The sequence below is a fragment of the Pimephales promelas genome, chromosome 11 (assembly GCF_988280905.1).
Source record: "Pimephales promelas chromosome 11, fPimPro1.hap1.1, whole genome shotgun sequence".
NCBI lineage: Eukaryota > Metazoa > Chordata > Actinopteri > Cypriniformes > Leuciscidae > Pimephales > Pimephales promelas.
In genome coordinates, this window is record NC_142779.1 from 10,353,351 (window position 1) to 10,629,908 (window position 276,558).

Consider the following 276,558-nt stretch of genomic DNA (forward strand, 5'->3'; position numbering starts at 1 on the left):
CAAATTTCATTAAGTAAAATCACAACATGCCTTCCTTCCGCTATAAAAAAAAAATAGTCCCTTACCGTGAACAGCAACAACGTTCCAATGTGTAATATCAACACTATCTCACGACCAATTCGTACGAATTCGACGCATGATTAAAAAGTGGCTAATTCGTAACAATTCATACGACCTCACTCGTACTAATTCGTACGATTTGCCTAAACCCACGTGATGGTTATGTTTAGGGGCGGGGTCAGGGGTAGGTCGTTCGTACGAATTCATACGAATTTGCCAATTCGTAAAATATGTACGATTTAGCAAAATTGTTACGAATTAGCCACTTTTTAATCATTCGTCGAATTCGTACGACTTGGTCGTGAGATCGGGTTGGTAATATTCATGAAAGCTCAAATAAAAACAACATAAGAACTGCAGTGTTGTGCAGTGATAATTAGAACCGTAGGGTGAAGCGGTCATAGCCGTGTTTTATCATGAATATAGCACAGCTATTGACCAATCAGAATCAAGGTTTGGAACTAACAGTTTTATAAGTTCAAATATAGCCTACCATAAACTATTCTCTTACTACAGTAGCCTTCACTTCGCGTTCTGCCAGTAGTATTCCCATTGCACTAAAACAACAACATAAGCTTTAATAATAATAATAATAATAAATAATGCGACCTTAACCATAATAAAACATTTTTTAGCTCTAACAGGCAAAGCTTTCTGTGATTTGATGAAGCAGGGCAATTTACAAATATAGGTGCACATAAAAACAAAATCGATCAGATAGGCCCTATAGCCTACCAGATAAAAATATTGACTATCCACAATAACAACAATGGCAGAGTAGTAAAAACGTGAGTGTAAATTTAGCTGAGGCCAAGAGACTTTGTGAAATATATTTTCGAGAGAAAGAGGGAAGAGAGAGGTCTAATATTTTAGGCTATACATCTATTCGAACAAAGAACCGTGCCCTGCCCCATCTCTTCGCGCTCCCGTGCTCCACTGGCCCGCCTCGGCTCTGCCTCCTCAATTAACGCGCTCCTACTGGAGCCCCGCTGCGCGCCAGAGCTCGACCCCACAGCCTCCAATAGTACTAACCGCCTCCTACGGCGATTCCGCTCAACAATCATCAAACCATTTAGCAATTGACTCATTCTGTAAATAATCTTTGACGCACTAACAAAGACGCTATTCGAGAGGAGTGTATTAGCATGAAAGCATTTAAACAGATGTCACGTTAGCTCCTTGTGTCTTGCTTGCAAATCATTTAGATGAACTACAACTGGCGTTTTTACTCACATTCATGCTCCAGACAGAGAAAAAAAAATAGACAGGCCCAATTCAAATCTTTCTCTTTAGTGCAAAAGCTAGAGAACTAGAATGCAAGATTCAAGACTCAAATTAGGCAATTTGAGAAAGACAAGACTCATTTTACTCATACCTTTATAGATTTAGTAGGCCTACATCCGCATATAGTTGAATACTTTAATATTTAATAACTTATCTAGCTACTTACAGAGCTTATTTTCTATAATTCCTATGAAACGTGTAAAATGTAGGTCTAAGTGTTGCATAGTTTAGTTAAATGTTATCTGAATTACAGAAACAGTTGAATTGAGTAGTCTACACGATAAAGGCGTGCATGCAGTCACCAACCAGATCTAATCTCAACTGTGTTCAAGTGGACAGAACTGAAGCGCGTCTGGCACAGCATTTGTTGATCTCGTATGCGTGTTACGCCATCTTGTGGAGAAATGTGAAGCTGGTACAGAAAACACACATTAAAGGGTTAGTTCACCCAAAAATGTAAATTAAGTCATTTATTATTGTGTACCATGCTGTACACCCATGCTGTACCAACCCCGTAAGACCTTCGTTTGTCTTCAGAACACAAATGAAGATATTTTTGATTAAATTTGAGAGCTGGATCACTGCTACATAGGCTCCTAATGGATTGAAACTTGACGGCCCAGAAAGTCATTGAAGAAAATGTTAAAAGAGCCCTTATCATAGCATTTGAAATGTTCCTATTTTTGTTTTAGGAGTTCCCAAAAGCAGTTTAACGTGCATGCAAGGATAAAAACACTTTGTCTTATAATATGCATTTATTTTTAACTGATTTGCTCAACGACTCCCAAATGATTCGTTCGACGATTCATTTTCCCAAACACCTCCTTTGAGTGACGCAAATCTGCGGCGATTGGTCAAATGACCCAGTCAGTTGTTATTGGTAAACCGTAGGCAGAGACTGTCGGCAACGGAACGCCCATAACCAGGATTATAGCTTGTAAAGTGTAGAAAATTGTATTGGACTTGGGCGTCATGACGTCATTACTGACGTGGGGGCCATGTTGGAGGCTTACGCGCATGTAAACATACAGCAAGTCGAACGAGGAGAAGCAGCAGTTGGGATAAAGAAAAGAAAAAAGATGATAAAATCCCTAAAAGGTTGTGGAATTTACCGGGATATGTTAAATGGGGAAGCCAGTGACCGGTATGTGGACTAAACCGGCACTTTTAACGGTTTGCATCCATATGAAATTTCCAACAAAGAGTCGGCAAACAGTGGGAACAGGGTAATCCGGACAGATAGTTAGTAACGTTAGCTGTCAACCCTCACGTTTTTTTCCGGGTTTCTCACGTACTTGATCTCTTTTCCCGCTGTCTTCCCGTTTTAGTATATTCCTGTAAAATATCCCGTATTTTAATATTCTCATAACATTAACATTAGCTCTTTAATCGGACCTGTCAGTCTCTGTTGTCCTGGTGCTAAACTGTTACCCTCTTGCTTTAAGCATCGTTTTGCTTACTAACTTAAGTTTAAGTGCTTAAAACAGCTAACGTTACTAACTACACTTTTGAAACACAGTTAAAAGTATGTTACATGTGTGAATGGTTGTTAGCACTATAACTGTCACTAAACTAGCAGAGGTGGAGCGCAGTTTACCACTGTTTTTTGGAAATTTCAAATGGATCCAACCCGTTAAAAGTGCCGTTTTATCCACATACCGGTCCCTGGTTTCCTTATTAAACCTATCCCGGTAAATTCCGCATCCTTTTAGGGATTTTAACATCTTTTTTATTTTCTTTCTCCCAACTCAGCTGCTTCTCCTCATTCGATTTGCTGGTGTGTTTACATTCGCAAAGCCTCCAACATGGCCGCCACGTCCCAGAATGCAACGCGGCACCCAAGCACTATGATGGCCGTTTCTCAAAACCAAGAATGCAAAGAACAGACTTGTGTTCTTGGGAAGAAAGCTCTTGCTAGTTGTTCTTGGAAGAACGAACTCGCGAGGTGACGAGCACACAGAACGCTGCTGACAGTTTGAGAAGATGTGTTCTTGCTGGTATTGCGCAATAGTACCCCCGCACAGACGCCGTCTGCAGTGCCCAAACATAACGAGAATTATTATACAGCCAGGCTTTATCGCCCAAGCCTAAGGGATTACTCTACATACACTACAATGTAATGTATATTCACAACAATAAAGCAACACCTGTTTCATTTTAATTCTGCTTCTGTTGTTTATTTGTGTACATCACTAGCCAACGGCGCGAACAAAACGTCGGTAATATTCGGTAATACTTTTGACCTGCCTCTCTCTGCTTCCCGCTCCTTCCGCGAATGCCGAAATGAATTATGGGATATTTCTGCCGTCAAGTTCACACAAGTTACCAACCGATGCATCCTCGGTAAAATGGGAGTGTCAAGAACACATCCGGGATTTTTAACCGTTCTTGCCTAAATGCAAACTTGTGTATTGGGACAGTACTTGGGCCGCGACTGATGACGTTTTACAAGTCCACAAGAACACAAAGGCATATTGAGAAACGGCCATAGTGTTTGAACAAACGTGTCAGAAAAAGTGCACTTTCCACACGGTCCCTTACTCGCGTCTCCGTCAAGAGCAAGCTTTCACGGCGATACTCCCATTGCGGCGGCTATTGAGGGGCAGTGCTTAATATATAGAGCGAAGTCATATTTGGCTAAGTCGTTTAGGAGGTAATTGCCATTTTTCAAAGAATGTGGTGAATATCAAAAACAAAACTAATTTTACCTTATAGAAGCTTAGAAGCTGCGCGGAGTATACACAACACAAATCCAACGCATTAAAACACAATATAAATATTATGCATGCTACAGAAAACATAACAGCAAACATTATTAATATTACTTGCAGATTGTGATTCGGAGGAGGACGAACCTGATCCATATACACTGGATACTGCCCTCCTTCAGGAACAACCGGCTTGTGAATGATTCGTCATTAAAATGATGAGAACACAAGGTTCGGGCTATACTGTTGCAAGTATGAACTCTGACCACCGATTCTTCACATGCTCGTCCCTGGACAATGGAAAGAAGTGGCTGAACTGTCTTTGCAATGTAGAACAAAGCGTCTTCTCGACATGATGCGATTCAGCTGAAGTATTTGAATGTGTTAGACATCACTTCAAGTCTGCACGCGCAGTTGTTGGGAGCGGCCAATGACCTTTCTACATCACGATGTAACAGCTAACGGTGCACTTTCAGACATAAATCTTTGCAGGATGTTTTCATTCCCTTAGACTTAGAGCTATATTCCACACTACATGAACAGTCATTTTTAAAAATCCATGATAGGTGCTCTTTAAATATTCTATGTGACAACAGTGGCTCAACTATAAGTTTATCAAGCGACGAGAATACTTTTTGTGCGAAAAAACAAACAAAAATAACGACTTTATTCGACTATTCCTTTTCTTCCTTGTAGGCCTGAAACGAGACTTAGAGATTTCCACGACGCATCCGCGAGAATTGCGATCTCCTTCAACTAGCCTACTTCAGTTCAGTTCTTGCACGTGCAACGTGGAAATCTCTCGAAGTCTTTCAGGCCTACGAGGAAGAAAAGGAATAGTCGAATAAAGTCGTTATTTTTGTTTGTTTGATAAACTTATAGTTGAGGCACTGTTGTCACATGGAATATTTAAACATTTTCTTTATTGACTTTCTGGGCCGTCAAGTTCTATACCTAGGCAGCCCATGCAGCCGTGATCCACCTCTCAAATTTAATAAAAAATATCTTCATTTGTGTTCCGAAGACGAACGAATGTCTTACGGGGTTGGTACAGCATAAGGGTGAGTAATTAATGACTTAATTTTCATTTTTGTGTGAACTAACCCTTTAATAGTAAATGATACATTGCAGGTGTCCAGTCCACACGAACATAAAATTGCGACTAACAAGGTGAGTTCAAGTAAAGTGGGCCATCAGGTAAAGTGGGCAGTTTAAGTTATATTGTACTGTGATCAATGTGTTTACACTTTCAGATCATGGCAAATGTTTTTAATTAAGGGACACCATTTCTTTAAATAATAAAATAGTTTTGATTGATGTAATATGAAATTGGTGGGTGCGGTCACAGCTCAAAGGAGAACGCCCTCATGGTTAAAGTTAGAAAATCCTCTGATATACGATTTTATTTTCCAACTTATAAGGTTGTTCACTAAATGTAAACAAATATTATAATTGTGAGGGTTCCTTTTTTTGTTTGTTACTACAGTTAACACCGAATAAAATGCAAAGAATAAAATGTATAGTTTTCTTGTAAGGTTTTTAAATATTGCTGGCCCTCTTTGGCTGAATGTGTTAGATAAAGTGGGATTCAGGTGAAGTGGACGACCTTTAACCTTCAGTGCTAATTACACTCAAATGAATTAAATAAATTGACATTTACTGGCTATTTTATAGTTGACATGTATAGTCTACTTTTTTAGCAAACACAAATGACGAAAGATAGCAGAAAATAAGATGAGACATTACATTTAATCTGTGGAGTCAAAAAGGATGAGAGGCGCAAAATATAGAAGAATAATATAAAGCTTTAAAATATGGACACAATTTAAGTTAATTGAAAAAGTTTAGAGAAAACTGAGAGAGAAAAAGTTCTAATAATGGTTACAATTATAAATGTTCATCTTATTCAATTCTTGTTAGCCAATTTGTTGTTTCATGTGTTATAGTCCCTTTTTTAAAGTTCACATGACATGGGGTTATTTTATTATTTTATGTTTCCTGGGCTGCCCTTATAATGATAGTATGTTTTATAGATTAATTGTCATTATTTAGAAATAAAAGGCATTTTCCTAGCCTGATTTTAGCCTTTGATTTGAACGCTCTGTTTGAAGGGGTGTGTCTGCTGTGGGATTCAGTGGAACCGGCCACTGCTGTGATTGGCTGACAGGCTTGCATATGAAATAGATACGTATTGCATGTTAAACTCACTTGAATAGTTTTACTACAGCTATTATACATTTTTACTATTACAGCCATAGAGATTAACAAAACGTGAGCATTTTTTTAAGTATTTAGATATATTCCCATCACATAAAATGTTGCCGTGATGAGCATTGAGCAAGCAGATGACACTCTGTTGATTGGGAGAATGAAGAAATTATCATTGCAATGCAGTTTCTGCTCTCTCTAATGCTTTCACCATTGCAAACACATTGATGTACATACAGTAAGAGCGTCGTTGCGTTCGTCATGGATTTCATAATGAGTTGTCCCAACGCATTCTCCTCCCAGGGCATCATATAATGACACTTTTGACAATGCATCCAAAGCACATGGCACACTTTAGCATCAATATAACACGCTTCGGTTATAGGTAGGTTTAAGTCTGGGGTAGGGTTAGACCACTAGGAGGCGCCTTCTGGCCCATATATATCTGCGTCTCATATTGACGCTAAAGGGTGCCATGTGTGTTGGATGAATACGCATTGTCGCCTTGGGATGAGAACGGGCTGATTGTCCAGATAAACTTGCACTGTGTGGAAAGATTGTTCTTTGATGCCCTTCTAGACACGCCCCTGCTTGTGATATCTGTTTTCAGTTGTTTTCTTGGTGGCACGATTGACCAATCAGAAGTATTCCACAGGGCCGTGTAATAATACTCTAATGTTCTATAATCTACTGTAACAAATACATCTTAAAATAAAGTGTAATCCAAAAATATTTGAATTTCAAATCAGTTATTTGAAATGAAGTTTGAGTTCAAACATGGTAAAATAGCCAGCCTACATCTCTTTTTTGTTGTTTTTGCAGTTAAGTTGTTCAATGTGTTCAGCTATAGTTGTGCCTCTCTCCACTTCATGCCCACACCGGGAGATCATGCAGAATAAGCACACTGTGAACACATCAATAATTAATCACATGTAAGTCATGATGTTGTACACTGAACTGGGTTTCCATTTCTGCTAGATCACAGAGTTAGAAGGCTCGGAATGTAATGGAATCCGGACTCCCTTGTTAATTTTTCATCACTGATACCCGGACTTTCTACAGTCTGACTGTAAAAATCGAATGGGCTTAGCTGGAGCGCAGCCTTTTAAGTTAAATACAGGGTAAGTGCCCGAGATGGCGAGCCATTCTAATAATGGACAGCAAAACACACTCTTAACAGGAGCATTTCTTGGATTCCCTGCAGGGCTTTAAATGATTTCATAGCAGTGTCTCCTCTTGCAGCATTGCCTTTCAATGTTAAGTGACACTATTTAAAATGTTATTTAAAGGGATAGTTCATCCAAAAATGAAAAATTTGTCATCATTTAATCCCCCTCAAGTTGTTCCATTTTGGGGTGAACAAACAGGAAGAAAGAAAAACAGGCAGTTAAAACATCTATGCATCAATCATTAGTATTTTTTAGATATACATCCATTTAATTTTCTAGTATTAATATTATAATTAATTAATACATAAAAATATGAACACATTAAGTGTTTCGGCCATGGCCAAAATTGGCAGTGGCATAAATTTTGTGTTTCACAAAGCTTGCTGGTTTCTGCACTCGCAGACCTTAGACACTTTCAGACACAATATTCCTTGCATGTGAGGTCATTTTGATGCAAAGTGATGATGGCTGTATGCGTTTCTAACCATTGCTAACACAAAAACACACGGACATGATGCACTTCTTCCCTCTTTTTATAGCAATGAGTCTGCTCTTATAATCCAAACAGAATGATAGAGTGATTTTACATGACTAACTTGTTCACACTTCCTATGTGATGATGAAATGATTAGTGAATTGATCTTAGCTGTTAATTTTATGCCAGGGCCAAAAAAACCCCAAAAACAGTGAAATTTGAGTTTTTGTGATGAAGTTAATTTTCTTGACAAATGAAGCTTTTATTTAAAATGAATCTACATTTAATCGTTTAGCAGATTCTTTTTTATCCAAAGCGAGATTAATTGAAACAATCAAACCAAGAATAGGGCAACACTATACAAGTGCTGTAACTAGTCTACTACTGTACACATATAGCAAGGTTTTTATTATTATTTTTATTCTCTTATTGTTTTCTATGTTGATATATAGAATAATAAGTATTAGTATAAGTAGTCTCTTGAAAATGGCTAAAGACAGCTTGGAAGAGTCAAGGTAAAGGTCTGTGAAAGTGATGTTGTGCCTTTTGGGGGACATCTAGAAACAATGTAAATCAAAACCACAACAACTGAAGCAGCACATTTTGCAAAATACAACATGTGTCTATGCCATAACTATTGGCCAAGGCTGTTTAGAGGTAACTTTCAGTACTCACTTAGGCCACCTACTGGCCGAATATGCAAATCAATGAAAACTGAATGAAAACAAATATTTGAAAACCTTTTTTCACATTTGCTAAGAAATCCACTTCAAGCTATGTTAGATTTTATATTGTAGATAATAGGCTATATTATGTTATTATACATGTTCATGTAGCTACGTGGAAACTGCACTTTAGCCATTCAAACGGTGGCCTGCTCTTCGCTTCCCAAAGTGATAAATGGCTGCATCTGAGAACAGCACACATCCGAATCCTATGATCGTGTCACATCTGGTTCCTACCGAGATACCATCATCTGATTGATTTTTGAAGGCAGCACGGATCTATCCGTTACTGCCTTTGTTTAGCTCCAACCCTAATTTTATAAAACACTCCTGGACAAGCTAATCAATTAAGGTCTTCAGGATTAAAAATAAATTATTAATAAATAAATACTATTTATACTCATATTTATTTAGAATACCATATTCACATTCCCTTGCAAAACTTGCATACCTGCAAAATAAAGCTGTACATATTCTGTATATTGTGTATTTTTATATATATTTCTTTTTTTATTATGTCTTGTCACTGGACAAAATCCTTGTATAAGCATACTTGAAAATAAAGCTCATTCTGATTCTGATTCTGATCCTGCCTCCATAGGACTAAAGTTGCCCATCCCTGACCTGACATCCAACTATCCAGTGAGTTCATGACAGTTGATATACAAATAAAATGCCATCTAAAAGTTGAGGTTAGTGGTCAGTTTATGTGTAAACGTGCCCGTATATATATTATCGTCTTTTTATGCATTTGTGTATTAGGGTCAGAGGCCCCAGGGAGCCATCTTACCCCATAATGGTGTGCATCTATCTACGACAAATAATTAGCAAATGTTTCTATATGCACTGTATTTCTCATGACACGTTGGCTGACACATATCCATTCTGCATATGCTAAACTACTGTATATCTAAATATGTTACTATTTAAATATAAATGTAAATATGATGTCAGAACCATTGGCATGAGAACCACCTTACTGTTTTAGAATCTTTTTAAAAAAATAGTGAATACATTTTTTTTTTTTTTTGTCAAAATGCTAAATGTACAAAATAAAAAAATAAAAATTAAATTCCCATATAGGCTACACGGGGAATGGTTACAATACATATTGCAACTGATCGTATTTATGAATTCGTTTTTTTCATGATTAATGATTATTTATGAATGATTTTTTTTTCTAACAATTTATTTATTTAAAAAATATATAATCATACAGAATTTTAAATAGTATAATATCCACGACGTTTTCTATCAGTGTTAAAACCCACCTCGTTGTTACAACCAGTAGTGGGGTATAGTTTTAATAACAAAACAACTGAAAGTTCATTATAATAGTCATCAAATCAGTAACTTTAACTATTATCGTTACATATTCTTTATCTTTTTATATTTATATCGTATTGTTTACGTATAGCCTATAGCATATTTAAACTATAAATTGCTGAACCCCTTGTAGTACTGCCGCTGAATCTCTAGGTGTCGCGAACACCCCGTTAAAACCTCTGATGGGTCTCACAGGCCTCCGTGAGAATCATTAAAGCGACAGCTCAGCCAAAAATGAAAATTCTGTCATAATTTACTTACCGTCAAGTTGTTCCAAACCTATATGAATTTCCTTTTTTCTGCTGAACACACAATAAATTATTGTGAAGTATGTCAGTAATCAAACAGCTGAACAACTGGAACAACTGGAGGATAATTAAACGATGACAGAAATGTAATTTTGGGGTGAACTATCCCTTTGAAGGTGATTGATATTGTGGCAATTCTGGGTAAATCTGCTTTGAAAGAAAATGTACTTTTGACATGAACGAATAAATACATTCCCCTTTCCATCAACTGAAGAACAGGGAGGATAATGACATGTATTTGTGGCTAAAAGCTCCTTAAGCTATAAAGGAAAGAGGCCATAACTGGGCCAAGGGATCCTTATCACAAGTCTCTATTATCTCATTAAAGTCTCAAGATGCTGATGATGAAAGGTTAATATCTGTCCATTTTCTATTTAATTACATATCTTACATTTATATCCAATATCTGTATGAAAATATGTTTTGTCCTTTGTTTTGTAATTAAAATCATAATCATTCAGTGTGTTCCAGGTCATAATCTCCAAAGAGGGCAGGTTGACTATCACTTTTTTGTTCAGCAGCCATATTTCATTAGCTTTGATATTATAAGTCTTTTTATGAAATTAGCTCAAATGGATCTTGTTAAGTTTGTGTAGCCTCTTTTCTTGTCTGAAAACAGACTCTATTCTCCCCAAAGGTTTTAGACATATTTAGACAAGGCTTGTGTTGGTCGGTCAGTCCCTCTCTGGATGCCCAACACCCTTTCCCTCGCAATGTTTGCTTGGAACTTTGTGGTTGTAAGAATCCCTTTTATATATATTTTAATTCACTCTTCTGTTTTATGTGTGTCATTATATTCTCACATATTCAGTCTTTTCGTTTTTATTATAACAATTACTCGTTTAGCTGTAACCTAAGCCTAAAACAACTAGCCTATGTTTTAGTCAAGCAGCCTCTCTACAACTACTCATTTGTTCACTAGATGGCGTCACTGACTATTGCGAGCACTACACTACACTACACTAAGAGTTGTATGCACTAATGAAGAGCTCTCATTCGCTCTCACTCAGTAGCTATTATTTTCGATGTTGTTTAGGTTGTAGCAAAGCAACCAACCAGCACACACACACACCATAACTTCCAAAATGTCCGGTTTTATTATTTTGGTTTAGTCCCCAACGTGTGCCTGGAACACTGGCCTACCCGGACCACACATGCGTGCGCGTTTACTACATCTATGGAGACATAGACCTCTATGTGTTTTTATAGCAAGCTAAATATAAAAGTAATAGATTTATGAAGTAGCAGCTTAGTTTAATAGCCCTAACAAAAACGTTCTGTAGTTTTACAAATTTGTTTACTTTATTTCTTTTTTTTTTCTTTTTTCTTTTTTTTACAAATGATGGCGTTCCTAAAAGGACGTTTGGTTAGATTTAGCTCAATTCTGGGTATACATCTGTCCCCCCAAAATATGGTCAATATTACACACAGTCCCACATCCTTCCAATGCGTTACAATGCCCCCTTGTGTCTTTCAGCATTGATTCTGGAACAACCTGGACGTGAAACCTTCTCTTCAGTTTTTGCGACCATGCAGGGCTGGGGAATGAAGGCGTGCAATTTCTGCGTTAGAAGCTCAGTTCACCTTTTTCTATTTCTACGCGTCATGTGGAGGTTATATGAGGTATGCAGCAGGAGTTTAGTTAAAATTGTGTTCAGCCTCCTAAGTTAAAAGTAACAGTTTCCCAAACTAGTGAAGATGTTCCATAGCCCTTATGTCTATGTGAAAATATCTACTCTGCGTGCACAAGGCAATTGACACGACGCCCTGGTTGCGACCTGTTTTGTCATTGAAGAAACCTTGTCAACCAGGAATGTGTCATTGAAGAAACCTATACCTGTATAGAGTAGATAGCCCAAAAGAAAAAAGTATTTTGGCATTAGAGGAACTCCTTCTCTCGAATACGTTATAAAGGGATACACACAACGCCGATTAGACAGTTAGGTATTTCCGATATTTTAGGATTGCATATGGAATTTAATAATGTGTTAACTATAGCCTAATCAGACTCTCTGTAAACATCAAACAATTGGCCCAATTGCTTTTATTTAAATTAGCAATTTGACATAAATAGTTTAATTACTAGCATATGCCTAAAGTTCCATTAAAGTAGGCTACCATTAGCCAACAGTATAGGTGAATATTTTTTTTTATGTATTTTTCATTTGGCTATGTCTTTTTTTTTCAAGGACGTTATTACAAACATTATAGCCTATTTGCAATGCTATAGCGATGCGAATCTGGATTAGAGCTAGCCTATAAAATATATTTAAAATTAAGTATAGGCTAAATCCCGTAGAACAACACACAGAATATTCCAGTTCTGGTATTGCACCCGAAGGCCAAAATAATGTTGGCCGAATCATATTAACTGATAATATAAACAAAAAAAGCCTACCGAATTGTGAAATTTACCGAATTAATTGGTTAATTGTCTTCTTGAGTCAATTGTAAACAATGTAGTTTTGAATATTAATAAAATGAAAAAACTTTGTAAAGTTGTCTAAAATAAAAATAGATTTAAAAGGTTAAAAACGACGAAGGAAAGTAGTTTGTCAGTCTTGCGACATTTAAAGCCAGGGTTACATGTGACCATTACACATTGTGCCCGTGGTTTAGTGTAACATTTTATTTTGTATTTATCTATAGGCTATCCTAATTGAGTTTTCCATGAGAACGAACTATTTTGACAGAACAAGCTAAAATTTAAAAAAATGCAGCTCTGTGGAAAGTCAAAGTTAAAACTGTTGCCTTTAGAAGCAAATATTTCAAATAAAAAAGAAGAAAAAAAATAAAGAGATAACAGCGATGAGAGGGGTAGTTAAGGAGACTGGTGATGGAATGCAACTAACGCAAAATTGCAAGACTGTTAAACGTCATCTCCTCATAAACATGTTTTCCAGCATTAACTCAGCGTATAAGCTTGCATTTATAGCGTATTAGCCTCACTACTGAGAGAGCTTTCTTTACATCTTATGCCCGAATTTTTTTTACGACCTGTCCGCCTCTCCCAAAGCCTGCATAGACAACATATAGCCTATAGCATTACAGGCACTTGTTGATTTCTAAAAAGGACTTGGACAATATTAGCCTATAGGCTAGGCTACTTTAGCTATATTCTCTGGGGATACAAACCTTGTTTTTTGAGAATGTTATAATCCAACAAACTTGGTGTCTCCTAAGTTCATGGGGATGCTCAAAATAATTACTGCCATCTTGTTCGAAAGATAGTAAAAGCCTACTTTGCGTGTGAACAGAGTTGAAAACTTATATGATCCCGTGCACACTAACGTATTAAATAATATCAAAACCTGTAAACGTAGATTTATGAGAGTAAAATACAAACTTTTACATTTATGCATTTGCATCCTTTTATCCAAAGCGACTTACACCATAACCCTGTGGGAAAAAAGAATGCAGCTAGCAATAGCCCATGAAACATCACATCAGCTCCTTTTTGGATGAGTGTGAACAGATTTGGCCATAACTGTTTGGCTATATTACCTATTGCGTACTTGTAGACCTCAGAAAAACTGGTTAAAATGTTAATATCATGATTGATATTACATCTAGCCTACTAAATGTTGAGCAGTTCGTGTTATGGCATTGTTAATAAAATAAGTTTCCTGGATACAAGCCTTTACAAAACATTTTGATGGCGTGAAAGTACGTCGATTAAAAGTCATTAAACTGTAAGATAATTTAGATTCACATTCAATTGAATATCTATTTCACGATATCACTTTCACAAACTGCAACTTATTCTTTCACTGACTGTAAATATTATTAATAATAATAAAAGTAAGAAATATATAATAGCCTATATCTAAAAATATCTAAATAATAATAATAATACAATTACCATAAAAAGAACAGTCTGTGTAATTCGTGCGGCAGTGACTATTTACATTTGTAACTTGGATAGTTACAATGGAGAACAGTGAAATAATATCTGAATTATTCAGATAATCTAGAAACACAGTGAAGTTTCTGAACATTATAAAAGTATTTTAAAAATAATAATTCAGGCTGCGCTTGTATTTGATGTCTGTCGTATATATATATATATATATATATATATATACACACACACACACGCGCGCGCGCGCGCGCACACACACACTTACACTTCAAAGTTTGCTGAGTAATCTGTCAGTACAGTGGTCAAATACTTTGTCTTTATATTTTTGCCATCATCGCATTAACTTGTATAACGTAAAAAAACTATAACTTTCAAAGGCTTAATCAAGAACACAATTTAAACTATTTTTTAACTTTCGATACCACCACGTGACCAAATGCATGTAAAAAGATCAAATCTGGACACCTGTCTAACAAACCATTTCACAGCATAGGCTAAAACAAAACCATTCAAACAATTGCTTTGCTCGGTAAATGCATCTGATTTTATTGTTAAGTGTATATGAATGAAACTATGATGGGTTTGGAGTTTATTGTTTATTGATCCCAAAGGTTACATGCAGTCGCTTTCCAAAAGTAAAATACAAATAAAAACGAAGAGATGCCCCCATAGCCGTTCGTATTAAGCAATGCATTAAACGAAATCCCATTCAAATGAAACGATGAATGGCCTTTAAAACATTTTTAAAATGTAAACAAACGGAATACGCGACTGAGGATTCCTGGGTCAATTGCAATCTAATTTAACAACGATATCAAATAATGTTGATATCAACAATTAAGACGTTTTATCATGTTTATTAACAATAGATCATGGCATTACATTCTAGAAAAATACCTCTATCAAGGCCCTCCAAATCAGCTTTGCAAGTAGGTCAGTCGACAAACATCCATAACTCTCTGTGTCCATTGCTTGTCTCTTTTGTTTTGTTACGCTAAACGTTCACGTACAAGCGTCCTTTTGAAAGGCTCCACATGTTTAAGAGCCAAGGTCGACCAAGTTTGATGACATAGGGTTCAGTATAGTGTCGTGTAATGAATGGTGGTGGTGATGATGCACGGAATCAGCACTAGGCACTGGGATGGCGCTGGGACCAGGTGGAGGTGCGAGGCCGTGGAGGGACTGAAGTCCGGAGTTTGACGTGAGGAGCAAGGCCGGACTTGACGAGGTGTGATCTGGGGTACCAGACGGCGTTTTATCGTCGTCCGAGCTTCCTAAAATAGTCTTATTTCCATTCATGGAAGACGTTAATGGGTTGTGACTGTTTGTGTTCGAGTTCTCATTATTCTCCCTGTGAAATGACAATGCAGAGTTAGGGTTAGAGCTTATTCAAAACTATACACTGTATAAAAAAACAAATATGATCAATGGGTACCAATAAGTTATGGCGTGATTTTTTTAATCAAAAATAAGTTAAGCAATGTTCAACTTTTTTTATTAGTAATAGCCTACAAGATTCAACTAATTTTTCAAGTCAGTTTAATGCAATTTAAGTTGAAATTACTTACACATCCAAGTTCATTTTACTTAAAGGCAGCAATTTTCTTTTTCATTTTTTCTTTTACAGTTTATGATGACAAATAAATATTAGCATAGTGGCTAACATCTTATAATATAGGCTATTAATACTAATAATAAATATCGGCCAATTCATTTAATTCTATAACAATTAATATTAAGTTGAAGACAGCGGGTTGGTTCTGTAGGTGTGAAATATTATTGTAAATTAAGAAAACATCTTAAGTTCAGTAAAAAAAAAAATAAAAGGACATTTTTAAAATGAATGTGGCCATGAATTAGGCTATAATATAACCCTTGACACAAATATATAGGCCATACACGATTTGTGTACATTTGTATTAATGTATATAAATTATTTGTTCTAATTCGTGTCGAGCTAGTGCAGGATATAGGCCCTAATAATTTATTAATATGGTTGGGAAATAAATCGTCGAGGTTAAGAACCGTGTCCACTACTGATTTTCAATCACAACTTGTCATGTAAAGGTTATTTCATAAATTGTTAATTAAGGATAAAGAATCTGGAAACATACGAGATATTTTTAATGGTTTACACTGTGGTTTCAACTTGACCACCTCGCCTGCGGGTGAAACAAGACACCCGTTAAGAAGGAGATTGCTCATTCTGAGAACTGCACATTCTAAACAAGAATCTATAACTCTTACAATCCGAAGAACATTCCAATTAATTAAAAATGGACGATTTCTCCAAAAGTTATACACACATTATGGTTTTTTGTGTATTTTTTAGAAAATGATATAAAAATGTCGTTTAAGAAGCCTATATTGTCAAAAAAAGCAGGCTATTGCTTAATAACTACATAAAGTGACATTAACAGAACTACAACAACAAATGACATTTGACGTTGTGGCATCTATCAAAGGGAATTAAAAAAAAAATCTTTTATCTTTCATATATAGGCTAAGAAACTTATAGCTACTCGCCTCTGGCTTAATTTTACGGCATGCGTGCATTAATAATGCTTTCTAATTACGTTTAAACACACAGTACTAATAAACAGTTATTTAGCTGCAGACTATAGACCCGTACCTTTCTTTAGCCTCCGCTGCTCGGTCGCGTTGACGTCTGTTTTTAAACCAGTTACTGACTTGTGTTGTTGTTAGCCCCGTTGCCTCTGCTAGTTCCCTCTTCTCCCGCGGGGAAGGGTAGGGGTTATGAGTGTACCATTCCCGCAGCACACTCCTGCTCTTTTCTTTAAAGCAGTAACTTGTCTCCTCACCGTCCCAGATGGAGCGAGGGAGCGGAAACTTTCTTCGGACGCGGTATTTCCCAACAGCCCCAAGAGGGCGGCCCCGGAGCTTCTCAGCCTCGACATAATGCGCTTTGAGCCACAGCTGCTGCAATTTCGGATGGTTGTGCGGAGAGAACTGGTGGCTCTCGAGAATCTTATAAAGCTCTCTGAAATTTCCCCTATGAAAAGCGACCACAGCTTTCGCTTTGAGCACACTCTCGTTCTTGTGGAGATGTTCGCAAGCCGGCAGAGACCACAAAAAGCGCCCGAGACGTTCAATGTTTCCACCCTGCTGAAGGACCTCGCAGACGCACGCCACTTGCTCTTGCGTAAAGCCGAATGTTGGAAGCATAGACATGGTTTGTCACGAATAAACGTCCACTTTTTCTACTTATTTCTATTTTACCGACGACAGCGACAGTTCTTCAACAGATTTGAAGTAAAACCTTTGGAGGCACAATTTTAGGACGACTTCTCGAGTAGCCTAGACGAAATCAAATCCCACTCCTGGCGAAGAGAGGCACAAAACTTTAGATCCGTTCAATCAAGCATAATACACCGTATATCCATCTAAAGAACACGAAAGAAAGTTGTTCCTCCTGCGCGAGTCTCTCGCCACCTCTTCTATGTCGTTTCAGCATAACGCACTCCCGAAGAAAGACCTCGCTCTCTTGTTTTAATAATATTATTCTAAGCTGGCAAGAAAAGCGATTATGTGAACTGTGATTGGTTGGTTATCTGACCCGGGGATGATGAGGATAAGACAATAGTTTTAGTCAAATTATTTGCCATGGTTACGCTGTCATTCAAGGTAACCTGATATGCTTTGAGGTGGCTCCTTGGGCTGGCTGACAGATTATTCCCTTATTCCCTTCGTAGAGCCCGCCCACTGACAAAATATAGCCCCGACTTTCTCTGTATATTACCCTGGGGTTTGACAGACACTTCTAGCAACCAAAGAGCACTGATCTGTGAGGTAGTGAGGTAGCAGCAGTTGAGATGAGAGCGCCAGAGCAGGATTGCGCTCCAGACGCTCTCCAAAACCAAGGACCCGGAGTCCATAAGTGGGAGTCCATAAGTGAGTGACCATACGCAGACAATCCACCCTGCCTATGCGAACCTTTCACTTTGTAACTGGTCGATCACACCAAAACTATTTCAACGTTTGGGGAAGTAGGGGAACTCTCAGAAATCATACACAGGGTCTCTCTAACTCTTTTGCAGTATCATTACTGCTATCAAATGTAATAAAATAAAATCACAATGACACAATATGTTTGCAAGAACGTCCAGCCTACATTTATTTAGTTTATATTTCTGTTTAATTCAGTGGCTTAATCGAACTAGTTGTCCCGTGTTATGCATTATTTAGCAGTTGTTGAGGATAAAAAGGGGGGTATGTTTCTCCATGTGCACACGCGTGGATGCCAGGCATTATGGACTAGTGGAACAGGGTTGGAGGGCGTATAAGTATAGAGCGGTTTTCAAGGATACACGTTAGAATGAACAACGATCATAGGGATAGGAAACACTGCGAGGGACGATTGTGCGGGTAAGACAATTTAGATTTATTGAAAATGATGTTGACTAAAGTTAATCGAAGTATAAGATGTTCATGTGCATTATATGCATATTTATTATGAACCAAGGCTATAGAACATTGTTTTTCTTAAAGAATAGTTAGCGAAAGTGTTACAGCTCCGAGAGGGAGAGGTGCATCTTTTAATGATGCCGTTACGCACACCATTATTGGCATATCATCTGTCCATGTCTGTTGACTGAACTTAAACTCACCGTGTACTGTGGCATAGAAACAAAGTTCTGCTTGCACTTTGATTTCAACTCAATGAGTCTTGAGGCCACAAGAAAGTGAAGCAAAATCATATATTACATGAAATAAAAAAGCTGATACTGTTGAACTTGAGACGTGTCAGTCTTGTCATAAGAGAGAGAACATTCGTTTGGTCTGTCTTTGCAGTTTTATACTGCCCTGGTGCAGTGAAGGCCTGTGATGTGGCTTATGAGTGAAAAATACTTCAGAACCTATTCAAAAGACGTCAAAGCGTGTAACATTATGAAAGATTACAATGCTAAAATTCCCACCCACCCTTTTAACTGGCAATTTTGTGTAATAGTCGCAAGGTGGTTCTAAATATCTAGGCTGCACGTTCGATACAAGTGACGAATAAATGATAAACAAGTAATCAACGTCACAAGTGACGTATTTTGAAGACATTCTTATGATCTGATAAATCAAGAAAACTAGAATCTTTTGAATTCAATAGTTGATATTTTGTTAACAACAGCAATTATTTCACAAAATAAAATATAGCATTATATATTAATATAAACGACAACAGTCATAAAATCTACACTCAGATTACAGGTAAATTGTTAAATGTTGAATGTTTGCAATTAGTGTAAATGACGGTTGTTGATTTTGTGAAAAAAATTAATGCCAACCTCGGAGACAGCCACTGCCCTTGGAAATTGATATGAATGTATCATTGTTGTACTTTGCTGTGAGGAAACATTTCTTATGTTACTTTGATATGATATCCTTACCTGATGTAGATCATTCCCTGGACACTGAAACTATTACCGATATATTGCTGATAACAGCGAATTTAAGACTATTGAACCAATTGATGCAGATGTATAAAACGATCATCTATAAAATACACTCGTAACACTTTACAATAAGGTTCATTAGTTAACATTAGTTAATGTATTTACTAACATGCACTAACCATGAGCAATACATTTGTTACTGCATTTGTTAATCTTTGTTAATGTTAGTTCATGAAAATACAGCTGTTCATCATTTGTTCATGTTAGTTCACGGTGCATTAATTAATGTTAGCAAGATTTTAATCAAGTATTAGTAAATGTTGAAAATAACATTAACAAAGATTAACAAATGCTGTATATGTGCTATTCATTATTAGTTCATATTAACTAATGTAGTTAACTAATATTAACTAACGAACCTTATTGTAAAGTGTTACCAATACACTTTAACACCCAACGCTATAGTGAGCTTATTAAGTGATAGTCACAAATGGAGGTATTTTACCAATCCTTTCCATTTGTGACGTTTGTGATTAAACTAAAAGCAGTATGTGAAGCAATGGAAAACACAAATTCAAAGGATTTTGGATGCTTTCTGTGTGTGTGTGTGTGGGGGGGGGGGGGGGGGGTGTCACTGACAGGCCAAATCAAGGTACTCGTTTCGCCTTGACACTGTTTGTAAACGGCTTGTTTCCACGGATCATTTTGATCAGAACTTCGAAGGACCTGCGCTGCTCGTCTGCACGGTGATTATTACAATGCTGATGAATGGGGATCGCGTTTCGTCTAATAGCCGCCCCCTGTTTTGACAACCTCCCACAGCTAACCGGAGAGCGCGCAGCCGCGACCTCCACTAATTGGACTGATTATTGCAAGATGTTTTTTCCTCTCTGGAAAGCGCAGGGTGGCGGCAGTGCGCGACTGCTCCGTGGCTTGCACCACAAGACCTGATGAGTTACATTCTTTCAGACATGTCATGTTAAGCGGGAATAGAAACCAGACGCGTGGTGTCAATGTGCGGTTCGTTGGAAGAAAAACAAGACACCCATCGTATTAAATATTGAAATAACGTTTCAGCGCGAATAGATTAATTAGTTGCATTTAATAATAGCCTAATAATAATAAACACCTAGTCTATATAGGCTAAGTGTGCGTAATGCAATCAATCATGATATAGGAAGATCCAATGATCCAATCTACTTCTAAACATAACTCGAGTGACTAAAACAAGTGCACACACAATGTCTGTTATGTTTTCAGAATTGTAGGTTATTGTTTTAGATCTCTGATCCGTTTTGTTGGCTGGTTGTAAAGAGAGATTCTTTTAAATTATAATGCTTAAGGTTGTGTGTGGAACATAATCATTTTGGACTTGCATTTGATGACCACATGCATTAATGCAATTAAAAAAAACTGTAAAACTATTGTTAAGACCTATAATTAAAGCACAATTTACTAGCCAGTAATTTTCAGATTTAAAGATTTCGAAAATAGATATAAATAGTATTTTATAACAAATTTTGAGACATATAACCCAAAACATAAATCGAACACACACCTCCTATTAAACATATTAAAACTCACACAAAGATTATACATTTGATTCGATTGGTAACGAAATTTATTATATGATCTAGATCATTTTCTATTGTAGGCCGATGAGATCCTAAATAAGAACGATGATGTTGCCATCTATGCAAGTGCGTTTCTTCAAATGCGGGCTTGGACGCGTAACGGATTGATGTATGCAACACACTCGACTATTTTTGGCTGTTCCTGTACACTTAGTACGTCTTGACTTGAAACTATTAGAAATGTGTCTGGTTTATTGGTGCACAACTTAATGTGACTGTGTTCTCCCATGAGACTGTGTCGTGCGCGCGTCTTCTGAACGGTGGCATCGGTTGTCTCTCTGATTAGAGACAGTTGCGCCAGTCTCTCAACTCAAGAATGCAGAGATATATGGCTAATGAAAGATTAGCTCAAAATAATATCAAGCATATTTCGTTATGAAAATAGCAGAAATGATACAAGATAAAATAATGAGCAGTGAGCACGGAAGCGGAGAAAAGTTTTTAATCATATTAAAATCCTCTGAATGTAAATTATAATTACTGGAGCAGAAGTGAAATAAATAGCAAGGCAGCTAATCTTTAGATGAGAAAAAAACAACAACAAAAAGTCGAAACAAGTCAATTCAATGCTGGCATTTCTCTTGATATTGGACAGTATTTAAGTCATATAATTTGTCAATTATAGTTTTCTAAAGATAAATGATATAAAATGAATAGAAAAGTAGGCTATTTGAGGAATCTCACTGTTTGGGCTGTGTGCGTGCAAAAACAAAGCTTTTTTTAAACATTGTGGTATGAAGTGTGGTAGTTTAATATTTAATACACCTGATATCAGTAATAATATTTTTGTTATGATGTGTTAGAAGTATGAGGTCCCTAAGCATATGCTTATACTGTAACATTACTGTGATTATAAAACGATCAGAAAGTTGTGCAGATACATTCTGTGATATACAATGGATTACATGACTGAATTTATATATATCAGCTGAATGCATATATTCATGTTTCATGAAGTGAAGAGGTAAGACAGAGGCTGGATGGTGTGATTCTATACCTTATGTGAAGGTGTATCAAGCTATTTTTCCAAATGCATTGAATTCAATTATAGCTTGTGCTTGATGAAATTACCATGGCATTTTGAAAGTAATAATATATGCATTTTCTATAACTATAATAAAGTATTCTTGCCTGTTTAAGTTAAAAAAAAGCTGTATTTAGAATTATTGTAAAAATTACATGGCAATTGTTTGCATTTTGGTTAGATGTGTGTACAAACGTTTACATATTGTTGGCTCTCGGCACATGACTACGATTTAACAGACTTTCAGATTAAGGAAACGCCCGTAAAAATGGTGATCTTTTTCTATGATAGAACATTTACAATGTGATTGAGGTTATTTGCACTTTACTACTGCCTCGTATTGCACAGAATAATCACAGATTAAGCATATATACCATTTAAATGAATATTCATCGAATTTAATTGGTATAGTTTTTTAACTTACACATCTCTGTCTTGGAATATATGATATAAAAATGACTGGAAAATATATTTAATAAAATAGTAAACTAATAGTGTAATCAGTAAGATATATTAAATGGAGTTTTAACAGAACTGGACCTTTGAAAAGTGCTTGTTGGTTGAGGCTGAGAGAGGAGGCTTCTTTCTTTTTTCTTCAGTTTGAATACAACTGTTTTAGAATAATATGAACACATGTTCGTATTACTTGCCTCAGCTTTTCCATGTTTCACACTTCTCCAGTTCAGCATTGGTTTCTATCAACACCAAGGTCACTGAAAGAAAGGTCTGATGGCTGTTTTGCACTTAGACAATATAGGTGCAAAACAGGATGTGCAAGTATATGCATTTCTTGTGTGTTATGGCAATGGCATTAACCTTGTATCACTTACTACTACCTGGTTGTTAATTAATATAAGAAATATAAATGAAAATAAAAGAGAGACAAGAGCACAATAAAGCAATCAGGGGCAATAAAGCATATGAGACTATAATAATGAAAAGCTTACTTTTTCATAAAAATAAATAAAAAACTGTTTGTTTTACTTTTAAACATTCTCAATGTGCATATTTGTATTTTATTTTACATGACTTCAGCAAGAAGAAGAAAATAAAACACTGGTTGGATAGTTATCTCTCAGAAAATAATTTAGGGTTAAAAAAAATTAAATTTAACACTATTTGTTTATTAAAGCCACCTCAGTTTCTGAATACTGTTAAAACTGTTGAACTGTTAAAAATATATGCCAATGTTACAGTAAAGTGTGTCAGAATAGGCACACTTAGTTAAATCATTTAAATATCTCTGATTACATTGCATGAAAGACAACTATCAAGTATAATGAAAAATGTCTGATAAAATGTCTATTTTTAGACATAACATTATCTGCAACACACATATTTATTCTTAAAAAAATATTAAATGGAAAACACCTACTATTTTACACCTACTAAATATACATTATATATTTAAAAAATAATACATCCAGCCTGTCTAAATATACAAAACATACAAGCCTACTTCAGTGTTTGCATTTGCTTATAATAATATTAATCAGGTATTGTTTTTACAAGTATGTCTTTTGGCTGCAGGTGTGTGTGTGGTCCTAGTAAACTGTACGTTTTGGGTTGTGTGTTATGTCCCCACAAGTACAGTAATACCAGGCATTTCTGACCTTGTGGGGAAATATTAATTGGTCCCCTTGAGGAAAACTGCATATGTGTGTGTGTGTGTGTGTGTGTGTGGATGTGCTGGAGAAGCGTCTCCTTGGGGACAGTGGAATTACTGTCAACTGATTACTATTTGCAACATTACCATCAGTCCAGGCCACCCACAGACTCATGCACATACATATCAAATACACAGAGCTGATGGATGGCTACATGTGTCAATTCCAAAGGAGAAAGTCAGTCCGTAATGTTTCAGTCACTTACAGTTATAATTTTCCCCAAACTAGACCTAACTTGAACCTTGCCTGTAATCATAGATGTGATCACAACTTGACAAAATATTTTCTTGTGTAAAGGTTTTATCTTTATTAGTGGTTTTATTTATTTTTTCATTTAAAATTGTAATTGTTTTTAATCTGAAAATGTAAAATCTTAAGACTATTTTCACAAACCTGTATAGACAAACTAAATACATAGCCTTAGTCTTTTTAATCTCCATAATAAAGCAAAACTAGTAGGTATCAAAACAACAAATATTATTTCTCATGCCATTTATACGCCAAAAATAGTTTTTGTGTGTATACACTGGTGTGTAATACGCACGCACCCTCAAAGGGGTTTCAGTGTGTAGCATATGCATGCAAAAAACACTTTTGGTGTATAAATGGCATGAGAAATAGCATTTGTGGTTTAGATACTGTGTTGGATATACGTAATGTCTTGTTAAATCGTTTATATTGTTAATGGGATAAATGTTACCATGGTTTTAGGTAACTGTTAATTTAATCTATGTGCTAAAATTAAGACATTTGTTAGTGGTTGATACACAGACTGTGTTACTATACTGCCCTCTTTGTTAGTTATTTTGCAAGCACAACCTGAAAAATAAAAAAAACCCCACTGATTTCACTGATGATTTCTATTTTGTTTTGTATTTGAGATCAAATATAGAAAAACTGTTCCATGACAAAAATGCACGAATAAATGTCAAACGTTGGTGCCATATTTAATAAAATGCCTTTTTTGCTCCATTTTGATCAGATGACAACTTAATCCAACCAATTCAAACTTTTAAAGGATTAGTTTACTTTTAAAAAAAAAACCTTTTGCTGATAATTTACTCACCCCCATGTCATCCAAGATGTCCATGTCTTTCTTTCTTTAGTCGAAAAGAAATTAAGGTTTTTTAAGAAACCATTCCAGGGTTTTTCTCCATAATGGACTTCAATGGACCCCAACCGTTTCAAGGTCCAAATGGTAGTTTCAGTGAAGCTTCAAAGGGCTTTAAACGATACCAGGCGATGAATAAGGGTCTTATCTAGCGAAACGATCGGCCATTTCAAAAATAAATAAAAAAGTTTAAGTTTTATAAGCACAAATGCTCGCCTTGCTCTGTTCTGTGATGCGCGTGTTCCTGACTCTCCTGTTCAAACTCATTCATCAAAATGAACGAATCTTTTTGAGTCATTTGGTTCATTCAACGAACGAAATGAAACGAAATGATTTGGAAAAAAAGATTTGTCTTGGATGACATTGGGGTGAGTAATTTATCAGCAAAAGTTTTTTTTAAAAGTGAACTAATCCTTTAATATCATAAAGAGGAAGGCAGCTACATTGTTCATTGTACAATGCAGTCATGCATTACTAAGCACCAGAGGTGGGGGACTCGAGTCACATGACTTGACTCGAGTCTGACTCGAGTCACAATTTTCAGGACTTGTGACTTGCTTGATTAAAGTACAAAAATGACTTGACTTGACTTTGACTTGAGAACAAGTTACTTGAGACTTGACTTGACTTGAAGTGGAAGACTCGACAATGACTTGAACATATAATAAACAAACAGCAATACAGTTAATCAGGGCCGGCCCGAGGCATAAGCGAACTAAGCGGCTGCTTGGGGCCCCCTGGCCACCAGGGGGCCCCCTAATCGAGGTTATTTTTTATTTTTATTTTTTTAGATGACTTAAACAAGTGACATAAATCAATGAATGAATGAATATGACTGAATGAATAGTTCAAGACAACAAAATTCTGATTTAATGGTCAATATACCTGCCTACAAGTTACAACTGCTGCTCTGTCTGCCAGCGTTTAAGAAGTCATACGCATCTTCTAGACACCTCGCGCGTGCATAGACAATTCGTGCGCAACTGCGCCTAGTCACGGTATCGGTTTAAGTTGGAGAAAATAGCCCGCAGGAGAACTTATCCTTCAAGGTGTAAGGGTAGCAGTTTGAATAAATAATAAACATAGCAGTTTGAACTCTTCTCCACTTTATTATACCACACATCAGATCTCCAAACACCCGCGACACTCCAGTAGCCTAGCAAGTGCGCACGACCCATCTACGGCAAGCCCCGAGGGGAAAAATACATTGCATACACACATACAACGAGCGCCTGAACATCATAACCGGTATTATAGTAACAGACTGTGTTGATTATGTCATGTACTATATAACAAAGTCTGTTACAATAATAAAAATAACAATAATAAAGATTTTGAGGATAGTTACTCTGTATTGAGACAGTTGAGAAATAGGCTAGTAATATTTTTAGTTTTCAACAATAGCTGAGACCCAGAAAGTTTTTTTTTTTTAATTTAGTTTTTTTTCATGTCATCACATTGTTTAGAGCATAATAAACAAATGGTAAAAAAAAAAAAAAACCTTTTTGAAAAATTATATTTTATTCATATGTAATACTTTGTCCTCTGTAGTGGACACCAGGACTCAGTTGTTAAAATTAAATGACATACAATGTGTAGGCAAAAACAATGGGATTTTTTTTCCAATCACCAATACATTTTGGGGTTTCAGGATTTTTTTGAACAAAAATTTGTATAAAGATGATTATCAACTATGTTATGAAAGATATAATGGAATTAATTGATACACCAATTTACTTTATGCAATATATGGGTAAAATTGGCATAAATTAATATTCCCATTCAATGCAAAGTATCTATACACTGTATCTAATTTGCACATTAATGTGTTCTTGGAGCAACATTTAATGAGGAAAGAAGTGTAAGCATTGGCGTAATAATAAGCAACATTTTAATAATAATATCTAATATGTCATAAGAATATTGACGTATAATTTATTTACATATTCACTTGTTATGTCTCCCAGAATGCCTGATAAACATGATTTATGTCCTGATGTTCTCTACAGTGGACATGAATGAAATCAATGCCCTGTAACGCAAAGTCATTTTTTTCATTTGAAACCCCATAACATTTTCATGAGATGTTGGTTGATGAAATACAATTTGAAAAGTAGTTAGATTTAAATTATAATTACAATATATTACCATATTTCAATAAGAGTGCTACATTTGATCACTAAATTAATGTTAGACATTTTTAAAGACCAAGGAGAAGTTGTTTTCATGGTGAAACCTCCAAACATTTGGTATCTCTGTATTGCCCTGAATGTGCTCTTTACAGGACATCCAGAAAAAAAAAGTGTGCCATGCATGGTGTCAGAGAAATACACTAAAATATAATGTCCACTACAGTGGACAAAAGTCTATTCCTGGGTCCCAGGAGGATAGGCCAAAGTATCATTGCTCTTACGTTTCTAATTTCTCAGTTTTGTCATAATTTTAGCAAATAATTTATTGTATAGCCTATGTTTTGAGACAGTTTTAAGACTGTTTTCAAACTTTTTTATTTAAGTAGGCATCAATTTTTTTATTAATACATAACCTCAGTGTATTCATTTATAATGTATCATTTTTGCGTGACATTTATGTCAATAATCGTCAAACACAGGTGACTCCGCGTCGTGGGAGGGGCCCCCAAATCAAATTCTGCTTAGGGCCCCCAAAAGGCTCGGGCCGGCGCTGCAGTTAATTAAAATATATATTATGACGTCAGCATCAATATATCGGCATCTGTGCCTTTACGCTGCTCAATTCAAACCGCGCCAAACGGAAGTTCCGGGAGTCTCACGCATATTGATAGCGTCTCCCTGATGCCCGCAAATGAGTTAAAATCTCCCGGAATCTAGAGCGAGATACTGCGCGTATAACATACATAGCGTGTGGCGTGTGCACGGCAGAGATATGGGAAGCCAAACAAACCAAAAGTGGGACGAGACAGCGGGGCTTTACAGAGCTCGTGCCGCGCAGACATGTCATCTGCACGGTTCAATGATCCGAGCCGCGCAGCCGATTCGTCAGCGCAGCGCGGACGTGTTTCCTAGCGACACTCAATAGTCAGCGCTGCACTGACCAATTTAAAGCAACGCAAACCATATGCTACATAGGCTACTACATGCAAATAAATGTACAATAAAGAAACCCCTCCTTCCTTACAAAGAATTGTTCTCTACTGAAGTTTAGGAGTTAATTATGGAGAATTCCATAATTAAAACAATCATTTGTTAATATTTATGTCAATTTAATATATAATATACATAATATTATTTAATATGTAATATTTATTAAATATAAAATATGTTAATATAACATATTACCATTTTTATTTTGTATTTATTTTAAACATATTGTAAATATGTTAATATAACATATATTAACCCCCCCCCCCCCCCAACATTACATTCATTGAGATATACCTCCCTGAAATGAATTCTTGTAGGTTGGGATGTCTGTATATGCAGCATAGATATATACACGGCTGTGCAGCTGCAAATGCGTTTTACATATAGGTTTCAGTAAATCGAGGAAAAGGAGTTTCCGAAGACATTTGTTGGCTATGATAAGAAAAACTACTGAATTAAAAAAAAAAAAAATTGCATTTTATATTCTCATACATTTCATACATTTTATATTTTACATTTATATAAGATATAAGATATTACATTTTAGATTTCATACATTTTAGACCGTTTCAATTAAATTGAATTAGACAGATTGGATTATACATCTTAGAATCGATACATCTTAGACTCTGAACGTTTTGTGTAAACAACACAATTTATTTTATTTTCAGATATTAATGTAGCACAGATATCCATATGATTAATATAGCAAATGTAAGATACATAATATATGTATAAAAGTTCATCTTTTCTGTGCAAAAATAAATATGTATCGAAAAAATTTACCTCTATTTATTTTAGTAGTGTGACTTGACTTTACTTGAAACTTATCAGGACTTGACTTGACTTGCTTAGGGTGAACCCTTGACTTGACTTGACTTGCTTGATTTATCTGAACTGCGACTTGAGACTTGACTCGAGACTTGATGGTTAAGACTTGAGACTTGCTTGGACTTGACCATGTGTGACTTGTCCCCACCTCTGCTAAGCACAGTAGCACAAATACTGTGCAGGACAGCAACAACTTTGCCATCATAATTCATGAGTGTATACATGACAGCTGAAGCAGACGTTTGGACAAGTGTCCTCAGCAGTTACGCATTAAAGAAGACTTTACACCCACAGGTCAGGACAGATAAAAGGCTTGATGGTTGGAAGATGGTGTCTTCAAGAAAGAAGTGTCTGTATATGCTATAGATGATGAAGAGAGAGTGAACAGCTGGTCTTACACATAATATTCTTTAATTACCCCATTAGAAAGTATTTGAATGGTCCCTGTGTTCACAATATTCTGTTGACAATAAGTAACTTATATGTCAACTAACTAAGCAGATATTAAGTCTACTCTAACTCTTTATTGTTATGATCCACCAACAGACATTCTACTGACTTTAAGTAACTTAGTAAGTACATGTAAAGTAAACCTATTCTAACCCTATTACTCTAGTGAGAGTTAGTAGACATAACGTGTAACGTTACTTATAGTCAACAGAATGTGTCAAAGGGACAGTCAAAATAAAGTGAAACCATTTTGATTATTTAACATAATTGTAATAATTTTGTGATCCTCCACTAAGAGAGGCATTTGAGAAAGTTATGAAAAAGAGCAACAAATGTCTAATTTGATTATGACAAGTAAAGATTTAATCATTCCTGTACCCCACTCACGTAAAATTATTTATTTTATCTATATAATTTGTCTCCCTGTTTGAAAAATTCATACATGATTCATTAAAAGGACAATACACCAAAAAAAAAATTAATAATAATAAAGTAAAAATCTGTCAAAATTTTACTCACCCATGCATGTAAACTTTATTTCTTCTACTGAACACAAAATATGAAATTTTGTAGAATATTGGTAACCAAACAGTCGCTGAAAAAATACTATGGAAGTCAATGGGTCCCATCAACAAAACATTTTTCTTTTTTTATGTTCAGCCGAAGAAAGAAATTCATTCAAGTTTGGAACAACTTGAGGGTGGGTAAATTATGACGTTTTTTCATTTTTGGGTGAACGAGGTCTTCACGATATAGCCTGTGGAGTTATTTATGTTCTTGTATGAAGCTATGACCAAGTATCAACTACAAGCATATAAAAAATGAAAGGAGAGCATTTGGATATTTATTGTTGCCTAGCATGCTTATGGCTTCCTGCAGACCCCTGCCTGAGCCTCACCTTAGGGAGAGGGGAACGAGGGTCATGATTCTGGTCTGCCGAACAGCCGTGGCCCACGCTGATATAGAGACACTACGCCAAAGCCATATTTACATCAACTGCAGTAATATTATCAATAAAAGCAGAAAGAAAGGCACCTTGCAGTAACTCAGTTCAGACAAGTGTCTAAGCAGCTGTTTAGAGGCTTCCAGGCATCCTGTGAAGAATGGGGGAAGGTTTGGTCCCCACTAGAGGAGATGTACAGTTACAGCACAAAGTTCAGAAGCCATAGGCTAAAGGGATAGTTCACCCAAAAATATAAATTCAGTCATCCGTTACGCACTCAAAAACTGTACTTCAGTGACTTTTTTGTTCTTGTAGAACATAAAATTGGTCAACACAATGAAACTCAGTGGGGTCCAGTCTTGTTTTAAACCCCATTGACTTTTATTGTATGGACAAAAACAGTTAGAATGTTCCTTAAAATATCTTATTTTTTCCAAGGATGCACTGAACAACACAAGGGTGAGTAAATGATGAACGCATTTTCATTTTTTGGTGATCTATCCCTTTAACTGTATTTAGCTTTCACACTTGTGTGGATACTAAATACAAAACATCAATATTGACCTCCAGAGACACTATGGCTTTGATTGCAGTGCCTGTAGTAAGTTACACCTCACAGAACCGTTGAGTCGGCAGATTACAAGCTATAACCAATACTGGTATCGGCATGTCTGTATTTGTTGCGATAACCTCACAGTCACGATGAGGTTGACCTCTAATGTGATACGAATATATCAAATGGATGCCCAATGCTTCCTGATTAAGTTCTGAGAGGAACTTTAATATTCAAAGAGGGAAGTGAGTGGTACTGGGTAAATTTTAGGGCCTCTAATGGCCAATAAAGCTGGATGTTCCTCTCCCACCACTGCAGTAAAACACGAAGGTGAAATTATTGAGAGTTAGAACATTCTTGCGTCTTTTAGAGGGTCAAAGGGGTTCAGAGTCAACATGCCTATATTACACGTCTTCATCTTCACTTTTCGGGAAAAAAAAGTATGCAGACAGAGTGCAGGCCTGCACATTAAAACAATATATATACACCCAGCCGTGTATGTGGGACTGTGGCTTTCCCAGCTGACCTCTCGGTTACAGGCCAGATGCTTTCTGCATTCGTCCTGTTCTCCAGTTCCATCCTGATATTTCCTCTCCCTGTGTTTGAATAATAATCCTTAAGCGACCAGAAAATTAGCATTCGCTTTCCATCAAATGACTTCCACAGTTCCCTTTATAAAAATGCACAGTCTAACTTTAGCAACACTTCAACGGTATGAGAGCGGGAGGGGAGGGGAGGGTGGCGGGCGTTAGGTTCATTAACGTTCCTCTGAGCGAGAGGGATAACTGTCCCTCTAATGGTTTCCTTGGATGCCATATGTCCTTCACGTCAGCTAAGATTCTACAGTTACAGTTCAGGTTAGTGTGAAAGACAGACAAGTTTATAATAAGAGGCCTTGGGGCTTTTTAAGCAGATCTCACCAGCTTGCATTACCATCAATAAATTCAACCCTGCAATAGTGCTGACATAAATTAGGGGCCTTGGTCTCCTGTAACTGTACTTCCAAAGGTGTCATTGTTCAGAGGCGCATTAGCAACCTTCTGCACAGCCTTGCAGTTCCGCAATTAAACAGCCACTTCTTCAACAAATGGCTCCTCTTCTTGGGTCACTGATAGCGAAAGGCCCTTAAACTTTATATTCCCTGATGGAGCGGAAAAGCAAACACAACATTGGAGTTAGACGCTTTGGCAAACTCATTAATGCTCGGTTCTTTTCAAGGGGCGTAAGAGTGTTTATTGCAGTTGTGGGCATTTGTAGCATCAAGGGTGTTATTTGCGTGGCCTGGTGCTGTTTTCGTGAGCGTGTAAATGCCTATTACAAGGGTACTAATTGGTGCTTTATATAAAACAACATTAATATGCCTAACATTTATTTTCCGTGAGATTACATCTTCAAAATAGGAGTTTGATTGCAGCAAGATAGGACTACCAATTATGTAAATATGTAAAAAAAAAAAAAAAAAAAAAAAAAAAACCTGAACCGATAGTGTCAGTACCATCAATTATACAATATATTTTTAGACTCGAGCTGAGCCATTATCAAAAAATAATAATAATAATACCAGATCAACGTTAAATTACAGCCAACAATAATTTAAACAACAATAATGCACATTTATTAGGGCCCAAGCATCGATGGTGAGGACCCTATTGTTTTTGCTCTGTTTATAATTATTTTTCTTCATCTCTTAAAATAATCACTTTTTAGAGGGCCTAAACATGCTCGAAAACTCATGAAACTTTGCACACGCTTCAGAAGTGGTGAAAATTTTCGTGTGATATGGTTTTCAAAATTGGGTGGGGCAAATTCTTTAAATTATTGCCCCCACATTTTGCCCCGGCTCTACGCACCATGTAGCCTACAGGTATGAAATTTGGTACATACATGTAATGACCTAATCCCTAATCCCAGGAAGTCAGCTATTTTATAACTTCCTCCTAGATTTTGTGAATTTTTCGTAATTTCCTGATGTTGTAATTTAACTTCTCCTCCTACAGTTTTGATCTGATCCTCTTCAAATTTAGTGAGTGTAATCTTAAGGCCTTTGTGACGTTAAATTGCGAAGATCTTGAGTTTTCGTCGAAGGATGTGCCCTTGGCGGCCTGACAAATGTACACCCAATTTCAGCCTTTTGGTGATTTGTGCATGAATGTCATATATGTCAATATTGCTTGCAGTTCCGATGTTGCTTGGCAACCACAGACAGCCTGCAGTAACTGAGGCATACAATGTCCGATCTGCCCCAAACTTCACATGTTTGAGTCCTGTCCTGAACACATGACCATGCTCATATTTGGTTATAGCAATAGCGCCACCTGCTGGTAGCAGGAAGTGTGCAAATACAAATCCTTTGACATAGTCCTCCTATATTTATTATCATTACAGCTCTGTCTTCCTAAAACCGCCGGGTGGCAGCGGCACGGGTGCGAGGGCCCTTTTCATCGCTGCTTGCAGCTTTAATTATTGTTGTTGTTGTTTTTAAATAAAGAATTGAGCAGTAAATAGTGGTTTCTTTGAAGTGTCCTTTCTGGAAATAAGCACTTAAAGTGCTTTTGGATCAGCAGATTTGTAGTTTTTGTCCGGTCTAATCTAGTCACTAATTCAATCATTCAGGACTGCTTGGAACAGGAAAGGAAGACATTGACTTAGTTGAGAAAAGCCTACATGGAGGGTTATGCATGTCAATACTAATTTAATGAAGACATGCCTTCACCTGTTTTTCACCTTTTAAATTCGCCACAGCTTTCAATGCTGCATTTATTAAAGACAGGATCTGTTTTGTTTCCTTGATTTGCACATTTTAAAAAGACAACATTTTGCAAGACTCTCTGCATACAGAGGGGCTTGTTCTGTCAGGGCTTGTTCTGTGAGCTGCGAAAGGTCTCGGTGCAGGTTAGACAGAGTGAGAACCGGCCTTTGAGTGAGGCCTCCAAGAGAAAAAAAAAAACACCCGCTCCTCATGCTTTCGTCAAAAGTGGAGAGGAGGCTGGCCCCTTGCCCAGCAAAAAGCTCAAGCGACTCGCTCCATCAGGTTATCAGAGGCAGCCGCCACACCAAACATCCCAGCACCGGGCACAGGAAGTACCAGATGGTAGAGGGTGGGAAGGCGAGTAACACAGAGCCGATCACAGAAAAGGTCAGGAAGTGAATGAAGGAACAGGAAATGACACAGGATCTTCTTTTCGAGCATCTGTATTTTTTTCAGTGGCTGCAACCGAAGCTTTGCGGCCTTTTCCACTGAGTGACAGGCAAGTGGAGGAAAGCTGACAATGTTGAAGTATGAATTTCACCATTTGTGTTGTTTTACAAAACACTAAGTCAGATCAGTCTCTCCTGATTGGCAAGAGGGGCTTGTCCTGCAGTCGACCTGGCGGGAGAATAGGGGGGGTTTATTGGCGAGTCAAGTTCAATTCATGAAAGCTGTTCAACTCATTCCAAAAACATGTATTGGGATGAAGTTGTACACTCTATGACACATAATACTCACGATCGCATCTTACAACTACCACACGTAGAAAGCCTGAATAATGCAAATTTATCACAAAACGATTCTTTTACGTAGTAAGCATCTAATATAGGAACAGACAAGCAGTGCGAATGTCATTGCAATGTACATTTCACATGAACGGAGAGCAAAGGGAAAAGTGATAGAGAGCTAAAGCGATGTTCTGTGTCTGGTCTTGATCCTGGCCTAAAGGAGTTCCTCCTCCTGCCCTCTCTCTGAGAAGGCTAAAGAGCTCAGAGCTGTTGTGACATCTCAGTGATTGATAGGTAAAATGAGACCCATCCTGTAATAAAAGCAAACTCCATGCAACAAAAGGCAGGATTTTAAAATCCTAAGTCAATACAGAACATTGATCCCACTAGAGGGACACCAAAGGAAAAAGAGGATAAACCCTGGAAAAAAAAAAAAAAATCTGTCACGAAAGAAAGAATGAAGTATTACGTGAAAAGTCGGTTTATGGGAGTTGGTCATCTGGATAATAGACGGGCACGGCAGAATCACGCTGACCAGATATTCTATAACCGTTGGACTATAAAATCCAGGTCTGGAATCAATCTGCAATTTATAGCCGCCCTATTTCTGCTCTCTGTTGTTTTATCAGTGAAAGGATGATACATTTTTGAGCTCTACCTGCTCACATTCACTTTACCAGAGTGCTGAAATGCTACAGCGGTAATAAATAGCAGTTGTAGCTTTAGGGCCTGTCATCAGCATTCAGTCTGGTCTCTAGGAGTTCACTGGATCAAAAATAGTTTTGACCACCACCACAAAAAAAAAAAAAAAAAAACAAGTTAGATTTTACCCATCCATCCATCTTTTACACAGCGTGCATATCTACTTCACATGCACAGGAACCGGTGGCCATTATCGTCACATTCTTTCTCTGACTGTCTCGGCCTGTGAATTGTGAATCGCGTCTCGACGACTCAGTTAAACAAGTATGGCAACACCTACATGGCTTTAGAATCTATGTAACAGCAACCTGTGATCACTGAAGCAGACCTGCTCATGGTTGTGGTTTTTAACCGCAGAATCACAAAAGCACACACACAGATATTATTGTTCCTTAATCACTCGTGCGGTTTGCTTAATTAAAGCTGAACTGTGGGAATGTCCCTTCTGCTTGGCTGGTCTCTGTCTTTTATCAACCTGTTCAGAAAAATTATGCCTCTTCCCTACCTAGTCTTTAATAGCACTTTAAAAAATAAATTGGAGATGAAGATCAGAAAATATATCATGTTTTCAGAAACAGCCTGATGTCCTCACGACTTTTTACCATATAGACTGAGTTAGCACTTTTCATTCTAGTAACTATAAGTAATTTTGGAACTACAGTACACTCTATGATGTGCATTTACGAAGCACAGCTTCCAGAATTTTCACGAATTCAATGCTGGATTCAACAAGAAACTGTTACTAAAACATGAAGCAGTTTCAACTTTTAAACCAGAGAAAGCAGTTGTTGGACCACAATTTTAAATGTATTTGCATGTATAATGTTTTAGTTATCAAATGCCAGTGCTGGCTTTATAGCCACTTAGTTATGCTATTTCGTGTCCATGACAAACGCGTAAAAACATTTTGGACCTGAATTTGTTTATGTACTAATTTTGTAAATGTATTTTTCATGTATATATACTTCATGATGTTATTTTTTCGATTTGATCAAGAACGTAAACCAGTGCCAACGCTGTTTGTGTATATAGCCAGTCAGTTCGATGCTATTGTGTAAAACCAGTCCGTTCGCATCCTTTAGTCACATAGAACGCTATATGACAAAACGGCGCTATACTATGCACATGGCACCCTTTATCGTTAATATAACACGTGAACCCAAGGTGTCATAAATCCTTTAGCGTAATATGAGACTACCCTACCCTAACCCACACCTAAACCTACCCATCACAGCGCGTTATATTAACGATAACAGGTGCCATGTGCGTAGTATATCGTTTTGTCATATAGCGTTCTATCTGACGCTAATGGATGAGAATGTGTTGGTAAAACAAATGTGTATAAAGTTCAAAAACAAATAACTGTTAGGCAAATTACCATTCAGAAATGTTTGTAAGAGCTATGTTTGGTGAGGTTCTGCTTGCCTCTCTTCATCGCCACTTTCTGGGTCTGATTCTGGCTCATGCTGATCTGCAGTATGGACACCATTATGTACATTTGACAGGAACACATATGCAACTTTCGCCCATAAATGTAATGGGCGTGAAGTATCCGTGCACTACAGTTTAGCCAATCACAACACACCGGCCCAAACCAAGCAATCTGAGCCCATTGCCTGTTTCTGAGGGAGTGGTTTCATAGAATCAGGATGTAAACCGGTCGTTCAAATGACAGAGAAAGTGGCTTACAATAAAGGTGAAATTTATGAAAAATAAGACTTTTAAAAAAAGAAAAACCACGAATACATGTTATATTGCACCCCATAAACACAAACACGCAAAGAAAAAAAAGCAGTAAACCACCCCTTTAACAGTCTACTAATACTCTAATGAGAGTTAGTTGACATGCAAATTAATAAGTTAGTTGACATAGTTGTGAAGTTACTTACTCTTAGAAGAAATGGTTCTATTTAGAACCAGAAATGGTTCCATCCCCCACTTCATATATGGAACTCCAAAATGGTTCTATATAGAACCATTATTTTGGTAAAAGGTTCTATTGGCCAAGTTTGGAACCCCAGAGTTCTAAATAGAACCCAGAGGAACCCTTTTATTAAGAGTGTATAGAACCTTTTAGGGGTTCCAAATAAGTAGCGCTGATAGAACCTTTTAAAGTTCTATATAGAAACTTTTCTTCTAAGAGTGTTAGTAGAATGTCTAAAGAGGACTGTTGAGATAAACTGTAATCCATACTACTCAACAAAAGTAAAATAGAATATGAATTAAGGCTCACAGTATTCAGCTCATCTCGATGTTCGAATGATGAAAACATTTTTCCACTGCAGCTACACTCTCAATCTCTGTTTGGTCCCCCTCTCTCGTTTTACCATTGCTGATCTAGTTCATTCAACACAAGGGTCAACCTACAGCTTTGTCTGGCGGTAAATGTTATCTTATCAGCTCATGTTCAGTTTGAGTGACCAACTCAGTGGGTGAACTGAAGTATTTGTAAAGTGATCAGAGCAACAGAGTTCTAGTTGACAGAGATAACAGGCCATCTGCTGCTCATCCAATGTCATCTAACACTTTGACACTACCTGTTTCATCCACAACAAAGAACAGCTTAACAAGGTATCAAACATGCCTGGCTCAGACAGGTGTGATGACTCCACGTGTTGCACGCATCAGTAAATATTAGTTCACTTTTCTCAACTGAAGGACATTTCTCAAAAATATAACCTCTATAGAGTCTATACTACATTAAAAATGAAAGTGTATGGCTGATAAATGTGTGATGAGTAAAATGAGTACATCTCTGGTTCTCTAAGAACCACTTTTTTAAGTGAGTTTTGAAGGTGTCGAATGTAGGACACACTCGTTTCGAAAGGGCAATCTATTCCAAAATTTACCACCTATTGTTGATAATATATTTTGGCCAAAGGCGGTACGTCTAAATGGTTTCATACAGTCCCCTTTTACTGTAAAGGTTCTGTTACATCGTGACTGCAATCTTACTAATGTTGACTTAAATAAATGCATAAATCAGAAAATTGAAATATTCTCACACAGGTCTTAACTCACAGACCTTATTTCACAATGCCTCTGTCTCTTTATAGCAGCTTGACCTGCTGGCCAGCATCTGTTCAAGCCCTGTGAGGCTGGTGCTACCGAAACACTTATTAAAGTGGACATTAACAAGGCGGTGTACCAGCCAAACTCCTTGTAACTTGGACGAGCAAGGTGTCGAGATCATTAATTTTAACAAGGAGAGCCGATGATAATCTCATTGGAGCTCTTATTTTACTGACATCGCTGTCCTGGGCTGGGCCCATATGACTGGGATACAAGGATAAATCCCTCAGCTTATCAAGGCAACACAGCTTTTACTCATTACGTATGAGTATTAGTTTAAGCTCCATTACAGAACGCAGAATCCCAAACTCCTGAAAGTGGCTGTCATTGGAATTTTAATTGACTAACATGAAGGAGGTTGTAATTTTTCCCCAACCCATCTATCTACCCCCCCCCCTCCTCCTCCTCCTCACCCCTCACCTTCCTCGTATCTCCCTTTTTGCTTCTATGGAACGATAAAATCGTCTGGATTTAAGTTATGGTACGTTTTTGAAGTGCTACAGGCGCCTGTAAATTTGGCGGGCACCTTTGGGAGCCACTGCAGCAGAGCTGGCTGTGCCACTATTTCATAGCCTGGATGATTCATGGCTCTCCGTGGCATTCCCACAGAGGCCCTGTAAATCTAAACTCATGCTGCCGTCATTGGGGAACAGGGGGCTGACGAGCAGAGGCCCAAGGGCCACTTCACATGGACTAACGCTTTCGGTCATTTCCCTGCTCTTTACATTTCATCGAGGTGATCCAACCCCAACCAGACAGACTTCAGGCTTTGGTGGACTGTGACCCTCGAGCCGTCACACCGACTTCGCCCACGCACACGTCTGGCCTCGGTTCTCCCTGGCCGGGGCGGCAGCTGTCCTACACGCTCGTAAAAATCATATTCCTATTAAGTTATAAAAAGGTTTTGCAACAAATGCACCATTTCATAGGCTTGAAAGAGAGGGAAATGTCAGTGGGAGAGTAAAACTGAGTTATTGCTTCCAGTTTCCAACAAGTAACTGATAGAATATAAGAAGAAGAAAGACAATATAGGAGGATAAGACAAGAAAGCCCAGGAGGGGTGCGCGCCGCAGTCTTTGTCCGTTTCTTACACAAGCTCCTGGACTCCTTGTTGTAGACACCTGTGCGCGTCTAATGTTACAGCGAGTCTCTGAAAAACAAACGCACAGCTCCGATCTCTTAATCCGCGTGGCTTCGTGGAGCATGGTCACATGATACGGCTGGGCCGATGATGATGGTGGGCCACGGTGGTAGGGGTGCATGGGGGGGCGAGCTTAATCTTTTTTAATTCAAATCAAGGAGGTCCCTGGTGGGACACAGGGATGATACCCTATCCGCTGCAATCAGGCTGACCTCCACTTCGAGCGCGCTCTAAATGATTAATGGAGCTGCCTTCCCACTGGTTTCCACGGCAACCGGTAACCGGATAGCCCACAGGAATTCGGCTGCCCGCCCAAGTGAGCGCCAAGGGAGGACGCAGAGAGGGAGAGTGAGAGAGAGAGAAAGAGCAAGGGGAAAAAGAGAAATGAAGCAGTGGTACAGTTTGTATAAGGGAAATGGATGGGGGTCGAGAAGGATAGTCCCAGTTCCAGAAGAGAGAGAAAACAGAGACTTCCGTGAAGATGTGGGGTGAAAGCATAACTTGTGAGAGAATGATGAATTAGGCAGTAACGCTAGTTGTTCACTGTTCTAACGATCAGGCAATTGATTTAAAAGATCGCCATTCACACAACATCTGTCATCCACCATTATAATAAATACATTGACATTCACCGTGACGGTTCAGGACGAATACATGTACTCTTACGCCCATAATATCTGTAATACTGTACTAAAGTGCTTTTGATCGCTTTAGTCTGACAGAAATCTAAAGTGCATGTACACATACGTAGCATGTAGCTAACATTACGACTATTGACATGCTTAAAATACTGCCACTGTTACCTCAATGTCTGGCCATCCGACATTACACGTGGGCTTTGCAACTTTTAAAATAGCCCATTGTCCGTCCACCCAGAAGGTGATTGATGAAGGAATCAATGTTAACTTGATGGGACCTCTTGTGCTAAAGTGGCCTTAACTGGGTAAGAGGCTACATGGGGATTGGTATCGATAGAATCTCAAGGTCTAAATTGATCTGTCCATCAGGTTCACAGCCAGATCGTGTCCCTGAGTAGACAGAAGAAAACACTGATGGAACTTTGCAAATCATGATATTGAATATGGTGGCAGAGGGCAGACTATCAGACAATTATGAACTATTTAACTTTATGCCTTAATAAGCAATTTAATGTCGGCTACACATCAAGATAAACATTCTGATCTTATTGACCTTGTAACACAACACACATCCACTGAGCTCTCTCTTGCTCTCATCTTTTCTGTATGTGCGTGTTTGTGTGTGCATGTTTAGGAGTATTTGGTGTCAGGCCTATTGTTGTGGTCGATGGTAAAATCAGCTGCTAAGCTTTCACAGGAAACCACACAGACAGAAAGCGCTCCATACTGCCCAGTCTGTGTATTGAAATACCATCTCTGAAAGTGTGTTGTGGGGGTGTGTGTATGAGTGTGTATATTGGAAGACATTCACAGTATCACGAAAGGTATCTGTGTACATGGTGTTGCTTCTCCCGCAACATCCTGTCACTCATCGATACGGCCACAGTTTTGGATTGAATTTCTCCAAAGTTTTTGCCACTGATCATGACACACACACAGCTTTCCAAAACATGTTTTACATCCACAGTATTTGCCTCTACTCCGAATGGGTGTTAATCATCAGCAAGCTCCGTTTTATATTATATCATATATCTTATTTAGGCTAGCTGGAAAATGTCATTTTGCAGCACTCCACAAATTTGTTATGAAAAGAGTGTTTTTAAGTTTTGCGCACGTGTCCCGTGTCTATGTCTGTGTGTGTGTGCTGTATGCAGTGCTGACAGACTGATGCAGAGGGGGTATCACTGACAGACTGACAGGCCAGTAAACCCAATCTGACCTGTTCCTCCTTGCTCTGCTGTGGCCTCCGTCTCCCAGTCTCCCTCAGACTCCAGTTTCCTCTATTTCCTGCACAATATCACAAGCCTTTATAGAGCTGCCGCTAGTCACTCACACATTTAGCTTTAACCCATTGAGAGTATTAGAGTATTGACCTCACCCAGGTTCAGCTCTGTAGTCTTTGAGAACACAAGATGAATGTACTGGTCACAGTCTCTCATCAGTCTGTGGGAATAATGACAGCTCATTAGACTGATGTGTTTACATGTCTCTCTCAACAGTGCACTACAAATAGCTATTACTGAAAAATGTATAAAAAAACCGATGAATATTTCTAAATTGTTTTATATATATTTATTTAATATATGTATACATTTAAATATTAATATATATAATGTAAATATTAAAAATAAAGTATATAAGTGCAATACATAAAAAACTTACACAAAAAGTTGATTAGTTACCAAAAAAGTTTTTTTTAGACTTATTCTTTGCTATTACTATTATTTAAAAAAAAAATACTATTCATAGTATTAAATACTATTTAATACTATTCATATTCATTATTATTCAATACTATTCATTCACAAACTACAGATATGGAAGTATAGGCATTATGCAATGACCAAAACATTTTAACTCTGCAAAGAAACCAACCTTTGCCTTGAAAATGCACACTCAATTTTATGAGGTGTAACCTGATATACTTAAAAATATATATTTTGCATAAATTATTAATAATGGATAATATTAATAACAATGCAATTTATTTAAAATTATTGAATTACTAAAAGATAAGTATATATACTGTATATGTATATATATATGTGTGTGTGTGTGTGTATATATATATATATATATATATATATATATATATATATATGCACACACACACACACACACACACACACAGGTGTGTTCAGACTTTTGAATGGTATAGTATATGTTAATTTTCTTTCTATGGTTTTGTTCTTTTAAATATATACAAATGAACAACAAGATTTTTGTCATTGGCAACATTGAGATATTTACCTACAACTTGACACATACTGGAAAATAACAGTATTTTTCTTTATGAATTAGCAGAATTCACTTTACTCTCTGTTCTGAAGTCCTGCCTGCACCATTTTGTTGAAATTATGGATAATGATCATGACCTGTCTCCGCAAGGCACAGTGTTTACTTTCATAAACAAGTTTATAAGATGAATTGAGGAATTCAAACTGTGTACGCCAATGGGAGCAGAAATGTTTAGTCACAGTGGAACATCTGACACATGTGACTATACCGAAGGACTGAGGGCTGCTGGGTAAGAGACCGAACAAGCTTGTGTGGGTGGCTGGAAAACAGCAAACAACTAGAATCCATGAGCTAATAACAAAATCTGACCTGAAATCCTCGCTCGCTTGTGTCTTATAGCTATGTGCATGTGTTATGGATGTCTGTAGACAAAACTTCTTAAAAACTTTTACAAACCACAGGAATTTGTGTATGAGGCAGATGTATTTTAAGACTTTTCTGTACCTCAAGAGATGCTGTACCCAGTTGCTCCGGAAATCGTGTGTTATCCTTTCATGGACGTCCAGGTTTGGCCTGAACAGGAAATATAAATATAAACAAATATGAAAACTTGTATTTTGAGGTCACAAATCAGCACATAAATGAATGGATAGTTTCTGTGTATTAGAAGAATCAGTCAACAGGCTTATAAGAGTCAATGTGAGCAGTGTGAAAGGGGTTGAACAGTACCCTTTGTCAGAGACCGAATGGTCCAGTCTAACTGTGTTTCATGATTAATGAGAGAGGGAAATGGGGTCATGTTGTATTAAGAAAATGTGTGTTTAAACCCAAAACCGGCAAAGAGCTCTAGACTAATGCATCAGTTATCGACTGGACACCTGAGAGCGAGAGGCTGTTACACCAGTCCCTACGGCCTGCAGGCCCATCCATCCACACACAGCTCGCTTTCCCTTTCCCTTTCTGTCCCGGTCACTCTCTCACTTTCTTCCTATCTGCTTTTTTTCGACTCTCACTTTCTTGCAAACTCTCTCTCCATCCAAGATTTCCCTATTGTCCATACTTTCTCTGCTCCTTTACACAATAGGCTCTGTGTCAGCTTGATTGCATGTTTATAGGGAAGCCATGACGGTTAACACTCAATCCTCTCTGAATCCCCTCCTCAGTGGATAGCAACTTGATCCTGATGACTTGTTGGGGATACAACGGCACGGCCTCGGGTCCCTACAGCCAAGATTACAGTTGCAGTTCTCTCTGCGTTTATTTTATTCGCCAATGCTATAGCAAATAACATGTGCAGATATTTTTGAAGTAAGGATAGAGTATTTTTGGTTAACATACTGGCCTGGGGCTTTTACAATTACATGTTTTTGTGCATGCGTCTCAAGAGAGCAAGTTTGAAAACTAACTTCACATAAATTTGTTTCAGATCTGTTTTTGGTTTGCTCAAGTGAACCATCATTTTGATGCAGAGAGTTCACGTTGCAAAGTTTAGATGTAAACCAAATATGGAGGGTAGATAGCAACTAAACAAACAATGACTGATTCAGACGAGCTTCTCATCCTCAGTGGAGGCCCAAACAAACGAAAGCATCACTGTCCTGTGCCGAGATACCCAACAGGCAGTGGAAAAACAAATAATAGAGAACCATGACATGAAAGTCGGTGCAATGGGCTGCTCTGAAATGAAAACCTGACATTTACAAACACAGATTTCATAACTGTCCTTTCATCAATATGACAATTACCATAAATTGGTAATGAAGAGTGAAAATTTCTGGTTTTGATATACAGTTTCCCTCCTCAACGGAAAATTTTGCTGTATGGAACAATCTGTATATTTATGCCATAATTAAGTCTGACTAGGACTTCATCAAAAAAAGATGATTATGATGATGATAACTTGCAAAGGGAGTTTGAAAATGAGATTGTTTGTCTTAACTTTATCATTATTTCCTGTTTCTCATAAACAAAATGTTAAAACTGTTGATCATAGGATGACTAGACCTGCTGGACTAGACTACATAAAACGTAAAAACGTACCGTCAAATTTTACAGCCTTGTTTTAATTTTTGATTTTTTTCACAGCAAGGGAGCAGAGAGCAAATGGCATTTTATATGTATACATTTACATTAAACCCAGTTTTTTTTTGTAAGGATAGAGATAGATAGATTAGATATGCAAGTATAAGTAAAGTATCACATTTATTAGTCCATCAGATAGGAACACAGGCTGAAGAACTGAAGTATACAGTATCATATTGATTTGCTCATAGCTGTCTTGCTCTTAGTCAAATGATCCTGTTGTATCGGATCATTTCCTCAAACTCTACATTAGGAGGCAGACAGGATCAAAAGCAAACACCAAGAAAGGTCACTCTAATGATTTCTTGTTTATTTATTTATTTTCATTAAAAACATGAACACAAAAATGTAATGTATAGCGATTAGACAAAATACAACTTCTCATTATTCAGACCTTAGCTAAGTTTAAGTTTGTCTGTGCTGTATTATGACACAAACTACAAAAAGCTTCAAATAAAGTCTAAGGCACATTATAAATCATTTAAAGTATCTCAGATAGAAGTACACTCACGCACACTACCATTTGGGGTCAGTAACATTTATGATTCAGCAAATGTTAACCCATAACTGAAAATTCTGTCATCACTCACCCTTATGTCATTCCAGATTAGTAAGACCTTTGTTCACCTTCAAAACACAAATGAAGATATTTTTAATGAAATCTGAGAGGTTTCTGTCTCTCCATATCCAACGCAACTTACACATTCAAGGCCCAGAACGGTAGAAAATACATTGTTAAATTATTCCATGTGACTCCAGTGGTTTAACCTCAATTTTATGAAGCAACGCCAAAATGTAACACTTAATTTGCAAAATAGTATTATCCAACGGGTTCACAAAATTTCAGCTCTTGCGTGAACACAAAACGCATGTATTGTGGTGCTCTCGTGATAACTTGTGTATGTTGATGCGCGTTGATTCACGCGAGTCTAAACACGTGAATGCTCGTTGCAGATCAATATTTTCCGAAATAAAGTGGTAAATTATGTTTTTTGCGCAAATAAAACACTCGCGCCGCTTCATAAAATTGAGGTTAAACCTCTGGAGTCACATGGAATACTTTAACGATGTAATTCTTACTGTTCTGGGGCTGAACTGTTCTTACTCTTCTGGGGCGTTGGATCTCTATGGAGGGACAAAAAGCTCTGGCTAATTTCCTTAAAAAGATCTTCATTTGTGTTCCGAAGATAAATGGTCTTGCGGATATGGAACGACATGAGGTTGAGAAAATGATAGATTTTTTTTTTTTTAGAATGATAGAACTAACCCATTATATCAATCAAAAAAAGTATCAGTTTACACAGAAAAAATAATAAAAATAAACAGAACCTTTTTAATGGTATTTTGAGTGTATACATAAATGCAAGAAGAAAAATGTTTGTTCACACTCTACATACTGAAATACACTTACTTTGGTTGAATGGCTCAGAAACCCATACACACGCTTCCCTCACTGCCTATGGATCAGAGGTCAAGTGATTCATCACAAAGTTTCCTGCAAAGCAAGTCACATAAATGAGTTACGCTGGGCTGAAGATGTCTGCTTTGTTTATAACTGTTAAACCACAACATTACATTAAACTCTCTGTTTCCTGGATGTGTGAACTTATTGGCTATTCCATTTGAGTTATTCTGCTTTGGCCACCATGTTTTTTTTTTCTTTTGTGCACTGGGTGCACAGGTCCTGCTGGTTACATTAACCGATGTTTGGACATCTGCTGGGGCTTGGCTCAAAGAGTGGGCCTGTCAACGTGGGCTTTAGAAAATCGAGAAATCGCACAAACACTGGGCTGCGCGGTAATAAAAACAAGCTCCCGCTTTCTGCATTAGTCTTACATTAGCCCGACTATCCGGCCTTTGTTGATGCATCGATGCTGTTAAAGATATCTTTGGTCAGATGCAGTGACATTTTAAATGCCTTTTAGATGGAGCTGAGCAATGTGACTTTTTTCACTTCAACTTATTTTCTTGTCAAACAGTGAAATTGTGGCCTGTGGTCTAATAAAATGAAGTTTGTATATATTTTATACAAAAGACGCTTAGCTTTACAGCTCTTAATAAAATGCATAAAAGCAAGGAGTGAAGTAGAAAAACTAATAAAGAGTGATGGGGCAATCTTGCGGCTCTCAGTTGGGGAGTGCTATGGTAGGGCCCCGTTTATTTACTTTAAGATTCTGCTGAAAAGATACAGACTCGTGTTTTGTCACATGGTAAAATACGAGCCGCTTAACAATATTGTGAAATAGCATAAACAGCGAAATGACCCTTGGAGTAATAACCATCACTTATCGTTGTGGTGGCAGGCTGATGTATTCTGATAAGATGTATTTTCTCTGTTTGAGGTCTTAATTTCAATCCTGCTTCATGCTAGACTTAAAGGAAAAGCTAAATTAGCAAACTAAATGGATAATTGCTTTAGAGGGAGATATGAATAAAGAGGAAGAAATCTGAGCCCTTGGGGGGTTTTATTGCTTCCCATGTCTTTCATGCGCTCTCAGCTTTTCCTCACCAACAATGGCAACCATTGATTCTTTAGAGTGATCTTTGGTCAACAGTGACATTTTTTTAACCAATTAGAAACAGGTTATTAACAGACTTTTGCAGATAGATCGTTTGCTGCAATGTTTTGTTTTAAACTAATTAATAATTTAACTAATTTAATACAATTGAGATGGTAATAAAAATTAGTAGAGCCTTAATATCTTGATAAATCGACATTGCTCGGCAGGAATCACTAGTGAATAAATTTAGCAAACATAAAAGTTTATATACTTTATAGATTGATTTTTGTTAGGTTCAATTTCTGCCACATGTTAAATGCTTTATTTTTTCCAAGAATTCATATTTTGACCTTTAAATACCAAAAACATTCTAGCAAAATGATATCTTATGTCTTTAAAAAATAAGAAATAATCTGATATGACAGCAATACTGCACAATTGGAGGTTGCTTTGCTAAACAAAATATAATTAAGCACCCATATCTGACTTTATCATACTGTAGTTTAATATGATTTGTGAATACGACAAACAAGTCATTTATTCTCCCTGCTGTTGGTTCAAAACTGTATTACTTTCTTTCTGTATGAAACATAAAATTATATATATATATATAGTCTCAGTGTTTTTTTATACAATGGAAGTCAATGGGATCCAATTTTATTTGTTCGCTCAGCATTCTTTATATCTTTTTATGTGTTCGGCAGAAATAAAGTTAAACAGATTTGGAACAGTTTGTGTTGTAAATGAGACAAAATGATTTTTTTATTTTAGTGTGGACTATATAAAGTCTTTAAGATTTAATTAGGATGTAATTGTACAAAAATGCTACAAAAAGCATAAATATCAGCATATTATAGTACAGTACAAATATTTATCTTAGAAACAGCTATCTACTTTGGTGAAACTACATTGGCAAAACTACACTATTTAATGACCAGTTAATTTTTTAAGATTCAAATTGGCGCAGTTTTCCCATCTACATGCATTATGTCCCGTGATCCTGATGCTTTTTACTTACTCTCAGGCTAAGTAATTCAGAAGTTCTATACAAAGTGAAAGCAATGTGAAATGCAACATCAGTCACAGGTAGAATAGAGTGTTGGTCTGCTGTGATTCTTCAGAGAAACGTTTACACGGTTAATTTAGTTTCATCAAAATATTATTTACATAATCTCTGTGGAACTGACACAGCGGCAGTGTGCCGTTATTTGAGCCCGATCATTTGTCAGTGCCGTTGTGACAAGGGCACCACAAGACTCCACAGAAGGACATGGGCTACTGAGACCCAACTTTATATATCATCGGGTGCGAGACGTATCCGTCAGCATTTAAAGTGCCACAGATTTACTTCAGTGCTCCTCAAGAAAAACAAATCCAGTCAACAAGAGGGAAGAAAAGTCTTTAGCTCAATCCAACACAGTGGATATTGGTCAACTAGTGTAAATGTTGAAGTTTAAGTTCATTGCAAAGAGATAATCTCACCCAAAACTCCTGGAATCAGACACTATGTGCATTGACCCAGGGCGGAATTTCCCCAGGTTCCTCGACGAGGCCTCTAAAGCCCAGTGACAGTTTGTTGTTACCATATTGTGTAACCTAAAACCTCAAAGAGAGGTTTGTCACTCGCTCACCTTCCCCGTTTGTAAGCCGATAAGGACAGTAATCGACAGATACACCGCTGGAGTGAATGACTTGAGCTCTCTCAGGCCAAGCACAGACTTGAACAGCTTCCCGGCAGACACACGTTAACGTTTTCTTTTACACAAAAAAGACCTTTAAGTCCGTCATTGTTTTCTTACGCCCTCACATGGGAGAATATAATGTTTTGTACATTTACATTGGATGGCTAAATCATCACATTAAACCTGCCAGCATCTGAATTTTCCATACACTGGTAGTTCCAAACATTACACTCGTCTTTCAGCAGTACCAAATATGAATATGCATACAGATGCCCAGCTTCGACAGTCGAATATGAGAGGAACAGCGTAGCAGGTTCCCACTGCTAAAGGGGCTATACCTTGCAAACGCAGCACCTTTCTGTGCGCAGCTCGATCAGATCCAGATGGTGTGGGTTATGACCTCCACGGGGCCAGGCTAGTTGATCTACTGTCACTCAGTCTCTCAGTGTTTGTGTGTGTGTGTATGTGTAAAAGAGAAGATGAGGATGATGTATGTCAGTGTAAAAGGAATCCACTGACTATAATTGCCACTCTCCTGATATTTGCCTTAATGACAGATCTGTCAGCTAATAATCATCGAGTTAATATGATACTGCAATGCCTGTCTGTGGTTTAGCGACATATATACAAGACCGTGTGATCACTGCAACACTTTGTGCAGTTTGGGAAGATGCTAAATAAGAATAATATTGTTAGTCGCCTGGTAGCATTTCTGAATGTGAATCACAGGCAGCTTATGGTGACAAGCTGCCGCTGATGAATTATGTGTAAATGTAAAGTAGGTACAGAAAAACTGAGATGCACAGAGTGGGATGTATTTTAGGTAAGAAGGGAAAAGAGGCTGTGGTGAAGGCTTGTACCATTTCTCTCATTTTCTCCTTCCTCTCTCCTCTGCTTCTTTCTTGTTAGGTGATCGGGTTTCTCCTCTGGCCCATCAGCTGAATAGGTGGGGCTTGATCAATGGCAGGAAACTGAAGGATCAAATGGTAATATATCAGAATAAGACTGAGCCAAAGTCTGCACTCACACACACATTGCGTTTTCATGTTTTATGGGGACTTTCCATAGACAATGATTTTATACTGTACAAACTGTATATTCTATCCCCTTAGACTAACCCTACTCTTCACTGACCCATACCCATTTGACATTTTAAAAAACATCACTTTAGCCTATATGATTCATAAGCTGTTTTCCTCACAAGGACCAAAAAAATGTCCCCTCAAGGACGAGGATTTCGGATGTTGCCATATTTGTGCACACATTTTGTCCCTATAATATAGAATTTACCAAGCCACATGTGCACACACACACTTATAGAGGATATAGGCCAAACCTAGTGGCCAATGTGACCACAGAAACAGTAACCTGCACACTGACACAAGAGAGACAGTAACCTTCATGCTGTACATGACCATGGATACCACAAGCATCTCTCACACACACACACACACACACACACACACACACACACACACACACACACACACTCCCCCTCTATATATGCACCTGCTCACAAACAAACCATTGCTGCCTGCAGCAATGCAAATTATCATCATGAATTGTGTTTTTGATAATATTGTTTAAATTTATTGTATGCAATGAGTGTTTATATGTATTCATTCGTTTTAATTATTTCTCAAAGCTACCCCTGAGGATGTGTGTGATGGCTGCTGGGAATTTGCATAATATTCAAATGAGAATTATATGTAACTCTGTACCACAGTAATAAAACCAGATTATATTGGTCTCAGCAAAGGACTTAATGCATGACTAATTATCTCCTCCTGAATTACTATAATTTAGAGGTTTAGTGATTTGAGGATGATTAATTAAATCAAACTTTTGCACACACACATACACACCCCTCAAACTTAATAATTGTGCTATTTCAATCTTTTCAATGCAGCCAAATTAAACATTTTTGCTGGTTTTGATTAAATTTATTTTAAACAATCAGGCATATTATTATATTATATTATATAATATATTATATTATAAGCAAATACATTCTTTCTCTGTGTCATAGTATGTTTGGTCATGAAAATAATAATAATGATATATGTTCTAGCTAATGCTGCAGTTGTGGAGTCATTAATCAAATGATTTGACAACAATCATTAAAGCTGGAAAGCGTCTGAGTGAATGAGTGAGTTTAGCAGGTTTAGATATTAACAACCGATCCACAACTAAAGTGGATTTATTATATTTGCTACATCGATTTCGCCTAGTTTATCTTTGAAGAATCGTGAACAACACGTGCAGTGTTTAGGCTAGCGTGGATCCTTATTTCGGTATAAGCGGATGTTAAATTGTAAAATAAGCTAAAGCTAAACACATTACTCTCAGTGATTGTTTTCATCAGGCCGGTTAAAGCGGGCCATTTAGAGATAACTTAAGATAAAGCATTTATACAGACAGACTCTACCTGTGAGCGGTGTGAAGTGATAGCATACGAAGCCCATTTGTGTTCAGTCTCTGCAATATCTATTAGGGGCAGATGCTACTGCGATGCAACCGTACACCGGCTTTTAGCCCAAGTGGACACATTATGCCCTCAGTTGAGCGTGCTGTCGGAGGAGCTTCGACTAGTGATTGAGTGGAAACCCGCACCCGCAATCCCGTTGACTGTGCATAAATCAGAAACGACCATTTAAAATGCCCACATTTAAATCTGAGAGATATGATAAATCATGTTTCTAAAATTTCGTTCAAACTACGTAAACAAAAATGCAATAATAATTACAACAACAACAATTATAGGCTATAGCCTTTTAGGCCAAAAGTAGAATAGCCTTATAAATATATAGACATTACAATTAGCTATTATTTTAAATTATAGTTATTTAATTATTAGGCCTATTATTAAACAATTAGCTATTTACCATTTTTTGTTTTCCCAGAGCATTTAACAGATTAAAACCATTCATTTTCAGTGTTTGTTTGTTTGTCCTTTAAAATGTGCATTCTATTCCCAAATGCGCCTATTTTCATCACTAAAAATTCGCAATAAACACTGCTGCGTTTCGTTTCTTATTACGTCTGACAGCTTCAGTAAATTAGCTTTATTAATGCGCGTGCGTCAGACGACCGACGGTTTAACTTGAGCTTCCGAGAAGCGGATCTGTAGTATAGATATGCTATAATTGTTTGTTTAACTTGTCTCTGATGCATGGAGCCATATCCGCGTTCACTAATTAGGCTAAAGTCCAGGTTCTGATTTGTGGCAATCAGGATTAGTTTCATCACTTAAATCCAGGATCAAAATAAGCTAGTTCCGCCTTTTCCTGTGCTACAGCACCGAGTGTCAGTCAGGCCTGTGTGCTGCGCTGCGCCTCGCATTGAGGGCCAATTACTCCCCATATTGAATACGCAGTGGATCAGTCTGTTGGGATTACAGTTGGACACCCACATGAATTGTGTTGGTATTTATTACATGCGAACTCATTGCAGAGGTTTTATTTGCTGGGGCATACCACACACAGATGCAGTTGCGAAAAATAGAAAATATTGTGGATTCAGAGTGTCAGAGTGGGTCTAATGCTGTTTTGGATATCACTGACTTTCATGAAAAAACAACAACAAAAAAAAAACAAACAAAAAAAAAAACAGCTGAATCGTTCTTCAAAATATCTTATTTTGTTTTCCATATGGTATAAAGGGTGTCATACAGGTTTGGAACAACGTGAGGGTGAGTAAATGATACAAACTGAATTTTTGGTTCAACTATCCAAAATCAGCGAAACTGAAATAATCAAATACATGCAAATACATAGCAACTATAAAACATAGGCCTACATAACAGCCAATGTGTGTGTATGTGTATCATTCACTCTCACAGCTCTGTCAAGTTTATGCACAAACAGATTTTGTGCAATCTCAGTGTGTTCTGTAAATTTACATAATGTAATGTTATAAAGCCTCTCCATCTGCTCAGCCACAATATTTCAAGTTTTTTTAAAGGATGAGGTAATAATTGAACATCCATTAGGTCAAATCAAACTATAAGCAAGATATATATTCTATGACACTCCCCATTTTGCGCTAAATCTATCTGTAAAACCAAAACGTGTTTGGATATTTCCATATATAAAAATTCTGTCCCAATAAGAGAAGTGAAAATAAAACAAAACATTGGCTTGTGCAAATTAGTGTGAAGCACCTTGTGAAAAGCACATTCAGTGAGTTTATGATTATGATGATGGTGGTAATGATGATGATGATTATGATGATTGGTTAATTGCAGTAGACTGTGCCTGTTGAAGGTGGCTGGATTTCTGTAAGGTCCACGTATCCCAGGCTGCAGCGAGAGTGGGGCCGCAGCCGCGGGTGTAAGGCGTGTAATATATTTAACTACGGTAAAGTAGTGTTTTGAGAATTGGTAATTGTTCACATCCGTCTCTGGTCACGGGGACACTGTCCAGATCTCACCGTACACGCACACGTGTGGGGTTTCGGAGATGCATGCTTAGAGCTCTACACGGCACACAGCCAAACGCGTCTCTCCAGCTTGTTTCCTGACATAAAATGTTGACTGCCAGATAAGAAAAACAGTAGCACAGAATAATAACGCAATCAAGACCTGGCTGATAACCCAGTTATGCTTTTAAGCAACCTCAGCCGTCTCACCTTCTCCGGCCCAACGCCCCAAGATTGGACCCAACTTCACACTAGCGCTCTTTGCATAAAAAAACCTGTCTACAGTCATAATATTTACTTTGATAATGTTTTCACGACATGGCAACTCTGAAGCGGGGATATATGAACTGTCTAAATATGACAGTCCATGTGATTTGGAATGTGCACTGAATAAGGCTCCTTTTACCCTCTCTCTAGAATTTGCTCTGAATAAACAAGAGACTCGGGTCAGGTCCTCCGATGTGTGATCCACTTTGTAGGCCGGTGGTTAAGCGTGACATGCTTGGCCCTTAAAATATACCCTTTTTGTTAGAGGGGAATGGACAGAAAAATATACAGAATTCTCTCTAATTATGTATAAAGGTTTATTTTACTTTGAAGAAATCGCAGCCGATGGCGGAGGACTGGATGTGCGCGGCCGTACGGGCTTCATGTCTGGAGTAATCTAGCCTCGCGACTGGTTTGAATTTGCTGCCTCGCGACAGCAAAATTGTCGTAATCACAAAGTAAACAGATACTTCCTCTCCTATCAGAGCGAGTCGACAAAGTTAGTGAATGAGGGAACTTTCACTGTTAATTGTTGTTTTCCTTTGTACCCTGATTCAAAAACACAAGCATAATTATTTGTAAGTGCTACTTTGATTTTGTAATTTAGTTTGAAAGGGGCTTAAGGTGTTTCAGCATATTATTCACTTAGGTTTAGTTGTTCTTGCATCTCTTCTTGGAAAGCAAAACTACGTCGAGATAATATATTCTGGTACTATATGTGCTACAGGTCTGCTGTTGGATTGTGGGCCAAATCAGAAAACCACACTTTAAAAAAAATATTGTTGGTTTAACTTAAAATGGTTGCCTTAAAATTTTGAGTTCATTGAATTTAAAAATTCGAGTTAATATAAGGAGATTAGAAATTCAAAATATTCCACTCAATGCATATTTACACTTACACAGTTGCATGCAAACACACTTTGTCATCCTTTCTTTCCCCCATGAACACTGTAGAAATATTATTTCTAGGGCTGTCAAACGATTAATCGCGATTAATTGCATCCAAAATAAAAGTTTGTTTATTTAATATATGTGGGTGCACTGTGTATATTATTTTGTATATATATAAATATAAACATGCATGTATATTTAAGAAAAAATATTATTTATACATAAAATATTTATATTTAAATTAAATATAAATCTATATACAGTATATACATGAAAATATTTCTTAAATATATAAAAACATGTGTATTTATATATATAAAATAATTATACACAGTGCACCTACATATATTATGTAAACCTAATTATTTCTAAACAAAATAGATATTGTAACTTTTGAAAAAATTTTTTTTGCTGTTCTGGGGCTAGTTGCATAAACATACTACAGTATGTAAAGACTGTGACATCAGAACTAGTCAGACCAATTAGCAGTTGGTTAGGTATAATAAGTCTAACTTTTCAAATTCAAATTAGACCAATCTGCCTTTTTATGTTATTGAGTTTTAAAATGTATGACCAGTCTTGAAGAAAAATAGTAGATGACTCGAGTAAAACCAGTCAAATCAAGCAGTATATGCAACTAGCCACTGCTAAGCATTCTCACAATGAATAAATAAATGAACAATAATAATAAAATAAAACAAATACATAACTTTCAGTGATCTAAAGTGCATTTGTCATTGTGAAAACTTAAAAATCTAAAAGTCAGTTCAAATACTTCAGTGACTGACCTACTATAAAAAAAACAAGTCTCAGCATCTGCAAAAACATGGCAGCTGCGCATTGAAAATATATAAATAAATAAATGTGATATGATGAATATCTGTCATAACTGAGCCACAAAACTACATCATTCAGCAGCCCTGGAGATACTACACTTGATGCATATAGGACAAGGCCCGCTTTTAGCATTTACAGTCGTGTACATAGAGGAATGCATCACATCATATCATTATTAATTCCACCATATTTCACATTCCTGTGAAAAAAACAAACTGTTTTTTTTTTCAACTATATGGAAATATATGATTTAAACCAATAACAAGTAACTCAATGCACACAGACTGAAATCAGAGGCCTGTCATTATAATCACTATTTCCCCCAGTGCACGGCAAAGGAACCAGAGTCAGCCATTTGAAATAGGCTTTACTTATATAACGTTGGGAAAACGCTAAACGCTTTTGTGAAATGTCTGTATTTAATTAAATCATTTAGCATAAACATAGTACAAATTAGAAAATAAAGTGTGCTTATTTTTCTCTGCATCCCCCCACCCCATCCTGTCTTTATATATCTATTTTTTAATGCCTCTCTCTTTTCCTCTTTCTCTTTTTCCAGTCATAAAATGGTGCCAGGCTGCGACATGAAGGCAGGGGCCATGAAACCGTACCCTCATCATCAGACTGTACAGTAGAGAGACAGAGTCACACTCCCGGTGTAAGCAGGGCATAAAAACACTGCTGCATGATAAGGAGCTGCACAGGGACTTTGAACATTTTATTAGTATCTATAAAAGAGGCACAGGACGAAGGACACAGTGTCTATAAAGCACTAATGGAGGATTAATTAAGATGGTCAAGCTGCAGAAAGAGACTTTTACAGTGTAGAGTTTTAACACTAACCTTGTCCTTTAACACTAACGCTAAAACCACAAGGCTGAGAAATTGAGCCCAGTTGTAATTCAATTCCAATGCATCACCAATATGATCTGTTACAGTAAAAAATATGTATGATAGTTGATAAGATATTTATAAAATATGGTTTATTTGTATGTATAAGAATATAAGCAACCAGTGGAGAATTGCAACAGAATAAAAATGACACAATATGCTGCTTTTACACACACACATTTGGGTTTCCATGTTTTATGGGGACTTTCCATAGACAGTGGTCTTTTATACTGTACAAACTGTATACAGTATTCTATTCCCTAGCTGTATACACCCTAACAGAAAACTTTCTGCATTTTTACAATGTAAATAAAAACTGTGCATTTACGTTATACCTATGACATTTTTATCCCTAAAATTATGTTTTGGGAGTTATGTTTTGTGTACACACACACACACAGAGAGAGAGAGAGAGAGAGAGAGTTGTGTTCCACTGACATAATGATTTGTATGCCCATTCTGTATAAACTGTATATTCTATCCTTAAACCTAACCATCAGAGAAAACTTACTGCATTTTTACATTTTCAAAAACCACCACAGTTTGATTTATAAGCTGTTACACACACACACACACACACACACACACACACCTATTGACATCAGCAACTAATGTACTATATTCTGAGTTTATGATATCCACTTATTACAGAGTAGCTTGCATTATTTAAGACTAAGTTTAGATTTAAACATTTACATTTGATTTAATAATAAAATATATTTAACATAAAAGTTATTTAATTTGCATTAAATTAAAATAATCAATGGAATGTTTCAAATTGCCAAAATCGCAGTAAGCTACATTGCTAAATAAACATTAATGTTTTCACTGAAAGATTCATTGCTTATATCACTCCTCTGTGTTTACTGAACAATTCTACTCATTTATACTGTAAGATCTGTATTTTTCAACCTCTATTTGAGCATATGTGTATATGTTCACTTTGACTTGATGATTCAATTATTTAATGTGTATTTGAGTTTCTCTAAAGGCAGATATCCCAATCTGCTTTAATTTTCTAAATTCACTTCTTCTCAGATCTAAGCCCCGATTTATTCCTGCATATTCCATACCTTTCCTCTCTCTCTTTCTCTCTGTCAGGACATAGGTTGACAAATTGAATTAAATTTTGAACATGCGACTGGCCATCTATCAAAAACAAGTCAAAAATCTTCCTTGTGTATGTTTATGAAAGACATTTCTAAACTCTTCCTGACCTGAAATGTTTATATCCAGAGTTTACGTTGTGAACATTTTAAATGTCATCAAAACCACCTTGCTCCAGGGGTATAAATTGATTCCATTTGTTGCCTGCCCAAGCAACTGGCCTCGGCCGCGGGAACCATACGAGAGGAAAACCGAGAAGCTGGAGAAATCAGTTCTGAGAGGAGACACCGTGGACTTTCAGAGGGCTTTGTAATGAGTGAAAATCAGGGATGGGGTTCAGTGGGAAATCGCATGCCATGCCTCAATCAGCAACATGTCCCAACAACCAGGGAGGCATGTGTCAATCAAACAGATGTGGGTTTGTGGGGAACCAGTAAATCAGTAAGCCATCATTAAAACAAAACTGAGAGATGCTCTACTGCACTAATGTTATACATGTTAATATTGTACTGTCAATAATACCATGAGACCAGGGGCGTCTTGCATTATTTGTTTTTGTTTGTTGCATGGAACATCGATGGCAGTTTTGGCTCACTTATTGCATTAGACAAAATTATGATGGGTAAGGGGGGGGGGGGGGGGAGTCTACATAGAACTTCTGCAGGGTAAAGTGTAAGAATAGTTTGATATCATTGTTGATGTGTATTAGATACAAACAAATCCAAAATACAAAATACAGATTAAGCTATTGTGAGGGTCAAATGTCCCAAATTACAGTGAAATATTATGGTAACCGACTAGTGAATACATAAAAGGCAAAAAATCGCCCAAAACTTGTTTTTAATTAAATCTAGTGTTTTGCATGTTTCTGATAGGTAGGGGTTGGGTTACACGACATATCAGGAAAAAAAAAAATCATTAACTAGATATAAAATCAATTGACGTACTGTATACAATGCCCTCACTAATTTAGTGATACAAATCTGTGTGTGTGTGTGTGCACCTGTGCTTGTGAGGACCAAATGTCCCCATAAAAACATTAAAACCTGAAATGTTTTGACATTTTGGAGCCATTTGGTCATGCCCCATGAGGAAAATAATACTAACTGATGTTTTCTCTTTTTTTTTTTTTTTTTTTTTTTGAAAATGTAAAAATGCAGAAAAATTTCTGTGATGCGTAGGGTTAGGGGATAGAATATAACTAAGTGTTCCAAATTTGTCAATGAGAGCATATGACAGTTTTACAGATACTAAACGAGTGACTTTCTTTCATTAGAAAGTCAGGTGTCTAGCATCTGTAAAACCGCATTTTTCCATCTTAAAAAATATCTCTAAATTACATCATATGCTCTCATTGAAAAATGTGGAACAATTCATGCATTCATGACATCAAGACTAGATTATTGCAATGCTCTTCTGGGTGGTTGCCCTGCACGCTTAATAAACAAACTACAGCTAGTACAAAACGCAGCAGCTTGAGTTCTTACCAGAACTAGGAAGTATGACCATATTAGCCCGGTTCTGTCAACACTGCATTGGCTGCCTATTAAACATTGTATACATTTTAAAATATTGTTCATTACTTACAAAGCACTAAATGGTTCAGCTCCGCAGTACTTAATCGCATTATAGTCCTTCACGTCTATTTGCGATCTCAAAATTCCGGCCAGTTAATAATCCCAAAATCGACTGCTGGAGGTAGATTCTTTTAGCACCAAAAGACAGACACACTCTGTCATTTCAAAGTGTGATTAAAGACACATTTCTTTGCCCATGCATACACATAATACATTATAGACTTCTAAAACTCAATGTTAGGCTGCATAGATTTAGGAACTTAGAACTGGGAACACTTCCCTTAAATCCTGATGTACTTGTTACATCATAAGAAGAATGGCCTCTATGCTAATTTTAGTGTCTTTGTTTATCCCGAGGTTTTCCCGCAGCCTGTCGGATCAAGGCCGTATCCAGATCTGACGAGGATCTTAGCCTGGACCCGATGACAATGCAGTGCTGAAGTGCCAACTAGCCTCTCCCTATGGAGGATCCCTTTCCCACTCTACAGATAAAGCGTTGTGAATTCGTTTCGAGTTCCTACCCCAAAGTGATAAAATAAAACAAAATTCTGTATCAAATTTATAGACAAGTAGTTTGTTCAGACATGGTTTTGTAGGGATTTACAAACCTGCGCACATATATTCAAATGCGCATGTGAACGTAATCAGAATTTATCACAGGTTCGCGTTTAAGTCTGTTTAGAGACATTCATATACATTTTTACCTTACAATTACTGTAAATCCAGCCTCTAGTTCATAAACCCCAGAGGAGAACTGGCCCCCGACTGAGCCTGGGTTCTCCCATTTCTTCATTGGGTCACCTGATGGAGTTTTAGGACACCATTAGGTCACTCGATAGAGTTTTTCGGTTCCTTGCCACTGTTTTCTTTGGCTTGCTCATTTGGGGATATTCAAATTAATTAACCAATCATTAATACCATTGACCAGCTCTACCAAACGTGAATCTTTTTCCACTAAGAAACGAACATTATTATTATGTTTTGATTGATACTGTGAAGCTGCTTTGATGCAATCTATATTGTGAAAAAGGCTATATAAATATACAGTACATGACTTGAATATATAGTTTGCACAGTATACAACCATTGTATCTAAGGAAAGTCTACATAATGATTTAAAAATGAAAAAAATATTTGTGTGTGTGTTCATAAATGATTATACGTTTTAGCCTGAGTGAATTTATGTTACGCTGGATGCAGTCCTACAACGAGACATTGGAAAAAAAAAAAAAAAAAACACAAAGACACACACACAGACTTCAATCCCACCAATTGCACTAACTGCTCATACACCAAAGGGTCTTCCAGGACAGTTTATAAATTCTACCCATATAACTAACAAAACTCAGAGCTCATCAGTGAGAGGATATGGCACGTTATCTTCAAAACTCTCTCAATCAAAATGGTGTCAAACAATGTCTACAGGATATCACTGAGAGGGTGTATACAATAGATGGATGAAATAGAGTGTGTATGATCATCTTTTACAGCAGAAGCAGCATTTGACAGTCTAAATACTTAAATTTAAGCACATGAAAGTGTTTGAGTGTAAATGTGTGAACAATTTTACAACCATGCATTAAATGTGCGTATATATAATTTCTAAACCAGAAGGTGTTTTTTTCAATACACTTACAATGAAAGTGGTGTGTGCGAGTGTTCTGCAACGTCTATGTGTATCCACCCTCCACGCTTAGACAGAAAGCAGATGTCGGGAATGTGTTAAAGGACAGTCTTGTTGATAATCAACCTGCTATTAGTGAGGTATGTGGCAGTGGTGCTGCTGGGCTGTGAAGGATTGCATTACTCAATCTCTCCAGACGACAAGCGGCTGCTTTCCTCTTAGTGGAGCTCAACACGCATAGAAAAATGAGTTCACACTATTTTGGAGCATCTCCCCCGAAACTCTAAATCTCTCTGGAGTGAGTTATGGTCAAGAAATGGCTCTCCATTTCCTCCTGTGGCTCAGAAGGTCCTGTTAACATGGGGTAAAGTAATGCAACCTTATTCGATTTCCACCATGCGAGGGGGCGGAAGGAATCTTCATCATTTTTGGACCCACGGATGAGGTAATAGCTTTACTTGGTTTACAAGCTGGACTAGACTGGGGGTCTGGAAACGTGAAAACGTTAAAAAGACACGGAAAGTGTTATGATGAAGTGGGATAGGGCGTAAAAGGAATACCAAGAAAGAGAATAATCAAGAGAGGGTGGGAGGAAGTCAATCAATGCTTTCCCTTCGTTTGACTCAGAGCTGTGGCCGAGCTCTTCTGAGACAGCTGCAACATTTCAGGGCTCCAACTCAGCAAATTTCCATCAGCTGCTGCTGCCAGAGACCACAAAACGCTTTCAAACAACGGCTCACTTCAAGAATTCTTGTCTCAGGGAGGAGAAAGACGGAGAGAGAGAGAAAAAAAAGATGGCTGGAGAAAAGTATCACAGTGCAACTGAGTGAGCTCGGTGCATTAGGTTAGCAGATTTATGCAAACTGTGTCCTGGCGGAGGAGTTTGATTGGCCTTCCATGGCGAAATTGCTTGCAGGTTTAGAAGACGATAGAGAAAAGTGTAAAAGTGTGAAACGAAGAAGGCGTGTTTCGTGTCAAACCCTTCATCCTCTTCACCATACATTAACACTTGTCACAGTTTCCCATTAGGGTCTAAAGCCAGTGGCGAATATTTAATTACCAAACCATTTATTTCATTGTTAGGAAAATAAACCAAATGAAACCTCAGAATGCATTAGGCTGGCTGGTGGCCTCTCCTGTTTTCACCTTCTATGTTGATAACACCCAGTACACCCTGCAATTGGCCCGGTGCACTGAAATAATGCTCCTCTTATGCACCACAAGCCGGTCTGCTCTATTAAAACCAGCTGGCCGGCATAAGTCATTTTTTATTTAAGTTCAATTAAGAGAACAACTGATTTAATGAAGGAAGCTATTTATACACAAGGGTAACTCATCCGTGCCATCCATCGGCTGAGCGCCTCACAGCCCAAGGGGAGACCTGTCTCAATAAACTAGACCATTGACACGGGTTGCTTGTAAAAACAAGTGGGCCCAATCCATTCGTGACCGAACGCAAGCGACTACAGGCCGCCTTTGTCACAGACAGTCTGGCAAAAGGGGGTTTTGGTTTAGCGAGAGGAGAAAACGGGCTTTAAGAAGAGATTGGATTTGCTGATTAGAGGGAAGTACGGAAATCATTTGATCTTAAAGGTAGAGTAGGCAATTTCTGAGAGGGTGACAATAGTGTCTCCAAAGCCACGCCTCCTCTAAAACATGAACCTGCACAGCCAGAGAAAAGTCTGCAAAGTGTCACGAGAGATAGCGTTAAATTACCTCATGTCACAAAGCACATAACATTACAATAATAATACGTGTAAACAACTTAAATGTGTAAACATCATCAGCATTTAAAAATGAATACTTATTCCACAAAATGACTATTTTCGAAAGGTGTTGTATAAATAAAATAAACAATAATAAAGTACAATGATTATTATGATAGATTTCCTTATTATTATTAATAGAAAAGAATTAAGAAACATGATAATATTACAAAAATATAGAAACACCTCACATCAATAAACATCTATACTATACTGGATTACGACAGAGATGAAAGCTGTCAGATGGACAGGTTTCAAGAAATGACACTTAGAACAGTTCAAGTAAAGCACGAGTGCTCAAAACTCCCCTAATGTAGCATTTTAAGTGCTGTGTATGCGCGCTCTCTCTCATTCCCTGTGCATTATAAAAAGTGAAGAGCTATGGAGAGTAGTGTTTGAAGTCTGGGCCCAGGCCCCAGTTCAGCAGTAAAGGGACTCCCCCTGCCTTTCTCTGGCCGTATAAATGACAGCTAGTGAAACCAGAGCCGCCGGCCCTTAGTAAAAAAGCCGGACTATCTGCGCCGCCCTCTCAGTTAATCAAATCTGCCGTAATTGTCATCTGCGGATTTTTAAAGACACAAAGGGGAAATCGTAACTTGACCCGCACCTCTTGACTCGGGGTTGTCAGAGTTTGTGTATAGTCATGCTCCGTCGTGTGTTTATGTGTGCGTCCGTACGAGCTTCAGGGAAAGGCCACGGCTGTCGACTTCATCTTCATCTCACGCTGCACAACTCTTTAGATCTTCAAAGCCAGAGGAGTACAACAAATCACAGCGTCTTGTGAGTGTAAGCCTATAATAACAGTGACAAGGCATGACACCAGGGAGTTGGGCAGTCGAAACAATGGGGGTACCATATGGGATGTTTTTCGGGAGGAGATGGAACTATTTAAGTAGTAAAAGAACATATTCAACCCAGAGGTGAGCGACAGGGGAGTAACTACACAATGCACAGGAATACGCAGGTCGGCATAATATATATACCGCCTCATGGAGCGATTATACTCCTGTGTCCACTTACTCAGCACTAAAAGAAAAAAACAAAAATAGCTTTATTGCTTTCGTATCCCACAAACGAACTTCAAACTTCACATTAACATGAACTTATCACCTGACTTCAGCTGTTCTGAGGTAACAGAAATATCAGCGAACTGGCTAAATGTGCTTATTTTGCTAACACAAAGTGAGCATTTGTGAAGGGTGGGGTTGGTGAGGTGGAAGAGGCCAAAGCAGCTACAGAGATAGTGTGCACGTACTGCTGTGGCTGGACTGGGACGGGACACTGCTGCAGCGTTGATTGACAGGTGCCGAAGACCTGCGTCTGAATTTGCACAGCTAGACTCTGACTGCGAGCCTTGACTAATACCATGTCAACGGCAGGGCTCACATTTGTGGGAGGAAAAGGAAAATGTTATGATGTTACCAAGAGAGACGGAACAGAAAAATAACACTCCATTAAGATGAGTTAGTCGCACTCTTTAACGGGACCTTTTACTGCAGGCTGGAGACAGCTTTATTTGTCCACCTCTTAAGAAAAATAGTTTCTCTGCATTTGAAAGCTTTATCTTTTAGGAGTTCAAATTCTAGCACATTTTACAAAGCACATGTTAAATGGATTGTTTTACCACCACAAATAAAGATCTGTTACAGTATAATTGCTAAATATACAGACTTGGACCATAACATTTTGCCTGAGTGAAGGAAGAGTCATTAACAAACTCTTAAGTCGTTACAAAATTTGGGCACCTACCAAAGTGCATGTCAACTGATACAGCATTCTACTCTGCCTTTAAGCTTACTGAGACACTTGTCTGTTTTCTCAAATAAAATAAAACTCAAATGTTTGCAAACTGAAACAGAGACCCACTTACAATTGATTTAGTATTATCCGTATGCATTATCCTGCAAGGAAAAATGTCTGTGCATTCATTTACAAAATATCAATCGTGACATTGATTTTAAAGAAAACATAAAACACTCTTTTCATGCTAAATGTTTCACGAACCCTAAAATCAAAATAATTATTTAGTCAAATGTTGAAACTATGCCTGTGGTTAATCTGACAAGAGACCTGCGACTCAATACAACCACTAAAAAGCAAACTATGACAAACTGGTAAAATAAAGTAGCGGAGAATACAAATAAATAAATAAAAGCTGACGAAGAGAAAGTGAATGTGTCGCATACATGCATTCGAGCTTGTCTTAGTTAGCGAGTGTGCATATGTGTACAGTATGTGTATTAGACAGACTGAATGGCACATTTGATATGGTCAACACAGGTGTCCCACAGTTGCTTCGAGTCCGAGAGCTTGAATGAGGATTGACGCGTTTAACTCGACAAATATGAAAGCCATCTATGGAATGATATGAGAGGAGGGCGAGGAAACTTGAAACGGTTAACTCGTTAAAGCTTGAATACCCGCTCATGATTTATGCCTGAAAATATAGGTAATAACATCGATAAATCTCCTGCTTTTGGATATAGATTGTGGCAATTAGTTTTAAAAGGAGGCGATTGTTCACAAAGTGCAGAGATTCATGCTTTCTCGGCTTTGGAAGCAAAGGTCTGTTTTTGAGTCCAACCTGGCATACATCTAGAGTTCAGAATTAGTGTTTGGGCTCAAATATTTTGTTCACAGCCTACATTAGTTTGTTTTATTATTGCGCTTTAATAGATATTTGTTTGGCCCAACACAGCTTCAGGTAATAGTTTCCATTTGAGACAGCAAGAAGCTGCCTGGAGAAAATAAACACGGCTTTTTCTTTCTTCTCATCATATAACCGGGGGAAGACATAAGGGTTTCATCTATCACACATTGGAATGGTGCAATTACACCAATGTTGTCATTTGAAACTGATACGCAAGGGAAGCACAGAGAAAGTAAATGCGAACCCCATTGAGAGCACAACGATAACCTGCTATTTCTCATGGCTTTTATTTTATCCTTGCTCTGCAGGTCAGAGATTTGCATGTGTGACTTGTTAGACAAGTGTGTATGTGTGTGAGAACGTGTGAAAGAAACTCTACCATATTACTACACTGGGGAAATATGCACTTTATCACCTCAGTCAGACTCAGTACATTTGATTTTGGTTCCACTCAATTTCAATCGACATAAATTGTGCTATAAAGAAGTGGGGAAATGTAACTCTCGATTTCTCTTTGAGTGATCTCATCGAGTCAGACAGGCCTCTTGATATGAGAAAACCACAAGCGCTAGGAGCATATGTGCCCTGTGTAAATGTGTTCACACAGGCCTTGCACATTTAACAAGCAGATTTCTCTCTGATACGGCAGACCCATGTGTTTACGCAAGCCTCTGACCTTCTCGCCATGACACTTTCACTGCTGATATAAATACCATGGCCATGCAAAATCATCATGCCCCACTCAGGTAACCTAACACGCTTCACCCCATCTTCCCCATTGGCCGCATCACATCACATGCCTAACGCTCTGGCCAACCGCATCGGAGAAGTACTACTGCCGGGGGATATTTTTATGCAAGGCTTGTTTGTTGAGAAGGCATCTGTAAAAAACTGGAGAGGTGGGGAATGTTTTGAGGAATTGGGTTCCGATTATAGAAACCGGATCACAGTGCCTACGCTAATATGTCCAAAAGGACTGTAATTATGAGGTGATAATGCCTGCTGATCAGGTTGCTTGTTGCCAGTGAGAGGGAAGCCCCCACTATTCCCAGAGCCAGGCTGATGGGTCTTCCAGGACTCGGTGATGCAATAACTTCGCTGACGGGTTGCATGGAATGAGCGGGCACAGCGATGTACTGTTGACCAGATTCCATCATACATGATGTTTCATAAGCAAAATGTTTGTCAGTGCTGAGGCTGGTACAGGCCTTTAGTATCTAATGTCAAAGTCAATCTTCTGATATCAGTAAATAGTACACTTTTTTAAGTTTATTTGTATTTTTTACATAAAATTACCATTATTTACATTACAAACAAAATATAAAAAGGTAAGTGAAAAAAAAATTGATCCACAAAACGGGTCGATGACAAATGAAAAATGTTTTTTTTTTGTCTTCTCTGAATTTATTCATAAACACATTAAAATGCATTTTTTTTAAGATAATCTCTATAGCTCTTCTATGATGACCATATTTTACATTTCTGAAATAAAATACATTTTTATATTTTTTGGAGGGCATTAAAGTAAAGTAAAAGTAAAAAAGTTAGGGTGGTCTAAATGTTCTGCATATTATAATCATAAATTATATTATTTAAAAGAATGAAAATTTTGAAAAGAAAAGGTCAAGTAAAGGTCAAGTGACTGTCAGTCAATAAATCTCTTAAAATAGCAGAATATTTGGGTCAAAGATTTGGATTAAGATTTTTTAATATTCTTGAAAACCTCTATTATGTTCACCATGGCTGTATTCATTTGATAAATAATATGATAATAACCGTAATATAGTAAAAAAAAAAAAAAACTTACAAACTTTTCTGTTCAAGAACCATTCCTTATTATTATCAATGTTGAAAAATGTTTTTCTGTAAACCGTGATCCACTAGGCCATTACTCTTTATTGCATTAGATTGAATATAAATATTAAATATAACATGTACATTTACATGTATTCAAGGACAATATTTCTTCTTATTTGCTGGTTACACCACATGACATTTTAAATATTAAAAAAATAAACTTGAAAAAGTTAAAAAAAAATATTAGGTCTGTTTTAAAATGATATAGTGACCCATTTAATTTAGAGTCAGGTTATTCTGAGATGATGCATTTCTTACCATTAGTATGCATAAATGTTGTACTAAGTACTGCTGTATCTATATCATCAAGCTGTCATAATAGTGATGCTTATCGGGGTTATGTGCTAGCTAAGGTCAGAGACCAACAGAAGTCACAGGGTAGGCTAGATATTGAATAGCTGATATAGCATGTGGAGGTAAGAGGTCAAGTATGGGCCAAAGGTCATGATCAGGGACACCTGAGAGACATGGCTTTATCAGATCTGTTACAGAAGGGTAGACAGACGCAGTGCACTGAGAGACGGAGCCTTAATTATTCCTGACATATGTGGTCTGGACCCAGTTGCTCCACACAGCAAGCAATGTAGAACCCTATGGAAATATACCAAGCCTGTTTATTCACCGGCTCACTTTCACACTCATTTCCTTTTCATGTTTTCGGATTATGTTCAGATTTTCCAGCCTGGAATTTCTAATGCAGGGTAAAAATAAAGGAGAGAAAAAAAATAGCACTCTTTTCACTATCGCCTTGACAATATTTAATATAACAAAGTATGCAGCTGATGCTACCCTAATGTACGTTTTTCTGACCCTCGGATGGCTTGATTGTGATAATTAACAGTTATTAAATGCACGTCTGTTTTTTTATAATGAAATATAAATGCTGTGACTATAGTTTCCCCGACTGGTTGAGAGCAGCAGGAGCAAATCTTTGTAAGCAAATATCCTCCACACTTATGGGATATGCACATATTGGGGTAACTGGGGCTAGTTGTCACAGAAGTGGTCCAATCTCAGAGACTATGGTTTTGAGGCAAAACTGTTTTTCTATGAATGGCTTTGTATGTTGGATTTAAACATCTTTAACCCCTTCCTATAGATTTTTTTTCTGAATTATATTCTCAGAACTAAAATTCCAGTATCATCAGAGAGTTGTTATATCTGTTGTATAATCAAGTGAAAACAAAAAATCACACTGACAATCTGACATATTCAGACAGAAGTCAATAAAAAGTCATAAAAGGTTTGTTAGCCTGGATCTTCACATCAGATTTACTATTCTTAGAAATAGACTATCTTAAGTAATATAATTTTTTTCTCTTTTCCATTTATTTTCAAACTATGCAATCCAAATTAAACCAGAATAAAGTATAATTATGCTAATATTCCATGAGTGCTAATTCTGTGGGTGAAATGCGGTAAGAAATACTTATTTTTTTTATATAGCTTTTTCCAACTAAATTTCAAATTTTTTCCAACTAATCTTTGGTTAGGCATGTAATCAAACAGACAAATATCATATTATACAGGTTCTTATTGGTTTGATTGATGAAATGATAGCAGGCTGCTCCCAACAGCTTTCCAGGGAAAAAAAACAAATATTGCTTGCACAAGAGTACTTCTAGCTAAAAGTAATAAACAAAAATGGCACTCACTGTTTATCGATAGCTAATGGCTTCTCAGCAACTTGGTCTATTTGTTTTCACTGTAAGAAAATATGCATGTTGTTTATAGCTGTGGTTTAAAATAGAAACATTACTCATGACTGCATTGGACATGGTGGTTTGTGACCCAACACCCTTCTTCTACTGCAGAAATGCTCAGGGGAAAGGGTTTAGAAAAAATCTTTACCTTCATTATAAAGGAGAAGGAGGGGAAAACAAGAGATTATGGAGCAAATAACATCAGGTATCTTTATCACACACACTTTCCGTTTCACACACACACACACAAATGAAACTGCGGCGATCAAACAGACCATATAACACCCCCAAGTATGGGGCCGCCTGTGGTCCTGTCAAGGGCCAGCAGCTGGGGGACAGAGGAGAAGGCAGGGGGGGGGGCGTCTGACCCAGGGTCCAGGTTCTGAGTACTCTGAGTACTTTTGCAGACAGGTTGGCTCCAGTAGCAATGAGTCATGGCCATCTGTCTATTGCCTGCAAGCTGGCCAAAAGGGTCTATATTTTATCACGATGTTAACCACCACTTCATTCACTTATAGAGTACTGCAATTTAGCCTATCCAAAGTCCTCGCATAGTCACTGTGTAGGGAATGGGGTGTAGTGGATATAAGCACAGCAGACTGGAGTCAAATGCACAGAAATCAATCTCCTTTTGACACGCTCCCTTTAAATGTGCTCAGATTTAAAGAATACTCTGGGTCAGATGAACATTCATCAAATGGAGAACATTCCTCAAAGGAAGAACAAAAGGACAAACAAGATTATGTAACAGATGAGATTTGTAATGACAGAAAAATGTAATCTAAGATGATGAAGATTTTATAATTGGCAATTTCGGAAAAATGTTGCCATGGTTGCCAACACATTTGTATCTACATAAAATATTACATGCAAAAAACACTGGTATAACGACTTGTTTGATATACGAATCCATTTCAATTTAGAGTAGCCAAAGAAAAATTATATTAAATATAAGATTAAACTATTAAATATTATCAAATGGTAATATAAGGTGTGATTGACAGCACTGATGTGTGTATAGTGATAAACCTGCACCTTATGGATATTCATTAATGTCTATTGACACATCTACAGTATTTTGTACTTCATTCAGAAACACTTCAGCATGGCGCTTATCAATAAAAAAAATCCTTTCACAAACAACAAGCCCTCCCTTTCCACTGAAGCAAGTATAAAAGCATACTATCCTCAGGAGCGGACAAACTGAAGAGTTGTGAATGATACATGAAATTAAATTGAACCATGACAAAGTCATGACTAGAGAGCACCCCAGGGTTAAGTTCTGAGGAAGCATGTCTTGAATTCAGGGGTTGGACCACGAGGCTCTAGTTGACCAAACACACATTTACTATTAACTTTAAGTGAAATTCCCTGTCAAAAAAATTGACAAAATGTGTGTCTCCATTCTGCAACCAGATACTAGGCAGATGGACATCCTCCAGAGTAGGGAGATTTTACAGATGAGGCTGCGAGCCCTAAACTCTTTCATTGTCTCTTTCCACCGTCTGCACTTGCACAGACCTTCTGCAATTGTTCTGGGAGAAAAAAAAAAGTGAAAGCCGGATCAGATCGCCTTACGTTTTCAGGAAAAAGGGTGAAAAAACACGCAACCAAAGACCCTTCGGAAACTCAGTGTGAAACAGAAACGGACGAAGGCTCTGAGAGAGATAGAGCTGATGAGAAAGGGTGAACAAAGATGTCATGTTGAGCAGTATAACCTCAGGCGAGGTAACAAATAGAGCTCTCAATTGTGTCTTAATTTGTGTCTCACCACAGACCTTCCCTGCTAACGTCTGGTTGCTATTATCATAATCTATAGCAACATCCACCTTAGACCCAAGACCTTGAGCTGATGTAATTTCAGTGTAGCACAGAATTAGGGTCAATGATATAATGCTCATTTTTTTTGTCTGATCTATTTAAGTCCAAGTCAAACATCCAATAACTTGAATACACCTCTTCTAGAGACCTCATGCCCCAGAGAAACAAGCGTGCAGCCATTTGTAGGATGTTTTGTTTGAACTTCCATTTTTGTGGTAGCTCTGTATAGCATCGAAGAGTTAAAGAGAAATTGGCTTGTGATGTTGATTTACTTATTGTAGAGTTAACAAGTGCAGCTAAATCGATTAATCGCGATTAATTGCATCTAACATAAAAGTTTTTGTTTATAAAATATGTGTACACTCAAAAAATTGATTTTAGCTCTTTGTTCAATTTTCATTAATTAAAATGAGTATATACACAACACAATCCTTCATAGAAATGATTCCAGCTTAATTTTATTAAATGTAATCAATGTAATCTTTTAAAAATTTGGTTTACCAATTTTTTTTAATTGAGTCAACATGAATATTTTTCGTTCATCTTAAACAGGCCTATATTATACTGTATTTATTATATATATATGTGTGTGTATATTTACATTTATACACAAACACACATATGTTTAGGGGTGTCACGATTTCGATATTAAATCGAAATTGATCGAAATTAATTCAATGGTATTGAAATCGAAATAAAAAATGGTATCGTCGATACTGCCACGCCCCATGTCGCGTCCGTGATGGAAAGTTCTGATCGTTTTACTGACTCTATTGTTCAATCTCGTTCATCAAAATTAACTAAACTTTTTTTCTAGTCATTTCAGGGGCTTTAAATGTTATACTATTAAGTTATGTTACTTGTTTTTGTTATATTTTAAATTTGGCAATGGTGTAGTGTACATTGTGAACAAATTTATATTGCATAATGCATAAATGTGTAGTCTAAAAATTGCATAGCAATCTGCGCTTTACATTTTTTACATTTTTTTTTAAAATCGAGAATCGAATTGAATCGTGACCTTAGAATCGATAACTTAATCGAATCGAGGATTTGGAGAATCGTGACACCCCTACATATGTTTATAGATGTGATTAATCGATCTGACAGCACTCATGTATGTAAATTTGAAAGTTAAATTAATTTGTTACAAATATTATGAGTTAAGACATATTAATGATCTCTTATATTTAAGGTGCAGATAAAATATTACTTTTTATTTGATGGCTACACCACATGACATTAAATTGCAACTTTTTAAAATTGGTATAAAGTGAAAAAATGAATACAAAGAGAACTGGCATGTCATTTAAACTAAAAATGTTAAATATTTTTTGTTTTCTTTATCATGGACATTCACATTACTGACCCATTATTCTGTGGGGGAAAAAACATAAAATTACCATTATTTATATTACAAACAAAAGAATAGAAATCAAGAAATTTACACTATAAATTAGAAGGAATTGAAAGCAATGAAACAGCCTTGGTAAACATGCATAGACATGATCATGTCCACAGCTGACTGTCAGGTTAAACCTGCTATGTCAAGAAACACAAGTTAAAAAAACTGCGAGAAATGTGAAAAAATATTCACATTAGTACATTCACATAGAATTTCATTGTTTTATTAATTCAAACATTATTAAAGTAGCGATCTGCCTGGTATTGATAATGATTTCAATAACACAAACAGTTGTTATTGTCTGTGTAAGACTAAAAGTCATATTGTTTCCTTGTGTGCTGGCTGATTGTTGGGGAATTTTTGGTAAATTGAGAGCTCACAGACACAAACACGACCTTATAGGGTGGATCAGGTATGTATGGGAAAACGATACAAAGCGACTCACTTGCCCTCTAGATAAGGAGGTACAAGTTTCCAGTTTGCGCTAACGGCGTTTCCTGTTACTAATACTGCATTGGTTTTGTTCCTCTGCAGGGATGTCACATCCCTGAGGGAAACATCAACTTCCACATCTCGCTTCTCTCTCACTCTCACTCCATACAAATACTCACAGCTCACACACATGGAAATATCAAGCAATACCTCTCATACTCTTCACATCCCCTGATCCATAACACAAACACTTAAAAACTTCAATACTAAAGAATTCATCATAAATACCAAAATAAAATTTAATTAAATAAAATTTCTTTTTTTCTTTTTTTTTTTTAAATGAAGACAAACAGAAAACAATAATATGTTCAGTTAGGTATACTATAGGTCTAGGGACTTACATTATTTGTCCTAACTCAATCTCACGAGTCTCTGAGGCTTATAAGGCTAGGCCACATGTTTCGTCTTGTGTTTTATTAAAATGAATTATAATATCTTAAGATGATGTGTCGTGTTCTTTTCCTACATGAGCACACTGGGTGGAACTGCTGCAAACTTGCATGAATGTATAAATTACATTTTCGTTTTTGTTACTCGCCAAACCCTACCGTTTGCCTTCAGAATACTTGGAAAATACAATTGAAGAGTTCAGATGCAAAAGCCTCTAAATGCCATTTGAAATTTTCTTCTAGAATGGCCATTTTTATCAAGCTTGTATATTTAAGTTCAGTAATTTCACTTAAATGGCAATTAATAGGTAATCTTCATTGCCATTTAAGTGAAATTACTGAACTTAAATATACAAGCTTGATAAAAATGATCATTTTAGAAGAAATTTTCAAATGGCACTTAGAGGCTTTTGCATCTGAACTCCTCAATTAATATATCAAAAGTTGGTATCCTCTTAAAAAAAGAAAACTTGATTAAAATTATTATATAACTATTCTCTTTCATTAAATGAATAAGCATGAGCAGGACTGTGATAAAGCTGTTGTGCTATTGAACTTTCATTTTTGTGAGAACTATTTTTTTCTTTATTTAATTTTTAAAGTTATTTTAATCATTATGTATTTTGCTGGTTTTCCCATCAACAATGCAGCTTTTGTCTGCTTTATAATTTTTTAATTAAATAAATGTTTATATATTTTTATATTTATACAAATTAGCAGAAATTGAATTCTGTTCCTCAAACATAGCTCTTATATAGATTAATAACACTTGAAATATTATTCATGAATTGTATGGACTACATTGATGATACAATTTCAGTTTGATCACAATTCACTTTCATTGAAAGTAAGCAGCGTGAACATTCTTTGAAATGTCCTCTTTTGGAAGAAAACACTTTATTTAGAATGACAAGACAGAATAATGAAGACAGCCTTTTAATAAGTGAACTATCCCTTTAAAACAGACAAGCCTGATATTGATTTTATGGCCTTATATAGATAGAGGAAAGAGTAAACCATTAAAAGCTATTTTTGTTTTAGGATCCATCTGCTGTCTTGACCAGTATTCGAAGGGAAGCTTATGTGACTGAGGTTACATGGGTCGTGACACACAGTTGCAGGTGCATCTCAGCCCTCTGTGGTCAAAGGTCAAAAGTCAGTGAAACCAAAACCAGTTACACCAATTACTCTGTAAACCCATCAAATAGTCTTGCAAGTCTTGCTCTACGCCACCTAGGAATCTATGTAATTTAAGAATTAGTACATAATAGTTCCACTTTGTCTCTTTAAAGTGTCACCGAACACAAAAAGACCAATGGTATTACGCTAGCAATAAAGAAACCCATTAACACCCCATTAACATGGGATATCCTGTGGTGGTTAAGCACAATTGTCAACAACTGAAATCTCATTTCTAACAATAGCAGATCTGCTCGGATTAGAAGCTAGAATTCAAAGATTTCAGCAAAATGTTTTATTAGACTTGTTCATGAACGGATGAAACACCTTAAACTTACATTTCAGCAAGTCTTTCTGTTTATCAGAAAGAATTACACCAAAATTCCGACTGAAATGTTTATAGTTAATCACAGAATAAGGCTGCAATTCTTGAGCCACATTTAAATCACATTAAGTCTTTACATAACGAGTAAAAATATAAGCAAGTTCATGCTAAATTCAAGCATATTTTTTTGTAACATGTTCCTAAATAAGTTGCCAACATAGTCATTGCAACCACCTAAAAATACAAAGTCCTAATGATGTAATGCCATAGCTGAGTAATATTTTTGGCACAAGAGCAGAGTTCAAAAGCTTAAGCCTTTCGCTAACGTCCTCCAAGATAAATCTGTCAGCAGAGCAAAGCGAGCATGACTGTGTGCGAAAGGTCTACTGAAAGCCGTTTCCTTTTGAACAATAAGTAACTGTGTAGAGAGTCCCGACTCTGGTACATCTAGCGGGTCCCTTTTTTCTCACCTACATCTTTAGATGCGTTTGACAACCCGCCAGTCTCTCATCACACGCCTCCATCCTCCCTTTTCTTCCAAAGACTCAGCCCATCACTTTCACGTCTCTATTCTCCCTCACTGACCTGCCCCGCAGAACACTAGAGGATCCATTAAAGTGCATCTTTCACATTCCTGTGCTGTCATCCTCACCCCGCTGTTTACCTTGTCTTTCAGAGGAAGTTCTGGCCTATCAGCCTCAGCCAACCCTTCCCATGAGAAGCTGTCAGTGAGAGTCTTCAGACTGGTTTCACAGTAGGTGCTGTTCTCACCTGAACAGGTAGTCATTAACTTCTCGCCATCACTCCAACACACGACAGAGCTCCGGCCTGTCAACACCCCTAATTCGGGAGCCTAAAAGCTCTCTTTAAACTCTGAGATCCTCAAGTGCTTCTAATCCCGAGTGAAACTTTGGTAGACTTATGGCAAGGCAATTAGATAAGCCTATCGTGTGTGTTTTTTTTTTCTACTCTCGAAACATTGTTGCCATTGTGCATGTTCAACAAAAACATTTAATATGCCAATCATTTATGCTAACATTTAAAAACTCAGATACAAGTCAAACAAAGACATTATTATTAATCTCATGTAGACATTGTCTCTTGCTATGAAACAGACACCGGGTTTGAATAATTTGACTGGGAAACCTGAGAACAGCATGTACACACTCATATACAGTACCTTCATTGTACAAATATGTGTTTCCAGACAAACATGCGCTCTTTAAATGATTTGGCCTGACAAATAGGAAACGCTCTGTATCGTTTCCTTGTTCCTAATCAGTGACAGCTAGGTCTAACAGGTCTTGCAGGCTTTGCTGGGTCTGTCTTATTAAAAAAAATGGGTGCCTTTTGTTCGTCTTTACTCAAAACGATCCAGGCTTTCCTCTCACCTGCATTCAGACGGTCACTGGTCTTGTATGTGTGTGTGTGTGTGTGAGAATACAGATGCAGTCATGATGTTACACTCAGACTGATGTCAGCAAGAGTTCATCCAAGCCGATGAGAAAAGCTGCCAGAAGAGTCAAGTCTGAACACACTCTGATGCAGGAAGCTTTCACACCCCTCTCATGCCGCTCAGACAGTCTTTCAGGTGCCCAACATCTAGTTCCCAAACACATGTTTGCACAGACCACCACCAATTTATTTTCTCAAAGGCCTCTAGTTCAAGTGACTATTGATTGACACGTCTCACTTTAGCACATGCAGTGCTGCTGAACTCCCTAGAGACTGCTTTCTTCATCTCCCTCTACTGGTGACAAAGCACAAACACAATCATCTCCAATAAATTGTTCTATTTGTACGGCCACTGAAAGCACACAAATTTTGTTTTTTCTAAATATCTGCATTGCCTAGAAATATCAAATGTAAGATTCAAACCAACGAAAAATAGAATATATCAGCTCCTGGCCAACCCAAACATCATCATAGTACAGGTGAAAAATGTGCAGAATAGCATTGCAAAGCATATAGTAAAAGCATTTCTCAAACAGTAACGTATCACACTAGAAACTGCACGGTAATAGGTTTAATTCCTTTAGTTCTGTGGAATTAAAATGTTTTTTTTGTTTTTTAAAAAAAAAGTATCTCATGCTTAACAAAAGCTGCTTTTGTTTGTTACAAAATACATAAAAAATAGTAATAGAAATATTATAAATATTGCAACTTTGAGTAAAATTTGAGTAAAATATGTACAAACCAAAATGTTGGGTTAAAATGTTATTTTAAATTTTAAACCAACTTCACTTTCAACTGTACATTTCTTAATTGCATTTTTAACCCAACATTTGGGTTTGTCCATATTTGACCCAAATTTGGATCGAAACTTATTGTAAAGAAATGTTTTCTATTTTAATATTTTTATTCACATGATGGCAAATCTGAATTTTCAAAAAGCATCATTACTCCAGTCTTCAATATCACATGATCCCCAGAAATCATTTTAATATATTGATTTGGTGATCAAGAAACATTATTATGAATTTGGAAAGACAGTCGTGCTGCTTAATATGATGCAACTACCCAGACGTCAACATAGGCCCAGATCCGGCCCACATCTGAGCCGTGTGCAACCCACGTCGTGCACCAGATGTGGGCCGGATCTGGAGCAACACTATGTTGCTGTCTGGATATGATGCACTTTTTCCAGGATTTTTCCAATTTTACATAATTCTATAAATTTTATTAAAATATCACCTCTTTGTAGCATTGTACTATGTATTTACTATCAATTTTGATCCATTAAAATTAATAATAATAAATGAATAAAATCAGTAGAATGAATTAAAATGTGAAAAATGTATTCGAATTCAACAGAAAATGTGATAAAAATCCACAGATCGCACATCTGGGCCTGCTGAAGCACCCTTCCCAGGGAAAAATATTAGTCAGATGTTATTGACATTACTACACAATGAAACATAATGAAAACAGCTTTGACTAGTCATTTAAAGACATAGGCCAACTGTATGAAGTAAACTAAGAAGATAGTGACTTAAAACAGTACATGTCACTCAATTTACTTTACATGATTTAAAAAAATTGTTTTGCTGTGTTTAACATGTTTGACAAGAAAGAAAACTAGAGTTTAAGGGAAAAGGAAGTCAACATACTATTCCAACAGCACACATGTTTAGCAAACTCTCATCCTCTTCAACAATGGATGTCTAACGAGTGGGAGGAATAGAGAAGGAAGAGATTTGCTAGTAAAAATAAACGGGTGAAATAAACTCTCGCTATATTGGTGTAGGGTTGCAGCGCTGAGAAACGGGAAGCTGCCTCACAGAGGCTGTGGACGCTAAAGTGATGAGGATAATCACGTTTCTTCTGAAATCAATCCACATAAAGACTGTAAACAGCAGCCAGAAAATGATCACAAAGGGTTTAGCTTAGTGGAGCATGTGTACAAAGCATCATCATGTGCTTTTTTTATCCAAAAAAACAAAACAAAATCAAGATTGCCTGATTATATGCAAGAGTTTGTGATCTCATTGTCTCTCAATTAAAATGTAATAAAGATAACAATTCAATAAAGCATAATTACTGACATTGAGATTCAATTGCATATTAAATATTAAAGTCAGTAAATTCAGCTTGAAATTCAGTGGTTTTTATCTTTGTTTATACTCTGTAGCACTTTGGGATTGTTTTAACTATGAAAAGTGCTTTACAAATAAAATATTATTATTATTATTAAAACAAAACGTACAGTATATTGTCACATTTTTATAGAACAGTTATGTCAAACTGTCTCTAAAAAATGAAAATTGCATAATTTAGTCACCCCCATGTCATTTTAAACCTGCATGACTTACTTTCTTCTTCAGAGCACAAATATTAATAATAAAAAAAAAATGTATTTATCCATACAATGCAAGCAAATGGGGTCCATAACAATGACTTTCATTGCATGGATAAACAAACAAAAAACTTACACTGAGACTTTTTATTAAAAGTAAAAGTAAAACTTTTGTGTTCCGCACCGAATAAGTAGTCGTACACATTTGGAATGATGTGGCTGCATTTTCATTTCTGGGTGAACTCTCCCCTTCAAGCCTGTGCCAAATAATATCTTTAACTATAAATACATGCGTCTGAGTAGACCTAATCCGCGCATTGATGTTTTGGCAAGATGGTGTTCATGCGAAATGAGGCATGTGGGGATGTGGGACCATAGGAAGTATCATGTATCTGTGTGTGCGTGGAGGTGAGGCAACACACCCCTCCTCACACCTGAATAAGCCTGCACGCCGCTCCATCCCCAGGTGAGCTCCTCAGCAAGGCGCCTCTGGTTTCACTTCTATTTCTTTGTCCCTCACTCGCGCCAAATCTCAAGACCTACTCGCTCACCTGCCTGACTCATTGTGTGTGAATGTGTGTATGACAATAGTAGGCCTGGCTGCATCTCTCCTCAGTCACAAAGATTTACACCCTCTTTTGAGCCTGGGAAAGGAAGTACACCTGTAATTCTACCCGAACTCTCAAGGTTACATGTTCAGTTAAACCACTTCATTTCTGCTCTGAATCCGTTCCTCTGCCCTGAGCCTAAACCAGGATCACTACAGTTTGTACACAGAATACATGTTAAATAACAGTGTTTTCCACTCAGTATATAGCCATACATTAGTTTTCTTTTCTTTTTTACAGTAAATGTCTGTTAAAAACACGGCACACAACGCAATGTTATATCAGGCATACTTATATATGACAGCATGTTTGACATATCTCATAAAGAATTTTCTCTTTTTTTTACAGTAAAAATGAATCTTCAGTGTTTTATGTTTTATTTGTTTTTTTTGTTTTGGGGTACAGCCAACACTGATACTGAGATGTTGTTTGTCCACCTCAGGAGGTCAAGATAAATAAGCCATGTTATTTTTTTTTTAGGATTTACAACCCTTTTACCACAACATAGCAACATGTCTACATTAAAACAGTGTGTGATCTAATTATTTCTCACAATAAACATTAAATGAACATGAAAATGTAATAAAACATATTAATGATTTTTTTTTTATGTGTAAAATATTCTAATAACATTTAGGAAAAGACAGCAGAATGGGTAACAGGGTTGCAGATTTAGCCCTAAAATAATAAATATTTTGGCCCCAAATGTTAGTTGAGATTTACTGATAACTATTTGATCATTTTTCTTTCAATAAGTTTGATAGCAGAGTTGATTTATTGATAAATACAGTCTGCTTCACAATAAAAACGATAAAATATGAGAGTAGGCTTACTTCCTACCATGCTGTTGAAAGGGTCCCAAAATCCTTCCCAAGAAGGGTCTCTAGCTGGGGGTGTCACTGCTTTTTATGGAATGCTCTTTTTTTTAGGAGGTAGGGGGTGCATATTTCATGGTTGGGTACGTTTAAAGGTGGGGTAGGTAGAAATTTTCTAAAAAACTTTTCCCCAAATTTGTTTAAACTGTCTATGTCCAATACATAATTAACATGTAAGTACTCTGAAAAAGAAAGTATACAAATCGAGTGTCTGTAGTCCTCTCAGTGGTGCAATAAACACAGCTCATTATTTCCAACCGGGAAGAAAGAAATGATTGGCTGGGCGACTGTCACTCTCCCTCGCTACCAGCACTGCTGCATAGAGCTTTTCAGAACCCCCAAACGCTGTTATCTTCTAAATGAATGTAATTCAATTGTAATTTTCCGTACGACCGGCAGTTGCAACATTTCATGTGATTTTTTTGCTATTCACTCTATTCACTAAAACATGACCAGATTCCAATCGGATAGCCTGTGCATAAAACATCAGATTTGTACTGCAAAAATAAATAATTAAATAAAGGAATTATTAATAAAAAATTATTTCAATATTGATTAAATTAACAATTTGTTTTAGTTTTTTTTTTCCTTGAGTACTAGCCTATATAAGTAATTTTTATGTTTCATATACTCTGGGTAAACTACATTTCCAAACAGTGTAGTGTAATTTATCCTGAATATATGAAACTACATTCATGAATATAAAAAATATATATTCATGAGGTACAAATCCATTAGATTACTAGACTCAAATTTCATACTCATACGTGATGTTCTGTGAAAGCTCAAAATGTATTCTGTTTTAGGCATTTTCAGGGAAAACACAGGTAATAGTAAACTATGTTATATCACTGTTAAATTTAAGCTGCTCCCTCTTTCTGAATTTCTCACCTGTTGTATGTGGTTCTCTGTCACTCAAATATATGTCAACTATACTATGGCACTGTACACAATCCAAGAATCTAGTATTTCTTTTTATATGAAAAGTAAAAAGATATAAAGAAAACATGATGTAAAGGGAAGAGCATGTGGGAGCAAAGGAAACTTTTTAGAGGGTGTAAATTGAAACTGCCATTTGGAGGCATTCATTTCCTGGAGTATTTGAGTAAATATTATGAAGATATTTCTCAGTGTTGGACAGTCAATTCATCATGGCTCAAAAAAGTTCAACTATTAGCTCACTTGATTCACTTTGTCATACTTAGTCATTTTGAGTTTTAAGGCGGACAGCTCTACTCCTTGCCAGCCAGTTCGGCTGCACAAAAGAAAAAAAAAAAAACATTAACACCCTCAACTTTTCTCCATCACGGTCGGGCGGTTGCATGCCAGAGGCAAAGAGAAATAAATTAACGGCAAGATGAAAACATCTAGCATGACAGACACGGCTAACTTAAGCAGTCAAATCTCTAGCACACATTACACAGGTGCTGAGAATATTACACACTGAACCTGCAGAGAGCCTGTGGAAAAAGGCCTGAGAACAGCAGGGTCTTCTTGACTTTGTAGATGTAGTATTAAATTACGAATATTATCTATTAACTTCGATAAATCTGGAAATGAAAATCACATTCTCATAACACTCCAGTGGAAACGGGTTCTTTAACTGTAATTCCAACAGCTAGATGTTCCATTTATAAAGTCTCACATGGGAGTCTACAGAAGCGATTCATTGACTGCACAGCGCATTACTAACCAACCATTACACAGAAATATGTTTCATCTTTCTTTTTAAAATCTATTAAAGCCAATGGCATTTACCATTCTATTAAAATAGTATTAAAGCCAATGACAATTGAATTGATAATAAATAAATAAAAATATTTAATTCTTTATATATTTCCAATTTAAGGAAGTAGAATTAAAATGAACAGAGATTCAAAGAAATGTCATGTAACTATGTGTTTTTTAATTAGAAAGAAGAATAAAACTTTCAGACAAAGGTTTATAGAAACATCTCCTATAGATTTTTTTTTTCTTGATTTATGAAAATTGTAATTCAGTTAATTCTACTTCCTGTGTATCCAATTCAACTTCCTGTGGATCATGGGCAATTCCATTTAATTTCAAACTCACAAAAAGTATATATATATGTACTACGTCAAACCATATGTAAACACTGAACCAACCGACACGAACGTTTCAGTAATAGACTTCGTGGCTCTCTATAGCTGCGGGTAACACTACACTATTACTTTTCAGCTACAGCCCAGATCTGTAACAGGTGATAGATGAACTGCAGAATTCTTTTTGTCCTTCACATTTAAGTGCTTGTCAGATGGGATATGAGGAACAGAAATGCCTCAGAGTCCATCTCAGACAAGTTTTTATGGAGCTCCAAGCCCGAGCGGGGCGAGGGAGATAATTGGCCGATGGATATTTCAGACGCTCAGCTCTCGAAGTTCCAGCTTTCCAGTTCTCGGCCAACCGGAAGCGAGGGCTTCTGGGATAGATTTATACGGGTTCTGGCCTAAATTGCACATGTCAGGGTCGACTCTCTCTAATATTAATATTAATTCCTTTTGGAATGGAAGCTGATTCTGGCAAGACTAGCACGTCTGGAGTTCTAAGTAGTTTTCCATGAGTCTAATGTAGAACTGAGGCTTTGGAGATATGATGACAAAAACCGCCCCTCTCTCTTTCCCTTATTCCTTATTTTTTTGTCTTTTTCCTTTCTCACTCTCAGTCTTTTCACTCCACTTCACATGCCTTTTATAAATGCCACAATTTCCTCGGTTTCTTCACAAGGGTCCACAAAACATTAATCTGGACTATTAGAAATAAGACTCAAATCTGCAGCTCTCGCTTGTTATTTCAGGAAAAATATACCTTTCAGAAGGAAGAAAAATAGCAATGGCCAGAAAACAGTGATCTGAAAAACAACGGTGTATTCTAGGATTTCTAAATGCAAGCAAGTCCTCAACATAACTAAAAATCCTAGGCAACATATAGTTACCATGCGGAATTTCCCTCATCACACAAATCTTGACATACTCCGGTATGTGGTGCTTTTTGTGTTGTTCAAGTCTGCAAAATTCCTCAGAGGTCCTCCAATTCCTATCATCACTTGGCTCAACTCTTCCGATAGATCATTTACTGCTTGGTCGGTTTTGACATTCCTTTTCATATAATTTTAGTTGAAAATATGAGATCAGTTGACTAAAAATATAACGTAACTCTACCTTAAGCTTCGGCCCTACTTCTGGTCTGTCCCCAAGCAGCCCGATCACTCATAAACACAAGCGCTTTGAGTTCGTTTACAGTGTACCGGCAGCCAAAGACATCATTATACCTGATCCCACGTGTGCCAAAAAGTGCTATTCAGGCTTAAGGAAGGAGGCCTGTACTATCGCAAGAAGCAGGACCGCACACTTACTTACCACACAGTGCGCAGATTTCACCAGGTCCCTTATACAGGACAATTAACAGTATCAGCAAAGCACAGTGGCCGCTGCCAAAATTCAGTCCTTGTTTGCATTGGAAGCCATTTGAAATATGCTCATTTCGTACTCTTGTTCTAAAGTGTGTAGACCACAGAACTCTTGGGGGTTACTTGTGTTTTGCATGCTCTAAATTATTTTCAGCGCATTGAGAGCAAAACAGTTGCCTTTTGATCCATTATGTTTTGTTATCGCACATAACTTTGGAGCAGATAGGGGGTCTTGATCTCAATTTTTAAACCAATTCCATGCACAATAGCAAAATCCAAACATATACATTGCATCCAAACAGGTGACGCAAACAAGTTCTAAGTCTGACCTGAGCCAACTTTGGGAATATGTTGCTTTAAAGGAATGCAAACAGCCTTGCTCTTTTAACAGACCAGTCAAATCCACTTTGGACTCGCATAGATCTTCATTAGGCTTCATTAAACTCTACTGTTCTGGGTTGGCTTCTGCACACACATTCTTGTGTTGTCCCTTTTGCTTCCTTCGCAGGCAGGATGTGAGTTCAGCTGGGAGCTGATCCTTTGCAGAAACAATGGCTGAGATGCACGTCAGAATAGGGCAGCTGTGTCTCCAGTAAAGTACCAGGGGAAATGCAGGAAATGATGGGCTCCTAACTACTGTGCTCTACATTGAACATAGAGAGCACCATAGGTTCATGTGAGAAATGATCAACGATCAATATCTCACATTACAGTTTATACTTTGTGTGGGCGTTTTCACTTTGCTAATAAATTATATTTAATGAGATGATGGCTTAATGTGGTGCTGAATTATTCTTCTTTGTATTTAAGAAGATTTGCTTAAATATTTGAACATCTATTTCAATATTTGAACATGGCCCTTACATCTGTCATATACTCCAAGAAAAAAATCCCTGGTATTCTTTGCCATTTCACAGGAATCAAGAGGACAAACAACAACATCTTGAAATAGTCATGAGGTAAACAAATTACCCAACATTAAATATTGGATGCAGCAATATTTGTTTTTATCTCGAATGTACTGTGCACATCAAAAGCTTGAGAAACCTGTACTCTCAGATTGCAAGTTTTCCATGGGAAAACTAAGTAGGTAATAAAGGAAAATGGCAAAAGGAAATGGGAAACAAATTGGTAAAATTACATAAAAACCTGATAGATTTGTGTCTCTTAAGAGTCATGAGTTTGAGAATTGTCATTAGCAAATGTATGAAGCTTTTTATGATCATTAATTTGTTTATGGATATGTGAATCGTATTTTGTCAATAATTAAATTGAGATGCACTTGAGGGGCTTTTTTAGACGTGTTTTGACAACATTGTCGTCTGTACACGGAAAACGCAAAGATTTTTTTTAGTACATTGTTGTTGTGAAAACGTAGTTAGGCCCTGTTTACACGAGGACGCTCGCGGGTGAAAACGTAAAAATATTTTATCGGATGTGCCTTTCGTTTACATGGTCGTTATTTTAAAAGCTGGACCGAAACCCGACACATATCCCACACTAAATTGCTATTAACAAGTCAATAAACCAAATAAATCAAAACAAACCAAAAAAATGGACTTACCTAATTTTAGTAGGCTAGCTCCCTATCGGACTGCAGTAGATGTAAAGGATAATAAAAATGATGTTACATCAGCCAGCGCAGAGCGCACATACCTGCATGTCTACTTCACGTTTTCGGTCGAAGTCCACAGTAGTCGAATGTCGAGTTCGCGTGTTATTGCTTGGATACCAATGATCATGCGCACGAACTCGACAATTGACTACTTTGGTCTGTGGACTTCGACCGAAAACAGGAACAGGTATGTGCGCTGGCTGATTTAACATTTTATTAATATCTTTCACATCTACTGCAGTCCGATTGACCGTGGTCACTCCTAATAGACCTTTCTCACAACTTCCGTATTTGTGACCGGAAATACGCAATTGAAGTGGTAATTTTCTTCCGCTCCATTCATAACAGATAGCGTTGTTGCGTCCCGATCTTTTTTGTTATTCCCAAAAGCAGCCATAGAGCTTTCGTTTTCATTCCTTCCGTTCGACGGAAATGGATTCAGGCAATCTGGCGGGATGTTATTGATCCTGTGATCTTCTGTACGTATGTCACCATTCACTAAGCAGTCATTGTTTATGTTTATTTTTTATGTTTTATGATTTGTGTATTTTGAAGTAACGTTGGTTCATGTTCAACGTTATCAAGATATTTGTATCCAGCGTAATAAACACTTAAAAATATACACCACAATATAAAACAAGATAAATAAGAACACACAACAGTGGGCTACATATAAATTTAAAATATTAATATATACCATTCTGAGTATTTAACAATCTGAGTGTACAATGGATAAATTAATATTTATATATTGTTCTTCATCTTTGATCGTTCTATAGCAAGAGCAGTGCAAAAAATTCACTACCCAAGAGGATAACTGTTGAATAAAACTGACAGACGTCTTTCTGGTATAAACATCAAAATGTAGTTTATTGTAAATAATAGTACCTAAATATTAATAACTTTCCACACACTCCACCTTCTTACCTTTAATGAACGTATATTGGGAAGAATGAGCTTTAGTTCTGAAATCAATAGTCATATCTTTGGACTGAGATACATCAGCTGCAGACAAGCATCACCACAGCATTTTACAAAGTCATCAACAACTGGACCATGACAAGTTTACATTTTTTTCGAAGTTTTGAAGACTCTCTGATCAATTTTCTCTTCCCAGGGTAGGTTTTTCTGAAATACTAACCTCACTGCTGTTGAGTCTTAATATCTTAATATTGGCCCCCAAGAAAAGGCCCCAATGAGTCACCCTACGGCTTTGCAGTTTTTTGAACGTGTCATGCTTTTAAGATGCATTACAGTGTTGTGCTTGGCCCGAGACAAAATCAGCTCTAAGCATTTAGTGCAAAAATCTGGCTCACTCAGAGCTCTGTTGAAGGCTCACTGGCCTAGAAACTTCTGGCCTCTGTCTTCAGTCCTGGAGAGCATGGGCATCATACAGTACCTGGAGAGTGTTAGGTGGAGTTTCTGAAGTTTCATTACTTGGCCATGTTGATGGAACAAGCCAGGAAAAAAGAATATACACAGGACACAAGCAAATAAGAATCTTTGTCACCAAGACTTGCAAAAATAACCTAAACTCATTACTGACAATGTCTTCTGTTAAATGATTTACCAAAATTAACATTTCACTTGAGAACTATCAACAAACCAGTACCATCATATTTTTATTTTGTATGTTCATATTAAAATGATATTTATCAAAACTAAAGGCTGGAATACACCACTTTGGAAATAAGATTTTATCACAGGCTACTTTCCAACTGGTTAGAGTAAATGGTTACAGATTAAACCTGGAAATCATACAGTAAATGACTGAGGATAACACACTAACAGACTTTCAAACTCACATAAAAAACAAAAAACAAAAAACAAAACATGAACCTAAAAAGTAACTAAAGTAACTCCCTAAAGTAACTAATGTAGTACTTTACTTCTCACCAGGCCTTCTTCCAAGTCTTGCAGGTGTTTTTTTTTTCCTGAGAAGTATTAATTATTTATTTTTTTGCTAGAGTTTAACACACCAATGCATTCAACAACACATAGCTTATATAACATAAACCCTAATGTTCTTTTGAAATTTACGAATATTGCTATGCAATGTAACCCATACAAACCATCTCTTAACATAACAGGTTATATTATTTTAACTGTACAACTTTATTAAAAGTTTAAGGTAACGTGATTTGTAACTATTTTTAGTGAGCATACACAAGTGTGCCTTTCTAAATGACTTATGGAAAAGAAATAATTTTAATTCAGTAAAAAATGTATAAGCAAATGAATAATACATGTAAACATGCATTACTTTGTACAATGCCTACATAATTATAGTGAATAGTAAATAATTCAGTGCTTGTACAAAAAATTACCTAAAATTTCTTATTAAAAAAAAGACAACATGGATAAAAAAAATAAACCTGTACTTGAAACTTGTTCAGACTTGAGGGTGAGTTTTTTTTTTTTTTTTTTTTTTACCAAAGGGGTCAGCATGTTGTTCATCACACCTTGACACAGCCTGAACTCTGATCCCCACAAAAATGCTATATTATGCCTGAAAGGTCCTTTCAACAAAATGAAATGTAAACAAGGCATGTAAATCATGTGACTGCTGTACATATTTTTGATGGCCCTTGCTTTGAAAGGCAATAGTCTACTGCCTAAAACTGACATCTTGCATCTATTTGACAGAGCAGAAGCACCAAAACTTGCACTGAAAAAAACAAAACAAAACACTTTCTTAAACCAGTTGCACAGCTAATTGTCAAAATGACTGAAAGCTTTCGATGACAGGCCTGTCTCCTCTTGTTCCTGAATTGCTGGCCATTGGGAAAAATAGATTATCATCAGCTGTCTGAAAAGGTGTCAGGGCCAAGTAGCACTACAGCTAATAGACTACCTCCTTCCTTCCTACTTCCCTAAATGATCACACAGAGAAACAGACACCAACCCACACACACACACCCACACTAAGAATTTCAAATAATATATAATGTTCTTAGCCGACATAAATCACCAAATGAATCTAAAAGCTTCCCAAACTGTTAAGAAAACAGTATCGAATTTTACATTTAACCAAATCAAAATGGAGTTTATTGTGGGTGTCAAAAAGCTTTCATCCTGTCCTCAAATTTAAAATGGAACGGTCATAAATGCTTTAAGACTTATTTTATTTAAGAACAGTGCATTATGAGGTTTCGTGGAAGTGTGACATGGGTGGGAGTGTGCACTGCAGTGTGATGTAGTGACAGCATTGGAAGAGTGCAGACGGCTCGTCTCAGGGCAGGTCTGCTTTCGAGAGCTAGTGGTATTGTTTTAACGGTAAATCTGTCATAATGTGACAAGTCAGTCTGACATTGATAAGGTATTATTACTACTCATTGTTTAGAAGTCGAATATCTTAAATGAAAGGTAATTACTCAGCAGGTTTTATGTCCTGGCAGCCACCATCAGCATCTCAGAGACACATCAGGACATGTCCTCCCCTGTCATTACCAATGCTTGCAATGAAGCTCACTGGGAACTTATTGTCATATTTAACAATGTCATATGTTAAAACATTATAGCAGTGACTTTAATAAATCAGGTTTCACCTAGGTCTTTAAGAAATTTTAAAGTGCTGATTAACAGTCATTTTAGGATAAAGTTAAAAATGAATTTGTATGTGATTGTCAATTTTTTGGGAGTGACTCAAACATGCTTTTAGGCCATTAACGTCAAACAAAATACACATTTTTTTTATCTTGATGATTCAACATAAATCTCCTTAAGGCCTCTCTCATAATTGTAAATGATGACAACTATTATGAGCAAATTAATAATAGATGTTAGGGTTAGTAGGATAAGTTGACATGTTGTCAAGTTACTTGTAGTCAGTAGAATTGGAGGACCAACAAACGAGTTAGCAATTTGTTAGGAGTGAATCAAACATGCTTTAGGCCATTAACATCAAACAAAATACATATTTTCTTGATGATTCAACATAAATCTACTAATGAAAACTATTTCATCATTAGTAAGAATACATTCTACTAAAAGAATACATTATGCTCTAATGACAGTTTACAAGTGGCTGCAAAGTTACTTTTGTCTAAAGTGGACTATCGAAATAAAGTGTTACCTTATTATGTAACAAGACACCTGTTATTTGATCAAAATGAATACCTTTCTATTTTTATACATTATTAAATCTAATTTATTAAGTTGATGTTAATGAATGAATTTTCAGCAGTCATTTATTCAAGTCTGCAGTGTCACACGATCCTTCTGAAATTATTCTACTATGCTGATTTGGTGCTTAAACATTCGGTAACACTTTACTTGAAGGGTTGTGCATAAGGCAAGGCAAGTTTATTTATATAGCACATTTCATACACAATGGCAATTCAAAGTGCTTTACATAGAAGAAATTAAAATAATCAAAAGAATAATGAAAAATAAAAATTATGATAGAAATAAAATACAGTATAAGAATAACATGACACCTTCTGAATATGAAGGAAGTTTTATGCATGTTTGTGACAACTGTCATGAAGTGTCATTCACTCAGTTATGACATTTTGAATGCAAATATGACATTGTTTGAGATGTCTTTGTTATGACACCTTGACATAAACCAATACATCATAACCTATCGGTGTCTTTATCATGACAACTTGACATTACTAAGACAACGCAACCTGTCATAAACATAACATCGCAGATTAATTATCAAACTTAAGAAACCACTTAGCTTTATTGGTTAACATTACATTAAACTTTCAGGTGGTTGATTTTGACATTGACTGTCATGAAGCCATTATAACTTTTTAATGACAAATTCAATTGGTACCACTGTAGTTGAGGTCACGAAAAATATTCATGACACATTTATAATGGCCTCATGACAGCCAATGTCAAAGCCAACCACATGACAGTTTAACTTCATTTTATGTCAAGTTGTCATGACAAAGACACTGACAGGTTATGATGTTATGGTTTATGTCAAGATGTCATAACAAAGGCATCTTAAATAATGTCATATTTCCATTCAAAATGTCATTATTGAGTGAAAGTCACTTAATGACAGTTGTCATAAACAACATGCATAAACCCTACTTCATATTTAAGACATATGTCATGTCATGGTTATGAAGGTGTCATGTCAGTCTTATGGACACCCCTTCAAGTAAAGTGCTACCAAACATTCCGTATTATAATTATCAATGTTAGTGGAAACCTTTTCCCAATTCTTTTATGAACAGAAAATTGTTTAATTAATTGACATTTATTTGAAATGGAAATATTTTTGTAACTACACATCTTTATCACTTTTAATCAATATAATGCATCCTTGCTGAATAAAAATATGAATCTCCTTAAAAACAATTGTACTGACCTTTTTAACGGTAATGTAAAAGTACGGAGTCGTTTTTCAGATTGCTTAAAATGTACTTGTTTTCTGAAGAGCAGATTAATGCAATGTAGATTCAATAAGTTAGAAACAAAGATGTAATAGAACAACAATAAAACAATGGTTGGTTTTTTATTTTCTTATTTTTCATTGTTATAGTTGCAATGGTGTATGTTCAACTTTAGACCACAATATTGCATGTTTCTCTGGCCATTATAGGGTTTCCCCCTTCATGTGTACCTCTTTTCCTTCCGGTGGGTGAAATGATCCGTGGATATGAACTATGCATATGAGTTGAGAGACGTGAAAAAGTCAGAAGGTCTACAAGAAAGCCTCACTGATAAAGGTTTCACATATCATGGGACCAGTGAGGTGAGGGCGAGTGGAAACACAACTTCCTACTCAGGCCCGTCAATCACAGCGAGCAAGGGGCTGATGACCCAAGAAAAGGAAGAGGTCTACTGAGTCCACAAATATTTCTGATGGGGGATTTCACAGTTTTGTTAGGAGGAAAGAGACAGCCTGGTAAGAGGCCAAGAGGCCTGAATCAACCAAACTTTAAACGATTTGTGTTGATGGAAGAATTAAGGTTAAGTCTACATCGGTGCCAAAGTGTGTGTGTTTGTGTGTGTGTGTGTGTGTATATATATATATATATATATATATATATATATATATATATATATATATATATATATATATGTATTGTATTAAAATACGTTTTTTTTAATTTTTTTATATTCCAACTTTAAGATGAATATAGAAGCTAAGCTAACATTCTAAGTGAAATGTCTCTCCTCACATTTGGGTAAATCACATTAGTGAGCCCCCTTTTATACCCTCCCCCTCCTGAGAGTGAAACACCTGGACCGCTGTGAAAATATTTGGCCTGTAAAGGACTCACTGCTTCAGGGCCCCATCTCAATAGCATCCTTCACTCTCATAATCAGTCTAAAGACATTATCCACTTAGTGGAGATGAGCTGAGGGGCTGCAGGGGATACCAGGGCTGGGTAACACAGTTAGTCTAATGGCCGCCAAAGAGGGAGCTAGATGACTTTCAGTTGGGTTGGAGGGCAGGGGGGGCTCTGGGGAGACAGGGGCCTGCTAATCCAATGCTTGCGTTGAGGTTTTGATATCACTCTCATTTGGGGACAACAGTTTTTATAAGCTCTGTTGACAAGGTGCAGCCTAATGCAAAGAGCCATTCGCTTGCCCTTAGGCATCCAGAGAAGAGCGAATGAGTACAAACTGGGTCTGAGAGAATGGAGTTGTTTTGATGGTCTGTGTGGCCAAAGCACTTGAAATTTTCAAAATTACTCTATGGGACAGCAGGGAAAAATAATAAATGCTTATAATAAATATAAACTGACTATATAATCTTATGCAAGTTAAATAGGGTTAACTTTATTAAGATGATTTAATTAGAAAATGAATATTAGCTACCTTGTTATAAACACTGTGTGTGTGTGTGTGTGTGTGTGTGTGTGTGTGTGTGTGTGTGTGTGTGTGTGTGTGTGTGTGTGTGTGTGTGTGTGTGTGTGTGTGTGTGTGTGTGTGTGTGTGTGTGAAATGTTTGAACCCTTTCTTTAAGAAATTTGATTGGTGGATTCAAATAAAGAAATCAAATGTGTGTGTGCATGCTACCTCACTATATACTCTGTGTATATATATATATATATATATATATATATATATATACTCTGTGTATATATATATATATATATATATATATATATTATACATTTTCTATGAATACATACATATACATTTTCTAATTAAATCATCTTAATAAAGTTAACCATATTTAACTATCCTGGCATAAGAATATATAGTCAGTTTATAATTATTATAATAGGCATTTAGTGTTATTTTCCCCTGCTGTCCCTGAGACTCATCATTTACTCTTCACTGTCAACACTTTTAACAAGCTAAAACCTATCATGGAAGGCACCACATATACAAGTTTATGGCCATCCACTCTCATTTACAAACTAGACAAGTACAAACCATCATTCTCCCAACGGAGTGATGGAACTCATGCAAAAACTAACAGTGGGAACATAGCAAACTCTCTAAAGGGACATATAAACGCACTCCTCATGGCCAACACAAAGTACTTCTGCAGTAAAATTCCAGTTCCACTCTTGATATTTTTCTTCCGTAGGATGGAAGGCTAATTAGATTTTACTACAGCCATACAGCAGTATTGGCTTCATGGGAAATCCACACAACTAATATGAAGCTTTTACAAGGCTTTCAATGATTCAATCATGAAGTTGTACGGTCATTTGCTTGTACACCCACTTCATGTCATGACGGCAGCAGTGGGTGCAGTTGGAACACTTTTCAAATATGGAAGTTGTGTGTGGTTGTGGAAGTTGTGGGATACGTCTATGATTTACTGAAAAAGAGAGAAGTGTTCTGCTCTTGGCTGGAGGAGCTGTTTTATGCAGTTAAACAGTATGAGTCTCTTTGACACGTCTATTTAAATGGTGCTCATTCTCCTGTGTGGACTTTTAGGATGGAAGTTTAGGATGTTGAATGTTCAATCTGACTCAGGTATTTACTTTTTTTCATTTAGCATACACTCTTAACCACAATTGAGCAATACAACAAGCTAAAAAAAAAAACAAACAAAAAAAAAAAACAGCAGATACCAAAGAGGTTTAACTGCTGGCATGGAAGTTACTTGTTCACACCTGAGAGCCACCATGTTTCCTATGGTTACCAATATGTCAATTATTGCAGTTTCAGGAATGACTCCAGAACTCTGTTTACACTCTAAATAATAATTCAGATATAGGCCCCATATTCGATAGCTGCGTGACTTTCCAGTTGTTTGTGATTTACTGGATAAATATTAAAGGGTTCGTTCACCCAAAAACTTTCGCATTTAAATACTACCGTCACTCCCCAAACTCTCCAGTTTGTACGTGGGCTTGGTCCAGCGGTACTTTGTTCTGGGTTTTTGCACTCATCACGTTATTAGTTTCATAACACATTCGCCACATTGTTCTCCACATACAATCATCGCTGAAGACATTGTGTGGTTAAACCAGATGTTTAAATGACATCTAAGCCCTATGCTTTTCTTAATTCAGCTAATAAAAAAACATGTAATAGGGAAAGATTGAGAAATATAAAAAAAAATAAAGTGCAGCATGTCCACATAAATCCACACGTTTTTTTATCCAACTAAAACATTTATAAAAAATTTTTTTAGCAAACCATTTAAAAAATGATAGTGAAAAATAATTAAATGTTGCCCAATATTAGAGGGCTTTAGACTTAGATTAAGGCAGAATTATTGAATAAAAACAATGTAAAATCCACTACACCTGATAACACTGATGCTTCAATCCTTCAACTGCAGCTCAGTTCTGATGAAACTTCACTGTAATACAAAGCAACGTCCCCAATGCAAATATCACACTCATTTGGAATTTGGTCCCTGTGGTTTGTTTTAAGTGCTCAGGGCACCTCAAGTTTCTTATTTATCCATTTTTTTAATTTGTGTCATATAAACACAAACAGATTAGATAATAGAGACGAGGGAGCGTGGGATTAATTTTGAAGGGGCTCATTAGCACGTGGCTAGTCAAGGATAATTAGCTTTCGTTTTTCCCCACGGCCTCTAGTCATATTGCAACGTGGCAGCTGCTTTTACACCCCATCCTCCCCCATTCTCTACCTGATAAGTGGCTGTCAATCAAACAGGTCTGAGTTTAGCAACATCTGTGACTGCGGCTGCATCCTGAGTGGTTTATAGCATCCAGTTGCTATAATGGTGTCTGGATCACTGTCCTCTGAAACACCCTCTTCAGTCTGCAACCATGTTGCACTAGAAAACAACTACAGTATAAAAGTAGGATAAAGAAACACACCAAAGCATTATGTAAAAAGAACAATATCGATAATATTTCAGTTGTAACATTAGTAGTATTACAGTCATGCTCAGAATTAATGGCACACCTGGTAAATATGATCAAAATTGGCTGTAAGAAATAAATCTGCATCGTTTATCCTTTTGATCTTTCATTCAAAAAATTGTCAAAAATCGAACCTTTCTTTGAAGTAAAATAATAGAAAGTGGGGGGAAATCACATTATGAAATATATAGGTGGCAGCTAAAGCATTGAAAATCCCCATTTTGACCATCAGGGCAATAATTAAGAAGTTCCAATCAAATAAAGATGTTACAAATCTGCCAGGAAGAGGATGTGTGTCTTTATTGTATTAATGCATGGTAAGGAGGAAAGTGTGAGTGGCCAAAAACTCTCCAAGGATCACAGATGGAGAACTGTAGAGATTACGAGATAACTTGAGTATTGGGGTCAGAAAGCCTATACATTTTTTTTTTACACCCTACATCCCCACATGTTACTTGGGACGGTTTCAAGAAAAATCCTCCTCGCTCAAAAAATTCAAGGGGTACCATTAATTGTGACCAATGTTTTTTGGAGAACCCATTCCCTAATATTTATAATTAACTGCAGAATAAATTCAGATTCATTATACCACAAGTTTTAAAACTTTCAATTTTACATCTGAGAAAGAAAAGGTTAGTGGAAAGGTGATTTTAACACACAAAAAAGTATTTTAAGGACAAATTTAACTTAAGATATTTAATAGTTAATAGTTAAAAAGTTAATTTAAGATATTTATGATTAATTCTTTTTTTACTAACTTAACAACTGACAGCTTCAAATGAAGTAAATATTCTCCAGATAACATTTTAATTATTTGCTTTGTATTTAGTTCATAATGCAAACACCAACTTAATTTTGAAAAGCATCATGCCTCTATATTATCCATTTACTCCCTTTATATTTTAGGAAGTATCCCTTGCAGCTGGAATCATCATATTTGGGAATATCAAGATTATCAGGATTATAATCCTGTCATGTTTCATGAAACATAACATCTATTTTATTGAAGATTTTGAAAACTATAGTAACAGCAGGTTAAAAAAAAAAACAGCACATTTTTACAAGAACAAAAGATTGATCTAATATTAGTATTTGCGGACTGATTAAGAAACTTGCTAATGTGCAAATAAAAAACATTTTCTAAGACATTTTCTCATTCAGCACAGTCAACACAATTTTCATTTTATTCCACACATTAATAAAATGACACATAACACAATATTCCGCATGGAAACAGTTAACTACACTTGACTACAGTAAATCCTCAATTATAGTTCCTATCTGAGAACCCTAATGAGGTCTAGACTGATCCGATTCCTCTGAAGATCCACATTCATGACCCGTACCTCTACCCGCTCACCTGGTCCGAGAGCTAGGCTTCTTCGCCTCTGGTCAACAGGAAGTTTTTCCGGCGTGATAAAACGGTTTGGGATGAGACCAGAACGGCCCACTCCGATGTCCACAAAGGCTCCAAATAAAGCAGTGTTTGTTACACGGCCTGTCAGCACCATGCCATCATGCAGGTCATTCATGGACACAATTTCTCGCTTGAAGTCTGCCTGCTCAAAATCTATTGAGGGCAAGAAAAAAGAAAATAATTAGGGTAAGTTGTAGTCACATTACTGAAATTTGGGTAAATAAAAGAATGATGCACAGTTCACACAGAAGTCAAACCAATCAAACAACTTCATAGGGAACTTTTTCGCCCTTACGCGGAACACTTGATCACTTGCAAATTCTGCTGAGCAATGGTAAATATAACTGCCCCTTTAGAATCAAAGATGAAATTCAGGAGAGAGAGAATACAGATTTGGTCTATTTCCAATAACTATGATTTTTAAAACTACATCTTTATCATTATGGTCCTTGATGTGACGGACCGGGCCTTAATACTGACATAGCCCAGCCCTTCTTCCCAGCGTGTCTTAAGGACCCTGCTTCAAACTGATCCAAGATCTCCAAAGCTAGACATTAGAAACAAGCTTTGGTTAATAATATAAAACAAATAATATTACCAAGCTTCTCAAACCTCTTCTTTCCAAGCCCATTTTGTCTGTTTTTTGGGGTGATTTTCTTTGGGAGGTGCTTTTTACATAAACATGGCCTCTCAGCAGGCTCTGCAGTCCAGGAAACATTCATCTCTGATTATTCTTATCCGGGCCACCTTACCTAGAGCACCGCTCACATGGCAGTTATTTATACAGCTGGCTACAGAGCAGAACCCATCAGGCTTCCAACCAGCGGAAGAGAGCCTGCAAGCCTTCTAATGAGAAAGCTAGCGTCCCATCTAGTGCACGGCACAGACGAGATGACATCTCATCATCTGGAGTATCCTGCACTAATGGTCTCGATCAATAACGTTAAAAACGCTTTATTCAGATATGAGCAAAAAGTTTTTTCAGGTTAATTTATTTCTTAAAGATCCAGCAGAGTCTTAATTCAAATTCAAAGTACTTCAAGTAAGTATTTCAGAGTACTGAAATAAAACCCTTTCTCTGAATATACTGAACTTTGTTCCCCTACCCTGAAAACACGTTAAGACATTCATCTCAATTATAATCCTGTCACCTTTAATGAAACATAACATTTACTATCAACACCCGCAGAAGGAAAACAATGTCTTCTCAGATGTCTGAACTTAACATAAAAACCAGAAGAGGCATTTGTTGTTCGGTCGTTTTATTCACTCGGAGAGTCACTGGGGGATTTTAGCGCTGGGATCAAGGCTACTCTGTTTTCCTCTTAACGCAGCTTTCTCTCTCATTAATGATATATCTGTCGGCAGGCCTGCTTTAATAATGCGGGTCTTCCCCCAAATTACGCGGCAAGACTTCAAAAGCCTGGAGCGTCGCCCAGTCATCTCACAGACAAGAGACGGACTCAGGGGAGACGGGAGGGAAATTGTTAGATGGGAAGGAGGAAAAGAGAACGAGATGCCAGCATTGTCTATGATCTGCGTAGCGGCCATGTTGAGAAAGTACTTTTATAGTGTGGTTTATTCAAAGTGAATTTCAAAACCTTCATCTGTGTGTTACCCTATAGGTACAGTAAATTTATCTTTTAAAACGTTGCCACAGGCTATACGATGCGAAAAACATAAGCTCAAAACAAACGCATTGTATTAAAAAGATAACAGCTATGATGTAACTCTATAAATTTCATAAAAACATATTTTGAGCAACGATGACATGAGATTCGCAAAAAAAAACGGATTGGTTTGTGTTTTCAGCAATTTTACTGAAAACTTTAAAGCTGCAGTCTGGCATTTTTCCTCTTTATCGCCATCTCTGTTCGAAAACTGCAATTGCAGTCATTCACGGAATTAACAACTTTATGTGAGTTGTACTTCGACAACCTCGACACGGCACAGCGTGGATGAACACAATGTTTGAGGAGAGTGTGCGGCTGTCAGTCACCGCGCCGGTGTGGATACTGGCATTCAGAATCACAGATTATTCTTTTTGGAAGTTCTTACCAACATAATCAACTAGTAAGAAACAACCACTTTGGTTCTGGTTCTGTCATTGCAGTAAATCGCACTGATTAAATCTAACAATCCCTTATAAGTTTTCATATAACGCAAAACCGTGCGAATTATACTTTGTTCATAAATTGTTAATGTTAACAAAGTCAGCATTGCTTGATAATGTAATGTCCTTCCGATATTATCATTTTTTTCACTTGAGTTCTGTTGCAGTCTCTTTTTTTTCTGTAGCCACGTCTTTTGTATTTTACAGCGGGTGAATCAGTTGTCACTGGTGATTGTCGTTTGAACCTTTCTGGATCCGCCATCAAATTGATAAGTTATTTATACAAGTAATTACATCAAGTGCTGTGAAAAAAGGCAATAAATCTCCACCTCCAACATCCTCACACGCAATATAGCCTACTAGCCGAGATTCCTTCTTTATGTGAACAGATGCGACGTAATGACGCCAAAACATGCTCAAATCTCCCGTGGAAATCCACCAGTACCATTGGATTTAAAAACATTATTATCGCTTTGAATTGAGCTAAGGCAAGCAGATAGTTTTGAACACAGGTTGGTTATGTACAGTATTTTCTCAAATATGTATTTTGGATCATTTTTAACCCCAAAAAAGCTACGGACTGCAGCTTTAAGTAATTTTCACAATTTCAACAAAACCTCATCTGTTAGTGAGATAACATTATCTAGGTGATAAATCAGCAGTTTTCAAGACATAAATGAATGTACTAGATCAATGAAAGTGACTCTGGCAACACAGCACTGAACCGGACAGGGGTTAACTTACGTTAACTTGCTGGGCCAGTGGGTAATCTTTTTTTTAGCCCTGCAAATATCTTTAGAGACAAAGATTATGCTGTCCTCTATAGGGAGGTAACAGTGTGAGCACTGGGCACGTCACAGATTGATTCTTACCCTGACGAATGTCAAAGCCAGGAGGCTGAATGAGTCCATCCACAATGAGCTGTAGAGTTTCAGGTGTGGTGTCCAGAGATTTGGCCAAGACATCCAGACCACTGCTCTGAACACTGCTCTCAACACTCTGCCTGAGAACAGCACTGCCCATCTGATCCAAACTGCCCCCTATTTGAGACAAGAACCTGAATGAAGAGATCAAGAATGGAAAATTACTCCCTTGACAAGTGAAAAAATTACTTACTTGCATTTTGTTTTTCATTTAAAACCTGTAAACTTTATATCTTATTCAGAAACAGTCCACATAGGAACACATACACTTGATTCAGATATTGTGGTAAGGCAGTGAGGTTTGTTGAGGTCCATGGGAGGTGCTGTCTTAATGAATGGCTTTTTAATAGCTCTTTCTAGAGTCCAGCACACGTGGAGGAACTCCCCCGACGCCGGCAAGGAGCCTGAAGGTCGACACACAGAGTGGAGGAGAGCAAAGACTGGGAGAGGAGGTAGATATGGGAGGGGAGGTGAGACTAATTATGCCCTAAATCTTGATTTCTAGAGTCCCAGAGATGAAGTCTCCGTCTCCCTTAATAAATCTAACCGCCTTGTGAGCACCATACATTAAAGGAAAAGGTTAGTAGCAGTGAAGCAGGAACACAGACCAAACACAGCCAGCGAAAACGATCCAGACATGGCCTATTACTTGGCAAAACCCATAATCTCTGGCTCAGGATGAGCCGATATTTTCATAATGTGATCATGAACTGCAACACGGAGACAGTGCTCAAACTTCAGCTTCATACTGTGTTGCATAGTAGGTCGGTCTGTAAGGGCCATATACTCTAAACAGCAAACTTCTTATGTCTAAATGCACAACATATGCATGGGTGTGAATCTTTAGGCACATCATGATTTGGTTTAGGGAGTTGCATTCAAACTATTGATTACAAATATATACCCAGCGCCTGACACTTCCAGGCTCTAAAGGTTTAGATTAGTGCTTTACTAAAATTAAGCAGAAAATTAACACAAGTTTTGTTTGGAAACTTTTATATGGCTTTTTTTTTCTTAAACACCAAATTTTTCAGGTTTTGAGTCTTGTTATAAGTTTGAGGGTGTGTGCATTCAAAAACCTGTAATCTGTCAGTACTGAAAGCTCAAACACTGTTGATTTTAAAATTTGTTTGTGGTTCAAAGGCTACCCATATATACATAGTATATAGTATAGTATATACATAGTATTAACAAATATCATTAAATAATTAACAGAATTTACAGAGCATGCTTAACAGATTTAAAAATCACAGCTCTGCTTATAATAATCGCTAAACGACAAATGCCGAAGAAACTGGAAACATCTGTCACTAAAAATATTATGATTTTAAAAATTAAATTCATTGCAATTTTAGTGCCAGAATTTTCAGATCTCATAAAAATTATCTTCAATGTTTTGTCAATGTATGCTTTTTCAATCAATAAATTTAATTAAATAATCAGATTAATTTTTTTATGCATCAATACAGAATAATTTAAGATAATTCATAACCATAATAAATGTTCCCACATTAAAATTCTGGCTAATACGGGTTATGTTTGTGTTATGGCCAATAACCAATACATGGTCGATAATAAAATTCTATACAATATTGTCTAAAAAAAATTTTTTTTTTAAATAAAATAAATGCTAAATTGAATAAAGTGAATTTAGTCATCGGAACATAATGTTGCCTGTGTAATTTTCATTTCATCATTGATTTAGATGCCAGTCCATAATTCCTCATCTTGCCTTCATACAACCACTAAGTAAGAGCATGAATACTGCTCTCTTAGAGCACGATGCAAATGAGCTGTATAACCCCTACAGGGACACACATGTCCAGGAGCGTGCAACAAGCCAGTAGCAGGGGGTCAAGCTGTCCAGAGGTGGCTGTGGAATGCTGGGGTCCTGGGCATTACTGGAATGTGAGTTTTGGCAAGAGGAGGGGGCGGACCTGCTGAGCCAGCTTGCTGATGGATGGCCATCCTTGTGACAGCCTGACGCCAGCGCAGCTGTCCTCTATGTGATTGACAGGGCAGGTGGGTTTAAGCCCCACCCATTTCCTGCTGCAGATAGAGGGCTTGACAGCAACAGTGACAGGCAAATCTACCCGCACTCCTTCTTTTGTATATACTCAGACAAATTCACAATTCGCACCCAGATATACAAAAAAAAAAAGTGTATGACTGACAGGATAGATGCTGATAGCTTGCAATTTTAGACTGTGTGTAGAGAGCGTCATACTGTATGTTTTCTGAGAGTGGCGAAAGGTTGTGTAGAATATGGAGATGGTTTGGATCTGTTGGCACAAGTTCTTTCAATTAAAAGAATATTCCAAATTCATTAATTAGAACAAGGTTAAGAACAAATCCATGTGAATGCGCATGTCTATCTACACAATTAGTGAATGATACCCAATGATTGGATGATTGCCAGGGTGTTGCTAGTAGGGAACTTTACATTGTGGCTAGTGCATTGCTATGCAGTCGCAAGGGTGTTCTGGGTACTTTTGAGGGATTTTAAGGCTGTTTTATCATCCACCAGACGTTTAACTTTCTTTAACAAGCTGCGAGATTTGAGTTATCGCGGCTTAGCACAAACAGTGTTGGATGAGTTATGCACCAATGTATACTAAAAGTTAAACCTGCTAAGAACTAACCCAAACCCTAAAAATTGCTGACTATTTTTTTCAATACTGATCTGTAAAGACAGAAGTTTAGTGCCAAAAGAAGCCTTTCATGCTCACTTTGAAACACCTAACAGTTCTAGAGCAGAACTAGATCTAGTGAGACAAAAAGTAATCATAGACTCTTTTGGGCCTTTGAGTAATGAGGTGATGAAAATCCAAAGAGTAACAGACAAAAACACACTGTGGATGAATTCCAGCTTGTCTCTTAAGTAAAAGATTTGATGAAAGAACTGCATGTGGCATTGCATGTTCTGCAGCCTCCAGTCCAGACCAACAACAGCACTAATGATGTGCACAAACTTTGACCATTAAATTTCATTGAATATATATACACTACTGTTTAAAAGTTGGAAGTCGGTATGATTTTTGCGCAATGTTAAAAACCATACATAAAAAAAAACAACTACATTTCCAATGGAAAATTCAGACTCAAGCCTATAGTGTCTTGCTTGTAAAGGCTTCACACATATACCTGTGCCCTGTACTTTCAACAAATTACTCAAGCACTCATATTGCCCAACAGCAACTACCCATCATCCTCCACTAGTACTTTACAGATTTCCGTGATGTTGGTCAGGGACACTGTGCTTCCCCTCCAGCTGTCCCTCTGGAACGCCAGAGTTGGCACAAGGACAAAATGGAGATGAAGAGAGAGAGAGGAGGGTGCAGTGCTGAACTCTGAGTGATTTATGAACAGTTACAGTGTGAGTGTGGCGGTGGTGGGCGATTGGCCCAAGGGCTCAGGTTTCTGGAGGGGGTCTCAGCTGGGCTTATGTTTCCCTCTGGTGTGTTAGTGTTTAGGGGGTACCAGGGCTTCTGCTCTTTTGGATCCAGAAGAGTGGAGTCGGCCTTATTCTCCGGGCATAATGAAAAGCAGCTCTGCCGAGGAGCATTGTGGATGAGGCCTCTGTTCCCCACACCGTAGGCTACTGGGTGGGCCCAATGATAGAGGCAATCCAGACACAATGAGGCTGCTTTAGTGTGTGGTCCCCTTAGCAATAACCCTGAAGTTAATTCTTTATCATCAGTGAATGTGAGAAATTTGATAAACCGTCAGATGATTCAGTGACTGAGAAAAATAAGTTACTAATGCTACATTGAAGAAGATGAAGAAGAGCTATTCACTTCTTCAGATTCATCTTGGCAATACTAATAACAGCAAAATGGATCTGTGTGTTGCTTGGTTGTTGAAGACAGAGAAGTACTCAAAGGAATAGTTCCCAAAACGAAAACAGCCATAATTCACGTTAAACCTAATACAATATCTAACTGCAACACATTTTCTATAGATTTTCAGAGGTCTGTTCTACACACAAAGCTATCTTATGACTTCAGAAAACTTGGAACGCTGTGCAACGGTAATATGGAGCACTTTTATGATTGTTTATGATTTGAAGCTTGACAGTATCTGTCCTCATTTACTTTTATTATATGAAAAAGAGTGGCCAGGTATTTTGTGTGGCTGTAGTAGCTGCACACTGCCTCGTCATTTCTTTTTTACAACTTTATAACGGTTGGCAACCTGCGTTATGGTAAATGTAAAACTGTCAACCAGATTTCTGGCGATGGATTATTTACAATAAAACAATACAATATCATAGGTGTAGTATTAAGAGCTAGCATTAAACTTTGTTTCACAGCTAATCCATAAATACTACATTCCTAGATGGTCAATCAGGGGGTCAGCGCTACATATTGTGTATGTGTTTTGTGTGTGTGTGTATGAGTGGGAAGTGGTGGGGCTAAGGGTATCAAGTTCATCACATTAGAGCAACATGATCCGCCATTACCGTCCACTGGCCCATGCTTCACAAAGCGCCCAACGTGGAACAAAATCACTCACAAAATGGAGGAAGACAAGCTGCATGTTTTCACAAGCACAATGTGTGACTGATTTAAGCCACCTCCAGTCCCGACTTCACAAATATTAAGTGCAAACCAGTTACTGATGCTGAGAGGGGTGCATTTTCATTTAATTTCTATTCTCATTAACTGCTGCATTGATATGAAGAGTTCAGATGCAAAAGCCTCTAAATGCCATTTGAAATTTTCTTCTTTAATGATGATTTTTATCAAACTTGTATATTTAAGTTCAGTAATTTCACTTAAATAACAATTAATAGGTAATTATCATTGCCATTTAAGTGAAATTCCTGAACTTAAATATACAAGCTTGATAAAAATGATCATTCTAGGAGAAAATTTCAAATGGCACTTAGAGGCTTTTGCATCTGAACTCTTCATATATAAACAGGGCCGTGAATGAGGATGAAGTGAAAAAGAGATGCCCAACAATTCGCAATGGGAAAGCGAATGAGCTGGTGAAACAGAGGACAAGAGTGATGAACCCAGTGCAGAAATGGGTTACAGATTGTTGGGAATATGTCAAGCTTGTCATCATCATTATAAAGCCATCGCTCAGATGGTTCTGCTCGCATCATTAGCCTTATGATTCCAGCCCTGGCTGAAGCTCGCAACATATTTGGTACAATTTATTAGCAATACCCAGAATTCCTCCCAAGCCCCCTAGAAACCCTTGTTTAAAGTCCGGTACATTAGCTGGGCGCTACATTATCAACTCAGCACTGCTGGTGGCCATGTTTAATCAAATCCTGTTACTCCAAGAAAAATATGCTTGGGCTCATGATGACAATTGGAGTGGAGAAACGTCCATTAGCACAGCATTTGGTAACGATAGAGAATGGTGATAATACAAGGGACTGCAAAGGGAGGCTTTTCTGCCTGGTTTAGTCGGAAATGAAGCCTAACGGAGAGAAATGAAAACAAACAGAAGAGGAGGAGAGGAGGGAGGATATGACAGGGTGATTATTCCCCCACTCCATACCCCTAAGTGGCTTTATTAGACCTCTGACCCCAAAAGGCGCCTCTGATGACAGATCAGGCCGAGAAAGAGTGGACAGACAGTTTACTCACACACGCATACACAGTGGGGTCCACAAGTCTCAGACCACCAGTGAAAATACGACTATTTTAAATCTATTATATTATGTTCTATTTATTATTATGCAATATAATTTGCACTGAAAGCATGTTAATTGAATTACAATAATATATGTAATAGAATTAAAACAGAATGTCAGTACAGATAAACTATACTATCCTATATATATATATATAACGTTTTTATTTTCTTTGTTTATCTCCAGGTTTAAAAAAACAATCCCAGATTTTCAATGTGGTCTCAGTACGCAAAAGCACACATACACAAACAAAGGGACACCAAATGCCAAAGTACGACATCAGCTATGAAGGAAATTAAAAAAGTGTGTGAGTAATAGGCAGTGAATGAATGTCTTGTTACTAAATTATGGTTGCCATTCACCAATAAATCCTCCAAATTCCACAGCACTCGGATGCCATGCCCACGGTTCATATTCAATTTTAAAAAACCTCTTTCACATGCGTGCACTGATTTTGATTTAACTTGCAGCTGTCATGCACGCAAGCACATCCAAACCACAGAGCATCCGTGCGCACATCTTCTGGGAGCAACAGGCACAAGTGTCAGATTGGAGTAGTCTAAACAGACTTGAGCAGCACAGCTGTGGAGAGAGCGTCATTCACTGCCAGAGAGAGCCGAGCACACGCTGAATGTGCTTTTCATACGAGCGGCAGCAGCTCGCACAACTCTCACACTGAGCAACCCAGATGCTCCCACTTGAGGTAAACACACGCTACCACTTGGGTCAATCCTTAAGCAGTCCTAATGATCATCTGCTGTAGTACAGTAATGTGACAGTTCAGTGTCATGCTCTGTGTGTGCTCACCTGAAAGCGATGCTGTATGATTCAGGGTGGATGCAGGTTTGGTCCAGAGGGTTAAACCCAGATGTGCTATCAGAGCCCTTGACTTTTCTCTTCTTAGCTGTCTGTTTCTGAACCTCAAGGTCTTCGTTCCCCTTAGAGCAGATACTGTATGAAGGACAATTACAAAAACATTACAGTAAAAAGGGAGATTGGGGTAAGATGTGCCACTATTTACTTGCTTTCAACAAGGAGAAATAAGATGATTCTGATGACACCATTATAATAAACAAGGATGAGATTAGAAGATTATCGACTGAAATTAGAACTGTCTATAACAAATTATACTAAATACTAAAGTACTATACTAAATACTAAAGTAAAAAAATTAAAACTTGACCCACTTTGCTCAAAACATATGAATTTAACTGAGAAAATAAGATAAATAATTCACTAAACAATCACTTTTGCACATTATTTTCATCAATCAGCCAGAAAAAGGTTTAATATTCAGAAAATGTTTATGTAGTGAAGGTTTTTTACATTATCTGATAAAATTTGTGATATTAATAGTATTTTAATTTCATAGCATTTGGAGGCAAAGGTCATCATCATTATTAGCCACTGGCACATCTTCACTGAAGCATAAGAAGCATTAATAATTCTTGGCTAATGTTTAGACAAATAATTGATCACTTTATACACAAGCCATTATGTTTATAAATATACTGTATGATCATGTGAGAAAAATAATGCATAATTATTTGTATTAATATTAATATTGTATTAATATTAATTATTTGTATTGTATTTAGAAGTAGAAGTAGCATGGCCCAGCCGTATACCTGGGTATTGTCTCAGGGTTGATCCTGATGAAGCCGGCACACTGCTGAAAGCTCTTAGGGCCGAGGCCTTTGACCAGTTTTAGCTGCTCTCTATTGAGAAAAGGTCCGTTCTTTTCCTTCCACTCCATAATATTGCGTGCTCGCCCTGCATTCAGACCTGCTATGTGCCTAATAAAACAAAACACACAATTAAATTTGTTTTATTACTTTTTGTCCTGATGGGCTTGACTGGTATTGCTATTTTTCTCTTGACATTCAGAAATGGCATCCTAAAATATATCTTATCATGACCTGTCAGAAATTTCAGATATTTAGTTTAAAAAGCCTACATTTAATCTCTCACAACTTCCTGCTTCAACGCCCAGTTCAGTTACAGTTTGTTTATAGAATTAGTCATTGCTTCATATGTCAATAATACCCAGCATTAACCACACATCCTGTATTAAGAACTTCACCTTAGAAGTCCACCCAAGGCTATGGAAATTATTTTTCATACTTATGTAATCCCCATATATTCACAAACAAGAAGTCAGATATTAGTAAAATATTGAAAACATTTTCCAGCAGAATTACCAAATGGCTGCCTAAGATCTCATAATCTTTTTGACCTTTTCATACAAAACAGAAAGGCATTGAGACGCTTTTTTTTTGTGACCCGGTATGGCCAATTCGAAGTGGCAGCTCCCCTAAAAGCAGCTATGTAAACATTGTATGTCATCACTTATAAATAACGGGCGAATAATGCTGGAGCCACGAACATGTCGTCTGGAGTTCTGGTACTGAGAGCTCATTTAAAGTCAGGTAAACAGATGACCTGTTCCCAGCCTACCTCACGAGCATTTAACCCTGCCTCTTAATGGGATCATATAGCTTTCTAGCTCAGAATAGTGATGTATGTGTGTCTAAGTACAGTATAAATCATAGGCATAAGTCTACAGAATTAAATATAGCAATCTGATCTTTGAGAAATGCGTGCCTGTTTCATTCTAATGCTTACATGCATTTAAATTTAGTGTATTGATGAAATATGAAAGTCTACCTGCTTTCATCAAAACATTTTTTTAAACTTGCTTAAGTACACATACCAACCTCTATAGTGTTGAAAGTATTTTTTTTTTTTTAAGAATAAGCTGTGTAAATGAAAGCAAACGTTTCTAAGGCATGTCGAGGGGCATGTAGACATGATTCTTATTGTATTCAGGAAATATATTATTCCAAGCCACCTTTTTCCACAGTGCAAACAATTTGCAATTACTCACGAAATCCTACAAGGTATTAGACAGAGCGAGTGGATATAATGAATGTATACATTTCAGAGTTTCTGTAAGTTTATGTGACTAATATTCGAGGCTATATATCTCAATTTGTGTATATGTTAGGGAACAGCAATGTTTGTGTATATAGATCACAATGTTTGTGTGTAGTGGGGAAGTGAAAAGATGTTACAGTTCGTGCGACTGAGTGTGTGTGTGTGTGTGTGCGCGTGTATACGTGTAGGGTGTCAGACTAAACAGAGAGCTAGGCAATAGCAGGGAGGCGAGTGAGAAGTTGCCATGTTGTGACTCCTGCTGGAAAGTATTTGGTCTCTACCTCATCAGCGTCTCTGAACAGATGTTGATGTCCACTCCCACGAAGCTCACACACTCCTGCACCACCCCGTCCAACGCTGCCCTCAGCAAACTCTGCGACACGTCGTGCTGGAAAGAGAGACAAGTCTTAGAATGCGAGTTCATTTAGAAAGGAGAAGGAAGGGCTCTGTATTTGACCTGGCCTCTGAAATTAAAGTCAAACACCTTGAAGGATGTTTTTTTCTAGTATGCTGAATTGAATCAAATCGCAATTTTGATGTATATCCAGAGCTCATTAAATCGCTATGGTTACTTTGAAACTAATTCAAACTTTTTACTCTGCGTCTTCTGAAATGTCAAGAAAGTCTACATCTATTAGATATCTCAGCAACAAATCATGCTGTCTCAGTCACTTTTCAAAAACAAGCCATTTCACAAGGCCAATGTTGTGTCACTGGCAATCAAACGGTAACCTTAAATACTTTGCGGTGTTCATGCTGGTATGAGAGGAAAAGAGAGAAGGCTGAATAAAAAGGCAGCCAGTGGATCGCTTTGCCTCAAGAGACACGGAGAGAAGGTCTGAGGCTGTTTTCATTGGAAAGCATCTGTGACACTTCAAAGTCCTCTCACAGGGGTTTTCCATTAAGTGCAGGGAATTGATAAAGTTAATCCAGCCGAACTTTTCACACTTTGGAGGCGGTTTTCTAAAATGGAGATGGAATTCAAAGCAAAGAAAACCGCAAGGCCAAATCCAAAACTGACCAAAATTAGGAGCAAGCAGGGAATTCTGACAAGCCTTTGTCTGTCTTGCATTGGGACTCATATTCGTCATAAGGAAGAAGTTATACCAGTGCTTTAGACCTTCATTTGGGAGAACTCATTACTATGAACACCTTCCCTACTTAGAATGAGATATGCATGTACTAGTTAAAGTCGACCATGGTGGCTTGGGGGAAAACTGGACAATTTCACTGAAATTGAAAGTTGTGATGAAACCGAAGTAGCGACACTATTGTGATGGGCATCAGAGTGAAACGGATAATCGAAAAAAAAAAATGTAGAGCGTTTGTTGCAGGATGGAGGCAAATCGGCTGAATGCGAGCTTAAGCAGACTAAGTCTGAATAAACTTTTTTTTAATTTTAAAAAGTGAAACATGCAGATTTTTCATTTTATGCTGAATTTAAGAGGGCTAAACTGCCTAGTCATTCAATATAAAACTACATCATATACTGTAGGTAAAAAAAAAGCTAAATTTAAACTTCATACTGTACATGTATGCCTCTTTAAACCTTTTCTTTTGAGTTCAACACACTGGAAAACACAAATGTAGTTAAACTACTGAAAAAGCTCATTAACTTCAATTCCATCTACAATCTAAATAGATTCAAAGCTCTTTTGATGAATTGTTGAGCATGTGACTTGAATCACCTGCCCAATCACCTTTCATCATTTTAAAAGAGTGATGAAAAACATGAAGAGCTCAAAATACTGTATTCTCTCATTTTCTTTTTAATTATGGAAAAACCCAACATTTAAAATAACAATGATAGTTTGTGGTGGTTTGGGAGTGTACGACTTGTATTGCCAGTTCTGTGTACTTTTTCATGTGTAAATTTACACTGAGAGTAGTGCTAATAGTTTCAAGTTGTTTTGCATGCGCTATTGTGTTATAGTGTTTGTGTGAATCTAAGAATCCCACAAGCCTTTAAAACTAACTCAATACGCATATTCAACCTACCCACAGCCACACACTAACACAAGAACAGGCAGAAATAATAAACAAAGACATAGACGATATATTTCCCTCATATTTGGACACAGTGGTTTACTTTCAGAGAGTGTTAGTGTTTGAAATTGCACAAACACTGAGGAAAAAGTAAAAGATGAGTCTAAGATGCTGTGGCTCGGGATACTTATCTTTTTATCTTAATATCTTTTGCTTTAAGCATTCTCTGACATATTATAAACGAACTAGCTTCATCAACAGACCAATTTAGGGGTGGTATTATAAACGTTTAGAGGATGACATTAAAGATATAATTTTCTTTGGTTCATATATCTACATACATAATATATGGTGGACACTAATTAGTAAAGACTGACTGTTTGAATCCTTTCATGGTAATCATGTTTCACATTAAACACAAAGCAACCCAATGTGCCAGCTGAAGAACTTATCCAATGTAAGAAAATACAGTACATTCAGAATGGGAAAATGTGGCTAAGAAAACAATGAGAATGTCAAAGAGTTCTGAGAAGCAGATGTTCAACACACACACACACACACACACACACACAGACACAAAGAAAAATCACCCTCAAAACAAATGTTGTTGCAGAGAGAAATCTGATCTTGTAAACTTATTAGCAGATCTGCCTGTTTGTCCACAAAACACATGTCCGTTGAGAGCAGGCACCAAGGCACTCTGAAAAAAAGTGTAAGATAAGCAATAAGAGGTATAAAATAAAGGTATAAGGTATAAGCAATAAGATATACTATGAGATAAGAACACTTTCCTCCTCTTTGATGGCAGAACGAATTTTGTGGGCTGATTCTAAAAAATTGTATTAACAGGTAACATAATTAAAAACTAAAAGTTTAAATAAAAATAAAAAGTATAAAGATAAAGCGTGAATAAAATAATAAAATGAATACCATTAAAATAACAAATTAATTGTACTCCTGCAAAGCAGGGTATCTCTTATAAAGGTAAGGTACTATACATCTTAAACAAGGGTCCATGTTTTCTTGCAAAGCAATGGTGATGAGGTTTTGATGCTTAGTCCTTCAATGTCAAACAGAGTGATGGAATAGTATCGTATTAGATACAACTGAGTGAAGATAAATAGACATGGATTACACCAGCACAATGGTAACATCTAAGTGGGTTAAGGTTGAAAGAGATATTGATTGACTGCTAGGTAGTGGAGTGGGTGAGCTGTGCGGGTTAAAGCAAAGAGAAGAATGCGTGTTTTGACCTGACGAGATCCGAATGACTGCCACTGGAACAAGGATGTCTGTGTGATAAATACTGTCAGGCCATTTTCAATGGAGTGGTCTTATCCAAGCAAAGACATAAAATCATTCATCACAGTCTAAAAAAAAGAAATCACACCACTCAATATCTTTATATTGCAATACCTTGTTATAATTACACACCAGCCAGGTTGTGCATTTTCTTAATCTTTCAATAAACGTCAATGGTAATGGTTTTAAACAGTAGCGGCATTGAGATCTTGAGCACTAAACATCCCCTGGGAGCAAGTGTTAGTGTGAAAAATGACAGATCCGTCTTAAAGCTCTCACATGTCATGCACTCAATTGCCTCTAGTGGTTAGTGCGGTTTATTGCAAAAAAAAAAAAAAAAAGATTTTATTTTAATATTACCTCCTAAATCTAGTCAGGGATGCACAAAAGTTGGAAAAACAACTGTAATATCAGACAGCCAAAACATTTATTGCACAAAAACAGCCTTTATGTGGGAGAACACTATCGGCTGTAAAAGTCTGTCAAAATTTTTACTTTGTAACCCTAGAGAGGTGTGAAAATGCTGTATTGGAAGGCCTGTGTTGAATTGAAACGTGAAATCTAAACAATAAACACAAGAGCCTGAAGGCAGAAGCTGAGATATTCAAAAGCAGTCCAATCATTCCTTAATGATCCTCATTTCCTCAGACTCACACAAGTTTGCAAACAGTTTAATGCATTTTTCCACGTGATGGAACGTAATGGAATGTGATGAAACGTTCCACGTAACATTCCACGTTATGGTGATGTCAAAACAGTAACTCATCAGACTTAACATCACTGATGCACGCAAACATATTATAATGCTAAAAATCACAAACCGTTTGCTGATAATCAATAAATCAGTGCACGCTCAAGATACTTCTCACAAAGAACAACAAATAACTTCTACAAAACCTACTGCCGCATAATAGCCGGATGCAACCTGAGAAGTGTGTGGACAGGTTCCCATGTAGCTGCTCCCAAACCCTAAGGTTAGCTTTTGAGTATTTGGCAGCCAGTCGGCTGTATAAAGCGCCTTGAGCGCGGATGAAGCGAAAATTCTCACAGTCCTTGAGCAGCCTGAGAGAGAAAGACACCCAAAAAGTGTCGCCTCTGGGCAGTTTTGAGATCTGCTGATGGAATGCGCACTCATTAGAAAGCCATCAATCATCAAGCCCCCCCTAGATCTATTTTTAAAGGATGTTCCATGAAGTTATGTGCTCGGGTACACTAATGCACGAGGTGGGACGTCACCACTGTGATATTAGCACTCACATACTGGGAGAAAAAGTCAAATGAACAGCATGATGATCCGTATCAACTGTCGGGCCGTCAGGCACTGGAGGGAGCGAATTAAAGGGATAACACAAAAATCATTTCTATGCCCTCATGTCTTCTCAAACCTGTATGACTTTCTTATGTAGAACATAAAAGACAATATTTTGAGATATTAATTTTCTCTTCTTTTTTGAGTCCATAATTTAAAGGAAGTCAATGGGCATCAAAATGGTTTGGTTACCAACATTTTTCAGAATATTTTCGTGTTCTGCAGAAGAATGTCCGGAAAGAAAGAAAATTTGGAATGACATGCAGGTCAGCAAATAATGAAATAATTTTTGGGTGAATTAACACTTTTAGACTGTTTGTACACAGTGATTGTTGTGCCTTCAAAGCCTAAATTAAATATAAGCTGAGGTGGTTGTCGACATATTCAAAATATTAGCCTAGTCTATTTCCAGTAGTTGTTGTTGAAAAAGGCTTCAGCTTTCACTCACATCATCTCTCCAATTTTCTGTCAATCCTACTGGATATATCAAAGACTACATAACCATTTCAATTAGTAAGTGTAAAACTGAGACACGCTGAGCTGCATATAGTAGAGCATTCATAAAAGAAGATATCTTGTCCAAACAATGGAAGTACATGTTTCACCAAAACTGTTTGGTTATCAACATTCTTCAAAACATCATAATTTGTGTTTTGCTGAAGAAAGAAAGCCATACAGATATGTATTTCTCTTTTTTGTGAGCATTTAAGGCTTTAAAAACATATCAAGCCTGTGGACAAATTGAACAAAGCTGATCACAAAAGTAAATATAAGCTGAGATTGTTGTGGTCAGATGTGAAAAATCAGCCTGGACACTTCAAATCCTTCCAGTAGTAGCCGTTGAAAAAGGCTTCGGCTTTCGCCCACATCATCTCTCCAATCCCCTGTCAATCCTACTGGATATATATCGAAGACTACATAACCATTTCAATTAGTGCAAAACTGAGACGCACTGAGCTGCATCTGGTAGAGCATACGTTAAGAATCAAACCAACATCTTCCAGGAGGGCCTGAGAAAGACCACGCTCGCCTAGAGCCGATATTAAGCTTTCCATCTGTCTTCAAACGCGCACAAGCCGCACTCTCTGGTCTTCATTCACGGTAGGAAGAGTGGCTGACAGCTGAGCTTTGACATGGCTTAGCGCTGTGTTAACCTTGAAGACAAAACAACCAAAACTCAATTAAAGCATTGGGGAATAGGTGAAGAAAAGTGTTGGGAGTTTACATAGTTTTTAAACCTGCCCTGTTTGAACAGACACATATCTCAGACCCCAACACGCCAGGTATAGAGGAGGGGACGGGCCAGTGGTAACACAAATACGCACTTACATTGCCTCACCAAGCCTAGCAGAACCACGACGAGGTTTTCGACCCAAGCCATGCACACACGTTCGCACAAAAACAAACTGGCTCCTCACACAAACCGCTGGATTAAATTCAGGTGCGAGGTCCTGTTTGGTTTGGATAGGCCCCAGCGCAAGAACAAAGTATGTCTGTCCACACTGAACCCAGTTAACAGCTTTTTCTTTTTTTTTCTTTTTTATGAAATGCTGCCACTCTGAGATGTCAATCAGTTCTTCTCTTCTTTCCCCACCCTCATGACCCAATGTAGATCTAACCAGATGCAGGCTCTGAAAACACACTTCCCAGAGAGCTGAACACACAAAGATGTTTGACTGAGGATATTCCTTAACATACCTCCCAAAGCTCTGCCTCATGCGTAACCAGAGACCTACGTTTTCAGCAAAACACAAAAGCCTCAAACAAGGCATCTGAAAACAGTTGAAGACATACTGACAGCAGTGTTAGGGACGACAAAGACTGACAGAGCTGTTAAATCATCTTTACACAAGAGGTAGAAATTGAAGATATTTTTAAAAGAGCCGAAGATCACATATATGTTCCCACTTTTTTTGCCCAATGAATTTTCATCTGTCCAGTCATTTGAAATAATTATTTTTTGATTCTGTCCGAGCCAGCTTGACAGATTCATAAGGCACTAATAGAAAAACCGTATGTTTTGGACGTTATCATGATCTTTAGAGTCATTTTGAAAATGGAATAACTGTTTTTAAACCCTTGTGATTCAATCCAATTAACTAACAAATCGTTCAGAGATAAATCAGTCTACATAATTGACAGATTCATTGAAGCACTTGTAGAAAAATATATATTCCCATTAAAGGTTTGGGGGTCAGTAAAATTTTGAAAGAAGTATCTTATGCTTACCAGGGGTGCCTTTATTTGAACAAAAATACTTAATACTACAAAATATAATTACAACTTACAATAACCGTTTCCATTTTAAAACATTTTATACATGTAATATTTAATTTATTCCTGTGATGGCAAAGCTGAATTTCAGCATCACTACTCCAGGCTTCAATGTCACATGATCCTCCAGAAATCATTTTAATGTCCTGATTTGCTGCTCAAGAAACCTTTCAACAGTTGTGCTGCTTATTATATTTCAAGATTTGTTGATGAATAGAAAAAGAACAGAATTTATTTGAAACTATTTTGTACATTATAAATGTCTTCAATGTCACATTTAATCAATTGAATGCATCCCGAAAAAAGTATTCATTTCTTTAAAATAATAAACGGATCCCAAACTTTTGAACTGTAGTGTATATTCACCATTGATTATTTTCTTGACTTTTTCAGGATATTTCCAGTCATTTTTTATTACTGAATAGGTGTTTTCATTACGATTCAGACTGGTTTGCTAAGGAATCAATCAGATCAATGTTGGAAGTGATTTGACAGATTAAAATTCATATCTGGCCAACTAAATATTTTATAGTAGAGCATTACTAGATCACTACAGAATATTCCATGACTTTTCCAGGAAGTAAAAAAATATACTGTATATATTTTCAATTCCCTGATGATTCCGGGTTGGCACAACCTTGTGAACTACATAAGAATTATTTAAAACTTGCTTTGCTCCACTAAAAACATTGTGCATGAATTGAAAAAGCGTTTTGGCAGCAAATAAGATGATGCAGTTTCCTGGCAGTGGGCTGACACTTTAACGACTAATTCTGACACTTTTCTCACCTACACTCTGCACCATTTTTCCTTTACCTCAGGTGAAGCCTGAAGACCAGGTCTTGAGTCAGTAAACACCTGTCAAACTGAACATGAGCTACACCCACACACACTGCAATACTGGACTCACCCACTAAAGTCATGAGAAAAACACACTTATTTTACTTTTCTTTCAAAGGTTTTCTTTGCTACGAGTGTGAACAGCCATAAGACGAGAAAGATAAAGATAATTGTTGACTTTCTCAGCAGAGGGAAAAGTCATATAGTTAAAAGATGGAAAAATTAAAGCTAGATCAGACATGATCAGAATGAGTACATGTGTTTAGCAGAGCGCATAACTTTTCCTTTTTCCCACGCGAAATTGGACTCAGCTATCAATCATCGTCAATCAGCTTCCTGTCAGTCAATACTTACACCTTCATTCACTCTCTTCCGTTTTACCCTGAGGGAACAGTCTCAGCAGGCTCATTAAAAAGAGAAGGCTGGAGTGACATCACTGGTGCTTTTTCTTTACACAACCTAAACCTGATTCTAAACAATCAAAATATTTTTTTAACCAATAGATTGCTTATTTCTGTTCTGAACATGCAATAAACAGTGTAAAAAGAAGAGTATTTACTATATCTATGTAACCAACAGACTGGTCCCTGTGTGAACAAACATTCAAATGTAACTTATAATTAAAAATTAAAGTACAACCTAACATATGCATATTCCTGCAGGCGACCTGAAAAACAGTTTTGATAAACACTGATATAATACAATAATAAAAATGGTTTATTGCTGGTTTAAATGTTTGGACTTGAGAAACAGAGGAAAGTGCACCAAGGAGAGTGACAGTTTCCTTAATATCTGGGGGTTTGTATGATGTTTTCTCTCACAGCTGGGTAAAATGGTAAAATGTGCCCTCTGGGACCTTTAAGTAGTTGGGAAGCCTGAACACACTCCACCTATGTCTCAGTGATTGACAGTTAACTATATAAAGCTAAACTCTAGAGGTCCCACCCACTTTGACTAAATGGCATGTCATGGAAATACAAGCAACAAAAGAGGGCGATGTGCAATCACAAGTAATGTGAAGGTGAAATCTTTAAGTGAGCAACTTCAATTTAACAGTAAAAGTTCCCACACATTTCACAGTATTACTTCTCTTTTAGCATTTTACATTTCATGTGGGAATGCACAATATATCTGTCCATGTTTGTTAGGTTTTTTTTCTGTATTGGTCTATGTTTTAAATACTGTACATTATTAGATATTTAATCGTACATGCTCATTTCCCGTATGTTTATATTAAAAAGCCTTTTCAGTCAACTAAATATATATTTATAAATACACTAATAAATATTCCTAAAATAAATACACATTTTTCAAACTGTATCACCATTTGTAGCACATTAGAAATTTTATATCAGCAAAACCATTAATTTAAGTGCTAAAAGACAAATAAATGAACTTCAACATTTTATTTAAGTAAAAACTTTTATTTTTAAAGTATTTTTTATTTGAATTCTAAACTGAGACACCCACTAAACAATTTAAAACAATTTTTCCTGGCACAGTAAAATAGCTCTCAAAACATGTGAGATTATAACCTCATATCCATGATTGAGGGAAGCGTGTATATAATAACTCCTGTCAATGCTTATAGTGCTTACGGCTCTACTTTAGATACGAAATAAGATCACTGTCCATGGCCCAGTGTATTTGTCTTCTCAACGCAGATATACATACAGTAAACTCTCTCTCACACACACACACATACTCACGCACTCTCTCTTATCACTCAGCATGTCAGTGTGGTGGAGAGGCATCTTGTGTTGCTCGGATTATGTGGCAGGGTAAATAAACGCTAAGTGCTGACAGACGTGCAGGGGGTCGCTGTGATGCACACTAGACAACACTCACACTGTGCAAGGGGCAAGGTGAAGTGACCCTGATCCTCTGCTAACTTAAACCTTTGAGCATCAGCATGTGCATGTTTTTTGGCAGTGAGAAGTGCATGCATGATATTGATCATTTGATGTTCTTTCCTCTCATTATTTGGGAAATGGCTGAAAGAAGGTTGCAGTGAAAAATAAGGGTTTTATTTTTATTTATTTTAAAATGTTATTTATTCCTGTGATGGCAACGCTGAAATTCAGCATCATTACTCCAGTCCTTAGTCATATGATCCTTCAAAAATCATTCTAATATCCTGATTTGCTGATCAAGAAACATGTCTTAATTATATCAATGATGAAATCAGTTGTGACACTTAATATTTTTGTGGAAACTGTTAGAGCAACAAGATGTTCTGCAGAGTAAAATATCTTGAGTTAAAAAAGAGCAGCAGAGGGCAGGAGAGAGAAATCAAGTATGCAGGACAGCTAGTGAAAAAACGAAAGATGAAAAGTAAGAGTGAAAAGAAGAAGAAGAAAAAAAAAAAAACTCAAATCAGGCCCAGCCTTGAGTCAACAAATGATGCTACTGGGAATCATAGTAGAATTAATTTCATGAGAAAAATGGATTACTCATAATATGAGACTGCAAAAGCAAACAGTCAGAGACAGGATTAGCTCACTAGTCCAGCTGACTTCTGTTTAAAACTGCTATTACTCAAAACTAAAAATCAGAGCCTGGCTTAGAAAGTTGGGAATGCGCCTACAATCACTTCGAACATTTGACTGCATCAAGAGCAGAGAGCCAGGTACAACATCATGTACACAGTATTATGTGAAAGGACACTCAGCTGTTGACGGTGCGTTTAATAAAGTCACAATAAACATTACTGCAATAAAAACATTTAAATGGTGAACTAACAATCCATTATCTTACTATAAAGCATGCTTTTGAAGAGGATATGTGACTCACCTGGTAGGTGCCAATACCAATATGTTTGGGGTCAATTTTAATAAGCTCTGCTAAAGGGTCCTGAACACGCCTCCCAATAGACACTGAGGACAAAGAAAAGAATACAGGAAGAAAATGATCTCACCATTATGTGCAGCTAATGCTCAAATATAATAATGAATGCCTCAAGAGAACAGCAATATTTACACTTTAATAAACCCACAGACTCAATTATGAACAAATTAAGCTCACATAAGCATACATCTATGCCAATTAGAGTATTTAAATCATGCAAAGGCCTGTGTGGAACATACTGCACTAATTACTTCACAGATTATATTAATAAACAAGATTTGCATTTACTGAAATATCAGGGCTTGCAACACACAACTGTGCTTGCAGTTTAAATGAGACCATATATGGTTAACTAGATGTGATAAAGGAAGGCCAATCACAAATGATTATGCAAATAGATGCTATCAGAAATGAATATACGAATTTGAACTTTTATCCATTATTGTTGAGGATGTTGTCAATTATATTCAGTTATCAAGATGCATTTTTTTTTATCTTAAACCAACAGAATCATAGTTTTTTTTTGGGCTTTTAGTATGAATATGTTAGCCTTCCTTTTATTACAAAAATTTAATTTTGAAGATATAAGCATACTCTTACTTCCGCCAATACCAATGATTTTGATGACATCACTTGCACTTCAGCAACTCTTCAGATTTTCTATCCAATCAAATGCTCTCTAGAATCTGAAGCGTTCCGCACACTACATTATAAATAGATACTGAAGCTGTGGCTAAAATCAGGTCACTTGTTCACACATTTATTATTTTCTACATGGTATATTGCACATAGTGTGCTATACAAGGGATAGGGAACAATTGAGACAGTGTAAATATGCTTTCCATCGGGATGAAATGGCGAATGATATCTGGTTTCATGTTAGTGTCATGCGAACCGCAGTAGAGCGCACACAGTTTGCTCCGGTCCAAAGACCTGACAGAACAGAGCGGATCATATGAGTGAGTCGACGCAGACCACAAATCACATCAGACCCATTTGAATTCTGCCCAGAATGCTATATTTTAAAGCAATATGGAGAAGATTAGGAGAAACGGTTAGAGATTAGGAGGAATCCCCCTTTCCTAGTAAATTGTCAAACACAGGCAATGACATGGGCCAACTAAGAGAGGTCAGGTCAAATAAGAATTCAATTAAAGACAAATAAAAACTCATTTCAGAAAAACTAGAATCTAACTTATCCTAGGAAATGTGACCTGCCAAACAAAATATTATAAAATGAAAGGAACATAAGCAGTTTGGCACACTTGTTCCATTAGCTTTATCAAGTCTTGCTGAAGGTCAGCAAATGAAAGTAAGATTTTCATCTTTACTCAACCATGTGTGCGAGAATCAGAGGGCGAGAAAGAAAGAGAGAGCGACCGACTCAGACAGAAAACACAAGACAGAATGTGAGACATTGCGTGGTTTTCTGCCCAAGCACAACCTCCACATTACGGAGTCAGAGAGTGGAGAGAAGTGCTTTTGTGTGCGCTGTACAAGGCCTGAGCTGAAACTCCATCCTTTTCCAAATATTATTCCAGGCAGCAATTTCCCACAGAGTTCAATGTGGAGACGCAGCGAGTGAGACTTGGCGATCACGCTCCAGCAAGCCACCTCAAAACCTCCTTTAACAGTCACCTACTTCAACAAGCACATAAACCTTGATCTTTATAGAAAGCCAATCACCTCTGGAAACAAAACAATTGTCCTCAATCAAGATATGAACCCCTTTCTCTACTGCAGGCATGACAGAGTAGGTCAGGAAGAGTCATATAATGAGAAATCAATCAAAAAACACAAATTCATTAACATATAAATGCCAACAATTACTCAATTGTGACACAAGAAGTGCAAGATGTTCACAAGGAAGTATATTAAAGCAAGTCACACGACAAAAGCTCAAAAATTTTAAATATGCAAATTTCACAAGCAACAACCAATAGGATTGAAGACTGTCAGTGGAGTCTTAAGTGCAGGTACGACAGTTCTGGAGCAATTTCAAAGTTTGACTAACCACATACATGGACATAATAAAATGATGCATGTAAAATAAATTTAGTCTTAGTGAGTTGGATTCAAACATGGATTGTTTATGTTGTTAACTAGATGATGCAGTGAGCAGTTTAGCACTGCTGTAGTTCATATTGCAGTTTTTCCCCTGCATTGTGTGGATTATTAAGGACAAGATAATGGATTGTGTCAAATTGAAAATATAGTTTTATTAATTTTTGACAGTATGAGCGAGTTGAATTCGTTGATTGATCGAACGTTAATCTGGTTAATAATTTAATGCATTGAGCACTGCTGTAGTTTATATCACTGACACAACACTACAACAGCAGAATGCTATTTTTATTATATTCTTATATATATTATATATATTTCTTTTGCATTTTCTAAAGATAAAAGCCCACACACCTTCACATTACAGAGACTATACTGTAGCTAGCCACATACAGTGACAGTTGCTGGCGGTGCGAACAGGGCTGAAGAAGAAGGAAGTTACATGGTTGCATTATCCTTTAGCAATCATTAATATGCTGATTTGGTGCTCAATAATGCATAGGATACACTGCATGATTTTAGATTTTCACTTGCAGAGAGTTTTGTGAAAATCGCAGATGAATTCTTGAAAGCGGAAGCAAATCAGTGATCATTCACGTGAGTGACAATCGAGCAGTGTGTGCTATCAAAGACGCAAACTTAGAGAAGCACCAATGCGTCACTGGAATATTTTATGTCTGTGAGCAATGCAGCATGCCAAATATCTGGACCTGTCTGTCGTGCAGTGTGAAATGTGTTTTGACTGGAAATGACATTGGCCACGACCTACTGCCAATGAGAGAGTAAGGGCGAGGGAAATAAACCTTCCTTGTTACTATCAATCTTGAAAATAGTTATGCTGCTTAATATTTTTGAAGAACCATGAAATTTAGAAAGTAAGCAGAAATCATCAGAATTATTTTGTAATAAATATTATATATATATATATATATATACACACACACACACATTATTTGTGCTAGTAATGTAGAATTGTGTTTAATGCGTAAAACACAAAACACTGCACACATTGACATATATCCCACATAGGACGGTCCAATTTCTTACGCCTCTCATAAAAGCGATAAATATAGCTCCCTAGTTTGCGCTTGCATTTGACCAGAGAAAAATGTATGATTAATCCCATCCTGATTTACTGCTTTTATAGAGGAAGTCTGGTATAATTCTCAGATCCTGTTTTTGAGAACATTTGAGTGATTTCCCAACTTTTCGCCTTGCTTTTTTATTTTTGTAAGAGTAGAGGGTGCTTGTGTGGTCTAAACACAGGCAAACCTTTTTACAGAAAGTTCTGTTTCACAGAAACAGATGGTTCTAGATGGTTTGATAGACTGTGAAAAACTATTGTTTCATCTTCTGAAGTCCATGTATCGAAAAATGAATGTGGCCTAAAGGAGACAGGGAGGCAGTTTCAGACTAAGGAGACAAGGTTGACTGAAATGGCACGTAAAGGTCTGGTTGAGTGGGAGCTGACTTGGACTGACAGGTAAGGCGGTTGCCTTTGACGGGAGACTTGGAACTGGAGAATATACAATCCCATCATTCAGAGGGACAGCTTTCATTCAGTGTTAGCACGCTAGTACGAAAAACAAGACATATCCTGCCAGTGAAGTTTTAACTTTCATGTACATAAGCTTGTATGTTTGCAAAACCCTAAAACCAAAGCATTGCATTTATATTGAAGCATCTTTAACATTAAATATAAATAACTTAAAACACTAAACGAGAGATATTGTAAAATGTTAGGATTCTTTATTCAGTTTGAATTGTGTATATTGTGTTGCTCTGCATTGAATTTTGTCAAATGTGATTAGACAAAACTATCTTATAGGCTTTAAAAAATATATTTTAATCTTTAATACATCATAATTTTTTTACTAATTAAAAAAAACTATTTATTGATTTGTTATATTTAATTGTGTGTGTGAATAATGTTAATACTATTTATTTATTTGTTAGCACAAGCAGGCTTGGCAAATAATACAGAAACTACAAAATTTGCCAATAACCTTGTCAACCAACGGCTGATAAACATTTTCTGTTTTAGTGTTTGTAGATAATCTTTTGCAAATACTTTGTACAAACAAGTCTTTCTTTGATTTCCGTTTTTTGTGTATGTCTCATTCCACATCTTTAAATTCCATTCCATAAATCTGCATTATATCAGACAAAAAAACTAAAATGGTCAATCAGTAGTTTTGAGTGTGGAAAGAAGGAATATGTAAATTACCTGCACTCCTTAGGTTGGGATCCATGTCTGGCATCTCTTTAACAGCTTCAGGACTCACACTGTAGATGGACGCTCCTGCTTCATCTGTTATGCTGAAACAACAAAGACACACTGAAGCTGGCTTCCAAAGAAATCAGAGAGGTAACCTCATGAAGACCCCAGTGAACTTATGAAGCTCCCTCAGTACACCTAGAGGCGTCAGACCAAAGAGTCCATTTAAATACATTTGCACAGAAAGCTTGTAGTTGATACAGCAGGAACCAAAGTTTACAGTACACAGCAATGCATGGAAGAAATACTACAACACACAAACTCAGCCCTGTTTTCATTGAAAAAAATTTTTTTTTTTTTTGTAAAAAAGGGTATAACTGCATATTTGAGGTTAAACTGATTTCTGTGCTGCCATGCACACATAGAATGTTCCTTTACAAGTGTCATCCATACACATTTACAATCTGTACATACATATTTTGAGGAATCTTTATTCCTTAGAGTAGTGCAAACATGATATTAATTACCAATAGTTATTTAAACCATCTGACAGCCCAATTATTTAGCAAAGCACTGGCATCTTTCCAAGTACTCCCTTGGATGCACCTTTTTGTGAATCACTGCTTTAGTGATTCTAACTTGAGTGTCAACTAGATTGACTCAACACATTTTCAGTAGCATGTGTTTTGTTCTGCTTGCCACTCAACGTGATTTATAGTACACTAATTGCAGAGTAAGTCCCACCACAGGGAGAAGGGTGATGACCACATAGGCTCAAAGGTGAAAGAGTACACTCGGTTATATTTCCATCAGTGAAGTTAACTCTACCTGAAACTGAACCAACAACAAGCCCATACCTGATAGGCACTAACAATAATTGCCACATAAAACAGTTAAAAAAAAAAAAAGCAACTAACATAATATTAAGAACATATATATTAAGATAATATATATTAACATATATATTAAGAGTTTTGAACCATTAATTTGGGCAATAAAATGTTCTAGTAATCTAACAGCCCAAGAAAATATAGGTAAATACTGCCATCCTGAGGACATAATGGTAAATACGCTTGTCTACTATATTTATGAAAATCTCTAAATAAAATGTTAAACAGTCCTGCAAGAAAATATTGATAATTGCCAGGTACTTTAACAATAATAATAATTATTATTATTATTATTATTATTATTATTATTATACATGAAGAAAACTGTAAATTATTAAATACAATTGAAATCTGAAAGATATATTTTTTTTTACACAATCTTATACATGTTATTATATAAGTTATAAATGTTTTCCTTTTCTAAAACCTCAAAACCAGCCTTTCCTTCCTTTAAAACTAAAACTGACCACTCTCTGAAAACATCAGCAAGGATAAATGTCCTCCGCACACGATTATCACCACAGTGCATGACCATAGAAATTAAGGCACTACTGCAGCCTCCATTACATTTGCTTCCTCTCTATTGGTGCCTAAGGGCTCTTTGGGTAACTTTGCCAATTAGTGTCATCATACTTATGACAGGATGCAGAGACTTTGTGACATGGACCACCAGTTTGACTGGTGTCCTCATTTTCCCAACTCCTTTCCCCTCCTCCCTCGTAGCCATGATAACAGGACTAACGAGCCCTGGCATATGACCTAGGGGTCACGGTGGAGCAGGTTATTAGAAAGATTATTAACTAATTAAGAAGGAAATGCATGCCAAACCTGATAAACATTCAAACAAAACTCATTTAAATATAGAACCACATTTTATTTAAAATATGATAACTAAACCATATAGATAAAACTAATTGTTCTTCATGAAATGAAAGGATGAAAAGTTATCTAAATGTCTCTTTCAGACATAGAAATGACGTACACCGGGACAATGCCTGCCAATAAACATTCACAAAGTATTACACCTCAGAAGTTTTCTTTTTTAAATTTAAGAATATGACCATTTACCAATATATTATTATAATTACATTAATTCTAATAATAAGAATTATATAATAAACTATCTAGTTTAATAATTATAATCTACATTAAATAATAATACAAATTAAATTATAATTATCATTATTATTATTATTATTACACAAGAATATTCCCTCTTGACTCGGGATGTCCACAAGTAATTAACTTTAAGAATCAATATTCTTTTTCTTTTTTACTTATTTTATTTTCATGTAATAGATTACTTGGATTCACTTAACATGCACACCTCTATTTTGAAGAACCTTCAAATAAATTAAATGTTCATTGACTATTCTATTTAAGTTTATTTATAGTTTGTGGTTGATTCAGTTTATTAATTTCATGTCGGCCCTCATCAAACTAGAATTGATTATTAAGTACTAAACGATTCAGCAGTGCTGAAAGACAGAAAAGTATAGAAAAGGAGAGAGCAGGTTTTTGATCTTACGAAAGAGAGGAACCGGTCATGTTCGAATAAATCAGAAGGGCTGCAAGGGTTAATGGGTACAAGCCCTGAACCATTCTGACATGGATATGCATCACATCGACCAACCACATCTCTTCATTAAGGGGACGGCTGAACTTGTAAAAAGGCAGGCAGCAGAAGGTTGTGAGCACTTGGCCCAGCTCAAGTGGACACCACGACATAAGAACAAAGACAAAACCAGCCTGCAAGTGTAGCAGATGACTTGATGACCCTTGAGGTCTGACAGTCACTCACTTAGTCACACCCAATACACCCACACTTTGGGGACTATCATGTCTCTATGAGAGTCTCTGGGCAAAGTCATGGCCGGGCCCCCTCTAACTGGAAGTAATTGTGGTATTCTCTGTGTTTGTCATCATCCTCTAGGCTGGTCCATCCCCCCCTCCCAATGTCCATGACCACCGGGTGACACCAAGAGATGGATACATACTTTGATACTTGCCCCCTAAACACGTGTTCTAATTAAACGCATTAATCAGATCTGTCCGCGGGGTGAAGAAATATCGTCACAGTATCTCCAAACCTGTAGATAGAAGTCCAATGTTCTTGATATTACTGGTTAAATTTGGAAAAATAAGACAAAATGTGCTGTTTTTATCTAAAAAGGTGAGAAAATTCGAAATGCTTCGACACAATGAAAGTTTTTTCCCAGCAAATTAAGAAAATTAGAAGAAGAAAAAAAATGTATGCAGTCGAGTACGAAATGTGCATACTAAATTTCAAATCAACTTTTCTGTTAAGAGTTTACTTTTTAGGGCAAAAAGTTCAAAAACTACCCAGTCTTTATGGTTAAGAGGTCTCTGTTCATAAATGTAGCATTAAGCATGTATCCTATGAAAGATAAATGTTAAATTGGATCCAAGAAAACAGTAATCTTGTAAAATATGATTACAATTTAAATCATTTTTCAATTTTATAAATTGTAAAATGAAATGTGATCCTGTGATGATAAAGCTGGATTTTCAGTAGTCATTACTCATTACATCATCAATGTTGAAAATGGTTATGCTGCTTAATATTTTCTGAGGAAACCATGGTGATTTTTTTCAGAATTGTCTGATGTACAAATTTCAAAACAACAGAATTTATTTGAAATAGAAATATTATAAAAAGAAAAATTATAAATGTCTTTGTCACGTTTGATCAATTTAATGCATCCTTGCGGAGTAAAAATATGAATTTCTTTAAAAGAAATCACTTGTGAATGGTACGCTTATATTACTATAAAATTCGGTTTATTTCAATGTGCACTACGGGGATACATTATTAGCAATATACCATTTTAAATTAAAAATAATTGAATCTCAAAATATCATCAGATGTGCGAAATGTACTAAATCCAGTCTTTTGTCTTTCACGTAAGCTGAAACAAAAAAGGACATTCTTATGAAAAAAAAAAAATGTTGGCCAATTACTCATAGCCAGCAGACCCTAGGGATTCCAAAAAGAGAAAAAAAACAATCATGAGATATCAGACCAATGCCAAGTATAAACACTATGACATTTTTTGCCTAGAAAAGGGCCAAAATGGCAGGTGTCAAAGGCCGTCAGTCTCAGGCTCTGTGCTAGGGGGTAGCAAGTGCCTAGTCAGCGTGGAGGTGCAGTTAACAGCACATTCAAGCTGCCACCACCACACAAGTCTGAAAAGAGCAAAACCTCACAGTCACTCACGTCAAACTGGTGGCAGATGTTCATCACCCCCTCAACACCCCTTCCTCCTTTAAACACCCAAAGAACTGCGGCAGAGGGTGTCAGCTGTCCAGATTACTGGATGCTTCCCTGTGTGTAGCAGGCAGGAGCCAGCACACAGGGTTTTGAATATGTTGGTGTCCAAGGCTTAAACCTTAATCTTAAACCAAGAACATTTTAGAGATTCAATGGTTCACACTGTGGACTGGATGGATCTAGCAATTCAGAGCACTCAAGTATAGCCTGCAAAAAGGATATTCCAGAGTTTTCTATATTATAATTATCAAGACCAGTTTCATTGGAAGCCTAGTTCATATATGCAGATGTGGAATTGAGGTTTCTATGTTTTGATGTTGCTTGCGTTTTCTTTTTCTGTACTCCAAGGGCTATAAACTACAACCTAAAACGGCCTAACACAAGTAAATGAGGCATGAAATGTGCAGCATGTTAAAATTTTACTGGTAGGGATTGCTTCCAGTTGTTCTGACATCACAAGAGCACATTAGATTAGAAATTGACAAATGGGGATTTGGCATCTGAGTTTAAGGCAATGAAAACTTTCCAAGCGGACGGCTTGCTTGATCTCATGCTTGGCTGCCACGTATCAATCAGCACTAGACGGATAGCGAGTGACATTGCAGTATTCATGTCTGCTCTTCTGGAAACTTTGTGTTCAATACAAGAAAGTATTCATAGTAAGCTAGCGTGTCTGATAAACTCATAACATTGTTATGCCAAAATCTCTTAATATAAAATGATTTAGAACATATATAAATGTAATATCATTTAGCTTTTTTTATGAATTGATGTTCTTAGTCATTATATAGATAATACAGTGCTGAATAGGGTATTTAAAATGTTTAATCAGCAAGGGTGCATTAAATTAATCAAAAGTGACAGTAAAGGCATTTTACGCAAAAAAAGTATTAAGCAGCACAACCATTTTCAACATTGATAATAGTCAGAAATGCTTCTTGTGCTGCAAATCAGCATATTAAATCTTTTTCTGAAGGATCATGTGACACTGAAGACTGAAGAAGTGGCTGCTGAAAATTCAACTTCGCCCTTACAGGAATCAATTACATTTTAAAATATATTATTTTTTATTTTAAATTGTAATAACATTTTACAATATTACTGTCTTATGGTATTTTTTGGTTAAAAAAAAATAAATCTAGCCTTGTTGAGACCTTTTTCAAAAATATATAAAATAATAATTCCAAACACAAATCTTTTGAATGGTATTGTATACGAGACCACATATCAGTTAAATGCTATCTAATAAATTACTGTCATTTAGTAAACTTAAATAGCCCAGATTTAGGTAAACAAAGTATATTAGTAGAAATATTTTGATTGTTTTTAATTTTGAACATGTGTCCTGGGTTATAGCTTTATTATGAATTTGTCAATGTTTCTTATTTATATTCCAAAAATGATTGTATCTATTTGGATATAATAGATCAAATAAAGATACTATATAAAACCTGATTGATGGCAAGATAAATCTAAGAGCAAAATGTAAGATGGCATGAATAAAAGCCCTACCACTGTCAACCACACACAGACATTACCATACATTTCAATATATTAACATCAGTCAATCAAAATTCGGGAGGCTCAAGACAGTTGCTCATGAAGCCACTGGTTCTGGGTGTCCTCTGTGATGCGGACATCTATCCCTCAGTGAGCCATTAGCCGTGGGCCTGTGACTGGCAAATATCCCTCCTTATTCCTCACTGTCCTAATCACCCTACCCAGAATCCTCCTCAAAGGACAAAGTTTCCTGATGCAAAATTCGAGTCATCCAAGACCTTACAGCAAAAAGTGATTTCACTTTACCAGGAGCAAGCTGGCAGTAAAGGGCAAGTATTAATATATATCTGGGCATATATATTAAATAAATATATAAATAAAAACATTAAATATATAAATATAAGCTATGCATAATAATAATAATAATAATATATATATATTCCCTTATACATGTCAATATATATATATATATATATATATACACACACATACTTTACAGCAAGCTTGAACCAGGTAAAGTGAAATAAGAATAATATTGTAATATTGTTGAATATTGTCCCTTCTAAAAGATTAAAATTTTAGAAAGCAAAGATTTCATTTAGGTTTTTTTCATCCATGCTGACGTTGCATCTCCCAGCGTTAAGGAAATTGTAAAGATGCGACTATTCATAATTTACAGCAAGTGGTAGTTTCCTTCCTGTTAAGACTGAAGTGGTCATGCTTAACAACTGATCCCAGCAACAGAGTGTACTAAAAGAAAAATGAAAAAAGATAGATGAGAGAGAGCTCCAGTAATTCTGCTTTCTCCTGCAAAGTGAGTCTAATGACCAGAGACTGGCCGGCTGGTGGCAGAGAGCAAGCCTGAGGGGAGAAGGGTGGCCACTGCCACTGTCTTCAACCTTAAGAACTGACAGAGCTGTCCAATCAGTCTGTAGCTATAGCTCAGTATCAGGATCACTGTCCTGACAGTCGAAACACTACAGGCTTCCTCGTTAAGCAAGATACATGTCATTTTGTCCTTTAGGCATGAGAAGCAAAGTCAGGGCCAAACAGCAGCAATGACCAGAGAGGCACCTTCTGAACATGTTTCTTAGAAAGGAAACACTATTTTATAATATAAACTTGACAAATAAGCGAGCAGTTGCTTGAAAATAAACATTTTAAAATCATATCAATTATGTATGGCACACAATACACGATGAACCCTCTAACCCAAATCTGTACAATGTAACTATGACAAATCCATGACCAAAGCGCCAAGTGTTTCTACCAGAAGCGTTAAGAAACCATGTCAGCCAAGGTCAACTTTTATTGGGTCATCTTAGAGGCCTTTTGAGTATGTATTAGTCATGAGAATGCAGCATTCACACACCAACATACTGATAAAAAACACATACAGTGAGAGACCGTATTCCAGGATTCACACACTCCCAAGTTCAAAGCTAATTATTTGTACCTTTAAACATAATGCAAACCAATTCAAATCATTGTAGCGGTCTAGAAGGATAAAAGCACCTGGCAGTAAAGAGTGCTGGGCCAGAGGAGGGCGCCACAAAGGGATTCCAGGATAGAGGGTCTAAGCATGGTGTAATCTCACAGCTTATTCAAATTGGAGCGGACTCAACTGGGGCACAAACTACAGAGTGAAAGTTCAAAGAGAGGGCAACTCTTCACCATTCATGTGAGTTTCTCACTGTACAACACAGGAATTAAAGCAAACGGTCACAAGAGACTAATAAAAAGACCTACAGTACACTATGTGTGCGATGGCTAAGTAAAATGTGAATGATGGCTATTCTAATGTGGCCACAGATTGTGTGCCCGCCTGATAATATTTTTTAATTACTTATTAACAACATTAATAATAATATTGGTATCATACTCACAATATTTATAATAAGCCTACATATTTTACCCATCTTAGCAACACTGAAATAAGATATTCTGTGAAACTCATTAGCCACTAATAGTAAATAACTGCAACAATAATAGTAATAGTACAAATATTAGCGCCACAAACCAGTGCGTTTATGCTTATGATAATGAGTTAAAATAATATGATAAAAATACCAGTTTGCAACACCAAGCAGCATAACATGGCAGGTAAAATAACTGGAAGTGAATGACGCTGGAAGCCAGACGCATTCCGTTAAAAATAAATACAAATAAAAATAAAGATAAAACAACACTGACGTATTACTAACAGTAACGTCATTATACCACACTGTTAAAATGCAAGTAAATTCCGGTGTGAAGACAATTTGCCCCATTTCCTTAAAAGCACATCTAAGATCCATTACAATTCACCAAAAAAAGGCCTTATTGTAGAAAGAACCAGAAGAAAATGTCAGAAGAAAAGTTTGTGTTTATCCCAGTCTTACTCAAGTAACAACCCTACCAACTCAACAGGCAAGTGTCCCTTCGTTTAAAGGAAGAGCACCAGGTCGCTGAGAGCCGTGCAGCTCATCCCGCAGGCTCATACCGCACACAGTCTGCCGGCACTGCCTGTCATTCCTCAGGAGCAGTCAGGCAAACGAAAGGAAAGGAGACGGCTAGCGGGGACGTCGGGACAGAAGGGAGGGAGCAAGGGATGGTAGGTGGGGGCAACGGATTGTTTTATGCTGAGGAGTAGGGAGACAGATAGCAGACGGTGCAAATGAAGCCGCTGATTTGATTGACTAGTGATGTAAAAGTGCACTGTGTGGAGACAAACTTTTAATAGGGACTGAAAAAAAAGTCCAATTACATATTCTCGAACAAACATAACACTTAAAACACAATAGCACAAGATGCATCTACACTTCTACAGTACAATAGAAAGAAATGAATAGTTCTATTCAGCAATGACACATTGAATTGTTCAAAAGTAACAGTAAAAACATTTGTATTGTTACAGAAATGTTTCTGTAAAAATGCTGTTCTTTTGAACATTCTATTCATCAAAGAATGTTACTTGAGCTCCAAATCAGCCTATTAGAATGATTTCTAAAGGATCATGTGACACTGAAGACTGGAGGAATGACAGCTGAAAATTCAGCTTTGCCATCACAGAAAAAAATAAATAAATAAATCTTTAAATATTTTTAATTTAAAAAAAAATGAATATAATTAATTGTTATTTTAAATTGTAATTATATTTTACTTTTTGTAAATGCAGCCTTGGTGAGCAAGAGTCAAAAAAGTCAGTCAGGTCTATGTATGTGTAAGTGCGATAAAAGAATGGGATGTTTAAGGGTCAGAAAAGGGTGAAGTATTATCACAAAAATGTTTTTATGAAAATATAAAGAAATTGAGTTTGTAAAATGCGCAATAATGCTTTCATGTGTTAACCACCATGTATATTTTTCATTTACATTCATACAAATAAGAAATACAACAAGCTGTCCTGTTAGAGCGTTTCACGCAAAAACAGCAACTAGATCCAATTTTCCCCTTATTGGAACATTTAAGCTTGCAGTTTTAAAGTATTTATTTTAACTTGCACCCTGCTTCTACAAATACTTGGCTGTGTGACTACCAGGACAGGAAACAAAGTTCAAACTGTCTGGCACGCCCGTCGTAGCAGTCGGCGTTGCACTGCCAATTTTGAGATCTCAAATCTTCCACTTTCATTTTACAATGGAGGTTGAAATGGAGCCACTTGTGGAGCGCATTGGATGTCAATTTTGACGCATCATGCTTTGCTGAGAACTACTGAGGCAGACCTGGCAATCCATCTGAGCTGCACTGAGGGATGCGGAGAGCTGTAATGAAAACCACCATCAATGTACACCATAAACGGCCACTTCAGAGCGGTTCTGGGCAGCTCTCCAGTCAGAACCAAAAGTCAACAAACACGAGTCTAGCTAGATGGAGAGAGAGACAATCCCAGATCCAGCCTTTATTTGGGTTGGCGGAAAACACGTCGGACTGGTTTGGTTTGAAGGGCGGTGAGAAATATTTGTTTTTAATTAGAGATAGTCAAACAAGGTCCAGATATCAGTTAAAACCCGCAAGAGTAACACATTCCAGATCGGCACCATTCCCTTTGCTCCCTTTCTGCGTACCTTGCTTAAAAGTTGCTATTTTCACTCTTAGTATAGTTTATTGATGAAGATTTGTCTCATTTAAATCTGCAATTGCACTGTAGACTGTAGAGTAGCCTGATGTGACCTCAAACAAATGCTGAGCTACTATCAGAAGAACAACATCTGCCGCTAATCTGGTCTGATATGTTTCTAAAATAAAAAAAGGGAAATGTCATACCAGTAGGAAACATCTATGGGGTTGAAAAAGCGGCGTTTAATTAGGTCTGTAAAGAAGGCTTCAGTCTCCCTGCATGCTTTTCCATTTCCTATGACAATAGTTTGACAGCTGTGGGAGAACAAAAATATCAAGTTATTCATAGATATTTAGAGTGCCTACAAATACTCCATGTTATCATTATGATAGCAATACCTGTGTTTGAACATAAGATGGCGCAGTTTTTCTGCCTCTTTGTATTTAGCAGAGCCATGGAGGTACACCACATCTGTGTGCAGGATCTGACCTGAGGAAAGAATAAACAGTAGATATGTCAGGACAGTAGAGGACGCATGTGAATAGATTTTATGTGGAAATCAACTTAATACATCATCATCATGTAGGTACAGTAGACCCCCATTTATTTGCTCTCCAATTTTTTGCCTCCACCCCTCCTCTCAAGACAATACGGCTACCGTTTTCTGTCAGCCTGAGAGAGGCAGTCTAATCGCAATAGACACCTCAAGAGCCGGGCAGGTCATGTGACTACACACCCACAGATATGTCACAGTCAAGCTGGGTTTGCGTGTGGTGCTGCTGCAGGGCAGAGGGCAAATATGGCAATGCCACCTGACACACACCCGCCAGGCCGATCAGTCGCCTGGATGTGGGACACAGAGGGCACAGCGTGCAGCTCCACGCACCGAGAGGACACAATGGGCATTCTCATCACACCTGCCAATCAGACACTCTCCTTCATCAACTTTAATTCCATTATGCTGCACTAAACTAAAAGTAATTACAATTAACAAGCAAAAGTGCATGACTATATGGTCCATTTCAATACTAGACTATAGTATTGTGTAACTGAGCAGATTGTGAAATACTCAGACCAGCCCGTCTGGCACCAACAACCATGCCATGTTCAAAATTGCTTAAATCACCTTTCTTTCCCATTCTGACATTCAGTTTGGAGTTCAGGAGTCCTAAATGCATTGAAGCAACTGCCATGTGATTGGTTGATTAGATAATTGCATTAATGAGAAATTGAACAGGTGTTCCTAATAATCTACAAAGTTTGGAAGAATTATGATTTGTTATATATTTATTTATTTATTTATTGGGGGGGGGGGGGGTCGTCTTCTTTGCTCACCAAGGACTTTTGCATTTATTTATCCAAAAATACAGTAAAAAACATAAAATTGCAATATATGATTCGTTTAAAATAACTCTTTTCTATATGAATACATTTTTATATATAATTTATTCCTGTGATGCGCAAGCTGAATTTTCAGCAGCCATTCCTCCAGTATCCAGTATCCTTCAGAAATCTTTCTAATATGTTGCTTTGTTACTCAAGGCTGCTTTATACGTTTGTGGGAACACAACCATTTAAAAGGTTAAGGATAAGTTAGTTCGTTTTTTTTTTTTTTTTATTAATCAAGGACACATTAACTTGACCAAAAGTGACACTAAAACATTTATTTTGGTAAAAAAAAAAAGTTTTCTACTTCAAATATATTCTGATCTTTTGAAATATATATATATATATATATATATATATATATATATATATATATAAATAATGGTTAAAAAAATATATTTTTTAAATACAAATTCAGTACAAAAACAGTTCTAGAACAGGGGCCGTATTTACAAAGAATTTTAAGGCTAAAAGTAGCTCCTAATTGGCGAATTTAATTGGAGAAACTGCTAAAAAATTGGAGAAACTGCTCCTAATTGGAGAAACTGCTAAAAATAATGTCACTCCTAACTTTAGGACTCCTAATTTTTTTCACTAAGAGTAATTCACAAAGCATTTTAGCCCTAAAAGTAGCACCTAAGTCTGGGACAGCTTAAAAGAAGTCGAGAGGACTCCTAACTCACTAAGACCTAATTTCACAGAGGATTGTAGCACATACCACCGCCTCTCGCAGTCATCCAGGTTCTGCAACACAAGCGGGAATGCTGCATTGATCTGCAAACTGCAAAAAACTCTCCCATGTCTCACGCTTAATTTTGCTTGATATCCCAGTGCCGAACATTTATTGTTTTTTTTTTCCAGCACCAACTGGGCCAGCAGCAGTAACTGATCCTGCGTCCAGTTGGGCTTTCTTTTCCGTTTTGGCCACCGTAATTCAACTATTACTTTACTTCAATAGGAACAACATTTCCCTGCTTTGAGTAGTCTATTTAGGCTAATAGGATGTCAATTAACCAAGCAAGTGTTAATGCAAGTGTCGTTTTCATTATTAGGCAAGTGGCGGTTTTGATTAGGGTATTAGGCTACCTTGATTTAATTTAAAGTCCCCGTGAACCGGAAGTTGCAAACGATTTTTCTCCAGTGCTGTGACGTATTTCCAAGTGAAACGGAATATTGAACAGAGGGCAGGGTTTTACTCTAGCGCTCCTCCTCTCCATCTCTCGCTCATAGCAAACTAACGGTTTGAGGGGAGTGGTTAAGCGTTTCCCCACCCAAACTGTGAAACCTACGTCATCAGAAAAAGAAACCGTTCCAGACCGGAAGTAACTTTTCAGAATTTGATTAAAGATTACTAAGGTAAAACATTTTTTTAATATATATTCACTTGCACGGATTAATTGTTCACCACAAGACTAGTAATATGCGCTAACAAAGTAAATAGGTTCAATTTTGATTTCATGGGGACTTTAATGAAATTCACAACTTTTTTCTCTCTCTCTCTCTCTCTCTCTCTCTCTCTCTCTCTCTCTCTCTCTCTCTCTCTCTCTCTCTCTCTCTCTCTCTCTCTCTCTCTCTCTCTCTCTCTCTCTCTCTCTCTCTCTCTCTCTCTCTCTCTCTCTCTCTCTCTCTCTCTCTCTCTCTCTCTCTTGCCACACTTGCCACTAAACTGTGTTTTTTAATTATTATTCAAATAGTTGTGACGTTTTCAGTGACGGGCAGGTTAAGAAGTAGCATAAGTGTAGGGGGATCGATACAGATTGCACAGTATAAAAACAATTACGCCTATGGAGACTCCCTGTAAACCACACATATACACCCACAAATATAAGTTATTGTAAGTTCATTCCACATTTAGTCAGGTGTCTTACTGGTTGGGGACAGGATTGCCAGTTTGCAGCCATGGTGAAACCCTGGGTCCACTCCCATGATGACTTTCCCACGCACAGGACACATCAGAAGACGCTGACGCAGATTACGAACAAACATGGCAATGGACTCTTTTTCTGCACTAGCAGTCAACTTAGACCTGGGACAAGAAGAAAAAAAGAAGCATTGCATCTTTGTGTTCAGTATTTAAAAATAGAAACTTTATTTTCTGGTGAGAACAAACCTGTAGCCTCGACTGAGAAAGGGCAGAATGAATCTTTTGTAGGAATCTTCACAAGCATTCTTCAAAATCGTCATCAGTTCTGGCTGTGCAAATCCCTGTGGCCTCCATCTGTAAGTCAAAAGGCAGATAAAGTCCTGACAGACAGTTTACACGTTCGTACAGCCTCCCCCAAAAACACTAAAAAGTCTATTCAAAATCTGACACGATTGTGTACTTACAACATGGAAATGTACAGTGTCCGTGTTACATATGTTACATGTACAGTAAGTAATTTATGCATTATTACAAGCAACTAACCTTCAACCAAATCCTAATCCTACACTAACCCTATAGTAAGTACATGTAGTTGCTTAACATTACTCAGTACTTAAATATATAATTACACTGTAACAATGACCCCTTAAAATAAAGTATAACCGAAATAATTACTTCTAAGTTAAAATGTGTTAAAAAGTTATCAAGGAGAAAACTAATTATCTTTTTTGAGAACAAGGTGTTTATCATTGCAGCCGAAATATTCTTTTAATAAAAAAATCTATTTTGTCACAATGACTTTTTTAGTGTAAAAATGTTTTAAAATTACTAACTTCCAAAACTATAGAGCTTTTACATTTAGGTAATATTAGGTTGAGCTTACAATATAATCCTTTCTTTTTAAAGGGTGATAAGTGGGTTGATATTCACCAAATAAATTTAAATCAATCTTTTTTTTTACATGCTACATCACTATCAAAACCTGTGGATAATCTTTAACACCTGGCAGCGTGAAAGTCATTTCCCAACCCATTGCCCATTAAGCAGGCAATGGCACTGGGCCAGACCACGAGGGAGAAAGTAAGAAGATGAGGCGTGGTGCATGTATGAACACTGTGGGTGTGTGCTGACCTGACGTTGATGCACCACCTACAGAAGTCATTCTTCACCCAGTCGGGGATGTTGACCTTCACTGTCAGAATCTTCAGATTCTCCCCACGGTTAATGGCTAACGTCTGAAACAAGAGAGTAACCTGTAGAGACAGCCGACACAAGGCGAGGCACGGTAGTGCACCGTCGGTACCACCCCCTCCCGCTCTCTCCTAAAACAAGTCAGAGCGCACTAAGACGCACTCGTGTCGCAACGAAAAGCTCTGTGCCTCTCTCACTTTTCTCTTACTGATCTTCTAAGGGGAAGTGACATGCTGTGAAGCAAATAGTTTTAAGTATCTGACCTTTTCTGAGGAAAACCTTTTGAAAGGAAACAAGAGGGAAAAGATGACCCATCAATCTGGACTCCAAGCGGAAGAACCGAGCTGACAAATGCCACCAACCCCCTACATAAACACACACCCCACCACAGAGCAGGCATCCGCCCCCTCTGCACTGCTCAACAGCTAATGGCCCGATCAAGACGGGAATTAATGCAGCCAGAAATATGATGAAAATTATATTTCCATATTTTGGCATTTCAACACCCCAAGGCAGCTGTTTACTTGGGTTTTCTCATGCGATGTTTATCGCATTTGAAGTTTTGCATGTGATGAGAGAAATGTCAAAACAAATATCAAACTTTACTCCATACTCTGTGTCATTTACGCCCTGAGTAGTAATTGAATATTTAATTAATAATATCATATTAATAATTATGCATACATTAAATCATGTACAATTACAACAGGACTACAATTAGAAAAAACATAAATATACCCTAAAATAAAAGCAAGCATAGCTTTTTAATATTCATGGACAACATTTCCAAAAAAAAAAAAAAAACAGGCTGCACAGATATCCATTAAAATACACTCTTGTTTGTCATCTCACTCAGCCAGTATTAAAGCTTGTCTCATAAAAACAACTCTGATAAATTGTAAAAAAGAGAATGTGTGCAAAAATAAGGTTTAAGTGTAACACTCGTCACCGAAAAACAAAAATAGAAAAAAAACAGCCATTTTAAAAAACAATTTTTCACAGATTCAGTTTAGTGCCATATTTCTCCAGCTTTAAGACATGCTAGTCCAAGATGTGAAATTTTCAAAACAGAGAAGGGGGAAAGTTTTAGTCTAAATATTCAACATATCAGGTTCCTCAATAACAATGAAATCATAATTGGAAAAATATGAGGAATGTACACGACAGAAATGAATATTATTTTAAAGACTGAGCTATTCCGATTCAATATTTTTTCTCCAAATAAAAGCAAATACATTGCTATGGAAGAGAGCAATAGAGGATGGCCTCTACAAAAACAGAAATAAAGGATGAACTTTTCACTTCCTATCTTTGCATGTACAGAAAAACAAACATACACAACATGGGGTTTAAAATACAACAATGATCATTCTCCATACAAAATAAACATGATCTTTTGCTTTAGTGAGAGCTGCTTTGTTTTATAAAAACACCTGATTATTGTAGTCAATCTCTCATACGCTCAAAAAACAAGCGTTTCTAAAAATGTGCTGTTCAAAAACATAAATTTTTTTAGTTAGTAACAAATAAAAGGTGGTCTTGAATTTTATTTATTACTAACTGGTGATTTGTAGATTTTTGACAGCACATTTTTAGTGAATGTGCTGGAAGAAGAAATTTAGTTTGTATTTGTCTTTGTAAAAAACAAAAACAAAACACTTTTTTTAACTCTAGAAATGTTTATAGCATGACTAGGATATGAAAAAATGATTGGGACTCACACTCATTTTCATTACAGTTCATGAAAACTTCAGCAAATTTGTTTTTGTTTAAAAAAAATCATGAGATTTCTTAAACATTTTTTTTTTGTAAAAACAAAAACAATTTTGCTGAAAGTTTATCACAGAATAACAAAGTACAATCACAAAAACGGACCTTCAGCTGAGCTGGACTAACAAGCCTCTGAAAAAAAGTAGGCTCGACTTCTTGGATGAAAAAAATATTTTACATTTTCAGAAGGTAAAGAATGCCACTACTGTTTTACAGTATAAAGTATTTAATTTGTCTCATTTATCAACATTAATTAATGTATTAAATAACATTAATTTAACAATGTTATTTATTAATCTTTTAATATATTATAAATAGAATTGTTCAAGTGCATTAACTAATGTTAACAAACACAACTTTTGATTTTAATAATGTATTAGTCAATGTTGAAATACACTAACTAAGATTAATAAATGCTGTACAAGTATTGTTCATTCTTAGTCCATGTTAACTAATGTAGTTAACAAATGAACCTTATTGTAAAGTGTTACCATATACTGTATGTGTACATATAAAATATTTAAAGGGTTAGTTCACCCCAAAATGAAAATTATGTCTTTACACACTCTCATGTTGTTCCAACCCTGTAAGACTTTCGTTCATCTTCAGAACACAAATTAAGATATTTTTGACTAAATCTAAAAGCTGTCTCACTCCTCCATGTAATTGAAACCTGCCGGCCGAGAAAGTTAAAAAAGTCAAGTGACTACAGTGGCTCAACCTTAAGTTTATCAAGCGATGAGAATACTTTTTGTGCACCAAAAAACTTAAATAATGACTTTATTGAACTATTCATCTTCTACTGTGTGGGCCTCTGAGTGAGTTCACGTAGTGTAACAGCGCAGCACTACGTCAGAACGTAGGCTCACCATTGGCCGATGCTGGTCATGAGTGTGATGCACGAGTAATTACTGGCAGAATTTTCATTTTTGGGTGAATTAACCCTTTAAGTTAAAATAAAATATATTTAAGCTTAACATGAAGTTATCTATTCTGAATGCTTCTGTCACCATCTTTTCATGTTTTGAATTTCAATATGTGCAATAAAAATGCATAACTTCTGCCTAATTTACACAAAGCACCAATGTACCCTCTGTTAAAAATGGTGTCACGAAGACCAACAAAACCTTTGACCAACTGGTGAAGTTACGAACATGTGGAATCCACACACACACACACACATTTGTCCTTAATACACTCTAACAACTGATGTGTTAAATTAAACAAGCAAGTATGTGTGTATACACATGCCTCCTGTCAAAACACATTCCACACTGTTCCTCAGCAAAACCACGAAAAGGTTCATTTTAGCCGGAGCGCGACAGCTCACAGATCCCGGCAAACTCAAATTAACACTCACTGACAAACCGCGTCAGCAGATTAACAACGGGTAAACTGTCTGATTCACGGGAGATGTCGCCGGCACTCATTCACTCACTCATGCGGCCTCTCTTTCGCTCTTTGTCTCTCTCCCTCTCACCCTCACGCCCGATCCCCCTCCTTCCTCACAGAGCCCATGAGCGTCTGTCATCATGAGGCAGTGTCTGTCAATCCTAGCCTTTAATCCACAGGCACGTGGATGGGGACGTGTCACATATGTTAAGAGGGGGAGATAGGGAATGACTGGGGGACAGGGAACAGGGTGAGAGAGACGAATAAAGGGAGAAAAGGATGACTGAGTCACTCTGACATGTGGCCCACAACCAACTCTGAATAAGCGGGTAGCCATGAAATGAAAGATGGGGAAGGGGACGCCATTGACACAAACATAAACAGTTAAACAGAGCTGACAGAAGAGCTTTGAAGAGTGGCACGAGGACTTGTGTATATGGAACAACACTGTCAGTGTGTGTGGAGTGGAGGATAGCGTCCGAGTGTGTGCACATACACTAGTTCTCAAAGGTTTGGATACATCTACTCGTCGTTTATTATGATTTTCGTACTATTTCAGTGCATTTCAGCTTCTTCAACGTGTCCACTCTTTGCAAAAAACTTTATGAGCTGTGTCCTGGGATGCTCTTTACATACAGTAGTAGTGAAATACATACAGGGCACTTGTTAGCTCTTTACTATACACTAACTAGGACAACTAGGACATAGTTCAAGGACATTTAAGAACCATTTATAAATGTGCCTTTGAAAAAAAATTAAAACATTACTGGTGTGCATCTTGAGACAAAACAATGTTACTGATATATTTTAAGATTTGCCAGTGCAACTTGCTTTCAGTTACAACAGTTCAAACATGCATTTTAGTCTGAGACTAGCCTTAAGCATATTCTGTGAAAGCAGAGGTAAATGCAGTTGTCCAAACTTTTGACTGATAGTGTTAATAAATAGCCCTGGCATTTTAAGTCCCGGGCACCAATATTTTATTTTAATGATTCAGAAAGATGACAATACCTGATGATGCTGGATACGATGGACGTCGCAGGTGAAGTCAGTATACAGGCTGAAATTGGCAATGTCCTTTGGTTTGCTTTTCTGATTTCCTTGCTGTGGCTGCTGTTCTTTCAGGGCTGTTTTAGACACTGATGAGTGAATGGTCACGTTACTTCTGTCACACCTGAGACCATACAAATGCAGAGTCAAACATACAATCATAATTGGGACTGACAGGTTAGAAAATGTAAGGGGATGCATAAAAGAGCAAGACAAACACATAGATTAAAAGGTAATAGAAAGATGATAATTAAGAGGGACTGGAGATCTTGGGTTTGTTAAATGTCTCACAGTGACTGGACATGGGTGAGAGTCTCTTTGTCCTTTGCAATCATATCTGCCAGGATCTCCTGCACACCCGTGGCCACCTCATCCAGGGTCGACAACCCTACACACAGGAAAAGAAATCTCACAAATCATTCACAGTTATCAGTGACCCTGCATTAACTTATGAGAACTGAATTTCTTTGGTGGAAAGTGTAGAACAGTTCTGACTCCTGCTAATTTATACAGCACAAATATTCCACAGTACAAATATTCCACATAGTTATATGGAAATATATGTAAAACTTGGAAATACATGTCACAATGCTGCTGAAGTCACTCACTCCCGTGATACGTCAATGTCAACTGTCCAAAAGCATGTGAAGACAACACACAGAAAAACCGAAGTCCTTTGCTGCCCTCTACTGACCCAATGTCTTTTATCATTCTCTTTATTTGATATAGAAATTAAGGAGGCAATGTTGTGACCATTAATCAGTTTCAAAAACTATTATTGTTAAATTAATGTACTGTACTAGACATGTGAAAATCTCTTTGAAAAAATCAAATCTTGTTTTTCATTCTCTCGAAAGAAGTCAATCAAACTGATGCCCTCCATGTTCCGTGTGATTGGCAGTTCGCTGCACTTCACACTTTTAGGTGCATGCCATGCACTTCAGATTTAATCACAATCTCTGGATCAAACCCTGAGTTAACAGACAATGTTTATACAAAGTGTACCTGATCTAAACAAGGCTGGATTTCTATGGTTTTGTCAACTCTAAACCTACTCTGAGTTTGTTCAACCATCTTCATGCTACAGGCCTCTGGCATACAAGTACCAATTTAACATGCTGCAAGTAGTATACAAAAGACTGATACCCTTAGTGTTGGGCAGGATTGAGGAGTGCAGATCCAGTGTCTGAGGAGCCTGAAGCAGAGCCAGGGCAACAGGTTCCAGTCCTAGCTCCTTAGCTCGCCTGGCCTTGGACAGCTTACTGCCCTTTTTATAGGGGCCATACTAAAGACAACACAAAAGTAAATGCTCTCATTACATTCCTCACAGTCAAAAACACACCAAATGATCAGAGTTAATAAACTTGTTCTGTCTTACCACATGGTCTATTTCATCAGCTGTTGTGCAGTTCTTTAAAACCATTTCCAGGTCTAAAGTAAGAACTCCTTCCTTCTTTAGTGTTTGAGCCACAGATCTGCTCTTCTTGGCAACTGACCTAAGATAGAATGAAGTTGATCCTGTTTGCTTTTCACTTTGCTTTCTCATTAGGACAAGTGGCTAACTAATTGTCTATAACATTGTCAAGTTATACTACTGTTAAAGTCAGTAAGATTTTTTTTTAAACATTTTATCTTATGCTAACCAAGGCTCCATTTTGTTGGTCACCAATACAATAATTAAAACAAATCAAGTAATAATCCAATTTAAAATCTCTGTTTTCTTTTTAATATATTAAGTGTAAATAGTTCCTGCAATGGCAGGACACCGTACTACATTTTTTAATCATTATTTTTTATTTTTTATATATCTATTATTTATGAATAGATAGTTCAAAAGAAAAGCATTTATTTGAAACATAAATATTTTGTACTATTATTGTACATGTCTACTGTTTGACCAATTTAATGCACACGTTTCACTAACCCCAAACATTTGAACAACAGTTTATGAACAGAAAATGTCAAACTTAGTCAAATGAACCAAGTTTTAAAATAAGTTTTATTTCTGGCATGCAGCTTAATCTCTGCTGCCATCTACAGGTCACACTTTATTTCAACAACCTAATCAAGGTAACTCAAGCCAAGTAATAGCCATAATTAAATATCAGCTTTTTGTGTCACTGGACTGGAGACATCCATCTACTAAAAGCATTTTCATATAAATTAATTATTTGCAAGAAACCTGTCAGAACGTACAATTTTTTTTTCAAAAAACCTCTGTACAGTTTTACATTTCTGCAAAATGATTAAATAAAAAGCTTTATCCAGCAACCACTTATTGTGTTTCCTTAAAAATTAAAGTTTATTAAACTCTATCAGATAAATATAAGAAAAAAATTTCCTTTCTGCTAACTTTTTTTTTTTTTTTTTTACTTGTCCTTCCAGTGTCTTACCGTAACTCTTCAAGAGCCAGCTGCACATCTCGAACAGCATCTGCATCCATATGGTTAATCAGCTCCTTTCTATAGCGCACCATGAAGGGAATAGTGTTCTCCTCCTGGAGGAGCTGTGCAATGTTCATACACACCCACTGCTCCACACCCGTTTTGTTAGCAAGAACCTACATGGGATGAAAAAAAGATAGGGTCTTGAAATATTTGAGTTACTATTATTGTACTATGTGAGAAAAAAAAAGTAAATAATAATAATACCTTTAACAACACAAAAACAACACTGAGTCACTATTCACTATTTCAGGTTTCAAGAAAGTAATAACCCACCTGAATGGGATCCCAATTCATCTGTAAGTCTTCCACACAGGAACTGCCCGGTTTGAGTTTTATAGGTCTTCCCTGGGGCATGTTTGTGGTCTTCTGCTTCTTCTGAGCAGGTTCATCAAAGGTGAAGCTGTCATCTGGTTCCTCTTTTTTCATCTTGGGGAAATGTTGGCTGGAGGATGGACCCTCATCAAGCATATCTCTTGGGACACCTGCATTATTATTGAACTCCCTGCTCAAGTTGATGGATAACCTCTAAAAAAAGGCAAAAGAACGAAGCCAGTAATTTGAGTGCATTTATTAAAACTGCTAATCTGAATAGTTCCTAAATAATGTCTTTAACTAATGCCCATGTAAAGCTATACTACCATAGATCAGTCTTATGCTCACCAATACGGCATTTATTCGATTAACAATACAGTTAAACTATAATATTGTAAAATATGAATGCAACTTAAAATGACTTTTCTATATTAATATATATTTAAAGAGTAATTAACTCCTGTAATTGCAGAGCTGAATATTCAGCAGCCATTACTTCAGTCTTCAGTGTCACATGATCCTTCAGAAATTCAAAATTCTTAATATTATCAACGTTAAAAATAGTTGTGCTGCCTAATCCTTTTGTGGCTATATTATTATTATTATTATTATTACAATTAAAAAAAAACTTCAAAAAGACTTAATTTAAACTTTATACTTTACTGACACTATATCATTGTAACACTTCCTTACTGAGTGTGTACAGAAAAAGTCAAATTTAGCCAAATTAACCAAGGTATAAAATTATAGAACATGAATATACTTAGATTTAGAATCAACAGACATCCCAATGAAGTAAGTGATTTGAATACATTATATTTTTGTTGGTTAAATTATATTATAATTGATGTTAGGGGGTAGATAGATAACATATAGGCTAATAAATAGTCATTTAGAAAAGCAGAAGCAGTTATGCAGAGCAACTTACAGTACACTTCTTACTGCTGCCAAGTCAAATACTAAAAACTTGCCTCTTCCTTGATTGGCACATGCTGGTGTGATTCAGGCTTCGGTAGAACTGCATCCTCAGTTTGATTCTCTGTATTAGTCTTCTCCTTCTTCGCTTTAGGAACTCGTGGAGCTCTTGGCTTCCTCTCCGCTTTAGGTTTTGGCTCTTTAGGTTTTGGCTCTTTAGGTTTGGCCACCCTCTTGGTCACTTTTTTCTTTTCAGTGGTTTCATCTGTTCCCCCCTGGCATCTTCCTTTAGTTTTGCCTTCATTTAAATTTGGCAGCCATTCATCTAACTCCTCACTGCCATCTTTCTGATTGCCTGTTCTGTACGAAATGATTTATATTTCATCCAGCATCCAGGGAGAACAAGATATAGAAGCTCTTGTATTATAAACATAAAGCTATCAACATTACTACCTGAAAATTCAATTCAAAACTGTTAATCTATTAGCAGAAAGAGCCTAAAAACATTTTACTGCACAGTTTTGCATCTTAATTTTCTTGGAAGCTAATTTGAAGGAAAAAAAAAATGTGTTGGATTGTGAAAGCAAAGCAAAATAACTCACATGTCATCAGAATCATCCTCAGTCTCTGGCTCTTTATACACCTTTGCTGTTCTTGTTCTTCGAAGCATCTTAGTGTGGGAGAACTAAATAATGGACTAAATGACAGTAACTAACAAATAAGAATGTATGGGCGCTCATATGTGAGTATTTCAGACAATTTGAGACAAAGTGATGAATATGAAAACCTGCCCGTCAGGTGTCACGTCAAATATGTGCAATGTAACGCTACTCAGCGCAATCCAAAAGCAATGTTGTTGTTGTGGTGAACGTTAAATGTGAGAAACTGTCAGTAGAATCAATCAGAAAGTCGTTTTGAATTTAGCGCGCGAGCACGTACGTGTAATTTGTCTTAACTAATGGTTCTCCTGGTGACCAAATATTAAACCAGAGATGTTCATCTACAGCAGTCGATTACAGAACTGTTCAAACTTATAATGTTTCTCTGACAGAAACAAACTATCACCCATTTCACGGCTGAACGATGCTTTTGTTTTCCTCAGCGACGTCAGCAGCAGGAAGTGATGTAGAACTCTTAATATAATAAAGGTCCATCTTCATCCGTTTTTTTCATCAAAAGTTTTTTCCATCAAAAATCAAAAATTTCATTAAAATTACAAGCTGGTAAGCATTCTCTACTTATAAGCATAAAAAGAAGCAATTTATTTAAATATACAAATTCACCATTTCAATTTTCTAAATGAATGTAGGCTAACTTATTTGTATAGCTATTGGTAAGTTACTTAGTTAGTTACTTAGTAAGTTACTGCAAATATTTGAGAACGTTACTTCTAAAAAAAACAAAAACAAAAATAAAAAAAAACACATTTTTACTCCAAACATTGTTCATTAAATGTGATGTGACTGTCCATTTAATTTGTTCTTAGAATGTTCAAAATATACAGATTATTTTAATGTTTTTAAAAAAGATTTGTCTTGTGACTGTTGACTAATGTTTAGATAATTTTTCAATGTATCATTCAGCTAAAATGTTTCAGAAATACATCTGAAATATGTTACAGAATGAATAAATATATATATTTTTTTGTGCTAATGTTTTGAGAACGTTGTTACTGGAAGAATGTTTCTTAACTTTGAGAGAACCTTGCCAGAACTTTAGCCAGCTGGCTGGTATGAAGAGAGGCAAGATATAAATGTTTGATGAGTAGAGAGCTTTGTGCCAAATATAAATCAATAAAAATGTAATATGAATAATGACACTGTAATGTTTTTATTGAGAATTTCAGCATTAAAATGACATTATGTAGGCATGGTGCTATACATCTAACCTAAACTGGGCTATTCTCCATAAAACACATCTGTTTTGATATAGTTTGCAAAGTAAAGCTATACATGCACACTTAACATGATTATTTGTTTTTGGACATTTACACGGTGGCAATTTAATGAAATCTTCTTCTGTTGCACTTTATTTTTATTACTGAACCAATAAATAAAGCATATCAAGAGCAGTGTGTATTCAAAAGTCACAAAGTACATAGCTTGTCTTGAGTGGGGAAAAAAAAAAAAAAACTGTAAAAATGTGTGCACATGAGCCGAGTCTATGCACATTGCTCTTTACACCCGTCCACTTCCGGGAGTTGCGGGGTTTGTTGTTTGTCAATTATTGCCATAGTTGTGTAAAGTAACCATTGAGATTGTTCCCTGCTCTGCAAAATGAAGCGAAGAATCAATAAATCTGAAAGAAAACTTCAGTCTGCAGGAAGATTGACGAAACCTAAGGATTTGAACGAGCATGCAAGGCAAGCCATATTTGTTGTTATTATGGAAGACATTTTCTGCAAATTTTGAATAAATCAATTATATGATAAAAATGACTAAAATTATCAATTTCATTATAAGTACACTGTACGCAAAATATGTGACAGCATTTAAAATTAAATGATTTTCATTTTTACTGTTACAATGCATCATCCCTGTCAAATTGAAAAATGTAATGCAATTTGTGATTTGATGTTTTATTTTCACTACAATCTCGACGCAAGACTGCCAATATTAAAATGAAAAGTCAAATGTAAAAGAGAAACTGACTTCTTAGCAGGCAATACTTGATAAAACATAGAAAGTTATTTGGCAATTCGTCAGAGTTTCAGCGGTTCATACCATTGCAACACAAAACATTTAACTATTAAGTGGATGTTCCACTTAAGTACATGAGTTAACCAAAGGCAAAAGCAAAACATTTGTCTAAATGGTGTAAATTCTGTGAATGTTCTTTTTTTAAGATCTCAGTGGACTTGGACTAAAATGGGACTTCTCTTGATGTGTGTGCTTTCTGCAACAATACCATTTCTAATGCATCTCTTCTCTGGTATGCTATTACCCCCCACCAATATTAATGTGTTGTTATCTATATACTGTTGTAGTTTATGGATTTTTCCCTATAAATTCATTTGTTTATTTCTCCAGACTATGTTGACCTCAGCCAACCTTCAGATATAGGTCTCAATCACACTATAAATATCTATCTCAAACCCGAGGAGGGGGTGAGAGTGGGCGTGTGGTTAGTTTTAAGACATCTACATGTCACATATATACTCAAAAACTTTAAAACAACAATAACAAATATTGATGTTGTCTATATATTTTTTCTTTGTTTTTGCATTATACATAATTCATTTGTAGGTATACTGTACCTGAACATAGATGGAAAGAGGCGCAGGGGCAGAATCTAGAGTGGTATGAGAAAGCTCTGGGAGATGGATCACCAATTTTCATCTACCTCCATGGCAATGGGGGTAACAGGCAAGAAACCTTTAATCAACTTAAAACACAAGAGAACGTACTCGGTTACCTAATGTAACCTCGGTTTTCTCTAGGAATTCAATGCGAATTTAAGGATAATTGTTGGCTTCAGATCTCGAGAAAAGATGACTTTACCTGTAGCGTAAGCAGCTTACGCAATACAAGAGAACCTATCGGAAGAGAACACCTGGCTTTTATTCTTAGACTTTTAATCTATGTTCACTAAAGATTCCCTTTGATGAGCTATAACCATGCAGACACTATGCAACGTCTGCATAATTTCTCAACATTGATCAGTGGGCCTACATATCTTTTACAAACATTGATATTCAGCATTGAACTTCAGACTCCTTTGCACTTTACCTTAGTAAAAAACTGGGATGGGCAACTGCAGCATATCACTTAACGTCAACATTCAATCATTTTGCAACCTCACTATTTGAAAAAAGATTTGATCTAATAAAACCAAACATAAAAACTATAAGTGTGTAAACACTACCACAATATTACAACTTTTTTTTTACCTTAAATACAATTACCACACATGGATTTTGGCTAATACCCCAATGAGTTCCTTTGTTTTTTTATTTGATGAGGATATACTATTTAAAATTCTAAATAAATAGATGAATAAATAAATAAAACAAAATAAAAGTGATGCATGTTGCATATATTGAAAATACATGTAAATAATTAGCTTGATTAGTCTTGATGCTGGCATGACCTTTGTATCCTCAATAAACAGATCTGCACCCCATCGTATTGGAATTTCAAACGTGAGTAAACTCACTTTTTTCATTATGTAGAAAGACTAAGAACTTATAGAGATAATGACTGAAGTGTCTTGGCCATACAGGTCTTGAGTGCTGTTGGATATCATGTCTTGGCGTTGGACTACAGAGGTTAAAATGTTGTCACTTTACTTAAGCCCACATTTATTGTAACTCATTTCAAATATGATTTTTCTATGGCAATGCTTACTCAAATGTATTCAAATCTGTCAGGTTTTGGGGACTCCACTGGGGAACCTACAGAGGCCGGTCTGAGCACTGATGCCTTATACTTGTACAACTGGGTTAAGGCACGCAGTGGAAACAGCCTGGTGTGTGTGTGGGGGCACTCACTTGGTAGTGGGTGTGTATCTACTTCTTTATTGACTGTTGCTAAGTTTCTATAAATAAATGTAAAAAAAAAAAACAATAAAGACAATATATATATATATAATATGACTAAATAAAATACCAGTCTATGTATTTTCTACATATTCAGTATAACAGCTGTATGTTTATTTTTCAATAGAGTAACGACTAATGCTGCAGTGAAATTACTGGAGGAAGGTAAGAATTTGACTGATCGTATTTTATGCTCTTATTTGTCTCAATGTCTATTCAGTGTTTTTGTCTCGCTTTTTACTTTTTAGTTATCATTGTAGTATAGCATAGTAAGCTTCATGTAGCTTTATGTGAGGCTGAAACGCAGATCTAAATGCGAGGGATTTATTGAAAAAAACATGAACAAGGTAAGAACAGGATAACCAGGGAACACAGGTAGTACTAGAGACACAATATGTCAACAATAATAAATCATCGGCTGACAAAGAACAAGGGAAACGCAAGGGTTACAGTACGTACAAAAGGGGTAACAAGCTAAAAAGAAAACAATCAGGGAACTATCCAACATTAAAAACTACAAGAGACTAAGCAAGTAACACTAGTCTATAAACTGATAAGGAACAAGGGAATCACAAGGCCTATATCAGGGAATCAGCAATCAGGGAACTGATCAACATGAAAAACAAGGGACTACAAAAATGGCACAGAAATAGGAAGTAACACAAAAGTCAAAAGACATGGGGAACATAATTTACACACTTTATATATTTTAAAACATTTCTTGACTGCGAGATTGGAATGGTGTATTTTTCTTTATTTTGTATATATATAATTTTTCTTGATTAAAAAACTACACTTTTATTGACAGGAAAACAGTTTGATGGAATAATACTTGAGGGTGCATTCCTAACCGGGGAAGTGGCACCTAATCAAATTTTTCAACACGCATTTTCCTGGGTAAGTAACGTTGAGGATCTTTTAAATCATGGAAAAACAACTGACAAATGAGTTTTAGATGTTTTCATTTTAGATATTTTTATTAGGTATTTTATTGATCATTTTTTTCAATGTTTTTAAGACCTATATCTTTCACAACATTGTAATTGGGATTTTCTTACAAAGTAAAATGTACTTAAAACCTGAACAATTTAATTATGATGAAAATAAAGTTCATTCATACTTTACATGGACGAACCACACAAGATGATTATCATTATGAATGATATTATTATTAGATTAAGGTCATTAATCTGTTTGGTACCTCTCTCTTTTTTTCTCTCTAGTTTTATTGGAAATTCCCATACATTCAGTTCTTCCTTTTCAATCCACTTAAAAACAACATTGTGGTCTTTCCAACTAATAAGAAGTATGTGACATTGTTTCACTAAAGTAATTAATATATATTTAACAATATGAGTAGAAATGTGATTTGAATAGTATGCCAGTGTAATGTTAAATATGAAAATTTGTTGTAAAATTCGTATCTCGTTTTTCTCTTTTGATAGTTTGGAGAAAATTAGAACTCCTATTATGATTCTCCATGCGGAAGACGACCATATAGTGCCATTCGCCAGTGCTCAAGAGGTTTGAGTTTATGTTAATTTACCTTAAAAAATAATTTGGAAGTACATATTTGCTTTAAATTACATTTATTCTGGTTCAGATTTACAGAATCGCAAAAAAGGCCCAGAAATCAGATGAGCGGGTCAAGCTGGTACCATTTGATGGATCATTTGGATATCTTCACAATGGTCTCTACAAAGACCCTGGTTTGCCAAATATCATAAGGTGATGTCATGTTTTATACATTTTTAAGACTTCAAAGAATTTTCATAGGAGATGCATGATACTAGGGGTAAAAACAACACTAGTAAAAGTAAAAACAGCTCTGGAGATTACTATTATGAGTAAGCTATGCGTTACTTTATATAATGTTGAACATACATCACTTAATGAAAGAAAATATTAGAAAATGGCAGCAAAATGCCTATGTTTATTATTACAGGGAGTTTGTGCAGTCGCTGAAGGTATGAGACAGACACACGAGGGGAAGGATTTACACCAAGAAGGAGCCAGCTAAAGCTGTAACTTGTTTTGTAACTGTACATTTTGAATTGTTGTAAACAATATGCATTTCTTTAATAAAAACGTTGTAACGTCTGAGGTATATTTTACGAAAGGACCCCCCTTAGGGCGAATTAAGAAAATACATAAGAAAATACAATGCAGGAACTGTGTTAAAAAGCGCAATGAAATGTGCAATGACATTTTTTACTGAATGTATACCATTTTAGGGAATATCGACGTAAACACAAGGTAAACAACGGGGAAAGAAATCAAATGTGTGCATTAGTTCTTAAAGTGGCAGCAGCCAGGATACCTGCTGGTGTCTATCCTTAATATTATTCAAACAACAAGAGAAAATGAAAAAATCTCTTTCTGGACTTTGATTGAATAAATTTAGAAGCAATATTTAGCGCGACGTCACGTCCAGTGATGCGTCACAGCCCACCAAAATGGGAGTGGCCAAAAAAGAGGGGCTCGACAGGCTGAACTCTCGTTTACAATGACTGAAGCGAATAAGCTTGCGGCGCGAGCACGGCAGGTTACAGGCTCCAGGGCCCGTACACCCTGAAGATTAGTGATGGGCAGATCGAGGCTTTGTGAAGCAATGAAACAGTTGAAGCAAATGTGCTATATTGTTTCGAGGCTTCGAATCAATCCGACACCCGTCTCCATGGTGACACCTAGTGGTGAATTGCAGGTGTTGATCTGAAACAACCTTTACAACAATGTGTTTTTTTATTATTGTATTTTTTAAATATATGACGCTTGTAACCTGTAGTCTCTTCACATTGCATAATGTTATTTTGGTCATGAAAAATTTATACTAATAAAACAAATCAAGCCACAATGTCTCACTTTCTTAAAGATTTTTATTTAAAAATATAAATTTCTCTTCTGTTCTTTCTATTAATCTGTCTATATTGTGCACACAGAATGCCTATTCTTAAAGTCTTGTACTGTTTTATGAAGGCAAAAAGCCATAGGGCCTATAATGGTTTCGATTTTAGTTCATTGGCAAAATATAACGCTAGAGACTATATAGCCTATATATATATATATATATATATATATATATATATATAGTCTTATAAGGAGCTCTAGACGGCAAGATCGTGTTCATGACCCCTTCTGGCAATGCAAATGGTATTAGTTGATTATCCACGCATGCAGAAACCAGCGCTCTGGATGGGGATGCCACACCGATCCACCGGCCTGAGAGAGGATCTCTCCTTACTGGGATCGGCGACAGCCTCACCAGATCTATCGAAAGGAATTATTCTGGCATTTATATTAATCTTTCCACATGTAAGCTTTTTTTATTTTTACAAAATAGACCCATCTACTCAGGTTATTGTTTTTCTAATGATTTGCATTTTGAATCCAAGAATTGTAGCCTATACACTTACAGCGCAATATAGTTCATTAATTCTATTGACTACATAACACGTTGGTCTGAATGATAAAAACAACACGAAATTCACATGCCATATATCTTAATCAAATTAATACATATTATGCTATATTTGACCACCTGTTTTAGTCATTTTCGGAACGCCAAACTAGATGGCGCGTTTAACGGCAAGCATTGATCATGCAGTTTGAATATAAAGTTTAGCCTAAAATAGCCTATAACCAGTCAATAAAATATTGTCCTAGACCATCAAGTATAGCAACTGAAAGACTTTACAAAAAGCCTTTCCCACTATTAAACATTGTTGACCTCATGTTCATTAATGTTAGTTTTGCATGCCGCTTAACTGCCGTCATTTTTATGTGCGAATATGATTCGTTTCTAAACTCTTGCTGCCAGATATGTTCGGAAAGAGTAGCATATTCTATTTTATTGATTTTAAAAATAGATTTGGTTCTGCGAGACTAAACTTATAAAAATGTATCATTATAAAAATGTTTTTTTATCATTAAACACGAGTTAAATTGCTGGCCTGGAAAAAAAAATGTTCTTTTAGGCTAGCTACGCAATATGACTGTTATACATGCGTCGTTCAAATAAATCTATACATTAAATTCTTTCAAATAATCAGTTCTAGTGACAATTCCAGGACATTGATAGACGGCATTGGGTGGCAGATGCAGAGATCCGTGTCGCGTAAAAAGGGCATAACCCACATTCACAAGCAGCAGCCCTCCAGCTCGACGTCCGCGGAGTTTACACACGGTGACCCGTGGTCAAACTTCACAAAGCAGGTCTTAGCAAATATAAGGGTCTAATCTATTTAGGAGTTCATAACCTTTTGCGTGGGAATTTGAGGCTCCAATTGTGGGATTATTGGCCTTAATTGTGGATTTTCCAGAATGCAACAAAGACCTCTAACATAATTGTTTCTCTCTTTCTTTCTATTTTTTTCTGCATAATGGTATAATGCGAGCAAAAGTAAATCACCATCGCAGCGTGAAGAATCACGATCCAAAGCCCTAACATGAAACTAAGAACTCGCATTGATGAGGTTTACCGAGGATTACCTCTTATCAACGTGTGCGTGTGGTCTTTCCGACCCCGGTTAGAGCAAGTACGTCTTAAAAAAAAATGTACCACCAAAAACTTTACTGAAAGAAAAAGAAATTAGGTTCGATCATTTGTTTTACTTATTTGCCACAATAGACTGCAAAGTTAATTAACATAAGTCAATAGATTTTAGGGATCAAATTAATATTACTTGGTTTACTGATTTCTTAACATTTATGTGACACCTAGTGGCGAAAAAAAAAAAAAAAAATTAAAATCCGATGCAAGTATCTTCTCAATCACAGATTCGTATTCCAGTCAGTTCCATTGAAGACAAAAAAAAACACGATATTGTCATCTGTATAATAACTGAAATTAGTCACTTAATGAGCAAATGACTTTATTAATAAAGTTTTTTTTCCATATTTCTAGAGGGCATACAACCACAGCATAAGCAGCAACTACAGCAAGGACACAGCTGTAAGGAAAACCTGATGATTTCATCTCAAAACCTCAGCACAACACCTCTGAGGTCATGTCTGCAAAAACGTTTGTTCTACAACACCCGCACCTCAAAGAAAAAAAAAAAAAACGTCTACTTAATTTTGTGTGACCAATTTAATCCTCTAAGCATGCATAACAAAAAGGAATGAGCTACTTTTCAAATGTAAGTTGAAGTTTTTAAAAAGGGATGAAATATAAATTGCCATGTTTGAAAACCCACTGTAAGTGTAGTAATTCTATGGCAAAGCTTTATGCATTTCATGTTAATGTAAGCAGTGACCTGTACTGATTAGAGGACACATCAAGGCTTAGAACATCAAGCAAAAAAAAATTGATGCTTTAGTATTAGCGGCGGACAGTGGTCCAGCCATCATCATCCGTCTCGTTCTTGGTCCGACGCTGGATTTCCTTATCTTTGTCAGAGCGCCAGGTGCTCTTCTCACCGCCCTCACGGTCCCGTTCACGTGGTCTGGGAGGAGCATCTCTTTCCTCCTTGCGCTCCTCTCCACCACGACGCCATGAACCACCTTTGAATTAGGAGATAAAACTGACCTCTTAAATGTGCCCCAAGCACGTTTCACTGACAGGTCAATTTTTTTTATACTGACACCTACTGTTGTGGATGTATTAAGTCTGACTTGTTTTATTTTTTTTTTGCATCTGCCAAACCAGGGGCTCGTTCTTCGTACGTCGCTAACTCAGTTAGCTGGATTTGATTGTTGGCGATTTGCCATGATCTTGGATCGTTTGGTTCTTCGACGCTCATCCTGGACTTGCTGTCATAGCAACAGGTGCGCTAGCTTGAGCCTGCTCGCGAGCAGGCTTATTTCATGTAAACAGGATTAGATCGCGGCTGATACGGGAAGTCCTTCAGCGCAGCGCGATAGTGTGTAGCCTAATTTCTGAGATTTATTTTTGTTTTCTCGTGAAATGATCGTCGTGAGGGTGTCGTTTAAATACATTATTATTTTGTTGGAAATGCACATTAATGTTTGATTCGATATCGGGCTTCAACAACATTACAAAATGTTTGCATTGCCCTAAAATTATTTGCGAGTGGTTTCCTTTACACTATTGGAGATGCGGAGAACTTGATAAGCTTTCTGTTGTGCCATTCACAAAGTAGTGCTCTTAGTTTTTTTTTTTTTTTGCCACAATGACATGAGCTTTGGCCAACTAAAGGGAAGATTTCAGGGTCTAAAAAGCCTGAGGGTTGCACCTGACAGGGCCTGTGACATTGCATGTGCCATATTACACAACACTGCCAACATCAAAAAAAAAAAAAAGTTTCATTAAGCCTAAAATAAAAGACAAGACAAATTTGCAAAACTCTATTTGCTTAGAGTTTTATTTCAATTGTTCTTTGTAAAGAAAAGCCAGTTATTCAGTCATCTTTTTAAAAGATATTATGCAAGGTCAGCAATAGTACTCTGTGTGATTTTACTCTGAAGTTTATTTTGAAGCAATTCTATTTCTAGTGCAATTTTTTCTTAGTCAAGTTCTGTTTCTCCCCCTGATTTTTGTTTTTTCAAAATACTCTATTTTCTGTTGAAGACTCATATAGGGGACGAATTTAACCCTGTGTCGTTTGTGTCACACATGCCTCATGCAACAAATAAAAAGCAAAAGTTGTCTCTACACTGCCCACCCCTGTATCACTGCTGTGTGCAGACTCTTCTGTAGGCCTTTCTGTACATGTGGACTCCTCTCAGAAATAACAGGCATAGGCACAATTAAAATTAAAGTACTTCCTCCAAAGGACAGTCATCTGAGAAGTTTTCTTCACTCTCCAGTGCAATGTGATTGATAACTCATGGCAAAATATTTTTACATTAACATAAGTTTATCAGTTTTTACTTTCAAAAGACAAAGCAATTTATCATTACTCAAGATTTAACAGCTGAAATGACTAAACCAGCCAATTTGGATTATAGGTCTACTTCATTTAATGCAGCAACAAATTATTTCATAGTGTACAAAGATAATTTAAATCTCATTTCCCAGTGATGAAGGTGTTGCTGCTACTGGTCCCTGATGTGGGTCTGGAAGAGCTGAACCCAGGGATGCCCTTCACAACAGGGCAATTCACATTCAACCCAAGGGTCAGCTCTTCTGCCAGGGTCAGGAGCATCATTATTATTTTTTTCTCAGCCTTTTTCCTGGTTGCTTTTATAAACAGACAATCATTTATTTAACAGTGCCTTTTTAAAAGAGACTAGTAGGCCTATAAGGCCTAAAATTACCATTAAGTAGAATATTTTTGTACTTCACTTTCACCATGTCCATTATTATAGTGCGGTGACTCGACATTACAATGAACAAAGTAATTATGAAATTATGAAAATAATAATAAAATAATAATAAGTTATTAAAACATCTAACATGGTCACCACAAACGCATTTAATTTGTCTTCTAGTTTTGCCAGCACTCTCTCCTGGCTTTTGCACACTTTGAGGTGTTCCCTGGCGTTTTAATTAAAGACTGAAATTCGGCATAACCTTGCATTAAAAGCGCTTGCTCTGCTTGGGGGAAAAACTGGGCGTGTTCTTTGGCCATGCTGAACAGCCAATAGCAGCGCTGCTGATCACTGGTTCTGCTATCGATACATGTACCCTTTTAAACCAACGCGAGAACGCGCAGTTATCTCAGATAACTCAATCCAGCGATACTAATCATAAACAACAGGTGTGTTCGAAGAACCCAATTAGCCGGATCATGATTAGCACGATGATATCATCTTAGATCTCTCATTTGATCTCGGATGTTTTAAGCAACGTACGAAGAACGAGCCCCAGCAGTTTCACAGTAAATTTTTTGTCATCATTGCTATTAGTTACTCTGGTCACTCATGATACAACTCTATTAAACAGCTTTTTTGGGCCACTGATAAGAGTCTTCATCTCAGGCAGTGCATTTGAAATCAAATCTGTCAAAAAGTTCAAGTTCTTTTTTCAAACAGCTCTATTAAAGGTGTATTTAAGACAGATCATACGACTCTAACCTTCATCTTGGTCTCTTTGAGAGGCTCTAACGTCACGTTCACGGTCTCTGTCATCTCTGCGCCCCCCTAGGTCACTGCGTTCACCACGGTCAGAGTCTTCACGACGAGAATCACGCCAACTGCTCGGCTCATCACCACCTCTTCTCCAGACACTCGCTTCTTCCCTGCACATGCACAAACATTCATATTAAACATATTGGACTTTTAAATACAAAAAGCCTAAATACACTAAGAGTCTTATGCTGAAACATGCAAGACACAAACAAACACATGCCTATCTCCAAAAGCACTTAATCCTATGCAGTTTGCATATAGATCTGGTAGAGGAGTTGATGATGCCACCTGTACCCTACTAAATATGATTTTAAGACATTTGGAAGGCAAAAAAAAATCATGTACGTTTGCCATTTATTGATTTTTCGTCTGCTTTTAATTGTTTTCAGCCTTTCACCTAGATTTATTTAGATTTAAACATTGTGTGTTGGCTGGTGGATTTTCTAACTTATAGATCCCAAAGAGTAAGTGTCCATGGAGTGTTGTCAAATGTATTGTTTAGGGGTGGGGGAATAATCGATTCCTAGATGCATCGCGATGCAGACGATTCTGAATCGATTTACAAATGTCAAAAATCAATAATAAAAAAAAAAATTTAGATACCGTAAAACTTAAAATAATAGCTGAGTCCCAAACAGACGCCTGTCTTGGTGTGGCTACAGGTTTGGGTAAATAAAAGCCGGTCTCAAATAGAGGGCAGGCCTGTTTTTTAGTTTCAGGTTGTTAATTTTCTAAAACCGTCAGTTCGTCCGATTTTTGACGGCCGTCAAAGCGAATTTTTGTCCCGCCAAAGCCTATTTTAATTGGTGAGTGATGTAGAATAGAATGACTGCCGCACATGACAGGGCGCATAACAAGCAAAGAGAGAGAGATAGAGAGCGTCCTGGTCGCGTGCGCACTCTCACGTCTTCAATCATAGCCGCCTGCTATTTGGGGAATGAACCCAGCGCTACGACTGGCAGAACTCCGCTTATTTTGCTGTTGCAAAGAGGCGTCACCAGGTTTTTGCGTAGTTTAGAGTGACAAATCGTACCAGCATACTTTGAGGTCAAAATCCGTATCTGCTACACAAAATGCAAAAGGGTTGGCAGGTCTACATTTTATAAAATGTAAAGTTGCATGATATTTTCACCTGGGAGGATGGCGATCTCTAAATCCCTCAGTACGGTCATCTCCCTCACGCTCAACATCATCACGGTTAGTATCACGAGGAGGTGCCCAGCTTTCCTCCCGAGCCTTCTCTCGCTCTCTCCATCCACCTGCTAAAGGTTGCATAAAATAATTGTAAAAAAATAATAATAATTGAAACTGAACTGACCACAGTTAACAAATAGTAACTGTAAATTCCCAGATCAAACACACAATGGTTGAAGAGGTCATACCCACAAATATTAGTCAAGGATTTGCAAGGAACTGCTCCATCCTTCAATAACAGAAGACTGCATCACATTGATTTCCATTGTATAATGTAATAAATTAGATTCCTTGCGATATGACCCCTTTAACACAAATATTTGTAAATCTGAAAATATTTGTAAACCAAGAAAATAAACAAATACCATTTGGGCTCACACCTGGCCTCCCAAGAGGTTTCCAGGGTCGAGAGTCATCTCCACGACGTGGGCCAGAGTCATCCATACCCCTGCGGCCTCCCCTATCATCGTCGCCACCTCTTCTGGGGCCCCAGTCATCATCTGCCCCACGACGAGGCACTCTGGGTTCATCCATGCCTCTACGGGGCCCACGGTCATCATCAAAGCCTCTTCTTGGACCACGGTCATCATCCATTCCACGCCTTGGTCCACGGTCGTCAAAGCCCCTCTTTGGCCCACGGTCATCATCAAAGCCCCTTCTGGGTCCACGGTCATCATCAAAGCCCCTTCTGGGTCCACGGTCATCGTCAAAGACCCTTCTGGGTCCACGGTCATCGTCAAAGACCCTTCTGGGTCCACGGTCATCGTCACCTTCCCGGCGTGGACCTCGTTCATCATCAAAGCCACGTCGGAGTCCTTTGTCATCTGAGCCGCCACGACGAGAACTTTCGACGCCTCTCCGGAAGGGCAGTTCACGTTCACGTTCTTCTCGTTCAGGCTCTTCACGACCATCACGTCCTTCCTGACGCCAGTCCCTTGGAGGAAAAAAAAAAGACACTGAATCTCCATACGTGGCATATTTCTTTAAGCTTGTTATTCTGCATCAATTTATTAGTTTAATTGGCATTACTTACTTGTCACCAACAGGACGTCGCCACTCTGACTCACCCTCACCGCGTTTCCTCCAGCCACTTTCTTCCCGTTCAGGCAATTCCTGAAGAAAATTATTTATTATTAAACATTTGTGTTATATCTGATCAACTAACCTCTATCATCATCTGGTTAAAATAGAAAAATGCACAAAAAGACATTTATTATGTTAAAAGACTTTTTCAAGTTAATGTTGTTCTTTAAAAAAAAAACTTAAACATTTATAACGAAATTATTCTAATATGCTGATTTGGTACTAAAGAACAAAAGAAAGAAGGATCACGTGGCACTGAAGACTGGAGTAATAGTTGGAGAAAATTCAACTTTACCATCACAGAAATAAATTACATTTTATACAAGTTATTTTAAACAGTTTTGACAAAAAACTAGCCTCAATCAATATAAGACCTTTAAAAAAAAAAAAAAAAAAACTAACGTTTAACATTTAAACAGTAGTATATGGGGCTGTCACTAACAATTATTTTGGCAATCGAGTAATCGGTTGATTTTTTTGGACGGATAAGATTTTATTAAAGATGGATTTTTTTTACTTGATTAATTGGATAATATTTTTTGTGGTAATAAAAATAGACCTAAGTGAACAATAGCTTTTACAATAAGGGTGTTCCAAGGGCGCCAACCGCTATCGGCTGGTAATAGCTTTATTTAGTTTGGTCTCTATAAAGGTCGATCAGATGATGTGAAACTCGTGAGACATTTTCTCTATGCACAGCTAAAATTGATAAACTACATTCACCGGTCTGGCAGTTCTATCAGGTATCTGAAAAGGACAATAAATTTGCAACCTCTTTGCAGATAGTGGAGTCATTTGAACAACAGCAGCCCCACAGCAAAGCTAGAAACTAGGGCTGCGCAATTTTAGTGCATTTCTTTCTTCACAGTGGTGCGCTTTCTTTCCTACCTAAAAGGCTATTGAGATTGTCATAAAAATACAGTCTCCTGTAGCAAGATGTGCTCACAAAAAAAAGACATGTCTGTTATTAACAGACATTAAGTGGCTTTTCTATCCGCACGTAGTTAGATTACTGCTTGCTCGTTAACAGTAGACAGGCGTTTTTTGCGTGCTTTCGAGGCTATATATTGGGGTGTAACAATACGTCGATATAGATTGATGCATCGATCAAACGTCTAACAATACAATGCCACACGTAAAATATTGATATTCGGTACCTTTACACACTCTCCACACCCTCATGTAACGTCCATCTGCTTATTCCCGTACCACTCAACACTCACTAGGCCTGTCGCAATAGTCAATAAATCAATTAATTGCACGTGAAAAAATATATAATTCCGGATAATTGTCACCTGCATGCTTGTTTGTTTTTCCTCATCTCACTCACTCTACCAAAGAGACTGGATGACAACTCTCGGTTCCTTAGCGTAGGAGGAGTGAACTAGAGCTTAGATTCTCCGAACTTGACCCTGCGGGCTGGGACAGGCCGATATTTCCCAACACTATCCTCGGGCCATGCCCTTGATCTAGAGACGTGCACTCCCATTGTAATAGAGTGTGGCGCGGCACTGAATTTGATGGCGAGCGCGGGCAGTAATGCACTCACTCTGTGTGTTCGGGTCGCAGGAGAGTAAAACGATTTGCGGGACTCCCACAAACTAGAAATATCTATGAATAAAACAAAACTAATACATTTTTATTCATCTGTTGCAGAAAAGCAGAATATGAATAGAATATTCAGAATAGAAAACGATTTTCTGGCCCGAGTTTCTATTCATAACATGTTTGCAGCATTGAGCGATATAGCCAATCACAGATATATGTGTTGATTTGGGGTTGATTGGGGTTATTTAGTGTTTAGCAATGTTGTTGATCTGTGTTGTGCTACTTTCATGTTATCACTGTGAAGCTGCTTTGATACAATCTGTATTGTGAAAAAGCGCTATATAAATAAATGTGACTTGACTTGACTTGATTTCTTGAAAGCAATGGCCAATCAGAAGCATTTAAGATAGACTTCCCTCACTGCTCAAAACTAACTTTTTGTTCAGTGCTGAATTCTGTATACTGGCAAATCCTCTAATTATTACAAACAAAGTGTGGATATTATGAAAGATTCATTGTGCAGTCAGCTTCACTGATGATAAAAGAGACGTGTGAGATCGCAATGAACGGTCAGCTTTTTAGGAATTAAGGGAGCGCACTTTGAACGCATTCAGTCATGCCAGACCATGCACACAGTAGCGTTAGTCTGCTTGCTTTTGTGTTAAATTAACAGTGGGTTGTGCGTTAATTCTTTAAAGAGGTGGTAATAATGCCCTTTACACAAGATATAAAATAAATCTCTGATGTCCCCCCAGTTTGTATGTAAAGTTTTAGCTCAAAATGCCCCACAGGTATTTTTATAGCATGTTAAAGTTGTGACTTTTTGAGGGTTAGCAAAAACGCACTTGAAACGTTTTGTGTCTGGCCCTTTAAATGCAAATGAGCTGCATTCTATCGTCCATTGCGTCTGGCCTCTGAAAAAAGCTTTAAGGCTATCCTGCCTGGGCCTGGCCATATTTGAAACGTCTTACTCTATCGTTCGTTGTTTTAGGCATGCACTTTATTTGAAATGGAGCATACAATGTTTAATAACTTTCTAACGGTAGAGCTTGGTCCTTTATAACATAGCCATAGGTAGGTGTATTTTTGCTTTATACATTTTAGGCTTATTCTCAAATGTATACTGTGTTAGGGGGGTGACATTATTACACAATTTTAATCAGACAATTTGATCAGAGAGATTTAATTTTGTCGGACACTTAATTTTTTTCCTAGCCAATGTCCAGTTATTACCGGACAACGCAAGAGATCACCTAAGTGAGTTCAGGTTCCTAATAGCAACAGGAATAAAAAAAACATCTGGTTCTTAACATGGGTAGCCTAAAACGACGACCTGAGGGGAGCAAATTAAACTCCACAAAAAGTAGGTGATCAGAGCAAATTAAAATTAGGTTAGCCTTACCCCAGACCCGTTTATCATGATATACACACACACACACACCTAAAGTTTAGTTTACGCTCTTACCAGGGGTTTAGTTACCCGTTACGACTTTTTTCTTTTAAATAAATCAAGCATTCAAATTAAATGAAGGAATTGAGTAAGCCCATACAAGCAAATTTTAAGCAGGGTTCATACGAGTTACCTTGCTGGCTTTTTCTTCTGGTGCCCTCCTCTCCTCCTCTTTACGACGTTCACGCTCCTCAATTTCCTGTTGTCGGGCACGCTGCTTTCTTTCCTGTTCCTCCAGCTTACGCAGACGCTCCTGGTATTCACGTTCTTCCTCCTCTCTTTGCTCCTGTTCCAAGCGTTCCCGCTCTTCCCGCTCTAAAACACACAAAATCAAAGACCAATTCAAAAGCAAGTTTATGCATGACATGACATCAAAGATATGAATATTTAAAGTTTTTTATGAAGACATAATTTTTTGCCCCTTAAACAAAAGAACCCGCAAAGAGACTTTTCATTAAATTATAATGAATCACATTTCCATTACAGATTTGCAACACTACAACACTGGTCATCAATCCATTACAACACTTTTGTGCTTTTTTCTAAATGGTGATAAAACTACAAAATGACATTTCCATTAACCAGCATTTTTTTCCCCTCTCGCGATAAGTCATTCCAAAAATCATGGCAAAGGACATTGTAGGTTTATATATATCCCGGCCACTCCACTAAACATTATTATTATTAAAATGGAAGGAGACGTGGTGTGTTATCCAAGCGTGTTAATGGCAGGGAAAGACCCCTTATACTGTGAATGGCACATACACCCTAAGAAGTTTCTGGGTGTTTCTCCCTCATTTCTGCTCTGAGGTTGTGATTGTGGCATTTCTTTGAGTTTTAGAATCCAGTAGCCAATTCCTGTAATTATTGCTTCTTTTTTATGAATTTAATAAAGAACTGTCTCATATTATGTCCAAACAGGAATTGCGAGGGTAAATGGGAGTTTTTGTGAAAATTGACGTGTTTCCATTGTGCGTATTTTCAATTTGTGCAATTTGAAGGGTAATGGAAACACAGCTACTGTTATTTGAAGGTTGATGAAAGCCAGATAAGAACCTTTTTTGAGCTGTTCCTCATGGATTCTCTGAGCGTCCTCTTCTTTCTGGAGATAAAAGGCATTCCGCCTGTCCTCCTTGCGCTGCTTCTTTCGCTCTTCAAGGCGCTTCTTCCTCTCCTCAACCATACGTTCTTGGAAATGCTTGAGTTTTTCCTGGGTACATTAGAATTGCTCAAAGCTTAGCCAAATGTCAATTTCCTGAATGTCAACAACTTTATGCTACTACTAAACCTTATCATCTAATACATTTTGTATATTGTCCATACTAGTCATTTAGAGCAAATACACAATCCGTAAAACATTATCTGAATAAATGAGATTTAAATGAAAAAAAAAAAAAAAAAAAAAGAGAAAAAAATACATACCTCATAGATGAAGCTTCGAGCTTCTTTAATTTTGGACAGAAAGTTCTCCTTGTCCTCCATCATTCTAGACATTCTCTGTTTGTGTTCTAGTGCCTTCTCACGCTCCATCTTCATATTGCTTATCTGAGCAACAGATGAGGAAAACAACCTTTAGCTTCAATTACACTAAACATGACATCACTACATTCAAAATATGTGCTTCACATTTGGGTGATGCATATAATATCTGAATCAAACTAAAACCAGACAATGATAAGTAGGGCCTTAAGAAATACTTCAAATTACAGTTAAAGTATGTTCCAGTAAGCAGGGAATTTGAGACACTTTGAACAGAGGGCAAGGTAAATCAAATTCAAATGTAAAAAGCAGTATGCGATTATTACCCTCTCTTCCTCCTGCAGCTCCCATAACTCCATGTCTTTGATGCGCTGCTCCTCGTAGGCTTTCTTGATCAGAGGAATCTCTTCAAGGCGCTTGGCCCTCTCAAAGTAGTCGATCTGAAATATAATATATCACATCAATATAATATTCGGCAGTAATCTACTCACCTACACATAACCTAATTCTTTTTGACATTTTAAACAGTTACCAATATAGTTATTTGAAATAAAGTACTTAATTAATGGGTAAGGAAACTGTACCTTCTTTTCCTGGTTTTTCAGACGCTCTTGAAGCTCTTTCTTCTCCTTTTCTAGCTGTTCAACCTGTTTGGCCATGATGAAGTCAGGGTCCAGCTCCTCCAGATCCTACAGCAGAAAAAATTAAATAACTATTTAATTTCCAGGGTATTTTGCCAATAAAACTTTTTGGTTTCTTCTAGGGCTCAATGGCCACTTCACTAACAAACTCATTACCTCAATATCAATATCTTTGAAGGCTTTGGCTCCAAGCTCAGTCTTCTTGATCTGCTCCAGTCGCTCACGCACGGTCTTCTTTTTGATCTGCTCATGTTCTTGCATGATGCGCTCTTTCTCTCGCTCTTTGGCCTCCTGTTTAAGACGCTCCTCCTCGGCTTTGCGCACCTTCTGAAGCTCTGCCTCCCGCTGCTCCAGCTCCTCTTTCTCCCTCTGGATATTAAGGCTCTCCAGACGCTCCTTGCGTTCCTCAATTGTTTGTCGTCGAGCAAGAATGCGCTGATGCTCTTTGCGTGCATTCTTTAGGTAGGCTGTGATGGCCAGTTGACTCTGTTCCTCATGTTCTTGCTAGGGGAAAAGGTGGACTTGATCAAACTGAAAACTGAAAGTGACCAGCAGGAGGATATTCTGTATCTAATTAACAGTTATCTTACCAGTATGGAGGCAGGTTTGATTAAATCAATGGCTTTAGCCAAGGAGGATGACATGGCAGTGAGCTGATTTCGTATCTGTTCAGAGGGCATGTTCTGTAGGAATGGACCTACTGGAGAATCCTCTTTAGTAGAGTAGTTCAGGTCGGAGCCAAAACTCAGAGTGCGAGATGAATGATCAATGCGCACCTTTAGGTTTATTAAATACAAAGTGAAAGTTACTACAACATTTTGGAGATTCTGCTCTAAATGTGAAAGATATATACATGCTTGTTAAGAAATGTAAAGACAAATGAAAGCCAGATATTTCTGTTTGATGACTAAAACTTTATGTACTGTACCTGCAGGTCACAGTGCCGTGCTGCATCTACAATGGAGCGCTCCAGTTGGAAAGCATCAACAAATGGTACCAGAGAGGCCAACCTGCTGAACTCAATGCTTTGGTAGATCTGAGCCACCTGATACATTAAAACACAGACTATAAGACTGAAGATTTGCAGAAGACCAATGCATGCAATGATTCCTCAAGTAGATGTTTGAGGTCTGGGGGTAGATAATCACACCAACCTGTTGTAGCAGTCTAAGGATGGTGTTGTTCTGCAAGTGCGGAACGTAATGCTGCAGGTCAGATTCCTTCTCAGCTTGGTCCCTCACCCAGTTCAATACCTAAGCATCAGCAGCAAGAACACAAACACTACGTGAACATTGTGTCTTTAATGTGCATTGATTTCAAGAACACAACACTGAAGACTGACATGTCAGAATGGTCTAACAAGGGCATCACTCTTTGTCTTAACGACAATTAAGTTTTTGAAAATTTGTCACTTATTAGTTTTAATTGGGGCTCCACAATTCGTGATTTGGCAAATGTTGCAGTTTGTCAGTGCAGCACAGATAAACGGTAGTAAATGCTGCTCTATCTGAACGCCAGAGGGCTCTCACGCAGACAAGGCAAACAGAAGTATGATAACCCACGTCATTCCAAGAAATCCCTATAGCCATCATCTCACAGAAGTGAGTTTGGAGTAAACACATGTAATTAAAAGTTGTCTTATGTTGGACATGAGAATCATAAACGCTTCTCACGGTAAAAGTGACTCAAACTCAGTGCAAAATCAATGACAAGCTGTGCATAGATAATTTGCAGCCTTTGCTATTTCATATTCGTGATAAGCCAAAACGGTTTAAGGATGCATGTTAACATTATTCTGGAAATGTAAATGCTTAGGTCACCAAAAATAAAAACAACCAAAATAGACTTAATCACACAATAGAAATGTAATGTAGCTAACACATTACTATACTTAAGGGCACAAAAGCAAATATGCATTATGTGGCAAGTGCTACTCACCTTAGTCACTCTTCCACAAAGTTTAAGAGGGTGGAAGTCCATCTCCAACCAATTGTAGAGCTCTTTGACTTCAGGGACAATATACTGAAGCAGGTTGAACCTCACCTATGACAAGAATAATACCCACAAAGAGTGTAAATTGCAATATTTAAATCTTTTCTAACAACACTTTGTCACACATGATCTACTAAATATCAAGAAAATTCAAAGTTTAAGGGATAGTTCACCCAAAAATAAAAATTGTGCCATTTTTAGTCTCAAAAACATGAGATTTCTGGTTAAAAAATCTGATTAAAAATATTTTAATTTGGTTTTGAAAAGTAAAATGTTATGATTTGGAGTGACATGAGGGTGAGTAAATGACATTTTTTTTGGGGGGGGGGGGGGGGGTAAACCATCCCTTTGAGGTATGACAATAGATGAGCTATTACCATGTCATTGATGAGACTCTGACGGGTGGGTGGAGACTGTAGGCCAAGTAGAGTAGCCAGTCTGCGGTGTTTCTCCACAATGATGCCATCCATGTCCAACAGACGAGCAATATCAGTGCGCTCAGGGGTGATGGGAATAGACAGAGTGGCCAAGAGCACACGAGTGGACATTCTGAGGGAAATGAGTTCAATATAGAGAGCAATTCAAAACTTGATTACATGTTTCAACTTGAATGCAAAGTTCTGATTTCAGGAGAAAACTACCCAACAGTAAAATGAATAAAAAATTAATTCCACAAAGAATTTAACCCATTTCCTTCTTCGTACTGAAAATCACTCCTATTTAATGCCAACCTCTGCATCTCTTCTTGGGTGAGATTCTTGCGCATTTCTCGGGAGAGGTGGTAGAGTCTGTGTAGGGTACAGGCATGGAATAAGGCATTGCCAGACTTCCAGAATACAGTGGACACCTTGTTGTAGTAGTTGGCCATAAGCTGAGGTTTAGGGGGCTTCTTTGAGAGGGCGAATAATCCATGGATGTCTTCAACTGCTTTGAACGCTTCCTATGTTTGAATGCAGCCAGTGTGATCAGTCATCAAGTCAAAGCTTGTGCAACATATAACAAGCAAAAACAAAATTTCTTTATAAAAGTTTTAAAGGAGCAATATAAATGGAAAGTATATGCAACAAAATATATTTGAATGCATCAAATTCAACATTTCTCTGAATTTAACATTTCTATGAAACATTGGTGCCTACAATAGAGCACAGAGACCTGCCACAGCTCCATGCTAATAGCGCTGTCCAGCTGGACCAAACGTGTCTCGAGGTGCATGGACTGGCTCTCGGGGTTGTTCAGGTTGATGGCGGTGCTCTGGTTGTGATGACGTTGAATCTGCCCCAGGTGCATTCGCAGGTTGTCACACAGCTTACGGAACTCTGCTTTACGGGTGTACTGCAGGCAAAACTTAAATGCTATGGGAGAAATGGTTTTTATAAATTAGTGTACAAACAAAAAGTAAATTTTAGGTATTATATAATATGTTATTATGTGAAATTTATTATATGTATATATTATGCACGTGTTAAAAAGATTGAGATCAATATGTTTATCTTTTTTGGAAGGTACTTTTATTCAGCAATTATGCATTAAACTGATCAAAATGACAGTAAAGACATTCATGTTACAAAATATTTTTATTTTTAAATAAATGCTGTTCTTTTCTACTCATCAAATAATCTTAATTTAAAATGATGCATCGTTTCCACAAAAATATTTAGCAGCACAACTGCTTTTAAAAAATTATAAAAAAAAGTTTCTTGAGCACCAAATTAGCATATTGGACACTGAGCCACATCACAGGGATAATACATGACTATAATTTTTTTTTTTTTTTTTAATATTTAAAAATCTATTTCTCAATATTACTGTTCTTCCTGCATTTTTGATCAAATAAATGCAGCCTTGGAGAGAATAAAATACTTCTCTCAGAAACATTAAAATAATCTTGCCGATCTCATTTTGGATGATAGTGTATGTATTTATCCACGGTAACCTGAACTACATCAATAGAAAGCAACGACATTCCCTAACTCAACACATAAACCCTTATCTGCACCATATGCTCAAACTCCAATAAACATATGTTTTTGTATTATATGAAGAGTACACTGACCTTGCTGAGCAATGTCATGATAAAGGCGCTCAACTTTGGAGTTATTCCTTAGCAGGTCCAGGCACTGGCGGTAGGACTCCCACAGGAACTTGACCCAAGGCGTGAGCAAAAGTCTGTCAGTGCGGTCTTGAGTGTCTTCACCACTGACAGCACTCAAAAGAACACTAAAAAAAAGGATTTTTTTTTTTTACTTGATTGTACTCATGAACATGAATTAGAATGTAATGTCCTTTCACCATGTTGAAATTTAACATGATTTCTAGATGTTAAGAAATTCTGAAACTACACAAAAGTAAACATACACAGCAGCAACAAATTCTTTACAGAGACATCAGTGGAAAGTAGTTATGGGCATGATTAATCGATGATCGATTATTAATCATTAAGAATTTAGTCGATCACGTTAATTTGTTATCGATTAAACTAATACTGGTTGTGTTGCGAAGTGTTAGTAGAAAGTGAACGGAATAAGCTTGACAATTTTTTGGAAAAAAATTATATATTTAATAAATACCAGTATAAATTTAGAGCAAAAAGAGCAACATCACTTGAATTATTAGATTATATAGAGGAAATATCAAGTTCTGTAGATAAAATGCACACTATTGGAATATTTATTGATCTACAGAAGGCGTTTGAAACCATCAATCATGAAATTTTGTCATGAAAATTAGAGCAATGGGATAAAAGTAGACATATTAGAATGGATAAAAAGTTACTTGACTTGAAAGCAGTTTGTGAAATTGGGAGATTCCTTTTCTGAATGCCAGCCAATTTCTTGTGGAGCCACACAGGAGGGCCGTGTTAGGCCAGAAATTGTTTTTCATTTACATTAATGATTTATATCAAGTGTCAGAATTACTGAAATTAGTGTTGTTTGCTGATGACACTAATATTTTTCGTTCAGGCAGTGATCTTTAGTTGCTAGTGCAGAGACAAATAAGGAATTAGAGAAGATTAAATTATGGTTTGAATACAAATAATTAACATTAAATTTAAAGAAAACAAAATTAATGATGTTTGGTAATGGTCAACATAATTTGCAAATTGAAATTAAGCTGGATGGAGTGAATTGAAAAGGTCAGTGAAATACAATTTTTAGGAGTTATAATTGACAGTGCAGTGGAAACCTCACATTAGCCATGTTAGGAGTAAGGTTTCAAGGAGTATGGCAATAATTGGTAGAGCAAGGCAAGTTTTAAATCAGAAGTCTTTACGTATGCTCTTTTGTTCATTAGTGTTGCCATATTTCACTTGTTGTGTAGAAACATTTACACAACAAAAGTCCAGCTACTTGCCATTTTACAGAAGAGAGCTCTAAAGATCATTCATGGGGCAGGTTATAGGGAACATACCAATATTTTTTTATGGAGTCCAAATGATTAAAATTTAAAGATTTGATGGATTTACAGACTGTGCAAATTCAATACAGGGCAAAGCATAATGATTTACCTCAAAATGTACTAAAGTCATTTACTCTGAGAGAAGGAGGGTATGTGTTGAGAGGAAAATTTAATTTCATATTACCATTGGTACATAGTAGGAAGAAAAGTTGTGTTTCCATAAAAGGGGTGAAACTGTGGAACAACTTAAATCAGAAGCTTAAGGAACGTCCAAATATAAAACAATTTAGAAAAATATTCAAATAAATGATTTTTGAACATTATAAAAATTAAGAAAAATTAGTTGGCTAAGCTGGAATTTTTGTTGAATGAAGATATATGTGATTGTGTTTTGGAAAAATTGGATAATACCAAAGGAAGTAAACTACGGTAATCCATTAAAGTTAGATAGAGGGGATGTGAATCAATAAGTGATTAACTTCATCCCACTCCTTTTCAGGCAGCCTCGAGTTTTTATTTGTTTGATCATAATCAGTGTTCTTTCGATTATGGTCTTATGTTCTCCGGTGTAACTAACCGAACATCCAGTTTAACAGCCACAAGTTAATCATCTTGTAATAAGGATCTGATTCAGGAAAATTATGCTGTATTTTTGTATTTTCAAAGCATTTGAATTAATAAAAAGTAAAATAAATAATGAATTTGAGTATATAAATATAAATGATTAATCGATAGTCGATCATTAATTCTCCTGACAATCGACTAAGAAAATTTAATCGAATGCCCATCCCTAGTGGGAAAGAACTGTTTAGGCCTTTAAGTTCCTGTACCTTTCTGGGGTCTGAATGTTGTCCAGATCCTCAATGTCCAGCACCATCTGCTGAGACTCCTCTTTTGCTGTCTCGGTCTTCTCTTCCGCAAGTTTCAGGTAAGCGCGGACCACATCCTCCAAAGATTTGATATTCACCTGAAGCATATAATTAGTAGAGGTCAGTAACTTCATCCTCAAGAAGGATTGAATTGATCCTTTACATGGCTGTTTTCATCTATACAGAAATTTGAGACCAATTCTACAATAAAAAGTTCACTGAAAGTCATCATGATTGGATATATTTTATAAACATAACCTAACAGCATTATGACACAAATAACTAAAGTTTAAAGTCACAGTGAAACAGAAGTAGCAACAGAGATCTTTTATTCCATGTTGTGAATTACATATGTAACAGATGTGTGTACAAGTGTAACAGATAATCGAAAAAGGAAAACACATTTTTTTTTGCATTTTTTAAGGAGGCAGTCAAATGTTTAAGCAGACTAAATGATTGGACAATTCATATATATGTCACCAGATAATAGTCTGTCTTTTTCACTGGAAGATCAAGGTCAAAGCATTTTTTTAAAATGAAAGATGTGCAAAGATGAATTGGTCACAATGAGATAAGTAAAATTTTATTATTTTTTTTTGTATAATGGGGTGGCAAACCTGTTGACAGATGTTTTTGTACTGATACAGTCCCTCCTTTGCCAAGTGGCTCTTGCGAAGGTCCACACAGAGCTCCAAGTACTTGAGCATAATTGGCTCGTGTATCTTCTGCCATGTTCGATGTTTTTTGCTCTTGATGACATCGTAGAGTACATCCAAAGCTGGCTGCTTTTTACCAACTTCAAGAAACTCTGGAAAAGAGAAACAGAAAGACTATCATGACTTGCAAACCTCTGAGAATTTGTTCAATTGTGAAATATACTGCATCCAGAATGGAATGAATCACTGGGACTGCAGCAGTATTTCATTTACGTATAACGTAACCTTCAACCCAAATATGAAAGAGAAAAGAAACCATTATATACGTTCAAGCAGCTGGTGGCAGGTGCGCAGTGCTGTGCCACTATACTCATAAACTGTTTGTTACTATGACCAAAACACAACGTATTTGCTCTATATTTATGAATTTGCGTTAGACTATTACAGTCGTAAGGATTTTGTTCCACGCACATTGTCATTTATCTTTATTTTTCGATACCAAAAGTTGTCAGAGATAAGCTAGCGGAATGGAATAACTTGCTAGCACGCAATAACGCTCTTCATCTGTTTTTAAAAAATATTCCACATGTTTACACTTAATTTCTAATCGAGTCCTATCTTCGAGTACACTAAGAAGAGGTAGAGATGATTGAATACAGGAATTTTGAAACGCAACATCATAGGTGACACACGGGCCCAGTAACGGTGACATCCGGCCTGCACCAGAGCCTGTGAGAAACATGGCTACTCCAGCACGCGCCATATCGAGCTAACAGCTAACTCACGACTAGAGTCCAAGAGACGGCAGGTTACAATATTTACTCACCGTTTGCTCGTTTAAGAGCGTTCTCCGGTCTCTGGAAATAGGCTGGCATTGTTATAGCTTGCTAGCAGGCGGTTTTCAGGTTGTCGAGGCTGTTTTATTGACTCTGCCTGCCCATCCGCGCGGTGACTTCTCGCCGCTCAAGCAAGAAAGGACTAGCGCACGTGAACTGCACCCCGGCGACGATGACGAGAGTTCCCGTATGTGTGTGTGTGTGTGTGCGCGCGCACACTTCCTACGGGCTCATGATCTACAGTTCAGATGATGACAGGCATATATGATTCTAATTAAATATAGTCTAAATAAATTCATCAGTACTGAAATGTTACCAAAGATGAATCCGACGAAAGCCCGTGCAACTGTGGAACTGTAAAAGTTTCAACAATAAAAAAAGGAAATAAACAGTGTTTGACACATTATGACTAGCCTAATTCAGTCATATGCCTTTTGTTGTAGACATTTATAGGATCATAAATTATTCATTATTCACATTATTCATAAGAGGGCTGAACTTAATAATTTACCTTTCAATACTTTTTTTTTTTTGTATCCATGGGATTCAAACACTTAAGAGTAAAAAAAGCATGACAATTAAATAGCACATAGGCTAGTAACAATTATACTGCATGGTATAATGTATAAGTATTAATTCATTAAAACTAGTCTATGAACAATTATTATTATGTGTCTGTCAGGCATTACATAACTTCTTTTATGTTTCACAAAAGAAAATAAGTCTTACAGGTTTGGAACAACATGATACATGATAGAGATTAATTTTTTTCATGCCATGTATACCTCTAATTCTGTCTTTTGTTTAAAAGTTAACAAGGGAAACTAGTAAAATTTCACAACACTTCTTTCTTCTTGTTAAAATAAATGTTTTAAAAAGCAGACTCAATTAAAGGAAAAAAAAAATATCTTTGTTACCTAAACTATTCAATGCTAGTCAATTAAGTGCATGTCGTGATATTTTAAGAGTAAGGTTTAAATTGGATATTGAATCTGAAGAACATCCGTATAGTTGCTCCAAGTTTTGTGACATTTTCCGATTATTTAAAAAATGTAGGCTTATAATTTCAATGTTGCTGGGATTTATTGTGCACCAACACACTAGATGGCAGTATGTTTCTGAATATTTTGGTTGAACTGAGAGAAATAAAACCCGGAAGAAGGCATGTTGGTCACTTGACCAGTAGTGGAGGTCCACTGTTCATGATAAGTTTTCATTTTATTTTTATATTTCTTTGATACACATACTCGCCGGAATTATTGCAATACCACAACTGATTCACCTAAGTTACACTGATATACTAGAAACTAATTGATAATTCGTAACGCTAGGCTTTTAAAAGAAAACTGCATCTGGATTCAACACTAACATCTATTTTGAAAGGAGAACCGTTTTGACATTTTAATTGTTTTCTGGATAGACTGTCCTGGCATATTTGATAATGAGTTGTGTCAGTTCGCTTTGAAAAACCTTTCCATTTGGTTTCCAAACTGCTAAACTGTTCACAAATCATTAAAGTATTAAAAACAGATTAACGTGGACAAGGAATGGAATATGGCTACATCTGACCTGATGCTGAGTCTTGGACTTATTGGTAAGATTGAAATAACGGGAAAAGATAACATTTGTATGTACATTGTATGCATTAGTTCACCACCAGATGACCCATCATCCCCAATGAGTTGTTAGGCAGAGTGACAGCACTTTTTTGTCAGTCACTGTTAACTTTCATTTTGTGGAAATTGGAAAAAGGATGCAGTGAAAGTAAATGGTGACTGAGTCTAACATCTCATTTTGTGTTCTGCTAAAGAAAAGGGCCATATGACAGATTATTTTTGGGGAAACTGTCCCTTTAGATGATTACTTTGTCAGTAATTGAATTTGTCCCCCATACACAGAGAAAGATGTAAATGCAGTCACGCTTTGGGTTTGGTGCTATCCTTCCATTGGTGCTGATCTGCGAGAGGTTCTGTTGAGAAAATGTTGCCTGACGTTGGACAATCGGGTGCTGCACAAGTTCGTGTTCGGACAGTACTGCAGAACCTGGTACTACATCACCACTGTCGAGGTTCAGGAGCCAACTGCGCTTAAAAAGGTACCAGACTTCATAATTAGGACACCACTGCCATCCTAAAAAGCTATCAAACCTGTGCTCAAATAACGTAAAATGAACAGTTTGTCATTCCAAACCTGAATGAATGACTATCTTTCTTGACATACACAGACATTCATACACAAACACCTATATATAACTTTAATAACACACACACACATTATGTAAAGACAAATGTTAGATGCGATTAATCGATTTGACAGCACTAATAATTACCCTCTCAACAACTGTTTGTTTCCTGTAAAACCTTTATATATTTAAAAAAAACCAAAAAAAAACTAGGGCTAGGGGTATATATTGTTTGCGTATTGTTGTGGACAATAGGGGGCCACGGAGAAGCACTGCTGTAATATATTGCAATTACAACTTCTTTTGTGACAAATGCTTAGTATATCTCATTATGTGCTTTTTACCGTAAGTGCTGAATGCTTTGTAGACTGATGGTACTTATTTTTAATCTAAATAAAGGATCAGAATCATGCCGGCCTGCTAACTGACTGCTCAATTTCATTCAAAGGTGACACATTTCTCAATAGTTGTCACAGCTAAGGACTTCAACCCTGAAAAATATGCTGCATTCAGTAAAGTTCTGTGCAGGTAGGTTTAATTTAAGTAAAAACCATTTAGTACCCAACAAAGAGGTTCCCACTTGAGTGTAGATTTTTGTTTTGAGTGTCAATAAATGGTCATTTAGCATTATTACGTTTATTAAGCATCTTTTGTTTGTCATTAAATCATTTCTAAGGACATGTTGCATCTTTAATATTGTTTTTGCTCAGGATGTATATTAAACATGGAAGTCCTGTGAAGATGATGGAAGGCTACATTGCTGTTCTGACCAAAGGGATATGCCAGAGTGATGAGAACGGTTCCTTCCTTATCAAAGACTATGATGTCAGGAAGGCCTACCTGGCTGGCTCCTTAAAAGGTTAGGGGTGCACCTTTAAAATGAACATTACAAGCACTTATGGCAACATGAAGCAAGAAATTAACTGCTAAAATTATCTGATGTTTACTTACTTTTGATACCATAGCCATTTGCTCCAATTGGCCTCATGGTGGTTATTTGAGAAATCTTTCAAGAAAGCATCTCAATTCTGTAAGACATTTATGTATGGTATCCAGTTAGCTATATTTAAGACTTCATGAGGTATTTCATCTTAATTTTAGATGTAGTATCACAATTTGGTATGGAGACCATCATCCTTTACACAGCACTAATGCTGAAAAAAAGAGTGGTGGTCTATCACCCACGGATTGAGGTGCTGCTGGAGTTCACAAGGTAACCATGGACATTTTCATTGCACAACATGATCATTAAGTTAACATGAAATCAAAGTTGACCATTTACATTCCTAATAACATTGTGCATGATTCACTGACGTACATTAATTCAAACTAGAAATGTCAGAGTATGGAAGTAAAATAGGTTGAAAACTGCATGTCACATTGAATTTAAGTATCTTAGTGTTTATATCCTGTGGTGCTGTAACAAAGAGCAGCAGGTGCTTATGGTTCTATTTCTTTCTTTCTACACATCATGTAAGGATAAATGGTCAACCATTGGGATCTCATAGATTGATTCATTCATTTATTTCAAGAAGAAAACCAAAATAAATCGTACTGACCCCAAACTTTTAAACAAGTTAACGATAATCGGCATGCATTAAAAAGGCTGGAAGTGGTAAATGTGTTTTTCTTTTTAAAACCAGGGCCCTTCCTGGCCTAGTATGGCATAGACAAGACTGGTCCATACTCCAGCCTTTTGTTCATCTGGATAATAATGAGCTGGAAAACCTCAAGCTGTGTACAGGTACGAGGGAAAACGGGTCCTTCTCCCAAAACTAGATTTATTGTTATCACTCCTGCAATGTTTATGTTTCTTATTCACTATCTCTGTAGGGTACGTTGCAGGGTTTGTCGATGCTGAAGTCAGAGACCGATCAGACCTGTTTGATGTGTATGTAAATCTACCAGACAGTGAGATCACGGTCTCACAAAATGCCAAAGGTGAGAGATTTTGCTTTACAGATTGATAGAGACTAAGTAGAATTGTCATGTACCATGACTTGTTTTTTTTCAGAGGCAATGGCTATGGGAAAACTCCATAAAGAGATCGGCAACTTCATTGTCCAGGCTGCAGAGGACACTGATCGCACAGATGCACAGGTTATTAAGGCAAGTAATAAGAAGAAGGTCCTAAGTATTAGCAAAGAAACATCATATAGCTGTTGCACAATCTACTTTTGAAGCATTCAAGTCCTGTAACACTGTAGTTTTAAGCCAACCCTTTTTATTTTTCAATCTGTTTCCAGGATATTTCAGTAAAAACTAAAGAAATCCTCAGTAATCTGATGTCTCTTGCTGATGAAGCAGACAACTCTAAATTGACTCTGGAGACTCTGAAGCAACGGCATTACCCTCCAGCGACTGAAAACTTCCTCTTTCACTTAGCTGCAGCTGAGCAACTCTTGAAGATTTGACCAATCAGTGACCATCCCGTCCAACTTGCATGCCTCACAATAATATCACTGAGATAGGAACTTGCCTTTCAAAGTGGAATCACAAAATGAATTGTAACATTTGGATAATCTCTAATATCAGGGTTGTAGATGGGAAAATAAGTTTTATTTGGACAATATAAAGATATAGAAGTACAACACGTAGCTATAACATGATGGATGCAATTATGAATGTTGAATGTTATATTTCCAAGTAATAACACTGGTTTGAGGTGAATAATTATTATTAATCGAACCTTTTGGTAGCATTTAGATCTTGAGCCAATTTATATTTATATCTCTACAAGTATTTTCAAGGTATTGGCATGTTGTTTGCATTTTTATAATATTTCATAATTGCACACCAGTATCAAAGGGCTGACGGTTGCCTAGTTCATACCTAACATTTGTTCAGCTGTAAAATAATAATACTGTTATAGTAATTGTTCAGTTAAACAAATTGAATTGCTCTAGAGGTAGAGGGTTTCAATGAAAAGTTTTTTACCGAACGATTGAGTGCCAAAACCTAATCATAAAGTTAGGATGACAATTAACAACCCATAGGTGTATTCCTGTTAGAGTACTTTTTATGATTATATACTCTAATTTAAATATACAAAGTCATTCCTGTGGGATGGAACTTTGTTCCCACATTTTGCATTTCCACATAATACTGATTTAAGCATTCCTTTAAATGTTTTATGTTTAATCTCCTTATTAAAGGTTTAGTTCACCCAAAAATTTAAATTCTGTCAGTAATTACTCACCCTCGTGTTGACTTTCGTTCATCTTTGGAACGCAAATTAAGATAATTTTGATTAATTTATTGTAACAGCACAGCACACAGGCTCACTATTGGCCGACGCTGGTCATGTGTATGATGCATATGATGCTGGCCAAAAGTGAGCCTACGTTCGAGATGGTCCTCACTACAGAACATGAAATCCAAGGGGAGGAGTTGGATCCTAAACCTACCCATCTCCGCCTTTTAGATCTGCATTCAACTCCGGCCCCTGGATCTCCTGTACTGCAGTGAGGTGCTACTGCTAAGTTTTGACTTGCTGCGCTGTTACACTACGTGAATTCACTCAGAAGAAAATGAATAGTTGAATAAAGTCATTATTTTATAGGTGCACAAAAAGCATTCTCGTCACTTGATAAACTTAAGGTTGAGCCACTTTAGTCACTTGGACTATTTTTAACAATGTTTTTTACTAACCTTCTGGGCCGGCAGGTTTCAATCACAATAGAAGCCTATGGAGGAGTGAGACAGCTCTCAGATTTAATCAAGAAAATATGAATTTGTGTTCTGAAGATGAAAGAAAGTCTTACTGGGTTAGTCCAACATGAGGGTGAGTAATGAGACAGAATTTTCCTTTTTTGGGTGAATTAACCCTTTAATCTGAAAACCCCTTGTTATCAAGGGCTATCCTCTGTGCCTAACTAATAGATCATAGAAGATTTTCTGATAATGTGTTGTGTGCAATATATACTAAAAAAAGAGGACGTTTAAACTGTTAATCTCTAATTTCTTAAACATTGTGATAATTTTCAGAGAGTTGTAAAATGCTGTTTCCTTGGATAATTTTTTTAATGCATGTGTGATCATTAAATATACAAAACAAATTATACATGAGTGGCGACAGAAATTGTATTGACCCTAACAAACAGAGTGAGGGATAGGTATAATTGTTTAAGTGTTATTATTTAGTAAAATCTATTCCATCTATTTCAATACAGTGAATTTAGCTATAAAATTCATATGAATTCAAACCTGTACAGCTCTACTTCTTAATGTGGTCATTAAGCAGTAGTACAGAATTAAATAAATCATTTGGAAAAAAGAGTGTGTGTTTTTAATACTTCTAATGTACACCATTTAGAATTTTTGTTGAAATGCATTGAACTTTTAGTATATTCTATTGTTTCCATTCTTTTCATGTCAAAAGTCGCCCTCAAATAAGCATGTTTGCAATAGCAACATTACAGTCCTCTGTGGTAAAACAGTTCCCTGTTACTTTCAAGTGACCGAAACTCCTCTTCTAAATTCTCCCTCTTAATCTGCAAACAAAAAATAGGTTGCTTGTCTGAATTTATTTACAAAATTAAAATGGTAAATAAATGGATATAATGAATTAGCATTAACATTTAACAAACATCAGTTATCTAATGTGTGTTACCTTGCCAAACTGTGGAAAAAGACTAAAGGACACAGGAATCATCAGGCCAAAAATAATGGCAGTACTAACATGCCGAACAGGAGCGATTATCATGGGGTTTCTTTGGACAAATTTTGCCCTGAAATATTGACAGCAGATTTCAAATTTAGACAATCAAAACTTTTAAGAATCAAATTGCAAAACAGAAAGGAAATGGTTTTAGTACCTTTTAAGGAGAGCCAGCAGAAAACTGGGAGCAGCTGCAGTGGTGCCAAAGAGAGCCGCTCTTGAGATGGCAGTTTCCTTTATGGCCTAAGACCAAAACATGATGGTAGAAACCAAATGATCCATGAATGATTAGATGCGAGACATCATCGAATACCAATTACATGTGAAGAATATACACAGATGAGACAAAACATTGACCACCTGCATAATATGGTGTTGGTCATCCGAGTGCTGCCAAAACAGTGCCGACTTGCTGAGGCATGGACTCTACAAGACTCTTGAAGATGTCTTCTTGTATCTGGCACCAAGATGTTAGCAGCAGATCCTTGCATCCCACAGATGCTCATTTGGATTAAGATCTGGGGAATTTGGAGGTCATGGCTACACCATGAATTCTTCATGTTCCTCAAACCAATCCAGAACAATGTGGGCAGTAGGGCAGGGTGCATTATCTTGTTAAAAGAGGCCACTTCCACTGGGGAACACCATTGTCATGTACCTGCTCTGAAACAAGGCTTAAGTAGGTGGCACTGGCATGTGTCAAATTTATGTCCACGTGAATGGCCAGACCTATGGTTTCCCAGCAGAATATTGCCCAGAGCACCACACTCCCTCCACCGGCTTGTCATCATTCCACAGTGTATCCTGGTGCACTCACTTCCCCAAGTAAACGGTGCACATGTACACAGCCGTCCACGTGATGTAAAACAAAATAGGACTCATCGGCGACCTTCACAAGGAGATCCAGTTTTGACGCTCGAGTGCACAGTGTGCTTTCGACTGTGGACAGGGGTCATCATAGGCACCCTGAATGGTCTGCGGCAACACGATCCCATCCGCAGCAGTGTTGTGACACACTGCCCCCATAAACATCATTCGAATGTTTCTGACCTTCTGTTGGCCCAGAGTAGATGGGATAGCCTTCGTTGCCCTCACACAGCGATGAGCCTAGGGCGCCCCACACCCTGTCTGATCACTGTTAGTAAATTCTCACCACTGCTGACCAGGATCAACACACCAACCTTGAATTTTTAAAGATAATCTGACCTAGTCACCTTATCATAACAATTTAGCCCTCATCAAATTCTTTATTCTTAGTTCCTACCCCTTTCTCCTGCATTCAACACATTGATAATGAGAACTGATTGTTTGCTTCCCATCTAATCTGCCCAGACCTGTTAGTAGATGATCAATGATATTCACTTCACCTGTGATTGGTCATGTTTTGGCTCATCAGTATATATTTAAGTAATTTAATGATAATGATAATTTAATCACCTTGGAACCAGCTTCCTTTGACACTCCGACAGCATTCCCATTAGAATCAAACACTTGTATCCCATTGTCGGACTCTTCACTTCTCACCACCATTACACTGAATGCAGCTAGACAGGCTAGAAAACCACGTTTGACTCAAAACCTTTCAATGGTATTATGACACTAGAATGCAGACTTTAGATCAGGAATATTTATGAAATAAAGTAACTATGCTAGGTGTATTGTGTGCATATATATTGGTGTTCTTACCTGAGAGAGGAATAGGTAACAAGGATCTACAGATGGTCTCAATCACAGCACTGAAGGGTCTAAAACGCTGGAGTATAATCTGTGGAAGAGCCTGAAAAGAGAACATATCCAGGTCACATTTCATTAAAATACAACAAATGACGTGTTGAAAAAAACTAAAATTAGAGAAAAACGTGTGCCTAATTGTCATTCACAATAATGTGTATTTTTAAAATAATAATAATAATAGTCAAAATCGGAATGGTCCTAAATTAGGCTTAATTTCCTGTAAACTAAATATAATCTTTTTCCTTTCTTTTAATTTCAGGGGGTGAAATATGACCAGGACATGACCCTTGGACCTTGACAGGTTTCATGAGTTTAACACACCTGTGTCAACAATTTTCCAAACATAAAATCATCAGATGAATATGGTTTGAGAAAACAGGACAGTGACAAAAATGCCTCGTACGTACCCCTGCAAATGTAGAGTAGGAAACTGTTCCAACCATAAGAATTGACTGCTTCAATGATGTTGTGTTATCCTAGGCAAAAAAAAAAAAAAAAGTTAAATAAATATAACAATTCGAATCCTGTATCAGAACACTCTTATTATTACTCACACAAAAGAAAAGAAAATATGTCCTGGGACTTAATACAGTGGTTAAAATAGTAAAGTGAAAGTAAAGCAGTTTTTAATTTGATTTAACATATAATTTTTTACCTTAGTTGCTGTTGCATTTCTGTTAGAATGGTTGAATCCTGCACAGTATGCCTGAAGCAAAAACTATAGCAAAAATTGTCTCAAAAATGTATAGTTGATAAGAAAAAACTAAAATGAAGACATAAATGTAGAATGTCCTTACTTGCCAAAACAAAGCAGGTTTAATGCCTTTGTGGGGTATTAAACTTGCAACAACCTGTGGAAACGAATATGTGGATATATTCATTTGTGGATTATAAAAACTAACAACTCACTAATTTACATTTGAAGCTGCTCATCTCCAGTACATTGTAAGCACATTCTGAAATTAAAAACTTACCAAGGGACCAGATATAGGTAGAAAACCTGAAAACAAACAAGAAGTACTGTAGAAGTCATCAGAGAAGCAAAAGAACATTTTCAATTCAGATAAATGCAAATTACTTCACATAAATGAATAAATATCCCAAAAGTATAAATTGCAGAAAACACAAACCCTCAAGTTTGTTATTATACCTTGAGGACGAAACACTGGTGAGATTACAGCTCCAGTATCAGCATGGACAGAAGACTAAAAAGTTATTGACAAAAATGTTTAAATTCACCATGAAATCAAAAAATGATTTATCCGTGCACATTATAATCTTTTAAAAATGAATTTGTCCTCATAGTCTTTAATCAAAATAATATCCCTCTGATGGCGTATTTTTCAGCAGGAGGGTGGGACGACCTGTCAATCAAATCAGATTACAGTAATAGCAAACCTCAACCATCCAATCAATTCTTGGTTGACAAAATCAAGTCCCACCTCTAAAACTCTATCAAACCATAAAAGTACTCTATTAATCTTAAACATTTAACTCTACAGAGCACTCTTTACACATACACGTTATCATTTGTGAAAGAATAGAAGAAGCAAGAAATCACCCTGAAAATATGCAAAGTGAACATTATGATACAAAATAAGGTATTATTTCAGTTCTGTGGCCCCTTTTGTCCTGTGTCTTAAGAATGAATATTTATATTTGTTTGTCATGTTCACTTGAAAAATATAAACTCATTCACTTACAAGAGACAGTAACCAGGCATTAGCAACCTATAAAGAGATAGGAATATTGTTATTTATGAATGAATGAATGAATGAATGAATGAATGAATGTATTGTGCAGCCTACCTTTTCATTTCTCTGTTTGTTTCCTTCTTTCTCAAGAAGTATCCGGGCCTCCTTAATTTCCGCCTAAGAAAAACCATATTATGTATTTTGTTGTCATCTATTAAATGTAAACAATGTTACATGTACGGGACAAGTATCAAAACGAGATATATATGCATTCTATAAGAAGCAATTGACAGTACTGATGTGAACTGATGTTACCAGAGTATGTACATGTGCTGATTATGCTGCTGCTACTCACCTGTGATGACAACACATAACGAGGGTCGAGGATGTTGAACCAGAGACGCAGTCTGCTTAGAAAAGACTGAAAAATGATTCATTTAACGTTATTTATTTATTTGTCGCTGATATCATAATTTTCACGAGCAACAGCAAGACAAATATAAATCAAAACGTGATTTTTAAACGACGCACAGATTCAAGAAAGTACCTGTCCATTGGTTTGCCAGTACTGCAAGTTGGGGTCCATTTTATCCTTTTAATGACGGCTCTAGAAGCATTACCAATTCATTTTATGATTCTTAAACAAAGCTTAACCATAGGAGCTTAACTTGTGTAGGGCCATGTGTAGGTCACGCAGATGAGACAAGTCTGCGACGCTTCCGCATGTCACGTGCTCAGACATCATCCAATTACACTACAGCATGATCAGGGAGCGCGTCAAGACTGTTTACTGTCTACGGTCAAGACCATTTTTTTTAAGACAAACACCGTAAAAGAGCCATCAAATTAAATAAAAAATACTGAAGGTATTGTTATTTGGCACATAATTACCTGTTAACTAATTCGATTGATTTCATTTCAATTAAATAATTATATGCTTTGAATATATATTATATTTGATACTACATGAATGTCTACGGCAGGCTTTGCTAAAAAGAAGTGTTGTACACAATCTTCCACATACCTTCTGCCTTTGATAAATAGTAGCCTATAGGCCTATAGCCTATATTCAGATTTAGTAGCCTATATAGGTTTTATAATTCTAAAAATGTCCACTGAATTAATATTCATTTCATGTAAAATTTTAAAATAAGTAAACTCTACCCAGACACGGACCACATCTGGCACTCCTGGAATCCACACGGCCCAGATGTGTTGCCCCTATGCCCCTTGCTGTCTGGGTCATAGTTTTGGGTAGCCTAATTTGTTATTAATATTCCAAGACGAACATTTAGAGCAACTTAGATTTACTTGATTATCCATACACCTTTTTTATAGACAATACAAAAATCGTGTGAAAATGTATGTATTTATGATATGTTTGTATCGAAAGAAGCTATATCTCTAAATCATCATCGTATTGCATTATATGATTTGGCCCCGACAGTAACAATTACAGAGCTTTGATCGTAAAATTAAGCATTTAAATGCCCTGATATATAATAAAACATGAGGGCAAAGCCTTCAAGACTGTATGCAAACCTTAGCCTACAAAATAGATTTGTCAGACTTTTATTTAGCTAATATGTCAGGCTTTACATGGTTTTATATTTACAACCTTGTCGGCACCAATTTATCTAATATATATTTGTAATATTATTAAACTATAATTTTAAGCAATTCTTGTATCGGTGTGTGTGTCCTGCGCAACTAATGCAAAATTAGTGCGCGACTTTGATGCTCAGGGTGTTTTATTGCACACTGCATTCATTGAGGCTTGAGCATATTAGCAAGATGGCAGCCACCATTGGGAGACTTTTCAGGACTTCTGTAAGTTTCATACAGTAGTACCGATAAAAAAGATTTCTGCTGCGAAACATTGTTACGAGAAACAAGTGCTGAATTACATTTAGGTGCAAGTGTAATTGGTTAAACTCTGTTAGTCGTCGTTTGGTCAGCAGATACGTTTCACGGTGTTTAACCTTTAAACAGCTTATACAATCTGCTGTGCACTGTCCTGTCAGAAGAATTACTAATCATAAACAATTATTACATGTTAGCTTGTGCAGATCGCTTTGTTTTTAATTACTTGACGTGAAAATGTTTAACCTAACGTGAAAATGTTCCAATTAATGTTAGATAAAAGTATTGAAACAAACCTTATCTCACTACAAACGTGTTCACCTACGTGTAACTAACTAACGTTATTCGTGGAAAGCGCCATTAAGCGGGACTGTGTGTATAGTTTGAGATATTTGTACGCGATGTGCACGATTTTAGGGGATGGTGTTATCTGTTGAAAAGCGATAAGTTAACTTGTGTAACGGCTCTTTCGTGTAACATGACCCCCCTTTTCACAACAGGCAAGAAGAGCTGCAGTTAATGGACTGAATGTTTTGGTCCCTCACAATGGACCATCACAATGCAGCTCTTCTTTGATCAGGGCACCACAATCCCTTGCTTGCATTGCTGCACAAAAAGCTTGCTTCTCAATCAGTAAGTCTTATAAGATTTTGAGTTTTTGCCCTTAATTAAATATAGCATTATATTTGATAATCTATCATGCATGTTATGTAAATATCAGGCACTGCAAGATGGGCCCCAGCAGTCACTCAACAGGCCCCACATTTCAAAGGCACTGCTGTTGTCAATGGAGAGTTCAAGGAGATCAGCCTAGAAGACTTTAAGGGCAAATACCTGGTCCTTTTCTTTTACCCATTAGATTTGTAAGTTTTTCATTTTCCTTCACAATAAACCGGAACGATTTAACGGAAGTTCATTGGTGTTTTAAATAACCTTTATGGAGTGTGGTAATACAGTGTTCTCTCATACACTGTCTCATGTACATTTGTACATCACTCTAGGATTATTGATTAAACGATATACTGTTGTTTTTAATGCTTCTTTTTTTCTGCCCACTCGGCAGCACTTTTGTTTGCCCCACAGAGATCATCGCCTTCAGTGACAAAGCCAATGAGTTTCGTGATGTAAACTGTCATGTAGTCGGTGTTTCTGTGGACTCTCACTTTACCCACCTGGCTTGGACCAACACCCCGAGAAAGGTTTATACTTATGTACACACTGTAGCTAAATACAGTTGTCACTTTGCATTGCTTACCAGGCTCTATTGATTAGTTGACTGAAATGAAACACACACACACTGTTGGCTGTTCAGACAATTCAACGATTGACATTGTATAAACCGTAATGTGCACATTCTCAGATCTCTAAATAGCATCAATGCATTGGGAAACTAGCATCAAATTCATGCCAAATGTTAAGCTTTCCAACTAACGTCTGGTTTGCCTAGAGTGGAGGATTAGGAAAAATCCACATTCCTCTGTTGGCTGATCTCACAAAGCAAGTGTCCAGAGACTATGGGGTCCTACTTGAGGGTCCTGGAATTGCTTTAAGGTGCCATCATTTAATCAATGTACCTGGATTACTTTATTTTAGACATTCTCAAACATTTGTTTTATTTCCCGTATCTGTATGTTTGTTTTCATGCATTGCTAAGCTGGATAGGTTGCCTTTTTTGCAAATTATCCATCACTAAATGGTGTTTCACATTGTAGGGGGCTTTTCATTATTGATCCTAATGGAGTGATCCGACACATGAGTGTAAATGACCTGCCGGTTGGACGGTCCGTTGAGGAAACCATCCGTTTGGTCAAGGCCTTCCAGTTTGTGGAAACCCATGGTGAAGTCTGTCCTGCCAGCTGGACCCCAAAGTCACCCACGGTAAGCTTTTACTGGTGTCAATGAACGATATGATTGCACTGCATAATAGGTGGTTGGTGCATAAAAGACTTCTAAAAATTGAAATACCACAACTTCTGAATGGGTGAGTGATGCTTTTTGTAAATTTGTACACACAATTTTTTTAAACCATTGTTGTATTGTTAGCATGTTGGTAGTATATGTAAATAGTACATCAACTCCAGTATCTACAATCTAAGTCAACCAGCTAGATTTAAAGGCAATTTTGGAGAGGCTAGTGTAACGGAGGCGCTCTAGTGACCATTATATCATTATAGATCTGGGTACTGGTTACATGAAAGAAAAAGTTGCATAGTTCACTTACATGTAATACAGACACTGTAACAATACAGAGCTGGTTGAAAATCAGCAAACTTGTTCATTAATTATTGTAAATGGCTAGTATTTGGCCAAATGTGAACTAATCATGACCATAGATAATAGTGTGAAATGTAAGGTTTGTTGCTTTTGTTTTGACTTAATTTATGTAATTGAATTTTTTTTATCTTAGATTAAGCCGACTCCAGATGGCTCGAAGGAATACTTTGAGAAGGTCAACTGAAAACCCTAAAACTGCTGGTACTGACTGATCCTGCAGATCTTAACACTTAACTGAAACAATTTCATGATCCATATCCAAAATAAATGTAATTATTTATAGACATCATGTATCAGTATGTTGCCAGTTAATAGGGAGTGTAATCTGTTTTGATGCTGTTAAGCTGTCCTATTAAAAACTGCTCTGTTAAATTTGTCTCTTTGCCATAGCACATGCTTTCTATCCAAAGTGCTTCACTCTCCGACATAAGTAAAGAAATGTTCACATTTAAATATTGTGTGGTCAAATTTGTTTTTATAAAAATATATGCATGGATGAACTTTTCACAACCCAGTAACAGGTATTAAGAAAATAAATAGGGTCAATTTTGATTTCATGACAACTTTCAAAGAATATTATACCTTAAAGGTACACTATGTAACTTTTGGCTCTCTATCAGTTTAAACAAAATTGCAGTTTCATGGAAAAACATTGTTTTGGCTCCGCTTCGGGACTGTGCAGATGAATATGAGCCTTTGCAATAGATACTGCTTTACAATGAACTCTGTTAGAAAGCTACATATGGCAATCTATCTATTAAATAAAATACCTTACTCACATCATGTTGAGTAGCAAAAACGCCGACTCCATGCTTTTACAACATTTCAAATCCCTCTGTTCTTGTCATCTCTGAAAAGCCAAGAGTTGATTCTCATTTTATTATGAGCTGTGCCATGTTCTTTTTGCCAGTACTCTGCTTTTTTTCCCTCTCCCATGTCAAATAGCCGAGGTTTCTCGATTTACAGACGTGACGAAGTGACGCATGTATACGCAATCTTCCACAAAAAAAAAAAAAAAAAAATCCCATCAGGTCTAATATATAAATAGTGAATCAGGGTAAGACAAAAATCATGTTTTGGAAGAAGGACTGATGATGTATTGATAAATTTAATGTTCGTTTGTTAAATCATTTGTTAATTTTGAACAAAAAAGGGTTACATAGTGTACCTTTAAGTATTTTAGCAAAACAATGATCCTAGGATATGGTAGTGTTCATAATTTTTGTAACAACAAATAATTGTCATTTGTAAGTGCAAGAGTTTAAAACAATGCATTTGTTACTAAAAAAGTAGAGAAATCCTGCTTCATATTGTTCAAAGACAGGGAGACAGGATTCAAGGGCCGTTCACTGCAGTCTTTGTTAAAAGGTACTGTACAATAACGATACAGCAATACTTCGATCTCAGAAACTCAAGTTTGACTGATTATTGACCAAGTTTTTAGAGACACAATATGTTTAAGACAGATGAAGCTGCCGTCACACCATATGTTTATTCTAATGAAAAGTGCAATCATTACATACTGACTGTGTGTAATTCTTGTAGCTTCCATCAAGTACTCAGCTGTCCTTGGAGAAATTTTTAATTGACAACTTTTCCTTCATAACCATGCCTACATAACCTCAAAAACAATGTTTATTTCTTTTTTTCTTCTCCTTTTTTACAGCAAGTTAATATTGTGTTTAAAATGTCTCTTTAGACTTCACATGGAACATGACATGAAGAACCGGAAATAATTTTGTTTAAACTGGGAGGAATGATTTTTAGAAAAAGGCTTTGCCACTTTTTTTTCTTACATACTGTATTTACACAATGGAACAAGAAAAATAAGAACAACAGCTCTAAGTGTGTCTGCACTTAGTAATCATGAAAACATCTAGTAAAGTGTACAATAACTTCACTTTGTACAGTATGTCTGCAGAGATTTAGCATGTGCGCCTAAATTGTGTGAAAAAAAAAAAAAAATCACAATTTTGGTTCAGATCATGGATACAAAAAGAAGCACGAGTGAGCTGTCCAAGACAATGAATAGCCTTTCAACTCTTTAAATAAAAAAAAAATAATAATAAAAAAAGCTGATGACTATCTCTTCTATGAGCAGCACAAAGTCAATGAAGCACTTATTTTTGAGACCGTTCTACAAGATGCAAATAAAGGGTAGTGATGAGGGTCACTTAAAATGTAATTATGATCAACAAAAACCAATAGAATCTGATAATTTGATTTGGTGAAAAATTCATGCAATATCAGGCAAGATGTAACTGTGCCAAGAAGCCCACCCCAACCTTCAAAAAAACATAACAAAAACCCTAATCTGACTGTCCATAAAAGAAAGAAAAGACACCCTTTAATAAATCTGTACAACCAAAATACGTTTGGGATCTACATCTACAGTTACATTATTAAGGTTATATACATGGCCACCCCCCTCCATATATTATCTTTACGAGCAGACTTCATTCAAACCCAAACAACATAAAACTGAACTGGAAAAAGAAATATCACATCACACATCCCATTAAAACAATCTGCCACCAAACCATCATTTCAGATCACCGGTCTCACTAGAATATGCTTGTGGATAGCGAACTGTGTCTGATGTGCTAAGCTCTGTCCAGCGCGGGTCTGTGGATCTGAGCTACAGGACAACAGATGCCCTGAAAAGGTTTTCTTCACATCATATTGGTTTCTCTATTTATGAAAGAATTTTTTTTTTAATAATTTCTGTATTTTGGAAAAAACAATACTACAATGAAGGCATTGTACGACTAATACAAAACAGACAAGCAAGAGGATGGACGTAAACCCCACTCTCTGATATTCTCATATAATAGAACAAAGGCTCTCAATACACGTTGGCCTCTTCACTGAAGAGAGCTAGACTATTCCATCAATAAAGATCTGTTCAATGGTTTTTGGGGGGGTGGGATAAAGTTATAAGAAATAGGAGCAACGTTGAGGTGTACTTTCTTTCCCCTTTATCTGCGTTTACTGCCTGCATTGCCTCTGAAGGGAAAAACGAAAAAGCAGATAAAATAAAAAATAAAAAGTCCTGTTTATTACACCTCTCACTTTACCCTTGTGTACGCATCATGCCGCAACTTTTAATTCATTGAGAAAATGGAAAACTAGATTTTGTACAAGATACCACAATCTCTTCTTGCAAAATAAATGGAGACTTTGTGCCCGCGTCGATCGGAGGAAGTGCCGGCTGATCCACAGCGTCGCTGCAGAGTTTTTAGTCGATTTTTACATTTGTGTAGATCTTCCTCACAAAGGCACTTGTTCCCATGTAACCTACCGCTCCTAAAAACAAAGTGATGATGCATTGTGTTATCATAAGAATATGTCGCTCCCCTACCCATATAGCAACACTTATGATTATAACAAGGTAGGGTTAGGCCGATGGACGGTGATGGCTGACAGACATCACGATGTTTAGATGGCATCGTGCCCCCCCCCCGTTTCCATGGTGACGCGTTATGCTTGGCACGCGATTCACCACAGCCAAAATAGCGCTCTATTGCAGATTTAGCGCTTTTATTTCAAAATATTAACTTGCTTACCATTTCATGATGAACTATCTTATATTCCGATTCTCAAATGTGTAAGCGAGTTTGTTTTGTCGTTTAAAAAAAAGAAAGAAAAAGATCTTGATCTGTATGTGAGATGGGCGCCGTGTTTGGGTAGCAGTTCAGATATTTCTGTCTGTTGGATATATTAGAGTGCGGGAATTCATCAGTTTCTCCCGAAATACATGAAAGTAAAGCCCCAGAAAAATTAGGGTTGACTTTATAATTATTTAAACAGTGTCTCTATTAATAAAAAAACGTTGTCAAATATTTGAATGGGTTGTTATTTCTGCTTCAATAGACACCATTGTGTATTTTACAAACTAAAATATATTGTTTTGCTATAATATATTACATATAACGGTATTTAAATGTCTGAAACCTTAAATAAATATTATGTGGTTAAAAACACTGAACAGTTGTGATATAGCGATGACAAGGGCTGCGCGCGTCCGTCTTTGGCTCAGCGCCAGCCATAGCGTGAAAGCACGCAGTTTAAATCTGGCAGTTAGATCACTACATTTGCTCCATAGACTCGCTCTTTGCTCAGCTGCTGCAGAGAATGACGAATTCGAAATTGCTGATAAGATATAGAGGAAAATATGTAGTGGAAATTGAGAATATTACGAAAATGTATTCACTGTAGACATCGTCTGATGCCAAATTGGTAGACGTCGCCCAACCCTATAACAAGGAGAACCACTGTAATAGAGAAGTGTTTCAGTTTTCTTGTACTCACCACACATGATTCCCAGAGCAGTACTGAACACAGCCATGTAGCCAAAATAGAATGACGTCTGAAATAAGCCATACATCCTGCAGATAAAATTAGTACATGCTAATTATTGGTATCAGATCCACAGATTTAGACACACAGACAATTACCATATTTTCTGGACTATATGTTTTATCATATATAACATGCTGCAACCTATATAATGCTATTAAATTTAGGCACTACTTGTGTTTGTTTTTGTTTCCTCAGCACAATTTTGCCCCTGTGCGACTTCTACTCAAGTGCTACAAATTTTTCCAAAGATACGGTAATAAATCCACTAAATGAAAATGAGAAACAGTTTCTAATTTTCAAATAATGTGCTTGCAATTTAGGGATGCACCAAAATGAAAATTCTGGGCCGAAACCGAAAATTCTGGAAGCGCTTGGCCGAAAACGCATTTTAAAAATAATTTATTTATTATTGAAAATTAGCTTTAATATTTATATTAAATATTAGACTTTTTTTAAGTGACGTTCAATAATTTTAATGATACTGAATTTAAAAAATGCAAGCCAAAAAAATAACCACACAAAAATTGGACAGAAAATATAATATTAAAAATCGATATATTATTCTTTATTATTTCTATGCAACAGGATCAGATTTAATAGATTTATTTTTTACCAATTATCCAAAACAATGTGTAGTACTACAAATCTATTATTTTCAGAGCATGTACGCGGATCAGTGAAAGAGATGGTAGCATCATTTTACCAGTGTTGCCCAGTATGGCCACCACACCATGTTAAAGGACAGTAGGGCTATTGCAAACAGAAACAAGAATATGGTAGTACAACTACATAGAAATTTGATGTCAATGCGTTATTTGAGCAGACTTTGCTTTTCAGATGAGCATGAGCAGTAGATTAGTGGAGCCTTCGCATGGGCCGTGAGCAACTGAGCAGAGCGCATGTGCATAGAGAGGAATATTGAGCGGATAGTCACACCGTGAAGTAATAAGGGCTAGAGCGAGAGTGAAACCTGAGCGCTGAACACTGAGGGGTGGGGGGGGGGACTTTTCAGCAGAAATTTCAGGTCATACCTATTGCACACAAGCAACCATGCTAAAAAAGAGAGTTTCTAGCAATTTTATTGTATTGCTTTTTATGTTTTATGTAGATTGTTGCTTTATAGATAATATTTTATAGAAAATAGCAGCTTGAAAATTCTGCATAAATTCTGAATAAATCAAGTGACTAAGAGTGAGTAAATGACAGACATTTAAATTGAGCATTCCTACAACTACATTTAAGGAAAAGAAACTAAAACTCACTTTGTTTTAAAGAAATAGTAGTAGAAGGAGTACATGTAAACGTAAACTGCTGTTGAGGCTGCAGAGAGAAAGCTGGTCCACTGCCTGCAAAAAAGAAAGAAAAATAACATTAAATCTTAAAAGAAGCACTGTCATTTAGTCTCATGATGTCATCTGGTTATGATGCATTTACATCCCTAAAAAAAATTAAAATGCCCCTGCGGTCTGATACCAAGTACACTTGGGAGGATGGAAACAAATTAAAAAACATAAGCAAAGACAATACAGTATTGAAAAAAAATACAGTATTGCATGTAATGATCCTTACCATCTGTAGTCTTCTGCATTGAGAAGGAAGTAGGTACAGACAATGGTAACACAGACTGTAACAATGCACAAGATCACCAGCACCAGCATCATAAATCCATACACATAGTAAATCTTGTAGGCCCAGAAAGATGTGAAAATGAAGTACCTGAAAGAAAATGTAAGATTTTTAAATCTTGTAGATATTCATAGTCATTGATTATGGGTGTGTGTGTGTACCCAGAAGTGTGCAGACTTACATCTCAATGAATATTGACCCGAATGGAAGAATGCCACCTAGACACACAATAACCGCTGGCTCCATAAACCTGCCAATTCAGAGAAACATTTAGTAAGACAAATTTATTTAAGAAAGTCGAACTATTATTTTATCTGATGTAAAGAAAACCTTCACAGTATTTACATTCAAATCAATTTGATCATGTTTGAACATCATGTAAATCACAGAAAACAAAAATGAAACAATGGTACAATGGGGAATATGGGATTATATCAAGACAACTGAACAGCTGTGAGACGCTCTGTAATGTGTGAATCATGACTGAGGTTACCATTTCTTCTCTGGGATGGGTCTGGGTACAGCATTGACCCTGCAAGGAAAGTTAGGCTGACCGGAGAGGTTCCTGCCCAGAATTGTCCCCACCAGGTTCAGGGGTAAAATTACAAAGAAACAGATGCAGCACACTGCAACCTGATCAAAAAAGAAGAAAAATGACAATGATAAACAAATACGGTACTAAAGAAATTAATGGTTTAACCCAAAGTGAAAATTATGCTCATGTCATTCCAAACCCACATGACTTTCATTCATTTTCAGAACACAAATCAAGATATTTTTAATGAAATCGGAGAGATTTCTGTCCTTCCATGGTCCTTCTATTCATCTAAATCTCAAATGGTTCAAAATGTTCAATAAGAGATCGTAAAATAATTCTTATGAATAGAACAGTTTAATCCAAGTCTTCTGAAAAGACACAATCGCCTTTATATGATAAACAGATTTAATTTATGCTTTTATTCACATAAACATTGATCTTAGCACACTAAACAGAAGTTCAAGTATACTTGCTTGACACACAAGAACCAATGAGGTTCATTCTCACGGGTTCGAGGTTCCACAAGAACCAATGAGATTTTTCCTGCGCAATCAATCAAGTATTGTTGAGATTCTGTTATTAAATGTGAGTGCAATAATAAAATGGGAAAATAAATTGCATGTGTAATGTAGCAGACTTGAAACTAGATGACACTAGCACGTTCACAACCAAATTTAATTGTCCAAAATAACACATATGATGTGAAAACAGTTGACTGTCTTTTCTACTTAGTTGATCCCAGTTGTAAAATCAGTCTGAGATTGACTTATTATTGCTTGAGATAGCCATATATAGACTAGACACTGTATAAGGCAGATTACTAACTCACCATGGTGCCGAATGGGATGGCTCTAGAGGCATGGTAGTAGATTGCAATAAAGTTTATGAAGAATGCTGTGCCACACACCATGGCAGGGATCAGAAAAGCTCCTATGAACATCTGCTTTATCCATCTCCTCCCTGCAAAAATTATACAAGAAACAAGAACAAAAAGGTCTGTAGACACATAGAACACCTTCAATAGGTTGTCTTAATGACATTTGGACGTTTCATTATCGCAGATGTTACAAACATTAGTTTGCATACCTCCTTGTTTTGCATAAAGGCTTCCACCAAAGTAGCCGTTGACTGGGGACGTGGCAGCATAGACAAATATGGCTGTACTCAGCATGGACCCTCTCCTACAAAAGCAAACACGAAATTCATTTGATGAGCACTTCAGAAAATGTGAATATCCCTTACAGCCCAACTTTCCATACATGTCCAAATGTACAGTATATCATGGTTATACAACAATGTAATTTTTGTTTTAGCCTATATTTAATTATTAGACAATAATTACACAATACACGTAGTTTATCATTGCCCTGTTAATAATAGGTGAAACTCACTCTGTATACAAGTCCTCAATCATGGCCAAAATGATGACTATGAGGGAAACCGAGAAGATCTGACACCCAGAGCCAATGAGGGAGGAGAATATCAGCGGGTGGCTGGACGGTCTGAACACATCACCATGAACCTGCTTCCATCCATATTCATCACCGAGATCACGGTCCTGAGGAAAAAAGAATGTGCATTGAGTTTGATAAAATGCAGAGGAAGACACCATCCCTGAGAGGAACATAGCATTACACTTGGAACTGTTATCAAAGCTATAAAACATCAGCCATTGAGAGGCTGTGAATAAACCAATTCATCAAAGATTCAAGCGAAAACAAATGCGCAACTTAAAAGGTGATGGATTAATAAGCCTTGTGTAATTAAGAATTACAAAACTGTTCTGTAAGTGATCACCATATCATCCATTTCTTCTTCTTTGCTGTATCTGGCGTAGTCTTTCCTTAATGTCCTCATCAGGATCATTGAAACAAGGCCCACCAGGAAAATCACCATCATGAAAGAGTTGAATATTGAGAACCAGTGAATCTGTCAGAAAGCAAAAAGCATTCCATAAATTCATTATCCCCCACAGCACATTTTAAATTAGATGGAGTTAGCAAACAATATGTGCCATTTACCCGGTGTTGAAAAAAGGACGGATCAAGATATTTGTCAAATCTATCCTCAAATTTCACATCAGATTTCTTCCACTTCACCTGTAAGGGTTGGCATAAGTTTGTAATATTATTAATTTTACACATATTATTCTTTCACACAATAAGCATTAGTATTAATTTCCCACACAAAGTTCGATTTTAAATGACAATTTAATTAACCTAGTATTAGTTAATATTAGCAGGTTTCTTAATTTTAGGAAAGCTTTACTCACAGAGTATGACATGGGAATTTTTGTGTTTGGCACAAGCTTGACCTTCCCCTCACTGGTCAAGTTAACATCCACAATTCTATTCCCATTGTATCCGATCTCCAGCTTTTTGTAAGTCCAGAGATAATAGTCTTCTCCATTCTCATCAGCTTCACCAACAATACCTTAAATAATCCAACAAAACAATATTCCGTTTAGAATGAAGGCAAACATGTCACATTATGTCAAAAGTATATTATCAGTTTAAATAAACAAGTACATTAAATCCAAATAATATAACATTTGTATCAAAAATATGACTTACTCTGCCTCTAAAATGACTGGAATAACCACTAATATCACAGTCTAACATTTTATAATCCAACCAAAGTCTGTTCCTCTTAAATATCGTTTTGTGTGAAATGCTGAATGGCATAATCATGCTGTCATTTCAAGTAAAGAACCAACAAAAAGAAAAACTCTTAAGCATGCTACCAAGACAAACTTCTTATAAAATTTCTCCAAATATCCGCAAAAATAAAGATACAACATATACTCCTCAAAAACATATAGCTCACTCACATGGCAGTTAAAGCCCAAAGTCTTTTCTTCCCTTCCCATGATCAAAGTTACTTAATTTATGAGCAACTATTAAAACGCTTAATAACCCTACTGCTCTTTCAGAACAAATGGTTAGTTCTGTTGAATAATAATGGTTTGTTAAAATGTCAAACTGTTACGTGGGAAACAACATGTTTAAAATACTTCAATAAACTGATTTCCCCTTCAGGCACAGTTTATTATTCCTTTTTTTTTTTAGAACAATGTAATTGATTTGTAACATGCATTATCTAAGGAACAATATCATTTGAAAAATTTGGAGTGAGAAGATGGTCATTAAATGGGAAGCTACCAGAAAATATATAGCTATTTTGGCAGCTCACAATGGATCTTAAAGAACTTGCTGGCATTTCTGTACCAACATGGCAGCATCCCTACAATGATGACTGCAGACTTGAGTCTCCCAACTGCTGTGAAATGCCCTAAAACCTGGAACACACCGAGCCGACGGTCGGCTGTCGGGCACTTGTTTGTGCGTTGGTGGACTAAGTTTTCTCGTCAGCTTTGTTCCGGCCAATTCGACATATTGAATCGGCGTCGGGCCGTCGCTGAAAGAGGAAACTCTGATTGGAGATCAGCTTAGTGAAATATTCAGTGCACGAGAATAATAGCAAAACAGCAAGCAAAAAAGTCAAAATGGTACAATTTGAAGGCTGTTCTTAAGTTATGTCATCTTACCAAAATGTTCCTTGTCGAATACTTCAATGTTAACATGAGCGGAGTGGAATAAAAAAAGTTTTTAGCAGGATTGATATTCAAAACGATGATGCACTGCTTTGTTTCCCTCATAGGGTTTGTAATGGAACATGGACTTGAAAGTCACAGCCAAAGACATCAACCATCATGACATCAAGCATCTTCATTAACCTTCTCTGCAGCCTCAAATGTTGCATAATGAAATCAATACTCTTTAGATGCTTTCTGTCAATCAAAAAATGTCACAGAACAGGATGTCCCAGAATGGAAAGATACATACATGCCACTTTCATTTCTTTGCAAAGATTAATCAACTAGGTGCACAAAGTTAACAGTACCCTGGAGAGCAGTTGGTCACCCTGTCTCTGCACACCCGCACATAAAAAAATTGACCTAAACACAATGTAGGATTTCACTCGCATTTCAGTGAAGGTCACTCACAAGCAATACCCCATTTAGACTTTTTGATGATTAAAATGATCATCAGAAAACTGTTTGTCATTTTTGTTGTTTGTGCTAAAAGGTTAGTCTCAAAAGTATATTTGTCACCTTCACAACTGCTGTCTCATTTTTTTACTGTGTAAGCTGAACAGTGTTATTATTAACAAAAACTATTAGGAATATTATTCTATCATAAAATAAAAATATAATATACATAAAATAGATATTAGATGAAAAACTGATTATAGAAATAAAATTAAAAAAAATGAATAAAATCTCAAAATTAGGTTTGCCAATGGCAATCACTCTGGCTTCTGGTTTACTCACCCCAGATGGGAAGGTCATCTATGTACATTTGATACCAGTAGTGGTTCTTGATGGCATAGACAAACGCATCTTTTTTAGGTTTGTCTAGTTCAATGTCACAGTATGTCGTCTGTAACACCTCATCTGTAAAAGACAAAGCATTGCATTCTTACAATCATCACAAGAGCAATAATCTTACATGTGGATGAATGATCTACAAATTTAAATAATGTAAATTACATTCATAGTACTTTACATGTAATGCCATTTAATGATTGTGCCCTTGATAAGCTTCATTTGAAAAAGTTAACATGCTAGCCACAATAGTCAAGTCACCTTTATGAATATAGCGCTTAACACAATACAGATTGTGTTTCAAAGCAGCTTTACAGTGATAACGGGAAAATTATGCATTTCGGCCATCGTTCAGTTGAACAGGTATTAAGACCATACCTGTATACTTGATATCCAGACCGCTAAACTCCAGTTCAACCCCCTGTAGCGCCTCTCCTAACGTCTCATGATAATGACTAATAGTTTTCTTCGTGCCCACACAGAATGGTAGGGAGAAATACTTATAGGTCTCCTGTCGGTTGTGATAAGGGCCCACTGTATTCATCCATAGAACCACCTCCTCTTTATCAGTGTACTGCAGAAGAACGAGAACAGTCATTAGCTACCTGTTTCAAATATCAGCATCTATTCTTTGGGATGTTAATTCAACTCCAGGATGTGACCAATTGAAAGAGCTCAGACTAAGAAGGCTCCACCCTCAGTCTATATAGAATAAAGTATGCAGAGCCTTACAAAACAGACCATTGGAAGCAATGATTATTGTTGCCGCTCAATGGTTATCAATATCCTGTTGTATCTTTAACAAGTTTTCCAATGCATAAATGAAATACCCTATTTTGAGGCAAATGACAACAATGGAGATATGATTAGACATAAGCCTAATAGATCATTAGATAATAGAAATGTAATTGATTCTGGTGTGGAAATAATCTTGATACAGATTGAAGAATGGAGAAATAAGTGCTTAAAGGAAGAGTTTACCAAAAATTGTCATCAAACAAACCATCATGTTGTTCCAAACCTGTATCTTTCTTCATGGGAAGACAAAAGATTTGAAACAGTTTTGGTGACTATTGACTTCCATTGGAGAAACAACAACAAAAAAAGACATTTCTCAAAATATCTTCTTTTATGTTCCACAGAGGAAAGTAGTTGGTTCATATTGAACTATCCCTTAAATTCTTTGAATTAAGAAGCTCAAGAAAGATAGGGTGTGAACCAGTAAATCAGGTAGTGTTACACCATCCTATCTGAATCTAGAGAACAAATATAAGAGCAACTGCATGGTTGCAACAATGAAACCTTAAACACGTCGCCCATGCTCAGAGGTATTCCCATTGGCAATTAGTTTGAACAAAAAGAAGAACATTATCCACCAGAAACCTTGAAAGGAAAGGAGGAATTAATACGAGAACATATCCTGTTTTATGAGCTATAATTCATCATCACAGATTATGTATGGTGCTGAATAATCCCAGTAATATTATGAAAGATGTGAAAGGGGCTGCAATAAAAGTGAAGATTTAAATCTCTTAACACCCAAAGTCAACTTGTCTAAACTGATCAGTGTCATACAACCAACCTACCAATGTCCGAAATGCTGATGAATGAAAAATGGAGTTCCAGTTATGAAATTTTGATTAAAAATTAAAGGCACTATATGTAGGGTTTTTTTTCACCACAAAAGGGTGCAGTTTCCAACAATAACAAAGTCGTAAGTTTATGACGCAGTGATGAGCCGAATGATGGGACTTGCTGTCAAGCTGATCCGGATCTAATAAATGTTTATGGCTGAGTGCAAAAATTCATGATTTTTAACGTTACAGGGGTATGAAGCAGATCGCGATTGCTAAAGAGACAGATATCACACGCGAGTCCCGTGGATTACTCACACAGTAATGGAGCGCTGCTTCACTTGGTCTACATTACACTATCACACTAAACGGCATTTAAAGGGTGTTGAAAGTTATATGTTATTTAGTTATAAGTTATACTAACTTTCGTGTTAGTTAGTTTGCTATATGAAACTAGCAGTAAGCTAGATCAACATTAGAATAACATATATACTGACCATATTGTAACATTCATCATGTTGAGCTAATGTTAATGACATTGATTTGTTTTATGAACATTTGCTCACCTGTCTAATAAAGCTGTCAAGTCATGACTAGTGAAGCTCTGTCAAGTCAAAGCTAGTCGCGGACGTGGAGCTCTCGGCATCTTAAAAACGCCACGCTGATATTGATCCTCAATTAAATTCTCCGTGTTTGTCCCAAAGTCTGCTTGCCATGGTCTATGTTTGAAAGAAACAAGAACTGTGTGCGGCTAAACATTACGCACTACGCAGTTGTCCATGTCTGTCGCCATGGTTAAATCGTGGTTATGGCAGTATGAACGGAAACTGAGGATAGCGTGGATACTGATATTTTTTTTTTTTCCGTAAAGGCCACTTATTTAAAATTGGAATTTCACTGAAATAAAAAATCTTTGGAGACTTTAGGGATATTGTGAGTACACACTGCAGGAATATATCACACTGTGCCGGTGATTTTTGGATATTTTATTACAAAATGCTTACATATTGTACCTTTACGTTAATTTGCATTTCATGCTGACTTTTAAGTCATCTCATATCAAACATTATCACTATAATGCTGTAACAGTTACACTAAAATAGTGAAAAAGTGCAAATATGCTACAATAAAAACATGTTAATTGCAAGCTGCCTTCTATAATCTTCCTAACCCATGTAATTGTAATTTTAGATATTATTAAATATTTCTGAGATATGTTAGTTGGCATGCGTGTTAAGTGATAACACGTTACAATTGTGATGAATTTAAGCAAACTTCCATTGTACCTGACAGATTTTATTTGCTTAATTAGATTGTTATTTTGAAATATTTTGATTTAATGACATATGGTTAGGAACTGTAAATATACAGTCACCAAAATGACACCGAGAAAAGACTGCCACTCCGTCACAGTCAAATTCTTGCAAGTTGCAACCAAATCTGCTTTTTATGTAAATGTAACAATGTTTTACAGTGTATCGGGCATATAAACGCCTAGACGAACCGGATGTGTGTGTGTACAGACGGACATATTTATTTTAGCTAACGACGGCTAGTAGACCCTTCAGAATAACCTCATACATACACAAAAGAAACGCACACAATATACGAAACACATCTTATGCCTAAAATAACATTTTACTTATTATGCATCATACGAGGAGTCGAACCCGAGAATTTCGAGCACAGCCCTGCTGTTTGAACTCCATAATGTAATAGGATAGCTGATGCTAAGCTAGCCACGTAGCTTCTGATGTGCTTAGCATTTCTAACATAGACACGGGACAATACATCAATTATCGTATCAAGTTTATTGGATTAATTTATGTCCTTTGATGTTAGGCACTTTTGCCAGGACAACCAGCTCAATATCTAACGTCTCTCGAGACTATACAAACCGAACACAGAGGGCTTCTCGGCCCGCAGTTTATCTTACCTTATGTTCGTGTTCATCTGCTCGAACTGGCAGCAATGAACTAAAAACAGTCGTCAAGACAACCACTTCAATCGTCCACCTGCAGAGCCCCATGATTTTCTAGGGAAAATTCTGCGACTGATTTGAAATGGTATCTTTTTTGGGGGCTATCCCACCTTCCTTCTTCCTGGTTCTATGACAGTAGTTGTCTTGAGGTGCTCACATACGAGTTTGTCGTAAAACTGCTTGGCGAGTGATCAGCGCGTCCACCGCTGATTGGTGAGAACAGGTCACATGGGTAACTTGGACCTATCGTTGGAGAGAGCGATGAGTCAAAGTTGAGAAAGAAAACCCTCCGCTTCGCCACCCATGGCCACGTCATCTGAGCGCAAACAGAAGCGGTGGAAAGGCAGGCTGCTAAGCAGGATGTAAAAACAACACTGGTGAATGTTCATTGATAGGAACTTCAAATAGTGTTGTAGAAAGTTACGCCTAATCAGTAAACATATCGCTATTAAACGTCGATTCATTCAAGACCACAGCTATTCCTCACTAAGCTGCCAAAATAAAACAGTTCACAAAAACTTTAGTTAACATGAATACAATTACTCATTTCCCCCAATTATTTTGTTAATAATTTAATTGTAATAATTTAACAAGAAATGTGCATGTTCAAGATTCTCATAAGTCAAATGGTCACATATCATACAGGTAAATAACAATAATGAAATATGAAGTATTATGTTTAGAATGTTTCGATTTTAAAATTATTTCTTTTCATTTTATATTTTTATTACTGGATTATAATTAGCCTTAACTCACTAACCCCCTGCTTTTCCCCCATGAACCCCCAGGGGCGCCTTGCTAAAGGTATTTTTGTTTTAGTTTTGTTTGTTTGTTTGTTTGTTTGTTAGGCTATTTGAAATGGGGCAGCATGTTGGCTAATACCTAATTACAAAAAAGGCCAATTAGCCAACTGTCACAAATGTTACAGTTTTTAATGGGATTCATCATCATCATCAATTTCATTTCCAGACTCTTGGTCCATTCAGAAGATGCACAGACATCATGCAACATGGACCTACATAAAACGGATACATATAAAAAGAGATAAATATATATATATATATATATATATATATATATATATATATATATATATATATATATAACTACAATACGGCATTTCTACACTTACCAGTCTTTCCATAGTGATGATTGGTGTCATATGACACTAAACCATGCTGTTCAATTTTTATCAATTTCATGGGACAGCTAAGTTCATGACCAAACAAAGAGCTTAATATGGTGTGTGTACACAAATCTTGAGTAGGCTACTACTAAACCACCAACATGGCGGAGAACCATCCTCATCTGCTTGATCAGACGCCTGTTGGTGCTGCTGATATTGATGGAGGGAGAGAGGAAAAAAAAAAACAAGACGAGTTACTGGAAGTGCCCACTCTCCACTTCCCTCTAACCATTGGTAAATCAATCACATAAACGTGTCATCATGATACAAGTATTTGATTATTGGTTGATTCTTCAAGTCAAAAGTGGCACTAAGTAAAACACCTCTCCAATTTAAGGATGCAATATTTTATTCATTTTATTAATTTGGTTTAATATCTAAAGTCCTAGTCCCTGTTGCTAAGGAACAGCCAGAGCAGGATGTCTTTGAAATTAAGGATAAGAATAATACATCTATGAGAGTTAGAAAAAGCTAAATCATAAAATCAAATAAAAAAATATTTAAAATTATATTTCATGCTAACTACAATTGTTTATCATTTAATAGACATCAGAATATTATTCGCCAAGCGTGGGCAAACACATAGGAATTTGTTGTGGTGTTATAAATTTGGTCAAAACCATCTGCTTCCATATCGGATCAATGCTTGGCATGACTGACCTCTGTGCACAAGCTAATTGTTAATTGTAAAAATCAGGTGGCTGTGATATTTTAGTGAAGGGGCCATCCAGGTGGTAGCTAAGTGCTATTATTGATTCACAGTTAATTTATAACATCTTATTCATGTTAAACGCATACTAAAAATTATTTTTCTGTATAGGCAAACTGTTTTGTGAACTAAGTCCTTATTTTGAAAACCACCTCCATCTGTCATAATTTCTTTCTTTTAGGCTGGCTATCACAAACTCCTCCCTATGGAGATCGACTCATTAATCACCAAAAAGGGCCCCAGCGTTCCTCAGACAATTGCAGGACTGGCGGGACAACACAAACAACTACAACATGGTCGACAGTCCTTGTCTTGGATTGACATGCTGAGCTTCATGGAGTTCCACAGAGGAAGAGCGTGCGAGCGTGGTGTCTCCGTCAGATCATCAAATACAAGAACCTGCTGGTAAACCAGGACAGGACCTTCATTGGTATGTGTTGTGAACTGCTTTAATTAACATAAATGTTAAATCTCTTTCCTCTAGTCTGTCCTCCAGAGTTCAAAATCAACTGCAAATTCAAGTGCAAATCCGGCGACATTGTGGACACTAGGTAGCCTCCTATTTAAAATTAATTGAATAATGAGTAATGCAATTGAATAATGAAAAAAAAAAAAATATATATATATATATATAAGCAATAAGGTACGAGAGGCTGTGCTGTATCGTGAATAAGTAACGGCTGAAGGGCGTTGTTAGGCACGACGCGAAGATATATAAAACAAAGTCTTCACAATATGATTTAAATATTGATTCTAAAGTTATTCAATCAAAGTGCAGAACGAGATTTTTTCTTTTTCTCTTGTTGTTTGATTAAGCAGGAATGCTAGGCTGCTGCCACTTTAAGAACTAATGCACACATTTGATTTCTTTCCCCGTTGTTTACCTTGTGTTTACGTCAATATTCCCTAAAATGGTACATTCAGTAAAAAATTTCATTGCGCATTTCATTGTGCTTTTTAACACAGTTCCCACGTTGTATTTTCTAATGTATTTTCTTAATTCACCCCAATGGGGGTCCTTTCGTAAAATATAGACATTTTGCTGCCATTTTCTGATATTGTCATTAAGTGATGTATGTTCAACATTATATAAAGTAATGCATAGCTTACTCATAATAAGTTACTTTTTATAGAAAGTATTTCTCCAGAGCTGTTTTTACTTTTACATTTACTAGTGTTGTTCTTTACCCTTATCATGCATCTCCTATGAAAATTCTTTGAAATCTTAAAAATGTATAAAACATGACATCACCTTTTGATATTTGGCAAACCAGGGTCTTTGTAGAGACCATTGTGAAGATATCCAAGTGATCCATCAAATGGTACCAGCTTGACCCGCTCATCTGATTTCTGGGCCTTTTTTGCGATTCTGTAAATCTGAACCAGAATAAATGTAATTTAAAGCAAATATGTATTTTCAAATTATTTTTTAGGGTAAATTAAGTTTCTTAAACATAAACTCAAACCTCTTGAGCCATGGCGAATGGCACTATATGGTCGTCTTCAGCATGGAGAATCATAATAGGAGTTCTAATTTTCTCCAAACTATCAAAAGAGAAAAACGAGATACGAATTTTACAACAAATTTTCATATTTAACATTACACTGGCATACTATTCAAATCACATTTCTACTCATATTGTTAAATATATATTAATTACTATAGTGAAACAATGTCACATACTTCTTATTAGTTGGAAAGACCACAATGTTGTTTTTAAGTGGATTGAAAAGGAACAACTGAATGTATGGGAATTTCCAATAAAACTAGAGAGAAAAAAAGAGAGAGGTACCAAACAGATTAATGACCTTAATCTAATAATAATATCATTCATAATGATAATCATCTTGTGTGGTTCGTCCATGTAAAGTATGAATGAACTTTATTTTCATCATAATTAAATTGTTCAGGTTTTAAGTACATTTTACTTTGTAAGAAAATCCCAATTACAATGTTGTGAAAGATATAGGTCTTAAAAACATTGAAAAAAATTGATCAATAAAATACCTCATAAAAATATCTAAAATGAAAACATCTAAAACTCATTTGTCAGTTGTTTTTCCATGATTTAAAAGATCCTCAACGTTACTTAGCCAGGAAAATGCGTGTTGAAAAATTTGATTAGGTGCCACTTCCCCGGTTAGGAATGCACCCTCAAGTATTATTCCATCAAACTGTTTTCCTGTCAATAAATGTGTAGTTTTTTAATAAAGAAAAAAATATATAAAATAAAGTAAAATACACCATTCCACTCTTGCAGTCAAGAAATGTTTTAAAATATATAAAGTGTGTAAATTATGTTCCCCATGTCTTTTGACTTTTGTGTTATTTCCTGTTTCTGTGCCATTTTTGTAGTCCCTTGTTTTTCATGTTGATCACTTCCCTGATTGCTGATTCCCTGATAGGCTATACTACAATAAGTAAAAAGTAAAAAGTGAGACAAAAACACTGAAGAGACATTGAGACAAATAATTGCATAAAATACGATCAGTCATATCTTCCTCCAGTAATTTCACTGCAGCATTAGTCGTTACTCTATTGAAAAATAAACATACTGTTATGAATATGTAGAAAATACATAGACTGGTATTTTATTTAGTCATATTATATATATTGTCTTTATTGGTTTTTTTAAATATATTTATAGAAACTTATAGCAACAGTCAATAAAAATGTAGATACACACCCACCAAGTGAGTGCCCCCCCACACACACAGGCTGTTTCCACTGCGTGCCTTAACCCAGTTGTACAAGTATAAGGCATCAGTGCTCAGACCGGCCTCTGTAGGTTCCCCAGTGGAGTCCCCAAAACCTGACAGATTTGAATACATTTGAGTAAGCCATAGAAAAATCATATTTGAAATGAGTTACAATAAATGTGGGCTTAAGTAAAGTGACAACATTTTAACCTCTGTAGTCCAATGCCAAGACATGATATCCAACAGCACTCAAGAACTGTATGGCCAGACACTTCAGTCATTATCTCTATAAGTTCTTAGTCTTTCTACATAATGAAAAAAGTGAGTTTACTCACATTTGAAATTGCAATACGATGGGGTGCAGATCTGTTTATTGAGGATACAAAGGTCATGCCAGCATCAAGACTAATCAAGCTAATTATTTACATGTATTTTCAATATAATGCAACATGTATCACCTTTATTTTATTTATTTATTCACATCTATTTATTTAGAATTTTAAATAGTATATCCTCATCAAATAAAAAAACAAAAACAAAGGAACTCATGGGGTATTAGCCAAAATCCATGTGTGGTAATTGTATTTAAGGTAAAAAAAAGTTGTAATATTGTGGTAGTTTACACACTTTTTTATGTTTATGTTTTTTTTTTATGTTTTTATGTTTGGTTTCATTGGATCTTTTTTTTTTTTTCAAATAGGTTGCAAAATGATTGAATGTTGACGTTAAGTGATATGCTGCAGTTGCCTCCCAGTTTTTTACTAAATAAAGTGCAAAGGAGTGTGAAGTTCAATGCAGAATATCAATGTATGTAAAAGATATGTAGGCCCACTGATCAATGTTGAGAAATTATGAAGACGTTGCATATAGTGTCTGCATGGTTATAGCTCATCAAAGGGAATCTTTAGTGAACATAGATTAAAAGTCTAAGAATAAAAGGTGTTCTCTTCCGATAGGTTCTCTTGTATTGCGTAAGCTGCTTACGCTACGGGTAAAGTCATTTTTCTCGAGATCTGAAGCCCATTACACAAATTCCTTAAATTCGCATCGAAAGACAACGCTCATTGCCCAATATTCTTTTCAAGGAACGAGGACGCGCTGGCCCAAACCTGGCCCATCTGCCCGCTGTATGCTTTGCCCCCGATCTCACTGTCACAGGTAGGCCTAAACAAGAGGGTCAGGGAAATGGCACTCAGTCCTTGTCGTAGGCCCACGATGGGAAAACCAGACCTGCTTCCCATGCTTTAAATTATGCATGTAAAAGGAACAGCTCTAAGGTAATTCTTGAATTGGAATTGATAAGACTTTACACACTATAGCCATGATTGTGAAGCCTGTGCAGTTTGACGATAGAACATAATTCAGCTGACATTTCAATTGCAATGCTCTTCGAAAAGCTGTTCATGGGCGTCAGTTACATTTCATAACATCTTTTCAAAAGCAATCCACGTAATTATTGCATATCCGGCACATTTTTGAAGGATGGGTCCAATAAATTGTCGAATAAAGCAATGCGCTTTTGTCTTTTGAATGGGTATACGTCAACGGCAACTTTTTAACATTTATATTTATACTTCCAGAAGAAAAATCACTTGGTTTTGGAGACTAAAACGATGTGCTGATATTGATCAAGTGTTAGTGTTTTTGATAGCACGTAGGCCTACAAATTAACGATAGACCTATCGCACTGGGAACAAATTATTCTTTTGAAGCTTTAAATATTAGCCTCCTTTCGACAGATTTCAAGATCAATTGTACTGACATTGAGAGACCTGAAAAGTTAACCAGCTGACAATCATTTAGGCATATGCTATGCCTAATAATAATATTTTGTTTGTTGTAGGCTATATGCTATTTGTTTACGTTTTTAGACCCGCAAAGTGTTACAAATGTTTAGGCTACCTATACAAATTCTGGGTTGATTTCGAGTGAATTTAATTTCGGGATTTGAATGTCTTCGTCATTCAAAGCTTGTCATGAGCTTGTCATTATTTGTCCAGTAGAGCTTTAGAAATATCACTGCAGGTGGTAATATGGATGATGAAAGACTTTAGATTTTCCTGGAAAAACAAAAAACAAAAACAAAGTTTGCAATGTAGACAAACGAGACAGTAAAACTGTGTTTCCCATTGCTGCGACCGACTGTGTATACGTCCAAAAAATGTCGGCAAGTGCATTTAGTTAAATCACCAGTTGGTGTCGCACTATCCTTACACTTAGCCTACACACAGTGCCAGATCGAAGAGCAGCAGATTCTCATATCCATCACATTCCTTTTTTTTCCCTTTATGTGCAAAGCTTAAATTATAATGTAAAATATCCTAATCGATTTTAAAAGCCCCTATGTGCTTTATTTAGCAAATGCACAAAAGACAGAGATGTAAAAAATGTGTTACAAATTTGTTCCCGTTTTTCTCCAAACGTTTGTGCTTTATGTAGGCTACATCAGCAAACGATAAATTCATAATAGGCCACAAATCGAAATGTGGCGTCTTATTTATGTGTGGCCGAGGAAACAGAAGTTAAAGAATATTTGCGGGTAGGGTAGCCTATAGCCAAGACCTATCAGCAGTATGGAGTCAAAAAAGTGCGATAGCAATGCACGGAAGAGGCTATAATAAAAACTAAGAGTGACCTTAACTCATGCTAAAAAATAATCTCGTAAGATTTAAATATTTAATTAATAGCTATTTGTTGATATCTGTTAAGCATGAAGTTCGGGATTCTTTCTAGAATGAAGAACTTGAATATTTGAGCAAGGATTAGAAAAATAAAATGTCTTTTTGAATCCGACACGCCGACAACAGTATCTAGCCTGCTAATACATTAGACGCAAGGAAAATAGACGGACATAATAATAAATAGGCTATAGGCATATAGGCATTAATTAATAATAATGATGATAATAACAATAATAATTTAATATTATTCAAACTAAAGTTAAATAGGCCTACTCTATAAACTCACTTTGCGTTAACACAAGGAAAAGGATAATTCTAAAATTCCTCTGTTTTATGCAGTAGCCATCATCCCACTTCCCCTTATCATGCTGCGTCCGGGTTAAAATATTAGCTGATAAATATTGTTCATTTATTTTAACAAATGTGGGGTGTTGAGAGCAATAGGCAAAATTATTAAAGTTAACAATGACTTTTGGTATTTAGTAGTAAACATTTAGCCTAATATTTCATTTCCACATTGCACACTGAGCGCAATGCCGTGCCATAAAACACTTGTAAAAATACACCAAGCGCGAGTTTTCAACATGGACAAATTCAGAAGAAGCTTTTTAATTTTTTTTATTCCGTTATAGCCCATATAACTATAGAAATTGAGGTGTAGAATTTGTGCAAACATGTCTGCAGTTTCCGTATGTTTATAGCTTAGTTGGCTACTAATATGGCCTAAATTTGCCTTAATTTGCACCCAATAATATGTTAAGCTATTGTAGTGTTGTATGATATTTATAAAAAGTAAAAAGAATAAAACATTTTTAAGATATCACCGAACTACTCACACCATGAAAAAAAGACTCTTAACCCAAGAGATATCGCGTTGTCAACTGTGCATACCTGAACTTTCGAGATGCAGAATGCACATTAGTAACCCATAATGGGATTGAACTCGGCTAATTTAATGAGTAGTTAGAGGGTAATGGACTCTTGTAGTCATACGACAAACAAACAGGGCTGAAAATATTGTCTGTGTCTAATAAGCCTCATCCTTGTCTCCTGGCCAATAGAGAAAGAGAGTCTCTCATCCCTAAACTAATCACAAACCCATCGGAGAAAATGAAAACGCGGAGAGACAATACAGAGGTGGGCGTTAGACAGGCCCACCGAACTGACAGAAAAGTAGAACCTTCACAAGTTTGATAGAGGCTATATACGCAGAGATTGTCATTTGAACTGGTTCTTTTCTGACAGAATTGCATTGATTACAGTCGTTTGTTTAAACGACGCTTCGCATTGATACCTTTGTAGTCAAGTACATCAGCATCATCATGTGTAGTTATGCATCTAAACGTGCACTGATTCTGAGGCGCAGCGTGTGTAAAAGCTTCGTTATGCCCTGAATGCAACACAAATACATGCTGAAGTACCTCGAGTCTTTCAATGGGATCAGCTGCGTATGTAAATTGCTCCACAGCTCTGTTTCTGGGCGAATCCGTTCCGTTTTGCTTGAATCCGCCTCTCCGTGCTCGTTCAGTATTGACGCACTTAAAGACTCTTCCCTCAACCTTAAGGCGAGCGGCAGCGACCAATCACCAAGCCATTACAGGCTTCAGAGGAAACTGTTTATGTGACTCCAGAGCTAATTAGGCTCATGAACTAACAAATCGCTAGCACAACTGGTGAGGAACCGATCACATTCATGGATTGTCTGGAGAAGTCGGCCACCTCTCTCACGATGTGTTGAGCTGTGTGCTTTTGAAAGATTTTTTTTACCCTTTCTTTAGCTGCCACTAACTTGTCTCTTGCTGGCAAAACTTTGGTCTTGGGTGTGGAGTATTTTTTAGTGCGAACGCGTGTACCGTTTTCACTTAAACTGGGGAATCCTGCCTGGTGAACAATGTTTCAACCTACACCGAAGAGGTGTTTTACCATAGAGTCTTTGGTAGCGAAGGATAATCCTTTGCCAGCGTCGAGATCCGAGGAGCCCATACGACCAGCGGCGCTCAGCTATGCAAACTCAAGCCAGATGAATCCATTTTTAAACGGCTTTCATTCCAGCGGCAGGGGCGTCTATTCAAACCCGGACTTGGTGTTCGCAGAGGCTGTTTCACATCCTCAAAACTCCGCCGTCCCAGTCCATTCAGTACCTCCTCCTCATGCTTTGGCTGCTCACCCACTGTCGTCCTCGCACAGTCCGCACCCTCTTTTCGCAAGCCAGCAAAGGGACCCTTCAACTTTTTACCCGTGGTTGATACATAGATATAGATACTTGGGTCACAGATTTCAAGGTAAGTTTCTACAAAATATTTCATTCGCCAATTATTTTGACCAGTCGTCCAGAAAGAAAAAAAAAAGCCACATGGCCAAAGGTCACGGCGGGTTTTTATTGATAATTAGCCAAATGTCACTTTTGTGCTATATTGGAAATCTTAAAATTAATGCTATCGAAAAAAAAGTATAACCATTTTATTGCATCGAAATATTGGCTAATGTTGTGAAGTATGGCATTATACAACGGTGCTCGGTAAATTTCTGCAAGAAGGGAGCCCGGCTTTAATAGCTACTAAGCTGGTTCAAAACTCACAAGTAAAGTATTTAAAACATTCGTATTTGATATTTTAGTAATTAAGAATTAATTAAGTAATTATTTTAAAAGGTTTAAATAGCCTATTTATTTTATCGTAGCCTAAATTGTTTCAATTCTTTCGAATTGATTAATATGATAAAACACAGCCTATCGAATGAAGTTGAATATAGCCTATATGTGAAACATTTATATATTACAAATAATACGCATTCATATCACTATGAGAAAAAAAATTAAGAGCTACAAATTAATTTATGAATAGACAGAAGTAGTCTGTATTTTCCGTTCGACCGTTTTTTCGGTCGAAATGATAATTTCGCCTTTATTTAAAAGTGCGTTTGTCTGGTTCTTAAATGCTGTAAAACTGTTTGCTTAAAAATTAACGTTAATAGCCTATTATTAAACGTTAATAAGTGTGGTAGCCTATTAAGAGACTACATATAATACTAAAATTACACATGTTATTGCAAAAGTCTAACTCTTTTATTTTACTTTTGTAATATTAAATATTGGGGAACAATTGTCATCCCAGCTGTTGACCGAAACACTCCTATGGAAATCTTTATTTACAATTGATCAAGATACTCAAGGCCATTGAATTAGTTTGAGAATGTTTCAGGTCTGAAATAAAAACAGTCGTAGTCTATATTTCCGATTGTTTAATTAACAAGTGTTGGAAAATAATATTGTGAGCATTATATTTTGAATGAGTAAGGGTAGGCCTAAATTAACATTATTTTGTCTCTCATTTGAATTTGCAACAAAACTTTAATTAGCCAATGAAAACATTTGCACTATCACTGCACTGCACTGTCAATGCCGATAACAGAAAAAACCCTCTTGTTTATTTTTATATTAATATTATTGCAGGCTATATTTTTAGTAAGATGTTGCATTGTATATAATGTTTTAAAACTTCATGCCCTCAAATAATTAATGAGAACAGAATGATTGTAGTCTATAGTCTAACAATTATATTTTATATAATTATAAAATTAATGCAAATATAATGGGACACTATATGGGTTTTGATTATCATCATTTTCATTACAGGAAACGAAACAAGCCCGGAAAGCTTCCTATTGCACAATGCACTGGCAAGAAAGCCCAAAAGGATTCGTACAGCTTTTTCACCATCACAGCTACTACGGCTTGAACATGCTTTCGAAAAAAATCATTACGTCGTCGGTGCGGAACGAAAACAGCTCGCTCACAGCCTTAGCCTCACAGAAACTCAGGTAAGAAGATGTTTACCTGTCTTCATTAGCGCGGATGTGCGCATGGTGCTGTGGATATAATACGGCCTAAATTACAACTGAAATCAATAGTCTCGTCCTTGAAACGGCTACATATTATGGTCATAGGCTATACTTTAAATGTAATATGCAGTGTTCGCGTCACACAAATGCAATTCTGAATGATGTAATTATCAATTAAAGCTTTTAAATTTTTATATTTTTATGTATAGGCCTTAATATTTTTTAACGTTTATTCGTTCTCTTTGCCAGCATATTTGCATATAGTCGCAATGAGTATTGTCACAAGTAAGTGGCCATATAGCCTGCTATATATTTATTAACATATTTGTACATATTTCGTGACATTTTGATTTCAGAAAATGTTTTTGTTTTGTTTAGCGTTTTGTTGGCAACCACATGCGGAAAGAGCTATAAGCATTGTTCTTAAAGCTGAATGATCTGGAGTGAGTTAAATCCACCATTTAATTCACCCCTGTTTTTGGTGAAGTTGAACGATTCCGATTGAGGGCTCTTGTGGGAAATGTTTGGCAATTAACCAGTTAACCGTTTTAAATGGACACTTAAAAGAATGAGGCGGATTCTATGAATTTCCCTAACCATATTTAAGATCGTATTTGCTCGTATCGTTCAGTGGCCCGGTCGGGGTCTATTGTCGCAGTGACAGCACCGGCCCTTTTCTAAACGGCGCCTTTCTGAAGAGCAAGAGAGAGAAATGGACGACGAGCCACTTCAGTGCTTCAATTAGCTCACTGAATGCACATTAAATGTGCCTCACTTGCCAAGTTGTCAGCTGAGAGCTTTACGGATGATATGAATGATTTTGGTGATGAATTAAGGTAAAGACTGAACTTTACCAATCTATGCTAATAGAAAAGGTTTACGGGGTTAGACTATAATGAGGGGTGAATTGTAAATAGGCCAGCTAACATATCCGTGATAAAAAAGCGTCAGTTACGGTGAAGTTTCACTGGTATCACACTACACATGCTGCTTTATTGTATAGGGAGTCGATTTCCTCTCGTTATCAGTTAAGTTTGAGTTTGAAGTAGCAGCAGGGGAATGGTATAGTGAGGATTCAACCTGTCGTTAGTAAACAGGTCAGGTGCATTTTAAAAGGAAAGCCCATGCCTAAATATCATCCTCACATATCAGTAGCTAATATTGAATTTAATAGGCTACCTCATTTAAATTCTTTATGTTGCTTTAATTTATTCAGACTGAAGACACTAAATGAAAGTCGACCAATGCTCTCGCGACTAGATTGACAGTGAGATACCTGGCAGTTCTTTGTCCGTCTAGACCTAGTTATTCTTAAGGCACGTTAGTGATACTTTCTGTCAGGCCAACTCTCTTTGTTTAATTGTTTTTTTATTCAGAGACCAGCGAAAAGCTGTTGTATTTTACGCTGATTATTTTCCTTTTCTCTCTCGCCCCAGGTAAAAGTTTGGTTTCAGAATCGAAGGACGAAGTTCAAGCGTCAGAAACTGGAGGAAGAAGGGTCGGATTCACAACAGAAAAAGAAAGGAACTCATCACATAAACCGATGGAGAATGGCCACAAAACAAGGAAGCCCTGAGGAAATTGACGTCACCTCAGACGATTAAAAGACTTGAACTGTTCGAACACGGGACAGCGGCGTGGCTTGAAGGATGTCACGGATAAGGATGCTGTGTACTGACAGAGGGAGAGGGTAAAGCCAATATCACATTTTGATTCTTGAGATCGGCAGCTTGAGGGTGAGAGATCCTGTTGGTGGCACTGCTTGTCACTACAAGGGAACTGTCAATAATTTTCACGTTGCCAAGGCAAGGTGATTGGCAGGTATTACATGCAGCCCCCCGCCCCCATCACCACACCCGCACCACCTCATCACCACTATTACAAAACATAGCTCAAATGCGCATAGGACATTTGCACTTCTGAGGGGTTTTTCCCTCTCGTTTTATTTTTTCAAGACGTGAACCTTCCCCATCAAGATACCAAAATATACAGCTGTTTTTGTAAAACTTGAATTGCATGGTAGAGCAAAGAATTTTTGGTAGGTTAATTAATTTGACCTTTTCGAAGTCAATTTGTTTTAATTCGATTTTTTTAATCTGAGAAATGTTGTGTGCTTCTTCCTTTTTTTTCTTTTTTTTACAACAGTGTGCAGTCTTTGAATTTATGAATCTCGTGTTAAAGTGATTGTGAAAACAATATGAAGTAGCAGTGCTGCGTTATAGTGTTTTTAAGGAGTAAAACACATTTAAAACCTTATATTAAATAAAAAAAGTTTACCACATACAATAGTAAAATTTTCCATGACATTCCTTAAAAATGTAAGCTTTACCATGACTCCGTAATCTTGGTGCGAATATATGATCGGGACTCGCCCCTCCTCTAAAGAGTTGCCTCGAAGGATTAAGAATTGACGACCGCCTAGGCAGCAAAACTTCAAGCACTGAGCGTATTCCATGTATAGAGATACTAAAAGCTAATGTTTATGTTAAATCGTCTTTTACAAGAATGTAAATAATTTTGTGTTTGTGTTAAGTTTGCTACAATTTTAACACAAAGTATACTTCCAAGAAGTATGTAATTGTCAATATTTTGTCAATAAAGTTTTATCAATATGTTGCTCAGAATAAAAGTAAAGGCTTTTTGTTTTCACAAAAAGAGGCCAAAATGAAACGTTTGCCCTGTATAGTAAATGGTTAAGGATACATTGTATTATCTGTTTTGGAAAAAAACATTATAGGGCACTATTGAATGGGTTGCACTGACAGTTCTCTTCTTTTGATTCTGTCCCTTGGTGTCATTGTCATTTAGGGCAAACAAGCGAGTTATAGTTATCACTTTTCAATGGAGTTATCAATGGAATATTCCACCAGCTGCGTAATTAATCTGAGCATATAAAGTGTAACGGGGACACGGACTGGTTAAAATGTAACACAAATAGAATGCTAACAACGGCTTGAGCTCGGTTTTTCCAGAGCGAAGTGCTTGTTTTTTTCTTGCCTCATTTGCCGCTCAGTCTGATAGACTGGCATTAACCAGTTTTATTTCCATTGGTAGACGAGCAGCGTCTGGTCTGTTCAAGCTACAAAGAGTCCTGAGAGCTTTTGTGAAAGTGCAAATCAGTTTAGGCAATTATCATACGAGTAATATGTGGGGGAAAGGGGATGCATTGCCCAGTGGTCCACTTTAATCTGTTAATCCGTGGATCCAATGGGGCCTGGTTGGACATAATTTAGTACAATCTGACTACCTCTCACAGTGCGATAAGAGAAGGTTTGCAATGTGCCGCAAAATAGGAGCTTTGTTTAAAATCTTGTCGGCTGCAACGGATGGAATGTATCTAGCTTTCGTTTTCAGTTCTTGTTATTTTTTCATATATGAATTATAGGCTATATATGCTAATATTCATTTACACGTCAATTCATCCATTACCTTGAATTTGCATCCATTTAAAAAAATACAGTACAAGTAAAATTGCTAAAAAAAAAAAAAAGCCACTTGGCTATTAGTCTATTTACGTGACAAAATTTTCCGAAAAAAAAAGAAAAAAAGAAAGACAATTGCTGAGCGTTTTCGTGTTGTCCCCAAAACTTTTAATTGTAGTTTGATAAAGGTTAAAATTTTCAGAGGTTCATACATACACATTCTATATAAGGGGATTTTTGAACAGTCTGTGGACTATAACGGTAATAAAAAAAATCTGCGGAGAATACTATTAGCTTTGAAAAACCCCTAAAAGCTTTATTACAAACCCAGCTTTGAAAAAGAGGGATTAGAAGGCTGAAAGGGTCCCACAATAGTTAGAAGAAAAGGTTTCATGCTAATGAGGTTAATGCCCTTTGTATCTCCGGACTCCACAACTTCATTACTCCTATCTCGGGCAACACCGAGCGGCTCAGAGCCCACAATCCACTCGAGCTGTTCCCTACCCTGCCTAAAGAAGGATTTGATAGCAGCCCTGTTCAAACTAGATAATTATATCTTTTCAAGTTGGAATTAAGATAAAGAAAGTGCAGTGAAGGCGGTGAGCCTTGATCCGCTGCAAACAAATTTGGCGCACTTTCTCCCTCCGTTGTGCCTCAAAAGGCAGGACACCCCCTCGTTACCGCTTGCTCCCCTTTATTAATTTTGCATTGGCGATTTAAATGCGACTGGTGCTTTGCATTTAATAGCGGACAATTAGCTGGATTTAAAGGAGGGAAATGATATTTCACTAAACAGAACAGGCTTTTTATTATTTTTAACGTTGCGAAGACTAAAATAATTTTTAAAGTCTCAGCGTGCAAAATAAAGAGTAAAATAAGGTCATTAGAGAGCCGAGGCTACTTAATGTATTCTATTCTACACAAGCCTGTTTTCAAAGCAAAGGCAACGTGTTTAATTCGATAATGCGTCGAACTAATTATTCACATTATAATCAACTCGTGTGTTTAAATTAATAATTCAAATATTTTAGAGAGATATAATCCCACAGAAATGTAATTATTCACAAAAAGCGAGCGGTGGACTATGAATTCGACCTTGTAGGCTATGCAATCGATTTGCTTTTCTAAACAAGCATACGGGCCATGGGACTCGCTGTATTGAGAACCTCCTGACCCGCTTAAGTTACCCCGTGCTGCGATAACTTGTTTCAGAAGCAACATTAACTTTATGTTCAACAACGCCACGCTTGTGCAGAGGGAAAACGATCAATCACAGAGGGCCATTGCCATGATTCATCATACAGTGAGAGAGGAAAAAAAGTTGGTGTAACTTGCTTGCAGTGGTTTCTGATATTGAGGTCTGGATTTTAAACAGGTGAAAAACCTGCGCCATACGAGTGATGTTAAATAATTACCCGTCATTTAAAACAGCCTCCTATCAAATAACCCCAATGACCCAAAACCTCTAATCTGCAATTACTAGCTTTAATTACGTCCGTTGATCCCACTAAAGAAGGTTTTACAGTAGGTACGGTGGACAGTCTGGGCAGTTGTGCAAAATAAAGTTATGCATTGATTAAAAAAAAAAAAGAATAGAACAAAAGAAAAAGAAAGCTAGCAACTTATAAATGTATTGCACCACACTGATGTAAGACCCTTGAACAATTTAAAAATAATGGAGATTGGTGAAGCCAACAGCCTGCCCTCCGTGAACTTCAATTTATTGACAGTTGACAAAAAATCAACAACAAAAATAAAAAAAAAACGTAATATTTGTATTTTGATCAAATTCCCTGCACCGTCTTAAATGATTTGCTTTATCGTTTCGTTGGACTTTGAATTTGACGAGGGCCGCATTCCAGTTGCAACTGGCCACTAATGTTGGTTAGAGGTGATATTTATAGCATGGACTGAAATGTGACGTCACGACAAACACAATCTATCCAGTTTCACAAATTGCTTTTGAAACTGATCCTTGTAATGGGAGAATCACCCCCCTGCACAATTCCCGCGGCCTTGCCATAAGGTACAGCGATAAATATACAAGACTAATGAGCAATTACAAAATAATCACCCTTCAAAATAGTTTACGTTACAAATTAAATATCGTCATCTTAGATTGAGTTTCTCATTTTATTTTTAACGAAGAAGAGGCCTATAGTTTCCATTCTTAAAACGAAAGAAGGACAGTGAATGCCGTAAAATAGGCACAACTTCTAAAAGTCAGATAGCTGCATGGGTTAAATGAAGATAATGAAAGTGCGGTGAGAATTCAAACCTTATTGTATATGCCTTAATTTTGTATCCTTGGTCAAGTGCATTGTACTTATCTTTTGGCAGCTGTCAAATCCTCCAACCCTTGCATGAAGGCTAAATCCCGCCCCTCCACTAAACACACAAATATCAATGGATCAAAGGTAAAACACGGGCGACAGAGGTGTCACTGCTGAGACTTTATCGAGCCCGCAGTGTGAGATCCAGGGCTTACCTTTGCTTTGTTATGGCCTTCACCTGCAGTACTAATGGCACAAAGCGTCATTTCATTGACATTTTCCGGGTTTTTCATCCGCATTTAAAATTCGGATCTCATTACAAAATATGCTAAAACGTCTTAAAATTTATTGCTATAACGCGTGTTATTATTAATAGCCTATATAATGGGCATTTTTGGCACGATTATTTGGTGAATGCATTAGTCTTGAAATGGTAAAATGCATTTATGTTTAGCTATTTGTTTACATTTTTATTTATGGTGACGTTGGAAACGAAAACCTTTAAATAGCTCAACAGACAAGCTATGGAAAAGTTTACGAGGTAAACTGGATTTCCCTTATTCAAACGCTAATATAAAGACAATTGTGAGCATAGATGATATTAAGTAACATAAACCTATAGGCCTACATTGTGTCTACAGCTGTCAGGTAAAGGTGGCCGCCCGCAACTTTCGCCAGTATAGCTATGTGTCCGATTACCGGTATCATGAAAATATTGCCAAACATCAAAATCACACATAATCAAAGTAAACTTTCTGAATATCCAACAGGCTAATGAAGAAATTATTTGAGCTTTCGGGAATTTTTTTAAGACAAAGAAGAAATACAGGACAGCTCAACTGCGTGGAGATACGTGATAAAATATAATAACTATAGCACGCATTGTTAATCATTTTAAGGTACCCTGAATTTTTAAGTTATTCCTTTGTGCTGTTTTAGTCGACAACTTAACAGATCAACTACATTTTTAATTGCAATCAATCACCAACGTCCAATATGTGCCTGCCATCGTAGAATGTGGTGGAGGAGAAGAAAGAGTGAAGTGAAAATAGCAATAGCTATTACAAATTCTCTTTGTTATTGGTAAAATATAATTGAAGGGTAATTTTTTAATGAAATCACTATTCTTATCAAGGTAGGATTATAAAGATAAGTCTTGTCATCTGTCATGCAAATTTAGACCGATCATGTGGCATGCACAGACTCGACCATTGTTTTAAAGGGGATTTTTGCCAGCATTTTTTAGATTACTTCAAAATTGATATTAAAAGTGTTTTTTTTTATTCTTGCAAAGTTTTATGGCCATGCAATAATGATAGTAATGTATTTATTAATAATTAATAATTAGTTTCACCCAACAGACTTGTTTCGTTTTGATGTAGGAAAGTTTTTAGGGGCTGGAGATAACTGTATGCTTTTGGTAAACGTTATTTGGATCAAGTATAGCCTAGCGTTCTAACTTTAGACTAGCCTATACTGCTTCTTAGAAAGTAAAAGTAGAGACAACTGTAACACCTGTAAACTCTGGATGATATAGGCTACTTAATCCATCTCTATATCTCCTCATTGGTCTATGGACTGTTCTTACAGACTGCACACTTACATATTTTGGTGTCTGAAGACAGCGAGTGAGCGAGCAAAATTGCGCACGCATAAACGTGGCCACAGACCACAAATATTGTAGGCCAAAAACAGACCTGCAGCGCTGTAAATGCATAAATGCCGGTCAGTTTGTCAGCTTGCAGCTTGGATCTCCTGCAGAGCCACTTGGTGGACTGGCCACCTCGCATATATGATTGAAACTAAATTAACAATGGAATTCGTCCCACGTACTGCCTTGCGGAGCCTATTTTATATTTGAAAGCAATGCACGACGTTTGAAAGTATCACATTAGTGTTGTAGACAATACAGCTGATTTAGCTTCTCTCTCAAATGAAATTATATTTGAGCCTTTGGAGGAGTAAGCCGAGCGTGCAAGTGCAAAGTCAAAGTTTGTTTTTGAGTTTAGACTTTGTGATATTAATAATAATAATATAACAACAATAATAATATTAATAATAATTTAAAAATGGCATTCCCTTTAAAGTACTAATGTATTCCACATGTCAGGACTGTACACCTGATAAAATATCTCTCAGGCCTCGCTGTTTGGAAAATCCTCGATTCGTTCACTAAATAAAATAAACAATGGCCTCACTAAATATATCACATGTGTTGCCGTATTGATTTGCCTCGTCTGCATTTGTGGTTACTCCTCTCATATGTTGTCTAAGTTAATGGTATGCTAACACTATTCATTGAGTGTGTGTTTTGAAAGACATTAGTCAGCTCTTACTAAGACAACACACTTTATGGCGAACTGAAATAATTTTGTCCATCTTTAAGCTAAAACAATTGCAATGGCAATTTTATTTGTCGATTTTTTTTTCGTCCATAGAAGATTAGAATGTATTTGTGACTGTATTTGTGACGGTTGATGTTAATCACATCTTCAGGCTTAAATTCTATGGCCAACTTGATCTGTATTATCTAAAATGTTTGGTATCTTGCTATGTGCACGCAAAAGTTCTGAAATAAGAACACACCCACACCCACCCACACACCCACACCCACACACAGTGGTCTCACAGACTCATTTCATTTTCAGTTTGGGACTTATGTCAATCCTTTGACATTTCTCATGCAGACAGAAAACACTAAACCACTTGACATAACTCACTGTCAATGCCAACCTCTGAAAGTCAAAGACTCAATCCCTGATTCAAACTGGAATCAGTCCCATAATAACTGGTGTGTTGCTTACAGACCAAACATCGTCCAACAGTTGAAGTTGCATGCAACACAAAGAAAAATGTTCTTAAAGGGGGGGGGAAATGCTAATGATCCATGTTTAGCAAATGGAATTCAGTGGGAAAGATTGGAGGAGAGAGAGTGTGCACAAGATCCAAACGGTTGGTTAGAGGAATTCTGTTCACTTTCTTATGACTCCAGTTTGGGTAATAATAGCCTAGATTATGAATATTGTTTTGACCAGAATTATTAATAGAACTAATAACTGGATGGTGCGTTTCCCACAATCATCTTTGGCATTGCGTATTTTCTATATATTTGAACAATTTGGTGTTTCCAAAAACCATAGTTCCAACTTCCAACGAACATTCGCAAACAGCGTCACAAATTCAAGTGGTTGGAACTACAGCTCTCAGGGTTGTACTGTAGTAGTACTAGTTAGAACTAGAAGCAGTTTCTTATAACAATAACATGTGGCCTTAAATAGATCATGCCCTTTGACAAAACAAGGATTCAACATTCAGTACATTTTATATCTTTATTTCCTTTTAAATATTCAACATAGGCCTATCTTTTTAGCATATCAACAATCGCCATCTGCGGTTATTTCCGAAGAAACCCGCGATAAATCAAACATCAAATAAAGCAAAACGACAGGAAACAAAAACAACAAAGTGGTCAGTTCGTTACAGCAGTATGTCAGAAAAATTATCATAAAAATGTTTTACGTAAAAATACGTAGGCTATACGTGGACGAAAGCTCCTGCCTGAATGAACCGCATCAATAGGGATAATGTGTAGCCTAGGCCTACCTCAAATACTGAATGTTAACGTGCTTAAAAATGAACGGGTTTCTGTTGTTTATGTAGACTAAATGAACTATAATAATATTTAATACATTATTTGCCATCTCGAGTCTATTCATTAGCATAAGTTATATTGTTCAACTAACGGGTTCAAACCACAGAGGTGCGACCGGTCTCGGGACTTGGGAAAGTCTTGACTAGCATCGACAGCGGTGCAAGTTACGTCATTACGGGAATCGCACCCCTGGACAGTTATGTGCAAAGCCTGAAAAACAAATCCAAGGACCACATTTCAACATTTTGACCTTATGTTTTGATAGCCCACAGCTTTAGGAAAGCTCACTTGATATCCATCAACAGCAGAGCACTGTGAGAAGAGCAGAAACTACTAAATAAAATAATGAAATATTAGTATTGGGGGCTAATAATGAAGGCTACTATCATCATATTCACATAATTATTGTACTATTTTTACTATCAAGGATCCTCCAACATTGTGTAAGCCATATTTTGGGGCAATATGAACACAATTTTGGATTACATTGCATTTTCAAACTGATAATTATATTTGATATGAAATAAAACCACATTTAGAACTACTTTGGACCTTTTCATAGTCTTACGGTTTGTGTTCACTAGAGGTTGCTTTTTAATCTAAGTGAGAAAAAAAGAGTAAAGCAGGCCACTTCACACGTGAAAGGTGGTGTGTACATGTGTGATTGTGAGAAGCTCTTCTTCTCTCCTGCCCAGTCACTTGCTGTCCTTTTAGGGACTCCAGAGGCTAGTTAAAAGGTGTCTGATTCTCACCATGAATCTAATTAGATCCTTGACTGAGGTCTTAACATTTCCTCAGAGAGAGAGAGAGAGAGAGAGAGAGAGAGAGGGAGAAGAGAGAGAGAGAGAGAGAGAGAGAGAGAGAGAGAGAGAGAGAGAGAGAGAGAGAGAGAGAAGAATTGTTCAGAAAGGGGAGAAAAGGTGCTAAAACAGCAACTCGTTTCTCCTTCCTACGAGCCTCCACCCCCATCCTACTGGCCCCCTCTGAAGAAAAACAAAGACCAGCAAGCTAATGAAGTTGGTAATTAAGAGGCTTCTGTCAAGCACAATGGGTAATTAGGAACTTGCTTCCCTTGGGTGTTAGTGGTCCAGTCTCATCAGTGCTATGGCCTGCGGTCTGACCACAGACACTAGGCTCTCAGACCCTTCCGAAAAACGGAGAGAAATGTTAATTTTCACCTCAGTCTGACCCAAATCTGTTATATCTCCCCCACCTGCTATTCAGCTGTTTTTCCCACATTTTGAATCTCAGTTTGCCGAGATTTAAACTTGTTAACGGGCAAATGGTAGAAGCTGCAGTGCATAAAAGAGCAGGTGTGGTTCACTCGGACCTATTCATTGTGCCTCTGTTTACATGGTAGATGTAATTTGTTTGTGAATGATCCCCATAATTTTTGATTATACAACAGTAAATGATTTGCAATAACACACATTTTATAACTAGTTTTCTTAGATGGTGGAGATTTTAAAACATTAATTTGACCAAGTAACACAGCTATTGCATATTATGCATCTAGCACACCTGTGATGTTGTGCAATGCATTTGTTTCCCATGTTAATGGCAGAGCCGTAGAGAAGCATCTTTGGAGCAGCCCGGCCCGGCCCACTCAGCATTCTGCAGGAACAGAGCTTTGCTCTAATTAGCACGTTTACTTTAGATTGCTTGACTGTGGTGCGGATAGAGAAAGTTCACTTGGCCTCAATTAAGCATATTTATCTCCGATTATCTGTCGGTAAGATTTCTGCCTGGGCAAAGAGATTATTTTAAAGAGGTAGCGATATGCGAGAAGGATGAAATATTCTGAAGGCGTGATGTCTTTCAGAGTGGAAAATAGGAAATGAAAGATTTAGAAATTGAATCAGCTAAAAAAAAAAGAGTTTAAAGTGAAGCTAATTTGTGGTTTCCAGACTCCGATGTGTGCATTTACACAATCATATTTTTTTTATAAGATGCCTTGCATTTTAAAAGATATTAATACAAATACAAGCCTAAATATTAGAGAATGCCAGAAATTTAAGAAAGTAGACATTTTGTTCATAAGTTGCTCAATGGCCCATTGAGTATATTTGTATGCCTTTGTGTTATTGTGGTGCCCCCCTTTTTTTAACAGCTAGACATGCTCCACCTGCTCCACTGATGTGTTATTTGCCACTAAAGGGTGTGAGGCAGTCCTAGGGCAGAGCTTTTACCACCTGAGGCACAAAGTAATGGTAAAAACACTCACTGATTATGTGACATGGGTTGCAACATAATGCAGAAATCTCCTGATTAATAGGCTCCAAATGGGTGAGGACAACAAGCAAAGTCACTTATGCTGTTTTAACTAATTAGAGTTATAAACAGGCAAACAACAGCAAAGGGCACAAGTTACCTTAAAGTCACCATTAAATTAAAATGTTTAAATGGAATACTGCAGTATTCGTTTGGTTTTAAAATTCACATGCTCTCGAAATATTTAATCAAAATAACTTGATGACATTTACTGGTGTGAAGCCATCACAGCAATAGCAAACCATGATGATCCAACCATCCAATCAATCCTGATGTACAAAACCAAGTCCCGCCCTACTATTTTTTGGTTTGGTTTGAGAATATACATCGCATGTACATCCCAATAGAGAAAAGAAGGCTAACGCAAATTCCGTTTCATGTTGACTAGGTCAATAGTGCTTAGCTTGAATGTATAGTCTGCAACAAAGGTCAATTTGTTTTTTTTTATATAGCCCTTTTTTGAATGCACAAGACCCTGGCCATCAATAGCTTGTTTTCACGTGACGTCACGCCACTGCGTTGCCATGGCGCGAAACGGAGATGGAGGGCAGGAAGTGATTTTCTATATTTAGGAAGCACTATAACACACTCAAAATGCCTGTGTTTTGCGTCGTTTATGGTTGCTCAAATCGATCAAAACACGAGGAGTTTCTTATCGTGTGCCAAAAGTTGTTGTTCATAAGGGGGGAAAATACAAGAAATTGACAGAAAAACACCGGGGAAAATGCCTTGCAAACGTACGTCTGCGGTCGGGAGCAACCGAATGGGAAAATGCCTGTGTGTGTGTGTGTGTGCGTGTGCAGTGATCACTTCGTCAAATGTGAGTTAATACATAATTTATGTGGCTGATAATTACATTATTCGGGTGTTTAAATACACTTATGTGGCTGTTTGTGTAACGTACCAGTTTCCGAACTTTGTAAAGTCAAAGTATGTCTGTAAGACGAGTTAGTTGCCAGTGTTGTGCAAGTTACTTCCAAACTGTAACACATTAGGTATTACTTGTTACTGTTATTTAAAAGTAATTCATTACCTTACAATATTACTGTCCCAGAATTGTAATGCGTTACATTACTCATGTATTACTTTTGAGTTACTTTCACCAAAATAACTAAGTAGAACTTAACTTTTGGGCTGTAACGATATGCAATATATGAAACCGAAATCGCCATTCGCCACACGACTCAGATCCACGAACCTACAGAATCGCGACACACCTCTTCCAACTCCAGCGTTATTCTCCTTACCGTCCATATCCAATGCTGCCTTATCTTTAAATTAGGCTATTAGTATTATTTGAAGTTAACATTATAAAATACGTAGACCTACACCACAAAACTAGTTGAGGATAAATTATTTAAAATTGGGGAAGTCCAGCATTATGGACATGACATTTGCAGTCAAAACTTGAAATAAAAATTCTCAGAAAAAACATGCATTGAAACGTATATAGGCTACTTCCTTACAGGACTCCAGACATTAGACAAATATCAGTCTATGTTTTATTTTTAATATTAGGGAAAAGGCACACATTCATGCGTGACAAAAAAATAGGAGGCAAAATCGATTTTTTGTAATTCTGTTAATTACACTGCGCAAATCGGATGAGGAAGGGTTGGCTCTCCAGTCTCCATAGAACTTAAAATATTCATTTTATTTTAGTTTTCGTGTTCGTGACGCGACCGCTCTGAACTGGCACTAAAAGACTGTTTAAAACTTTCACATAGTCTGTTGCCTTTAAGAAGTAAAAGCAGACAATACACTGTAATACAACTGTAATACAAGCCTCACTGAACATGTAACGAGTAAAATATTACTGAAAATTTATTAGTAATGCCTTACACTACTACGTTACAGCAAAAAGTAATATGTTACTGTAATGTATTACTTTTGTAATGTGTTACTCCCAACACTGTTAGTTGCTGATATCTAGCCTCGATGGCAGGCAAATCTCTCAATTCAGTTGAACATCGGTCCTCTTCATAACGTAAGGATCACGTCCAACATATGTTTCGATTTTCTGTTTATATATTTCTCTTGTAATAGCGTCTAAAGTAGTACAGTACGGATTTTCCTCCATCTCGTCCATTGCGCTCTTCACTCCTTGCCCTCCATCTGCGTTCCGCGCGTCAACACAGTCACGTGACTGCAAACCACCTATTATGGTGGTGATATCATTTGTAGATTTCACCCCAAATCTCTTTATGTTTACCTCATTACACTGAGCCAAGCCAGCTAATAACACAGCTTACATCTTTGTCACAGCTCAGCTCTTAAACCAGGATGGCTCAACCAAAGACTCTCTAAAAGATACAGTATAAAAAGGAACCTGATTGGCTGGCTCCTTTGATCCAGTCGTGCACTTTCACATTCCTTAAAACCGTTTACACTGTTTAGACGGGAAGTGTCCTGCTGCAGGGCACGACACCTGTGGTTTGAACCTGTGACCCTCTCATCTAAGTGCGGCTGTGTGAAGTTCCCTCCGCCTCCCGGTCAGCGCAGGATCAGCATGGACAGACAGCTGCATATCTCCTCATATCCTGTTAGGCTCTCTGGCATCTTGGACGGTGTATCCAGCCCTGAAGATATGTCACCTGTGCTCAGGTAAAAAAAGTGAAGACTCTCAGCATCAAAACATGAATGTATGTATACAGTATACTACTACAATATAACATAATTCTTTATAGATATTAGCCCTAAAAGATATAGGTACATAAATATGTACACAATGAATGTAAAAATATTTGTTTTAGTGTCGAATATAGAGGTTTCAAGCTCTAAATACACCCCAGAGTAAGTTAGTGATCAATGGATATTAATAAAAGGTTGAATTGGGGTGTCCTTAACAACATTGTTAGCATGAATAAATTTGACTGTTGGTTCCATATGAACAAGAAATCATTCAGGTGTTAGATTAGATAACCATGATTAACAAATATTTTTAAAAAAATCATTAGTAATAATGATAAAGAAGACTGAGTGTTAGTGTAGGCCTTGCAGTGAATAGCTGCCCATGTGAACACTGGAAAATGTTAGAATAAAGACCATGGTGTGCTGGTGTCAACTCCTATATGACAGATTCAAACTAAAGCCTATGATGGGAAGTCTGTCCGTTTCTCAGCAGGCACTTGACAGATGCCTCAAGCACCCTCTAACTTCCTCCTCTCGCTTCACTCTGTCCGAAATTGCTTTGATTGAGGGAGTTAGAGCATTGGTTTCGCGGGGGTTCATCCCTCATCGTCCGGCCTCGACCCTGCACCTCTCAGCGCCACAGGCAGGGGGGAAGATTAAGAGTCCCGGCCTGCCTGGCTGTAGGAATCCTAAATATTAGTGGCAGTAAATCAGGCCTCTATGGCCCTATGGGTAGCTATTATCTTTTTCTCACTAATAAATCCCTCTCCATCACTGATAAGCTGGTTTGCCTCCCTAACCTTGCAGAAGAAGAAAAAAAGAGGTGTTTTTAACGAGGAGGGAGGAAGGGAAGAGACAGAGGAGGTCTGGGCGAGTTGGTGGTGTTGAGCTAGTTGGTACTTTGGTCTGGTGTCTAAGATAATTGGAGTTTGTTTAATGTTCGTGCCCCATTATTTTAGAATTAGTGGAACATCAGAATTTTCATAGCTAAATTACATGTATGGTTCCCAGATACAGAGGGGTCAATGAAATGACACTCGTTCTGTCTGTGATTTTATTCAAAAGTACATGCAATAAAAATGCACAACATAAACTACCCATATATAATAATGAAGAAAAAAATATGAAATTACAAACCCAATTCCATAAAAGTTGGGACACTGTACAAATTGTGAATAAAAACAGAATGCAATGATGTGGAAGTTTCAAATTTCAATATTATATTTAGAATACAACATAGATGACATATCAAATGTTTAAACTGAGAAAATGCATAATTTTAAGGGAAAAATAAGTTGATTTTAAATTTCATGGCATCAACACATCTCAAAAAAGTTGGGACAAGGCCATTTTTACCACTGTGTGGCATCCCCTCTTCTTTTAATAACAGTCTGCAAACGTCTGGGGACTGAGGAGACAAGTTGCTCAAGTTTAGGAATAGGAATGTTGTCCCATTCTTGTCTAATAAAGGCTTCTAGCTGCTCAACTGTCTTAGGTCTTCTTTGTTGCATCTTCCTCTTTATGATGCGCCAAATGTTTTCTATGGGTGAAAGATCTGGACTGCAGGCTGGCCATTTCAGTACCCGGATCCTTCTTCTACGCAGCCATGATGTTGTAATTGATGCAGTATGTGGTTTGGCATTGTCTTGTTGGAAAATACAAGGTCTTCCCTGAAAGAGACGATGTCTGGATGGGAGCATATGTTGTTCTAGAACTTGGATATACCTTTCAGCATTGTTGGTGCCTTTCCAGATGTGTAAGCTGCCCATGCCACACACACTCATGCAACCCCATACCATCAGAGATGCAGGCTTCTGAACTGAGCGCTGATAACAACTTGGGTTGTCCTTGTCCTCTTTAGTCCGGATGACATGGCCTCCCAGTTTTCCAAAAAGAACTTCAAATTTTGATTCGTCTGACCACAGAACAGTTTTCCACTTTGCTAGAGTCCACTTTAAATGAGCCTTGGCCCAGAGAAAACGCCTGCGCTTCTGGTTCCCGTTTAGATATGGCTTCTTTTTTGACCTATAGAGTTTTAGCCGGCAACGGTGAATGGCACGGTGGATTGTGTTTACTGACAATGTTTTCTGGAAGTATTCTTGAGCCCATGTTGTGATTTCCATTACAGTAGCATTCCTGTGTGTGATGCAGTGCCGTCTAAGGGCCCGAAGATCACGGGCATTCAGTATGGTTTTCCGGCCTTGACCCTTATGCACAGAGATTGTTCCAGATTCTCTGAATCTTTGGATGATATTATGCACTGTAGATGATGATAACTTCAAACTCTTTGCAATTTTTCTCTGAGAAACTCCTTTCTGATATTGCTCCACTATTTTTTGCCTCAGCATTGGGGGAATTGGTGATCCTCTGCCCATCTTGACTTCTGAGAGACACTGCCACTCTGAGAGGCTCTTTTTATACCCAATCATGTTGCCAAATGACCTAATAAGTTGCAAATTGGTCCTCCAGCTATTCCTTATATGTACATTTAACTTTTCTGGCCTCTTATTGCTACCTGTCCCAACTTTTTTGGAATTTGTAGCTCTCATGAAATCCAAAAGGAGCCAATATTTGGCATGGCAATTCAAAATGTCTCACTTTCAACATTTGATATGTCATCTATGTTGTATTCTAAATATAATATTGAAATTTGAAACTTCCACATCATTGCATTCTGTTTTTATTCACAATTTGTACAGTGTCCCAACTTTTATGGAATTGGGTTTGTAAATGAAAACCATATTAAATAGTTTTAATTGGAAAAAAACAGCTTTATTGCATATAAATATTTGAAAAAAAAGTGTATGCAATATCAAACACGTGGTACAACCAACACGCAGACCCCTGATATGATGTCATAGAGAGGAGCCCTGCAGACCCGCATAACTTTGTCCAATAAGCCCCAGTAGTCAATCCTTTTAGGCCTTAAAACTCATCTTTGATCACCAAATTACATATTTAAAAGTTTTAGTATATGTGGTTCTATGACTATGCAAAATAGCCCTGCCCCGCCAGGTCACACGTTGACCTGATTGGTCACAAGGCAGATTCTGTCATCAGAATCATCAGCTAATTCAAACTGCACTATTGAGACTTTTTTTTTTCTCTGCAGTTTTAAGGAGAAAATACTCGGCAATGGTGTTGCCATAACATTAAAAACTTGATTTTCACCACGGGGATTTAGTAAAATGTCATGTGGTGCAGTTCAGCTAAAAACCCAATGATATTTATTATTAATAATTAATATGAATATTATTAATAATTTACATTGAATTTTACTTGTTGAAAACCTTTTTGAAAACAATGATGTGTACACAAAAATGTCCCTTTTTACTTGGTTACACCACATGACATTTTTATTAAATGTAAACTTTTCTTGAAAACATTATAATGGTTGTTTTTTTTATCTGGGATTTAAATGATTAAAATGAAAAAAAAAAAACATTTATTGCAGGTGCAGCCTGTATCCTTAAGCACAAGAATTTAACAGCAAAAGAAATTTTAAGATTTCTGTGATTTTTCCTGGACTGATATTTAAACCCAAACAAGCAGTGAAAGCTCTGATAATACAGATACCAACAAACATCAGCACAGTGATTGATCTGGTAGTAACCTTCAGCTGAGTGGTGATTCAACAGTTTCAGCTTCTTGAGACAAGGTTAGAGAGGTTGTGCGATGACAGGATGCCATCTATTTGATAAGAGTGTTCTCTGATTGTATCTCCTACAGGTCAGAGTGTTTAAATGGCTTTAGGTGAGTTGTTGAGCAGGATCGGGTTGTTTAAAGCAGAGATCTTTACATGCACTTTGCTCAGTGATAAGCTACTGTGAGAGCAGATATGGAGCGACTTCCTAGTGCGATACAGTGCTGTATTATTGTACATTTGTATACGTTGCATTAATATTCTTGGAACTTTGGTGAGCTCTAATTACAAAAGTGATTACTAACATGTGCATATATCAAAAGGGCAGTATTATTTTCAAGCCTATTTGCCACCTTATTAAACGTAATAATAGTGTACGGCGAACAAACAGCAATTATAGAAAAAGGCAGCATACCACTTAGAACTACACTTTTTTCACGTACTGGAAAGACTGGACCCCCATTCAGAGCAAGACTTAAGTTTAACCTCATTAGGAGAGCACACACTAGATACATAATTATTCCTCTGAGAATAGGCTTCACTAATACAAATTAGAGTGATAATGAAGCCACTGAGACTGGTCATTGCTGCTCCCTGAGCATCATGTGCAGTGAACTATTATCTAGAATTAGAGCGTTTGTTTACACTCACAGCTAAAAGCCTTTTTGCCAATGTCCACTCATTTATGAACACAGACTGCAGTGTGCACTTTACAAGGTATGAGTTTAAAAATATAGCTTGGATTAAGGAGCCAGTGTTCAAATCCTGGGTAACAGAAATGCTGTCTAGAATCAAAACACTTGTTTGAGTAAAAATCTACGAGCAAAGTTCCTAACTTGGAAAAAGTGAAAGTGTACCTGCCCTGCACTGTTAAAAATGCATCGTCTTCACACAACTAGTTGGTTTACTGTGCTACTTCAAAAGACGTCTAAATGTCTCCTTGAGGGAAGTGAATTGTTTGACGTTGCAAAATACCGTCTACATGGACATACGTCTGTGTTATTTCTGCATTCCTTTTCAGTTCAAGTGACATCACAAGTGCTGAAAATGTCATATGTGAAACACTTAAGCCTTTACTAATCAACACTCATAGAGAAACATGAGCTTTTACCTTTTAACACCAGAAAAAAAAATTCAGGAGATTTATAGTATTAATTATATATTAAAAATCGAATTTATTCCCGTGCTGCAAAGCAGAATTTTCAGCAGCCATTACTCCAGTCTTCAGAAGTCCTTTAGAAATAATTGTATTATTGTGCTGATTGTGCTCAAGAAACATGTCTTGTTATTTCAATGTTTGTGCTGCTTAATATTTCTGTGGAAACTGTGACATGTTCTTTTAGGATTTAGGATGACTTTACTGTCACTTTTGATATGATTGTGTTTTTGCTAAACAAAAGTATTTTCTTTTTCATGTTTTAATGAGGCTTTTCTCACTTTAATATGGCACCCAAACACTTGTATTTCCCTGACAATTTTTACTGTGTCCACAAAATATAAAGACATGCTCCTGTGTCATTGCATGGACAATACATGTGTGACTTTTTTAAATAGATATAATTTTAGAACCATACTTTTGAAAAACCTCAGAGACAAAGCAATCATAACCCAGTCATACAGCATGTAGACCAAATAACCTCTTCACAATCTCATCCCATAAATCACACCTTCTATTAGACTCCTGCAGCCTGTGCTGACATTTTTCCCTCTGTATGTAAAGGCTTGAGCAGGTGCCAAAACTTTCTTCCGCGATTTCACACATAACAACATTGCATTACTCAAAAAAAAAAAAAAAAGAAAAAAAAAAAGAAAGAATTATTTTAAAGGCGATTCTTCTCTTGGCTGCATCTCAGGCAAAACAAATCTCTCTGTTTTGATAGCCATGTTGAGCCGGCTGCACCTGGCTGTTCTGCGCAGAGCATGCTCAGAGTGTTCTCAGGGGCCGCACTCTTAGGTCACGGCCTCTTATAAAACAGTACATCAGGAGAATTAGGAACCTGCCATGAGAGACAACCCACAAAGGTTTTAATCCTTTGAAGGAGCTTGACATTTTTACCCAAAGGTTGATCAACCCCAAAGGGTGCTAATAAACTACAGTGACGAGTGACGAATGACGAATGAAAACTGGGTTCTGGATCCACAATTCTGCTGTGAAACACAACAGATTAAAAGGATAAAGGCCATTAACACTCCAAAAAGGGTTCGTCACATTTAAAAATAACAGGGCATCTTTGCTTGTTCAAGAAGAAACAGATAATCCTTTGCTTGTGTGGGCCGAAAAAGTTATAACAACATAAACCAAATGGAATCTGACCAGTTGTATGTTTCTCTGGAAGCCACAAACCCCTGGTTCCTGTGCAGGGAAACTCCCACATCTGATACTATCTCTCAGCTCCTCAGAGAAGGTGAGTGCTACATTAAGTGGGTTATATATTTTCTCTGGACAGCTCTTTCTAAGTGAAGAGGAGTAAAGGAGCTGATTTTGGCCAAAGGCAAAGATAAGCACTAGAGGGGTGTGCGCAGGTTGTGAGCGTCTGTTTGAACGTGTGTGGACGACGAGTCAGGCCCAGCAATCAGTGAGCAATCTCGGGTGGCTTTTAGTGGCCTCTAAGATCTATTAAAATGGCCCTAATTTCCCCTGTCGGGGGGGATGTGTGAGCAGGGTAGAAAAAGGCTAGAGGGGTAGGATGTGCTCTGAAGATAATTCTAGTCGCAGCCCAGACAGCACCCTCTACTGCAGGGGAAGAGTAGATGGAAAGAAAAGGGAAAAGAGGAGAAAACAGACAGGAAGGGGGTGGAGGAAGAACAATCACTCACACCTGTGAAGCCCTGCTGAGAGGAACAACTTACTCAGAGAGGGGTTTGGCAGAGGTCGGCTGCATCCGGAATCGCATACTTCCCTACTATATAGTAGACGAAAAACAGTATGTGACAAAAAGTACCCGGATGTCTTGAGAGATTCTGAAGTGGGCTTATGATGGACATTTAACCATCCCATTAGGCCATGGGAGAGGATTTGTGAATGGCAGTGATGCGACGTAACTGACACTGGCAGGTCACACATACATTCATACTATATAGAACATCCTTTTTTGGTGGTCGCAAAGTACTTATTCCAAAAAGTACAAACACTCAAGAGAGTACAGGACAGTTTGGCAGAGTTTAAGAGAGGATGTAGAAATGGACATGTAGCACATTTGCACTTGTCTCTCTAAACTCAATGAAGAGCTCCTAGGGTGAACTGCCAATAAAGACATCAGGGAGAAAAAAAAATCTCTCTCTGTATATACATCTATCTTCATACCTTCTTCTCTTTCCCCCTATGCTTCATTACTCTCTGTCTCCATTGGTTCTCTTTCATCTGCCTTTCTGCATTGGGTCTTTTCTTGCCAGGACGGCTCTCTTGCCTCCGCTGGCAGACAGACTGAGCTGAAAGCAAAGGACATCTGGATCTAGGTCTATGTGTGAGAGAGAAAGGATAATGTGAAATCAAACAAGCACTAAACAAGGTTTGTGGTTTTGTTTGTTCTGATATATGTCAGAGTGATTATATTTATTAAAGAGAGTCTGAGGATTGCAGTAGTTTCTATTTGGTTACAGGATTCCTGTACCAAACCTGGATTTATGTCTGAGGCAGACAGATAGTTTACGCAGAATGATTTAGACCTGCTTAACAGCACACGACAGAGATTGTCACAATTAGGGTAACTGTAAAGCGATGGGTGCAATAAAAACAGTGCTGTATCTAAATAAGAAGGCCTGGTTACTGGAAAAAATTAAAACAGTTGAAATACAGTCACTATTGTTTAAGTAAGAAGTGTTGTTTTAGTTTTTTGGGTAGTTATTTTATTGGTTTACTGTATCTTCAAAAAGCTTGAAATATTTGCAATGGAGAAATTCAAAGTTCACGGTTGTTAACATGCGTATAAATGCATGTCTGAGGGATTGAACCCTCTCTGCTATTACGAGGCTTTACGATGACAAGAAGCCCACTAAAACACTGCTAAATACAGGGCTGGGGGCCTATGCATGACAACTTTGTCCCAAACCCAGAGAATTCAAGCTAATTTTGGGTTTACCTAAGTTTAAACTTTCATTAATATAGCTGTGCCAGATCTGATGTGGAAGTGGTTCGGGAGTAGGCCATTGAAGTCCAGCCTGGAATGTGATGGGGAATGCAGTTGGTTTCACATTACTTTCACTTTTAAATCTGCATATGCTTTTCCATACACTCTCAGAAAAAAGGTACAAATGTTGTCATTTGGAAGGTTACCTTTAAAAAGGTTCTATGTACCATTTATGTAATATATGTACACTTTTGGTACCAATATGTACCTTTGTAAATGGAGAATATGATAGCCAGATGCATCCTAACTGTACTCTCCAAGAGAACTAGACTTAGATTAAGTAGTTATTAGTTATTATAAATTAGATAATATTTTAGAACTTTTTATTATTTGAAATTTTATATGAAAACATTTTATTTCATTTGGCACCTGAATTATTTAAAATTAATCTGCGTTTCTCACTCATCTTTTCACAGACTTGATCATTACACAAGAAGAACCTTAATCACAAGATAAACTTAAAGCCAAGATGGATACAATCCAATTAATTTCCATTAAGCTATGGAAACATTGTCTTCTAAATGTTCTCTGAACATTCGAAATGTCCAATCAATTCTTTAAAAAAAAACAAAAAAAAAAACATTTTCTTCTTGGTTATGCAAATGTTAGAGAAAACATTAAAGGAATACTTCACCTCTGGAAGGATGAATGTGTATTTAAAATGGGTAATTTATGTACAAGAAATGTGAAATCATTTTTGAATTTGGAGCTTTCTAGACTGAGAAAAAACAGAAAATGTATTTTTGGCTTATGAAAGACAACAACTCACAGAATGCACTCGCTTCGCTGCCCTAGGATGCAACACCTACCGGTAACAGAGCGCAGTAGTTATAACAACAAGTCTAGGCTACTATGAGTCTCTATGATGAGTCTGCCCGAAAATGTGTTTCGAGATCGCCCCAAAATGTCCGGGATTCGGCTTTTGCTACAGTTACCAATCGCCATTTATTATGTTACTGTGGCGAGCAGGACGAGTCGCGGGAGACCGGCGCGATTATCGATGAGCAACACCTGTGAGACACACCGGTCTCGTATGTCTCACGGAGGAGCTGACGTAAAAGGGTGCCCTAAAACGTCGGATGTTGACTTATGGTCAAAAGCGTCAGTTAGATGACGTCTTCGGATGAGAACGGGCTGTATGACTCATTTGAAAAACAATTCATTTCATTGACTCAGAGTTGACTCTTACTTTTGACAGACAATAACTTTATATATGGTGCACTTTCAGTGAAACATTTCCCCACAACGTTGAGAGAACCTTGCCAGAATGTTAGCCAAGGTTCTGAAAACGCTCCCTGTTAGCTGAGATGCTATACACTGATTTCATGCAGCTGCCATTTTGAAATCGAAAGCGAGGCTCCAGTGGGAAGTACCCCGGAAGTAAAGATAGACAACAATGAACGCCTTGGACTACCAACCTGAAGCTGCTGCCCCGATTTACACTATTGGATGTTAATATCCAATATAGGTACATAGTTCGTTCCTGCTTCATTTTTTAAGTTCTGAATTATATTATTCATAAATTAATTTCACAGTATATAGTCTAAAGTATGAAAGAAATGTATGTACATTTTTAGAATAAATATACAGTAAACACAACAATACGCCATCGCATTCGCGACTCTCCTATGATTAAAGGCGACACTTCTGGTTTTCTTCCCACCAGAGCCATTTCAAAATGGCGGATGAGTGAAATCAGCGTATTGCATCATCATGTATTTGGTTGTATTTTATTATGAAGATTTTAAAAAATGTTATATTTGCATCTAAAAAAAGTGTTCTTAATATTCCCACAACTGTCTGAATCCATCTAGCTCCGCATTCAAGAACAGACAGTATGTTGTAGCCTGTGCCCATCTGAGAAGCAGCTCAGGCCCAGGGTAGGTGTTGCTGGGATATTTCACCATACAAGGGTGAAAACCAATTGTTTCGCTGGCATAGTCGCCTTAGGGATTAGCAATGTCATTAGCATCCATGAATTGCAGAAGCCGTCCATTGCTTATTGACTCACACTTTGCTCATTAAAAAAGAGTCAGCCTTTAGCTCTGCCCTCTCTCTTTCCACCCCACTTTCTGCCTCTCATTAAACAGCATTCGGCTAATGGGCCAAAACCCCACTATCCCCACCATTGCTGGCCACCGCTGTGCCGGGGGGAGAGGAGTGAACTAGAGCACTCACACACATATCCAACTGTCAAGCACTTCTCCCATCTTCTCCCTCCCAAAGGAAACACCTCTGTGACCAGAGCACACCTGAAGTCCTTTAAAAACGGTCATTTAATGATGCTCCACAACTGCAACTGTTTTTTTTTAAGGAGTTTGAGTTTGTGGTGGAATAAGTGTATTCTCGAGAGATGCTCTGGTGAATAGAGGGACAATTACTGGTGTTTTGGATTGCAGTGAAAGCAACAGAAGTCATGCAATAACAAAGCTGCTTCAAGTAAAACCTGTGGGACCATTTTCTAAATGCAGAATGGATTTCTGTCTGATCAGAGAGATCATAATTGATAGCCATTTAATTGATAGCAATTAAACAGATAACTGACCACCATACACCATCTCCTAAAAGCCAAGTTAGATTGCTGTCCATATACTCTCAGCTTACTGTTATTTGCAGAATGAAGTGTTTGTGAGGGAAAATCAGAGGATTTTTTTTTCCTTTTCCCTGGCATTACTCAATGACTAAGTGTGGCAGATGGTAATTACTGCAGGGATCAGTCGTTCTACAGTGCAGTTCATTAAGACATCGAGTGTGTTTACATGTACAACAAAAGCTGATAACCATCAACAATCCATTCATTACAAGAACCCAACAACAAGAAAAATGTGTGAGATTTTGACTTTTGGAATTTTCACCAGGCTTGGCATCAATAACAAAACAAACGTTTACATACAAAGTGAAATTGAGGTAAAAGGTGTAAAAATGGGTTTTGCTTAAACTATTTTAATCTTTCCCACAAAAAACTTGTGTACTTTACATTTAAAATAGTTACATTTGTGTAACATTTTCCACAAAATTTTTTCATGAAGATCATGATCACAAGTCGTAGACGTTTTAACACAATATCTTATCCCTAAACTTATTAGCATACGGTTTTGACCACAACTTGATGGAGATTTATGTCACAATAATGTGTCATTGCATTGCATTTCGGAAGGAAAGTTAAAATTCATTATTTGGCCTTTTTTAAATATTCATATTTTAAATATTCAACATTCAAATTTTACTTATGTACAAAGACAATGTGTATTTTGATCCATCTCTAAATTTCACAAATGGTAATTCAGCTCTTTGTATGTGATGGTAAGCTTTATTGAAAGTGCAAGGGAAGCAAAGGCTTTGTTATTACCTCTAGAGGGAGTGGATTTCTGTGTGCTGTGTTTGCCTTTTTAAATGTAATATGCATGTTACCGCTTTTGCGGTAGCATCCATTGAAAAGAACAATGTGCTCATCATATTCATCACGCTAACATTAATTGATGCGATGAAAGCATTCTATAAAGTCTATTCGTAAGCTACAAAAATGTTAATAATATCAACAAAATAATTTTCTTTTATCTTCTAATTTTAATCTATTCACATTTAGCCTTTAACCTTTTCTGTGCTATAATAGAAATATCTACATTCAAAACTAAAGCTGCACACAATAGCTTGTGCGCGTTTGTCGAGCCCCATGGTCTGTCCACTGCTTTAATGTTTTCATTGCTTTCATCTGAAGCATTGTGTTGGGACGGAGGGGCGTTCCTGAACATTCATCGTACAGCTGCTGGTTGGTTGGGGGGCAGGTTCAGACACACCCCCAGGGAAAGAGGAAATGAGGGGTTGGTCTGAACACACTGACATAATCACTCATTCACCCCTGAAATCACCTAATTGTCCTTATTAGTTCTGTGAATGTTCTGCCAAAGGCTCTGCGAAGCAATTTCATCTCGCTTACTAATATATCTGCGTCCTGCTCTGATGTGTTTATTTCCTTACACTAAAATGAAGGAATGAGTGTAAAAACACCTGGATTTTCATTGACCCTGAATAGCACTGATAATCATCAGCATGTGTCAAAAGTCCAGTGCAGGAAAGCATGAAAAGTGAATGTAGTGCCGCAGACAGAAAGCCAGCAGGTTTTACGTGTTAGTATTTAAATGAGCGTGTTAAATATCCTATCTAATGCATGATTTGTGAGCCTTTGTTTTACACCTAAAGGCAATGAAGGGGAAATTGAGATGGCCGGACCTACACAACAGGCCCAGCAGGTATAAAACTTTTCTGTATGTGTGAAAATGTGACGTAAATGATTGTATTTTACATCCAAAATGGTGTAATCTGTTTAAAGATTAAAATGCACATTCACGGATCTGGTCAGCAGTTATGAATCACGTCTCATAAATTTGTGAGGTATGTGTTTAAGGAGACTTCTCAGCGCTGCCATATGGTTCATACCCTCTGAGATTAACAGACATAATTTCAATTATGATCATGAAATTAAATGATTTCTCTTCCCTGCAATTCGATAGCAAATCCATTTCATTTTTCATCATTGATAAGACAACAAATGCATGACAGCATAATCAGTGATACCGTCATCTGTTTCTCATTTCAAGGTAATTAAGTGCATTTCAGCCATCTTTATATTTGATTTACGCTTTCCACTTCACGCTGTCCTTGTACCAATAATTTTAATAATAAGGTAATTTCTTCAGCCTATGAATGTTCTGAAAGATTCATTTCATCTAAAGGAAAATTAAATTATGTGTGTATTTATTATATCAATAATTGATCTTAACATGTAGGGAAAAACATTTTAGTGGAAAAATGACCAAAATTACCACATTATCGACCTTTATGGACACTCAGTGGATGAGGTTAGTCTGATACATTCGTGATAAGTGGTTGCGTATATTGTAAGTTTGCTTCAGAGGTGTTTTTACGAACAGTCAGATCTTTGTCACTGAGAAAGTAGCCTGGAGTAACACAATCGCTGGAACAATAGAGATGGCTATCCTAGGTGGACATATCTGATCAAAGGAGTTTAAAGATCAAATGCTCACCAACTGTTTGGCATTCCTTGTCCAGCTCCTTTTGAAGTCTTTCACCGTCCACCTTCAAGGCAATTGTTTTGCGTATTGCCATAAAATGTAAAAATTACTATTGACAAACAACTTATTTATATGGATGGCGTTCTTCAGCTGTCATGTCTGGAATGCACAGCATTTTTGGTTTCATTTGGAATTGACAGATGGTAATAAGTATGGGATCACAGACTGTTTGCGGCTTTGTCTATATAATAGAGTTGAAAAGGTCACTGATTATTGTTCTTTTCCGTGAATAAAACTGACAGTCATGGTTGTTTTCATGACTGCTTACAGATCTCTACGTCTATGAACGTTGCAGTGATTTCACTCCAGTTATCCATGACACTAACGTTTCCATTCAGGAACTTATCAGTGCATGCAGAATTGTCTAGACAATCTTAGTTAAAGTGATATTTTAATAATTAAAATTATTCTTCAATAACATTATTGACCATCATGTCATTCCTAAGCTGTATGACTTTCTTTCTTCAGTGAAACACACATGAGGATATTTGGAAAGGTTCTGGTAATACTTTACTTGGAGCCCTTATGTTTAATGCATTATATAAAGTTTTATAATATACATTGTAATGTATTATATCTTTTCATGCATTGAAAATGCATTGTAATATTTGCAGATTTCTTGTTACATCTTGGTTGTTTGTCATGTGTTCTAATGCATTATACTTTCTAAAATCGTATATAAAATGAATAGATTATAACTGTGGTTACAATTATGCATGGTATCATGCATTATAATATGCATTAGAAGACATACCTAGTGCAAAAAAAATCCTTTCATAATGCATTAGACATAAAGGCTTCAAGTAAAGTGTGTCGAATTTTTTGTTCAATGCACAATGGAACTTCAGTGTTGTTTCAGACCCCATTGACTTTCATTGTGCAAAAATACTCAATTGAAGTAAATGATGACAGATTTTTTAAGATTCTCTGAGCCTTTGAGCCGTTCTTTCCAATCTTTACTTTGAATTCAGCATCTACATAGATAATAATACCATAGTTTCCAAATATGAATGGTCTCTATTTATCTTATTTAGTTGGTTTTGTTAGATGAAGCACTTTCTAAGAAATATTTTGACTTGGTGTACAGTACAATGCTCATCGTCATTAATTTATTATAGCGAAAATATAACTACAGACAGCAATGATAAACCCAGTCTTTGCTGAATCAAAATACACAAGCCGTGATGATTGTGATTATTAAGCCAAGTTAAATCACATTTCCTTCTGAATGTTTGTCATGGGTGGTCAGCTGTAATACCTCCTGATTTTCCACGGATGTTAAGACGGCTAGCATGCATTTGCAAACAGTTCTGACACTCGTTCTGTTTAATCTGCCTGTAAAACTGTTCTCATGGTTTCCATACAGAAGAAAACAAAACATTCAGTTTTAATCCACAAGGCCTCAGCTCCCTTCTTATGCGATTTACCCACAACTCCACACACACACACACACGGTATAAGATTTATGAACCTAAAGCTCTTCCAATACTCGAAAATACCAGATAAACTTTTTCTCATTTGGCTCTAATTTGGTCACGCAAGATAACACTGACATCCGAAAGCCTTTAAAATGCATTCCGGTAAGGAGTTGGCATCAGCGTTTCAGCACCTTGTGCAATAATTATTTCCAATCCAAAGCTGTTCCTAATGCACTGATCAATTCAGTATTCTCGACTAGCTAGGATGCATTACACTTTTTTAATGTTTTAAAAATGTCTCTTTCTCCCTCCTTTCTGAGGGTCCTGCCAATCCCTGGAAAGAGAGAGAGAGAGATGAGAAGTCTGTGCCTCTCCAGGACTGGCACGGGCCCGGTTCTGGCACAGACCCCTCTCATTTGCTTTTATGCCAGTAATTTGCATCTCCAGTGTGCCAGCAGCTGGGCCTGACATCCTTCAAAGCTGGGAAACCATCCCTCAAGCACAAATAAGAATTAGAAGGGCGAATAAACATATACACATATCATTGATAATTACAGGCTGCATTATAACACTAAAACAAAACATCTGATTGCATCGCTGCATAAATATGTAAATAATTTACTAACACTCTGCCAAAGTATCTGTATTCATTTTCTTCATTACAAACATTACATGGCAAGTTAGAAATTCACGTGAATAGATATTCTTTACAAATATGAAAAAACTGTTTTTCTATGCTTGTTTGACACAGGTAAGTTTCAAACACCTACATAAATAAGGATATTTGTGATGTTAATGTGTAATGGTCCCGCTAATGGTCAATGTGTTACATAAATATATTTCCGTAGCGCTTTAGAATACTGTTCCTTCATTAATGAATAACTACACAGGAACAAATGAGCAACACACTTTTAACATTCTAGTAACTAACTAACAAGAAACTCAGATTAACAAATTAGTAAGTGATAGCACTCAATACTATTAGCTAATCACTAACTACTATTTTTCATACCTCACTGAAGACTATGAACTATATACAGGTTTATAATTAATATTAATAATGCATAATGTATAATATAAGGTAAATAGGGTAACCCATTAGTAATGATTCAAGTGTTACTACATCCTTCTAAAGGAACTATGGATAATTTGGATCAGTATTCTAAAGTGAAAAGCTTGATAAATTGACTGAAGTCATTGTAAGGTTTTGGATAGTAATAACTCAAGTGTTACACAACATCTTTCTAAAGGAAGGAGCTACTAATTATTTGGATCAGTATTCGAAAGTGAAGATCATAAGGAATAAACTAGTGATGACTAAAGTGTTACCAAATCCATCTGAAGGAATTACTATTCAAAATCTTACAAAAATCTCAAAAGCTTTCAATGACTCAATATTAGGTAGTTATCATGTTTTTCACTTTAGAATACTGTTCCAAATAATTAGTAGTTCCTTTAGAAGGATGTAGTAACACCTGAGTCATTACTAGTGGGTTACCGTAAATTATGCATCATTCATGTTAAAGGTGCTAAATGCAACTTTTCTTCTAAAATGAATCCCTTTTTTATTGCCTGTGTGTGAAGGGGTTGTAATCACACATTACAATGATCCACTTGTCGGGTTTTGCTATTACCTCTGAAGGCCAATATTATTATTTCTATGTGAAGTATAGAAGAAATATATAGAAGATTCTATATTCTATATTTATAGCAGAAATATATTCCTTTTTCTATGTGAAATCTCCGGGACGGATTTTCTGCGAAAGCCATCGGATGTGACGTGCATGCACGGCACGCTCCCGAGCCTCTCTCCTTTTACAGTCTATCATGCGACGGCACTGCAGCGATCAGAGTCTGATAACACCAACAAACGACCTGCCTCCAGCACAACACACACTCCAACACAAACTCCACATAAATATAAAAACAAAACCAAACAAAACAAAAATCTCAGTATCTACTGAAGTTCGTCAGGCCAAACGTGAATCGGATCGATTTTAACCACACATTTGGGTTTGTCCATATTTGACCCAAAATTGGGTTAAACCAACCCGGTAGTTTTTAGAGTGTATATTTATTGTAAATAAATATTGTAATAATGGTAAACTGTAATGAAATAGCAAGGTAAACTACAAGATGAGACATGAAATGAACACAAATGACTGTTCCAGGATAACAAAAAGTAGGTGCTTTAGGATGTAACTTGTATTTTATGTTCTAGATCTCATGTCTAACGTCACTCATCCCACTGATGCTTTCTCCGGTGTGTTAAAAAGTCTCAGTGTGGCCGTGTACCGTGAGTGCTCGCTCTTATGTTCACTCTTGTAAAAATTGGTTGGAATCTGAAACATTACCAATAGAGGCTGCTAAAAATACATAGAGCACCTTTAATTATGCACCTGTACTAGTTCTCTGGGAGGTATGAAAATAGTAGTTGATTAGCTAATAGTAGTAGCTAAAATTACCACATTCAACTAAGTGTTACCCATACTTCCTTTGTCCTGGGTTTAATGGAGGAAACTCCATTATAGCCCAGGACAAAGGAAATGGGTAACACTTTAGAACACATATAGGTATCTGCCTATGCATAACCTGATTTCACCATGTGCAACATGCTCTAGGTAGGCATAGGGATTTGGTCAGGACTAAATTTTTGGACTGATATGTTGTTCCATAATCAATCAAATATGTTGACCCCTGGCAAAATCAGGACGTGCACGTCCATACTATATTTTAACCAAAAAATATTCACAGTAAAGCAGCCGCATGCAGATTTGGCTGTTTGAGGTGTGTGCAGTGTTAGATTTGGACCACATTTTAATTAGTGCTCCTAAAAGACTGAAATCTCTATCACAACCTGAGTGTTAAAGTTTTTTTTTTTAACTACCGAGACAAATGTGGTAGTTATTTTAATGATTCACAGGTAAAGGCCAATTATAAGGCAATTGAGTCCTCATTAGGGCAATTTCATCTGTGCAAGCTTCTGCAATCTCAGGGACTGTGCAAAATAATTAATTTCCGCACTTAGAAATAAAAATATCTACATTTTAATGTAGGTTGAGCAGTTAAATGAGAGAATGGTTAAGGTCCAAATGATTTAGCAAAGAACTACATCTCCTTACTTACTTGGCCTAAGAGTCTATGACCTTTGTGGATATATGAAATAATTAAAACAAATGTCACACAGTAATGCTGTTAAATGTCCTCTTACCGATCTGTGAACTAAGGTGTATACAGTCCAAAACTATTAAGTGTTGAACTTAGTAGAATAATAATAGAGTGTATATTTCTTATTTATTTGCCTGCGTGTTCTTAAAAAATGTCAAGAAAATGATTAAGTGATGACGGTTTTCACTTGACCTTGGCCCTAAAAAAATTAAAAAATTTTAGAATCAGATATCTGCAACAGAATTTACTCTTTTCAGCCCTTACATTTTATTCTATGCTGCTGTATCCCACATGCTTTGTAGAGTGAAAGAAAGTGAAAGAAAGATGCAGAAGGAGTGGTTGAAAAAGATGAGAGAAACAGAGAGCACATAATGCCTTCTAAGAGGCTGCCAGCTCCTTCCCCTGTGATAAGCTCAGTTTGAAATCACAATGGTGTCTCCAGACCGTTGCGTTAACCCCTCTACAGGCATCTACGTATGTCTGCACTCTTATCAAGGCTGGCTGGCTATATCACACTCCAGCTCATTATCGACACACTCTCGAAAATGTGTTTATATATCCGACGCTCAGGAACCTCCTGCTGGTGTTTAGAACAGCCTCATGTAGATGAGAATATGTGCGAGTGTGCCAGAGAATGCTATTTGATACAGAGCGCTGAGGCTTTTTCCTGAATCATGACATCTAGTGAATGCCCACCAACTTATGTTTTATGCACATGTAATCTGTACTGTTGTAAATATGATCTGTGGTTCGAAAATGATTTTCAAGCATACACGGACAATAAATTGTCAGTTTCCTCACATATCTGTGTTTATATATAACACACAAACTAACTTTGTGTCGACATAAACGGGATGCTCAAAGACACCTGGTTGGAATATTATAATTCTGGGATAAAATAATGGAATGAGGGTTTTAAGGATGTCAGAAATCTGTTTATTACCGATAAGAGGAGTGTTGTTTATTCCGAGAGAGTTTAAGCGCAGCAGAGACAAAGTGAAGCTTCATTTATGTGCTAATGTGGGGAGAGAGAGATAAAAGAGTGGAGAGTGATCCCTCTATATGCCAGCCACAGCCTTTTGAACATCTGAAAAAGCTGGAGTTCAACTACAGCACCTGCCACACAGCCACAGGTTTACCACAAACTTCAACTGTAAACATCATGGATTTCAGAAAGTACCGCGAGTGAGGAAATAATGACTTTGGCAATGTGTGTGTATGTGACATCCAGATTGTTTGACAGCCCCGCAAACTGTACTGAAATAACACACATTAAATAAAAACTAGAGCCATGCCCATTAAAGATTTCTAAATGCATATGTAATCATTACAATGGTACATGTTATTTAATATTACTCAGTACTTATTTGAGTATATGTAACCTTAAAATAAAGTGTAACTGAAAAGTTCATAATTTATTCATCCTCATGAGGTTCCAGAGTTAAATGAGAATATTTAATACACTAATGTTAAAAATGAAGTTTTTTAAGATAAATAAAAGAAAAGAATTTAGTAGTTTTATACAGCAAGTATCATGGTTTCCACAAAAATATTAAGCAGGAATTACTGTTTTCAACATTGATAATAATAATAAATGTTTCTTGAGGAGAAAATCAGCATATTAAAATTATTTCTTAAAGGATCATGTGACACTGAAGACTGGACATCACAGGAATGATTTAATTATTTATATTATATTATTACTCTTTTAGTGAATGTTTGGTAATAAGCAACATGACATCATGACTTTTGAGTAAACATACACGCCACTTTCGAGTCAAGTGGCGTGTTATCTCTACGCATTTTGAGCTATCCGCGTGTATGTCTACGCCATTAACGTCCGAGTGATTCCGTCTGTACTCGCTGTCAAATGTCTGCGCGAAACGAAGCAAAATGTAGACCTACATCTGGGGAGCAATCTTTTTTTCCCTAGGATGGTAGGGGAACACTCATAAATGCCATTAACCCCAGTGACGGGTAGGTTTAGGGACGGGGTTGAGGTAGGTCATATATTTATATATGCAGTAATAACGTTAAAGTCAGCGGCGTTTATAAACACACTGAAAAGCGATTATGCGTGTTGGAAATGGAAATACGAATTGGCGTGTCATACACATGCTACTTCATGAGATCAGTCTGTAATAAGAGACAAAAACATTTCAAAATATTACCAACATCCAACATTTGAATGATAGTGTACATTTTGAAGAATGTTTCAACTGTTTACGTTTACGTTCCACTGAAGAAAGTCAGCCATATAGGCTTGATATAATATGAAGATGAGGATTATCATTTTCGGATGAACTGTCCCTTTAAGTTGCACTATGATTTTAGGTTAAAAGTGTTTGTCTGCCACCTTGTTCGCATGTCTAGACTTGATAAGTCCAATCAATTTACTTTTGTTTTGCTTTAAACTGAATAAATAAAAACAAAACAAAAAAAGTCTTGACACTTATGTCACTTGAAACTATCAAAAAAATATATTATCATCAAAACCTTCTGCTTCTACTTCCCAGGTCCCCTTGTGTGCCAAGCAAAACTATACCAATAAACTGTCATGCACTTTAATATAGAATTATTATATAGACTTAAAACATGTTTTTTTTCTTAACCCACCTAGGGCATCAAGAGAGCCTAATAGTGGAATAGTGTGTTATGCCATCTATTTAAAACTCTATATAATCTTTGTGACTTCAGTTCTCAACCCTATGAATTCTGTAGACGTATATGAGTAAAGTGATGTCATATTTATTGCTAATCGCTAACCGTAATATGGCAGGGGCCCCTTCAGCCAATCAGTGTAGTGGTCCCACAGGGAATTCAGCTCAAGCTAGTGTGTGTAATACAGTCATACCTCATTACCTGTGTTGGTCATCAGAGCATTGCCTGAAATGAATGTACCTACACGCTCATAAATACACATTTAGGTCTTTGCTTCAGAAGTTTAGCAAATCCAGCCTTTAGTTGTGTCCGACGTTTCCAGCTAATCGCGACAAACCCTTCTGATGTAGGAGTCTATATTAAGAGGATAGTACAAATGCTCTCTGAACAACTTCCATATGCTGTTGAAGTACTAAAACAATCCACCTATGGTTTTCCTCATCTTCAAAAGCTTTCAAGACATTAGTAGCTCAAGTTTTCCTTCCCCGTGTACAGTTTGACTCAAAATGACAGCTTTGACAAATAGATGTTTTCACAACTTTTATATACCAGTATTAATCGTAAACCAGTGCACTTTGCACTGTGACAGTAATTGACTAGGTATTAGGTTCAGAGGGTTTTCCTGAGTGATCAGTTTTCTGTGCAGTATAATTCCCTCAGATTAGGGAATTAGAGGTGGATTATTCATTTAAATGTTTCTGTTTGAAGCCATGGCAACCATCATTGCTTTCTTACTGCTCTGAACTTAGGCTAAAAATTGTCAAGTTTTGCTCAGACTCGCAAAGTCAAAGTCAAAGCGAAGGGTTTATCACAGTACTGGAATACTTGATTCTTGACAAAATGATTTACATTTATATATATTTCAGTCACAAAAAGACAGCAGAAAGAAAGCTGATGGAAAAACCAACCTCCCCATGATTTTTGCTATTGAAACAATTTTTTGCTATTGTTCTAATTGTTCCCATATTAGGGTTGTTATAAAAAGTAAATAAAAAGAACCTGTTTAGTGGCTGAAGTTCAGAGAAGGGGCAGTCCAAGTCACAGCGCAATGGCTAAGAGTAGTGCATAGGCATTGCAAGAATTTTTTAATTTCCTGTTACTCAATAATTCAGTTCTCGTTAGGGCCAGGGGACAGCATCCTGTGCGGTATGCTTTTGTGATCAGCTCAATCCATCCGACAGACACTGCCCCAAACCAGCTTTCATTCACAGCCATGAGTCCATCCGCCCCTCGGCACTCCGTGACCTCTCTACCACACTGGGAAAGAATGTGTCTGTGTGTTTGGTTTCCTCAGCTGACTTCCCTCTCACTAAATTGTCATTAGTACATCCTCCTGGACATTTATGAGCTCATGGTGATGAGCTGAATTGGATCGACTAGGATGTTTCTTTATTTTTCCAGTACCAATCAGCTTGAATGCCCAAGCGAAGTCTGGACTTCTGACGACTCTGATAATGTTCCCTCTTTCTTTTCCTGTGCTCGTGGCTGTTTAAGGTCAGATGAATCCCTCTCCATCCCAGGTGTTTAACTGGTGGTTATTGCTTTTAACCTCAGGCTAAACTGGGAAAAATGTAGGTTTAAAACAGTTGTCTTATGTTGTAAGACAATGGTGGATCCGAATAGTCTTAAAAGTTCACACATACAGTATGACAATAAGGATCAGAATTTGTAGTAATTTAAATCCTTTCTTCAGTCTTGATGGCTTTGTGACTGTCCAAACAGATGTAACATGGAAACAGGACATTGAGGACTTGAGTGGCTCTTTTAAATTGAATCTTTTTAAATAAATCAAAAGTTTGACAACTTTTAGTCAAAGTTTACAATCAAGTCTGGAGCTCATCATGGGGACGTTGTCTCCCCATTGTTATTTAAAACATCGATGCCATCATGAAAGGCTTTCCAGGATATATGTGGAGTCCAGTATGATAAGGATCACTTTTTAACATGATGTTTGCCGATGAAAACGCCATATTTACAGACATCGATGCTGAAGCTATACGAATATACTGCACATTATCATTCGCATTGCTTATTCAAAAATCAATGCAGCCAAAACCAAAGAGATGGCAATGGATGGCTTGCAGGTCATTGTCTACCTCGAGGACACCTTGATAGAACATGTCCAGGAATATAAATACATAGTGTCGCTAGTCCAGTTGAAGAAAGTGGAAGAATCTTAGAACTCTTAGAATCCAGATAGCAGAATTGGGACAGGCAGCCGTGGCATTCGCTTGTCTCAAATGGCGCCTGAGGAAGAATAACCAACATCTTCACAAAAATCTATGTTATGCCAATTGATCTTTACGAATCAGAAAACCCTAAACCTGGTCCAAACAAGCTTGAAGAGTTTCAGATGCGATGTCTGCGACAGATATTGCGAGTATCACTTCGCGATCGTATCTGGAATGAAGTCACCCATCAGGAAAAGATACAGCAACGGTTACGATAGTTTCGCTACGTCTCCAGAATGGCCGATAACAGATCACTATACCGATTCCTCTGAAGAAAACAACCTTCTCAATGAAAAGTCCAGTGAACAGCACTAAAGAAAACATGGGTGAGGCAAGTAGAAGAGGATTTAAGGAACCTCCGTAACGACCTCAATCAAGCAAGGTACATCGCCATGGACTGTAAAGCCACAAAAAGCATTGTGCAGCAGGTCCTAAATGTTATGGTACCCACAGCAACGTACTGGTTCTGTGATCAACCACACCCAGTCGCTAGCTATAGTAGAAGAAGAAGAAGAGATAATTGCAATAATATTTACTGTCGTACCATCTGCCATACAAGAAAGCTGAGCATGTCAATTGTCACATTTGTAACCTAATGACAAAACAAAAGCTAGACTCAGTCAACAATACACTTTCCAGCTTTCTAATCTCCATCTACATGTCACTGTCACACAAAAGTTTTGATGCAGCTTTGCGTGTGCGAAGATTGACAGTTATAACAGATCTTTATTTATGTAATTAGATCATCCTTTTAGAGAGAGACTCAGCTGTCTAAAGCAAGACGGCAATAGAGTTGAACGAGTGCAAGCCTAGGCATGGCAGCTTCACACACTCCAACAATCTGAGTCAACTCCATCTGAAACCAAGTCAACCTTAAAATTTTTTAAATTACAATAATGACTGTCTAAACATTTATCCTTACTGAGTTCTTGTGTACATACACTTTGTCAAGACGGCGGGTTGCACCAGAGCAGAAAAAATGGCATTAGCTGGCAAGTGCAGTGCATAATATCGGTATCAAATGCCGTCATCTTCCCATACAATGTAAAGCTGATTTTGAGGGCGATCAATTAGGGTTTGCGCTGGAGCAGAAAATAACTTATGACAGTGCTAAGCTTGAGGAATGTAAGAGGGAAAATAAAAATGACACACTCACACTCTCTGCAAGGCGTGGGGGCATGTAATGTGGTTAAACCAGTAATCTGAAAAAGTAAATTCAATTTATATGAGAATAAAACAACTGATTTTTATTTAAAGAACTGAAAAAAATGATTCGGCCTTAAAGTTCAGGTAAATATCAAATTCAATTATTTCGTAAGTTTGGGAGATCACAAAGAATGCCGTTTCTGCCTCTGAGTTGAAAACTGCCACTTTTTATTTTATTCTCTGAAGCAGAAACTGGCTTAAAATAGAAACCAAATTAATATTATCTGCACTTGGAAATGGGCCTGATTAATCTGAAAATACACAATAGGTGCGTCCCAATTTGGATAATTATGCAGTATTCTATCTCATTTTCTAGTTTAAATAGAGTAGCTGTTCACACTGAAAAAGTGCTCTTCAAATACCCAGGTGATGCATGTTGGAGATGGACATCTCATGCTTTCAACTTTCGCAGCTTTCCCCATGTAGCAGAACATACAATTGTAATTTATAATAGTTCAAGAAATGTCAGAACGTCAGTTAAGACAGGCAAGCGACTTTCTGAGGATCTTAAACAAAAACTAATATTCCCAAAATGATAGAATAGCAATCCATCCATCCAAACCGACATGACCGCTATGTCGGGTCACACAAAAACTCACAAAAACGTACCATGTGCAAGTATCCCTTAGATTCCCCCCCACCCATTATGTCCTTTAGACACGAGATTCTTGGCCTTCCTGGCATTTCCTGTAGAAGAGCTGCATAGCTTGTACCAAAATAATAAAACAACATGGCCGTCAGACACATGAAAGGAATACTACAAATCTCACCCCAATTTCCTATAGCTTCATATCCTCTGAGCACACTGCAGGGGGAGGAAGCAGCAATGACATGCTTCTATCATTACGCACAGCCAACGCCACTGGCTACAAACCACCATGTCTTTGGTCATTAGTGGACATGTCTCAACCTGAGAAAGGAAATGATCAAAAAAGACAAAGTCCCTCGGCTTTGATCCGGGATTTATGTCATTTTAAATGCTTTATAACATCTTACTGTCACTGCAATAGACTGATAACATACACAATGCACATTTTTACAAGTAAACACTTGATTTTACTGTCCACAAATTTGCACACACACAATCAGACAGACAGATAGACACAAATCACGTCAACTTAAGTGTACATGTTGTGTCAATGAAGATTCACCCTGAGTGCAGTCTGAAAGCCGTGACATGTTTGTTGTTGGACAGGTGTAGAGGCCTACAGGGTTGATGGGCAGGTTTAATCAAGTTTTGAGTTGAGATGTCAACCACAGGTGCTGCCTCAGGCCAGAACGTCCCTCTCGGCCGGAAGAAAATTCCTCATAATGTGGCTCTTTGTCTTTGTTTGGGGTGTAGTAGAGAATTGAGAAATATGTTCAAGCTTGATGTTTCTATGTAATCCGAATATAACAAGTGTCAGATCTGAAAAAAAAAAAAAATTCCTGTTGGATGTAAACGCCATGTTGTGTTCTGAAAAGTTATGACAAGATCGACACAGAATGGACTTTTTTATGCTGATTTCTGCAGAATTCTGGAATGTATTAAATACAGTCAAGTCACATATGTTTCTATAGTGCTTTTTACAATAAATTGTTATAGAAAAATTGTTTCAAAGCAGCTACTTACAACATACTGAGCCAAAAAATTTAATTTTTCAAATCATTTTCAACACAAAATACAACACAATTTTTTTGACATAGCTACAAATTAAAAGTTTGATGTAATGTAATTATGTCCAGGAATTAAATATTACTATTGACACAACTTTTGTCAAGTTGTCAAGATTCAATTTGAAATGCATACACACTTGGAGTGGTGATTTAAATATACTCTTCAAAAGATTTTATCTATTATTAAACAAATGTATTTATTTATTCAGCAAGGATGCATTAAATTGATTAAAAGTGACCTTTAAGACAATAATGCTACAAAAAACTTCTGTTTCAATTAAAAGCTGTTAATTTCAAATATATATATTTTTTTTAAAGAATCCTGAAAACGTCACATTTTTTACAAAAATATTAATAAAACATTAATCAATATTATAAGATATTGAGCAGCAAATGCGAATATTAGAATGATTTCTAAAGAATCATGTGACAGAAGACTGGAGAATAATGATTGTATTAAAATAAAATGGTTATGTTAAATTGTAATCCTATTTCACAATATTACTATTTTTACTGCATTTTTGATCAAATAAATGCAGCTATGGGGACCATTAGCATGTTTTTTGTTCTTAAACTATGACCAATAAATAAACGCTTTTACTGTGGCTCACAACAGATACACGACTGATGAGAAACTAAAGGAACCCATTAACCTATTTATTAAAAATATTCTTTAAAAATACAAAAAACAAAAACAAACAAGACTGTCAATTTGACCCACTTTATATTTATTAAGTGTTAAAGATCTTTGCTTTACCAGGTGTGCCAAAAAACGTATGTATTATGTATTTATGATGCATTTTTGACTTAATTAAAAGTAACCGTTTGTCTCAATGAAATCTTTCACACCACAAAGCAAGTTATGGAGATATTTATCAAAACCACAGAAAAGACAACTCCAAATGGGTGGGAAATAACTCGTCATAAAAGGCATTTTTTTAAACAAATGTAGACAAACAAGTCACAGAACCTCTCATGGCTTTGTCAACCTTATTGAACACCTTAATTGTTCCTTGAAGCAAACAAAAGCACATTTATCCTTCTTTTGAAGTTCTTTATGTCACTGAATGCTGCCTAGGCATGCACAGGTCACTATTTATGGTCAGGTTCAGGCCATTGTGTCAAGTTCACCTAAGATGTGAGGCTCAGGCCTAACAATGTATTTGTTTAACGCATGGCCAACAGATATCAGTGCTGGCCACAGAGCTTGACCAACCCCAGTAATGGAGACCGTAGTGACTAGCCTTTGAATTTTGATTATGTTTTATGACTCTTAATTGGACCAGGGTGACCTGTCCCTGTTTCATTGGTTCAGAGGAGGGGTAAAGGGGTGTCCTCTCTCTCTGACTGCAGCCGATTGGACAATCCTCCTGACCTCCACCTCTAAGAGACGGTGAAGACACGTCTCAAGTTCATCCTGAACCTGGGTGGCACCTGGATCGGTTTACCTACACCTGTCCAGTGGACTGAGGCTCCCTCTTCACCCTGCTCACCCCACAGCTTTTAGTCCTCACCGCACAGACTACTTAACATATCCGCATATCCCAAACACAGGTCCTCTTACCACTCTTAAACAAAACAGCAGCGTATGCTCTTTTAATGGTAAAAAGAATTTGTAAAGAAAAGTTACTGATCCAATTTTGGTGCTTATTGAGTCGGATAACAAAATCTCATTGTAGTGAGATTATAGCTTAGGTTTAGAATAAAGTATGTAACAAAAACATTTAAAAAATGACAGACGTCCAATTAAAATGTTTCTGAAAAAAACATTTCATGATCGAAGTATAAATAATAATTTTGTTCTTATGTTTTGACAACCTTATTAAAGACGTTCATAACTTTGACCAAGCAAAAACCTAGCAAAACATTCTGAGGTTGGTGAGTAAATTACAGAATTAAAAATTTTGGGTGAACTTTCCCTTTAAAATGTCTAATTACATAAGCATTAAAAAAATAAAAATCTTCATTAAAGAGTTTATTAACTAATATTGACTAACATAACAAACTTTGAGCTGAACCAAAGATGTATTGTTTTGGACAACAACAAACATTACAAATGACTGATTAAGTTTTTTATTATAAGTAGAAAAACAATATTAAAAAGAATACACAATAAACAATATAGTTTATTGCAAAATACTGAAGTGCTTTAGAGTGTAGAAAGACCAGCTGATTGATTACTTCATTACATCACCATGCTCAATTTATTTGTTTATTTACATTGGTTTATTTTCTCTGATTTGGAGATATCTCTTTGCAGGATTATGGGCAATATAGTTCTTCACTTGGAACTGCACTGATAAACACGATTTAAAATAAATAACGTTGAAACGACATGGACTGATGGCTTCAACAAAAGTATTTATTATTCATTAACCATCTCGAAGCTCACAAAAGTTCCTCTATGGAGAAAATGAATGGTACTAGTACTTCCAGAACCTGACTGTTGCTCTCTATGGCTGGATTCTGTTGATGGAAAGACCTTGTGGACAGAAGAAACCCCCCCCCCCCCTCCTTCCCCTTTATGCTCTCAAACCCTCTGTAGATGCATGTGATTGGTAATGGCATGCGTTTATCCTCTCTTTTATGTTACGAACGCGATGCTAGCGTAATGTAGCATTACCTGTTGTTCTCACATGCAGAGCGGCATCTCTCTCTGTCTGTATAATAACTCTCCCTTAGGAGAGTGAAGGTTTAATGCGGCCTTATCACGTTGGGTTGTCTGGCTTGCCGTCAAGTTGAGGTCCACAAGGTGAAATGAGTTTGGCAACCTCGCCGGGTGGCGCGAGCCGCGAACACACATCCTGGTGCAGTAAGAGGGATAAAGAATGGGGAAATTGACTGCATAAGCAGGACAGATAGAGTTGTACCTTTCCTCTCTTGCTCTTCCTCTCCATCAAATGCTGGTCCATAGCAGATTTCAAGCCCTTAATCGCCAATCATTTCTCAATGAAACCAAAAGGAGCAGGTTTTTAATGATGCCCACTTTGTCCCCACCATAATCCCTCGTTGTTATGCACCATGAGAGAGGGATCCCTTTAAGTGGGACTGGTGTGAACACACGAGGTCCTGCTCTGTGTCTAGACCGGTCCCTTTCTCTTTTTCCAGTCTGTCTTGGATAATCTATATTAAATAGGAGATCATTTTTCTATTCAGGGAAGTTCAAAATAGCATGGTGCTTTGATCTTAATTGGACATATTGACTGTGATTGATACCTGATATCATAAGTGAGTCTTTTGCCTCATTAGGAATTCTGAAGTAGAATGAAAGCACATACGCACACACAACAGACCGATTCGTGACTAATAACCACCCAGAGATGGCCAGCCATGTCTCGGAGCCTCTTCACCTCCCCCTCTTTCGCATTCTCATTTTCTCAAACACGCACTCCCACTTTTCTAACTGGCCTCATTAATGGGAGATGATGAGCATCACTCTTGCCTCAATTAAAGAGTCAATCTCCTGCATTAGCCCCACAGAGCCGCGGCCACACACGAGGGGTTCGCTCTGCACGGCCTCCCCCTGCCAACTCCTCGCTCTGAGGCACTCAGGTGAGGAGAAGAGGGATGGACCCAGTATCATTGCTGGGTTTGAGTAAATGAGTGCTTCTCTCCTTCCCCTGTCCACCTGGTGAAACTTAAACCTGGGCCTTGATAATGATTTCAGGATCAGAGAAGTGGGGGAGGCTGAGCATAATTATGTCCTTAACTTGAGTTAAGAGAGTGGTTTATTGAATACTATGTGTAAATGAATGCAGAGTGATTGCCAAATCACTGACTTGGGCAAGATGGAAGATTGCTAATGCCAGATATATCTTTGTGTTGTTACAGGTGTTTTACCTGAGTCAGGGTTATTATAGTTAACTAAAACCATACAAAAATAAACGTTAACTGAAATAAAATATATAAAAAACTGTAAGGTTGTTCTATTTTAGCTTTTTTCATTTTCATTTAGTTTATTTAGCAACTAAAACTGAGATTTTTTTAAAAATAAAAATTATATCAACATTTGAGCAAATGAGAATGTGAAAAATATATTGAATGTAGTCTCTCATTCAGCTATTGAAGTTTACCCAACTATGACGACTTCCGCTTCTAAGAATCCCGGAAATGTGAAAAGGATAAATTGGCATAAAAATAAAAACTAATCCAATATATATATATATATATATATATATATATATATATATATATATATATATATATATATACACACACACACATACACACACATACAGTATATCTACATATAAACTAATGGCATCTCAGTAATACTAAAATAACCCTGACCCATTGTTTTTTGGATCACTTTTTCAAAAATGTTTTTCAAAATATTTGCATGCATGCTAATCAATTCATTAATCAAGTTGTTAATCAATGTAATTATTCACATATATCAAAAGCAAAGGAAAACATTGTGACAGATGATTCAATTTATGAAGAGACATTACAAAAAGAAGCCACTAAATACTTTAATATATTATATTAATATATGTGTATTTTGTATATATATATATATATACGGTATATATATACTGTATAAAACATCAGCTAAATTGGCAGCCATATCATTTCTTCATTCAAGTAGATGGAATTGCACACACTCAACCTGATTTAATTTACATGATCTTTTCCTCAAGAACATTTTAAAGTATATGGACATGTTTGTATTGCTGATTAGCTTTAGGCGCAGTCCTCGCCTAATCACGTAAGATTTTCCTCATGCTTACTGGCTAACACATCACACATAAAAGCACACTTTGGAGCCTCTGTCATTCCACGCTTGGAATGGTAAACATCATTAGGTGTGCTAAGTGCAACATTTATCGACTTAGATTGGCGCAGCTATCAAAAGGAACTGAATGGTAGCTGGGGTTGGCTGGGTCTCTGCTCGCTGGCAGCAACGTTTTCAAAGAAAGGACAGAGGAATCGTTAGAAAAATAGGATGCTTCAGAAAATAAAATAAAAAATCCGATAAACACAGCACAAACATGAAAGCAGACGCATTTAAAGAAGCATTCACGAGTTGTCACAGCAGGATAAACTGTTTCCTATAGGGCCAGAGATGGCACACCATGTTTTCATCATTAGGACTAAAGCGAAGTGTGTGTGTGTGTGTTAGTGATTGTGCAGCAAGAGAGGAAGATGGAGGATGGGAAGCAAACCAAAATGAATGACATATTGTGAAATCTTTACCTACAAAGCAGAGTCTTCCTCCATGCAAATGAGTCTTCTGCTCCCTCTTGATAAGGATCTGTTTGATGGGACACATGCGGAATATGAGGCGACTAATTCCCTTATTAGTATTCAACACGGCTGATTGGCAAAAACCAGGGAGAGCCAGCCGCAGAGCTCTTGCTGCAAAACCCAATATTGATTTGTTTAATGGTGTCAGCGAGTCAAAAATCACAAATCTCCAGTCAATTGTTTATGAGGCTGTTAGCGGGGCAATGAATGCCCCTGGTTTAATTAATAACTCATTACAGAGATGTGATTATATGCTTGAGCTCCTAATGGACCCTGTCTGTTTCACAGATTCCAGGAAAGGTGTTTTGACAGAGCCAAGAGAAGAGAATGAGGCATCTGATGCACTCAAATCTCTGTTTGTCTTCCGTGACGTCTTTGTTTGTTTTGCCTCATGACTGGTCTAGCGTCACATGCATCTCTAAATTTCACGCTTTAACAAACTCTTCAGTATGGGGATTTGGGGTCTGCAGTCTGCACCCTACCCACAACAGGATGAAACTGGTAAAATAAATACTGTTAAAGGGGTAGTTCACCCAAAACATTTTTTGTCATTAACCCCATAAGGCCTACTGTATAATTGATATGATTAAAACTTTGCTGAAAAACATGTTGTACACAATCCGCTTGCCTTCTGCCATCGGACAGATAATTTTTAGCAAGTGAAAATACCTTTTTGTATAATTTTAAAAATGTCCTTCTCAGGTCGTGGTACTTTTTTCTGTGAAATGTAAGAATAACTTTTATATTGTTAGATGAACATTTGGTAAAACTTTCATTCTGACATTCTACCATTTATAAGTAACTTTGCATGCTAGCAGTCAGTAAAGTAGTAGACTGGCTGCTTGATATCTGCTAACACTTTATTTTGATGGTCCGCAAACAGAGGTTCTACTGACTATGCAGTTGTAGTCAGAAATAATGGCAACCCTGTTAAATATAATGAAAAATTGCTGTAAAAATAAATCTGCATTGTTTATTCTTTTGATCTTTCAATTACATTTTTTTTGCAAAAATCTAACCTTTCAGTGAAGTAAAAGAATTAAAAATGGGCAGGAAATCCCATTATTATTATTAATTATATTACTAACGCATTGAAAATATCCATTTTGATCGGGGCAATAATTAAGAAGTTCCAATCAACTAAAGATGTTACGAATCTGCCAGGAAGAGGATGTGTGTCTAAATTGTATTAATGCATGATAAGGAGGAAAGTTTGAGTGGCCAAAGACTCTCCAAGGATCACAGATTTGAAGATATTACTTGAGTCTTGGGGTCAGAAAGCCAAAAAAAAAAAAAAAAAAAAAAAAAAAAATCAAACAAACCCTATGGGTTTTAAGAACAATCCTCCTTGGTTCTCCAAAAATAAACTCCAGCATATTCAGTTGTCAGACACGACTGCAACTTTATGGTCAGATAAAAAAAGTTTTTTTTTGGCAGCAAACCCACCAGATGTGTTTGGTGGAAACAGGGATAAAAAGTACCCCATGCCTATACCGTTAAATATACTGCTGGATCTTCTATGTTGTGGGCCTATTTTTTAGCTGGAGGTCCTGGACATCTGGTTCAGATACATGGTATTATGGACTCTAGCAAATACCAACAGATAAAAAAAATCAAAACCTGACTGAAGAAATCTTAAAATGGGCCGTGGTTGGATCTTCCAACATCAGTCCAAAACACCGATCACAAAATAAAGCACAAAATAAAGCTTGCCTTGACCATCCCAGTTCGCTGACCTGATGAGTTGGCTGAACGGAAGAGAAGAAGCACCAACATGGATCTGGGAATCTAAAGGGTCTGGAGAGATTCTGTATGGAGGAATGGTCTCTGATCTCTTGTCAGGTGTTCTCCAAACTCATCAGGCATTATAGGAGAAAACTCAGAGCAGTTATCTTGGAAAAAGGAGATTGCACAAGTATGTAATAAAAGGGGGCAAATATTTGTGGCCAACATATTTTGGAGAAAAAACATTTATTTCATAATGTAATTTCCACTTTCAATTCTTTTTCTCAGATTTTTTTTAAATTTTGACCAACTGTGAGTACTACTGACTACATGTCAACTTGGTTTACTAACCCTAACCTGACAGTCCAACGTGATCTCATGAGAATACGTATGTATGTGTACGTAAAGTGTCGTTCTATCATACGTATATATAATTACGTTTTATATGCGCAGAAACGTATAATACTGACGTATTTACAGTACTAAAACGTAAAATATTTACGTATTGACAGCACAAAAACGTAATTTATTTACGTATGAACAAATCCACCGACGTACACATTGTACGTATCACAATTTATGCATATTAATATCGTAGCATTATGTTTTGACTATTGCATCCCACTGTCTTATTAATGAAGTTTTCAGTCGCATTATTGATATAATACTCATAAATATTAACATTTTGCTCATTTCGCCTGCATGGTGTTAAACAATACACTATAAAACCTTAAAAAATACATTCTTTAACGTTACTCGTTCAACCATTTTGTAATAGTTTATTTACCTTGAGACACATAAAGCGTTTTCTCATATAAAACACAACAAAAATTCACAAAAGACATCAATTTTAATAGTTTGATGTAATCCAAATCTTTAGAATCCATATTGTTTGCAAGAAACAACTCCTAATTCAGCGATTTCAGCCTCTTATCCAGTCTTGATCTCCATTCTCAGCAGCGACCGTAACGTTACAAGTCAAACCCCGCGCTGGTGATGAATTCAAATTCAAATATTGCGCCCATACGTCATCTTTTACGGCAGCGATATCAAACGTTCATTGGCTCTTCCCTGCTTCGTCACAGTTTGCGACATGAAGGACTGTAGACGGTTGGTTAGTTTAGTTCATTTGAATTTTGAAATGGAGAAGCGCGAACCAACCGAAGCCGGATTAACATTTTCATTAGTAATTTAATTTCTGCTCTGTACTTCATACAAAACTATTACAATACTGCCAGAGAGAAGACTGCGACTGCAACGCTTCATCATGTGAACGGCTTTTGGTATCGGTTTTGACATTTTCGCAATAAATAAATTATTGTGATTATACTTGTCTGTTAGTTATGTTTTTCTTCATAATTGTAGTTTTTTTTACGTAGTTTTAAGGAATTGTTATGGTAGGTTTAGGGGTAGGAGTAGGTGGCTCAAAATATATTTTAATGCTATATTGTTAATAAAACTGCCCTTTCCCAACACCTGTCTGTTACGTTTTATCCTTTTTTATATTAAGTATAAAATGGGTATGTTTAGGTTTGGGATTAGGGTTACGGGATCTTACATTTATCTATAAAATAGTAAAAAGGGAAATTATCCAGATATCTTTATGATATAGAATATACGTAAATAGTTTACGTTTTGTAGCTGTAAAAACGTAATAATGTTACGTTTAAATGTTGCAGATACGTCTATATTATACGTTTCAGCATCTATCCAAACGTACTAAAAAGTACGTTTTCTATCTTTGCAAAAACGTAAAATAGCTACGTATTAACAATGAGACCAGGCTGGACAGTCTACAGTCTACTAATAATACTAATGAAAGTTAGGCTACTTGGCATATTGTTTACATAGTAGGTAAAGTGTATGAAGTGGACAATCTACATAAATTGTAACCAAACAATTGCTGAACAGAAGCAATTTAAGTTTACTATATTATCCATTCATAATAAAAATAAAAAAGAAAAGTCAAAATTAATGTATGAAGTATGATACATCAGGCTTTTGAGGAATGTTCATCACTTTATTGTACTGGATTATATGTTTTGCCCCCACAACAAAAAAATTACAGAACTTTGACCATAAAACTAAGAATTGAAATTCCTAAGAGATATTATTGAGAGATGCCAACTGATATTCATATGAATATTATGTAATCAGTCTGCTATACTGTCATAAAGACCTCACTGATTTACATTGGAAATACATACTTTTTGGTTATAAAAATATCAACAACTGCACCAAATTGTATTTTTTTTTTTTTTATCAATTTGGGTCTCTGAATAAAATTGATGTGTTTTTCCTCCTCGAGAATAAACAACATGTTCTCCCATTTCATAATAAATGAGCAATAAAAGCTTGATTTATTAAAAAAAACTAAAAAAAAAACATACTTTACATACTAAAGTTAAACTACAAATATTTTTGTTGAGTATTAGATTTGAGTATGTTTTTTTAGATATTTTTTAAAATCTATTAAAAATATAGATTTTTTTGATGATTATTTAATATATCAGGCTTAACAGGGTTAAAAATGATAAAACAAATATAATTCTGTCATTATTAACTCATGTCATTCCAAACCTGTAACACAAAAGAAGAAAGTATATTTTAACTGTTTTTGTCCATAAAATGAAAGTCAGTGGTATCCAACACTGCACAACATTGGACCATTTCATTTCATTAAATGGACAACAAAATACATTTTTCAAAATATCTTCTTTAGTGTTCCACAGAACAAAAGAATATCATACAACTTTGGAACGGCATTAAGGTGAGTAAATAATGACAGAATTTTCATTCTTGGGTGAACAATTTATCTGAGGTCATTTGAGTGTACCGCTCAAACTAAATTGCAGAACTAAGAAGTTCTTAAAGTAACATGTCTTATCAAAATGACTTCTTTAACAGAGATGTCCATTACCCCATGCAGTTCTTTTCTACCTTTTTAAAGTAAACACACTTAAATTTCAGATTTGTACTCATGTCTCTGTGCAAGAATATTACACAGAGTTTCAGATATGCTTTACAGAGCCTGACAGAGGAGGTCTCTATTTAGAGGCAGAATAAGAGCAGTCATTACAGGCATATTTCAGTCCACTGTGAGCTGCCGGACTGCCCCTGCTGTTATTGTTATTTTCTCTATTCCTTGATGGCCACTAAAGCGGAAAAATGGATCCGCACTTGGGCAGAAATATGAGGCTTCGTGGGGTTAAACATTCAAATCCATGCTGCAGCATACACACACACAGCATCCGTCCAACATCCACACACACATATACACCCTCCTTCCATTTTATTCTCTCTGACAGGATTAGCTGGTCTGCGGTGTTAGAAATACATTAAGTGGACCTTTGCAGGCCACTTATTATGCTTGATTATGCAGCTGGAATGGGGAAGGTAGGCGTTGTTTGTAGTTAAATAACTTCTGAGATGCACCCCCCCCCTCCCCTTTTCTTTTTCCTCTTCCCTCCCTTTCTTTTTTTAAAGTGATCGTCTTCAAAGCATAAACGGGTCAGCAGCTCCGCCACAAGACTAAGATTGATTTCCACCGTCCTACTCCTTTGTTCCCGCAGTTTTAAAGCAGACAGGATCTGGTAAATTAGTTTGTCTATTAATGAAACAGCCAATGAAACTCCCATAAAAGTTCAATCTAGCAAAACAATGGCAAAGCCCCTCGTGGGTGAAGGTACAGGCCGAAAAGCAGGAGGCTGCAGTGTTCTTGGGCTAATGAAATGGTTAACTCGAGTTGGAGAACAGATAGGATTATGTTCCATCTGGGCTGTGGGCCAGCCTATAGGTATGATGTAAATTAACTTGAATTACAATAAATAGTCTCACCAGCTGTCCATCTCCCCACTGTTCGCTGCCTGATTAGAGTGTGCTGCGCTGTAATGCATTCTGGGATGTATTGGGGTCAGAAAGAAATATAACACATCGTCATCAGACTGAGTCGCCCTCTCTTCAACCCCCTAAACTACCATCATCATCTCAGCCTCTTATGTTTGGACAGCTGGCACCAAACAAGCAGAGAGTGTTTCGACTTAAAACAAGTGGACAATTCAACCGCTTTTCCCAAACTTTGCATAAAAATCAAGTGTTTGACGGGTGGGTGTGAGAATCAGAGACAGGCGTAGAAGGAGACACAAAGAAACAGACAGAAAAACAAACAGATAGATAGACAGTCTGACAAATTACAATTATGCGATAATTTAATAGCCTGCATAGCTGATATCACTAAAAGGGGAAACGGTTTAATTTGTCTGAAGCTCTTTAGAGGGATTTAACTTTGAGGGCCTCTGAGTCAACAACATTAAAAAGAGGCCATTAAGATATTACAGAAACAAGAACATGATTTCATTTTGATTTCAGTTAGGTATTCAGTATTATAGAAACATTAACATATTTATTTTTAAAGATTATTCAGAGACTTTGTGGTTGTCAAACATTAGTGGAACAATGTTCATAGTTAATGTGATGAACTACACCTGCTTGGACATCTACATCTGCTAGGACACCTGCGTGAACTTGAGGGGAACTGACTTCATATATCCACCAAAATCACTTTGAGACCACCAACCAAGTTAGCTTTGACAAAAGGCCTTGTATCATTTGTTGGCATATATTCTGTTATCAAACGCAATAACATTCAGAATTTAATCTCTAAATTCTTTTTGGGGCTACTGTATATTAGAAACATGCTAAATATGTAAAAGTATTCATATTAACACAAAAAGGTTGGTCACTTTATTAATATTTAAATCACTGAATGTGTGTGTGTGTGTGTGTGTGTGTTACTGATACATTTCACAGCAGTGTCATTTTAGTATTATGTAATATTTTAGTTTTTACTAAATTTTGATCATTATATTTTGTTTTATTTTTTAGTTTAATATGTGCTTTTGATTGTTTTAGTTTTTAAAAACTTCACTTTTATTTTAGTTAGCAAGTTTAGTACTTCATCTTTAAATTTATTTCAGTTTCTTTTTTTCAATTAACAGAAATGTTTTACAGTAGCAAATTATGATTGAAACATGTATAAACTGCTGAAGGTGCACGAAACACTGATTTCACAATGAATAAATGAAGGCAATAAATAAAAAAAGAATAATGTCAATAGCTATTTCAGTAATATCTTGACATAATTATCTCAAATTCTGCAATAGCATAGACACAAGTGGCTAAAGAGATCAGGGTAACCAACAAAAGCAGGAGCAAGCAGCTCATGGATAGAGGAGTATTTATTTGAACAGTAGTAAAGCTCTCCGAAAGCTGCAGCGATCAACAGAATCCGGGCCTCCGGGTCAAAGGTGTAAAGCCTGCAGACTTCTAAACCATTTCACTCCCAGATTGACACCTCATCTCTGCCCTGACACATCTGATCCCAAAGACCAGGAACCCCTTTCCATCCCGATTAAAAAACATGCACCAGCAGTTACCATTTAACACCTGTTCGCCCTAATTTCCATTCTGGGGTACGCAATGGATTTCAAATCATTTATCACTTCCTAAAATGCTTCCACATGTGAGTTCCCTCCTCCCTTTTTCTGGAAAGCCCTTTCCCACCTCCGGCCAACCTTTTCCAAATGTATTAAAATTCATTTGGGCCCAAAGAAGTTCAGACACTGATGTTTCATTGTGGTGATGTCTGGTAATTATTAGACCAAATTACGGGTCCTGCTTGTGACTTGACAAGGTAGACTTCATGTTAAAGTAGGGTGGGGGTGAGGGGGATAAGGTTTAAATTTGGAGGGGTGGTCTGTGGGGCTTTGTGGACTTTAAATGGGCTCTCCTGTACTGGGGTGTCAGTCATTGGCCCAACAGATCGCCACTGTGGAAACACGTTGGCAGTAGACTGCGGGAGTCCCACAGGGGCCTGTACTGGGGCCATTTGAGAAGTCAATGTCAGATGTGTAGAAATAAGAATCAGCCAGGTCAATCTGGTGTAGTTGTATAGCAAACATATACAGTACAGTATTTGATTACAAATTCCACCACACAATCATGGCAATCATAGAAATTCTGGTTAATTTATGTTCTCAAGGAACTGCGGTATTTCTAAAGATCACAGATCACCCATGTGCATATGAGGTTTGAGACAAATTGCCCACTACATAGGCTACTATTCCAGACCTAGAGTGATAATGCGGTCATCAATACAATGCAAAATTGCACATATTAATATAATTGGTGGAAACTTATCCTTAAAGGGTTAGTTCACCCAAAAATGAAAATTCTGTCAGTATTTACTCACCCTCATGTTGTTCCAACCCCGTAAGACCTTCGTTCATCTTCGGAAAACGAATTAAGATATTTAAGATATTAAAATCGCTCCTGCATACAGTCCATAGGCTTCTTGAGGGACTGGCTCTTGCCGTCCCCGAAAAGTCATAAAAGACATCGTTAAAATAGTCCAAGTGACTACAGGGGCTCAATCTTAAGTTTATCAAACGACGAGAACACTTTTGTGCGCAAAAAAACAACAAAAATAACGACTTTATTTCAACTATTCGTTTATTTCTCCCTCTGCGCGAGTCAGCTAACTAGTTTAATAGCGTAAGCTTCTGTTATTGTATGTCACACGCATCACACACACATGACCAGCGTCGACCAATAGTGAGCCTACGTGTGACGTAGCTCTACGCAATCACACTACGTTAACGGACTATAGGCTTATGGAGAAGGAAGTGAATAGTTGAAATAAAGTCGTTATTTTTGTTGTTTTTTTGCGCACAAAAGTGTTCTCGTCGTTTGATAAACTTAAGATTGAGCCCCTGTAGTCACTTGGACTATTTTAACGATGTCTTTAATGACTTTTCGAGGACAGCAAGAGCCAGTCCCTCAAGAAGCCTATGGACTGTATGCAGGAGCGATTTTAATATCCTAAATATCTTAATTTGTGTTCCGAAGATGAACGAAGGTCTTACGGGGTTGGAACAACATGAGGGTGAGTAAATACTGACAGAATTTTCATTTTTGGGTGAACTAACCCTTTAAGGTCTTCTAATGTCATAAATACAGTAATGCAAATTTCATATTGTTTAAGCAATTTATAGAGATAGTGTGATTTAGTCGGCTATTAATAAAAAAGTTTAAATTAAGTTTCAGTGCGACTAAATATCAAAAGAAGCAAACACTTCTGTTAATTTCTGGAGAATTCCTGCCACACTATAACGCAATGAGAGGGTGTGGAGGGAAATCACACTTTAACTTAATTAAAACTCTGAACTGCTACAATTATTGTTTACCAAATAGGTTTTTAACATATTTGCTCCATCTTTGAAACATGAATTTTTAGAAACCATACAGTAAGTGTACTTAATTAGAGCTGTGCTGTAAAAATGTGCACTAATCAGATATGCTTAATAACAAAGTCCATGAAATTACTAATTAGAATTTCATTAAAAGGTACTGCTTTATCGTCAAAGGAAATCGTAACCTTTAAAATGCTTTAAGGAAGGCACACGCCTCTTCAAATGAGAAAAAAAGGAGGAAATTGATGGCTTTTGATGTAATATCTCATTTAGGATTCAAGCTAAATTGAGCTATTTAAACATGTCATTGTTTTGAGCGTAATTTATCAGACTAATTAACACGCGTTATTACTTGGGTTGGGCATCTGACGGCATATTGTGCTTCTCCAGCTTCCTAAATTGTCAAGCATCTCAAAACACACACAAAAGTTTGTGATCATTTCCTTACAATGATCCAAAAAAAACACACACACACACACACACACACACACACAAAATAACTCACAAAATAACTCACAAAATAGGAACAGATTACTTCAACTAGTGAATAAAACAACTTTGTTTTTGTTTTTTCACTGTCACATGCTGCATCACCTATTTGTACCAAAATAAATTACTGATATGCCTTTAAAAGGTACAAAATGGTTGAAAATTGGAAACTGGAAAAAAAAAAAAAAAAAAACTTAAGAAATTGTTAGTTCTACCATTGGCTGGAACTGTTAATCTGCGAGATGAGAAGGCATTTCAGAACAAAGCTATGATATATCGCACCTCTTTATCTGATAGCATGGCAAACATTAGCATGCGACTCAGTTATTTGTTGATGACAATTAATCTGCATATGCCTATCAGTTTTATATATTATATTGGAATGATTCTGTCGCAAGCAATAATGCAGGTGACAATAGGATACAGAAATATAGTGGCTGCCATAGTTCATGTTTGTTGGTTGGTTGGATTCCTGGCAATGTACTTTTTAGCCACTGGAGGTTGTTGAATGAATGCATATAAGTGTGATGAACAAAGATTTGATAACACATGATGACCAAGAGTGCCACAGTCACGACATTTCAAAAATATTCTTTCTGCTGTGAGATTCATTAGCATTTGTCTTTAACAAGACAGCAAGTGGTTGTTTAGGCCAGTGGGGGAGCATCAACACATGCCATGAATTAGTTGTCCACTATAATTAAAGGCCTCTATTAAGTTAATTACCAGTATCTCACACCGCAGTGCATGCTGGGAAGGCAGCCATTTGATTTGCCTTGTGGGCATCTTAGGCAGTTTTTTACCTCATCATTTTTCTGCCATGCTACATCTCATCAGTACCGTAACAAAATTACTGCAAAAATATAAATAGCCAGAAAAAAATTTGAGCCAAGAAAAAAATTGATGGATGTCATTCCCTAAGCATGCGTTAGCACAATTTTGTGCACAAAATCGGCATACTAACGTTTTCACAAACATATCATGATTCACCAAAAACTTTTGTACTAAAATGTATTCTAAATTTATGTTTAAAAAAAAAATAGTATAGTATAGTATACAGTAATAAAATATTTACAAATCATTTGCAAACTACTAGTTTATAGTTACTAGTTTTATTTATTATATACTCTTACCTCACAACTGTGAAAGTGCCTGAAATTAAGACAGATGGCCAAATGTACCTGTCAGCCATACAACCATATGATGTCAATGCTTTGTAATTCTCTTCCTGTTTGAAAAGTAAAGGTCAGACATACCTCTGTTACCCAGCTTTTATTCCCCTAACAGGTCATTACAGACCTGTTGCTAACACCAGGACCCATGTCCCTCCTCACTATGGCTGTGGGTACAATTAAGGAGAACAGTAAATGCAGCTGGGGGATTAACAAAGAGCAGGACTTTACTTACAAATGTGTCGTCAGATGCTTGCTTCATAGAGAAAGATGGTTTCAGGAATTGACAAATGGTTGTGTGCTCGCCAAGCACTGATCCCCTAATAAGGCGATGGTTCTTTAGAGTTTGATTAGCCTATGAACGCCCAGTTAGAGGCTCATAAATGGACCTCCAAAAATGTGTTACTTCGAGAACAACCTTCATACCAGAAAAAGACTAATGAGGCGTTTTAATGAACTAGTTGTCTTGCTGCCGTCTTCCCGAAGAGGGTAAAGGGTAGGGGGTCAAGACCATTACCAGCCTTTATGCAGACGCAAGGCTGTTGGGAAATCTATAGACAGCCACTAAGCAATTCAAGTGCACTGAGACTTAATTAGAATTACGTTTAAGATTGACTCTGAAATCTGTTGATAAGTTTCTGCACTACAACTGTTATAATGAAGCATTGTGATTTATCCATTCTTCTATCCTAGTTTAATATGCAACTACATTGTAAAAAAAAATATTGTTGGTTTAACTTGAAGGTAAGCTATCTGGTTGTGTAAAAACTTCAAGTTCATTGAAATAAAAAATAATAATAAATGTTTTGGTCCAAGCAATAGAATACAAGGGAAGTATTCAGCACTAATAATTACATACTGTGTAAAAAAAAAAAAAACTGCTTTTTGTGCCTTGTACCTTAAAATGTACTGATAACCACCGTGATAATATAGGTGGTAAGTCGCATCAAAGTTTATCATGAGTGGCCTGTCTAAAAAAACATGGTCATACTTGTATATAGATAGTACACAGAATCAAACACAAAACAAATCGAAATCAGGGTACCGTATGTGACACATATGCAATATTCCAACAAGACTATTTAAAGATTTTTACTGTTTTACACAAAATGTATAGTTTTTAATTGCAAAAACCATATATTTGACAGAATTGAAGAGTACAATTACATATATATGTGATTTAAACCTGTTACAAAATTCAACTAAGCTATCTTGCAGTTAACATATTAACAGGCTTTTGCAATATTTTTTTGTTGTTGCTGTTTTAGTGTGGGAAAACTATTTGAAAAAGTCAATATTTTTGATATTTCATTTGGTGACGCTAGTTGCGTACATAGTAATAACTCACTTTTATGATCTTTAAAAACACAAAATAACTCATTATGATCTAATTTAGTCCATTTGAGTAACACTTACAATAACATGATCAAATCAAACCAGAAAACACCATGATTTCATCAATCCAGTAAAATGAAATAGAGCCGTATAACTGATATCCAAATTACCATTCTGAGAGTTCCTTTCCAGAACACAATGGAGAAACCACTTTTGTTGTTTTATATGTGCATACAGTGGGGTTACACAATCTGAACAAACATAGTACAGTGCTGCCAGCGATGCTGTTGTAGGCCAGCTAATAATCTCAAAACACCGTAAACGAGTCTCCAACATCTAACCAGAGATGGGAAGGAGGGGTTGTGTGGGGTGAGGGAGGGAGAGATAGAAACAGAGACATGGAAAGAGGAAAGAAAAGCGGGAGACAGAGGAACTAAGAGCGAAAAAACATTAATTATTAGCCCCAGTGGGATCTTTTATATTCTGTCGAGCTTGGACAACACCAATTAATACAGCAATTATTATCCTGGCCTATAGCGAGGGGTTGACTAAGCTGCCTTGCCATCTGACGATCGCGTGAAGAGGGGAGCGCGCCGGGAGAGGCATGCTGGAACCAGATTACTCATCTCACCAGAAGCCTCTTATTATGCATGGAAGATGGAGAGAGAGACACAAGCAGAGGGTAATTATTTAGTCTGTGAATTTCCACCCAACAATCACTAATACACAGCCTTTCATGAGATAATAAGCAGTTTGCTTTCACCTTCTGGGTCTTGGAATGGGGCTAATGAGATGAATTACGACTAAAGATGGTGGAAATATACTGTTCTTCTAGCTTGGCAAAGAGCACGTTAGTGTGCTCAGACCTATTCCATATTCGGTTTCCTTTTATCACGTATATGTGCTCCTCTCACCGCTTCTTCTGGTCTCTTCTTACGGCTCTCCTCTCAACTTATTCTGCTAGAGACACTCATATACCCAGTTTATTGACATATACTTGCTTACTCTGCTTACAATGGTCTTTTGATGTCAGCAGGTCATCTTTATGTTTACTCAAAGAAAAAACGGTTCACATGAAGGTTTTTTGGGGATCCCAAAATGGTTCTATTATGGCATTCCTGCGAAAACCTTCATGGGTTCATAAACTATCCATGTTCATAAAACCGGTTCCTCAGTTTAATGTCTCTTTCTCTGTTGCTCTCACTTTCTTTCCCTCCCTGTCTCTCTCTCTCTCACCCCCATCTATTTCTTTCTTTCTCTTTTCAGGTGCTATTTTAAGTCGCCTGTCCCTGCCTGGGAAACATAGGCTCCGTTTCCTCAAGGCCACTGTAAAATCTCATCTGACAGGCAATGAATGCCCACTAGATGCTTGCATGTTATCTTGACATGGCCATGTTAAGCTGGCTTCACTGATGCTAAATGGATGTCATAAACCTTTTAGGAGACATGCCGCCTAATGTGTACTTGTGTAAAAGTGTTTGCCGGTGTAATACATTCATGTTTTTATTTAGACCGAGGGGGAACTTACGGCATAACAATGGTTTTAGGGTTCGTACTCGTCAAACTGATCACGCATGCTGCGATTTATTCGAGCTTCATGTGGCTTATAAAACGCAAATAGAGCAGGATACAAATTGCATAAATGTAATCCGAATTAACGGATTCACACAATTGTCAGAATTTACATCTCAGAGATGTATAACATACGCATTTGCTCAATATTAATGTCTATGCTTGCGCCAAAGTAACTTCCAGTTCTTCCAGGCTGATATAATGTATTTCAAAGAGAATTTGTCTTTGAATTAGCGACGATTAGCAAAGCAAGCGACAGTATATGAGAATAAAAGGCAAGAATTCATGAAAAAGAAGTTCAGGTTCAAAGATTAGTCAAGTTTGGTCTTGTTTGGAAAATGCCGCAATAAAGTTTGATGGTGAATGATGATTCTTGGACTTTCTATGTGTTTGCTGCCTCTGAATAAAGTTTATGTTCAGTTAATGGTAACAGAAATACTTTATGACCAAAGTAAATTTGATCAATTAAGACCAATTAAAATAGCAAATATGCAGTTTATTTGAACTTTTAATAGGTGCCCTGCCTTCTTAAGTTGTCTAGTCAAGTTCTTTTCTCTCTGTTTTGTTCCTTGGCTGGTCTAAGAACAAGAGAAGCTTCATTTATTTAAAACGGTGTTGTGTTGCACCCCGCGCCCCGTTACACAAAAGCAAAGACGAGCAAGGGACAGAGGTGCTGTCATTGTCACCGGCAGGTGTAGAATAACATCTCTTGAGCAGCTTGTAATTAGAGTGGCTGCTGTGTAATGAGGGTGCAAGATTCCTCCCTCTGTTGTTTGTGCCAAACTGGACCTGGCTGTAGATGCCCATCATGGGGGAGACTGCAACAGCCAAAAGCAACAAAAATTATCAAATTGAATGGAATGACCGTTCTGCTAAATTTCAATCACGTTGAACAGTCAGGATGATTCATCTCTGGATAAACTGTCAAGAAACACTTCCAGAAAGATCTAAGGAATGATGTATGATAAGTATTAAAATGTATGCGTACTTTTCTGACATTCTTTCTAATAAATTTCAGGGCACACAAGTGTCTGATGGTTTAACAACATTGTTTATTTTTGCTTACAACATAAGAAGTTTGATGGAACAAGTTTTTATTAGCGCGGCACGATTTGGGAAAAATGTCAAATTGCGATTATTGAGGTCAACAATGCGATTGTGATATAATAAACAAATGGTTTCATGAGTCAACTTAGTTCTCAAGAAAAATGCACACACAGATTAGTGATAGTGCTGAAAAGTATATTACTCAGTGTTTTCAAATTAAAATATTTTTTTTTACAAAATTAAATAACGACATCTGTTTGCATTACTGAAAACTTGTTATTGTCTCAATAGTACAATAGTATAAAATAAACAGAACAATAAATAACAACATTTGTATGCTCATGAAAATAACATTCTGTCTAGACAGGACATTTAACCAGGATGTGTATTGTGATTGTCAAAACATTTGGTAACTAAACAGAATTTTGTTAAGTTTAGTGACAATATGTTACAATGTTTACATACAATGACTGTTAGGCTACTAGGGTCTTGTGATTTGATTCCGATCTTGATTCAATATCGATTCATTTGGATAAATAGAGTAGATAGATCTTAATTTTTCTATAGAAAAAAAAAACTCTGCTGTAAAACAGAGAGCCCTGTCAGCTGGTATTTTTATTAGAGGTTAAAAATAACTCAAATTAAATATAATTTGGGTTTTACTAAGCTATAAAAACAACTTTACAATATTTTAATGATAAAAGTAAAAATATAATAAATATTTAATATAGTGCACATATTTAGCAAAATGCTCCTCTCTATATATAATTTGTCTAGCCAATGTGCCATCAAATGCCTTTCCTGAGGTAAATGTAGCGTTACAGTACGTGACAGAGCCTATCGTTCTCCAGCTGTTTTATTGACCTCTTTTTGCTCTTAAAGGAGTAGTTTAACGAAACTTTTTTCGTGTCATTTGGTTCATTCAACGAACGGAATGAACGAATTGACTCAGAAAAAGATTTGTTCATTTTGATGAACGAGTTCGAACAGGAGAGTCACGAACGCGCATCAGAACAGAGCAAGGCGACCATTTGAGCTTATAAAACTTAAACTTTGTTTTTTTTTTTTTAAATGAGCGATCGTTTCGCTTGATAAGACCCTTATTCATCGTCTGGAATCGTTTAAAGCCCTTTGAACAGTTTGCCGTTTGCACTGAAACTGTCTTTTGGACCTTGAACCGTTTGGTTACCAGTAAAGTGCATTATATGCAGAAAAATCCTGGAATGTTTTCATCAAAAACCTTAATTTCTTTTCAAAAAAATTAATTTTTTTTTTACTGAAGAAAGAAAGACATGGACATCTTGGATGACATGGGGGTGAGTAAATTATCAGCAAAAGTTTATTTTTAAAAGTGAACTACTCCTTTAAGTTGTACTGTATCTTTCAACACACCTATTGTTCATTAGTGTTTATTTGCTATTAACTTGTAAAGAGTAAGAGATGTTCGGTTCACGCGATGATCATATTCACAAGCAGCAAAACGCTATTGTTTGAATTTCGTAATAAAATTGTCATAATCTGAGAGCTGATGATTTGTTTCATATCAAAAGTAACCTGCTCTTTCTAGTCTGTCGGTGTTAGACTTTGCTTCGCGATTTTTCTCTGCGTTAGAAAATGGATGTGTGGCACTGGCACACGTGCCACTGCCTAAACTTCTTTTTATTAGTGGTATAGACTACTATCAGAGAGAATGGGTTGTCATGTCCACACATGCATTTATTTATTTCATAAAATCACAGCATTTTGTGCCATATAATCACATAGGCTTGACATCACAATTGCAATTTGATTAATCGTGCAGCACAAGTTTTAATATTTTAAAAGTTCCAGACATTCATAAATATTATAAGTCACTACTTAGCTGTGCAGATCAATTTAATTGTAAAAATCTCATTCAGAAATCCATAAAAACCCTTCACTCCCAATGTTAAAGCTTCCGCTTGTATCCACATAATGTGTATATGGTCTCTCCCCTTAACTCTTTTTGCACTTCTGGCAAAATGAAAACTTCTGTCAGAGTCAGATTGAAATTTATATCAGTTTGTCAGGCACAAGCCAAAAACGATCTTACTCAACATTATTGTGATAAGTTTGGTGCCAGAGATAGAGGAGAAAGGGAGGGAAGAGGGAGAGAAGTGCCTCACGCTTCGCTCACCAGATAAATCCAGAAGCCAAGATTCTCCACTCTCTCCTCCATCAGAAAGCTCCCCAACCTGACCCTTCAAACAAGAAAAAACCCCTCTTTTGTTGGGTTACTGCCTCTTTGCATAATGTTCAGCCTCAAGCTACACTGTGGTTCCAATTGCACACAATTTTCTCAGGAAAATATAATCGATCCTCCTCAAAATTGACTTGAACTGTCTGACAGTAGAGCAGCGCAGTGTTAAGCAATCTGGCGGTACCACAGATCAAACGTAGGCGTGCTGGGAATGCCTTGCCCCTCGTTTTTGTTTTTTCACTTTTTTTTTCTTTCCAGCAGCAAGGAACACTCGAGCGGAGTTTGTAATTACAGAAACACAAACCGCCTTGTCATGAACAAAACCCCAACATTAGTAGTAGCTGATATGTAGATATCATCTTACACATAATGATGTCTGAAACCAACATTGAATCCATATCATTTTTTGATGGTGAGCCAGCCGGTCACTAATTAAGATTAAATTAATTAACGGGTGCCGTTGTGTTTGACACCGAGATGCGAACAATTGACAAATAATTTATCTAATTGCCCAATGATTGTCCCTGATTTTCCAGTCAGGGACAATTGTAAGAATGATTTGGCAAGTACGAATGATTTGGATTTGTTAAGTGGCCAAAACACTATGGCATGTCTCTGAAAAATAATGACAATATCCTAGAATATCCTAGCTGCATCTGTAATCAAACAAAAGGACCTAAACTATATATATATATACACAGTATATATATATATATATATATAAAATAAAGAATATGCAATGAAATTATTATAATATGTAATGAATGATATTATAAATTATATATGCATTGCACACACACGGTTTGTGAGGATTTTCCATAGATACAATCATTTTTATACTGTAAAAAGTGTATATTATATCCCCTTATGCTAACACCATCCCATTAACCTACCAATCACAGAAAACTATTTTCTGTGCATTTTTACATTTTCAAAAAACATCACACAAAAACATCAGTCGAGTACAACATTTTGGATACTGTGTGTGGTTCAGGACAGCTATACCCTATGATATATGGACAAAATGTCCCCACAACGTGAAGTAAACCACACACACACTCACACTATATGCATATATACCAAGGCTATCTCACGACCAATTTGTACAAATATGTACGAGTGATTAAAAGGTGGCTAATTCGTATGAATTCGTACGACCTCACTCGTACGAATTTGTATGATTTGTCTGAACCCACGTGATGGGTAGGTTTAGGGCCAGGGTCAGGGGTAGGTCATTCGTACAAATTGGAAAACTCATAAAATATGTACGATTTAGCAAACATCTTACTAATTCATACGAGTTAGGTTGCCACGTCGTAAAATTCGTACAAATTGCCATGAGACCAGGTTGTATACACTGTTAAAATTTGGGGGTCAGTAAAACAATTTTAGATCATTTTTTTCAGCAAGGATGATTTAAATGTATCAAAAGTGACAGTAAACACAAAATCTTTATTTTTCAAATAAATAATGGTCATTTGACTTTGTATGCGCAGCAAAGAATTAAAAAAAAATTAGGTAGCTAAACTGTTTTCAACATTGAAAATAAGTTATGTTATTACATTTAAAAATATAGGCTATTCAAGTTTAAAAAAAAATCTTACGTATGTCTTATATACTGTATAGCTTCCTTAAAACCTACAAAGTGGAGTGCAGAAACTCCATATCCCCTACCCAGGAGTAGCAGAATGTCACTGAGCAGTAAAGAATGCCTAGGTAAAATGTCAATGGGATTTATAAACACCTGGAAACCCTGGACAAGGATTTACAAATGGCAGCAGGACTTAAATAATAACAAGAACATTATCTATGCATTATATATTATTTAAATGCACATACAGATGTTGATTTAATTGACTTGCTTTCATTCCTTCTATATATTATATCTATCTGTCTGTCTGTCTCTCTCTCTCTGTCTCTCTCTCTGTCTCTCTCTATAGACATATATTATATCTTTGTTTTATTATTATATATCTTCTTTTTTTTTTACAGAAGACTAAATTACAAAGCATTTTGCATTTAAAAAGCAACAGATGTTTTAATACACTACACTGAGACTAATTTGGCCTTCAGTGTCTGTCTACAGCCAGATAAACAGTGCCAACTATTGGTGACTTACTATAAAAGGCTGACGGATATTCTGTAAATTCCCTTTTCATTTTAATAGTTCTGCATATTATGCATCAACATGCAAACCACATACACACATTGTTTTGAAAGCACTGTGACGGTGCAGTATGGTAGAACACAACATATTCCCATGCACTCTGTGAGAAAACGGACCTCTTTACTTGGCTGGATATTATCCCATGATAACCTGTAGTAATTGACCTTTGAGACCTGCACTAAGTTGACCTCTCTATAGCCTCTGTTGAAGGCCAGGTCTCTTGTGAAGGGAAAGGAGGACATCTCTCCCTTGTTCCTAAAGCAAGGTGCATTCAAGACTTCGTCACTGCCCACCTCCCTCATTGCTTGCACCTGCTAAAACATGCGAGGTATTTGCACGGCAGGGCAACACATTTGCTTTTCATTTAACCTGCCTGGCTAGATCTTTGAAGTTCAAAATGGCAGAGCCGCAAAGGTTTCTCTCGCTCTCTCTCTCACTCACTCTCTCTCTCTCACTCTCTCTCTCTCTCCTTAATCATTTACCTCGTCGAGGCGCATTCTCTGCCGCTAACCCATCAAGCGGAAAACGAGGTTGGCCCACTGTTTTTCCCTCCCTCCTGCTCTCTGCCTTTCATTCTGACATTCTCTTTGTGGGAGACTTCATACTCAATCACAAAGAGGGGTTAGAGAGAAAGAGAGACAGAGAGAGAGAGAGAGAGAGAAAAGAAACAGATATGTGTTTTTGGCTGAATATGAATGTTGAAGCAGACAGCAGGACTGAAGTGCCATTGATCAGGTTGGGATAATTATCTGATCCATCCCGGACATTCAAGTTCATTAGTGTTCTCGTCATACACCATCACATCTTTGCGCTCCCATATCCCACTGGTCACACAATGAACATAACATGCTAATGGACCAAAGTGATGATAAAAAGCTTAATAAAACTGATTACCTTTGATTTGCTTGTGATGTTAATCATTCGCAAGTCACTTTGGATAAAAGCTTTTGCTAAATGACTCAATGTAAATGTAAAATGTGTGGGATCTAATCAGGGGGGAACGCCAATTTAATGTTTAAGTAGATTTCCAAAACCAAACATGCAAGAATTATGTATTATTTAGTGCTATTTTGAATTCAGGCAATTCAAATTAAATGACAGCAAGCCAAAAAACAATATTTATCAAAGGTTCTATATTTATATTTTAGCTTTTTTATTTAACAATAGTTTTTATCATTACACTCATTTACATTTTGTGGTTTAACAATTAATTTATTTTATTTTATGTTCTTTCCTTAAGTACTCTTCCATTTATTTGTTTCAGATGAATCATGTATGGTTTGGCAGCTCCAGTTTATGAAAAATGTATGTGGGAATATTCATCATTACATTACTATACAATATAATATAATATAGTTATATTATTAAAACTGTTAATAATATAAAAGCATTAAAAAGAGCTATGGTGATGATTAATTTCAGAATTCGCTGAAACTATCATTTACCACACAGTTCTGAAAACATCTGCTTAATAACTATCACAGCCTGTGACACACTCCACACAAACATATTACCTGAGCTTTAACATGCTAAATTTGCATGCTCAATTTAATGCAATCACTGCTCAAGTGAACCACATTAGACCACCAGGCTATGGTAAAGAATTATAAATCTCTCCCTTGCTCTCTAACACTTTTCTTTGGTTTTAGATGAACACTACTTGACCATGTAAAGACCCCCGGGGCTCGAGTACAGGAGGAAATAGCTGGATTGATTCCCTCAGTGGAGTCTGTCCCCTGTCCCCTGCTGCTATTTATTTACTGCTGTTATGCTTCTCCTGCTCGCTCTCTGCGTTTCCTCTGCTATTTATCTTTCCTCTAGTCATGTCAACCGTGGCTGAAGTTACCTGTTAATATGGTCAAATCTTCCCGTTATCAATAAATCCTGAATAATGTAAACAGTGGTCAGCTGAGAGTTGGGGGATGGTGGGCTTAAAATCAAATAAATCACACCTGCCGGCTGGTGGAAACTGGCACAGCGTTCCTTATATTACACTCAAAATGACTCCATTTGTTCCTCTAGATATTTTAATCCGCCCTGACCTCAAACTTCC

General features: G+C 36.8%; 10 protein-coding genes and 3 long non-coding RNA genes across 15 annotated transcripts in view; 5 read left to right on the top strand and 8 right to left on the bottom strand.

Moving 5' to 3' along the window:
- Positions 1-14,701: 14,701 nt before the first annotated feature.
- Positions 14,702-17,837, bottom strand: six2a (SIX homeobox 2a). The gene is made up of 2 exons (XM_039672077.2): positions 16,758-17,837; positions 14,702-15,476 (listed from the first exon to the last, which is right to left on the bottom strand). The coding sequence occupies exons 1-2, from the start codon at positions 17,315-17,317 to the stop codon at positions 15,164-15,166; spliced, it is 873 nt and encodes a 290-aa protein (XP_039528011.1). The 5' UTR covers positions 17,318-17,837; the 3' UTR covers positions 14,702-15,163.
- Positions 17,838-18,395: 558 nt separating this feature from the next.
- On the top strand, positions 18,396-57,492 carry LOC120479514 (uncharacterized). Its single transcript, XR_005622935.2, has 3 exons — positions 18,396-18,511; positions 49,308-49,384; positions 55,372-57,492. It is a non-coding gene; the product is annotated as an uncharacterized LOC120479514 (long non-coding RNA).
- On the bottom strand, positions 33,586-83,936 carry LOC120479515 (uncharacterized). Its single transcript, XR_016145508.1, has 7 exons — positions 83,869-83,936; positions 49,259-49,369; positions 45,627-45,710; positions 42,638-42,706; positions 41,274-41,338; positions 41,115-41,182; positions 33,586-34,232 (listed from the first exon to the last, which is right to left on the bottom strand). It is a non-coding gene; the product is annotated as an uncharacterized LOC120479515 (long non-coding RNA).
- Positions 83,937-91,099: 7,163 nt separating this feature from the next.
- Positions 91,100-144,255, bottom strand: srbd1 (S1 RNA binding domain 1). Of its 3 annotated transcripts, XM_089116949.1 has the most exons (21): positions 143,731-144,255; positions 143,185-143,488; positions 142,175-142,426; positions 141,848-142,014; positions 140,833-140,950; positions 140,601-140,739; positions 139,746-139,842; positions 139,416-139,578; positions 135,183-135,286; positions 134,298-134,405; positions 134,056-134,213; positions 131,200-131,290; positions 131,008-131,115; positions 121,090-121,181; positions 116,745-116,827; positions 106,522-106,628; positions 104,932-105,099; positions 104,111-104,254; positions 97,600-97,784; positions 94,558-94,767; positions 91,100-93,120 (listed from the first exon to the last, which is right to left on the bottom strand). In XM_089116949.1, exons 1-21 carry the CDS (start codon positions 143,796-143,798, stop codon positions 93,110-93,112), a joined length of 2,877 nt encoding a protein of 958 aa, XP_088973075.1. In that variant the 5' UTR covers positions 143,799-144,255; the 3' UTR covers positions 91,100-93,109. The 3 variants fall into 3 exon arrangements, with proteins under 3 accessions (XP_088973075.1, XP_039528537.2, XP_039528536.2); XM_039672603.2 differs by lacking the exon at positions 91,100-93,120 and having other exon boundaries at positions 94,164-94,767; positions 143,185-143,483; XM_039672602.2 differs by lacking the exon at positions 91,100-93,120 and having other exon boundaries at positions 94,164-94,767.
- Positions 144,256-145,301: 1,046 nt separating this feature from the next.
- LOC120479767 (lysophosphatidylserine lipase ABHD12) lies at positions 145,302-150,519 on the top strand. The gene is made up of 13 exons (XM_039672531.2): positions 145,302-145,490; positions 145,974-146,059; positions 146,158-146,251; positions 146,374-146,493; positions 147,239-147,269; positions 147,350-147,395; positions 147,498-147,627; positions 147,793-147,830; positions 148,474-148,562; positions 148,889-148,971; positions 149,111-149,189; positions 149,269-149,393; positions 149,611-150,519. Exons 1-13 carry the CDS (start codon positions 145,405-145,407, stop codon positions 149,636-149,638), a joined length of 1,035 nt encoding a protein of 344 aa, XP_039528465.2. The 5' UTR covers positions 145,302-145,404; the 3' UTR covers positions 149,639-150,519.
- A 2,000-nt stretch (positions 150,520-152,519) lies between these two features.
- Positions 152,520-171,000, bottom strand: eif3a (eukaryotic translation initiation factor 3 subunit A). Its single transcript, XM_039671819.2, has 22 exons — positions 170,831-171,000; positions 169,966-170,156; positions 169,310-169,446; positions 167,137-167,300; positions 166,236-166,435; positions 165,815-166,023; positions 165,461-165,632; positions 165,030-165,134; positions 164,246-164,344; positions 164,020-164,136; positions 163,682-163,867; positions 163,248-163,595; positions 163,035-163,139; positions 162,777-162,890; positions 162,394-162,516; positions 162,028-162,181; positions 161,105-161,286; positions 157,924-158,003; positions 157,256-157,824; positions 156,829-156,958; positions 155,643-155,806; positions 152,520-153,167 (listed from the first exon to the last, which is right to left on the bottom strand). Exons 1-22 carry the CDS (start codon positions 170,877-170,879, stop codon positions 152,986-152,988), a joined length of 3,780 nt encoding a protein of 1,259 aa, XP_039527753.2. The 5' UTR covers positions 170,880-171,000; the 3' UTR covers positions 152,520-152,985.
- A 997-nt stretch (positions 171,001-171,997) lies between these two features.
- On the top strand, positions 171,998-177,298 carry dennd10 (DENN domain containing 10). Its single transcript, XM_039672443.2, has 9 exons — positions 171,998-172,434; positions 172,739-172,935; positions 173,471-173,550; positions 173,733-173,881; positions 174,124-174,235; positions 174,666-174,766; positions 174,856-174,963; positions 175,037-175,131; positions 175,269-177,298. Exons 1-9 carry the CDS (start codon positions 172,395-172,397, stop codon positions 175,434-175,436), a joined length of 1,050 nt encoding a protein of 349 aa, XP_039528377.2. The 5' UTR covers positions 171,998-172,394; the 3' UTR covers positions 175,437-177,298.
- On the bottom strand, positions 177,014-181,855 carry sfxn4 (sideroflexin 4). Its single transcript, XM_039672444.2, has 14 exons — positions 181,658-181,855; positions 181,466-181,531; positions 181,225-181,287; positions 181,120-181,146; positions 180,567-180,621; positions 180,391-180,416; positions 180,214-180,267; positions 180,072-180,134; positions 179,824-179,892; positions 179,369-179,459; positions 179,120-179,235; positions 177,840-177,925; positions 177,635-177,752; positions 177,014-177,515 (listed from the first exon to the last, which is right to left on the bottom strand). The coding sequence occupies exons 1-14, from the start codon at positions 181,694-181,696 to the stop codon at positions 177,438-177,440; spliced, it is 951 nt and encodes a 316-aa protein (XP_039528378.1). The 5' UTR covers positions 181,697-181,855; the 3' UTR covers positions 177,014-177,437.
- Positions 181,856-182,870: 1,015 nt separating this feature from the next.
- prdx3 (peroxiredoxin 3) lies at positions 182,871-187,248 on the top strand. The gene is made up of 7 exons (XM_039672446.2): positions 182,871-182,940; positions 183,474-183,606; positions 183,695-183,836; positions 184,037-184,172; positions 184,421-184,524; positions 184,686-184,851; positions 185,381-187,248. The coding sequence occupies exons 1-7, from the start codon at positions 182,905-182,907 to the stop codon at positions 185,429-185,431; spliced, it is 768 nt and encodes a 255-aa protein (XP_039528380.2). The 5' UTR covers positions 182,871-182,904; the 3' UTR covers positions 185,432-187,248.
- On the bottom strand, positions 186,721-199,891 carry tm9sf3 (transmembrane 9 superfamily member 3). The gene is made up of 15 exons (XM_039672442.2): positions 199,671-199,891; positions 196,539-196,734; positions 196,107-196,229; positions 194,046-194,206; positions 193,795-193,872; positions 193,571-193,702; positions 193,165-193,331; positions 192,860-192,954; positions 192,603-192,733; positions 191,729-191,868; positions 191,417-191,485; positions 191,179-191,325; positions 190,872-190,955; positions 189,559-189,635; positions 186,721-188,553 (listed from the first exon to the last, which is right to left on the bottom strand). The coding sequence occupies exons 1-15, from the start codon at positions 199,761-199,763 to the stop codon at positions 188,486-188,488; spliced, it is 1,761 nt and encodes a 586-aa protein (XP_039528376.1). The 5' UTR covers positions 199,764-199,891; the 3' UTR covers positions 186,721-188,485.
- Positions 199,892-200,827: 936 nt separating this feature from the next.
- LOC120479640 (lysophosphatidylserine lipase ABHD12-like) lies at positions 200,828-204,442 on the bottom strand. The gene is made up of 5 exons (XM_089117406.1): positions 204,302-204,442; positions 203,295-203,377; positions 203,077-203,155; positions 202,863-202,987; positions 200,828-201,048 (listed from the first exon to the last, which is right to left on the bottom strand). The coding sequence occupies exons 1-5, from the start codon at positions 204,440-204,442 to the stop codon at positions 200,931-200,933; spliced, it is 546 nt and encodes a 181-aa protein (XP_088973532.1). The 3' UTR covers positions 200,828-200,930.
- Positions 204,443-208,363: 3,921 nt separating this feature from the next.
- emx2 (empty spiracles homeobox 2) lies at positions 208,364-213,471 on the top strand. The gene is made up of 3 exons (XM_039672485.2): positions 208,364-209,273; positions 210,626-210,810; positions 212,268-213,471. The coding sequence occupies exons 1-3, from the start codon at positions 208,883-208,885 to the stop codon at positions 212,433-212,435; spliced, it is 744 nt and encodes a 247-aa protein (XP_039528419.1). The 5' UTR covers positions 208,364-208,882; the 3' UTR covers positions 212,436-213,471.
- Positions 213,472-219,858: 6,387 nt separating this feature from the next.
- Positions 219,859-276,558, bottom strand: part of LOC148977136 (uncharacterized) — a 65,031-nt gene continuing 8,331 nt past the window's right edge. Inside the window, exon 3 of the long non-coding RNA XR_016145509.1 lies at positions 219,859-225,043. This is a non-coding gene — a long non-coding RNA (uncharacterized LOC148977136). The remainder of the gene's footprint in view (positions 225,044-276,558) is intronic.

Coding starts and splice junctions, on each gene's coding strand:
- eif3a (XM_039671819.2), bottom strand. CDS start 170,879: ATGCCAGCCTATTTCCAGAGACCGGAGAACGCTCTTAAACGAGCAAAC. Junction 165,633..165,814: donor ACCCAAGAAGAGATGCAGAG/GTTGGCATTAAA, acceptor CATTTCCCTCAG/AATGTCCACTCGTGTGCTCT. Junction 155,807..156,828: donor AGAGATCGCCATCCTCCCAG/GTGAAAATATCA, acceptor GTGCATGTGCAG/GGAAGAAGCGAGTGTCTGGA.
- srbd1 (XM_039672602.2), bottom strand. CDS start 143,798: ATGCTTCGAAGAACAAGAACAGCAAAGGTGTATAAAGAGCCAGAGACT. Junction 142,015..142,174: donor TGAATTGGGATCCCATTCAG/GTGGGTTATTAC, acceptor CATCCCATGTAG/GTTCTTGCTAACAAAACGGG. Junction 97,785..104,110: donor TCATACAGCATCGCTTTCAG/GTGAGCACACAC, acceptor CTCTTCATTCAG/GTTCTTGTCTCAAATAGGGG.
- dennd10 (XM_039672443.2), top strand. CDS start 172,395: ATGGCTACATCTGACCTGATGCTGAGTCTTGGACTTATTG. Junction 174,767..174,855: donor AAACCTCAAGCTGTGTACAG/GTACGAGGGAAA, acceptor CTATCTCTGTAG/GGTACGTTGCAGGGTTTGTC. Junction 175,132..175,268: donor CAGATGCACAGGTTATTAAG/GCAAGTAATAAG, acceptor ATCTGTTTCCAG/GATATTTCAGTAAAAACTAA.
- six2a (XM_039672077.2), bottom strand. CDS start 17,317: ATGTCTATGCTTCCAACATTCGGCTTTACGCAAGAGCAAGTGGCGTGC. Junction 15,477..16,757: donor GCAGCGGAGGCTAAAGAAAG/GTACGGGTCTAT, acceptor GTCATTTCACAG/GGAGAATAATGAGAACTCGA.
- sfxn4 (XM_039672444.2), bottom strand. CDS start 181,696: ATGGACCCCAACTTGCAGTACTGGCAAACCAATGGACAG. Junction 181,288..181,465: donor GTTATGTGTTGTCATCACAG/GTGAGTAGCAGC, acceptor GGTTTTTCTTAG/GCGGAAATTAAGGAGGCCCG. Junction 177,926..179,119: donor CAAAGGAAGCTGGTTCCAAG/GTGATTAAATTA, acceptor TTTTGGTCTTAG/GCCATAAAGGAAACTGCCAT.
- LOC120479767 (XM_039672531.2), top strand. CDS start 145,405: ATGAAGCGAAGAATCAATAAATCTGAAAGAAAACTTCAGTCTGCAGGA. Junction 146,252..146,373: donor GGGGTGAGAGTGGGCGTGTG/GTTAGTTTTAAG, acceptor ATTCATTTGTAG/GTATACTGTACCTGAACATA. Junction 147,628..147,792: donor GGGCACTCACTTGGTAGTGG/GTGTGTATCTAC, acceptor ATTTTTCAATAG/AGTAACGACTAATGCTGCAG.
- LOC120479640 (XM_089117406.1), bottom strand. CDS start 204,442: ATGTATTCAAATCTGTCAGGTTTTGGGGACTCCACTGGGGAACCTACA. Junction 203,156..203,294: donor GTCTTTCCAACTAATAAGAA/GTATGTGACATT, acceptor CTCTTTTGATAG/TTTGGAGAAAATTAGAACTC. Junction 202,988..203,076: donor CATTCGCCATGGCTCAAGAG/GTTTGAGTTTAT, acceptor ATTCTGGTTCAG/ATTTACAGAATCGCAAAAAA.
- tm9sf3 (XM_039672442.2), bottom strand. CDS start 199,763: ATGGGGCTCTGCAGGTGGACGATTGAAGTGGTTGTCTTGACGACTGTT. Junction 193,703..193,794: donor CGTCCTTTTTTCAACACCGG/GTAAATGGCACA, acceptor GCTTTCTGACAG/ATTCACTGGTTCTCAATATT. Junction 188,554..189,558: donor TGCTCTGGGAATCATGTGTG/GTGAGTACAAGA, acceptor CTTTGTTTTTAG/GAGCGGTAGGTTACATGGGA.
- prdx3 (XM_039672446.2), top strand. CDS start 182,905: ATGGCAGCCACCATTGGGAGACTTTTCAGGACTTCT. Junction 184,173..184,420: donor GGACCAACACCCCGAGAAAG/GTTTATACTTAT, acceptor TGGTTTGCCTAG/AGTGGAGGATTAGGAAAAAT. Junction 184,525..184,685: donor GGTCCTGGAATTGCTTTAAG/GTGCCATCATTT, acceptor TTCACATTGTAG/GGGGCTTTTCATTATTGATC.
- emx2 (XM_039672485.2), top strand. CDS start 208,883: ATGTTTCAACCTACACCGAAGAGGTGTTTTACCATAGAGTCTTTGGTA. Junction 209,274..210,625: donor CTTGGGTCACAGATTTCAAG/GTAAGTTTCTAC, acceptor TTTTCATTACAG/GAAACGAAACAAGCCCGGAA. Junction 210,811..212,267: donor TTAGCCTCACAGAAACTCAG/GTAAGAAGATGT, acceptor CTCTCGCCCCAG/GTAAAAGTTTGGTTTCAGAA.